The sequence below is a fragment of the Lissotriton helveticus genome, chromosome 10 (assembly GCF_964261635.1).
Source record: "Lissotriton helveticus chromosome 10, aLisHel1.1, whole genome shotgun sequence".
NCBI lineage: Eukaryota > Metazoa > Chordata > Amphibia > Caudata > Salamandridae > Lissotriton > Lissotriton helveticus.
Window position 1 is genome coordinate 749,205,435 of NC_136071.1, and position 288,358 is coordinate 749,493,792.

The following is a 288,358-nucleotide window of genomic DNA, read 5'->3' on the forward strand; positions in this document are numbered from 1 at the left end:
CTAGGTTCACTCCTGGAACCTCTTTCTAAATATTGTGATTTCTTTTTACGACCCATTATCCAATCCACAAGTACCTATCTGAAGGATACTAAAAGCTTCCTAGCATTATTGAGGACGATCACCTTACCCAACAATCTATGCTTTCTTGTCTCGATGGACATCGAGAGTTTATATACCTGCATTCCGCAGGATGAGACCATCAAGGTTGTGAAAGATGCCCTTGACAGAACACCCTGGGATTTCAACACATCCAGAGAATTCATAATTGATTGCGCCACCCTTGCCTTGAAACGCAACATTTTCGAGCATGATGGAAAGATCTACCTGCAAGCCACGGGGACCTCGATGGGCAGCACTTTTGCCCCTTCGGTGGCGGGTCTCTACGTTTTCGATTTTGAGTCTAAGTACATCTTGAGTACACAGAACCCATATGGCAATAACATCATCTTATGGCAACGCTATATAGATGATGTTTTTTTAATTTGGCAAGGTGAGGAGGCTATTTTGTTTGATTTTTTTGCATGGCTCAACAGGTGCGATAACCATCTAAGATTCACCCATGAACACTCAAGGGATGAACTGACTTTTTTGGATGTCAGGATCAGCAGAAAGGACGACCGGCTTGAAACCACTACCTTCTACAAGCCGACTGCCAAAAACAATCTGCTGCATTTTACCAGCTATCATCCCAGAGCCCTACGGGAGAATCTCCCGTATGGGCAGTATCTCAGAATACGTCGCAACTGTAGTAATCTTACTGACTATAAACTTCAAGCCAATGCACTTTCTGCTAAACTGAAAAACAGAGGATATCCTCAAGGGATAATCAACAAGAGCCAAAAGAGGGCCCGCAACCAACAGAGGGATGCCTTGTTGGATGATAATCCCCCGAAAGAGAAGGAGGAGATCCCTTTAACATGCGTGAGTACCTTTAACTCACTATCCAACGCAGTGAGTAAAAGCATCAGTAAAAACTGGAGAATCATCACCAGTAATAAAACTGATTGGAAAAAGCCCCTTTTCTCTTACAAGAGAGCAACTAGCCTCAAGGACTCCTTGGTCCATACTCGACCACGAAATGAAAGCTCTGACCACTCTACACCTAGTGTACTCAATGCATGGGGCTTACCACCAGTGAAAGGACACTACCCGTGTGGTAATTGCAATGAGTGCCACCTTACTTCCAATACTAAACACCTGGATCTGGCTGATGGCACACAATGGGAACAACGCAGCAACACAAACTGCAACACCACCAACGTGGTGTACCTAATAACATGTAGATGTAATCTTCAGTATGTAGGAATGACATCACGACGCATCAAAATCAGAATATGCGAACACCGAAGCAATATACGGTGTAAAAAAGCCTCAACTAAACTAACAGCACATTTTTTACATCTAAACCACACACCAAATGATTTACAGTGGACCATTCTGGAGCATCAAGAAAATGGTTCCGAAGCCTCACTTTTTGAAAAGGAGCAACGCTGGGTATATCGCCTTGGCACCAACAGAGTTGGTCTCAATGACGATATACCTTGGGGCAGCGTATTAAGAAGATAGGACAGTACACATACAACATAGGAAATGTAATTTTCTCAGTATGATGCAACCTTTTTTCTAAAAAAAAAACCTGCACCCCTCTGCCCTTCCTCTTTTATGCAACCAATCAGTGAGCCAGGGTGGGAGGGAGTCAATAACACCTCTCAGGGCTAATACCTCTCTGGCCTGTTAAGTTTGATTCCACGAGGGACCCTGCATTTTGCCAGGGTATTCTTATTGTTATTCTTTACCGATCTCACGCATTATGCGTGAGGAATAGCTGACCGTGTCGATCGTAGTATTACTGAATTCCTTCTTTTCGATTCCTTATTATTATACATATTTTGTTGTGTATTAGTATACCAATCAGGGGATCTTAGCAAATATTATAATCCCCGAGGAGTCTATTTTCAACGAGGGTCTTCACCGGGTCTCGAACCCCTACATTTGGTCACCTTCAAGGGATTGTATCACTTTAAATACCCGGGGGAGGGACCACGTGACGCGATCCCACTGAACCCACGTGATGTACTTTGGCCATCCAGGGGGATATATGATTAAATCCAGCCCCCACCTCCGTACCAGCATTACCGGGAGGCAGCAGCCGAGAACGTAGGTTTTGGGCGGGGAGCCGCGAGTGCCGAAGTAAGTCCTTAATGGTTCGTTCTTTGCTCCATTGCACCTGCACGGAGCACGGGCTCCCCGCAGACCCATTGAGAGCTGACTGATTCACGCTTTCTTTTTCTAGATAGCCACCGCGTGAAACAGACCCGCGCTGCCCTCTCTGAAGGGGCGTGTCACCGTCTCTTTTACAGTGAGTACTATCGGCTTCGGAGTAAGCAGACCACTTTAGCATCTAGTTCCCGGGGGGAGGGGAGAGCCCTCGGGTTTATGTACATTCTCCCGTCTTTGCATGAACTCAGACATCGAGATTTCTTTATCATTACTCAACTGCAACTAGAAAACTGGCACGAACCAACTAAATGTACAAGGTTAATCCTGCAGAAGTTAGTCGCAGGGTATTCACGTGACTTGCCCCGCAAATCGCTGGCCTAGTCGGCCGGATATTCTGGCATATTGTCTTAATAATTAGGGCATGCACATTTGGAATCAGTTAGAGGACTTACCACCGAAATCAAACGATGGCATACATTCCTTTTATTTAAGAAATGTTAAGATCCTCACCACTAATACTGTCTTTTGTGAACATTGGACCTGATCCTGAGATCCGATTATGTGTCACTGTCTGTCTTTTTTTCCTTACAGGTTTTCTATGATTATTCCTGCAAAAGGCAGAGGATAACTATGGATACTGATGTGTGAATCCTCACACGTTTTATATATTAAATAAAACAGTTTTTTCACATTTAGAGCCTCCCGGGAGGGTGCGCCTTAGCGCGCGCACACCACCGGAGGACTTTATACTAGGTCCTGAAGAATGCTGAGCAAATTGCATTGAATACAGCAGAAACATGTCGACCATTTTTTCATAGGACTCCGGTTCCCTAATTAAGAACCTTGTGTAGTCCGCTCACTTTGCTTTTAGCCAATGCGGGTTGACCATTATTAAAGATTTTTGTAAAGGTTACAACCTCCGCATTTTTTAACCACACCAGCACACTCATGTATAGTCACTCTTAATTTGGGCACTGTTACACTCACCACATCCCGCTCCGCTGTAACCAGGCGTTGTAGCACGCTAGGGTGACACTCGGTCACCCTAGCGGGGACCCGATGATGAAGCATGTCACCAACTAGTGGTGAGTGAGGGTCCTTCTTAAAGATTAGAGTTTTTCCCTTCTCTTTAAAGCCATTTGTGGGTGAGTCATGTACCCGTTGGGTACCTCTTGGTAAGGGACCAGGACGGGTGTTACTAGGTTGATAAAGACTAGACACAATGCACGTGTGATTGTGGGAGTAATCAACCACTATCACAGTACTGAAGGAGCCAACAATTTCTTCTTGAGTTTTATTAGCACTTTTTCTTCTTCATTTTCCACTTAGTCACTCCTCTGTTGTTATTTGCAAATTAGTTTGGGGTATAGGAGTGTCTACTCATGCCCTTTCTCTCTTGTTGTTAACTAATTGGCTATGTCAACCCCACGCTGCCCAGTGGAAAAAAGAGACCAACAAAATGTTACAATAAATGACAGCAACATTATGCCAATAAACTACAGTCATCTAAATCAAAATGCTCCTATAACTATTTCATCAGGAAGCACGATGGGCTCAGATCTCAAAGACTTAAGCAGGACTGAAGGAGATCAACCATCAACATCATGGACTAGGACCCTATTAAGCTCTCTAGATCAAGCCATAAAGGTCCTGGACTACCAATCGAATAAAATGGAGGTGCAGATAGACCTTATTACGTTAGTGGCGGGCCACATAGCGGGCATAAATACAAAATTGGACTTAATTTCGTCACTTGTAACAAATCAGGGGAAATTAGATGTCTATACCCGCCTCAACAAACAACAATGTAACTGTGGATGTGGAATTATAATTGAAAAGTTATCAAGTTTGCCGACTATTCTGACGGACATCCTAGGGGAGGTAAAACTTTCCTGCCTCCCGAGGGGAAAAGAAATTGATCCAAATTTGGAAAAGTCACCCTCAGACAACACGACGAGCAGAATTGAGCTCATAAGCAGCAACCTGCAACTGGACACAGAACACAACTTAGCGGAAGCGGGGATAGAAAGGTCGGTATTAGACTTGGAAGGAACACAGCACTCCAAAACATACGTCAGGGAGGAAAAACCAACCAAGAGACGAAAGAAAAAGGCCAGTAAAGCCAGATTAAAGTACAAACAGCAACAAAATACAGATCTAGGCAACTTCTTCCCGATTTTTAAAACAGACACCCCGCAGGAAACCAAAGTGTCAGTGCAGACCACGCCGCAAGGTGGAAAGAAGGGACTACTTCACTCGCCAGACAGGGAGAACTAAGTCAGGAAGTCATAAGAATACCATCAAAACAACCCTGTACAACAAGTCTCTCATGACTATAGCCCATAGTCATCAAAGAGAAACAAGATCAGCCTTAACGAAAGATCATAAACAACGGCAAGAAACTACTGCCCCTATGAATATTACTGATAACGGAGGCCCCGAACAAACAAAGTCAAAAAGAGCTTTGGGAGAAAACTCCGGTATACAAAGTTTGCCCAAAACGGACATCAACCATGACCCAATAATCGCAAGCATGCATAATACATCTACAAAATTGGGAACAACCATAAACAGAAAACAAGGAGAATTATTAGAACCAAAGTTGAATATAGTACAATCCCGAATATGCGTTACAGTTTTGGAAAATGAGCGTAGCTGCGCGCTATTTCAAAGGGAACCTATACCAGTTCTAAGTGATCAGTATAGATCAGAGCAAAATCAAAGTACTATAAACTCAACGAAGTTGGTGAAAATGACCCAGGAACAGGAAGCCTCCCCCAAAAGAACCAATTTTAATGAACCCATTAAGCCTCCATCTATTATAGCAGGCTCTTCACAACCGTCTAAAGAACCCTCTCACCACCCTGAATCACCATATCACAAACTAATATTTCCCCCAGAATACCCAACAAAGGGGCCACAGGATATCCTCAACCGAGGCAACCTGCTAAAATGATTTCATGCAACACCAGCACTAAGCGAGATAACAACACAGGACCTTCTGGCTGTTGAATTTAAAAAAAACTTCATATGGCAGACACCGAAGACACCGTCACAACATGGGCATCAAAGGCCATCGCAGATAAGATATTCTCTGCAAAACCCCACTTTGAAGCATGGTCAAATACGTCCAAGATACCCCTATCCTTTACAAAACAGTTCTCGCAACGAAACAAAGGGGAACGGGAAAAGGGGAACTCCCTTTTCCTGTCTATTAGACGCACGTGCCACCTCACCAGTTGCATCAAGTACAAGGGAGGGGGCACACCCAAAAGAAAATGAGCAAACAACTAGTCAGCGTGGTCGGGAAAGAATGGACTGGTCTTGGGTTCCCATGGTCCTGGGCAATAAGGACACCTAACCCGGAGCAAAAATCTTCCACGTCATCCTGCACGAGAAAGGACACGCAGTGTGTTAAAAAACGAACAAGTCTCTCACTTTGTTCATGGAACGTACACGGCTTCCAAGAAATGGAGTTGGACCATGACACACAAGCATTATTCCATCAACAAGATATAATCTTGATTCAGGAGTCATGGAAACTATCACCCACAGTAATATCAGGATTTAAGGACCACCATATCCTGGCAGAAAGACTCTCAAACTTCGGGCACCCTCGGGGGGGTTTATCAACCTACATAGCCCAAAAATACAACTGGGGAGCGGAAGTACTGGACGTTGGATTTAATTGGGTACAAGTGATTAAAATCTCTGAAACTCTGACAGTTGGGCCCGAACAATGGCAAATTTTAATTATCAACGTTTATATCCACCCAGATAGGAAGCTACATCAAGAAAAACATGCAAGTTTAACTTCAGTGATAAAATTGATGCAAAGAACATACTCAGGATGTCCACTGTTCATCTCTGGGGATTTCAACTGTGACCTAATTGGCAAAAAGGGGACAAAAGGAAACGCACCATTGTCCAAGGCTAGCAACCAACCTCAAAGAACTAGGTCTGACGATTTTGAACGGAAACACAAGGGTAGACAGGCCGGCGGGTATTACATACCTGAGTGGAAGAGTCACCTCCACAATTGATTACACCATAGTAAGTGAAGAGCTAATCTCAGGCATTGAGGTATTCCAAATCGCTCAACGGCCGGAAAGTGATCATTTCCCCCAAATAACTAGTTTGAACACCGTGCCCACCCTGGCACCGAATATGCCCAGTCAAGTACTCCATGCCTCAAAATTCAATTTAAAGAAATTAAAATGGCTAGGAGAAGGGTTGGAAACAATTCAGTCCGTCGCAAAAGCTCAAATACTCAACTTGGGGTTCAAAAAAGATGAAGACCGTGTAAGAAATTGGGAGCAACTGATTTCGGACTTGCTTCACAAGTTTCCAGCAACTTCAGGGAAACAGAGTAAGTTTATTTTCAAGAAGGAGCCTTGGTTTAACAAGGAATTAAGAACAAAAAAAAGAAGGGTAGCCAAAGAGGTCCGAGCACTAGCCCGTCAAAAAAAACTGGGGTTACAAACAAACAAGGGAAACCTGATTGAAGCCAGAAGCTCTTACAGAAAGTCACTGAGTGCAGCCAAGTCCTTCCACAAGGAAACGTTGTGGTATAAACTCCTAAGTGCAGGAAAACAACCTAACAGTCAGGACTTTTGGGGCATAATAAATGATCTAAATAAAGGATCACATTTCCATCAAGAAGCAGGAGTGGGAGCTGATTCTTGGACCCTGTACGTACATACCCTATATTGCACATCAGCCGCGGGCATCACGAATAATTCTAGGGCAACAAATACAAATGAGGAAGAATCAATCGGAGAGAATAACATAGATACCAAAGGCTTAGAGACAGAGGAGGTTTTAAAAGAGGCGTTCAAAATCCCGGAATTAACCAACAGAGGGGAACTGTGTAAAATAATATCAAGACTAAAGGCAGAAGGTGCAGCTGGCCCTAACGGGCTGCACACCGCCATCTTCAAACATGACCCGGCCTTCTGGGCAGAAACTCTAACGCCACTTTTCAATCATATTTATAAAGAAGACCAGGTCCCGTCATCCTGGAAGGGCAGTGTTATTCCCCTAAATTTTAAACATGTTGACCACCGCAAACCAACAAACTACAGGCTTATATCTTTAATAGATGTGGAGGCAAAGCTCTACGCCTCTTGCATCCTTCTAAACCTGCAAGATTGGATTGAAGAAACAAACAGAATCCCCCGGATGCAAACAGGCTTCAGGCGGAAGATGGGAACAATTACCAACCTGACCTGCCTGTCATTATTAATTGACAGAGCGGTAGCGAAGGGAGCACGGTTGTACGCCTGTTTTGTCGACATCAAATCGGCATTCGACCGGGTTAACAGAGAGCGATTATGGGGAAAACTAAAGACATGGGGTGTGCCGACCAATCTTTTAAAGGCAATAAAAGCTCTATACCAAAACACTTGGGCAAGAGTGAAACTGGGCAACGGAGCCTATACAACGAGGAGCATACCAACGCACCAAGGCCTAAAACAAGGCTGTGTTTTAGCACCTACTCTTTTCAACCTCTTCCTTTCCGACCTCTCAACCGTGCTGGACTCGGATGAAGTTCACCTGCCATCACTGTCTAATCATCGAATCCCTTGCCTGCAATACGCAGACGACATAGTATTGCTGAGTAAAAAGCCAATAGGACTACAAAGAGCACTAAATAAATTAGCAGCTTATTTGAAACAGGAAGGTCTGGACCTAAACAAAGAAAAAACAAAAGTGGTCCGCCTAGTGGAACCCAAAAAACTTAGGTACATATGGATGGCAAACGGGGCAAAGGTGGAAGAACAAGGATCTTACAAGTACCTCAGAATTACAATATCTCAGGGAGCAAAACAAACGGAGCACAAAACAGCAATACGTGCAAAAGCTCAATCCCTGATTTTCGCTTACTGCCTACTGAATGCAAAAATGGACTGCCCTAATTATAAGCATCTGTTGAAAGTCATGTCGGCCCAAATTTTGCCCACCCTGTCCTATGGTCTGGTCACCTGGTGTGGCAAGGAAGCCGACGTACTAAATGACCTACAAACTAAAATCTATAAAGCTGTTTTTAATCTCCCAAAATGTGCCTCAGCTTCGCAAGTTAGGCTCGAATTTGGTCTGCAAAACCAGAAATACAGGAGCATGAGCAGCTTCGTAAAACTGTGCAACAAACTTAGATCTGCAGACCCAGATTCAATGGACTGGCTAAGCTGGGAAGAAATAAAAAATCAAGGGGAGTCCGGAACCCCGTGCACCTGGGGAAAGTACTTGAAAGTCTTTGTGAAAGAGCTGGAGTTGGAAGCAGCATGGGAAGGCGGGATGGACAAAGTAAGCTTAAGTAGAACGGCCAACATGGCAGCAAAAAAGAAATCTTTTCAAGAAGATAAAGGTACATTTATAAAACGGCGACACGGCTGGTCTATTATAAATTCCTTCACAGCAGGAAAACCACATGCTTATTTAACTTCCCATTTCAACAAGCATCTAAAAAGAGCTTTTATGGACCAAAGGATGGGTATGCACATCTCGAAGGACTTACTACCTTCCTGGAAAGGAGCCCAACAGACTAAGCAATGCCGACTATGCGGGTACAAATCTGAATCTTTTGCCCATTTTCTGTGTGTTTGCCCGGTACTTATGGCACAGAGGCAAAGACTTCTGAAATCCATCTTTAATGAGCTAATGATCCGATCCTGCAGACAAGCTGTAACAAGTTGGTTGGGAGGGAGTTCCATCATCATGGCGTTCAGAGGAACTAAGTGTCTGGCAGAGGTGAAAAAATGTTTGACTTAAGCTGAACAGGGGGTTGCCCAAGAGGCGGGACACTAGGCCACCCCAATGCCAGGGATTGTAAAAGCTCGCAAGAACTTGTAAACTCAATAGGAGAACTTTAGATAGGGGGAGTATCTCTGGAAGAAAGTTTTTAAACATAATTTTACATTATTTCCTAACTGGGGAGGAGAAACTATTTTAGTAGAATGTATTACATTTTCGAATTAACATTTTTATTATGTGTAAATTGTAATCATTTTAATTAATTATGCAATAAATATTTTTGACTTGACATTGTTTTTTTTAAATTATAGCAAACGTGCCTAGAAGTTCCCATAGATAAATTGGGGTCCTGCAGTGAAGTTCTGGTACTGTTCTATTTAGGCTATGTAATTCTCTGCAGAGAAGCTCTGGCAGTGTCATTTAGAAGCCCAATGGGCTGCTGATTCAGCCCCCACCCTTTAAATAGCAGAAATGCTTGCAAGCTTTTCATATTATGAATCGTGTCAGTTTTTCAAAAACATTTTGTGAAGTTGGCAGTCAAAGAACTAACACCACATATTCTACATACTAAGCAGGATAAAATGGCCCTCTACCTAGATTTTTTATTTTTTCCCCATGCCCTTGTTGTTGAGACTATCAACCAGTGAAAGCACACTCAAAAGATGCCGAATTATGTGGTTGGGCATGAGAAATCCAGATCTATTGGCTTTATCAAATGCCTTTTACGGAAGGTCCTGGGCACACTAGGGACCATATTTATAATTATATTTCACACAACTCAATGCAGTTAAGACATCATGATGTACTGATGTACTGCGCTACGAGAAAGAGAGAGTGCAGGAATACGCCATATCTATCAAAATCTGGCGTATTCCTGCTCTCTGCCTGCGCTGGCACACAAACTGCTGACTATCGCCGACGCACGCACCCTTGAACCATGGTGCAAGGGTGCTGCATTACAGGCAGGATTTATTTTGTACAGGAATGGATACCTGCATGCATAATAGCAATTCTCTAAGACTTTTTCCTCCTTCTATGTGTACTATAAGATGCAACACACAAAGAAAGAGGAAAAAACAAGGACAAGTAAAAATATTTCTCCTTGTTAAGCCTGCTTTGGGAAAGTACAGCATTCCAACACTTTCCCAGGTCTCACAGTGTTGGTAAAGCTGGGAAAGATTCTAAATCCATCGGTGGATGGATGCGTGGGAACACCAATGCTCCACCAATGGAATTCCTCCTTGGGGCATAGTAACGCACGGCAGGGACTTGCACCATCTTGCATTACTTCAGATTTAACAAGCCACACAGGGCGAAGCATGGTGGGTGTGCGTGGTTTGGTAAATCTCATTATACGTTTTGCATTGCCCTTCACTCCCTTGAGAAATATGTCCCAAGGCATTTACATTACATATCTGTTCAAATTAAGTGAGTACACTTCTTAAAGCTAGAAAACAGCACCCAATGGAAATCCATGTTGGTGAAAGATATGTATCTGAGTGAAGCATACAGTTGTATTAACCATCAATTGAATCTTCAGCTGCCTTTGGGTGGCATACAGTGGATTTGAAAAGGTTAAGTTTTGGAGAGGTGGCACTTAAGTCATATGGGGCACCAATTTCTGTTCCACCTAGGTCCAAACGCTAACCCTGATACCGGTGTTATCAACACAGCTACATTGGCGGCTGTGGTTGTTATTAAATGTCACTAGATCAAATTAACTATAATAGTTTCTCAGTCAGAAAGTTTGAAATGGTGTTTTACTGTAAATATTTGGAATTCGTTTTTCTTTGCTGACTAAAACATGCTGGACGTTTCATTTAAGTCTAAAGTTCACACGGCAGCTACTGCAGATAACTAGGGATCAGTGCCAAGAGCTGCATTCACATGCAATCAGCACCACATCTCTCGTTTCTGAAGGTCAAAACATTTTGATGAAAAAGGTAGGATCACAGAGCCACACAATCCTCTGTTTAAAGAGGGATAGGAAAGCAAAGAATAATAGCAAGTAAGCCAGAGGCGAGCTCAAGTAAGGGGAAGTTTCAATAACCCTTTTAACTAAAAAGAAAAATATATCACAGGCCTCGAAGCTGCAAGTGATAAACCATACTCAATTACATACACATTAAATTCCAAATAGTTTTTCTTTCCTCGTTCACATAGTTCTCAACCAAAAGATTTTTAAGTCATAAAAGTCACCAGAAAAATGATTATGGAGATTGAAAAATACATGTCTGCGGCCTAAAGTCTCCAACAGCAAAATAGCCTTAAACTGTAGAACTGAGCCACACTGCCTCATGTTCCACACATATCTACTCTGCGGAAATTACTACAGCTATTTCCATATTTTTTAAAGAATAGATTGCATATACTTGTGAACAAGTGTGGCACGGCTGCGATAAATTTGATAAATGCGAACCACTTCAAACACGATTCCCCATGGATTGAAATTTAAAAAGTTTGACAATTATTTACTATCATAAGTTGTGCCCCTTAAAATGGGGAATAATACGCTGCTTTTGGTTCTTTGTGCACAAAAATAAATATGTACATTATTTTACAGACACTTCCATGTGCTGGTTTGACAAAATTCACTTGGGGAAAATTGAACGATGTCATGTGGAAAAGTGTAAATTCTGTGTTAGCATAACCGGCAGCCACTTTGACACTCACGTCCATTTAGTTTCTATCGTATTCATTGTACTCTCTGAAGTTCGCCTTTTCACCCGGCCTGTGTCCTTAACTTTAGCTGACCTCTCTGACATGGTCAATCTGATGTACGTGCTGAGGGGCTGCAGCTGTCGGTGCACCTGGTCTCAGATGTTATCAAATGATTGCTTATTGCCGCCATAAACATTCCTTACTCCCCCTCCTCATCTCCTGACCACCTGGTCACCCATCTGCTCTTGTTTGCCTTTAGCTATTTCCGTGCTTAAACCTGTTTCCTCCAGTTTTCCTTCCCATGCGATTACACTGCAACAAAGAGATATAAGGGTAATGGTTTTTGCATTCAATGGTCTTCCTTCAATAACACTTGAGGGTGTTGTTCAGATGCAGTCACGCTCATGAGTGTTTCATAAACTTGGTTTGTTCTACTTCACTTCAGTGCCAATCTCTCTTTTGTTAGTCATAGCACCCGGGGACGAGAGGGTGACCCTGCACTAGTGTGCCTCACGGGGATACATTTCCACACTTAATGTGAAACTTGTGATGGCCAAGCTGAATAGCACAGCGGTCCTCGAAGCCCGGTGGCTGCATCATATGGTAATACATATCTGTCCTGTCTGAGATCAGAACCATATCTTCAGTGTTCGATTGGAAAGGCCTGCCTTGGACAAATCATGGTTGCTAAGTTGATGTGCATGCAGATCAAAGAAATTAACCCAAAATGGCACTCCATTTCCATGATAGTCAACTGTAGGCTTTGTGGCTATAAAAGTGAGTTGTTTATCACCTATTGTGTTTCTGCCCAGCCCTGCTGCATTCCTGGTGCACTCTTTTAAAACCACCTTTTTTAACCTATATGTAGGAAGCTGGCTCTGCATATACTATTCCAAAACGAGGTACAGTGTGTATCGTGATGTGATGTACAGGGCACTAGGACCCTGCACCAGAGTGAAGGGAGGGACCAGCCACCCGACACCAGTTCTGGTCAGGGAAGGGGCTAGGGAGTGTCAGGTGAGCAGGGAGGAAGTAGGATGTGCCTGCGAGCACACAAGAACACAAGGAAGAGAAAAAGAAACTAAAGACCATGCCTGTGTCCTGGTAATCCTTGGGGGCTGAGGCATAGGTGAGACACGACATTGGCGACACGAATGTGGGATCAAGATTGCCACCAGGCGCATGTGTCTGTGTCCCCCAAGACCTACAGAGCAAAACAGAGCTAGGAACCCACCCTGGTCTGCCTGCTAATGAAACGCAGTGTCGAGCGCCTACCTCGTTCACAGGGAGAAGAACAGAGCCAGGAGTTCACCCTGGTCCTCCTGTCAAAGAAACGCGACGTCAGGAGCCTAACCCGGTTTTCGAACAATCAGATGAGGAGCACGACAGAGCCCTATGAGAGGTCTGCAGCCAATTGGAACAAGCCGGCCTGACTTTAAATGAGGACGAATGTGAACTGTAGAAGGGAGTACTAGCATTCTTTGGGCACTTCTTTTCAAAAAAAGGAATGAGGCCAGATCCCAACCAAATGGAAAAACAAGACCTCCGGCAGATGTAGCAGACTTGAGGTCATTCTTTGGACTAGCAAGCTACTGCGTTCGATACATAAAGCACTTTGCCACTGTGAGCACTCCACTTCGAGAACTAACAAAGCAGTGCCACGAATTTCTCTGGACCGTTGAATGCAACAGGGCATTTGAGGCCATCAGGCACGCAGTCGCAGCAGTAAAACACCTAGCATACTTCAACCTGTTGCTAAGCACCGAGCTCAATTTTGACGCCAGCCCTGTAGGGCTAGGTTTAATTCTAGTGCAACACACGCCCAGAAGAGACTCGCCCAGGCAAGTTGTTGCGTTTGCATGCAAGAGCCTATCGGTGATAGAAATGGCATACTCGCAACCAGAGAAGGAAAGCTTAGCAGTAGTGTGGCCATGTGAACACTACCACATGTGTATATATGGAAAACAGTTCACCGTTGTAACTGACCACCAAGCACTAGTAACAATATATAGAAAACCCAAAGCAAACATTCCACCACACATTAAGAGGTGTGGAATAAGACTAATGGATTATGACTTCAAGATAGTGCACATACCTGGAAAGAACACAACCCAGCTGCCTACATGTCATGGCATCCTCTATCGCAGGCACCAGAAAACACATCCATGTCAGAAGAGTACCTAAACTTTGTGTTTAGACAAAACACTCCTGCTTCAATAACAAGTAAAGAGATGGAGTGAGACACAACAAGCGATGCGACACTACAAGCAGTCACAACATCAACACAACAGCAAAGATGGAGACACGTAAACAACAGCAGTCCTATGGGAGAAAGAGTAAGAAAGGAAGAAATGCTAGCATTCAAATACATACAAGAAGAGCTTTCGGAAACTGAAAAAGGAGTTCTACTAAGAGGAACGATGATAGTAATACCAAAACTGCTGAGGCGGCAAATGGTGAATTTGACGCATGAGTTCCACAGAGGCATAATAGCAACAACGAAGATGCTAAGGGAAAAAGCATGGTTCTCAGGCCTGGATCGACTAGTGAAAGACACAATATTGAACTGTCACCTATGCCAAGCAATGGGGAGGCCAGCAAAGCCAGAACAACTACACATGTCTGACCTCCCCGGGGCAGTGTGGGCAACATTGGCAGCTGATTTCTATGGGCCACTGGACATGGGCAACTACTTGCTAGTAGTAATTGATGAATACTCCAGATTCCCCTTTGTTCGACATGTGTCATTAACAGATGTATGACGTTACAATGCCTGCTTTTACCACGCATGCTGTTACAACACAAGTATTACAACGCAAACCTTTACAACGCATAGCGCTTTGGGGTGCTGGATAGTGAATAGTTTAATTTACTATTCCAACTCCAGTCCCCGTGGACACTAGGGAAGGTGTTGGATAGTAAATTAAATCTATTCCCTATCCTAGAGCGCCCCCCAGCGCAATGCGTTGTAATGGTTTTTGTTGTAAAACCTGCGTTGTAAAAGCACTGCGTTGTAAAAGTTTTGTTGTAAAGGATGTTTCCCGTCATCAACATCAGCCACAGTAATGTTGCTGATATTTGATGACATATTTGCAGCATGGGGTTCCCCACAAACAGTGAAGATAGACAATGGGCCAACATTCTCAGGAGTGGAGTTTTGCAGAATTATGGCTTACCTGCGCATCCACCACAGGAAGGTAACACCTCTGTGGCCATAAGCAAATGGCATGGTGCAACGATTCATGGGAAACATCAAGAAAGCAGTCCAACGGACCAACCTGGCGCAGATGTCAGTGGGTCAGGCACTTTGCAAAATATTAATAGTATGCAACACCCCACACAGTTCTACAGGACGATGCCCAGCAGAACTGGTGTTGGGAAGAATAAGCAGGATGAGATTTTCCCAGCTGGAGGCAAAAGCACCACCAGAGCTCAACACCATTGTCGCACGAGATCAAGAGGCTAAGAAAAAAATTAAACAATACGCAGACGCACGGTGGCATGCCACGCCATCAAAGTTGAACCAAGGAGACTCAGTGTTGGGGTGTCAACGACAAGCAATGAAGTCAAACAGCATTGTCTCCATTGAACCACTAACATTAACAAATGTCTAAGGAACCATGATAACAGTGAAAGCAGGTCCCTACAGGATCACCAAAAGCAGGTCACACTTCAAGGAACTAAGGACATCAGATGAGGAAGAAGGAGAGGCAGTTCCTAAAAGCTGCCCAAAACCCCTCAAAGAGGAAGCACGGAAGGGACAACACACCTGTGACAGACGGGACCATGTTGAAGGGATACTGAATGAAAGAGCTGAAATGTTCTGCCCAAAGAGAGTGAGCAGAAAGCCAAAAAGACTAATCAAATAAATATAGTGATAGAGGTAGCCACATCACCAGTAGCAAAGCAAACAAGGCCGCTCAGAATATAGCAGGACAATGATGACGGTGCTTTCTGTCTCCTGACCTGCCATTGAGTTTCTTTTCTCTCTCTCTCTCTCTCTCTCTCTCTCTCTCTCTCTCTCTCTCTCTCTCTCTCCCTGTCTCTCTCTCCTTTTCTTTTCTTCATTTTTTCTTTCCACAAAAGGGGGAGATATTGAGATGTGGTGCAGAGAGCCTTAGGACCCTGCACCAGAGTGAAGGGAGGGGCCAGCCACTGGACACCAGTTCCCCTCTGGAAAGGGGCTACGGAGTGCCAGGTGAGCAGGGAGGAAGTAGGATGTGCCTGCGAGCACACAAGACCAATAGAAAGAAGAAAGAAACTGAAGACCATACCTGTGTCCTGGTAATCCTTGGGGTCTGAGGCATATGTGAGACATGACAATATGCACAGAGCCAAGGGAGTCCCCAAAGGTATGGCAGAGATTAAAGTCGATATTACCTTACTCTCAATTTAGTGGTATCTGGGCTGAGCAGTTAGGCTTATCAGAGGGCAGTATGAGTGCATTTGGTGTACATATTCATACAGTTCCACTCACTCAAAGACTGACTCCAGGCCAATGTTTGTAGAGAAATATTACTTTAGTTGGGGCAGCCGGGTGCAGGGTTCTTCAATTCCAAGGCTAATCAATGGAGACTGGAGGCACCTGTAGAGGTGCGGAGTTCAGTATCTACGCCGCGACAGTCAATACCAGCAATGATGGTCACTCTTGTGGTCAGCGGAGATGAAGGAGATTCACTAGACTGCCAACTCTGGTACCATTGAGGTCGCTGTCAGCAGGTCTCTGTAAACCGAAGGGAGGCACTACCAACCCAGCAGTCGCAGTCGTGTGGATGGGGATGCGCAGGGGATGGAGGAGTTCTGCCGAGGTTGGGTCATCTCAGAGAGGCCGCAGTTAAGTAGGTGGAACAGAAGGAGGCTTACAGGGCCACTTGCAGGAGGGTACAGGCTCTAGGGAATGGAGCTGTGACCAGCTTGGGTTGCCGAGCCAAGAGGATCCCTCTGAGTCCTGGAGACCACCCAGTTGCAGTGCTTTCTTCTGGCAGGGCAGATTCATGCCAACACAAGTGTCGGTCCACTTTTGCTGCGGGTTTGGGTTTCTTTTGCAGTATTGAGTCATGTTGACATAAGTGTCGGTCCTCTGTTACTACAGTTTGTGTGCCAGTGGGCGCCGGGGACTAGAGCCTCTAGTCCAAAGGGAGATACTTGGAGATTGATTGAAGGCTGGAAGATTTCCGAGGTTTTATGGAGGCCTTGCAGTGTTTCTGGAAGCGCAGCAGGTCAGGTGTTGAGCCAGCTACAGGTGGTGGTGTTCTTGCTGAGTTCTGTCTGCAGCCGTTTAACTCCTGGTCTGGTGGTGGTCTTCTGTCTTGTTCTATCTTTTTGTTTGATCCATTGAATCTGAGGAACAATGTTCAGGGGAGCCCTTCAATACTAATCCTAGGACAATATTGAGGCATGGAATGGCCCACAGAATACCCATACAAGAATCAAAGCGAAGGTGCCAAGGTTTCCTGAAAAACAAACCAATAAAAAGCAAACCAAAGACCTAAAAATCCAACCTAGCCAATATAGCAAGTGCACAGATCCAAAAGCACACTGAATACCTTAGGAAACATGAATCATTTATAGAACAGCAAAGGGAGAATAATGCAGCGCAAAGGGAAAAAGATCAAATAAACAGATTTCAAATAACGTTGGTTGTCCAGTTTTTCAGAAATTCAGCGAAAGGCCGGAAAATGATGCATTGTGCTTGGTACTTCTTTTCTAATGATGGTTCCTAATATGATATGAATACGTATTTTTTCCCTACTTTCTGTCTTAAACATCTTGTTTTATATAATGTGCCTGACGTAATAAATAGTATGGCGGCAGTGATTGTAAGGTAATTGAACATTTCAAAAGATGCTTCTTTCTTTTGTTAATTATAACGTTGTGGGCTTAAGTGGGTGTGTTTAAACCCTCTCTGTTTTTCGGTGCCACATATCCTTCTGTTAGTCATGCAGCTTGTCCCTACTTACAGTGTTTAATCTTTAACTCATGCTGCCATATCTGTTAAGGGCAGTGGTTATGGCAAACACATAAACTAACACTTCATGTTTTTTATAATTAACTCATTTAACTTGATACAAATGTTACAATTATGTTACCTGCTTTAACAAACTACTTCAACATCTTCACAAATCCCTGAATTAAGATGTAAAAACCTGTGATGAATTATCCAAAAATATGTAACCCCTAAATATCCTTTGAATGTATTGACAAGCTGCTGACACGTTGCTAAAGTGTATCAGTTCGGTTTGTAGCTGATTAGCACATTGCTCTTACTTTGTTTAAACACTTACATGATAACAAGCCACTCCAATCTCTTTAAAATTCTTTAGTACTCTTTGAGCTTTTCAGCAAACTATTCAAACATTTTTAAAATTCCAAGAAGGGATCTATAATGTTTAAAAGACTAATCGAATTGCATTAATAATCTTTGGAAGAGTTTACCATATTGGTTCCTGAAGGGGGCCCTAAGGAAGCAGGTTTAAGACAAGACACTCATACAAAGGTTTGTTGCCGTTTAAAATGCACATTTGTCAAGTTTTATGCTCTTACCATAAATACAGAAAGTTTCTCTCATCGATGGACCAAACCAGTTCCATAATATGAGGCCACATCTATGATTTTTTAAGGCACTTAGGGGCCCATTAGGGTGGCTGCCGTTCGCCCCGGCGGGCCTGCAGTAGCCTCGGCCGACCCAGCAGGGGCGAACCGCCTGCCATTCACACCAGAAAGACCCCCCGCCATATTAGGATGGCTGGGGAGTCCGTGGTGGACAGAAAGACCGTCCGCCACTTTTCCGCCGGTCGACTTGTCTACCGGGTGGGAAACATGTTAAATATGATGGTGGGGTCTGCAAGGCACCGCCATACATAATATGATGTTGGCGGAGATCAGCCTTTCCAGGCATGCGGTCTTTGCTTCTGTTGCGGGCCCCCAAGGTGTTGGGGTGGTGGGTGGTGCACATGGGGGGTACCTATGGTAACCCCCTGCATTTGCATGCACAAGGTGGCAGGCACTGTGCGGTGCCTGTCACGTTGTGCATGCAAATGCATGACATGCATTTCTGACATTGCGGCGGGTGCTGCAATGTTTATGCGCCCGCCAGTGTGGCGGGAGCATCATAATGTCTATGGCGGGACCACTGAAACATATGCGGTCGGTCCCTTGATAGGCCACAAAGTTCCTCCAAGCGTGTGACACCAGAATATTATATTGTATTGTCTTTGTATTTGTATATCGTTTACTACCACTGAGGAGGCGTCAAGGCACGTTTCAGCGAGTAGTGTGCTACTCCAGAACCCAAAAGGATTGGTGATGGATTAGTACAGGGAACTATGAGTTAATTTGAGTGGTGGACATATGAGTCTGTTAGTTGGACTGAATGGTATAACCGAGGGATAGAAAAGGTAAGAGTCTAGAAAGTGTTATTTGGTAGATCATAGTAGTAAGAAGAGCTTTGGGATAAGTAAAAAGGAGAGATGGTGTAGGGAAGAGTCTCTAGAAAAGGATTGACATTATAGTAGTCAAATTGGTTTGGGGTGTGTCAAAGGAGGGCTACATGAGGGAAGAATTTAGAAAGGGTTGTTTGGGAGATCACACTAGTAAAATGAGGTTTAGGGGGAGTCAGGAGGAATGGAGGAGGGTAGAGTCTACACAGGGGTATTTTGGAGATCATGGTAGTAGAATGAGGTTTGGGATAAGCCAGATAGTGGAGGTAGAGGAAATATTGAGAGATGCATAGGGTGAGATAGAGTAGTGCACTGGAGAGACTGACTTTTTTTTTCTTTTTTCTTCTACAGTAGTAGTAAAGTAATACATATATAGATACCTGACTACATAGAAAGGGTACACATGTATAGTGAAGATAATATACATTTTGGTTTCAAAACAATGTTATTTCTTTTTATATAATATACAACATGTAATTGCAAAACAGAGAGGTTACATTGTAGTTGAAGTCTGTCAGGATTATATCAACATTTTGCATTTGTCTATGAGAGTAGCGCAGCAGACATTCCTGCTGTGCTGCCCTATGTCAAAAGAAAAGGGCAGGAATATGTCATATCTATTAGATACGGTGCATTCCTGTCCTTTCCCCCTGTGCTGGCACCCCAGGGGCTGCCGTGCGCCAACGCAGGCACCTCTGCACCATGGTGCAAGGGTGCCTGCGTTGCAGGGATGATTATTTTTGTGCAGGAAGGCAAACCTTCCTGCACAAAAACAATCACAAGAGGCTTTTTCCTCTTTCTATGTGTGCAGCAGAATGCAGCACACATAGAAAGAGAAAAAACAAGGAGAAATACAGATATTCTCCTGGATTGGCATCCCTTATCCCTCCCTGTAGAGGCGTACGTATTTGGCATTGCCTCAGACTTACAATTTCTCATAAATCTGGGGCAGTGTAAAAAAACCCTGGATGTATCTAGCAATGCCCCCAGCAACACCCATGGAATGTCCTTTTCACGCAGTTTTCCGTGTGATGGTGCAAACATATTTATAAAGCCATGAAAAGCCACATAACGTGGCTTTACGTGCCCTTAAAAATATGACAGTGCCACATTGCACCACCAGAACGTCAAAAAAGTGACGCTCCGGCAGCACAAAATTGCTGGCAGGGCCTCATAAATGTCGCCCTTCATTTATTTAGCCATTCAGGAGTTCAGAATGCTCTGTATGTTGTCCATAGTGTATTTTGTAAGGCAAGACTGTATGTTGTCGCATAGTTCTCCAGATGTTGGGCAATTGAAATGGTAAGATGGGTTAAATGTTGTAGTTAATTCATGATGCTGCCCATGTCTTTTGGATCTTGCCTGATAGTGTTGGTGATGTTTTTTAAGTGTTTGTTATAAATATTGGAGACGTTATGGTTCTTAACCATTAGGTTTTGAAGAAAATTTAGACAGTCCACTTTTGGTGGTGTATTAATGAGAGGATTGCGTCCAAGCAAGTCTCTTTCCTACGAGTTCTTGATCCATCAATAAAACCTCTAAGGGCAACTTTAAGGGACAGAAAGTTGTAAAAATTAATATGTTGAAGGTCGAATTTAGAGGCTAGTGTAGTATAAGTTAGTGAGTTTTCAGGGTGGATAACGTCTTTGGCATATAGTATGCTGAGTGAAGAACACCTTTCACAGAAAGAGGAGTTGGGATCAAGTTTTATAGTTGGATTGAACCATAGGGAGGCAAACTCTGAGCCTTTGGTTTTATGAGGGACGTATGTTTTCTCCTTTTTTGATAGCAGATATGAAGTCTTTAATAATTTGGTAAGAATGAGGTACCTTTATATGTTTGGTTGTTAAAGTATTTATAAGCGAAAGTGGGGAAGTTAGGTCTGACTCTATGTCTACCGAAGCAAATGGTCAATCGGACTAAGAAAGAGGTATGGTAATTCATGAAGTTAGGGAGGTTTATACCACCATGGTGTTTGTTAAACTGTAGTTCACAAAGAGAAATTCTCACTTTTTCTCTTTCCATATAAAGGTTGCTGATGTAAAAAAAAGAGATGGAGAGATGAAGTGTCAATATTTTAGTGTACATTTTAGATTCAGTGTTCGATAATGAAATAGGTCTAAAGTTTTTTGCATCTATAGGGTCTTTCCCCTCTTTGGGAATGCCAACAATATTGGCCTCTGAGAACGAGCCTCCAAATTAACCCGTATAATCTAAAGTATGGAAGAGGTTAAGAATATGAGGCAATAGTAGGTGTTGGTAGATCTGGTAAAACAAAGTGAGAAAGCCATATGGGCCGGGGGCTTTGTTCGGTTTTAAGAATTTGATGGCTGTACAGATCTCTTCTTGTGTAATGGGGTTATTGAGGCATAACAGTACTTTTGGGATTGTCGGGAGCTGCAGAGGATCTAAAAAAGATTTGCAGGATTCTACGCAATCATTATTTCCTGCTTTTTCAGGGTTATATAATTGTGAGTAGAAGTTGCGAAAGGTATCTACGAATTTTGTTGGTTCTGTTTGTAAGCAGTCTGTTTGATCTTTAAAGGCTGTGACATTGACGGATCTTTCAGCAATCTTGAGAGTGAGAGCAAGGAGTCTTCCAGCTTACTTACATGCTAGGATATTTTTGGGTTTTTAGTTTGTATGCCCAAATATGCACTCCTTCACTTAGTAATTTGTTGTATTCATATTTAAGTTGTTTAATTTTTGAGGTGCTGTTACAGTTAAGGTCTTTCACTTAGTCTTTTCTAAAAGTTGGATTTGTTTCTCTATGCTATTTATTTTGGTATTCAGCTGTAGTTTTTGTTTGCCATTAAGCCACTCAACTCACCCCTAATTGTAGCTTTCATAGTGCCCCATTTGGTGCTGTAATCTACTTCTGAGGTGGTGTTATCTTTAAACAAATTGGTTACTCCTCGTGCACCTGACTTTCTGGAGGTGAGGTCCTCGTGAATCTGATTGTTTATTCTTCAGGATCTAGACTTAGGTGAAGAGTCAGAGAGATTTAATTTGATGCATGCATGGTCCAATATAATAATAGGCTCCATGGTGGGATTAGAGACTGAGTGAACCCGAGGTTTGCTAACAAAATAAATAGACAGTTCTGGATAAGGAGATATGGGTATGTGATTTGTGGGTGAATGTCACTCCCAGTAGGATTATGAAGGTGCCAAATATCAGTTAGGACATTGCCTTTGGTTAGTTTATTAGTCAGGGCATGTGAGCGAGTAGGCTTGAATGTATACTGTGTTAATCTGTCCAGGGTGGTATCAAAGGGTAAGTTAAAAACACCTGGCAAGACAAGTTTGTTATTAGGTGAAATTTCAAGTAGTGTACGGATTAGAGGTGACCAGAATGTTGGGTCGTCTGAAGTCGGGGCTTTGATGTGTGCAATATGAAAAGAGAAGCTGTGTTTTGTAATTTTGAAAATAAACAATCTGCCTTGATCATCATGAGCAATAGTATCAAGCAGACAGCCTGTTTTTCTTGAGATCAGGGTGAACACACCATTTTTCTTTTTAGAAAGCTGGGAAGCACGTGTAGTCTGATATCCAAGTGTGTTGCATGCTACGAGCTTCAGTCGGCCCAGCGCTTGTTTCTTGGAGTAGAAGGATATCACTCTTTAGTTTGCAACAGTAGTCTAGAATCTTTTTTCTTTTTATTGGATAGTTCACCCCCTTGGTGTTAAGGGAGACAATTTTCAGTGATATCTGAGAGATATCTTCAGGAGTAAGTTGATTGGACAAACAATATGTGGAAGGAGGGAGATTCCAGAGAAGGAGAGGGAACAGAAAGTACAGAAGGTGAAAGGAAAGGAAAAGCATAGCACCAGGTTTGTTCTGGATTAAAGGAATACATGAATTCAGCAACAACGTTGACCTGACTTTCAGTATGGTTAAAGAAAACCTCAGTAATAACAAAGTGAAAACTGACATTCCGTCCCTGAAGCAAAAAAAAGAGCCATGGAGGCCTCAGAGAGGAGAATAGCCTGCACTTCTTTTTTTAATCAATTTTGCTGTGAATCTCCCGATCCACTCGTAAATTCACAGCAAAGTTGATAAAAATGTTTTAACCCTCTGCGGGGCCCTGTGGGACTCTACAACCAGTTCTATGGGGTCAGGGTAGCCCTATACTACCCCCATTTGTTTATTTTTGATGTCGTTTGTGGGACTCAGCTCAAGCCGAGTCCCAAGATGGCTTACTACAGTTCCTGGTTGAAGTATTGGCAGCCAATCAGATTAAAGCACAGGCACTTTTGGATCCACGGAGGAGCCACATCCCTAGATATACAAATTTGTTTTCAGGTAATATCTCCCAAACTACTAAATATACTTAAACCAAATCTCATAAAGCATGATCTATGTACTTACATATAGCTTCCTGCCAAATTTGGTTTAATTATGTCCAGCAGTTCGGGCTGTAAGCTTGTTCAAAGTTCCTATGTGAATTAACATGGGAAATGCACCTTTGCTGACCCCCCTCCTGTTTCTTGGCCCCGCTTCACGAAACACGCCGAAACATTACAGACTCTATCTGAAGTACCGGACACATTTTTTGGGAACATTTTATGAAAATTCACCAACCAGCATCAATGATATAGGCAACCGAAATCCATCTTTTTGAAAGAAACTCCGTCCTAATGTAGGTAATATTACCCAGTGGCGGTTGACACTAGTTGTATATATAATTAGGTCATCTGTTCCATAGGAATAGCATTTTCTGTGTAGCTAATACCTCTGGCCCTGTTTGGAAAATCTCTATGAAACTTTCCAAAAGGATGCTGCTTTTAGGCTAGTTTGCACATTGAATGTTTCAGGGTGATCCATCAACCGGGAGCCGAGAAAAAAGGGGGTTCCAAAATGCAAATTCCCTTTGCATTTTACATAGACTATTTTTAAGAAGGTGCAGAAAAAAAACTGCTGAACAGAAGTATACCAAATTTGGCAGGAAGCTAAATCTTGGTCCACATGTTTGGTGTAAATCTGTCCAGTAGTTTTTGAAAAATGAAGGTGCAAGAATATTTACATATCTGGATGGTTGGGTCTTGGTGCCAGTGTAAAATTAGAGCATTCTGATTTGCCCAGGGAGTTTTTTTTTCCTAAGCCAATTTGCTTCCACGAGAGTCAGACTCTTGCAGGATCAAGCGCTCTGATTGGCTGCCAGCAACATGAGAATAATGTTGCTGGCAGCCATTACAGAACTCTGGAACTTAGTCCCCTGTCTTAAAATAGGAATACATATATAACATAAAGGGGCAGGGTAGGGATACCCTGATCCCCTAAGCCCCTAAGCCTCACGGTCGGACCTAAAGGGACCACTTAAGGGCCAAAAATGAAACTAAAATCAGCAATTTTGCTGCGATCCCATGGGACTCCTGTGGGATACAGAAAAAATACCCAAAATGGCAGCCCAAGGCCACATTGTTTACTCAAGGGAAGGGGGCATGCAGCCCACCTCCTCCAGCCATTATTGACTTGGAGAGCTTACACCCAAGGCCAAACTTTGCACAAAAGGGGAGGGGTCCACGCACCCCCTCTGTGAGGCATTAACCCCTTCGGTGCTCATGACGAGCTCAGCTCGTCATGGCACATACCTCTCAGGTGCTCATGACGAACTCAGCTCGTCATGACCACACCCGTTTTTATCACGGCCCAGCACTGCACGGACATCGCTCCAGCAGCCATGAGGTTAATGACCCTGGGAGCCCAACTCCGTGCCTGCTCACTTGCAATATGCCGGGACGCATTCCTCCAGAACACATCAGCTTCCCTGCACACACAGTGGGTGGGAGCTTTAAAAATACTCCCACCGGCAAGGAGCATACTTGAGATCTACACTGATGCGGACAGGGAAAGAAATCAAGATATTGTTCCCACCTGGAAAGTGTAGCATAAATAGCTATTCCCCCTAGGCGGGAGCAGTACTGACACCAGCAGTATGCGAGGAGCCGACTGGGCCGCAAGGGCCCTGGGGCTCCCTCCATGGCCACAAACATGGTGCATGGTGAGTGGCCTGGGTGGGCACCACAGCACTCACCTATATTAAACTCAGGCCCTGTGGATGGGGTACCCAGAGCCTTTTAAAGGCTTGGGGAGCCTTTAAAAAAACAAGGTCCAAAATCCCCTGCAAAATATGTCTATTTGACCCTTTCCGTTTCCATGTTAGTAGTATGCCACAGTGTTCCTGCCATTTTCCTGGCAGATGGACAGTGTGTTTTGTCTGCAATTGCACAATGAGAAAGGATCTGAAATCCTTGATTAAGGTGAATGCAGCACTGATTTATTGGAGCCTAATCTCTTCTGTAATGACTGTCCAAGACGAGTAGGTTCCTTCTTGCCATCTGCTGGTCCGAAGGCAAAGTCCATTGTTCTCCCTTTTAGTTGTTGCTGAGTATGTAAAGGAGCAAAATCACCTACAAGCTCTGCCCATTTGGCCCGCCATTCCACGTTAGTAGTAAATAACGGTGTTGGCTTCAGGTGGGTTGGCCGCGGGACCTGGCAAGCAGGCCAGGCCCTGATGCCAACCTCCTGATGTGCACGCCCAAAGGCCATGTGCAGTTTGGGGTTGGCTGACTATGAGGGGATCTGCTCTGCTGCAGTGCATGGCCAAAGGCTGTGTGCAGCGGCGGGTTACCTATACTTATTGTAATAAAATATTTCTTTACATTAAAAAACCCTAGAAATTCCCTCAAAAACCAAAGGTTGAAATAACTTTATAGTTAGGTGAAGATTTCATTGGTAAGATTAACGTTTTGAACAAAAAAAGCGTGTTTCCTGTGATTTGGTGTAAATCTGTCCAGTAGTTTCAGAGATATTCAAGTTAAAAAAAACTATAGATATCTGGGAGCCCAAAATCCTACTGAAACCCACCTGAAATTTGATTGGCTGCCAACACTTCATCGACGAAGTGTTGGCAGCCATCTTGGGACTCGTTTGAACTGAGTCCCACAAAAAATATAAAAAATTGAAAAGATGGCAGGGTATAAAAAGCCTGACCCCCTAGGCCTCTTGGGGGGTGTCCCACCGGGGCCCCACATGGCCCAAAAGTGCATTTCTGTGTTATTACTTTTTGTCGGGATCGGCACTTTGCCCTTTATCAGCCCCCGGGTGGGCCAAGTCCCTGGGGCATTATGCAAAAATAGAGGGGGGCGCACAGGACCCACCACCTCCCTGGGCTTCTTCAAATATTAATGCGGGGGAGGTCTGCATGGCCTCCCCGCTGCCCTGGGGACCACAAACTCCGAGGGGCTAATTGCTTTTCAAAAAGGGGGACTCTTGGACCTCCCAACCCTCGGGGGCCACCACCTCACCAGGGCTTTATAGTAAATCAATGTGGTGGGGTGCATGATACCAGCTGCCACCTCCGTGGGGCTTTAATTTGAAAAATTGCAGGGCACCATGAAGACCCCCCCTGCAGCCTCAGGGACCGGCACCTCCCTGGGGCGTATTTACATTGAGTGCAGGGACCACACAGCCCCCACAGGCCCAGAGACCACCACTTCCCCAAGGCTGTATCATGTAATGGAGCAGGGCTGTGGGCCCCCCTCCTGGAGCCATAGATGACCCTGAGGCCCGCTACTCCCTACGGCTGGTTCCGGCAACGGTCCCTAGGTGCCCACCCCATGGACATTGCTGTTTGCTAAGGTTTGGCGGAAGTAAAACTGTTCCCACCAAGCCATAGGAAACTCAGCTCTGCTTCTAGTAAGCAAGATCAGAAAACTGCTCTTGCTTACTAGAAACAGATCAGAATTGCCTTTGGAGAGGGAGCTGAATGTTCATCAGCTCCCTCTGTCCAAAAGCAATGCTGACTACCGCAGGATGCGGGGAGCCCGCAGGGACTGCAGGGGCCTGGAGACTCCCTTCATGGCAACCAACATTAAAAAGTGGGGTCTCTGGGTTGGATCAGGGCACCCAGTATTGTTGCCAGGCCCCGTGGATAGGGTCCCTGGGGCCAAAACCTGCCCCCTCCCATGTTTAAAAAAAATAAAATAAATAAAGGGCAGGCCCCAGGGGATGAGGTCCATTTGGCCAAAATTGGACCAGGGAAAGGGGGTCACGCATCTTCATTCTCCCATCCAGCAGTGGACCAGGAGGCACGTTTGCATAGTGGTGGAAAGAGAGGCCCTGGCTTCCAGTAAGTCGAACACAGCAGGATTGCTAAGAGGTCTTCGGAGGCCATGCTCCCTTTCTCCACCACTCTACAAACATGTCTCCTGGTGCATTACTGGTTGGGAAATGAAGTCCTCTTGGATACTGAGCGACCTTGGGAGCCAAGAAGCCCTCCTGGTACTTTCTGTAAGTCCTACAGAGCGGGATTACTGAGAGCTGGTCAGAGGCCCACCCCCTATCTCCACCACTCTGCAAACATCATTACTACTTTAAAAAGTATAGAAATTCACTGAAACAATAAAGGTTACAGGGACGTTATAGTTAGGCTGGTATTTCACTCACACAAAACCAATGAAATTCAGCAGTTATAGTTAGCTGAGCTAACTATAACTTGCGCCCATACAATGCACTGATGACCTCACATATTACATCTCTCATGACATGGCCAGTGACATCACTGAAGACATAGCAAATGACATCACAAATGATATGACATCATCCAGTGACTGTGAGTGTTTTAAAAATGTTTATGTGTTAAATATATATACCAAGGAAAACTGATGAATAAGTGGGTGTATTAGTGCCTGTATGGATGATTCACTAGGTGTGTGACTGACTCTATAAGTGAGTGATTAGGTGTCTCAGTGAATGTATGAGTGAGTGACTGGTGTGAATGTTTTGTATCAGGCTGTGAGCTGGTATCTAAGTGGCTGTATGGGTGTGTAAGTGGGTATATGAGTGGCTGTATAGGTGATTGATTGATCCGCATCTGTGTAGGCGGGTGAGAGTGTGTGTGACTGCCTGTATGGATGAATTAGTGGGTGAGTCAGTGGCTGTATGGGTAGTGAGTGTGTGTTTGAAGGCCTGTATGGGAGAGTGAGTGTGTGTATGTCTGTGTGGGTGTGTCAGTGGTATATGGGTGAGTAACTGGGTATGTGAAAGGCAGAATAGGTGATTGATGGGTATATGAGTGACTGTATGGGTGAGTGAGTGAATGTGAGGGTGACTGCATGGGTGAGTGTGTGCTTGTGTCAGTAACTGTACAGGTGAATATATATGTTTTAGCAAAGGGGGGCGGGAGCACCCTGCTTGTCGTCTCAGCGCTGTTAGACCCCATTGCATCCTGGTAAATGCAGTAAGTTCGCACTCTGAAGTCGCTGTAGTTTTTAACCAATGTTGGTTCTGGTAGTGCAGGTATCTCTAGACACTAGTGTTTCAGGGTTTAGCCTTTCGTCAGTAGAGAGCATATAGTAGTTGAGGAACATGGCAAAAGTCTTTAGGGGTTGCTGAGAAGGAGCCCAGGTCGTTGCGGGTCACAGTATCCCTTCCAAGGCACACAGGTGCTACACCGGAGAGCTCGTCAGCTCGTCAGCTCGAGGCCGAAGAAATAGCAAAGGGGGGCGGGAGCACCCTGCTTGTCGTCTCAGCGCTGTTAGACCCCATTGCATCCTGGTAAATGCAGTAAGTTCGCACTCTGAAGTCGCTGTAGTTTTTAACCAATGTTGGTTCTGGTAGTGCAGGTATCTCTAGACACTAGTGTTTCAGAGTTTAGCCCTTCGTCAGTAGAGAGCATATAGTAGTTGAGGAACATGGCAAAAGTCTTTAGGGGTTGCTGAGAAGGAGCCCAGGTCGTTGCGGGTCACAGTATCCCTTCCAAGGCACACAGGTGCTACACCGGAGAGCTCGTCAGCTGGTCAGCTCGAGGCCGAAGAAATAGCAAAGGGGGGCGGGAGCACCCTGCTTGTCGTCTCAGCGCTGTTAGACCCCATTGCATCCTGGTAAATGCAGTAAGTTCGCACTCTGAAGTCGCTGTAGTTTTTAACCAATGTTGGTTCTGGTAGTGCAGGTATCTCTAGACACTAGTGTTTCAGGGTTTAGCCCTTCGTCAGTAGAGAGCATATAGTAGTTGAGGAACATGGCAAAAGTCTTTAGGGGTTGCTGAGAAGGAGCCCAGGTCGTTGCGGGTCACAGTATCCCTTCCAAGGCACACAGGTGCTACACCGGAGAGCTCGTCAGCTCGTCAGCTCGAGGCCGAAGAAATAGCAAAGGGGGGCGGGAGCACCCTGCTTGTCGTCTCAGCGCTGTTAGACCCCATTGCATCCTGGTAAATGCAGTAAGTTTGCACTCTGAAGTCGCTGTAGTTTTTAACCAATGTTGGTTCTGGTAGTGCAGGTATCTCTAGACACTAGTGTTTCAGGGTTTAGCCCTTCGTCAGTAGAGAGCATATAGTAGTTGAGGAACATGGCAAAAGTCTTAAGGGGTTGCTGAGAAGGGGCCCAGGTTGTTGCGGGTCACAGTATCCCTTCCAAGGCACACAGGTGCTACACCGGAGAGCTCGTCAGCTCGTCAGCTCGTCAGCTCGAGGCCGAAAAAATAGCAAAGGGGGCGGGAGCACCCTGCTTGTCATCTCAGCGCTGTTAGATCCCATTGCATCCTGGTAAATGCAGTAAGTTCGCACTCTGAAGTCGCTGTAGTTTTTAACCAATGTTGGTTCTGGTAGTGCAGGTATTTCTAGACACTAGTGTTTCAGGGTTTAGCCCTTCATCAGTGGAGAGCATATAGTAGTTGAGGAACATGGCAAAAGTGTTTAGGCGTTGCTGAGAAGGAGCCCAGGTCGTTGCGGGTCACAGTATCCCTTCCAAGGCACACAGGTGCTACACCGGAGAGCTCGTCAGCTCGTCAGCTCGAGGCCGAAGAAATGGCAAAGGGGGGCGGGAGCACCCTGCTTGTCGTCTCAGCGCTGTTAGACCCCATTGCATCCTGGTAAATGCAGTAAGTTCGCACTCTGAAGTCGCTGTAGTTTTTAACCAATGTTGGTTCTGGTAGTGCAGGTATCTCTAGACACTAGTGTTTCAGGGTTTAGCCCTTCGTCAGTAGAGAGCATATAGTAGTTGAGGAACATGGCAAAAGTCTTTAGGGGTTGCTGAGAATGAGCCCAGGTCGTTGCGGGTCGCAGTATCCCTTCCAAGGCACACAGGTGCTACACCGGAGAGCTCGTCAGCTCGTGAGCTCGAGGCCGAAGAAATAGCAAAGGGGGGCGGGAGCACCCTGCTTGTCGTCTCAGCCCTGTTGGACCGCATTGCATCCTGGTAAATGCAGTAAGTTCGCACTCTGAAGTCGCTGTAGTTTTTAACCAATGTTGGTTCTGGTAGTGCAGGTATTTCTAGACACTAGTGTTTCAGGGTTTAGCCCTTCATCAGTGGAGAGCATATAGTAGTTGAGGAACATGGCAAAAGTGTTTAGGCGTTGCTGAGAAGGAGCCCAGGTCGTTGCGGGTCACAGTATCCCTTCCAAGGCACACAGGTGCTACACCGGAGAGCTCGTCAGCTCGTCAGCTCGAGGCCGAAGAAATGGCAAAGGGGGGCGGGAGCACCCTGCTTGTCGTCTCAGCGCTGTTAGACCCCATTGCATCCTGGTAAATGCAGTAAGTTCGCACTCTGAAGTCGCTGTAGTTTTTAACCAATGTTGGTTCTGGTAGTGCAGGTATCTCTAGACACTAGTGTTTCAGGGTTTAGCCCTTCGTCAGTAGAGAGCATATAGTAGTTGAGGAACATGGCAAAAGTCTTTAGGGGTTGCTGAGAAGGAGCCCAGGTCGTTGCGGGTCGCAGTATCCCTTCCAAGGCACACAGGTGCTACACCGGAGAGCTCGTCAGCTCGTGAGCTCGAGGCCGAAGAAATAGCAAATGGGGGCGGGAGCACCCTGCTTGTCGTCTCAGCCCTGTTGGACCGCATTGCATCCTGGTAAATGCAGTAAGTTCGCACTCTGAAGTCGCTGTAGTTTTTAACCAATGTTGGTTCTGGTAGTGCAGGTATCTCTAGACACTAGTGTTTCAGGGTTTAGCCCTTCGTCAGTAGAGAGCATATAGTAGTTGAGGAATATGGCAAAAGTCTTTAGGGGTTGCTGAGAAGGGGCCCAGGTTGTTGCGGGTCACAGTATCCCTTTCAAGGCACACAGGTGCTACACCGGAGAGCTCGTCAGCTCGTCAGCTCGAGGCCGAAGAAATAGCAAAGGGGGGCGGGAGCACCCTGCTTGTCATCTCAGCGCTGTTAGACCCCATTGCATCCTGGTAAATGCAGTAAGTTCGCACTCTGAAGTCGCTGTAGTTTTTAACCAATGTTGGTTCTGGTAGTGCAGGTATCTCTAGACACTAGTGTTTCAGGGTTTAGCCCTTCGTCTGTAGAGAGCATATAGTAGTTGAGGAACATGGCAAAAGTCTTTAGGGGTTGCTGAGAAGGAGCCTAGGTCGTTGAGGGTCACAGTATCCCTTCCAAGGCACACAGGTGCTACACCGTAGAGCTCGTCAGCTCGTCAGCTCGAGGCCGAAGAAATAGCAAAGGGGGGCGGGAGCACCCTGCTTGTCGTCTCAGCGCTGTTAGACCCCATTGCATCCTGGTAAATGCAGTAAGTTCGCACTCTGAAGTCGATGTAGTTTTTAACCAATGTTGGTTCTGGTAGTGCAGGTATCTCTAGACACTAGTGTTTCAGGGTTTAGCCCTTCGTCAGTAGAGAGCATATAGTAGTTGAGGAACATGGCAAAAGTCTTAAGGGGTTGCTGAGAAGGGGCCCAGGTCGTTGCGGGTCACAGTATCCCTTCCAAGGCACACAGGTGCTACACCGGAGAGCTCGTCAGCTCGTCAGCTCGAGGCCGAAGAAATAGCAAAGGGGGGCGGGAGCACCCTGCTTGTCATCTCAGCGCTGTAAGACCCCATTGCATCCTGGTAAATGCAGTAAGTTCGCACTCTGAAGTCGCTGTAGTTTTTAACCAATGTTGGTTCTGGTAGTGCAGGTATTTCTAGACACTAGTGTTTCAGGGTTTAGCCCTTCATCAGTGGAGAGCATATAGTAGTTGAGGAACATGGCAAAAGTGTTTAGGCGTTGCTGAGAAGGAGCACAGGTCGTTGCGGGTCACAGTATCCCTTCCAAGGCACACAGGTGCTACACCGGAGAGCTCGTCAGCTCGTCAGCTCGAGGCCGAAGAAATAGCAAAGGGGGGCTGGAGCACCCTGCTTGTCGTCTCAGCGCTGTTAGACCCCATTGCATCCTGGTAAATGCAGTAAGTTCGCACTCTGAAGTCGCTGTAGTTTTTAACCAATGTTGGTTCTGGTAGTGCAGGTATCTCTAGACACTAGTGTTTCAGGGTTTAGCCCTTCGTCAGTAGAGAGCATATAGTAGTTGAGAAACATGGCAAAAGTCTTTAGGGGTTGCTGAGAAGGAGCCCAGGTCGTTGCGGGTCGCAGTATCCCTTCCAAGGCACACAGGTGCTACACCGGAGAGCTCGTCAGCTCGTGGGCTCGAGGCCGAAGAAATAGCAAAGGGGGGCGGGAGCACCCTGCTTGTCGTCTCAGCCCTGTTGGACCGCATTGCATCCTGGTAAATGCAGTAAGTTCGCACTCTGAAGTCGCTGTAGTTTTTAACCAATGTTGGTTCTGGTAGTGCAGGTATCTCTAGACACTAGTGTTTCAGGGTTTAGCCCTTCGTCAGTAGAGATCATATAGTAGTTGAGGAACATGGCAAAAGTCTTTAGGGGTTGCTGAGAAGGAGCCCAGGTCGTTGCGGGTCACAGTATCCCTTCCAAGGCACACAGGTGCTACACCGTAGAGCTCGTCAGCTCGTCAGCTCGAGGCCGAAGAAATAGCAAAGGGGGGCGGGAGCACCCTGCTTGTCGTCTCAGCGCTGTTAGACCCCATTGCATCCTGGTAAATGCAGTAAGTTCGCACTCTGAAGTCGCTGTACTTTTTATCCAATGTTGGTTCTGGTAGTGCAGGTATCTCTAGACACTAGTGTTTCAGGGGGGAAACAGCCTTTGTAACGAAGTTTTAAAAATGACTGACTTGAACAACGAATCCTGAACAACGATGACATCCATAACCACGACATTCTTAACTACGACTTACTCGAATAACGACTTCCCTTAACCACGAAAAAAAAGACAATGTGACTGGCCAGTAGATGACACTGTTGTAATTAAAATTCCAAGTCTCTTAATGTGTTGCACGTTGTGTTGTAATGTATATGCTGTATAGGGATTTATAACAGCATATTAATATTTTGATGTATGAATTGTTAAGTCATGCTGAAAGCGAAAAAAAAATATACTACAAGATACAAAGCATTTATAATTGTGTTTGCTGTCTGACTGAATTTTAAAACATAAATGCATTTTTTTCAGTAAAAAAAAAAAAAAGAACTTTGCTTTCAGACCCATTTGTTGTCTAATCCCGGCCAAATTCGCCGGGGGCATTAAATGAATTTGTCAATAGCATGCTACTATTTTCAAATGTAACAGACTAAGGCTGCTGTTATCTTTAGTTTTAAAGACGTATGCATGGGAAAGTGTTATCTGCTCGCGTGCAGTTCTATCTTACCAAAGGACGGACAGGGAGCCTACCGGCCGGCCGCGTCCTCCCGCTCACAGCACCAGGGGCCTGGAAGCATGTCATTTGCAAAGCGCAGAATGCTACAATACATTTAAAATTTGTAAATGAAAAATATCCGAGTGTGCTTACTCGGAAGAAACTGGGCTGACTGGTGAATTGCACTTTGCAGCTGCAACACATTGCAAAATATGAACTAGGAGAGAAGGTTAAAAAATATATTTTTAAAGGACCATATGCACTCTTGACAAAGACGTATAAGGAGGGAAAATAAATTTATATCGCCATCTATTGGCCAGTCACGAGGTGTTTTATTTCGTGGTTGAGGAACTCGTGGTTAAAAATGTAGTTATTTGGCTATACTCGTTGTTTAGCCTTTGTGGTTTAGGAATTCGTGGTTTAGGCAGTAGTTGTTCAATCATACATCCGTTTCAGGGCTAAGCCCTTCGTCAGTAGAGAGCATATAGTAGTTGAGGAACATGGCAAAAGTCTTTAGGGGTTGCTGAGAAGGAGCCTAGGTCGTTGCGGGTCACAGTATCCCTTCCAAGGCACACAGGTGCTACACCGGAGAGCTCGTCAGCTCGTCAGCTCGAGCCCGAAGAAATAGCAAAGGGGGGCGGGAGCACCCTGCTTGTCGTCTCAGCACTGTTAGACCCCACTGCATCCTGGTAAATGCAGTAAGTTCGCACTCTGAAGTCGCTGTAGTTTTTAAGCAATGTTGGTTCTGGTAGTGCAGGTATCTCTAGACACTAGTGTTTCAGGGTTTAGCCCTTCGTCAGTAGAGAGCATATAGTAGTTGAGGAACATGGCAAATGTCTTTAGGGGTTGCTGAGAAGGAGCCCAGGTCGTTGCGGGTCACAGTATCCCTTCCATGGCACACAGGTGCTACACCGGAGAGCTCGTCAGCTCGTCAGCTCGAGGCTGAAGAAATAGCAAAGGGGGGCGGGAGCACCCTGCTTGTCGTCTCAGCGCTGTTAGACCCCATTGCATCCTGGTAAATGCAGTAAGTTCGCACTCTGAGTCGCTGTAGTTTTTAACCAATTTTGGTTCTGGTAGTGCAGGTATCTCTAGACACTAGTGTTTCAGGGTTTAGCCCTTCGTCAGTAGAGAGCATATAGTAGTTGAGGAACATGGCAAAAGTCTTTAGGGGTTGCTGAGAAGGAGCCCAGGTCGTTGCGGGTCACAGTATCCCTTCCAAGGCACACAGGTGCTACACCGGAGAGCTCGTCAGCTCGAGGCCGCAGAAATAGCAAAGGGGGGCGGGAGCACCCTGCTTGTTGTCTCAGCGCTGTTAGACCCCATTGCATCCTGGTAAATGCAGTAAGTTCGCACTCTGAAGTCGAAGTAGTTTTTAACCAATGTTGGTTCTGGTAGTGCAGGTATCTCTAGACACTAGTGTTTCAGGGTTTAGCCCTTCGTCAGTAGAGAGCATATAGTAGTTGAGGAACATGGCCAATGTCTTTAGGGGTTGCTGAGAAGGAGCCCAGGTCGTTGCGGGTCACAGTATCCCTTCCATGGCACACAGGTGCTACACCGAAGAGCTCGTCAGCTCGTCAGCTCGAGGCTGAAGAAATAGCAAAGGGGGGCGGGAGCACCCTGCTTGTCGTCTCAGTGCTGTTAGACCCCATTGCATCCTGGTAAATGCAGTAAGTTGGCACTCTGAGTCGCTGTAGTTTTTAACCAATTTTGGTTCTGGTAGTGCAGGTATCTCTAGACACTAGTGTTTCAGGGTTTAGCCCTTCGTCAGTAGAGAGCATATAGTAGTTGAGGAACATGGCAAAAGTCTTTAGGGGTTGCTGAGAAGGAGCCCAGGTCGTTGCGGGTCACAGTATCCCTTCCAAGGCACACAGGTGCTACACCGGAGAGCTCGTCAGCTCGTCAGCTCGAGGCCAAAGAAATAGCAAAGGGGGGTGGGAGCACCCTGCTTGTCATCTCAGTGCTGTTAGACCCCATTGCATCCTGGTAAATGCAGTAAGTTCGCACTCTGAAGTCGCTGTAGTTTTTAACCAATGTTGGTTCTGGTAGTGCAGGTATCTCTAGACACTAGTGTTTCAGGGTTTAGCCCTTCGCCAGTAGAGAGCATATAGTAGTTGAGGAACATGGCAAAAGGCTTTAGGGGTTGCTGAGAAGGAGCCCAGGTCGTTACGGGTCACAGTATCCCTTCCAAGGCACACAGGTGCTACACCGGAGAGCTCGTCAGCTCGTCAGCTCGAGGCCGAAGAAACAGCAAAGGGGGTGGGAGCACCCTGCTTGTCGTCTCAGCGCTGTTAGACCCCATTGCATCCTGGTAAATGCAGTAAGTTCGCACTCTGAAGTCGCTGTAGTTTTTAACCAACTTTGGTTCTGGTAGTGCAGGTATCTCTAGACACTAGTGTTTCAGGGTTTAGCCCTTCGTCAGTAGAGAGCATATAGTAGTTGAGGAACATGGCAAAAGTCTTTAGGGGTTGCTGAGAAGGAGCCCAGGTCCTTGCGGGTCACAGTATCCCTTCCAAGGCACACAGGTGCTACACCGAAGAGCTCGTCAGCTCGTCAGCTCGAGGCCGAAGAAATAGCAAAGGGGGGCGGGAGCACCCTACTTGTCGTCTCAGCGCTGTTATACCCCATTGCATCCTGGTAAATGCAGTAAGTTCGCACTCTGAAGTCGCTGTAGTTTTTAACCATTGTTCGTTCTGGTAGTGCAGGTATCTCTAGACACTAGTGTTTCAGGGTTTAGCCCTTCGTCAGTAGAGAGCATATAGTAGTTGAGGAACATGGCAAAAGTCTTTAGGGGTTGCTGAGAAGGAGCCCAGGTCGTTGCGGGTCACAGTATCCCTTCCAAGGCACACAGGTGCTACACCGGAGAGCTCGTCAGCTCGAGGCCGAAGAAATAGCAAAGGGGGGCGGGAGCACCCTGCTTGTCGTCTCAGCGCTGTTAGACCCCATTGCATCCTGGTAAATGCAGTAAGTTCGCACTCTGAAGTCGCTGTAGTTTTTAACCAATGTTGGTTCTGGTAGTGCAGGTATCTCTAGACACTAGTGTTTCAGGGTTTAGCCCTTCGTCAGTAGAGAGCATATAGTACTTGAGGAACATGGCAAAAGTCTTTAGGGGTTGCTGAGAAGGAGCCCAGGTCATTGCCGGTCACAGTATCCCTTCCAAGGCACACAGGTGCTACACCGGAGAGCTCGTCAGCTCGTCAGTTCAAGGCCGAAGAAATAGCAAAGGGGGGCGGGAGCACCCTGCTTGTCGTCTCAGCGCTGTTAGACCCGATTGCATCCTGGTATATGCAGTAAGTTCGCACTCTGAAGTCGCTGTAGTTTTTAACCAATGTTGGTTCTGGTAGTGCAGGTAAGCATGGGCGGATTTTGCGGATTGGCAATCCGCGAACTTGCGTATTTACGGATTCGCAATCCGCGAAGATCCGCGAACTCTAGCGGATTTGCGGATTTTTCCGTTTTTTGTGTTGGCGCGTGTTCGCGCCGATTTTGGGACAAGTTCGCAATTGCGAACTTACTTTTCAGCTTGCAACGGCCGCGACTATGTTGTTTCTACGTCTGGTTTATCATCACAGGTTCACAGCACCCTCTGTTTCACCACTGCCACCCTCTGGGACACCCATGCCACCCTCTAGTACATCCTCACTGGCACCTATTAGGTTTATTTAACACTGTAGATTATGGTGGTTGAAAAAAGCAAGCACACCTGCCCTTCTTCAACTGCCATCAATTAATTTGTGTTTCATTAATGTGTCAGTAATTTTGAAAGTTCCAGTCTGGCTGGCACCTGCTTCCTTCCTTATCTGTAATTTGCTTTTTGTTGCAGTGACATTTTTTTTTCACAGGACCTTTATGGTGCTATTCTATGAGCCTGCTGTTTGGGTCATAGCAGGGTCATAGAATAGTTGCAAACTCTGGAGGGGCCCATCAGGAAGCACTACCTTGAATGTTACTAATGTTAAGTTTGAACTTTTGCACCTGCTCATTGCTTTCAGTTTAGCTAAAATCGTTTTTTCTGCAATTTCGCGCGTTTTTTGGGGCGCGAATCCGTGCGAGATCGATTTCGGAAGCCGCGAATACGTGCGAATACAAAATTGTTTTTGTTGCGACGTGTATGTTCGCGTGATCTTGCGCGTGTTCGCGAGGCGCTTCTAGCTATACGTTTGCCAAGTTACCCTATCGGTCGTACACGGGCGCGGCCATCTTGTTGGCGTGACGTAATTCCGTTTCCGCCCGCTATGTGTAATCTCGCAAAGTGTGCTGCTCGCTAGTACAATTTTGCGCGTACTCGCAAGGAAAATCTCGCGCGAACTTACCCACGCGGTCGTGAACGGGCGCGGCCATCTTGTTTCTCATTCATTGCTATGGTTCTGGGCATGCTTTCTCTATCCTCTCTCAATCTCTGCCATCCTTTGCTTGTTTGAAGTTTTTTTGATCTAATTTTACTTATTATCTAACCCTCTATTTTTCTAGCTCTATATTTTTGTGTTTTCTGCAGCTTTTAGTTACTTTTAAACTACTTTTTTAAACTCTTTTCTTTTCTTCTTCACTATTCTATTTCTTCTTTATCATTTAAGTTTATTTCTGCCCAGACCATGGTAAAGGGAGCCGGGAAGCACCCTGAGAAGGGGAAGGGTCCCGCACCCCGTGCCCGGCTCCCGTGCGGGCGTTTAAGGGGGGAGCAAGTGGTCCCGAGGGAGATCTTCAGCGCGGAGGAAGTGGCGGCACTGATCTTCCACGTCCAGCGCCGCCTCCCCAAGACGATCCTGGGAGGCGGCAAGATCGCGACCGGCTATGGCATCCGGGAGCGTCGCAAGCGGTGGGAGAAGGTGTGCCGGGCCATGTACAAGATCTCTGGGGTCCGGCGCACATATAACCAGGCCACCCACCGCTGGACCGATGTCATGGACCGGGAGCGGGACTTGCTGGACGCGCTCGGCGTAGAGGTCCCCGGGCTTGGTGAGTAGTAGTAGTAGTACATTTACTACTCTGTTTTATCCTGCTCTGTTATTTGCAAATCTTTGTTCTTTACCAAGAGCAATAATGCTGCCGATTACATTGAGGTAAATTATATTTCAAAATCTTCTATGCATTTCAGGTGCACTGCTCTCCTTCTCAGTAGCCTTGCTTGCTACTATGCTTCTTTGTTTTGTATGTTGTGTTCAGAAGCATTTCATTGGCCTGAGAAATTATGTATGAGTGTACTGTAAAGAAAAGAACTGCGTAATGCTAGACAGTAAGGGTCATATTTTCAATTACCGGCGCATCCCTGCAAAGTAGCAGGGATGCGGCAGTAATTGTGTGCCATGCCACCACCACCCATTGCCCCAAAACGTCACAGAAGCCTTACGCATCTGTGCCGTAAAGGCAGCGCATTGCTGGAGTTGCGTTCCAACGATGGCGCAGCTCCAGCAATGCTCTGGGGTACCCTATCTCCCCAATGCTGCATCAAGCCGTACGTCGGCTTCAAGCGCGCAGGGTTTGAGTCATGCATCATTGTCCTAAAACTGACTGATTGACATCTTGTAGATTTCCCTCAGCCACTTTTAGGATTCGTTCCTGCGCAGGTACGCCCTCCCTTGCGCCGGAACGCCCCCTGATGGCGCAGGGCTTTACAACGTGATGCATCGCCCATATGCCCATATGTGTTTTTTTTTTTAATATATACGCCGCACCAACACCATGGCGAGTCTTTTGTTCTGCCGCTGCGTCAGAAAAGGCACGCAACAATGGAGGAAAATCAGCCGCAACTTCCGCAAGGGACTTATAAATCAGCCCCAACAGACTGAAGTCCAGTCCTTCCTTTAGACAGTCACATGGCTATCAGAAGAAATAGTGGCGGTGGTGGCGGGTGGATTGATAGTTTGAGTATTCACTGATCTGCAAGCAGGATGGACTTTGTCTGTCACGTGTTGCGCACTGCTGCCTGCAGTGCCAGGCCTAGGCAAACCTCTTTAGTAGTCTGTTTATTGAGTTACATAGGAACTTTCTAAGTCAACGTTCCGCAAATCAGGCAATACGAATAACGTAGTATACCACATGAGATAGATCCCGTGGAATAGTTGTCTATCTATTTGCTATTTTTCCAAAATATGTTGTTATTGTTCTTTTGAAATGTTTGATTTGGTTGAAAAATCTCATCCATGTTTTCTGGTTTTTCTTTCTTTCATGTTGTACATCAGCTCCCCCCAAGGGCAAGAGGACACAGGAGGAGGGTGCTGAGGATGCAGGCCAGGATCGGGCAGGCGAGGGCTCCTTTGCTGGCCCCAGTAAGTTTACATTTTAATAAACAGTACCTATTTTTTCCTAGCGTTCCTCATTCGATTTTTTCTAAATCGTCTTTGATCTTCTTGTAGACTGGATATAAATTCTTATCCTGCCTCGAATATGACTCCCTGTGGTATTACTAGACTATTCTTATTAGTCTGTCTGTGTAGCTAACTAAGATTGGACATTTGGCAATTCCATTGGACTCCCATTATATTCAGCAATACCTCTATGCACTGTCTCCTTACTGACTAGATAGTGTGGCAGAGTCATTCAGCTCCCGAAGTCACCGATTATAGATCCCCAATGATCTCTAGATTATCGTACGCAGGACAAGAGAGTAGTACGGAGTCACAGCACAGTCAAGAAGTGTCAGAGGCACTCATGCTTGCAAAAATTCCAAAACCTTTAGCTCATCCACTCTAGTCTAGAGGAACAAAAACCACAGAGTCTATTTAAGTGTAAAAGCTTTATTAAAAGTAAACACATTTATTAAAATCTACTTTGTCATAAAACTATTTAACTGTAAACGGAAAAGTGGTTAGTGCTGACGATTAATTGGACACATTTCTTGTGGTCGAGCCGAACTCTCACCTAGTTTGAACTTGATCCTGGTCGTGTTCTTAGGACTCAGGAGTCAAGCTTCTGTCTGTTAGGAGAAAAAGTGGTGCGTGTTAAAAATCAAAAGCAAGCATTCATCAGTTGTGCATAAAAGTGCAGCAAGACAACAGCCTTCCCTGGAAAATGGGACATTTTTACTATGGAGTAGACAGTCACAAATTATTACATTGTATTCTGTTTTTTTAACATTTCTCCTAGACCAAATATTATATAGTAGTGAGTGGTTTATTAACATTCTTAAATGTACTTTGTAGGTGTAACATCTGGTGATGGGGCCAGCGCGGAGGTGGCTGTGTTGGACTTGGACTCGGAGGCCTCTGGGGAGGAGGCGGCGGTAGAAGAGCTGGTGGCCGTTCCTGTGGGGGATCAAACGGTGGTGGCGGAAACAGGTAAGCTATATATTCCTTACTTATTGAGATTGAAGACTGCATAGTGTGCTTTCTGCACGGGTGTATTACAATTACAAATCAACCAGGTAGTAGCCTCCTCGAAATGTACTTCGACTTAGCTGTGAAGTTTTTGGTGAGAAGAATCCCAATAAGTTCTTAGACGAACGTGATGGATGGGATGAACGAAAAGCGAAAGAAGGGTGTAAGTAAGTGGGACGCGAACTTGTATGATGGCTGGCAAAGAAGAACGATATGTGTTTGCTTGGCCCCCGAGGTGGCTGGGAAGGAAAGAATATGGTATGGTGCATGGCTGGGTCAATGATGAAGCAAGGATGGGTGGAAGGACAGCAGCCTGGGTGGGTGAAACAGAAACTGTATGTGTGCGTATACTTTGACTGAATGGATGCCTGGAGCATGGTATTCTCTGACTCTTACATAGCACATGTGTATCTAGAGAGAGTAGATGGTCGCCAGGTGAAGTAAGTGTTACCTTGAAGAGCATGTACCACCGCACCCGCACGTCCGTCCCAGTGCAGGGAAGGCAAGGAAAAGAAATTGTAAATGTGTCCAATACTACCATGAATAGTAGCAGTACTTTGTATTGCGTTTGCATTCACAGCATATATCTGGTTATTACGGTGGACACTCCGTACCTCTCTTAATAACTTTAGTTTACTTGTAGTACGTCATTCATGTGTGGGTGTATCACTGTTCACTCAATATTAAGCAAAGCACCTAAAGTCATCTCATCTGTCATTAAATACGTCCCATGTGAAGTGATAGATAATCAAATTAGTTAGCTTCTTCAGTTTCCTTTTCTAGTACTCATTTGCACTGTAGGGTGAAAGGTAAATTAATTAAGCAGTAGCCCTTGTAACAGAGTATTCTCAGTGCCACCCGTAATAGAAAAGTAATAGCTTCACCACCTGCATGTACTGGACCGGTACAGTAACGCTAGTCTGTCTCAATCATCATGGTGTGCAACTTTTTTTCTCGGGTGCAACTTCACTGTGCTGTGTCCATGTCATTCTGGCGGCTTGCATAAGATAACGTACCCATTTCCCTAAACAAGAGAGAAGAAGAAGAATAAGACTGGTGTACTGTCATAGTCGACTGTAATGGAAGTCCATAGTGGTCGTAGAATTAGTTCATTAAACTACCACTACTGTTAGAGCAAGGATGCAGAAGTGGGAGGTTACATAGATACTGTCCTCAATAGTTATGTACTGTGCTTTCAATTTGCTACTTGTACTCTGTGACCCAACTATCGGCTCAATCACTTTGTGTTATTATTAAGGAGCATTGGTTACAGACTATGTCTTTCTTTCTTCATATAGTTGCTCCTTCCAAATCAACAACAAGGAGGGAGCAGGCTAGATTGGCCCGGCAACGGAGGCTGGAGGCCACAGTCGCCGAGTATCGGCGGCTGGTGGCCCTGGAGGAGGAGGAGGACACGCAGTCGAGCGGGGCAACATCCTCGACTGTGACCACTGCATCCTCCTCCGTGACTAAGCCAGCGGGACCGAGCCGGGCTAAGAAAGCCGACCGCCACCGACAAGCAACTGAAATACCAGCTGCCCCCCACAGGAGCTGCAAGGAACGCCAACGCCGCCTACGAGTCCGCATGTCCAACCTGGAGCAGGAGGTCCTGAGGTATAAGAACTTGGTTAAGGGCCTCCGCTCCGAGCTTGCCACCCTCCGCAAGGAGTATGATGCCCATGCCGCATCATGCACCAGCACCAGCACCCTCCAGTAGTGGAGTGTCCCTTGCCCTTTTTTTATAGACTTTTGGGGGGTGGGATTTGGGAGTTGGGATCGTTTTGGGACGTTTCAGAGACAATCGTTGGGGTTAGGGTGGGTGAGGGAGATTATTTTGTTAGGGCTAAATAAATATATTTTTCAACTTTATCTGACCATACCTGTTTTTTACTGCTTTTCAGTCTGGTGGGTGGGGGGCGGGGGTGTAACAGTAACTTTGTTTTCCTGAACAGTCGTAGGACTTTAGTAGTACAACCGTCAATCTCTTGTCTACTCCGAAATAATACTCCATTATACTACCTCCCACCAAACGCTTATCTTACCTGTAATTTGTGTTAGAAATTAGGGCTAGGCCCAGGGCTGGCTCCAGGTGAAATGGGGATTAACGTTGTCAATCCTGGGCGGGTGACATTTCCTCATTGCGGTGGTACTAGTGGTGTGACACAGTGGCAGTTGCATGCCTATGGAAAAAAAGAAAACGAAACCTTGTTTGTCCTCCTTACTGTAGCATTACAACGGTTACGGTACGATCGAGAAAATAGCAGGTGACAGTACACTAGAACAGTGCCATAATGTAGCCTAACAAATGGTAAAGTATTTGCTTGCAAGTATAACTAGTACTTGGTTGAATTTATTTGACATTGGCTACTACTACTAGAAGATATAGTACTGAAGCTGAGTAAGTCTAGAAGATATCCTCGTATTCCTTCACCAGCCTGTTGCTGCTATCACCTTATCCTCCCCAGCAAGTGTGTGGAATTATTGATGTCATTTTAGTCAGACATCAAGCAAAACAACACAGCCCGGGGGAAGAGGGTTAGGGTTTGTAAAATGGATGGGAATGGGGGTTTCTTTTTGGGTAGGTTTTGTTGAGAGAAGAAAAAAAAAGCAGAGCATGGACAAACAATAATTGAAGATACAGAGTTTACAGACAATCTTTGGTTACAAACTAAAGGTAAGCACATGCAGTCACACTCATAGAATAAAAGACAACAATGGATACTGTATCTGTATTGCGTATGTTGTTGGAGTTGTCCTGTTGAAATTGGTAAGTAAGTTGCATGCAGCAAACAATTCCTCTTATTGGCGGCACTCCTCCATTCCAGCTGACGCTTCGTCCATCAATGTGGTGGTGACCACTGACAGAAGAGACACCCTGTCCACTGCCTGCCTGGCGGATGTTGACTGAAACCCGGCCTGTAATTATTGAACGGAAAACAGGAAGTGCTATTACAATACCACTGATAAATAAATAAAAGGTATGTACGCTGTGTGGTTCAAAAAGTGACACTTTGATTTCCCTAATAGACAGTACAATATTTTTGAAATTGCGTGCTCTGTCTGAGTCACCTTTTTAAGGATCAATAAGTATGGCCAAAATATTATAGCGGATCTTTCCCCTCAAGGTGGGTGTACTACTGTGTTTTAGAACAAAATTTGACCTTCCCAGCAATGCTCCCACCAAGACCCTTACTAAAGCCAGTCGCAAAAATGTAGAAGAACCCAATCATATCTCCAAAAACGATGCCTAGCAGAAAAATGGTTACAAAACGTACTTTGAAAGTAACAGTAGGCCCAAATACAGACCGTGGATTGTATTCAAACCACTTGCCTGCAAGCAAAAGTATCCATAGCCAGCATCGCTCCAACAGTGCTCTACAACAACAGAACCGCGTTGCAATAGAACCCCCCTAAACACATGCAATCCTGCTGCTAGGGCTAACCCTAACGAACCCTAACTTACAAAAAGTGCCAAAACTGGTGTTTCCTTATGGATTTTGTCCAACAAACTTCTAGCCGGTATTAGACCTTCCCAGGAATGCCCCAGGCAAGACCCGCCAACCCACCCGCAAAAAAACACCCGACACAACACCACCAAACAGCGAAAAAGCTAAATCTCATACTTACAATGTCTCTCGGCCTTCGGTCCAAACGCGGCGCTGTGCAGCTAGGTCGTCATCATCATCAATCATCATAACTCCTGTTTTCCACCACGGATTTCCTGAAAAGCAAATGCACTCAAGATTAGACTGTCGCAGCAGTGCTTCGACAGAGACCCCGGCCGCAACCCACCCACGAACAGCAGGAAGCCCCCCAAAACGCTACATTGAGCAAGATGTCTGAAGAAATGGCAAAAAAAAGGCTGTTCCTTATGGATTTTGTCCAAAACACTTGTATCCGGTATTAGACCTTCCCAGGAATGCCCCAGGCAAGACCCGCCAACCCACCCGCAAAAAAACACCCGACACAACACCCCCAAACAGCGAAAAAGCTAAATCTCATACTTACAATGTCTCTCGGCCTTCGGTCCAAACGCGGCGCTGTGCAGCTAGGTCGTCATCATCATCAATCATCATAACTCCTGTTTTCCACCACGGATTTCCTGAAAAGCAAATGCAATCAAGATTAGACTGTCGCAGCAGTGCTTCGACAGAGACCCCGGCCGCAACCCACCCACGAACAGCAGGAAGCCCCCCAAAACGCTACATTGAGCAAGATGTCTGAAGAAATGGCAAAAAAAAGGCTGTTCCTTATGGATTTTGTCCAAAACACTTGTATCCGGTATTAGACCTTCCCAGGAATGCCCCAGGCAAGACCCGCCAACCCACCCACAAAAAAACACCCGACACAACACCCCCAAACAGCGAAAAAGCTAAATCTCATACTTACAATGTCTCTCGGCCTTCGGTCCAAACGCGGCGCTGTGCAGCTAGGTCGTCATCATCATCAATCATCATAACTCCTGTTTTCCACCACGGATTTCCTGAAAAGCAAATGCAATCAAGATTAGACTGTCGCAGCAGTGCTTCGACAGAGACCCCGGCCGCAACCCACCCACGAACAGCAGGAAGCCCCCCAAAACGCTACATTGAGCAAGATGTCTGAAGAAATGGCAAAAAAAAGGCTGTTCCTTATGGATTTTGTCCAAAACACTTCTATCCGGTATTAGACCTTCCCAGGAATGCCCCAGGCAAGACCCGCCGGCGCCAACCCACCCGCAAAAAAACACCCGACAACACCCCCAAACAGCGAAAAAGCTAAATCTCATACTTACAATATCTCTCGGCCTTCGTTCCAAATGCGGCGCTGTTCAGCTAGGTCATCATCATCAATCATCATAACTCCTGTTTTCCACCACGGATTTCCTGAAAAGCAAATGCAATCAAGATTAGACTGTCGCAGCAGTGCTTCGACAGACACCAAAAATTACACACAAACCCCCGGAACCCCGCCAAAGAGCACCTCAAAGGCAAGCAAGTCAGCAAAAACGGCAAGAAATTTCCACCTCATATTTGGTCCAAAACACCTTTGTCCATTATTAGAGCTTCACAGCAATGGGCCCAAAACCGTCAACTCACCCGCAAAGAAGTACAACACCCCCACAAGTGCTGAGTCTTTCTTCATTGTGCGTAATCCAGCACTCTGCTTGGAGGGAAATCGCAGTCTGGAGGAGGAGGATAGAGGAGCATGTTCTTCAGAACTTGTGAACCTGAGGAATGTAGACTGCGGCACCTTCAAATCAATAAGCAAACAAGTGAAGACAGTTCTGATGATGGTCTTGTTTTTGGGATTAGGTGATTAAAGTTTGAATTAAATTAACTGTGCAAAACAAAGAAAGAGAGACACAAAGCACACAGGAATAAAAGTGAATAAGGACGAAAAAGAAAGTTCTTGATTGATTGTCTCATTTTCAGGGCTCGGTGTCAGGGAATAAGAACAAGATTTCGTCATCATACTCTGCGAATTCAGGCTGGATGAGGTCAGTGGCACCGAACAGAGAAAAAATCCCCTCATCTACGTTGCTGTCCTCCTCGTCTTCATGCGGCGTGCTTTCTCGTACTTTGTAATCTGGTGGTATGAGGTGCTGATTCATCTTGATCATTGTCAGCCGCTCCACATTTTTGGGCGAGAGGCGGCTCCGTTTGGGAGTTACAATGCCACCAGCAGCACTGAAAACACGTTCAGAAGACACACTTGCGAGTGGGCAAGACAAATAGTTTATAGCCAGGTTGAAGAGCTGTGGCCACAATTGTTTTTTGCCATGCCAATACTGCAATGGCTCATCATTAAGGAAGACCTCTGTTGAGTCATTCAGATAGTCCTGCACCATCGACTCAAGGTCATCAACTGTTCCTCCACTTTGCTTACTTTTTGCTGTGCCTGTGACATTTTTTCGAGAACCATACCCCATCAAACTTAGCCAATCCTCCTCCCCAGCCACTGTTAGTGTTGTCATTGTGTGTGGTGCAGATGATCCAGTTGCCGGTGTCTTTAACGGCTGAGAGGTCACTTGTGCCCCAGCCACAGGTGCAGAAGTGGATTCTTGTGACTGCGGATGGCCTGCTGATGCTGATGCTGATGTACTGGCTTCTCCTTCAATAACCTGCCGTTCTTTTTCAAACCTCTTGGCTGACCAGGCTAACCAATGTTTGTACTTTTGAACATCTGCATCAGCGAAAGGAAAGAATGCGTTGTCTGCCAGCGCCTTTTTGTAGCGTGGATCCAGAATAGTAGCACAAATGTAATGCTGATCTGAGTTGATGTTTTGAAGACGTTCATCACCACGTAGGCGATGTAATAATTTCTCAGACAAAATGAAATGGTTTTTTTTTTTTTCATCTTTTTCAAACTCAGAAGAAACCGCCATCAGTTGGTGCTCCAGTATGCACAACAATGGGATAGCTTTTCCCAAATTACAGTCCTCCTGGCTGACTGCACGCGTGAAGAACTCAAAAGGACGAAGCATGTCTGTCAGGCTTTTAACTATGTCCCATTGCGCCTTACTCATCCGCAGGTCCTCCTTCTGAGATGTAGCCTCTGTCAAGAAATAGTGATCGAGTACCGTATACTGCTCATGCAGACGCTCAAGCATGTAGAAGGTTGAGTTCCAACGTGTTGCCACCTCCTGGATGAGTGCTTTCACTGGCATTCCACGTTGAAGTAGCAGTCTCCGCAGATGCTTCCGGGCCTTAAAAGAATGGCTGAAATGGTTGCACATTTTGCGGCAGGTGGCCATTACCTCGAACGCTGGACTCTCTTTATCACTCAAGAATTTTTGAACTACCAGGTTGATACAGTGCGCCAAACACGGCACTCTAACATGGTCACCAAGGAACATGGCCTTAACTACATTGGCGCCATTATCCGTGGAAACATAACCAATCTTGCGTTTTAGGGGGGATAGCATTGTCAAGACCTTTTTGTCAAACTCTTCCAAAAGGTTTTCTGCTGTGTGACTTTTCTCCAAGCCAAACATGGCTAGTGTTGCATGTTTCCGAGCAGCTTTGAAAACTTGGTCCGGGTCAACACCTGCGTTTAGCTTTGCTTTAACACCTGAAAAAGAGACCCAGTGTGCAGTGATGCACATGTAATCATCGCCTGGGCCACTGGTCCACATGTCTGTTGTCAGATGTATTGTGTGAACAGCACTCTTCTGCAAAGCTGCCCCAATCGCCTGCAGCACATCTTCATGTAGTGCTGGAACCGCAACTCTGGCAAAATAGAACCGGCTCGGAACCTTCCATTTAGGGCAGAGCGTTGCAACTAATTCAAGAAAACCTACCGCTTCTACAAAAGAAAAAGGTAGAAGGTCCACAGCTAGCATTTTAGCCAGCTTAGTGTTATACAGACGCGTCAGTGGGTGGTTGCGTTCATATGGCACGTCTGAAGTAAGCATTGTTCTAATGTTGCCCTGGACCAAGCATTTACGGGCTGATAATGACTTCGTTGACCCAATTTTGCTCGCTGGTGAACTTTTGTGCGTTGGTGTCTCACTCGCTCCAACACTCTTAGTGTGCCTCACATTGGGTGTGCTGCTGACAGGGGTACTGGGTGTAAGGGAAGTGTTTGACACGTCTTCTTCCTGCTCGTCAACATCAGATGAAACATCAACGTCTCCTTGATTTTGGCCTTTCTTGATCGCAGCTAGGTGCGCAAACCATTTGACAGCGTGCTTTCTCTCAAGATGACCACTCTGGCCGCCGGTACCATAGTTGGTACCTGACTTAGCACGACTAACTGCAAGCTTACAAAGGGTACAAATGGCAAACTTTGGATTTTTAAGACAAACAGTAAAGAAGTCCCAAACTGGGGACTTGAAGTGTCTGTGGGTCCTGGAGGAGGCGGCGATACTGGTGGTGGTGGTCATGAAGCTAATGCCAGATGAAGTGGAGGATCTGGATTGCCCAACTTTTGTACGTTTTCCACTTTCACCGCCACTAATTAAGGTCGAGGTTGACGGAGGTCTCTTCTTGCCAGAAAGAAATATGGAAGCGGGACGAGTTGGTGTACTACTTAACTCCAATGATTGTGGTGTTTCCACTGCCTCCTCATCGACAACATCATCATCATCATCATCACGCGCAGCAGCTCTTCGGGCTAGGGTCAAAATGTCTGTTTGCTGCATGCCCGCTGGGGCTGCAGTGACCTTTATGATGACTGGGTCGTCGTTGGCAGAGTCTTCATCAGCAGCAGTATCCGCCACTTCTTGTTGAGCCTCATCACACTCCATAAGTCTGAGACTTTGGACGAGCTTCCTTTTACGCTTAAGTACCTTTGTTGGATCATGGTGTGCCTCACTCTCAGACGGCTGTGGTGCTGGTTCCCAAGTTTGATCCGTATCATCAGAAGGAGGTGTGCTTGAAGAGGATGTAGACACCACCCTTGATCTCTTCCTTGCTAGGGTTGTGGAAGACAATGAAGGATCAGCAGGAGGAGTGGCTTCCTCAAATGATACCTCGCCTTGATTGTCGATTTCCTGATGTGCCCCTACTTCGGGAGGAACAACTATTGTGGGCACTTGTGACCCTCCATGCACCTCTGCTTGCGCATCTCCTTGCGCTGCCTCTCCTTCCACATGTACTTGGGCTTGTACTTGCACATGTGATTGTTGTTGCGGCTGTGGTTGTTCAACACTCGTCAGATGAGCTACAACAACCTGTGTTGATTGAGGGACATTGCTGCTGCTTTCTTGCGATGAGCCAACATCACTGGTCGATGGTGATTGAACAACTATACTGGCTGCCTCTGCAGCACTCAAGGGCTTGGACTTAAGTTGGCGTGGTGGTGGTGGTGGCACTGAGCCCAATGGAGCGGGGGGGGGTGCTGCCAGCTTGGTCCCCAGCAGATCCCGCTGCTGCTGCTGCAGGCATACTTTTTTTTTTACTCCCAAAAAAAGGGGCGGGCGGCACACCAGTCTCCTTGGTAACTTGCTTCTTCTGCTCCTTACTGGCACCTTTCTTGCTAGAGGAGCTACGGGTTACTTTTTTTGGGGCCATCCTCTTCAGAGCAGGTCAGCAGGCAGCAGTTGCACGAGTTGCAGAGGGTTCTGTGTCCAGACGTGACGTCGCGTGACGTTATGCTGCACACACCGCTGCAGGACTTCTTCCTGGCACTGGTGGTTCTCTTGAGTCTTCTTGTGCACCTAAAAGCAATGGAAGACAGAGGAACATCAGTTCAGTTATACACCCCAAAAATTCGACAAAACACAGAAAAATGAGCACAATCCCATGCCATCCTTGATGTTTACATTGAAGACACCCCACAGAAAGACTACGGACATGCAAGTATGCAACACTCACTACCCCTGGGCATAATGGATGAAAAGTAGGCAAAATAAGTGCAGGCCTCAGACACTGCCTCTCCTCAAAATGGCCCCTTACACCCCAGGCACATGTTGCCTGTACCAGCCAGCACTCAAGATGGCCACCACCACCACCCACATGGCCAGTCCACATCAACAGTACACCCCCAAAAAACAGAAAAACAGCCAGAAATCACCACAATCCAACGCCATCCATGATGTTTACATTAAAGAGAGTGAGACCACACCACAGGCACACTCAGTCCATGCACCACCCACCACCCCTGGGCAAAAGGCCACACCAGCAGCCCCCCCAAAACGTCAAAAAACAATAAAATAAGCCCAATCCCAGCCCATCCATGGCCTCAATTATGTTTAAATTCAAGAAGACACCCCACAGAAAGACTAGGCCCATGCAACACTCACCACCCCTGGGCAAAGGGCCCCACCAGCAGGCCCAAAAAAACGACAAAAAACAATAAAATCAGCACAATCCCAGCCCATCCATGGCCTCAATGGTGTTTAAATTCACGAAGACACCCCTCAGAAACACTAGGCCCATGCAACACTCACTACCCCTGGGCATAATGGATGAAAAGTAGGCAAAATAAGTGCAGGCCTCAGACACTGCCTCTCCTCAAAATGGCCCCTTACACCCCAGGCACATGTTGCCTGCCTGTACCAGCCAGCACTCAAGATGGCCACCACCACCACCCACATGGCCAGTCCACATCAACAGTACACCCCCAAAAAACAGAAAAACAGCCAGAAATCACCACAATCCAACGCCATCCATGATGTTTACATTAAAGAGAGTGAGACCACACCACAGGCACACTCAGTCCATGCACCACCCACCACCCCTGGGCAAAAGGCCACACCAGCAGCCCCCCAAAAACGACAAAAAACAATAAAATAAGCCCAATCCCAGCCCATCCATGGCCTCAATTATGTTTAAATTCAAGAAGACACCCCACAGAAAGACTAGGCCCATGCAACACTCACCACCCCTGGGCAAAGGGCCCCACCAGCAGGCCCAAAAAAACGACAAAAAACAATAAAATCAGCACAATCCCAGCCCATCCATGGCCTCAATGGTGTTTAAATTCAAGAAGACACCCCTCAGAAACACTAGGCCCATGCAACACTCACTACCCCTGGGCATAATGGATGAAAAGTAGGCAAAATAAGTGCAGGCCTCAGACACTGCCTCTCCTCAAAATGGCCCCTTCTTACACCCCAAGCACATGTTGCCTGTAGCAGCCAGCACTCAAGATGGCCACCACCACCACCCACATGACCAGTCCACATCAACAGTACACCCCCAAAAAACAGAAAAACAGCCAGAAATCACCACAATCTTATGCCATCCATGATGTTTACATTAAAGAGAGTGAGACCACACCACAGGCACACTCAGTCCATGCACCACCCACCACCCCTGGGCAAAAGGCCACACCAGCAGCCCCCCAAAAACGACAAAAAACAATAAAATAAGCACAATCCCAGCCCATCCATGGCCTCTATTATGTTTAAATTCAAGAAGACACCCCACAGAAAGACTAGGCCCATGCAACACTCACCACCCCTGGGCAAAGGGCCCCACCAGCAGGCCCAAAAAAACGACAAAAAACAATAAAATCAGCACAATCCCAGCCCATCCATGGCCTCAATGGTGTTTAAATTCAAGAAGACACCCCTCAAAAACACACTAGGCCCATGCAACACTCACTACCCCTGGGCATAATGGATGAAAAGTAGGCAAAATAAGTGCAGGCCTCAGACACTGCCTCTCCTCAAAATGGCCCCTTACACCCCAAGCACATGTTGCCTGTAGCAGCCAGCACTCAAGATGGCCACCCACCACCACCACCCACATGGCCAGTCCACATCAACAGTACACCCCCAAAAAACAGAAAAACAGCCAGAAATCACCACAATCCAATGCCATCCATGATGTTTACATTAAAGAGAGTGAGACCACACCACAGGCACACTCAGTCCATGCACCACCCACCACCCCTGGGCAAAAGGCCACACCAGCAGCCCCCCAAAAACGACAAAAAACAATAAAATAAGCACAATCCCAGCCAATCCATGACATGAATTATGTTTAAATTCAAGAAGACACCCCACAGAAAGACTAGGCCCATGCAACACTCACCACCCCTGGGCAAAGGGCCCCACCAGCAGTCCCAAAAAAAGGACAAAAATCAGCACAATCCCAGCCCATCCATGGCCTAAATGGTGTTTAAATTCAACAAAACAGTTGTATCATGCACCCCTAACCAACCCTGGTCCTACTGGATACTGTGGCTACCCACAATATAATTTATTTAATGTTCTGAAAAAGTTCCAAAATTTTACTTGCAGCAACTGTAATGCCCCAAACAAACTTACTTGTGAAAGTTGATTTCTAATCCAAAAGTGATCCAAAGACAGTCAAAAAGGCCTCAAATCCAAATATCCAGCAGCACCCACAAAAAGTAATCCTTCCAGCTCCAGATCAAAATGAAAGTGACCAGGAGATGGACAAAGCACTGGGAGGAGCCTGCTGGACAGGAACAGGAAGTTGGAGACTGTGGGGCACTTCCTTCCTCCCCCCCCCCAAAATGGACTCCTTGCAAAAAAAAAAGGCCATGCAAATGTCAACCTGAGGAGTGATTCTGATAAAAATCATAATTTTCTGAAGGTTTATCCTGTTTGCTGGTGATTTTCTTGTGCGAAATTGCAAAATCTCTATTTCGCAAGTGCGAGATTGTTCCTTTCCGCCGCAACTACGTGTTCGCAATTGCGAACTCTCGCGAGGTGTGCTGTGCAAGGTGGCAAGCCGCGAGTACGTATTCGCGGGCGACAAACTCCCGCGGGAACACGCAGCAAGATCTAAAATGGCGCGTCACTCGCAAAGAAAAACAACTCGGCAAACGCTAAAATGACGGAAAGTGAACGCCGTGCACCACGCCGCGCGCCGCAACCAAGCAAAAAATCCGCCGCGAGCGGATTCACGGATTTTCGACAAATTCGCGAGCGTTCGCGGATTGCGGATTTGCCGAAAATCCGAAAAATCCGCGAGCGGAGCGGATTTTACGCCCATGCTTTCTCTAGACACTAGTGTTTCAGGGTTTAGCCCTTCGTCAGTAGAGAGCATATAGTAGCTGAGGAACATGGAAAAAGTCTTTAGGGGTTGCTGAGAAGGAGCCCAGGTTGTTGCGGGTCACAGTATTCCTTCCAAGGCACACAGGTGCTACACCGGAGAGCTCGTCAGCTCGTCAGCTCGAGGCCGAAGAAATAGCAAAGGGGGGCGGGAGCACCCTGCTTGTCGTCTCACCGCTGTTAGACCCCATTGCATCCTGGTAAATGCAGTAAGTTCGCACTCTGAAGTCGCTGTAGTTTTTAACCAATGTTGGTTCTGTTAGTGCAGATATCTCTAGACACTAGTGTTTCAGGGTTTAGCCCTTCATCAGTAGAGAGCATATAGTAGTTGAGGAACATGGCAAAAGTCTTTAGGGGTTGCTGAGAAGGAGCCCAGGTCGTTGCGGGTCACAGTATCCCTTCCAAGGCACACAGGTGCTACACCGGAGAGCTCGTCAGCTCGTCAGCTCGAGGCCGAAGAAATAGCAAAGGGGGGCGGGAGCACCCTGCTTGTCATCTCAGCGCTGTAAGACCCCATTGCATCCTGGTAAATGCAGTAAGTTCGCACTCTGAAGTCGCTGTAGTTTTTAACCAATGTTGGTTCTGGTAGTGCAGGTATTTCTAGACACTAGTGTTTCAGGGTTTAGCCCTTCATCAGTGGAGAGCATATAGTAGTTGAGGAACATGGCAAAAGTGTTTAGGCGTTGCTGAGAAGGAGCCCAGGTCGTTGCGGGTCACAGTATCCCTTCCAAGGCACACAGGTGCTACACCGGAGAGCTCGTCAGCTCGTCAGCTCGAGGCCGAAGAAATAGCAAAGGGGGGCTGGAGCACCCTGCTTGTCGTCTCAGCGCTGTTAGACCCCATTGCATCCTGGTAAATGCAGTAAGTTCGCACTCTGAAGTCGCTGTAGTTTTTAACCAATGTTGGTTCTGGTAGTGCAGGTATCTCTAGACACTAGTGTTTCAGGGTTTAGCCCTTCGTCAGTAGAGAGCATATAGTAGTTGAGGAACATGGCAAAAGTCTTTAGGGGTTGCTGAGAAGGAGCCCAGGTCGTTGCGGGTCGCAGTATCCCTTCCAAGGCACACAGGTGCTACACTGGAGAGCTCGTCAGCTCGTGGGCTCGAGGCCGAAGAAATAGCAAAGGGGGGCGGGAGCACCCTGCTTGTCGTCTCAGCCCTGTTGGACCGCATTGCATCCTGGTAAATGCAGTAAGTTCGCACTCTGAAGTCGCTGTAGTTTTTAACCAATGTTGGTTCTGGTAGTGCAGGTATCTCTAGACACTAGTGTTTCAGGGTTTAGCCCTTCGTCAGTAGAGATCATATAGTAGTTGAGGAACATGGCAAAAGTCTTTAGGGGTTGCTGAGAAGGAGCCCAGGTCGTTGCGGGTCACAGTATCCCTTCCAAGGCACACAGGTGCTACACCGTAGAGCTCGTCAGCTCGTCAGCTCGAGGCCGAAGAAATAGCAAAGGGGGGCGGGAGCACCCTGCTTGTCGTCTCAGCGCTGTTAGACCCCATTGCATCCTGGTAAATGCAGTAAGTTCGCACTCTGAAGTCGCTGTACTTTTTATCCAATGTTGGTTCTGGTAGTGCAGGTATCTCTAGACACTAGTGTTTCAGGGGGGAAACAGCCTTTGTAACAAAGTTTTAAAAATGACTGACTTGAACAACGAATCCTGAACAACGATGACATCCATAACCACGACATTCTTAACTACGACTTACTCGAATAACGACTTCCCTTAACCACGAAAAAAAAGACAATGTGACTGGCCAGTAGATGGCACTGTTGTAATTAAAATTCCAAGTCTCTTAATGTGTTGCACGTTGTGTTGTAATGTATATGCTGTATAGGGATTTATAACAGCATATTAATATTTTGATGTATGAATTGTTAAGTCATGCTGAAAGCGAAAAAAAAATATACTACAAGATACAAAGCATTTATAATTGTGTTTGCTGTCTGACTGAATTTTAAAACATAAATGCATTTTTTTCAGTAAAAAAAAAAAAAGAACTTTGCTTTCAGACCCATTTGTTGTCTAATCCCGGCCAAATTCGCCGGGGGCATTAAATGAATTTGTCAATAGCATGCTACTATTTTCAAATGTAACAGACTAAGGCTGCTGTTATCTTTAGTTTTAAAGACGTATGCATGGGAAAGTGTTATCTGCTCGCGTGCAGTTCTATCTTACCAAAGGGCGGACAGGGAGCCTACCGGCCGGCCGCGTCCTCCCGCTCACAGCACCAGGGGCCTGGAAGCATGTCATTTGCAAAGCGCAGAATGCTACAATACATTTAAAATTTGTAAATGAAAAATATCCGAGTGTGCTTACTCGGAAGAAACTGGGCTGACTGGTGAATTGCACTTTGCAGCTGCAACACATTGCAAAATATGAACTAGGAGAGAAGGTTAAAAAATATATTTTTTAAGGAGCATATGCACTCTTGACAAAGACGTATAAGGAGGGAAAATAAATTTATATCGCCATCTATTGGCCAGTCACGAGGTGTTTTATTTCGTGGTTGAGGAACTCGTGGTTAAAAATGTAGTTGTTTGGCTATACTCGTTGTTTAGCCTTTGTGGTTTAGGAATTCGTGGTTTAGGCAGTAGTTGTTCAATCATACATCCGTTTCAGGGCTAAGCCCTTCGTCAGTAGAGAGCATATAGTAGTTGAGGAACATGGCAAAAGTCTTTAGGGGTTGCTGAGAAGGAGCCTAGGTCGTTGCGGGTCACAGTATCCCTTCCAAGGCACACAGGTGCTACACCGGAGAGCTCGTCAGCTCGTCAGCTCGAGCCCGAAGAAATAGCAAAGGGGGGCGGGAGCACCCTGCTTGTCGTCTCAGCACTGTTAGACCCCATTGCATCCTGGTAAATGCAGTAAGTTCGCACTCTGAAGTCGCTGTAGTTTTTAAGCAATGTTGGTTCTGGTAGTGCAGGTATCTCTAGACACTAGTGTTTCAGGGTTTAGCCCTTCGTCAGTAGAGAGCATATAGTAGTTGAGGAACATGGCAAATGTCTTTAGGTGTTGCTGAGAAGGAGCCCAGGTCGTTGCGGGTCACAGTATCCCTTCCATGGCACACAGGTGCTACACCGGAGAGCTCGTCAGCTCGTCAGCTCGAGGCTGAAGAAATAGCAAAGGGGGGCGGGAGCACCCTACTTGTCGTCTCAGCGCTGTTAGACCCCATTGCATCCTGGTAAATGCAGTAAGTTCGCACTCTGAGTCGCTGTAGTTTTTAACCAATTTTGGTTCTGGTAGTGCAGGTATCTCTAGACACTAGTGTTTCAGGGTTTAGCCCTTCGTCAGTAGAGAGCATATAGTAGTTGAGGAACATGGCAAAAGTCTTTAGGGGTTGCTGAGAAGGAGCCCAGGTCGTTGCGGGTCACAGTATCCCTTCCAAGGCACACAGGTGCTACACCGGAGAGCTCGTCAGCTCGAGGCCGCAGAAATAGCAAAGGGGGGCGGGAGCACCCTGCTTGTTGTCTCAGCGCTGTTAGACCCCATTGCATCCTGGTAAATGCAGTAAGTTCGCACTCTGAAGTCGAAGTAGGTTTTAACCAATGTTGGTTCTGGTAGTGCAGGTATCTCTAGACACTAGTGTTTCAGGGTTTAGCCCTTCGTCAGTAGAGAGCATATAGTAGTTGAGGAACATGGCAAATGTCTTTAGGGGTTGCTGAGAAGGAGCCCAGGTCGTTGCGGGTCACAGTATCCCTTCCATGGCACACAGGTGCTACACCGGAGAGCTCGTCAGCTCGTCAGCTCGAGGCTGAAGAAATAGCAAAGGGGGCGGGAGCACCCTGCTTGTCGTCTCAGCGCTGTTAGACCCCATTGCATCCTGGTAAATGCAGTAAGTTGGCACTCTGAGTCGCTGTAGTTTTTAACCAATTTTGGTTCTGGTAGTGCAGGTATCTCTAGACACTAGTGTTTCAGGGTTTAGCCCTTCGTCAGTAGAGAGCATATAGTAGTTGAGGAACATGGCAAAAGTCTTTAGGGGTTGCTGAGAAGGAGCCCAGGTCGTTGCGGGTCACAGTATCCCTTCCAAGGCACACAGGTGCTACACCGGAGAGCTCGTCAGCTCATCAGCTCGAGGCCAAAGAAATAGCAAAGGGGGGTGGGAGCACCCTGCTTGTCATCTCAGTGCTGTTAGACCCCATTGCATCCTGGTAAATGCAGTAAGTTCGCACTCTGAAGTCGCTGTAGTTTTTAACCAATGTTGGTTCTGGTAGTGCAGGTATCTCTAGACACTAGTGTTTCAGGGTTTAGCCCTTCGTCAGTAGAGAGCATATAGTAGTTGAGGAACATGGCAAAAGGCTTTAGGGGTTGCTGAGAAGGAGCCCAGGTCGTTACGGGTCACAGTATCCCTTCCAAGGCACACAGGTGCTACACCGGAGAGCTCGTCAGCTCAAGGCCGAAGAAACAGCAAAGGGGGTGGGAGCACCCTGCTTGTCGTCTCAGCGCTGTTAGACCCCATTGCATCCTGGTAAATGCAGTAAGTTCGCACTCTGAAGTCGCTGTAGTTTTTAACCAACTTTGGTTCTGGTAGTGCAGGTATCTCTAGACACTAGTGTTTCAGGGTTTAGCCCTTCGTCAGTAGAGAGCATATAGTACTTGAGGAACATGGCAAAAGTCTTTAGGGGTTGCTGAGAAGGAGCCCAGGTCATTGCCGGTCACAGTATCCCTTCCAAGGCACACAAGTGCTACACCGGAGAGCTCGTCAGCTCGTCAGTTCAAGGCCGAAGAAATAGCAAAGGGGGGCGGGAGCACCCTGCTTGTCGTCTCAGCGCTTTTAGACCCCATTGCATCCTGGTATATGCAGTAAGTTCGCACTCTGAAGTCGCTGTAGTTTTTAACCAATGTTGGTTCTGGTAGTGCAGGTATCTCTAGACACTAGTGTTTCAGGGTTTAGCCCTTCGTCAGTAGAGAGCATATAGTAGCTGAGGAACATGGAAAAAGTCTTTAGGGGTTGCAGAGAAGGAGCCCAGGTCGTTGCGGGTCACAGTATTCCTTCCAAGGCACACAGGTGCTACACCGGAGAGCTCGTCAGCTCGTCAGCTCGAGGCCGAAGAAATAGCAAAGGGGGGCGGGAGCACCCTGCTTGTCGTCTCACCGCTGTTAGACCCCATTGCATCCTGGTAAATGCAGTAAGTTCGCACTCTGAAGTCGCTGTAGTTTTTAACCAATGTTGGTTCTGGTAGTGCAGGTATCTCTAGACACTAGTGTTTCAGGGTTTATCCCTTCGTCAGTAGACAGCATATAGTAGTTGAGGAACATGGCAAAAGTCTTTAGGGGATGCTGAGAAGGAGCCAAGGTCGTTGCGGGTCACAGTATCCCTTCCAAGGCACACAGGTGCTACACCGGAGAGCTCGTCAGCTCGGCAGCTCGAGGCCGAAGAAATAGCAAAGGGGGGCAGGAGCACCCTGCTTGTCGTCTCAGCACTGTTGGACCCCATTGGATCCTGGTAAATGCAGTAAGTTCGCACTCTGAAGTCGCTGTAGTTTTTAACCAATGTTGGTTCTGTTAGTGCAGGTATCTCTAGACACTAGTGTTTCAGGGTTTAGCCCTTCATCAGTAGAGAGCATATAGTAGTTGAGGAACATGGCAAAAGTCTTTAGGGGTTGCTGAGAAGGAGCCCAGGTCGTTGCGGGTCACAGTATCCCTTCCAAGGCACACAGGTGCTAAACCGGAGAGCTCGTCAGCTCGAGGCCGAAGCAATAGCAAAGGGGGCGGGAGCACCCTGCTTGTCGTCTCAGTGCTGTTAGACCCCATTGTATCCTGGTAAATGCAGTAAGTTCGCACTCTGAAGTCACTGTAGTTTTTAACCAATGTTGGTTCTGGTAGTGCAGGTATCTCTAGACACTAGTGTTTCAGGGTTTAGCCCTTCGTCAGTAGAGAGCATATAGTAGTTGAGGAACATGGCAAAAGTCTTTAGGGGTTGCTGAGAAGGAGCCCAGGTCATTGCGGGTCACAGTATCCCTTCCAAGGCACAGAGGTGCTACACCGGAGAGCTCGTCAGCTCGTCAGCTCGAGGCCGAAGAAATAGCAAAGCGGGGCGGGAGCACCCTGCTTGTCGTCTCAGCGCTGTTAGACCCCATTGCATCCTGGTAAATGCAGTAAGTTCGCACTCTGAAGTCGCTGTAGTTTTTAACCAATGTTGTTCCTCAAAAACTTTATGCTCTCTACTGACGAAGGGCTAAACCCTGAAACACTAGTGTCTAGAGATACCTGCACTGCCAGAACCAACAATGGTTAAAAACTACAGCGACTTCAGAGTGCGAACTTACTGCATTTACCAGGATGCAATGGGGTCAAACAGCGCTGAGACGACAGCAGGGTGCTCCCGCCCCCCTTTGCTATTTCTTCGGCCTCGAGCTGATGAGCTGACGAGCTGACGAGCTCTCCGGTGTAGCACCTGTGTGCCCTGGAGGGGTACTGTGAAACGCGACGACCTGGGCTCCTTCTCAGCAACCCCAAAAGACTTTTGCCATGTTCCTCAAAAACATTATGCTCTCTACTGACGAAGGGCTAAACCCTGAAACACTAGTGTCTAGAGATACCTGCACTGCCAGAACCAACAATGGTTAAAAACTACAGCGACTTCATAGTGCGAACTTACTGCATTTACCAGGATGCAATGGGGTCAAACAGCGCTGAGACGACAGCAGGGTGCTCCCGCCCCCCTTTGCTATTTCTTCGGCCTCGAGCTGATGAGCTGACGAGCTCTCCGGTGTAGCACCTGTGTGCCTTGGAGGGGTACTGTGACCCGCGACGACCTGGCCTCCTTCTCAGCAACCCCAAAAGACTTTTGCCATGTTCCTCAAAAACTTTATGCTCTCTACTGACGAAGGGCTAAACCCTGAAACACTAGTGTCTATATATACCTGCACTGCCAGAACCAACAATGGTTAAAAACGACAGCGACTTCAGAGTGCGAACTTACTGCATTTACCAGGATGCAATGGGGTCAAACAGCGCTGAGACGACAGCAGGGTGCTCCCGCCCCCCTTTGCTATTTCTTCGGCCTTGAACTGACGAGCTCTCCGGTGTAGCACCTGTGTGCCTTGGAGGGGTACTGTGACCCGCGACGACCTGGGCTCCTTCTCAGCAACCCCAAAAGACTTTTGCCATGTTCCTCAAAAACGTTATGCTCTCTACTGACGAAGGGCTAAACCCTGAAACACTAGTGTCTAGAGATACCTGCACTGCCAGAACCAACAATGGTTAAAAACTACAGCGACTTCAGAGTGCGAACTTAATGCATTTACCAGGATGCAATGGGGTCAAACAGCGCTGAGACGACAGCAGGGTGCTCCCGCCCCCCTTTGCTATTTCTTCGGCCTCGAGATGACGAGCTGACCAGCTCTCCGGTGTAGCACCTGTTTGCCTTGGAGGGGTACTGTGACCCGCGACGACCTGGGCTCCTTCTCAGCAACCCCAAAACACTTTTGCCATGTTCCTCAAAAACTTTATGCTCTCTACTGACGAAGGGCTAAACCCTGAAACACTAGTGTCTAGAGATACCTGCACTGCCAGAACCAACAATGGTTAAAAATTACAGCGACTTCAGAGTGCGAACTTACTGCATTTACCAGGAAGCAATGGGGTCAAACAGCGCTGAGACGACAGCAGGGTGCTCCCGCACCCCTTTGCTATTTCTTCGGCCTCGAGCTGACGAGGTGACAAGCTCTCCGGTGTAGCACCTGTGTGCCTTGGAGGGGTACTGTGACCCGCGACGACCTGGGCTCCTTCTCAGCAACCCCAAAAGACTTTTGCCATGTTCCTCAAAAACTTTATGCTCTCTACTGACGAAGGGCTAAACCCTGAAACACTAGTGTCTAGAGATACCTGCACTGCCAGAACCAACAATGGTTAAAAACTACAGCAACTTCAGAGTGCGAACTTACTGCATTTACCAGGATGCAATGGGGTCAAACAGCGCTGAGACGACTGCAGGGTACTCCCGCCCCCCTTTGCTATTTCTTCGGCCTCGAGCTGACGAGCTGGCGAGCTCTTTGGTGTAGCACCTGTGTGCCTTGGAGGGGTACTGTGACCCGCGATGACCTGGCCTCCTTCTCAGCAACCCCAAAAGACTTTTGCCATGTTCCTCAAAAACTTTATGCTCTCTACTGACGAAGGGCTAAACCCTGAAACACTAGTGTCTAGAGATACCTGCACTGCCAGAACCAACAATGGTTAAAAACTACAGCGACTTCAGAGTGCGAACTTAATGCATTTACCAGGATGCAATGGGGTCAAACAGCGCTGAGACGACAGCAGGGTCTCCCGCCCTCCTTTGCTATTTCTTCGGCCTCGAGCTGACGAGCTGACGAGCTCTCCGGTGTAGCACCTGTTTGCCTTGGAAGGGTACTGTGACCCGCGACGACCTGGGCTCCTTCTCAGCAACCCCAAAAGACTTTTGCCATGTTCCTCAAAAACTTTATGCTCTCTACTGACGAAGGGCTAAACCCTGAAACACTAGTGTCTAGAGATACCTGCACTGCCAGAACCAACAATGGTTAAAAACTACAGCGACTTCAGAGTGCGAACTTAATGCATTTACCAGGATGCAATGGGGTCAAACAGCGCTGAGACGACAGCAGGGTGCTCCCGCCCCCCTTTGCTATTTCTTCGGCCTAGAGATGACGAGCTGACGAGCTCTCCGGTGTAGCACCTGTTTGCCTTGGAGGGGTACTGTGACCCGCGACGACCTGGGCTCCTTCTCAGCAACCCCAAAACATTTTTGCCATGTTCCTCAAAAACTTTATGCTCTTTACTGACGAAGGGCTAAACCCTGAAACACTAGTGTCTAGAGATACCTGCACTGTCAGAACCAACAATGGTTAAAAACTACAGCAACTTCAGAGTGCGAACTTACTGCATTTACCAGGATGCAATGGGGTCAAACAGCGCTGAGACGACAGCAGGGTACTCCCGCCCCCCTTTGCTATTTCTTCGGCCTCGAGCTGACGAGCTCTCCGGTGTAGCACCTGTGTGCCTTGGAGGGGTACTGTGACCCGCGACTACCTGGGCTCCTTTTCAGCAACCCCAAAAGACTTTTGCCATGTTCCTCAAAAACTTTATGCTCTCTACTGACGAAGGTCTAAACCCTGAAACACTAGTGTCTAGAGATACCTGCACTGCCAGAACCAACAATAGTTAAAAACTACAGCGACTTCAGAGTGCGAACTTACTGCATTTACCAGGATTCTATGGGGTCAAACAGCGCTGAGATGACAGCAGGGTGCTCCCGCCCCCCTTTGCTATTTCTTCGGCCTCGAGCTGACGAGCTGACGAGCTCTCCGGTGTAGCACCTGTGTCCCTTGGAGGGGTACTGTGACCCGCGATGACCTGGGCTCCTTCTCAGCAACCCCAAAAGACTTTTGCCATGTTCCTCAAAAACTTTATGCTCTCTACTGACGAAGGGCTAAACCCTGAAACACTAGTGTCTAGAGATACCTGCACTGCCAGAACCAACAATGGTTAAAAACTACAGCGACTTCAGAGTGCGAACTTACTGCATTTACCAGGATTCTATGGGGTCAAACAGCGCTGAGACGACAGCAGGGTGCTCCCTCCCCCTTTGCTATTTCTTCGGCCTCGAGCTGACGAGCTGACAAGCTGACGAGCTCTCCGGTGTAGCACCTGTGTGCCTTGGAGGGGTACTGTGACCTGCGACGACCTGGGCTCCTTCTCAGCAACCCCAAAAGACGTTTGCCATGTTCCTCAAAAACTTTATGCTCTCTAGTGATGAAGGGCTAAACCCTGAAACACTAGTGTCTAGAGATACCTGCACTGCCAGAACCAACAATGGTTAAAAACTACAGCGACTTCAGAGTGCGAACGTAATGCATTTACCAGGATGCAATGGGGTCAAACAGCGCTGAGACGACAGCAGGGTGCTCCCGCCCCCCTTTGCTATTTCTTCAGCCTCGAGCTGACGAGCTGACGAGCTGACGAGCTCTCCGGTGTAGCACCTGTGTGCCTTGGAGGGGTACTGTGACCCGCGACGACCTGGGCTCCTTCTCAGCAACCCCAAAAGACTTTTGCCATGTTCCTCAAAAACTTTATACTCTCTACTGACGAAGGGCTAAACCCTGAAACACTAGTGTCAAGAGATACCTGCACTGCCAGAACCAACAATGGTTAAAAACGACAGCGACTTCAGAGTGCGAACTTACTGCATTTACCAGGATGCAATGGGGTCAAACAGCGCTGAGACGACAGCAGGGTGCTCCCGCCCCCCTTTGCTATTTCTTCGGCCTCGAGCTGACGAGCTCTCCGGTGTGGCACCTGTGTGCCTTGGAGGGGTACTGTGACCCGCAACGACCTGGGCTCTTTCGCAGCAACCCCAAAACACTTTTGCCATGTTCCTCAAAAACTTTATGCTCTCTACTGACGAAGGGCTAAACCCTGAAACACTAGTGTCTAGAGATACCTGCACTGCCAGAACCAACAATGGTTAAAAACTACAGCGACTTCAGAGTGCGAACTTACTGCATTTACCAGGATGCAATGGGGTCAAACAGCGCTGAGACGACAGCAGGGTGCTCCCGCCCCGCTTTGCTATTTCTTCGGCCTCGAGCTGACGAGCTGACGAGCTCTCCGGTGTAGCACCTGTGTGCCTTGGAGGGGTACTGTGACCCGCGACGACCTGGGCTCCTTCTCAGAAACCCCAAAAGACTTTTGCCATGTTCCTCAAAAACTTTATGCTCTCTACTGACGAAGGGCTAAACCCTGAAACACTAGTGTCTAGAGATACCTGCACTGCCAGAACCAACAATGGTTAAAAACTACAGCGACTTCAGAGTGCGAACTTAATGCATTTACCAGGATGCAATGGGGTCAAACAGCGCTGAGACGACAGCAGGGTGCTCGCACCCCCCTTTGCTATTTCTTCGGCCTCGAGATGATGAGCTGACGAGCTCTCCGGTGTAGCACCTGTTTGCCTTGGAGGGGTACTGTGACCCGCGACGACCTGGGCTCCTTCTCAGCAACCCCAAAAGACTTTTGCCATGTTCCTCAAAAACTTTATGCTCTCTACTGACGAAGGGCTAAACCCTGAAACACTAGTGTCTAGAGATACCTGCACTGCCAGAACCAACAATGGTTAAAAACTACAGCGACTTCAGAGTGCGAACTTAATGCATTTACCAGGATGCAATGGGGTCAAACAGCGCTGAGACGACAGCAGGGTGCTCCCGCCCCCCTTTGCTATTTCTTCGGCCTCGAGATGACGAGCTGACGAGCTCTCCGGTGTAGCACCTGTTTGCCTTGGAGGGGTACTGTGACCCGCGACGACCTGGGCTCCTTCTCAGCAACCCCAAAACATTTTTGCCATGTTCCTCAAAAACTTTATGCTCTTTACTGACGAAGGGCTAAACCCTGAAACACTAGTGTCTAGAAATACCTGCACTGTCAGAACCAACAATGGTTAAAAACTACAGCAACTTCAGAGTGCGAACTTACTGCATTTACCAGGATGCAATGGGGTCAAACAGCGCTGAGACGACAGCAGGGTACTCCCGCCCCCCTTTGCTATTTCTTCGGCCTCGAGCTGACGAGCTCTCCGGTGTAGCACCTGTGTGCCTTGGAGGGGTACTGTGACCCGCGACTACCTGGGCTCCTTCTCAGCAACCCCAAAAGACTTTTGCCATGTTCCTCAAAAACTTTATGCTCTCTACTGACGAAGGTCTAAACCCTGAAACACTAGTGTCTAGAGATACCTGCACTGCCAGAACCAACAATAGTTAAAAACTACAGCGACTTCAGAGTGCGAACTTACTGCATTTACCAGGATTCTATGGGGTCAAACAGCGCTGAGATGACAGCAGGGTGCTCCCGCCCCCCTTTGCTATTTCTTCGGCCTCGAGCTGACGAGCTGACGAGCTCTCCGGTGTAGCACCTGTGTCCCTTGGAGGGGTACTGTGACCCGCGATGACCTGGGCTCCTTCTCAGCAACCCCAAAAGACTTTTGCCATGTTCCTCAAAAACTTTATGCTCTCTACTGACGAAGGGCTAAACCCGGAAACACTAGTGTCTAGAGATACCTGCACTGCCAGAACCAACAATGGTTAAAAACTACAGCGACTTCAGAGTGCGAACTTACTGCATTTACCAGGATTCTATGGGGTCAAACAGCGCTGAGACGACAGCAGGGTGCTCCCTCCCCCTTTGCTATTTCTTCGGCCTCGAGCTGACGAGCTGACAAGCTGACGAGCTCTCCGGTGTAGCACCTGTGTGCCTTGGAGGGGTACTGTGACCTGCGACGACCTGGGCTCCTTCTCAGCAACCCCAAAAGACGTTTGCCATGTTCCTCAAAAACTTTATGCTCTCTAGTGATGAAGGGCTAAACCCTGAAACACTAGTGTCTAGAGATACCTGCACTGCCAGAACCAACAATGGTTAAAAACTACAGCGACTTCAGAGTGCGAACGTAATGCATTTACCAGGATGCAATGGGGTCAAACAGCGCTGAGACGACAGCAGGGTGCTCCCGCCCCCCTTTGCTATTTCTTCAGCCTCGAGCTGACGAGCTGACGAGCTGACGAGCTGACGAGCTCTCCGGTGTAGCACCTGTGTGCCTTGGAGGGGTACTGTGACCCGCGACGACCTGGGCTCCTTCTCAGCAACCCCAAAAGACTTTTGCCATGTTCCTCAAAAACTTTATACTCTCTACTGACGAAGGGCTAAACCCTGAAACACTAGTGTCAAGAGATACCTGCACTGCAAGAACCAACAATGGTTAAAAACGACAGCGACTTCAGAGTGCGAACTTACTGCATTTACCAGGATGAAATGGGGTCAAACAGCGCTCAGACGACAGCAGGGTGCTCCCGCCCCCCTTTGCTATTTCTTCGGCCTTGAGCTGACGAGCTGACGAGCTCTCCGGTGTGGCACCTGTGTACCTTGGAGGGGTACTGTGACCCGCAACGACCTGGGCTCCTTCTCAGCAACCCCAAAACACTTTTACCATGTTCCTCAAAAACTTTATGCTCTCTACTGACGAAGGGCTAAACCCTGAAACACTAGTGTCTAGAGATACCTGCACTGCCAGAACCAACAATGGTTAAAAACTACAGCGACTTCAGAGTGCGAACTTACTGCATTTACCAGGATGCAATGGGGTCAAACAGCGCTGAGACGACAGCAGGGTGCTCCCGCCCCGCTTTGCTATTTCTTCGGCCTCGAGCTGACGAGCTGACGAGCTCTCCGGTGTAGCACCTGTGTGCCTTGGAGGGGTACTGTGACCCGCGACGACCTGGCCTCCTTCTCAGAAACCCCAAAAGACTTTTGCCATGTTCCTCAAAAACTTTATGCTCTCTACTGACGAAGGGCTAAACCCTGAAACACTAGTGTCTAGAGATACCTGCACTGCCAGAACAAACAATGGTTAAAAACTACAGCGACTTCAGAGTGCGAACTTAATGCATTTACCAGGATGCAATGGGGTCAAACAGCGCTGAGACGACAGCAGGGTGCTCGCACCCCCCTTTGCTATTTCTTCGGCCTCGAGATGATGAGCTGACGAGCTCTCCGGTGTAGCACCTGTTTGCCTTGGAGGGGTACTGTGACCCGCGACGACCTGGGCTCCTTCTCAGCAACCCCAAAACACTTTTGCCATGTTCCTCAAAAACTTTATGCTCTTTACTGACGAAGGGCTAAACCCTGAAACACTAGTGTCTAGAGATACCTGCACTGCCAGAACCAACAATGGTTAAAAACTACAGCGACTTCAGAGTGCGAACTTACTGCATTTACCAGGATGCAATGGGGTCAAACAGCGCTGAGACGACAGCAGGGTGCTTCCGCCCCCCTTTGCTATTTCTTCAGCCTCGAGCTGACGAGCTCTCCGGTGTAGCACCTGTGTGCCTTGGAGGGGTACTGTGACCCGCGACGACCTGGGCTCCTTCTCAGCAACCCCAAAAGACTTTTGCCATGTTCCTCAAAAACTTTATGCTCTCTACTGACGAAGGGCTAAACCCTGAAACACTAGTGTCTAGAGATACCTGCACTGCCAGAACCAACAATGGTTAAAAACTACAGCAACTTCAGAGTGCGAACTTACTGCATTTACCAGGATGCAATGGGGTCAAACAGCGCTGAGACGACAGCAGGGTACTCCCGCCCCCCTTTGCTATTTCTTCGGCCTCGAGCTGACGAGCTGACGAGCTCTCCGGTGTAGCACCTGTGTGCCTTGGAGGGGTACTGTGACCCGCGACTACCTGGGCTCCTTCTCAGCAACCCCAAAAGACTTTTGCCATGTTCCTCAAAAACTTTATGCTCTCTACTGACGAAGGTCTAAACCCTGAAACACTAGTGTCTAGAGATACCTGCACTGCCAGAACCAACAATAGTTAAAAACTACAGCGACTTCAGAGTGCGAACTTACTGCATTTACCAGGATGAAATGGGGTCAAACAGCGCTGAGACGACAGCAGGGTGCTCCCGCCCCCCTTTGCTATTTCTTCGGCCTCGAGCTGACGAGCTGACGAGCTCTCCGGTGTAGCACCTGTGTCCCTTGGAGGGGTACTGTGACCCGCGATGACCTGGGCTCCTTCTCAGCAACCCCAAAAGACTTTTGCCATGTTCCTCAAAAACTTTATGCTCTCTACTGACGAAGGGCTAAACCCTGAAACACTAGTGTCAAGAGATACCTGCACTGCCAGAACCAACAATGGTTAAAAACTACAGCGACTTCAGAGTGCGAACTTACTGCATTTACCAGGATTCTATGGGGTCAAACAGCGCTGAGACGACAGCAGGGTGCTCCCGCCCCCTTTGCTATTTCTTCGGCCTCGAGCTGACGAGCTGACAAGCTGACGAGCTCTCCGGTGTAGCACCTGTGTGCCTTGGAGGGGTACTGTGACCTGCGACGACCTGGGCTCCTTCTCAGCAACCCCAAAAGACTTTTGCCATGTTCCTCAAAAACTTTATGCTCTCTAGTGATGAAGGGCTAAACCCTGAAACACTAGTGTCTAGAGATACCTGCACTGCCAGAACCAACAATGGTTAAAAACTACAGCGACTTCAGAGTGCGAACGTAATGCATTTACCAGGATGCAATGGGGTCAAACAGCGCTGAGACGACAGCAGGGTGCTCCCGCCCCCCTTTGCTATTTCTTCAGCCTCGAGCTGACGAGCTGACGAGCTCTCCGGTGTAGCACCTGTGTGCCTTGGAGGGGTACTGTGACCCGCGACGACCTGGGCTCCTTCTCAGCAACCCCAAAAGACTTTTGCCATGTTCCTCAAAAACTTTATGCTCTCTACTGACGAAGGGCTAAACCCTCAAACACTAGTGTCTAGAGATACCAGCACTGCCAGAATCAACAATGGTTAAAAACTACAGCGACTTCAGAGTGCGAACTTACTGTATTTACCAGGATGCAATGGGGTCAAACAGCGCAGAGATGACAGCAGGGTGCTCCCGCTCCCCTTTGCTATTTCTTTGGCCTCGAGATGACGAGCTGACGAGCTCTCCGGTGTAGCACCTGTGTGCCTTGGAGGGGTACTGTGACCCGCGACGACCTGGGCTCCTTCTCAGCAACCCCAAAAGACTTTTGCCATGTTCCTCAAAAACTTTATGCTCTCTACTGACGAAGGGCTAAACCCTGAAACACTAGTGTCAAGAGATACCTGCACTGCCAGAACCAACAATGGTTAAAAACGACAGCGACTTCAGAGTGCGAACTTACTGCATTTACCAGGATGCAATGGGGTCAAACAGCGCTGAGACGACAGCAGGGTGCTCCCGCCCCCCTTTGCTATTTCTTCGGCCTCGAGCTGACGAGCTGACGAGCTCTCCGGTGTGGCACCTGTGTGCCTTGGAGGGGTACTGTGACCCGCGACGACCTGGGCTCCTTCTCAGCAACCCCAAAACACTTTTGCCATGTTCCTCAAAAACTTTATGCTCTCTACTGACGAAGGGCTAAACCCTGAAACACTAGTGTCTAGAGATACCTGCAATGCCAGAACCAACAATGGTTAAAAACTACAGCGACTTCAGAGTGCGAACTTACTGCATTTACCAGGATGCAATGGGGTCAAACAGCGCTGAGACGACAGCAGGGTGCTCCCGCCCCGCTTTGCTATTTCTTCGGCCTCGAGCTGACGAGCTGACGAGCTCTCCGGTGTAGCACCTGTGTGCCTTGGAGGGGTACTGTGACCCGCGACGACCTGGGCTCCTTCTCAGAAACCCCAAAAGACTTTTGCCATGTTCCTCAAAAACTTTATGCTCTCTACTGACGAAGGGCTAATCCCTGAAACACTAGTGTCTAGAGATACCTGCACTGCCAGAACCAACAATAGTTAAAAACTACAGCGACTTCAGAGTGTGAACTTACTGCATTTACCAGGATGCTATGGGGTCAAACAGCGCTGAGACGACTGCAGGGTGCTCCCGCCCCCCTTTGCTATTTCTTCAACCTCGAGCTGACGAGCTCTCCGGTGTAGCACCTGTGTGCCTTGGAGGGGTACTGTGACCCGCGACGACCTGGGCTCCTTCTCAGCAACCCCAAAAGACTTTTGCCATGTTCCTCAAAAACTTTATGCTCTCTACTGACGAAGGGCAAAACCCTGAAACACTAGTGTCTAGAGATACCTGCACTGCCAGAACCAAGAATGGTTAAAAACTACAGCGACTTCAGAGTGCGAACTTACTGCATTTACCAGGATGCAATGGGGTCAAACAGCGCTGAGACGACAGCAGGGTGCTCCCGCCCCCCTTTGCTATTTCTTCGGCCTCGAGCTGATGAGCTGACGAGCTGACGAGCTGACGAGCTCTCCGGTGTAGCACCTGTGTGCCTTGGAGGGGTACTGTGACCCGCGACGACATGGGCTCCTTCTCAGCAACCCCAAAAGACTTTTGCCATGTTCCTCAAAAACGTTATGCTCTCTACTGACGAAGGGCTAAACCCTGAAACACTAGTGTCTAGAGATACCTGCACTGCCAGAACCAACAATGGTTAAAAACTACAGCGACTTCAGAGTGCAAACTTACTGCATTTACCAGGATGCAATGGGGTCAAACAGCGCTGAGACGACAGCAGGGTGCTCCCGCCCCCTGTTTGCTATTTCTTCGGCCTAGAGCTGACGAGCTGACGAGCTCTCCGGTGTAGCACCTGTGTGCCTTGGAGGGGTACTTTGACCCGCGACGACCTGGGCTCCTTCTCAGCAACCCCAAAAGACTTTTGCCATGTTCCTCAAAAACTTTATGCTCTCTACTGACGAAGGGCTAAACCCTGAAATACTAGTGTCTAGAGATACCTGCACTGCCAGAACCAACAATGGTTAAAAACTACAGCGACTTCAGAGTGCGAACTTACTGCATTACCAGGATGCAATGGGGTCAAACAGCGCTGAGACGACAGCAGGGTGCTCCCGCCCCCCTTTGCTATTTCTTCATCCTCGAGCTGACGAGCTTACGAGCTCTCCGGTGTAGCACCTGTGTGCCTTGGAGGGGTACTGTGACCCGCGACGATCTGGGCTCCTTCTCAGCAACCCCAAAAGACTTTTGCCATGTTCCTCAAAAACTTTATGCTCTCTACTGACAAAGGGCTAAACCCTGAAACACTAGTGTCTAGAGATACCTGCACTACCAGAACCAACACTGGTTAAAAACTACAGCGACTTCAGAGTGCGAACTTACTGCATTTACCAGGATGCAATGGGGTCAAACAGCGCTGAGACGACAGCAGGGTGCTCCCGCCCCCCTTTGCTATTTCTTCGGCCTCGAGCTGACGAGCTCTCTGGTGTAGCACCTGTGTGCCTTGGAGGGGTACTGTGACCCCCGACGACCTGGGCTCCTTCTCTGCAACCCCAAAAGACTTTTGCCATGTTCCTCAAAAACTGTATGCTCTCTACTGACGAAGGGCTAAACCCTGAAACACTAGTGTCTAGAGATACCTTCACTGCCAGAACCAACACTGGTTAAAAACTACAGCGACTTCAGAGTGCGAACTTACTGCATTTACCAGGATGCAATGGGGTCAAACAGCGCTGAGACGACAGCAGGGTGCTCCCGCCCCCCTTTGCTATTTCTTCGGCCTCGAGCTGACGAGCTCTCCGGTGTAGCACCTGTGTGCCTTGGAGGGGTACTGTGACCCGCGACGACCTGGGCTCCTTCTCAGTAACCCCAAAAGACTTTTGCCATGTTCCTCAAAAACTTTATGCTCTCTACTGACGAAGGGCTAAACCCTGAAACACTAGTGTCTAGAGATACCTGCACTGCCAGAACCAACAATGGTTAAAAACGACAACAACTTCAGAGTGCGAACTTACTGCATTTACCAGGATGCAATGGGGTCAAACAGCGCTGAGACGACAGCAGGGTACTCCCGCCCCCCTTTGCTATTTCTTCGGCCTCGAGCTGACGAGCTGACGAGCTCTCCGGTGTAGCACCTGTGTGCCTTGGAGGGGTACTGTGACCCGCGACTACCTGGGCTCCTTCTCAGCAACCCCAAAAGACTTTTGCCATGTTCCTCAAAAACTTTATGCTCTCTACTGACGAAGGTCTAAACCCTGAAACACTAGTGTCTAGAGATACCTGCACTGCCAGAACCAACAATAGTTAAAAACTACAGCGACTTCAGAGTGCGAACTTACTGCATTTACCAGGATGAAATGGGGTCAAACAGCGCTGAGACGACAGCAGGGTGCTCCCGCCCCCCTTTGCTATTTCTTCGGCCTCGAGCTGACGAGCTGACGAGCTCTCCGGAGTAGCACCTGTGTCCCTTGGAGGGGTACTGTGACCCGCGATGACCTGGGCTCCTTCTCAGCAACCCCAAAAGACTTTTGCCATGTTCCTCAAAAACTTTATGCTCTCTACTGACGAAGGGCTAAACCCTGAAACACTAGTGTCAAGAGATACCTGCACTGCCAGAACCAACAATGGTTAAAAACTACAGCGACTTCAGAGTGCGAACTTACTGCATTTACCAGGATTCTATGGGGTCAAACAGCGCTGAGACGACAGCAGGGTGCTCCCGCCCCCTTTGCTATTTCTTCGGCCTCGAGCTGACGAGCTGACAAGCTGACGAGCTCTCCGGTGTAGCACCTGTGTGCCTTGGAGGGGTACTGTGACCTGCGACGACCTGGGCTCCTTCTCAGCAACCCCAAAAGACTTTTGCCATGTTCCTCAAAAACTTTATGCTCTCTAGTGATGAAGGGCTAAACCCTGAAACACTAGTGTCTAGAGATACCTGCACTGCCAGAACCAACAATGGTTAAAAACTACAGCGACTTCAGAGTGCGAACGTAATGCATTTACCAGGATGCAATGGGGTCAAACAGCGCTGAGACGACAGCAGGGTGCTCCCGCCCCCCTTTGCTATTTCTTCAGCCTCGAGCTGACGAGCTGACGAGCTCTCCGGTGTAGCACCTGTGTGCCTTGGAGGGGTACTGTGACCCGCGACGACCTGGGCTCCTTCTCAGCAACCCCAAAAGACTTTTGCCATGTTCCTCAAAAACTTTATGCTCTCTACTGACGAAGGGCTAAACCCTCAAACACTAGTGTCTAGAGATACCAGCACTGCCAGAATCAACAATGGTTAAAAACTACAGCGACTTCAGAGTGCGAACTTACTGTATTTACCAGGATGCAATGGGGTCAAACAGCGCAGAGATGACAGCAGGGTGCTCCCGCTCCCCTTTGCTATTTCTTTGGCCTCGAGATGACGAGCTGACGAGCTCTCCGGTGTAGCACCTGTGTGCCTTGGAGGGGTACTGTGACCCGCGACGACCTGGGCTCCTTCTCAGCAACCCCAAAAGACTTTTGCCATGTTCCTCAAAAACTTTATGCTCTCTACTGACGAAGGGCTAAACCCTGAAACACTAGTGTCAAGAGATACCTGCACTGCCAGAACCAACAATGGTTAAAAACGACAGCGACTTCAGAGTGCGAACTTACTGCATTTACCAGGATGCAATGGGGTCAAACAGCACTGAGACGACAGCAGGGTGCTCCCGCCCCCCTTTGCTATTTCTTCGGCCTCGAGCTGACGAGCTGACGAGCTGACGAGCTCTCCGGTGTGGCACCTGTGTGCCTTGGAGGGGTACTGTGACCCGCGACGATCTGGGCTCCTTCTCAGCAACCCCAAAAGACTTTTGCCATGTTCCTCAAAAACTTTATGCTCTCTACTGACAAAGGGCTAAACCCTGAAACACTAGTGTCTAGAGATACCTGCACTACCAGAACCAACACTGGTTAAAAACTACAGCGACTTCAGAGTGCGAACTTACTGCATTTACCAGGATGCAATGGGGTCAAACAGCGCTGAGACGACAGCAGGGTGCTCCCGCCCCCCTTTGCTATTTCTTCGGCCTCGAGCTGATGAGCTGACGAGCTGACGAGCTGACGAGCTCTCCGGTGTAGCACCTGTGTGCCTTGGAGGGGTACTGTGACCCGCGACGACATGGGCTCCTTCTCAGCAACCCCAAAAGACTTTTGCCATGTTCCTCAAAAACGTTATGCTCTCTACTGACGAAGGGCTAAACCCTGAAACACTAGTGTCTAGAGATACCTGCACTGCCAGAACCAACAATGGTTAAAAACTACAGCGACTTCAGAGTGCAAACTTACTGCATTTACCAGGATGCAATGGGGTCAAACAGCGCTGAGACGACAGCAGGGTGCTCCCGCCCCCTGTTTGCTATTTCTTCGGCCTAGAGCTGACGAGCTGACGAGCTCTCCGGTGTAGCACCTGTGTGCCTTGGAGGGGTACTTTGACCCGCGACGACCTGGGCTCCTTCTCAGCAACCCCAAAAGACTTTTGCCATGTTCCTCAAAAACTTTATGCTCTCTACTGACGAAGGGCTAAACCCTGAAATACTAGTGTCTAGAGATACCTGCACTGCCAGAACCAACAATGGTTAAAAACTACAGCGACTTCAGAGTGCGAACTTACTGCATTACCAGGATGCAATGGGGTCAAACAGCGCTGAGACGACAGCAGGGTGCTCCCGCCCCCCTTTGCTATTTCTTCATCCTCGAGCTGACGAGCTTACGAGCTCTCCGGTGTAGCACCTGTGTGCCTTGGAGGGGTACTGTGACCCGCGACGATCTGGGCTCCTTCTCAGCAACCCCAAAAGACTTTTGCCATGTTCCTCAAAAACTTTATGCTCTCTACTGACAAAGGGCTAAACCCTGAAACACTAGTGTCTAGAGATACCTGCACTACCAGAACCAACACTGGTTAAAAACTACAGCGACTTCAGAGTGCGAACTTACTGCATTTACCAGGATGCAACGGGGTCAAACAGCGCTGAGACGACAGCAGGGTGCTCCCGCCCCCCTTTGCTATTTCTTCGGCCTCGAGCTGACGAGCTCTCTGGTGTAGCACCTGTGTGCCTTGGAGGGGTACTGTGACCCCCGACGACCTGGGCTCCTTCTCTGCAACCCCAAAAGACTTTTGCCATGTTCCTCAAAAACTGTATGCTCTCTACTGACGAAGGGCTAAACCCTGAAACACTAGTGTCTAGAGATACCTGCACTGCCAGAACCAACACTGGTTAAAAACTACAGCGACTTCAGAGTGCGAACTTACTGCATTTACCAGGATGCAATGGGGTCAAACAGCGCTGAGACGACAGCAGGGTGCTCCCGCCCCCCTTTGCTATTTCTTCGGCCTCGAGCTGACGAGCTCTCCGGTGTAGCACCTGTGTGCCTTGGAGGGGTACTGTGACCCGCGACGACCTGGGCTCCTTCTCAGTAACCCCAAAAGACTTTTGCCATGTTCCTCAAAAACTTTATGCTCTCTACTGACGAAGGGCTAAACCCTGAAACACTAGTGTCTAGAGATACCTGCACTGCCAGAACCAACAATGGTTAAAAACGACAGCAACTTCAGAGTGCGAACTTACTGCATTTACCAGGATGCAATGGGGTCAAACAGCGCTGAGACGACAGCAGGGTACTCCCGCCCCCCTTTGCTATTTCTTCGGCCTCGAGCTGACGAGCTGACGAGCTCTCCGGTGTAGCACCTGTGTGCCTTGGAGGGGTACTGTGACCCGCGACTACCTGGGCTCCTTCTCAGCAACCCCAAAAGACTTTTGCCATGTTCCTCAAAAACTTTATGCTCTCTACTGACGAAGGTCTAAACCCTGAAACACTAGTGTCTAGAGATACCTGCACTGCCAGAACCAACAATAGTTAAAAACTACAGCGACTTCAGAGTGCGAACTTACTGCATTTACCAGGATGAAATGGGGTCAAACAGCGCTGAGACGACAGCAGGGTGCTCCCGCCCCCCTTTGCTATTTCTTCGGCCTCGAGCTGACGAGCTGACGAGCTCTCCGGAGTAGCACCTGTGTCCCTTGGAGGGGTACTGTGACCCGCGATGACCTGGGCTCCTTCTCAGCAACCCCAAAAGACTTTTGCCATGTTCCTCAAAAACTTTATGCTCTCTACTGACGAAGGGCTAAACCCTGAAACACTAGTGTCAAGAGATACCTGCACTGCCAGAACCAACAATGGTTAAAAACTACAGCGACTTCAGAGTGCGAACTTACTGCATTTACCAGGATTCTATGGGGTCAAACAGCGCTGAGACGACAGCAGGGTGCTCCCGCCCCCGTTGCTATTTCTTCGGCCTCGAGCTGACGAGCTGACAAGCTGACGAGCTCTCCGGTGTAGCACCTGTGTGCCTTGGAGGGGTACTGTGACCTGCGACGACCTGGGCTCCTTCTCAGCAACCCCAAAAGACTTTTGCCATGTTCCTCAAAAACTTTATGCTCTCTAGTGATGAAGGGCTAAACCCTGAAACACTAGTGTCTAGAGATACCTGCACTGCCAGAACCAACAATGGTTAAAAACTACAGCGACTTCAGAGTGCGAACGTAATGCATTTACCAGGATGCAATGGGGTCAAACAGCGCTGAGACGACAGCAGGGTGCTCCCGCCCCCCTTTGCTATTTCTTCAGCCTCGAGCTGACGAGCTGACGAGCTCTCCGGTGTAGCACCTGTGTGCCTTGGAGGGGTACTGTGACCCGCGACGACCTGGGCTCCTTCTCAGCAACCCCAAAAGACTTTTGCCATGTTCCTCAAAAACTTTATGCTCTCTACTGACGAAGGGCTAAACCCTCAAACACTAGTGTCTAGAGATACCAGCACTGCCAGAATCAACAATGGTTAAAAACTACAGCGACTTCAGAGTGCGAACTTACTGTATTTACCAGGATGCAATGGGGTCAAACAGCGCAGAGATGACAGCAGGGTGCTCCCGCTCCCCTTTGCTATTTCTTTGGCCTCGAGATGACGAGCTGACGAGCTCTCCGGTGTAGCACCTGTGTGCCTTGGAGGGGTACTGTGACCCGCGACGACCTGGGCTCCTTCTCAGCAACCCCAAAAGACTTTTGCCATGTTCCTCAAAAACTTTATGCTCTCTACTGACGAAGGGCTAAACCCTGAAACACTAGTGTCAAGAGATACCTGCACTGCCAGAACCAACAATGGTTAAAAACGACAGCGACTTCAGAGTGCGAACTTACTGCATTTACCAGGATGCAATGGGGTCAAACAGCGCTGAGACGACAGCAGGGTGCTCCCGCCCCCCTTTGCTATTTCTTCGGCCTCGAGCTGACGAGCTGACGAGCTGACGAGCTCTCCGGTGTGGCACCTGTGTGCCTTGGAGGGGTACTGTGACCCGCGACGATCTGGGCTCCTTCTCAGCAACCCCAAAAGACTTTTGCCATGTTCCTCAAAAACTTTATGCTCTCTACTGACAAAGGGCTAAACCCTGAAACACTAGTGTCTAGAGATACCTGCACTACCAGAACCAACACTGGTTAAAAACTACAGCGACTTCAGAGTGCGAACTTACTGCATTTACCAGGATGCAATGGGGTCAAACAGCGCTGAGACGACAGCAGGGTGCTCCCGCCCCCCTTTGCTATTTCTTCGGCCTCGAGCTGATGAGCTGACGAGCTGACGAGCTCTCCGGTGTAGCACCTGTGTGCCTTGGAGGGGTACTGTGACCCGCGACGACATGGGCTCCTTCTCAGCAACCCCAAAAGACTTTTGCCATGTTCCTCAAAAACGTTATGCTCTCTACTGACGAAGGGCTAAACCCTGAAACACTAGTGTCTAGAGATACCTGCACTGCCAGAACCAACAATGGTTAAAAACTACAGCGACTTCAGAGTGCAAACTTACTGCATTTACCAGGATGCAATGGGGTCAAACAGCGCTGAGACGACAGCAGGGTGCTCCCGCCCCCTGTTTGCTATTTCTTCGGCCTAGAGCTGACGAGCTGACGAGCTCTCCGGTGTAGCACCTGTGTGCCTTGGAGGGGTACTTTGACCCGCGACGACCTGGGCTCCTTCTCAGCAACCCCAAAAGACTTTTGCCATGTTCCTCAAAAACTTTATGCTCTCTACTGACGAAGGGCTAAACCCTGAAATACTAGTGTCTAGAGATACCTGCACTGCCAGAACCAACAATGGTTAAAAACTACAGCGACTTCAGAGTGCGAACTTACTGCATTACCAGGATGCAATGGGGTCAAACAGCGCTGAGACGACAGCAGGGTGCTCCCGCCCCCCTTTGCTATTTCTTCATCCTCGAGCTGACGAGCTTACGAGCTCTCCGGTGTAGCACCTGTGTGCCTTGGAGGGGTACTGTGACCCGCGACGATCTGGGCTCCTTCTCAGCAACCCCAAAAGACTTTTGCCATGTTCCTCAAAAACTTTATGCTCTCTACTGACAAAGGGCTAAACCCTGAAACACTAGTGTCTAGAGATACCTGCACTACCAGAACCAACACTGGTTAAAAACTACAGCGACTTCAGAGTGCGAACTTACTGCATTTACCAGGATGCAACGGGGTCAAACAGCGCTGAGACGACAGCAGGGTGCTCCCGCCCCCCTTTGCTATTTCTTCGGCCTCGAGCTGACGAGCTCTCTGGTGTAGCACCTGTGTGCCTTGGAGGGGTACTGTGACCCCCGACGACCTGGGCTCCTTCTCTGCAACCCCAAAAGACTTTTGCCATGTTCCTCAAAAACTGTATGCTCTCTACTGACGAAGGGCTAAACCCTGAAACACTAGTGTCTAGAGATACCTGCACTGCCAGAACCAACACTGGTTAAAAACTACAGCGACTTCAGAGTGCGAACTTACTGCATTTACCAGGATGCAATGGGGTCAAACAGCGCTGAGACGACAGCAGGGTGCTCCCGCCCCCCTTTGCTATTTCTTCGGCCTCGAGCTGACGAGCTCTCCGGTGTAGCACCTGTGTGCCTTGGAGGGGTACTGTGACCCGCGACGACCTGGGCTCCTTCTCAGTAACCCCAAAAGACTTTTGCCATGTTCCTCAAAAACTTTATGCTCTCTACTGACGAAGGGCTAACCCCTGAAACACTAGTGTCTAGAGATACCTGCACTGCCAGAACCAACAATGGTTAAAAACGACAGCAACTTCAGAGTGCGAACTTACTGCATTTACCAGGATGCAATGGGGTCAAACAGCGCTGAGACGACAGCAGGGTACTCCCGCCCCCCTTTGCTATTTCTTCGGCCTCGAGCTGACGAGCTGACGAGCTCTCCGGTGTAGCACCTGTGTGCCTTGGAGGGGTACTGTGACCCGCGACTACCTGGGCTCCTTCTCAGCAACCCCAAAAGACTTTTGCCATGTTCCTCAAAAACTTTATGCTCTCTACTGACGAAGGTCTAAACCCTGAAACACTAGTGTCTAGAGATACCTGCACTGCCAGAACCAACAATAGTTAAAAACTACAGCGACTTCAGAGTGCGAACTTACTGCATTTACCAGGATGAAATGGGGTCAAACAGCGCTGAGACGACAGCAGGGTGCTCCCGCCCCCCTTTGCTATTTCTTCGGCCTCGAGCTGACGAGCTGACGAGCTGACGAGCTCTCCGGAGTAGCACCTGTGTCCCTTGGAGGGGTACTGTGACCCGCGATGACCTGGGCTCCTTCTCAGCAACCCCAAAAGACTTTTGCCATGTTCCTCAAAAACTTTATGCTCTCTACTGACGAAGGGCTAAACCCTGAAACACTAGTGTCAAGAGCTACCTGCACTGCCAGAACCAACAATGGTTAAAAACTACAGCGACTTCAGAGTGCGAACTTACTGCATTTACCAGGATTCTATGGGGTCAAACAGCGCTGAGACGACAGCAGGGTGCTCCCGCCCCCTTTGCTATTTCTTCGGCCTCGAGCTGACGAGCTGACAAGCTGACGAGCTCTCCGGTGTAGCACCTGTGTGCCTTGGAGGGGTACTGTGACCTGCGACGACCTGGGCTCCTTCTCAGCAACCCCAAAAGACTTTTGCCATGTTCCTCAAAAACTTTATGCTCTCTAGTGATGAAGGGCTAAACCCTGAAACACTAGTGTCTAGAGATACCTGCACTGCCAGAACCAACAATGGTTAAAAACTACAGCGACTTCAGAGTGCGAACGTAATGCATTTACCAGGATGCAATGGGGTCAAACAGCGCTGAGACGACAGCAGGGTGCTCCCGCCCCCCTTTGCTATTTCTTCAGCCTCGAGCTGACGAGCTGACGAGCTCTCCGGTGTAGCACCTGTGTGCCTTGGAGGGGTACTGTGACCCGCGACGACCTGGGCTCCTTCTCAGCAACCCCAAAAGACTTTTGTCATGTTCCTCAAAAACTTTATGCTCTCTACTGACGAAGGGCTAAACCCTCAAACACTAGTGTCTAGAGATACCAGCACTGCCAGAATCAACAATGGTTAAAAACTACAGCGACTTCAGAGTGCGAACTTACTGTATTTACCAGGATGCAATGGGGTCAAACAGCGCAGAGATGACAGCAGGGTGCTCCCGCTCCCCTTTGCTATTTCTTTGGCCTCGAGATGACGAGCTGACGAGCTCTCCGGTGTAGCACCTGTGTGCCTTGGAGGGGTACTGTGACCCGCGACGACCTGGGCTCCTTCTCAGCAACCCCAAAAGACTTTTGCCATGTTCCTCAAAAACTTTATGCTCTCTACTGACGAAGGGCTAAACCCTGAAACACTAGTGTCAAGAGATACCTGCACTGCCAGAACCAACAATGGTTAAAAACGACAGCGACTTCAGAGTGCGAACTTACTGCATTTACCAGGATGCAATGGGGTCAAACAGCGCTGAGACGACAGCAGGGTGCTCCCGCCCCCCTTTGCTATTTCTTCGGCCTCGAGCTGACGAGCTGACAAGCTCTCCGGTGTGGCACCTGTGTGCCTTGGAGGGGTACTGTGACCCGCGACGACCTGGGCTCCTTCTCAGCAACCCCAAAACACTTTTGCCATGTTCCTCAAAAACTTTATGCTCTCTACTGACGAAGGGCTAAACCCTGAAACACTAGTGTCTAGAGATACCTTCACTGCCAGAACCAACAATGGTTAAAAACTACAGCGACTTCAGAGTGCGAACTTACTGCATTTACCAGGATGCAATGGGGTCAAACAGCGCTGAGACGACAGCAGGGTGCTCCCGCCCCGCTTTGCTATTTCTTCGGCCTCGAGCTGACGAGCTGACGAGCTCTCCGGTGTAGCACCTGTGTGCCTTGGAGGGGTACTGTGACCCGCGACGACCTGGGCTCCTTCTCAGCAACCCCAAAAGACTTTTGCCATGTTCCTCAAAAACTTTATGCTCTCTACTGACGAAGGTCTAAACCCTGAAACACTAGTGTCTAGAGATACCTGCACTGCCAGAACCAACAATAGTTAAAAACTACAGCGACTTCAGAGTGCGAACTTACTGCATTTACCAGGATGAAATGGGGTCAAACAGCGCTGAGACGACAGCAGGGTGCTCCCGCCCCCCTTTGCTATTTCTTCGGCCTCGAGCTGACGAGCTGACGAGCTCTCCGGAGTAGCACCTGTGTCCCTTGGAGGGGTACTGTGACCCGCGATGACCTGGGCTCCTTCTCAGCAACCCCAAAAGACTTTTGCCATGTTCCTCAAAAACTTTATGCTCTCTACTGACGAAGGGCTAAACCCTGAAACACTAGTGTCAAGAGATACCTGCACTGCCAGAACCAACAATGGTTAAAAACTACAGCGACTTCAGAGTGCGAACTTACTGCATTTACCAGGATTCTATGGGGTCAAACAGCGCTGAGACGACAGCAGGGTGCTCCCGCCCCCTTTGCTATTTCTTCGGCCTCGAGCTGACGAGCTGACAAGCTGACGAGCTCTCCGGTGTAGCACCTGTGTGCCTTGGAGGGGTACTGTGACCTGCGACGACCTGGGCTCCTTCTCAGCAACCCCAAAAGACTTTTGCCATGTTCCTCAAAAACTTCATGCTCTCTAGTGATGAAGGGCTAAACCCTGAAACACTAGTGTCTAGAGATACCTGCACTGCCAGAACCAACAATGGTTAAAAACTACAGCGACTTCAGAGTGCGAACGTAATGCATTTACCAGGATGCAATGGGGTCAAACAGCGCTGAGACGACAGCAGGGTGCTCCCGCCCCCCTTTGCTATTTCTTCAGCCTCGAGCTGACGAGCTGACGAGCTCTCCGGTGTAGCACCTGTGTGCCTTGGAGGGGTACTGTGACCCGCGACGACCTGGGCTCCTTCTCAGCAACCCCAAAAGACTTTTGCCATGTTCCTCAAAAACTTTATGCCCTCTACTGACGAAGGGCTAAACCCTCAAACACTAGTGTCTAGAGATACCAGCACTGCCAGAATCAACAATGGTTAAAAACTACAGCGACTTCAGAGTGCGAACTTACTGTATTTACCAGGATGCAATGGGGTCAAACAGCGCAGAGATGACAGCAGGGTGCTCCCGCTCCCCTTTGCTATTTCTTTGGCCTCGAGATGACGAGCTGACGAGCTCTCCGGTGTAGCACCTGTGTGCCTTGGAGGGGTACTGTGACCCGCGACGACCTGGGCTCCTTCTCAGCAACCCCAAAAGACTTTTGCCATGTTCCTCAAAAACTTTATGCTCTCTACTGACGAAGGGCTAAACCCTGAAACACTAGTGTCAAGAGATACCTGCACTGCCAGAACCAACAATGGTTAAAAACGACAGCGACTTCAGAGTGCGAACTTACTGCATTTACCAGGATGCAATGGGGTCAAACAGCGCTGAGACGACAGCAGGGTGCTCCCGCCCCCCTTTGCTATTTCTTCGGCCTCGAGCTGACGAGCTGACGAGCTCTCCGGTGTGGCACCTGTGTGCCTTGGAGGGGTACTGTGACCCGCGACGACCTGGGCTCCTTCTCAGCAACCCCAAAACACTTTTGCCATGTTCCTCAAAAACTTTATGCTCTCTACTGACGAAGGGCTAAACCCTGAAACACTAGTGTCTAGAGATACCTTCACTGCCAGATCCAACAATGGTTAAAAACTACAGCGACTTCAGAGTGCGAACTTACTGCATTTACCAGGATGCAATGGGGTCAAACAGCGCTGAGACGACAGCAGGGTGCTCCCGCCCCGCTTTGCTATTTCTTCGGCCTCGAGCTGACGAGCTGACGAGCTGACGAGCTGACGAGCTCTCCGGTGTAGCACCTGTGTGCCTTGGAGGGGTACTGTGACCCGCGACGACCTGGGCTCCTTCTCAGAAACCCCAAAAGACTTTTGCCATGTTCCTCAAAAACTTTATGCTCTCTACTGACGAAGGGCTAAACCCTGAAACACTAGTGTCTAGAGATACCTGCACTGCCAGAACCAACAATAGTTAAAAACTACAGCAACTTCAGAGTGCGAACTTACTGCATTTACCAGGATGCTATGGGGTCAAACAGCGCTGAGACGACAGCAGGGTGCTCCCGCCCCCCGTTGCTATTTCTTCAACCTCGAGCTGACGAGCTCTCCGGTGTAGCACCTGTGTACCTTGGAGGGGTACTGTGACCCGCGACGACCTGGGCTCCTTCTCAGCAACCCCAAAAGACTTTTGCCATGTTCCTCAAAAACTTTATGCTCTCTACTGACGAAGGGCAAAACCCTGAAACACTAGTGTCTAGAGATACCTGCACTGCCAGAACCAAGAATGGTTAAAAACTACAGCGACTTCAGAGTGCGAACTTACTGCATTTACCAGGATGCAATGGGGTCAAACAGCGCTGAGACGACAGCAGGGTGCTCCCGCCCCCCTTTGCTATTCCTTCGGCCTCGAGCTGATGAGCTGACGAGCTGACGAGCTGACGAGCTGACGAGCTCTCCGGTGTAGCACCTGTGTGCCTTGGAGGGGTACTCTGACCCGCGACGACCTGGGCTCCTTCTCAGCAACCCCAAAAGACTTTTGCCATGTTCCTCAAAAACTTTATGCTCTCTACTGACGAAGGGCTAAACCCTGAAATACTAGTGTCTAGAGATACCTGCACTGCCAGAACCAACAATGGTTAAAAACTACAGCGACTTCAGAGTGCGAACTTACTGCATTACCAGGATGCAATGGGGTCAAACAGCGCTGAGACGACAGCAGGGTGCTCCCGCCCCCCTTTGCTATTTCTTCATCCTCGAGCTGACGAGCTTACGAGCTCTCCGGTGTAGCACCTGTGTGCCTTGGAGGGGTACTGTGACCCGCGACGATCTGGGCTCCTTCTCAGCAACCCCAAAAGACTTTTGCCATGTTCCTCAAAAACTTTATGCTCTCTACTGACAAAGGGCTAAACCCTGAAACACTAGTGTCTAGAGATACCTGCACTACCAGAACCAACACTGGTTAAAAACTACAGCGACTTCAGAGTGCGAACTTACTGCATTTACCAGGATGCAATGGGGTCAAACAGCGCTGAGACGACAGCAGGGTGCTCCCGCCCCCCTTTGCTATTTCTTCGGCCTCGAGCTGACGAGCTCTCTGGTGTAGCACCTGTGTGCCTTGGAGGGGTACTGTGACCCCCGACGACCTGGGCTCCTTCTCTGCAACCCCAAAAGACTTTTGCCATGTTCCTCAAAAACTGTATGCTCTCTACTGACGAAGGGCTAAACCCTGAAACACTAGTGTCTAGAGATACCTGCACTGCCAGAACCAACACTGGTTAAAAACTACAGCGACTTCAGAGTGCGAACTTACTGCATTTACCAGGATGCAATGGGGTCAAACAGCGCTGAGACGACAGCAGGGTGCTCCCGCCCCCCTTTGCTATTTCTTCGGCCTCGAGCTGACGAGCTCTCCGGTGTAGCACCTGTGTGCCTTGGAGGGGTACTGTGACCCGCGACGACCTGGGCTCCTTCTCAGTAACCCCAAAAGACTTTTGCCATGTTCCTCAAAAACTTTATGCTCTCTACTGACGAAGGGCTAAACCCTGAAACACTAGTGTCTAGAGATACCTGCACTGCCAGAACCAACAATGGTTAAAAACGACAGCAACTTCAGAGTGCAAACTTACTGCATTTACCAGGATGCAATGGGGTCAAACAGCGCTGAGACGACAGCAGGGTACTCCCGCCCCCCTTTGCTATTTCTTCGGCCTCGAGCTGACGAGCTGACGAGCTCTCCGGTGTAGCACCTGTGTGCCTTGGAGGGGTACTGTGACCCGCGACTACCTGGGCTCCTTCTCAGCAACCCCAAAAGACTTTTGCCATGTTCCTCAAAAACTTTATGCTCTCTACTGACGAAGGTCTAAACCCTGAAACACTAGTGTCTAGAGATACCTGCACTGCCAGAACCAACAATAGTTAAAAACTACAGCGACTTCAGAGTGCGAACTTACTGCATTTACCAGGATGAAATGGGGTCAAACAGCGCTGAGACGACAGCAGGGTGCTCCCGCCCCCCTTTGCTATTTCTTCGGCCTCGAGCTGACGAGCTGACGAGCTCTCCGGAGTAGCACCTGTGTCCCTTGGAGGGGTACTGTGACCCGCGATGACCTGGGCTCCTTCTCAGCAACCCCAAAAGACTTTTGCCATGTTCCTCAAAAACTTTATGCTCTCTACTGACGAAGGGCTAAACCCTGAAACACTAGTGTCAAGAGATACCTGCACTGCCAGAACCAACAATGGTTAAAAACTACAGCGACTTCAGAGTGCGAACTTACTGCATTTACCAGGATTCTATGGGGTCAAACAGCGCTGAGACGACAGCAGGGTGCTCCCGCCCCCTTTGCTATTTCTTCGGCCTCGAGCTGACGAGCTGACAAGCTGACGAGCTCTCCGGTGTAGCACCTGTGTGCCTTGGAGGGGTACTGTGACCTGCGACGACCTGGGCTCCTTCTCAGCAACCCCAAAAGACTTTTGCCATGTTCCTCAAAAACTTTATGCTCTCTAGTGACGAAGGGCTAAACCCTCAAACACTAGTGTCTAGAGATACCAGCACTGCCAGAATCAACAATGGTTAAAAACTACAGCGACTTCAGAGTGCGAACTTACTGTATTTACCAGGATGCAATGGGGTCAAACAGCGCAGAGATGACAGCAGGGTGCTCCCGCTCCCCTTTGCTATTTCTTTGGCCTCGAGATGACGAGCTGACGAGCTCTCCGGTGTAGCACCTGTGTGCCTTGGAGGGGTACTGTGACCCGCGACGACCTGGGCTCCTTCTCAGCAACCCCAAAAGACTTTTGCTATGTTCCTCAAAAACTTTATGCTCTCTACTGACGAAGGGCTAAACCCTGAAACACTAGTGTCAAGAGATACCTGCACTGCCAGAACCAACAATGGTTAAAAACGACAGCGACTTCAGAGTGCGAACTTACTGCATTTACCAGGATGCAATGGGGTCAAACAGCGCTGAGACGACAGCAGGGTGCTCCCGCCCCCCTTTGCTATTTCTTCGGCCTCGAGCTGACGAGCTGACGAGCTCTCCGGTGTGGCACCTGTGTGCCTTGGAGGGGTACTGTGACCCGCGACGACCTGGGCTCCTTCTCAGCAACCCCAAAACACTTTTGCCATGTTCCTCAAAAACTTTATGCTCTCTACTGACGAAGGGCTAAACCCTGAAACACTAGTGTCTAGAGATACCTTCACTGCCAGAACCAACAATGGTTAAAAACTACAGCGACTTCAGAGTGCGAACTTACTGCATTTACCAGGATGCAATGGGGTCAAACAGCGCTGAGACGACAGCAGGGTGCTCCCGCCCCGCTTTGCTATGTCTTCGGCCTCGAGCTGACGAGCTGACGAGCTCTCCGGTGTAGCACCTGTGTGCCTTGGAGGGGTACTGTGACCCGCGACGACCTGGGCTCCTTCTCAGCAACCCCAAAAGACTTTTGCCATGTTCCTCAAAAACTTTATGCTCTCTACTGACGAAGGTCTAAACCCTGAAACACTAGTGTCTAGAGATACCTGCACTGCCAGAACCAACAATAGTTAAAAACTACAGCGACTTCAGAGTGCGAACTTACTGCATTTACCAGGATGAAATGGGGTCAAACAGCGCTGAGACGACAGCAGGGTGCTCCCGCCCCCCTTTGCTATTTCTTCGGCCTCGAGCTGACGAGCTGACGAGCTCTCCGGAGTAGCACCTGTGTCCCTTGGAGGGGTACTGTGACCCGCGATGACCTGGGCTCCTTCTCAGCAAACCCAAAAGACTTTTGCCATGTTCCTCAAAAACTTTATGCTCTCTACTGACGAAGGGCTAAACCCTGAAACACTAGTGTCAAGAGATACCTGCACTGCCAGAACCAACAATGGTTAAAAACTACAGCGACTTCAGAGTGCGAACTTACTGCATTTACCAGGATTCTATGGGGTCAAACAGCGCTGAGACGACAGCAGGGTGCTCCCGCCCCCTTTGCTATTTCTTCGGCCTCGAGCTGACGAGCTGACAAGCTGACGAGCTCTCCGGTGTAGCACCTGTGTGCCTTGGAGGGGTACTGTGACCTGCGACGACCTGGGCTCCTTCTCAGCAACCCCAAAAGACTTTTGCCATGTTCCTCAAAAACTTCATGCTCTCTAGTGATGAAGGGCTAAACCCTGAAACACTAGTGTCTAGAGATACCTGCACTGCCAGAACCAACAATGGTTAAAAACTACAGCGACTTCAGAGTGCGAACGTAATGCATTTACCAGGATGCAATGGGGTCAAACAGCGCTGAGACGACAGCAGGGTGCTCCCGCCCCCCTTTGCTATTTCTTCAGCCTCGAGCTGACGAGCTGACGAGCTCTCCGGTGTAGCACCTGTGTGCCTTGGAGGGGTACTGTGACCCGCGACGACCTGGGCTCCTTCTCAGCAACCCCAAAAGACTTTTGCCATGTTCCTCAAAAACTTTATGCTCTCTACTGACGAAGGGCTAAACCCTCAAACACTAGTGTCTAGAGATACCAGCACTGCCAGAATCAACAATGGTTAAAAACTACAGCGACTTCAGAGTGCGAACTTACTGTATTTACCAGGATGCAATGGGGTCAAACAGCGCAGAGATGACAGCAGGGTGCTCCCGCTCCCCTTTGCTATTTCTTTGGCCTCGAGATGACGAGCTGACGAGCTCTCCGGTGTAGCACCTGTGTGCCTTGGAGGGGTACTGTGACCCGCGACGACCTGGGCTCCTTCTCAGCAACCCCAAAAGACTTTTGCCATGTTCCTCAAAAACTTTATGCTCTCTACTGACGAAGGGCTAAACCCTGAAACACTAGTGTCAAGAGATACCTGCACTGCCAGAACCAACAATGGTTAAAAACGACAGCGACTTCAGAGTGCGAACTTACTGCATTTACCAGGATGCAATGGGGTCAAACAGCGCTGAGACGACAGCAGGGTGCTCCCGCCCCCCTTTGCTATTTCTTCGGCCTCGAGCTGACGAGCTGACGAGCTCTCCGGTGTGGCACCTGTGTGCCTTGGAGGGGTACTGTGACCCGCGACGACCTGGGCTCCTTCTCAGCAACCCCAAAACACTTTTGCCATGTTCCTCAAAAACTTTATGCTCTCTACTGACGAAGGGCTAAACCCTGAAACACTAGTGTCTAGAGATACCTTCACTGCCAGAACCAACAATTGTTAAAAACTACAGCGACTTCAGAGTGCGAACTTACTGCATTTACCAGGATGCAATGGGGTCAAACAGCGCTGAGACGACAGCAGGGTGCTCCCGCCCCGCTTTGCTATTTCTTCGGCCTCGAGCTGACGAGCTGACGAGCTCTCCGGTGTAGCACCTGTGTGCCTTGGAGGGGTACTGTGACCCGCGACGACCTGGGCTCCTTCTCAGAAACCCCAAAAGACTTTTGCCATGTTCCTCAAAAACTTTATGCTCTCTACTGACGAAGGGCTAAACCCTGAAACACTAGTGTCTAGAGATACCTGCACTGCCAGAACCAACAATAGTTAAAAACTACAGCAACTTCAGAGTGCGAACTTACTGCATTTACCAGGATGCTATGGGGTCAAACAGCGCTGAGACGACAGCAGGGTGCTCCCGCCCCCCTTTGCTATTTCTTCAAGCTCGAGCTGACGAGCTCTCCGGTGTAGCACCTGTGTACCTTGGAGGGGTACTGTGACCCGCGACGACCTGGGCTCCTTCTCAGCAACCCCAAAAGACTTTTGCCATGTTCCTCAAAAACTTTATGCTCTCTACTGACGAAGGGCAAAACCCTGAAACACTAGTGTCTAGAGATACCTGCACTGCCAGAACCAAGAATGGTTAAAAACTACAGCGACTTCAGAGTGCGAACTTACTGCATTTACCAGGATGCAATGGGGTCAAACAGCGCTGAGACGACAGCAGGGTGCTCCCGCCCCCCTTTGCTATTCCTTCGGCCTCGAGCTGATGAGCTGACGAGCTGACGAGCTGACGAGCTGACGAGCTCTCCGGTGTAGCACCTGTGTGCCTTGGAGGGGTACTCTGACCCGCGACGACATGGGCTCCTTCTCAGCAACCCCAAAAGACTTTTGCCATGTTCCTCAAAAACGTTATGCTCTCTACTGACGAAGGGCTAAACCCTGAAACACTAGTGTCTAGAGATACCTGCACTGCCAGAACCAACAATGGTTAAAAACTACAGCGACTTCAGAGTGCGAACTTACTGCATTTACCAGGATGCAATGGGGTCAAACAGCGCTGAGACGACAGCAGGGTGCTCCCGCCCCCTGTTTGCTATTTCTTCGGCCTAGAGCTGACGAGCTGACGAGCTCTCCGGTGTAGCACCTGTGTGCCTTGGAGGGGTACTTTGACCCGCGACGACCTGGGCTCCTTCTCAGCAACCCCAAAAGACTTTTGCCATGTTCCTCAAAAACTTTATGCTCTCTACTGACGAAGGGCTAAACCCTGAAATACTAGTGTCTAGAGATACCTGCACTGCCAGAACCAACAATGGTTAAAAACTACAGCGACTTCAGAGTGCGAACTTACTGCATTACCAGGATGCAATGGGGTCAAACAGCGCTGAGACGACAGCAGGGTGCTCCCGCCCCCCTTTGCTATTTCTTCATCCTCGAGCTGACGAGCTTACGAGCTCTCCGGTGTAGCACCTGTGTGCCTTGGAGGGGTACTGTGACCCGCGACGATCTGGGCTCCTTCTCAGCAACCCCAAAAGACTTTTGCCATGTTCCTCAAAAACTTTATGCTCTCTACTGACAAAGGGCTAAACCCTGAAACACTAGTGTCTAGAGATACCTGCACTACCAGAACCAACACTGGTTAAAAACTACAGCGACTTCAGAGTGCGAACTTACTGCATTTACCAGGATGCAATGGGGTCAAACAGCGCTGAGACGACAGCAGGGTGCTCCTGCCCCCCTTTGCTATTTCTTCGGCCTCGAGCTGACGAGCTCTCTGGTGTAGCACCTGTGTGCCTTGGAGGGGTACTGTGACCCCCGACGACCTGGGCTCCTTCTCTGCAACCCCAAAAGACTTTTGCCATGTTCCTCAAAAACTGTATGCTCTCTACTGACGAAGGGCTAAACCCTGAAACACTAGTGTCTAGAGATACCTGCACTGCCAGAACCAACAATGGTTAAAAACTACAGCGACTTCAGAGTGCGAACTTACTGCATTTACCAGGATGCAATGGGGTCAAACAGCGCTGAGACGACAGCAGGGTGCTCCCGCCCCCTGTTTGCTATTTCTTCGGCCTCGAGCTGACGAGCTGACGAGCTCTCCGGTGTAGCACCTGTGTGCCTTGGAGGGGTACTGTGACCCGCGACGACCTGGGCTCCTTCTCAGCAACCAGAAAAAGACTTTTGCCATGTTCCTCAAAAACTTTATGCTCTCTACTGACGAAGGGCTAAACCCTGAAACACTAGTGTCTAGAGATACCTGCACTGTCAGAACCAACAATGGTTAATAACTACAGCGACTTCAGAGTGCGAACTTACTGCATTTACCAGGATGCAATGGGGTCAAACAGCGCTGAGACGACAGCAGGGTGCTCCCGCCCCCCTTTGCTATTTCTTCGGCCTCGAGCTGACGAGCTCTCCGGTGTAGCACCTGTGTCCCTTGGAGGGGTACTGTGACCCGCGAGGACCTGGGCTCCTTCTCAGCAACCCCAAAAGACTTTTGCCATGTTCCTCAAAAACTTTATGCTCTCTACTGACGAAGGGCTAAACCCTGAAACACTAGTGTCAAGAGATACCTGCACTGCCAGAACCAACAATGGTTAAAAACTACAGCGACTTCAGAGTGCGAACTTACTACATTTACCAGGATTCTATGGGGTCAAACAGCGCTGAGACGACAGCAGGGTGCTCCCGCCCCCTTTGCTATTTCTTCGGCCTCGAGCTGACGAGCTGACAAGCTGACAAGCTCTCCGGTGTAGCACCTGTGTGCCTTGGAGGGGTACTGTGACCTGCGACGACCTGGGCTCCTTCTCAGCAACCCCAAAAGACTTTTGCCATGTTACTCAAAAACTTTATGCTCTCTAGTGATGAAGGGCTAAACCCTGAAACACTAGTGTCTAGAGATACCTGCACTGCCACAACCAACAATGGTTAAAAACTACAGCGACTTCAGAGTGCGAACGTAATGCATTTACCAGGATGCAATGGGGTCAAACAGCGCTGAGACGACAGCAGGGTGCTCCCGCCCCCCTTTGCTATTTCTTCAGCCTCGAGCTGACGAGCTGACGAGCTCTCCGGTGTAGCACCTGTGTGCCTTGGAGGGGTACTGTGACCCGCGACGACCTGGGCTCCTTCTCAGCAACCCCAAAAGACTTTTGCCATGTTCCTCAAAAACTTTATGCTCTCTACTGACGAAGGGCTAAACCCTCAAACACTAGTGTCTAGAGATACCAGCACTGCCAGAATCAACAATGGTTAAAAACTACAGCGACTTCAGAGTGCGAACTTACTGTATTTACCAGGATGCAATGGGGTCAAACAGCGCAGAGATGACAGCAGGGTGCTCCCGCTCCCCTTTGCTATTTCTTTGGCCTCGAGATGACGAGCTGACGAGCTCTCCGGTGTAGCACCTGTGTGCCTTGGAGGGGTACTGTGACCCGCGACGACCTGGGCTCCTTCTCAGCAACCCCAAAAGACTTTTGCCATGTTCCTCAAAAACTTTATGCTCTCTACTGACGAAGGGCTAAACCCTGAAACACTAGTGTCAAGAGATACCTGCACTGCCAGAACCAACAATGGTTAAAAACGACAGCGACTTCAGAGTGCAAACTTACTGCATTTACCAGGATGCAATGGGGTCAAACAGCGCTGAGACGACAGCAGGGTGCTCCCGCCCCCCTTTGCTATTTCTTCGGCCTCGAGCTGACGAGCTGACGAGCTCTCCGGTGTGGCACCTGTGTGCCTTGGAGGGGTACTGTGACCCGCGACGACCTGGGCTCCTTCTCAGCAACCCCAAAACACTTTTGCCATGTTCCTCAAAAACTTTATGCTCTCTACTGACGAAGGGCTAAACCCTGAAACACTAGTGTCTAGAGATACCTGCAATGCCAGAACCAACAATGGTTAAAAACTACAGCGACTTCAGAGTGCGAACTTACTGCATTTACCAGGATGCAATGGGGTCAAACAGCGCTGAGACGACAGCAGGGTGCTCCCGCCCCGCTTTGCTATTTCTTCGGCCTCGAGCTGACGAGCTGACGAGCTCTCCGGTGTAGCACCTGTGTGCCTTGGAGGGGTACTGTGACCCGCGACGACCTGGGCTCCTTCTCAGAAACCCCAAAAGACTTTTGCCATGTTCCTCAAAAACTTTATGCTCTCTACTGACGAAGGGCTAAACCCTGAAACACTAGTGTCTAGAGATACCTGCACTGCCAGAACCAACAATAGTTAAAAACTACAGCGACTTCAGAGTGTGAACTTACTGCATTTACCAGGATGCTATGGGGTCAAACAGCGCTGAGACGACAGCAGGGTGCTCCCGCCCCCCTTTGCTATTTCTTCAACCTCGAGCTGACGAGCTCTCCGGTGTAGCACCTGTGTGCCTTGGAGGGGTACTGTGACCCGCGACGACCTGGGCTCCTTCTCAGCAACCCCAAAAGACTTTTGCCATGTTCCTCAAAAACTTTATGCTCTCTACTGACGAAGGGCAAAACCCTGAAACACTAGTGTCTAGAGATACCTGCACTGCCAGAACCAAGAATGGTTAAAAACTACAGCGACTTCAGAGTGCGAACTTACTGCATTTACCAGGATGCAATGGGGTCAAACAGCGCTGAGACGACAGCAGGGTGCTCCCGCCCCCCTTTGCTATTTCTTCGGCCTCGAGCTGATGAGCTGACGAGCTGACGAGCTGACGAGCTCTCCGGTGTAGCACCTGTGTGCCTTGGAGGGGTACTGTGACCCGCGACGACATGGGCTCCTTCTCAGCAACCCCAAAAGACTTTTGCCATGTTCCTCAAAAACGTTATGCTCTCTACTGACGAAGGGCTAAACCCTGAAACACTAGTGTCTAGAGATACCTGCACTGCCAGAACCAACAATGGTTAAAAACTACAGCGACTTCAGAGTGCAAACTTACTGCATTTACCAGGATGCAATGGGGTCAAACAGCGCTGAGACGACAGCAGGGTGCTCCCGCCCCCTGTTTGCTATTTCTTCGGCCTAGAGCTGACGAGCTGACGAGCTCTCCGGTGTAGCACCTGTGTGCCTTGGAGGGGTACTTTGACCCGCGACGACCTGGGCTCCTTCTCAGCAACCCCAAAAGACTTTTGCCATGTTCCTCAAAAACTTTATGCTCTCTACTGACGAAGGGCTAAACCCTGAAATACTAGTGTCTAGAGATACCTGCACTGCCAGAACCAACAATGGTTAAAAACTACAGCGACTTCAGAGTGCGAACTTACTGCATTACCAGGATGCAATGGGGTCAAACAGCGCTGAGACGACAGCAGGGTGCTCCCGCCCCCCTTTGCTATTTCTTCATCCTCGAGCTGACGAGCTTACGAGCTCTCCGGTGTAGCACCTGTGTGCCTTGGAGGGGTACTGTGACCCGCGACGATCTGGGCTCCTTCTCAGCAACCCCAAAAGACTTTTGCCATGTTCCTCAAAAACTTTATGCTCTCTACTGACAAAGGGCTAAACCCTGAAACACTAGTGTCTAGAGATACCTGCACTACCAGAACCAACACTGGTTAAAAACTACAGCGACTTCAGAGTGCGAACTTACTGCATTTACCAGGATGCAATGGGGTCAAACAGCGCTGAGACGACAGCAGGGTGCTCCCGCCCCCCTTTGCTATTTCTTCGGCCTCGAGCTGACGAGCTCTCTGGTGTAGCACCTGTGTGCCTTGGAGGGCTACTGTGACCCCCGACGACCTGGGCTCCTTCTCTGCAACCCCAAAAGACTTTTGCCATGTTCCTCAAAAACTGTATGCTCTCTACTGACGAAGGGCTAAACCCTGAAACACTAGTGTCTAGAGATACCTGCACTGCCAGAACCAACACTGGTTAAAAACTACAGCGACTTCAGAGTGCGAACTTACTGCATTTACCAGGATGCAATGGGGTCAAACAGCGCTGAGACGACAGCAGGGTGCTCCCGCCCCCCTTTGCTATTTCTTCGGCCTCGAGCTGACGAGCTCTCCGGTGTAGCACCTGTGTGCCTTGGAGGGGTACTGTGACCCGCGACGACCTGGGCTCCTTCTCAGCAACCCCAAAGGACTTTTGCCATGCTCCTCAAAAACTTTATGCTCTCTACTGACGAAGGGCTAAACCCTGAAACACTAGTGTCTAGAGATACCTGCACTGCCAGAACCAACAATAGTTAAAAACTACAGCGACTTCAGAGTGCGAACTTACTGCATTTACCAGGATGAAATGGGGTCAAACAGCGCTGAGACGACAGCAGGGTGCTCCCGCCCCCCTTTGCTATTTCTTCGGCCTCGAGATGACGAGCTGACGAGCTCTCCGGAGTAGCACCTGTGTCCCTTGGAGGGGTACTGTGACCCGCGATGACCTGGGCTCCTTCTCAGCAACCCCAAAAGACTTTTGCCATGTTCCTCAAAAACTTTATGCTCTCTACTGACGAAGGGCTAAACCCTGAAACACTAGTGTCAAGAGATACCTGCACTGCCAGAACCAACAATGGTTAAAAACTACAGCGACTTCAGAGTGCGAACTTTCTGCATTTACCAGGATTCTATGGGGTCAAACAGCGCTGAGACGACAGCAGGGTGCTCCCGCCCCCTTTGCTATTTCTTCGGCCTCGAGCTGACGAGCTGACAAGCTGACGAGCTCTCCGGTGTAGCACCTGTGTGCCTTGGAGGGGTACTGTGACCTGCGACGACCTGGGCTCCTTCTCAGCAACCCCAAAAGACTTTTGCCATGTTCCTCAAAAACTTTATGCTCTCTAGTGATGAAGGGCTAAACCCTGAAACACTAGTGTCTAGAGATACCTGCACTGCCAGAACCAACAATGGTTAAAAACTACAGCGACTTCAGAGTGCGAACGTAATGCATTTACCAGGATGCAATGGGGTCAAACAGCGCTGAGACGACAGCAGGGTGCTCCCGCCCCCCTTTGCTATTTCTTCAGCCTCGAGCTGACGAGCTGACGAGCTCTCCGGTGTAGCACCTGTGTGCCTTGGAGGGGTACTGTGACCCGCGACGACCTGGGCTCCTTCTCAGCAACCCCAAAAGACTTTTGCCATGTTCCTCAAAAACTTTATGCTCTCTACTGACGAAGGGCTAAACCCTCAAACACTAGTGTCTAGAGATACCAGCACTGCCAGAATCAACAATGGTTAAAAACTACAGCGACTTCAGAGTGCGAACTTACTGTATTTACCAGGATGCAATGGGGTCAAACAGCGCAGAGATGACAGCAGGGTGCTCCCGCTCCCCTTTGCTATTTCTTTGGCCTCGAGATGACGAGCTGACGAGCTCTCCGGTGTAGCACCTGTGTGCCTTGGAGGGGTACTGTGACCCGCGACGACCTGGGCTCCTTCTCAGCAACCCCAAAAGACTTTTGCCATGTTCCTCAAAAACTTTATGCTCTCTACTGACGAAGGGCTAAACCCTGAAACACTAGTGTCAAGAGATACCTGCACTGCCAGAACCAACAATGGTTAAAAACGACAGCGACTTCAGAGTGCGAACTTACTGCATTTACCAGGATGCAATGGGGTCAAACAGCGCTGAGACGACAGCAGGGTGCTCCCGCCCCCCTTTGCTATTTCTTCGGCCTCGAGCTGACGAGCTGACGAGCTCTCCGGTGTGGCACCTGTGTGCCTTGGAGGGGTACTGTGACCCGCGACGACCTGGGCTCCTTCTCAGCAACCCCAAAACACTTTTGCCATGTTCCTCAAAAACTTTATGCTCTCTACTGACGAAGGGCTAAACCCTGAAACACTAGTGTCTAGAGATACCTTCACTGCCAGAACCAACAATGGTTAAAAACTACAGCGACTTCAGAGTGCAAACTTACTGCATTTACCAGGATGCAATGGGGTCAAACAGCGCTGAGACGACAGCAGGGTGCTCCCGCCCCGCTTTGCTATTTCTTCGGCCTCGAGCTGACGAGCTGACGAGCTCTCCGGTGTAGCACCTGTGTGCCTTGGAGGGGTACTGTGACCCGCGACGACCTGGGCTCCTTCTCAGCAACCCCAAAAGACTTTTGCCATGTTCCTCAAAAACTTTATGCTCTCTACTGACGAAGGTCTAAACCCTGAAACACTAGTGTCTAGAGATACCTGCACTGCCAGAACCAACAATAGTTAAAAACTACAGCGACTTCAGAGTGCGAACTTACTGCATTTACCAGGATGAAATGGGGTCAAACAGCGCTGAGACGACAGCAGGGTGCTCCCGCCCCCCTTTGCTATTTCTTCGGCCTCGAGCTGACGAGCTGACGAGCTCTCCGGAGTAGCACCTGTGTCCCTTGGAGGGGTACTGTGACCCGCGATGACCTGGGCTCCTTCTCAGCAACCCCAAAAGACTTTTGCCAAGTTCCTCAAAAACTTTATGCTCTCTACTGACGAAGGGCTAAACCCTGAAACACTAGTGTCAAGAGATACCTGCACTGCCAGAACCAACAATGGTTAAAAACTACAGCGACTTCAGAGTGCGAACTTACTGCATTTACCAGGATTCTATGGGGTCAAACAGCGCTGAGACGACAGCAGGGTGCTCCCGCCCCCTTTGCTATTTCTTCGGCCTCGAGCTGACGAGCTGACAAGCTGACGAGCTCTCCGGTGTAGCACCTGTGTGCCTTGGAGGGGTACTGTGACCTGCGACGACCTGGGCTCCTTCTCAGCAACCCCAAAAGACTTTTGCCATGTTCCTCAAAAACTTTATGCTCTCTAGTGATGAAGGGCTAAACCCTGAAACACTAGTGTCTAGAGATACCTGCACTGCCAGAACCAACAATGGTTAAAAACTACAGCGACTTCAGAGTGCGAACGTAATGCATTTACCAGGATGCAATGGGGTCAAACAGCGCTGAGACGACAGCAGGGTGCTCCCGCCCCCCTTTGCTATTTCTTCAGCCTCGAGCTGACGAGCTGACGAGCTCTCCGGTGTAGCACCTGTGTGCCTTGGAGGGGTACTGTGACCCGCGACGACCTGGGCTCCTTCTCAGCAACCCCAAAAGACTTTTGCCATGTTCCTCAAAAACTTTATGCTCTCTACTGACGAAGGGCTAAACCCTCAAACACTAGTGTCTAGAGATACCAGCACTGCCAGAATCAACAATGGTTAAAAACTACAGCGACTTCAGAGTGCGAACTTACTGTATTTACCAGGATGCAATGGGGTCAAACAGCGCAGAGATGACAGCAGGGTGCTCCCGCTCCCCTTTGCTATTTCTTTGGCCTCGAGATGACGAGCTGACGAGCTCTCCGGTGTAGCACCTGTGTGCCTTGGAGGGGTACTGTGACCCGCGACGACCTGGGCTCCTTCTCAGCAACCCCAAAAGACTTTTGCCATGTTCCTCAAAAACTTTATGCTCTCTACTGACGAAGGGCTAAACCCTGAAACACTAGTGTCAAGAGATACCTGCACTGCCAGAACCAACAATGGTTAAAAACGACAGCGACTTCAGAGTGCGAACTTACTGCATTTACCAGGATGCAATGGGGTCAAACAGCGCTGAGACGACAGCAGGGTGCTCCCGCCCCGTTTTGCTATTTCTTCGGCCTCGAGCTGACGAGCTGACGAGCTCTCCGGTGTAGCACCTGTGTGCCTTGGAGGGGTACTGTGACCCGCGACGACCTGGGCTCCTTCTCAGAAACCCCAAAAGACTTTTGCCATGTTCCTCAAAAACTTTATGCTCTCTACTGACGAAGGGCTAAACCCTGAAACACTAGTGTCTAGAGATACCTGCACTGCCAGAACCAACAATAGTTAAAAACTACAGCAACTTCAGAGTGCGAACTTACTGCATTTACCAGGATGCTATGGGGTCAAACAGCGATGAGACGACAGCAGGGTGCTCCCGCCCCCCTTTGCTATTTCTTCAACCTCGAGCTGACGAGCTCTCCGGTGTAGCACCTGTGTACCTTGGAGGGGTACTGTGACCCGCGACGACCTGGGCTCCTTCTCAGCAACCCCAAAAGACTTTTGCCATGTTCCTCAAAAACTTTATGCTCTCTACTGACGAAGGGCAAAACCCTGAAACACTAGTGTCTAGAGATACCTGCACTGCCGGAACCAAGAATGGTTAAAAACTACAGCGACTTCAGAGTGCGAACTTACTGCATTTACCAGGATGCAATGGGGTCAAACAGCGCTGAGACGACAGCAGGGTGCTCCCGACCCCCTTTGCTATTTCTTCGGCCTCGAGCTGATGAGCTGACGAGCTGACGAGCTGACGAGCTCTCCGGTGTAGCACCTGTGTGCCTTGGAGGGGTACTGTGACCCGCGACGACATGGGCTCCTTCTCAGCAACCCCAAAAGACTTTTGCCATGTTCCTCAAAAACGTTATGCTCTCTACTGACGAAGGGCTAAACCCTGAAACACTAGTGTCTAGAGATACCTGCACTGCCAGAACCAACAATGGTTAAAAACTACAGCGACTTCAGAGTGCAAACTTACTGCATTTACCAGGATGCAATGGGGTCAAACAGCGCTGAGACGACAGCAGGGTGCTCCCGCCCCCTGTTTGCTATTTCTTCGGCCTAGAGCTGACGAGCTGACGAGCTCTCCGGTGTAGCACCTGTGTGCCTTGGAGGGGTACTTTGACCCGCGACGACCTGGGCTCCTTCTCAGCAACCCCAAAAGACTTTTGCCATGTTCCTCAAAAACTTTATGCTCTCTACTGACGAAGGGCTAAACCCTGAAATACTAGTGTCTAGAGATACCTGCACTGCCAGAACCAACAATGGTTAAAAACTACAGCGACTTCAGAGTGCGAACTTACTGCATTACCAGGATGCAATGGGGTCAAACAGCGCTGAGACGACAGCAGGGTGCTCCCGCCCCCCTTTGCTATTTCTTCATCCTCGAGCTGACGAGCTTACGAGCTCTCCGGTGTAGCACCTGTGTGCCTTGGAGGGGTACTGTGACCGGCGACGATCTGGGCTCCTTCTCAGCAACCCCAAAAGACTTTTGCCATGTTCCTCAAAAACTTTATGCTCTCTACTGACAAAGGGCTAAACCCTGAAACACTAGTGTCTAGAGATACCTGCACTACCAGAACCAACACTGGTTAAAAACTACAGCGACTTCAGAGTGCGAACTTACTGCATTTACCAGGATGCAATGGGGTCAAACAGCGCTGAGACGACAGCAGGGTGCTCCCGCCCCCCTTTGCTATTTCTTCGGCCTCGAGCTGACGAGCTCTCTGGTGTAGCACCTGTGTGCCTTGGAGGGGTACTGTGACCCCCGACGACCTGGGCTCCTTCTCTGCAACCCCAAAAGACTTTTGCCATGTTCCTCAAAAACTGTATGCTCTCTACTGACGAAGGGCTAAACCCTGAAACACTAGTGTCTAGAGATACCTGCACTGCCAGAACCAACACTGGTTAAAAACTACAGCGACTTCAGAGTGCGAACTTACTGCATTTACCAGGATGCAATGGGGTCAAACAGCGCTGAGACGACAGCAGGGTGCTCCCGCCCCCCTTTGCTATTTCTTCGGCCTCGAGCTGACGAGCTCTCCGGTGTAGCACCTGTGTGCCTTGGAGGGGTACTGTGACCCGCGACGACCTGGGCTCCTTCTCAGCAACCCCAAAGGACTTTTGCCATGCTCCTCAAAAACTTTATGCTCTCTACTGACGAAGGGCTAAACCCTGAAACACTAGTGTCTAGAGATACCTGCACTGCCAGAACCAACAATGGTTAAAAACGACAGCAACTTCAGAGTGCGACCTTACTGCATTTACCAGGATGCAATGGGGTCAAACAGCGCTGAGACGACAGCAGGGTACTCCCGCCCCCCTTTGCTTTTTCTTCGGCCTCGAGCTGACGAGCTGACGAGCTCTCCGGTGTAGCACCTGTGTGCCTTGGAGGGGTACTGTGACCCGCGACTACCTGGGCTCCTTCTCAGCAACCCCAAAAGACTTTTGCCATGTTCCTCAAAAACTTTATGCTCTCTACTGACGAAGGTCTAAACCCTGAAACACTAGTGTCTAGAGATACCTGCACTGCCAGAACCAACAATAGTTAAAAACTACAGCGACTTCAGAGTGCGAACTTACTGCATTTACCAGGATGAAATGGGGTCAAACAGCGCTGAGACGACAGCAGGGTGCTCCCGCCCCCCTTTGCTATTTCTTCGGCCTCGAGCTGACGAGCTGACGAGCTCTCCGGAGTAGCACCTGTGTCCCTTGGAGGGGTACTGTGACCCGCGATGACCTGGGCTCCTTCTCAGCAACCCCAAAAGACTTTTGCCATGTTCCTCAAAAACTTTATGCTCTCTACTGACGAAGGGCTAATCCCTGAAACACTAGTGTCAAGAGATACCTGCACTGCCAGAACCAACAATGGTTAAAAACTACAGCGACTTCAGAGTGCGAACTTACTGCATTTACCAGGATTCTATGGGGTCAAACAGCGCTGAGACGACAGCAGGGTGCTCCCGCCCCCTTTGCTATTTCTTCGGCCTCGAGCTGACGAGCTGACAAGCTGACGAGCTCTCCGGTGTAGCACCTGTGTGCCTTGGAGGGGTACTGTGACCTGCGACGACCTGGGCTCCTTCTCAGCAACCCCAAAAGACTTTTGCCAAGTTCCTCAAAAACTTTATGCTCTCTAGTGATGAAGGGCTAAACCCTGAAACACTAGTGTCTAGAGATACCTGCACTGCCAGAACCAACAATGGTTAAAAACTACAGCGACTTCAGAGTGCGAACGTAATGCATTTACCAGGATGCAATGGGGTCAAACAGCGCTGAGACGACAGCAGGGTGCTCCCGCCCCCCTTTGCTATTTCTTCAGCCTCGAGCTGACGAGCTGACGAGCTCTCCGGTGTAGCACCTGTGTGCCTTGGAGGGGTACTGTGACCCGCGACGACCTGGGCTCCTTCTCAGCAACCCCAAAAGACTTTTGCCATGTTCCTCAAAAACTTTATGCTCTCTACTGACGAAGGGCTAAACCCTCAAACACTAGTGTCTAGAGATACCAGCACTGCCAGAATCAACAATGGTTAAAAACTACAGCGACTTCAGAGTGCGAACTTACTGTATTTACCAGGATGCAATGGGGTCAAACAGCGCAGAGATGACAGCAGGGTGCTCCCGCTCCCCTTTGCTATTTCTTTGGCCTCGAGATGACGAGCTGACGAGCTCTCCGGTGTAGCACCTGTGTGCCTTGGAGGGGTACTGTGACCCGCGACGACCTGGGCTCCTTCTCAGCAACCCCAAAAGACTTTTGCCATGTTCCTCAAAAACTTTATGCTCTCTACTGACGAAGGGCTAAACCCTGAAACACTAGTGTCAAGAGATACCTGCACTGCCAGAACCAACAATGGTTAAAAACGACAGCGACTTCAGAGTGCGAACTTACTGCATTTACCAGGATGCAATGGGGTCAAACAGCGCTGAGACGACAGCAGGGTGCTCCCGCCCCCCTTTGCTATTTCTTCGGCCTCGAGCTGACGAGCTGACGAGCTCTCCGGTGTGGCACCTGTGTGCCTTGGAGGGGTACTGTGACCCGCGACGACCTGGGCTCCTTCTCAGCAACCCCAAAACACTTTTGCCATGTTCCTCAAAAACTTTATGCTCTCTACTGACGAAGGGCTAAACCCTGAAACACTAGTGTCTAGAGATACCTTCACTGCCAGAACCAACAATGGTTAAAAACTACAGCGACTTCAGAGTGCGAACTTACTGCATTTACCAGGATGCAATGGGGTCAAACAGCGCTGAGACGACAGCAGGGTGCTCCCGCCCCGCTTTGCTATTTCTTCGGCCTCGAGCTGACGAGCTGACGAGCTCTCCGGTGTAGCACCTGTGTGCCTTGGAGGGGTACTGTGACCCGCGACGACCTGGGCTCCTTCTCAGCAACCCCAAAAGACTTTTGCCATGTTCCTCAAAAACTTTATGCTCTCTACTGACGAAGGACTAAACCCTGAAACACTAGTGTCTAGAGATACCTGCACTGCCAGAACCAACAATAGTTAAAAACTACAGCGACTTCAGAGTGCGAACTTACTGCATTTACCAGGATGAAATGGGGTCAAACAGCGCTGAGACAACAGCAGGGTGCTCCCGCCCCCCTTTGCTATTTCTTCGGCCTCGAGCTGACGAGCTGACGAGCTCTCCGGAGTAGCACCTGTGTCCCTTGGAGGGGTACTGTGACCCGCGATGACCTGGGCTCCTTCTCAGCAACCCCAAAAGACTTTTGCCATGTTCCTCAAAAACTTTATGCTCTCTACTGACGAAGGGCTAAACCCTGAAACACTAGTGTCAAGAGATACCTGCACTGCCAGAACCAACAATGGTTAAAAACTACAGCGACTTCAGAGTGCGAACTTACTGCATTTACCAGGATTCTATGGGGTCAAACAGCGCTGAGACGACAGCAGGGTGCTCCCGCCCCCTTTGCTATTTCTTCGGCCTCGAGCTGACGAGCTGACAAGCTGACGAGCTCTCCGGTGTAGCACCTGTGTGCCTTGGAGGGGTACTGTGACCTGCGACGACCTGGGCTCCTTCTCAGCAACCCCAAAAGACTTTTGCCATGTTCCTCAAAAACTTTATGCTCTCTAGTGATGAAGGGCTAAACCCTGAAACACTAGTGTCTAGAGATACCTGCACTGCCAGAACTAACAATGGTTAAAAACTACAGCGACTTCAGAGTGCGAACGTAATGCATTTACCAGGATGCAATGGGGTCAAACAGCGCTGAGACGACAGCAGGGTGCTCCCGCCCCCCTTTGCTATTTCTTCAGCCTCGAGCTGACGAGCTGACGAGCTCTCCGGTGTAGCACCTGTGTGCCTTGGAGGGGTACTGTGACCCGCGACGACCTGGGCTCCTTCTCAGCAACCCCAAAAGACTTTTGCCATGTTCCTCAAAAACTTTATGCTCTCTACTGACGAAGGGCTAAACCCTCAAACACTAGTGTCTAAAGATACCAGCACTGCCAGAATCAACAATGGTTAAAAACTACAGCGACTTCAGAGTGCGAACTTACTGTATTTACCAGGATGCAATGGGGTCAAACAGCGCAGAGATGACAGCAGGGTGCTCCCGCTCCCCTTTGCTATTTCTTTGGCCTCGAGATGACGAGCTGACGAGCTCTCCGGTGTAGCACCTGTGTGCCTTGGAGGGGTACTGTGACCCGCGACGACCTGGGCTCCTTCTCAGCAACCCCAAAAGACTTTTGCCATGTTCCTCAAAAACTTTATGCTCTCTACTGACGAAGGGCTAAACCCTGAAACACTAGTGTCAAGAGATACCTGCACTGCCAGAACCAACAATGGTTAAAAACGACAGCGACTTCAGAGTGCGAACTTACTGCATTTACCAGGATGCAATGGGGTCAAACAGCGCTGAGACGACAGCAGGGTGCTCCCGCCCCCCTTTGCTATTTCTTCGGCCTCGAGCTGACGAGCTGACGAGCTCTCCGGTGTGGCACCTGTGTGCCTTGGAGGGGTACTGTGACCCGCGACGACCTGGGCTCCTTCTCAGCAACCCCAAAACACTTTTGCCATGTTCCTCAAAAACTTTATGCTCTCTACTGACGAAGGGCTAAACCCTGAAACACTAGTGTCTAGAGATACCTTCACTGCCAGAACCAACAATGGTTAAAAACTACAGCGACTTCAGAGTGCGAACTTACTGCATTTACCAGGATGCAATGGGGTCAAACAGCGCTGAGACGACAGCAGGGTGCTCCCGCCCCGCTTTGCTATTTCTTCGGCCTCGAGCTGACGAGCTGACGAGCTCTCCGGTGTAGCACCTGTGTGCCTTGGAGGGGTACTGTGACCCGCGACGACCTGGGCTCCTTCTCAGAAACCCCAAAAGACTTTTGCCATGTTCCTCAAAAACTTTATGCTCTCTACTGACGAAGGGCTAAACCCTGAAACACTAGTGTCTAGAGATACCTGCACTGCCAGAACCAACAATAGTTAAAAACTACAGCAACTTCAGAGTGCGAACTTACTGCATTTACCAGGATGCTATGGGGTCAAACAGCGCTGAGACGACAGCAGGGTGCTCCCGCCCCCCTTTGCTATTTCTTCAACCTCGAGCTGACGAGCTCTCCGGTGTAGCACCTGTGTACCTTGGAGGGGTACTGTGACCCGCGACGACCTGGGCTCCTTCTCAGCAACCCCAAAAGACTTTTGCCATGTTCCTCAAAAACTTTATGCTCTCTACTGACGAAGGGCAAAACCCTGAAACACTAGTGTCTAGAGATACCTGCACTGCCAGAACCAAGAATGGTTAAAAACTACAGCGACTTCAGAGTGCGAACTTACTGCATTTACCAGGATGCAATGGGGTCAAACAGCGCTGAGACGACAGCAGGGTGCTCCCGCCCTCTTTGCTATTCCTTCGGCCTCGAGCTGATGAGCTGACGAGCTGACGAGCTGACGAGCTCTCCGGTGTAGCACCTGTGTGCCTTGGAGGGGTACTGTGACCCGCGACGACATGGGCTCCTTCTCAGCAACCCCAAAAGACTTTTGCCATGTTCCTCAAAAACGTTATGCTCTCTACTGACGAAGGGCTAAACCCTGAAACACTAGTGTCTAGAGATACCTGCACTGCCAGAACCAACAATGGTTAAAAACTACAGCGACTTCAGAGTGCGAACTTACTGCATTTACCAGGATGCAATGGGGTCAAACAGCGCTGAGACGACAGCAGGGTGCTCCCGCCCCCTGTTTGCTATTTCTTCGGCCTAGAGCTGACGAGCTGACGAGCTCTCCGGTGTAGCACCTGTGTGCCTTGGAGGGGTACTTTGACCCGCGACGACCTGGGCTCCTTCTCAGCAACCCCAAAAGACTTTTGCCATGTTCCTCAAAAACTTTATGCTCTCTACTGACGAAGGGCTAAACCCTGAAATACTAGTGTCTAGAGATACCTGCACTGCCAGAACCAACAATGGTTAAAAACTACAGCGACTTCAGAGTGCGAACTTACTGCATTACCAGGATGCAATGGGGTCAAACAGCGCTGAGACGACAGCAGGGTGCTCCCGCCCCCCTTTGCTATTTCTTCATCCTCGAGCTGACGAGCTTACGAGCTCTCCGGTGTAGCACCTGTGTGCCTTGGAGGGGTACTGTGACCCGCGACGATCTGGGCTCCTTCTCAGCAACCCCAAAAGACTTTTGCCATGTTCCTCAAAAACTTTATGCTCTCTACTGACAAAGGGCTAAACCCTGAAACACTAGTGTCTAGAGATACCTGCACTACCAGAACCAACACTGGTTAAAAACTACAGCGACTTCAGAGTGCGAACTTACTGCATTTACCAGGATGCAATGGGGTCAAACAGCGCTGAGACGACAGCAGGGTGCTCCCGCCCCCCTTTGCTATTTCTTCGGCCTCGAGCTGACGAGCTCTCTGGTGTAGCACCTGTGTGCCTTGGAGGGGTACTGTGACCCCCGACGACCTGGGCTCCTTCTCTGCAACCCCAAAAGACTTTTGCCATGTTCCTCAAAAACTGTATGCTCTCTACTGACGAAGGGCTAAACCCTGAAACACTAGTGTCTAGAGATACCTGCACTGCCAGAACCAACAATGGTTAAAAACTACAGCGACTTCAGAGTGCGAACTTACTGCATTTACCAGGATGCAATGGGGTCAAACAGCGCTGAGACGACAGCAGGGTGCTCCCGCCCCCTGTTTGCTATTTCTTCGGCCTCGAGCTGACGAGCTGACGAGCTCTCCGGTGTAGCACCTGTGTGCCTTGGAGGGGTACTGTGACCCGCGACGACCTGGGCTCCTTCTCAGCAACCAGAAAAAGACTTTTGCCATGTTCCTCAAATACTTTATGCTCTCTACTGACGAAGGGCTAAACCCTGAAACACTAGTGTCTAGAGATACCTGCACTGTCAGAACCAACAATGGTTAATAACTACAACGACTTCAGAGTGCGAACTTACTGCATTTACCAGGATGCAATGGGGTCAAACAGCGCTGAGACGACAGCAGGGTGCTCCCGCCCCTCTTTGCTATTTCTTCGGCCTCGAGCTGACGAGCTCTCCGGTGTAGCAGCTGTGTGCCTTGGAGGGGTACTGTGACCTGCGACAACCTGGGCTCCTTCTCAGCAACCCTAAAAGACTTTTGCCATGTTCCTCAAAAACGTTATGCTCTCTACTGACGAAGGGCTAAACCCTGAAACACTAGTGTCTAGAGATACCTGCACTGCCAGAACCAACAATGGTTAAAAACTACAGCGACTTCAGAGTGCGAACTTACTGCATTTACCAGGATGCAATGGGGTCAAACAGCGCTGAGACGACAGCAGGGTGCTCCCGCCCCCTGTTTGCTATTTCTTCGGCCTAGAGCTGACGAGCTGACGAGCTCTCCGGTGTAGCACCTGTGTGCCTTGGAGGGGTACTTTGACCCGCGACGACCTGGGCTCCTTCTCAGCAACCCCAAAAGACTTTTGCCATGTTCCTCCAAAACTTTATGCTCTCTACTGACGAAGGGCTAAACCCTGAAACACTAGTGTCTAGAGATACCTGCACTGCCAGAACCAACAATGGTTAAAAACTGCAGCGACTTCAGAGTGCGAACTTAATGCATTTACCAGGATGCAATGGGGTCAAACAGCGCTGAGACGACAGCAGGGTCTCCCGCCCTCCTTTGCTATTTCTTCGGCCTCGAGCTGACGAGCTGACGAGCTCTCCGGTGTAGCACCTGTTTGCCTTGGAGGGGTACTGTGACCCGCGACGACCTGGGCTCCTTCTCAGCAACCCCAAAAGACTTTTGCCATGTTCCTCAAAAACGTTATGCTCTCTACTGACGAAGGGCTAAACCCTGAAACACTAGTGTCTAGAGATACCTGCACTGCCAGAACCAACAATGGTTAAAAACTACAGCGACTTCAGAGTGCGAACTTAATGCATTTACCAGGATGCAATGGGGTCAAACAGCGCTGAGACGACAGCAGGGTGCTCCCGCCCCCCTTTGCTATTTCTTCGGCCTCGAGATGACGAGCTGACGAGCTCTCCGGTGTAGCACCTGTTTGCCTTGGAGGGGTACTGTGACCCGCGACGACCTGGGCTCCTTCTCAGCAACCCCAAAACATTTTTGCCATGTTCCTCAAAAACTTTATGCTCTTTACTGACGAAGGGCTAAACCCTGAAACACTAGTGTCTAGAGATACCTGCACTGCCAGAACCAACAATGGTTAAAAACTACAGCAACTTCAGAGTGCGAACTTACTGCATTTACCAGGATGCAATGGGGTCAAACAGCGCTGAGACGACAGCAGGGTACTCCCGCCCCCCTTTGCTATTTCTTCGGCCTCGAGCTGACGAGCTCTCCGGTGTAGCACCTGTGTGCCTTGGAGGGGTACTGTGACCCGCGACTACCTGGGCTCCTTCTCAGCAACCCCAAAAGACTTTTGCCATGTTCCTCAAAAACTTTATGCTCTCTACTGACGTAGGTCTAAACCCTGAAACACTAGTGTCTAGAGATACCTGCACTGCCAGAACCAACAATAGTTAAAAACGACAGCGACTTCAGAGTGCGAACTTACTGCATTTACCAGGATTCTATGGGGTCAAACAGCGCTGAGACGACAGCAGGGTGCTCCCGCCCCCCTTTGCTATTTCTTCGGCCTCGAGCTGACGAGCTGACGAGCTCTCCGGTGTAGCACCTGTGTCCCTTGGAGGGGTACTGTGACCCGCGATGACCTGGGCTCCTTCTCAGCAACCCCAAAAGACTTTTGCCATGTTCCTCAAAAACTTTATGCTCTCTACTGACGAAGGGCTAAACCCTGAAACACTAATGTCTAGAGATACCTGCACTGCCAGAACCAACAATGGTTAAAAACTACAGCGACTTCAGAGTGCGAACTTACTGCATTTACCAGGATTCTATGGGGTCAAACAGCGCTGAGACGACAGCAGGGTGCTCCCGCCCCCTTTGCTATTTCTTCGGCCTCGAGCTGACGAGCTGACAAGCTGACGAGCTCTCCGGTGTAGCACCTGTGTGCCTTGGAGGGGTACTGTGACCTGCGACGACCTGGGCTCCTTCTCAGCAACCCCAAAAAACGTTTGCCATGTTCCTCAAAAACTTTATGCTCTCTAGTGATGAAGGGCTAAACCCTGAAACACTAGTGTCTAGAGATACCTGCACTGCCAGAACCAACAATGGTTAAAAACTACAGCGACTTCAGAGTGCGAACGTAATGCATTTACCAGGATTCAATGGGGTCAAACAGCGCTGAGACGACAGCAGGGTGCTCCCGCCCCCCTTTGCTATTTCTTCAGCCTCGAGCTGACGAGCTGACGAGCTGACGAGCTCTCCGGTGTAGCACCTGTGTGCCTTGGAGGGGTACTGTGACCCGCGACGACCTGGGCTCCTTCTCAGCAACCCCAAAAGACTTTTGCCATGTTCCTCAAAAACTTTATGCTCTCTACTGACGAAGGGCTAAACCCTGAAACACTAGTGTCAAGAGATACCTGCACTGCCAGAACCAACAATGGTTAAAAACGACAGCGACTTCAGAGTGCGAACTTACTGCATTTACCAGGATGCAATGGGGTCAAACAGCGCTGAGACGACAGCAGGGTGCTCCCGCCCCCCTTTGCTATTTCTTCGGCCTCGAGCTGACGAGCTGACGAGCTCTCCGGTGTGGCACCTGTGTGCCTTGGAGGGGTACTGTGACCCGCAACGACCTGGGCTCCTTCTCAGCAACCCCAAAACACTTTTGCCATGTTCATCAAAAACTTTATGCTCTCTACTGACGAAGGGCTAAACCCTGAAACACTAGTGTCTAGAGATACCTGCACTGCCAGAACCAACAATGGTTAAAAACTACAGCGACTTCAGAGTGCGAACTTACTGCATTTACCAGGATGCAATGGGGTCAAACAGCGCTGAGACGACAGCAGGGTGCTCCCGCCCCCTGTTTGCTATTTCTTCGGCCTAGAGCTGACGAGCTGACGAGCTCTCCGGTGTAGCACCTGTGTGCCTTGGAGGGGTACTTTGACCCGCGACGACCTGGGCTCCTTCTCAGCAACCCCAAAAGACTTTTGCCATGTTCCTCCAAAACTTTATGCTCTCTACTGACGAAGGGCTAAACCCTGAAACACTAGTGTCTAGAGATACCTGCACTGCCAGAACCAACAATGGTTAAAAACTGCAGCGACTTCAGAGTGCGAACTTAATGCATTTACCAGGATGCAATGGGGTCAAACAGCGCTGAGACGACAGCAGGGTGCTTCCGCCCCCCTTTGCTATTTCTTCGGCCTCGAGCTGACGAGCTGACGAGCTCTCCGGTGTAGCACCTGTTTGCCTTGGAGGGGTACTGTGACCCGCGACGACCTGGGCTCCTTCTCAGCAACCCCAAAAGACTTTTGCCATGTTCCTCAAAAACGTTATGCTCTCTACTGACGAAGGGCTAAACCCTGAAACACTAGTGTCTAGAGATACCTGCACTGCCAGAACCAACAATGGTTAAAAACTACAGCGACTTCAGAGTGCGAACTTAATGCATTTACCAGGATGCAATGGGGTCAAACAGCGCTGAGACGACAGCAGGGTGCTCCCGCCCCCCTTTGCTATTTCTTCGGCCTCGAGATGACGAGCTGACGAGCTCTCCGGTGTAGCACCTGTTTGCCTTGGAGGGGTACTGTGACCCGCGACGACCTGGGCTCCTTCTCAGCAACCCCAAAACATTTTTGCCATGTTCCTCAAAAACTTTATGCTCTTTACTGACGAAGGGCTAAACCCTGAAACACTAGTGTCTAGAGATACCTGCACTGCCAGAACCAACAATGGTTAAAAACTACAGCAACTTCAGAGTGCGAACTTACTGCATTTACCAGGATGCAATGGGGTCAAACAGCGCTGAGACGACAGCAGGGTACTCCCGCCCCCCTTTGCTATTTCTTCGGCCTCGAGCTGACGAGCTCTCCGGTGTAGCACCTGTGTGCCTTGGAGGGGTACTGTGACCCGCGACTACCTGGGCTCCTTCTCAGCAACCCCAAAAGACTTTTGCCATGTTCCTCAAAAACTTTATGCTCTCTACTGACGTAGGTCTAAACCCTGAAACACTAGTGTCTAGAGATACCTGCACTGCCAGAACCAACAATAGTTAAAAACGACAGCGACTTCAGAGTGCGAACTTACTGCATTTACCAGGATTCTATGGGGTCAAACAGCGCTGAGACGACAGCAGGGTGCTCCCGCCCCCCTTTGCTATTTCTTCGGCCTCGAGCTGACGAGCTGACGAGCTCTCCGGTGTAGCACCTGTGTCCCTTGGAGGGGTACTGTGACCCGCGATGACCTGGGCTCCTTCTCAGCAACCCCAAAAGACTTTTGCCATGTTCCTCAAAAACTTTATGCTCTCTACTGACGAAGGGCTAAACCCTGAAACACTAGTGTCTAGAGATACCTGCACTGCCAGAACCAACAATGGTTAAAAACTACAGCGACTTCAGAGTGCGAACTTACTGCATTTACCAGGATTCTATGGGGTCAAACAGCGCTGAGACGACAGCAGGGTGCTCCCGCCCCCTTTGCTATTTCTTCGGCCTCGAGCTGACAAGCTTACGAGCTCTCCGGTGTAGCACCTGTGTGCCTTGGAGGGGTACTGTGACCTGCGACGACCTGGGCTCCTTCTCAGCAACCCCAAAAAACGTTTGCCATGTTCCTCAAAAACTTTATGCTCTCTAGTGATGAAGGGCTAAACCCTGAAACACTAGTGTCTAGAGATACCTGCACTGCCAGAACCAACAATGGTTAAAAACTACAGCGACTTCAGAGTGCGAACTTACTGCATTTACCAGGATGCAATGGGGTCAAACAGCGCTGAGACGACAGCAGGGTGCTCCCGCCCCCCTTTGCTATTTCTTCAGCCTCGAGCTGACGAGCTGACGAGCTGACAAGCTCTCCGGTGTAGCACCTGTGTGCCTTGGAGGGGTACTGTGACCCGCGACGACCTGGGCTCCTTCTCAGCAACCCCAAAAGACTTTTGCCATGTTCCTCAAAAACTTTATGCTCTCTACTGACGAAGGGCTAAACCCTGAAACACTAGTGTCAAGAGATACCTGCACTGCCAGAACCAACAATGGTTAAAAACGACAGCGACTTCAGAGTGCGAACTTACTGCATTTACCAGGATGCAATGGGGTCAAACAGCGCTGAGACGACAGCAGGGTGCTCCCGCCCCCCTTTGCTATTTCTTCGGCCTCGAGCTGACGAGCTGACGAGCTCTCCGGTGTGGCACCTGTGTGCCTTGGAGGGGTACTGTGACCCGCAACGACCTGGGCTCCTTCTCAGCAACCCCAAAACACTTTTGCCATGTTCATCAAAAACTTTATGCTCTCTACTGACGAAGGGCTAAACCCTGAAACACTAGTGTCTAGAGATACCTGCACTGCCAGAACCAACAATGGTTAAAAACTACAGCGACTTCAGAGTGCGAACTTACTGCATTTACCAGGATGCAATGGGGTCAAACAGCGCTGAGACGACAGCAGGGTGCTTCCGCCCCCCTTTGCTATTTCTTCGGCCTCGAGCTGACGAGCTCTCCGGTGTAGCACCTGTGTGCCTTGGAGGGGTACTGTGACCCGCGACGACCTGGGCTCCTTCTCAGCAACCCCAAAACACTTTTGCCATGTTCCTCAAAAACTTTATGCTCTTTACTGACGAAGGGCTAAACCCTGAAACACTAGTGTCTAGAGATACCTGCACTGCCAGAACCAACAATGGTTAAAAACTACAGCGACTTCAGAGTGCGAACTTACTGCATTTACCAGGATGCAATGGGGTCAAACAGCGCTGAGACGACAGCAGGGTGCTTCCGCCCCCCTTTGCTATTTCTTCAGCCTCGAGCTGACGAGCTGACGAGCTCTCCGGTGTAGCACCTGTGTGCCTTGGAGGGGTACTGTGACCCGCGACGACCTGGGCTCCTTCTCAGCAACCCCAAAAGACTTTTGCCATGTTCCTCAAAAACTTTATGCTCTCTACTGACGAAGGGCTAAACCCTGAAACACTAGTGTCTAGAGATACCTGCACTGCCAGAACCAACAATGGTTAAAAACTACAGCAACTTCAGAGTGCGAACTTACTGCATTTACCAGGATGCAATGGGGTCAAACAGCGCTGAGACGACAGCAGGGTACTCCCGCCCCCCTTTGCTATTTCTTCGGCCTCGAGCTGACGAGCTGACGAGCTCTCCGGTGTAGCACCTGTGTGCCTTGGAGGGGTACTGTGACCCGCGACGACCTGGGCTCCTTCTCAGCAACCCCAAAACACTTTTGCCATGTTCCTCAAAAACTTTATGCTCTTTACTGACGAAGGGCTAAACCCTGAAACACTAGTGTCTAGAGATACCTGCACTGCCAGAACCAACAATGGTTAAAAACTACAGCAACTTCAGAGTGCGAACTTACTGCATTTACCAGGATGCAATGGGGTCAAACAGCGCTGAGACGACAGCAGGGTGCTTCCGCCCCCCTTTGCTATTTCTTCAGCCTCGAGCTGACGAGCTGACGAGCTCTCCGGTGTAGCACCTGTGTGCCTTGGAGGGGTACTGTGACCCGCGACGACCTGGGCTCCTTCTCAGCAACCCCAAAAGACTTTTGCCATGTTCCTCAAAAACTTTATGCTCTCTACTGACGAAGGGCTAAACCCTGAAACACTAGTGTCTAGAGATACCTGCACTGCCAGAACCAACAATGGTTAAAAACTACAGCAACTTCAGAGTGCGAACTTACTGCATTTACCAGGATGCAATGGGGTCAAACAGCGCTGAGACGACAGCAGGGTACTCCCGCCCCCCTTTGCTATTTCTTCGGCCTCGAGCTGACGAGCTGACGAGCTCTCCGGTGTAGCACCTGTGTGCCTTGGAGGGGTACTGTGACCCGCGACTACCTGGGCTCCTTCTCAGCAACCCCAAAAGACTTTTGCCATGTTCCTCAAAAACTTTATGCTCTCTACTGACGAAGGTCTAAACCCTGAAACACTAGTGTCTACAGATACCTGCACTGCCAGAACCAACAATAGTTAAAAACTACAGCGACTTCAGAGTGCGAACTTACTGCATTTACCAGGATGAAATGGGGTCAAACAGCGCTGAGACGACAGCAGGGTGCTCCCGCCCCCCTTTGCTATTTCTTCGGCCTCGAGCTGACGAGCTGACGAGCTCTCCGGTGTAGCACCTGTGTCCCTTGGAGGGGTACTGTGACCCGCGATGACCTGGGCTCCTTCTCAGCAACCCCAAAAGACTTTTGCCATGTTCCTCAAAAACTTTATGCTCTCTACTGACGAAGGGCTAAACCCTGAAACACTAGTGTCAAGAGATACCTGCACTGCCAGAACCAACAATGGTTAAAAACTACAGCGACTTCAGAGTGCGAACTTACTGCATTTACCAGGATTTTATGGGGTCAAACAGCGCTGAGACGACAGCAGGGTGCTCCCGCCCCCTTTGCTATTTCTTCGGCCTCGAGCTGACGAGCTGACAAGCTGACGAGCTCTCCGGTGTAGCACCTGTGTGCCTTGGAGGGGTACTGTGACCTGCGACGACCTGGGCTCCTTCTCAGCAACCCCAAAAGACTTTTGACATGTTCCTCAAAAACTTTATGCTCTCTAGTGATGAAGGGCTAAACCCTGAAACACTAGTGTCTAGAGATACCTGCACTGCCAGAACCAACAATGGTTAAAAACTACAGCGACTTCAGAGTGCGAACGTAATGCATTTACCAGGATGCAATGGGGTCAAACAGCGCTGAGACGACAGCAGGGTGCTCCCGCCCCCCTTTGCTATTTCTTCAGCCTCGAGCTGACGAGCTGACGAGCTCTCCGGTGTAGCACCTGTGTGCCTTGGAGGGGTACTGTGACCCGCGACGACCTGGGCTCCTTCTCAGCAACCCCAAAAGACTTTTGCCATGTTCCTCAAAAACTTTATGCTCTCTACTGACGAAGGGCTAAACCCTCAAACACTAGTGTCTAGAGATACCAGCACTGCCAGAATCAACAATGGTTAAAAACTACAGCGACTTCAGAGTGCGAACTTACTGTATTTACCAGGATGCAATGGGGTCAAACAGCGCAGAGATGACAGCAGGGTGCTCCCGCTCCCCTTTGCTATTTCTTTGGCCTCGAGATGACGAGCTGACGAGCTCTCCGGTGTAGCACCTGTGTGCCTTGGAGGGGTACTGTGACCCGCGACGACCTGGGCTCCTTCTCAGCAACCCCAAAAGACTTTTGCCATGTTCCTCAAAAACTTTATGCTCTCTACTGACGAAGGGCTAAACCCTGAAACACTAGTGTCAAGAGATAACCTGCACTGCCAGAACCAACAATGGTTAAAAACGACAGCGACTTCAGAGTGCGAACTTACTGCATTTACCAGGATGCAATGGGGTCAAACAGCGCTGAGACGACAGCAGGGTGCTCCCGCCCCCCTTTGCTATTTCTTCGGCCTCGAGCTGACGAGCTGACGAGCTCTCCGGTGTGGCACCTGTGTGCCTTGGAGGGGTACTGTGACCCGCGACGACCTGGGCTCCTTCTCAGCAACCCCAAAACACTTTTGCCATGTTCCTCAAAAACGTTATGCTCTCTACTGACGAAGGGCTAAACCCTGAAACACTAGTGTCTAGAGATACCTGCACTGCCAGAACCAACAATGGTTAAAAACTACAGCGACTTCAGAGTGCGAACTTACTGCATTTACCAGGATGCAATGGGGTCAAACAGCGCTGAGACGACAGTAGGGTGCTCCCGCCCCGCTTTGCTATTTCTTCGGCCTCGAGCTGACGAGCTGACGAGCTGACGAGCTCTCCGGTGTAGCACCTGTGTGCCTTGGAGGGGTACTGTGACCCGCGACGACCTGGGCTCCTTCTCAGAAACCCCAAAAGACTTTTGCCATGTTCCTCAAAAACTTTATGCTCTCTACTGACGAAGGGCTAAACCCTGAAACACTAGTGTCTAGAGATACCTGCACTGCCAGAACCAACAATAGTTAAAAACTACAGCGACTTCAGAGTGCGAACTTACTGCATTTACCAGGATGCTATGGGGTCAAACAGCGCTGAGACGACAGCAGGGTGCTCCCGCCCCCCTTTGCTATTTCTTCAACCTCGAGCTGACGAGCTCTCCGGTGTAGCACCTGTGTGCCTTGGAGGGGTACTGTGACCCGCGACGACCTGGGCTCCTTCTCAGCAACCCCAAAAGACTTTTGCCATGTTCCTCAAAAACTTTATGCTCTCTACTGACGAAGGGCAAAACCCTGAAACACTAGTGTCTAGAGATACCTGCACTGCCAGTACCATGAATGGTTAAAAACTACAGCGACTTCAGAGTGCGAACTTACTGCATTTACCAGGATGCAATGGGGTCAAACAGCGCTGAGACGACAGCAGGGTGCTCCCGCCCCCCTTTGCTATTCCTTCGGCCTCGAGCTGATGAGCTGACGAGCTGACGAGCTCTCCGGTGTAGCACCTGTGTGCCTTGGAGGGGTACTGTGACCCGCGACGACCTGGGCTCCTTCTCAGCAACCCCAAAAGACTTTTGCCATGTTCCTCAAAAACGTTATGCTCTCTACTGACGAAGGGCTAAACCCTGAAACACTAGTGTCTAGAGATACCTGCACTGCCAGAACCAACAATGGTTAAAAACTACAGCGACTTCAGAGTGCAAACTTACTGCATTTACCAGGATGCAATGGGGTCAAACAGCGCTGAGACGACAGCAGGGTGCTCCCGCCCCCTGTTTGCTATTTCTTCGGCCTAGAGCTGACGAGCTGACGAGCTCTCCGGTGTAGCACCTGTGTGCCTTGGAGGGGTACTTTGACCCGCGACGACCTGGGCTCCTTCTCAGCAACCCCAAAAGACTTTTGCCATGTTCCTCAAAAACTTTATGCTCTCTACTGACGAAGGGCTAAACCCTGAAATACTAGTGTCTAGAGATACCTGCACTGCCAGAACCAACAATGGTTAAAAACTACAGCGACTTCAGAGTGCGAACTTACTGCATTTACCAGGATGCAATGGGGTCAAACAGCGCTGAGACGACAGCAGGGTGCTCCCGCCCCGCTTTGCTATTTCTTCGGCCTCGAGCTGACGAGCTGACGAGCTCTCCGGTGTGGCACCTGTGTGCCTTGGAGGGGTACTGTGACCCGCGACGACCTGGGCTCCTTCTCAGCAACCCCAAAACACTTTTGCCATGTTCCTCAAAAACGTTATGCTCTCTACTGACGAAGGGCTAAACCCTGAAACACTAGTGTCTAGAGATACCTGCACTGCCAGAACCAACAATGGTTAAAAACTACAGCGACTTCAGAGTGCGAACTTACTGCATTTACCAGGATGCAATGGGGTCAAACAGCGCTGAGACGACAGCAGGGTGCTCCCGCCCCGCTTTGCTATTTCTTCGGCCTCGAGCTGACGAGCTGATGAGCTGACGAGCTCTCCGGTGTAGCACCTGTGTGCCTTGGAGGGGTACTGTGACCCGCGACGACCTGGGCTCCTTCTCAGAAACCCCAAAAGACTTTTGCCATGTTCCTCAAAAACTTTATGCTCTCTACTGACGAAGGGCTAAACCCTGAAACACTAGTGTCTAGAGATACCTGCACTGCCAGAACCAACAATAGTTAAAAACTACAGCGACTTCAGAGTGCGAACTTACTGCATTTACCAGGATGCTATGGGGTCAAACAGCGCTGAGACGACAGCAGGGTGCTCCCGCCCCCCTTTGCTATTTCTTCAACCTCGAGCTGACGAGCTCTCCGGTGTAGCACCTGTGTGCCTTGGAGGGGTACTGTGACCCGCGACGACCTGGGCTCCTTCTCAGCAACCCCAAAAGACTTTTGCCATGTTCCTCAAAAACTTTATGCTCTCTACTGACGAAGGGCAAAACCCTGAAACACTAGTGTCTAGAGATACCTGCACTGCCAGTACCATGAATGGTTAAAAACTACAGCGACTTCAGAGTGCGAACTTACTGCATTTACCAGGATGCAATGGGGTCAAACAGCGCTGAGACGACAGCAGGGTGCTCCCGCCCCCCTTTGCTATTCCTTCGGCCTCGAGCTGATGAGCTGACGAGCTGACGAGCTCTCCGGTGTAGCACCTGTGTGCCTTGGAGGGGTACTGTGACCCGCGACGACATGGGCTCCTTCTCAGCAACCCCAAAAGACTTTTGCCATGTTCCTCAAAAACGTTATGCTCTCTACTGACGAAGGGCTAAACCCTGAAACACTAGTGTCTAGAGATACCTGCACTGCCAGAACCAACAATGGTTAAAAACTACAGCGACTTCAGAGTGCAAACTTACTGCATTTACCAGGATGCAATGGGGTCAAACAGCGCTGAGACGACAGCAGGGTGCTCCCGCCCCCTGTTTGCTATTTCTTCGGCCTAGAGCTGACGAGCTGACGAGCTCTCCGGTGTAGCACCTGTGTGCCTTGGAGGGGTACTTTGACCCGCGACGACCTGGGCTCCTTCTCAGCAACCCCAAAAGACTTTTGCCATGTTCCTCAAAAACTTTATGCTCTCTACTGACGAAGGGCTAAACCCTGAAATACTAGTGTCTAGAGATACCTGCACTGCCAGAACCAACAATGGTTAAAAACTACAGCGACTTCAGAGTGCGAACTTACTGCATTACCAGGATGCAATGGGGTCAAACAGCGCTGAGACGACAGCAGGGTGCTCCCGCCCCCCTTTGCTATTTCTTCATCCTCGAGCTGACGAGCTTACGAGCTCTCCGGTGTAGCACCTGTGTGCCTTGGAGGGGTACCAGTGACACGGGGTTTTTTAGAAAATAGGACTAAAAGGGCGCGCTGCCTGGGTTTATACGTTACAAAGTGTGTGAGAAGCAAAACAGTAGTTCATGTAGTGCGTGAAGAGCAGACGGCAAACACCCTTAACCGTCCAAACAAGTCAAAAGACAAAACATTTGTACATAGCCAGGCTCTCGCAACTACATTTATGAATGTTCCAACAAGGTACAATGACCAAAGTCAAAAGGAAGCGCAGAAGCAGGTTCTTTGATGTAAGTCCTCTTGTCACAGCAAGATGTTTATTTTCTCCAGACTTGAAATAATACAAACGCCGACACGTGTTTCGTCGTGTGCGGTTGAGTCACACGACTCATCAGGGCTTCCACTCCGATACCAATATGTGGATGGAGTAAGTCTGGACCTCTGAAAGCTCTGTATCGAGCTGTTATTTGCTTTGTAGTAAAACGTAAAGCCGGGAGGGGATTCTTTATGGCGCCAGAAAAGGAAGGAAACGGGTACGTGTCCTTCGCAGTGGTTTGCCACTGCAGGCAATCCCTCCTCTGTAGTTTCCCGGCGGTCGTCTCTCGTGTACGGACCAAGGTCTAAACCCTGAAACACTAGTGTCTACAGATACCTGCACTGCCAGAACCAACAATAGTTAAAAACTACAGCGACTTCAGAGTGCGAACTTACTGCATTTACCAGGATGAAATGGGGTCAAACAGCGCTGAGACGACAGCAGGGTGCTCCCGCCCCCCTTTGCTATTTCTTCAGCCTCGAGCTGACGAGCTGACGAGCTCTCCGGTGTAGCACCTGTGTGCCTTGGAGGGGTACTGTGACCCGCGACGACCTGGGCTCCTTCTCAGCAACCCCAAAAGACTTTTGCCATGTTCCTCAAAAACTTTATGCTCTCTACTGACGAAGGGCTAAACCCTCAAACACTAGTGTCTAGAGATACCAGCACTGCCAGAATCAACAATGGTTAAAAACTACAGCGACTTCAGAGTGCGAACTTACTGTATTTACCAGGATGCAATGGGGTCAAACAGCGCAGAGATGACAGCAGGGTGCTCCCGCTCCCCTTTGCTATTTCTTTGGCCTCGAGATGACGAGCTGACGAGCTCTCCGGTGTAGCACCTGTGTGCCTTGGAGGGGTACTGTGACCCGCGACGACCTGGGCTCCTTCTCAGCAACCCCAAAAGACTTTTGCCATGTTCCTCAAAAACTTTATGCTCTCTACTGACGAAGGGCTAAACCCTGAAGCACTAGTGTCAAGAGATAACCTGCACTGCCAGAACCAACAATGGTTAAAAACGACAGCGACTTCAGAGTGCGAACTTACTGCATTTACCAGGATGCAATGGGGTCAAACAGCGCTGAGACGACAGCAGGGTGCTCCCGCCCCCCTTTGCTATTTCTTCGGCCTCGAGCTGACGAGCTCTCCGGTGTGGCACCTGTGTGCCTTGGAGGGGTACTGTGACCCGCGACGACCTGGGCTCCTTCTCAGCAACCCCAAAACACTTTTGCCATGTTCCTCAAAAACGTTATGCTCTCTACTGACGAAGGGCTAAACCCTGAAACACTAGTGTCTAGAGATACCTGCACTGCCAGAACCAACAATGGTTAAAAACTACAGCGACTTCAGAGTGCGAACTTACTGCATTTACCAGGATGCAATGGGGTCAAACAGCGCTGAGACGACAGCAGGGTGCTCCCGCCCCGCTTTGCTATTTCTTCGGCCTCGAGCTGACGAGCTGACGAGCTGACGAGCTCTCCGGTGTAGCACCTGTGTGCCTTGGAGGGGTACTGTGACCCGCGACGACCTGGGCTCCTTCTCAGAAACCCCAAAAGACTTTTGCCATGTTCCTCAAAAACGTTATGCTCTCTACTGACGAAGGGCTAAACCCTGAAACACTAGTGTCTAGAGATACCTGCACTGCCAGAACCAACAATAGTTAAAAACTACAGCGACTTCAGAGTGCGAACTTACTGCATTTACCAGGATGCTATGGGGTCAAACAGCGCTGAGACGACAGCAGGGTGCTCCCGCCCCCCTTTGCTATTTCTTCAACCTCGAGCTGACGAGCTCTCCGGTGTAGCACCTGTGTGCCTTGGAGGGGTACTGTGACCCGCGACGACCTGGGCTCCTTCTCAGCAACCCCAAAAGACTTTTGCTATGTTCCTCAAAAACTTTATGCTCTCTACTGACGAAGGGCAAAACCCTGAAACACTAGTGTCTAGAGATACCTGCACTGCCAGTACCATGAATGGTTAAAAACTACAGCGACTTCAGAGTGCGAACTTACTGCATTTACCAGGATGCAATGGGGTCAAACAGCGCTGAGACGACAGCAGGGTGCTCCCGCCCCCCTTTGCTATTCCTTCGGCCTCGAGCTGATGAGCTGACGAGCTGACGAGCTGACGAGCTCTCCGGTGTAGCACCTGTGTGCCTTGGAGGGGTACTGTGACCCGCGACGACATGGGCTCCTTCTCAGCAACCCCAAAAGACTTTTGCCATGTTCCTCAAAAACGTTATGCTCTCTACTGACGAAGGGCTAAACCCTGAAACACTAGTGTCTAGAGATACCTGCACTGCCAGAACCAACAATGGTTAAAAACTACAGCGACTTCAGAGTGCAAACTTACTGCATTTACCAGGATGCAATGGGGTCAAACAGCGCTGAGACGACAGCAGGGTGCTCCCGCCCCCTGTTTGCTATTTCTTCGGCCTAGAGCTGACGAGCTGACGAGCTCTCCGGTGTAGCACCTGTGTGCCTTGGAGGGGTACTTTGACCCGCGACGACCTGGGCTCCTTCTCAGCAACCCCAAAAGACTTTTGCCATGTTCCTCAAAAACTTTATGCTCTCTACTGACGAAGGGCTAAACCCTGAAATACTAGTGTCTAGAGATACCTGCACTGCCAGAACCAACAATGGTTAAAAACTACAGCGACTTCAGAGTGCGAACTTACTGCATTACCAGGATGCAATGGGGTCAAACAGCGCTGAGACGACAGCAGGGTGCTCCCGCCCCCCTTTGCTATTTCTTCATCCTCGAGCTGACGAGCTTACGAGCTCTCCGGTGTAGCACCTGTGTGCCTTGGAGGGGTACTGTGACCCGCGACGATCTGGGCTCCTTCTCAGCAACCCCAAAAGACTTTTGCCATGTTCCTCAAAAACTTTATGCTCTCTACTGACAAAGGGCTAAACCCTGAAACACTAGTGTCTAGAGATACCTGCACTACCAGAACCAACACTGGTTAAAAACTACAGCGACTTCAGAGTGCGAACTTACTGCATTTACCAGGATGCAATGGGGTCAAACAGCGCTGAGACGACAGCAGGGTGCTCCCGCCCCCCTTTGCTATTTCTTCGGCCTCGAGCTGACGAGCTCTCTGGTGTAGCACCTGTGTGCCTTGGAGGGGTACTGTGACCCCCGACGACCTGGGCTCCTTCTCTGCAACCCCAAAAGACTTTTGCCATGTTCCTCAAAAACTGTATGCTCTCCACTGACGAAGGGCTAAACCCTGAAACACTAGTGTCTAGAGATACCTGCACAGCCAGAACCAACAATGGTTAAAAACTACAGCGACTTCAGAGTGCGAACTTACTGCATTTACCAGGATGCAATGGGGTCAAACAGCGCTGAGACGACAGCAGGGTGCTCCCGCCCCCTGTTTGCTATTTCTTCGGCCTCGAGCTGACGAGCTGACGAGCTCTCCGGTGTAGCACCTGTGTGCCTTGGAGGGGTACTGTGACCCGCGACGACCTGGGCTCCTTCTCAGCAACCAGAAAAAGACTTTTGCCATGTTCCTCAAAAACGTTATTCTCTCTACTGACGAAGGGCTAAACCCTGAAACACTAGTGTCTAGAGATACCTGCACTGTCAGAACCAACAATGGTTAATAACTACAGCGACTTCAGAGTGCGAACTTACTGCATTTACCAGGATGCAATGGGGTAAAACAGCGCTGAGACGACAGCAGGGTGCTCCCGCCCCCCTTTGCTATTTCTTCGGCCTCGAGCTGACGAGCTCTCCGGTGTAGCAGCTGTGTGCCTTGGAGGGGTACTGTGACCTGCGACAACCTGGGCTCCTTCTCAGCAACCCTAAAAGACTTTTGCCATGTTCCTCAAAAACGTTATGCTCTCTACTGACGAAGGGCTAAACCCTGAAACACTAGTGTCTAGAGATACCTGCACTGCCAGAACCAACAATGGTTAAAAACTACAGCGACTTCAGAGTGCGAACTTACTGCATTTACCAGGATGCAATGGGGTCAAACAGCGCTGAGACGACAGCAGGGTGCTCCCGCCCCCTGTTTGCTATTTCTTCGGCCTAGAGCTGACGAGCTGACGAGCTCTCCGGTGTAGCACCTGTGTGCCTTGGAGGGGTACTTTGACCCGCGACGACCTGGGCTCCTTCTCAGCAACCCCAAAAGACTTTTGCCATGTTCCTCAAAAACTTTATGCTCTCTACTGACGAAGGGCTAAACCCTGAAATATGAGTGTCTAGAGATACCTGCACTGCCAGAACCAACAATGGTTAAAAACTACAGCGACTTCAGAGTGCGTACTTACTGCATTTACCAGGATGCAATGGGGTCAAACAGCGCTGAGACGACAGCAGGGTGCTCCGGCCCCCCTTTGCTATTTCTTCAGCCTCGAGCTGACAAGCTTACGAGCTCTCCGGTGTAGCACCTGTGTGCCTTGGAGGGGTACTGTGACCCGCGACGATCTGGACTCCTTCTCAGCAACCCCAAAAGACTTTTGCCATGTTCCTCAAAAACTTTATGCTCTCTACTGACAAAGGGCTAAACCCTGAAACACTAGTGTCTAGAGATACCTGCACTACCAGAACCAACACTTGTTAAAAACTACAGCGACTTCAGAGTGCGAACTTACTGCATTTACCAGGATGCAATGGGGTCAAACAGCGCTGAGACGACAGCAGGGTGCTCCCGCCCCCCTTTGCTATTTCTTCGGCCTCGAGCTGACGAGCTCTCCGGTGTAGCAGCTGTGTGCCTTGGAGGGGTACTGTGACCTGCGACAACCTGGGCTCCTTCTCAGCAACCCTAAAAGACTTTTGCCATGTTCCTCAAAAACGTTATGCTCTCTACTGACGAAGGGCTAAACCCTGAAACACTAGTGTCTAGAGATACCTGCACTGCCAGAACCAACAATGGTTAAAAACTACAGCGACTTCAGAGTGCGAACTTACTGCATTTACCAGGATGCAATGGGGTCAAACAGCGCTGAGACGACAGCAGGTTGCTCCCGCCCCCCTTTGCTATTTCTTCGGCCTCGAGCTGACGAGCTGACGAGCTCTCTGGTGTAGAACCTGTGTGCCTTGGAGGGGTACTGTGACCCGCGACGACCTGGGCTCCTTCTCAGCAACCCCAAAAGACTTTTGCCATGTTCCTCAAAAACTGTATGCTCTCTACTGACGAAGGGCTAAACCCTGAAACACTAGTGTCTAGAGATACCTGCACTGCCAGAACCAACAATGGTTAAAAACTACAGCGACTTCAGAGTGCGAACTTACTGCATTTACCAGGATGCAATGGGGTCAAACAGCGCTGAGACGACAGCAGGGTGCTCCCGCCCCCCTTTGCTATTTCTTCGGCCTCGAGCTGACGAGCTGACGAGCTCTCCGGTGTAGCACCTGTGTGCCTTGGAGGGGTACTGTGACCTGCGACGACCTGGGCTCCTTCTCAGCAACCAGAAAAAGACTTTTGCCATGTTCCTCAAAAACTTTATGCTCCCTACTGACGAAGGGCTAAACCCTGAAACACTAGTGTCTAGAGATACCTGCACTGCCAGAACCAACAATGGTTAATAACTACAGCGACTTCAGAGTGCAAACTTACTGCATTTACCAGGATGCAATGGGGTCAAACAGCGCTGAGACGACAGCAGGGTGCTCCCGCCCCCCTTTGCTATTTCTTCAGCCTCGAGCTGACGAGCTCTCCGGTGTAGCAGCTGTGTGCCTTGGAGGGGTACTGTGACCTGCGACAACCTGGGCTCCTTCTCAGCAACCCTAAAAGACTTTTGCCATGTTCCTCAAAAACGTTATGCTCTCTACTGACGAAGGGCTAAACCCTGAAACACTAGTGTCTAGAGATACCTGCACTGCCAGAACCAACAATGGTTAAAAACTACAGCGACTTCAGAGTGCGAACTTACTGCATTTACCAGGATGCAATGGGGTCAAACAGCGCTGAGACGACAGCAGGGTGCTTCCGCCCCCTTTGCTATTTCTTCGGCCTCGAGCTGAGGAGCTGACGAGCTCTCCGGTGTAGCACCTGTGTGCCTTGGAGGGGTACTGTGACCCGCGACGACCTGGGCTCCTTCTCAGCAACCCCAAAAGACTTTTGCCATGTTCCTCAAAAACGTTATGCTCTCTACTGACGAAGGGCTAAACCCTGAAACACTAGTGTCTAGAGATACCTGCACTGCCAGAACCAACAATGGTTAAAAACTACAGCGACTTCAGAGTGCGAACTTACTGCATTTACCAGGATGCAATGGGGTCAAACAGCGCTGAGACGACAGCAGGGTGCTCCCGCCCCCTGTTTGCTATTTCTTCGGCCTCGAGCTGAGGAGCTGACGAGCTCTCCGGTGTAGCACCTGTGTGCCTTGGAGGGGTACTGTGACCCGCGACGACCTGGGCTCCTTCTCAGCAACCCCAAAAGACTTTTGCCATGTTCCTCAAAAACTTTATGCTCTCTACTGACGAAGGGCTAAACCCTGAAACACTAGTGTCTAGAGATACCTGCACTGCCAGAACCAACAATGGTTAAAAACTACAGCGACTTCAGAGTGCGAACTTACTGCATTTACCAGGATGCAATGGGGTCAAACAGCGCTGAGACGACAGCAGGGTGCTCCCGCCCCCTGTTTGCTATTTCTTCGGCCTCGAGCTGACGAGCTGACGAGCTCTCCGGTGTAGCACCTGTGTGCCTTGGAGGGGTACTGTGACCCGCGACGACCTGGGCTCCTTCTCAGCAACCCCAAAAGACTTTTGCCATGTTCCTCAAAAACTTTATGCTCTCTACTGACGAAGGGCTAAACCCTGAAACACTAGTGACTAGAGATACCTGCACTGCCAGAAACAACAATGGTTAAAAACTAAAGCGACTTCAGAGTGCGAACTTACTGCATTTACCAGGATGCAATGGGGTCAAACAGCGCTGAGACGACAGCAGGGTGCTCCCGCCCCCTGTTTGCTATTTCTTCGGCCTCGAGCTGACGAGCTGACGAGCTCTCCGGTGTAGCACCTGTGTGCCTTGGAGGGGTACTGTGAGCCGCGACGACCTGGGCTCCTTCTCAGCAACCCCAAAAGACTTTTGCCATGTTCCTCAAAAACTTTATGCTCTCTACTGACGAAGGGCTAAACCCTGAAACACTAGTGTCTAGAGATACCTGCACTGCCAGAACCAACAATGGTTAAAAACTACAGCGACTTCAGAGTGCGAACTTACTGCATTTTCCAGGATGCAATGGGGTCAAACAGCGCTGAGACGACAGCAGGGTGCTCCCGCCCCCCTTTGCTATTTCTTCGGCCTCGAGCTGACGAGCTGACAAGCTCTCCGGTGTAGCACCTGTGTGCCTTGGAGGGGTACTGTGACCCGCGACGACCTGGGCTCCTTCTCAGCAACCCCAAAAGACTTTTGCCATGTTCCTCAAAAACTTTATGCTCTCTACTGACGAAGGGCTAAACCCTGAAACACTAGTGTCTAGAGATACCTGAACTGCCAGAACCAACAATGGTTAAAAACTACAGCGACTTCAGAGTGCAAACTTACTGCATTTACCAGGATGCAATGGGGTCAAACAGCGCTGAGACGACAGCAGGGTGCTCCCGCCCCCCTTTGCTATTTCTTCGGCCTCGAGCTGACGAGCTCTCCGGTGTAGCACCTGTGTGCCTTGGAGGGGTACTGTGACCCGCGACGACCTGGGCTCCTTCTCAGCAACCCCAAAAGACTTTTGCCATGTTCCTCAAAAACGTTATGCTCTCTACTGACGAAGGGCTAAACCCTGAAACACTAGTGTCTAGAGATACCTGCACTGCCAGAACCAACAATGGTTAAAAACTACAGCGACTTCAGAGTGCAAACTTACTGCATTTACCAGGATGCAATGGGGTCAAACAGCGCTGAGACGACAGCAGGGTGCTCCCGCCCCCTGTTTGCTATTTCTTCGGCCTAGAGCTGACGAGCTGACGAGCTCTCCGGTGTAGCACCTGTGTGCCTTGGAGGGGTACTTTGACCCGCGACGACCTGGGCTCCTTCTCAGCAACCCCAAAAGACTTTTGCCATGTTCCTCAAAAACTTTATGCTCTCTACTGACGAAGGGCAAACCCTGAAATACTAGTGTCTAGAGATACCTGCACTGCCAGAACCAACAATGGTTAAAAACTACAGCGACTTCAGAGTGCAAACTTACTGCATTTACCAGGATGCAATGGGGTCAAACAGCGCTGAGACGAAAGCAGGATGCTCCCGCCCCCCTTTGCTATTTCTTCAGCCTCGAGCTGATGAGCTTATGAGCTCTCCGGTGTAGCACCTGTGTGCCTTGGAGGGGTACTGTGACCCGCGACGATCTGGGCTCCTTCTCAGCAACCCCAAAAGACTTTTGCCATGTTCCTCATAAACTTTATGCTCTCTACTGACAAAGGGCTAAACCCTGAAACACTAGTGTCTAGAGATACCTGCACTACCAGAACCAACACTGGTTAAAAACTATAGCGACTTCAGAGTGCGAACTTACTGCATTTACCAGGATGCAATGGGGTCAAACAGCGCTGAGACGACAGCAGGGTGCTCCCGCCCCCCTTTGCTATTTCTTCGGCCTCGAGCTGACGAGCTGACGAGCTCTCTGGTGTAGCACCTGTGTGCCTTGGAGGGGTACTGTGACCCGCGACGACCTGGGCTCCTTCTCAGCAACCCCAAAAGACTTTTGCCATGTTCCTCAAAAACTTTATGCTCTCTACTGACGAAGGGCTAAACCCTGAAACACTAGTGTCTAGAGATACCTGCACTGCCAGAACCAACACTGGTTAAAAACTACAGCGACTTCAGAGTGCGAACTTACTGCATTTACCAGGATGCAATGGGGTCAAACAGCGCTGAGACGACAGCAGGGTGCTCCCGCCCCCCTTTGCTATGTCTTCGGCCTCGAGCTGACGAGCTCTCCGGTGTAGCAGCTGTGTGCCTTGGAGGGCTACTGTGACCTGCGACGACCTGGGCTCCTTCTCAGCAACCCCAAAAGACTTTTGCCATGTTCCTCAAAAACGTTATGCTCTCTACTGACGTAGGGATAAACCCTGAAACACTAGTGTCTAGAGATACCTGCACTGCCAGAACCAACAATGGTTAAAAACTACAGCGACTTCAGAGTGCGAACTTACTGCATTTACCAGGATGCAATGGGGTCAAACAGCGCTGAGACGACAGCAGGGTGCTCCCGCCCCCCTTTGCTATGTCTTCGGCCTCGAGCTAACGAGCTCTCCGGTGTAGCAGCTGTGTGCCTTGGAGGGGTACTGTGACCTGCGACGACCTGGGCTCCTTCTCAGCAACCCCAAAAGACTTTTGCCATGTTCCTCAAAAACGTTATGCTCTCTTCTGACGAAGGGATAAACCCTGAAACACTAGTGTCTAGAGATGCCTGCACTGCCAGAACCAACAATGGTTAAAAACTACAGCGACTTCAGAGTGCGAACTTACTGCATTTACCCGGATACAATGGGGTCAAACAGCGCTGAGACGACAGTAGGGTGCTCCCGCCCCCCTTTGCTTTTTCATCGGCCTCGAGCTGAGGAGCTGACGAGCTCTCCGGTGTAGCACCTGTGTGCCTTGGAGGGGTACTGTGACCCGCGACAACCTGGGCTCCTTCTCAGCAACCCCAAAAGACTTTTGCCATGTTCCTCAAAAACGTTATGCTCTCTACTGACGAAGGGCTAAACCCTGAAACACTAGTGTCTAGAGATACCTGCACTGCCAGAACCAACAATGGTTAAAAACTACAGCGACTTCAGAGTGCGAACTTACTGCATTTACCAGGATGCAATGGGGTCAAACAGCGCTGAGACGACAGCAGGGTGCTCCCGCCCCCTGTTTGCTATTTCTTCGGCCTCGAGCTGACGAGCTGACGAGCTCTCCGGTGTAGCACCTGTGTGCCTTGGAGGGGTACTGTGACCCGCGACGACCTGGGCTCCTTCTCAGCAACCCCAAAAGACTTTTGCCATGTTCCTCAAAAACTTTATGCTCTCTACTGACGAAGGGCTAAACCCTGAAACACTAGTGTCTAGAGATACCTGCACTGCCAGAAACAACAATGGTTAAAAACTACAGCGACTTCAGAGTGTGAACTTACTGCATTTACCAGGATGCAAAGGGGTCAAACAGCGCTGAGACGACAGCAGGGTGCTCCCGCCCCCCTTTGCTATTTATTCGGCCTCGAGCTGACGAGCTGACGGGCTCTCCGGTGTAGCACCTGTGTGCCTTGGAGGGGTACTGTGACCCGCGACGACCTGGGCTCCTTCTCAGCAACCCCAAAAGACTTTTGCCATGTTCCTCAAAAACTTTATGCTCTCTACTGACGAAGGGCTAAACCCTGAAACACTAGTGTCTAGAGATACCTGCACTGCCAGAACCAACAATGGTTAAAAACTACAGCGACTTCAGAGTGCGAACTTACTGCATTTTCCAGGATGCAATGGGGTCAAACAGCGCTGAGACGAAAGCAGGGTGCTCCCGCCCCCCTTTGCTATTTCTTCTGCCTCGAGCTGACGAGCTGACAAGCTCTCCGGTGTAGCACCTGTGTGCCTTGGAGGGGTACTGTGACCCGCGACGACCTGGGCTCCTTCTCAGCAACCCCAAAAGACTTTTGCCATGTTCCTCAAAAACTTGATGCTCTCTACTGACGAAGGGCTAAACCCTGAAACACTAGTGTCTAGAGATACCTGCACTGCCAGAACCAACAATGGTTAAAAACTACAGCGACTTCAGAGTGCAAACTTACTGCATTTACCAGGATGCAATGGGGTCAAACAGCGCTGAGACGACAGCAGGGTGCTCCCGCCCCCCTTTGCTATTTCTTCGGCCTCGAGCTGACGAGCTCTCCGGTGTAGCACCTGTGTGCCTTGGAGGGGTACTGTGACCCGCGACGACCTGGGCTCCTTCTCAGCAACCCCAAAAGACTTTTGCCATGTTCCTCAAAAACGTTATGCTCTCTACTGACGAAGGGCTAAACCCTGAAACACTAGTGTCTAGAGATACCTGCACTGCCAGAACCAACAATGGTTAAAAACTACAGCGACTTCAGAGTGCGAACTTACTGCATTTACCAGGATGCAATGGGGTCAAACAGCGCTGAGACGACAGCAGGGTGCTCCCGCCCCCTGTTTGCTATTTCTTCCGCCTAGAGCTGACGAGCTGACGAGCTCTCCGGTGTAGCACCTGTGTGCCTTCGAGGGGTACTTTGACCCGCGACGACCTGGGCTCCTTCTCAGCAACCCCAAAAGACTTTTGCCATGTTCCTCAAAAACTTTATGCTCTCTACTGACGAAGGGCTAAACCCTGAAATACTAGTGTCTAGAGATACCTGCACTGCCAGAACCAACAATGGTTAAAAACTACAGCGACTTCAGAGTGCGAACTTACTGCATTTACCAGGATGCAATGGGGTCAAACAGCGCTGAGACGACAGCAGGGTGCTCCCGCCCCCCTTTGCTATTTCTTCAGCCTCGAGCTGATGAGCTTACGAGCTCTCCGGTGTAGCACCTGTGTGCCTTGGAGGGGTACTGTGACCCGCGACGATCTGGGCTCCTTCTCAGCAACCCCAAAAGACTTTTGCCATGTTCCTCATAAACTTTATGCTCTCTACTGACAAAGGGCTAAACCCTGAAACACTAGTGTCTAGAGATACCTGCACTACCAGAACCAACACTGGTTAAAAACTATAGCGACTTCAGAGTGCGAACTTACTGCATTTACCAGGATGCAATGGGGTCAAACAGCGCTGAGACGACAGCAGGGTGCTCCCGCAACCCTTTGCTATTTCTTCGGCCTCGAGCTGACGAGCTGACGAGCTCTCTGGTGTAGCACCTGTGTGCCTTGGAGGGGTACTGTGACCCGCGACAACCTGGGCTCCTTCTCAGCAACCCCAAAAGACTTTTGCCATGTTCCTCAAAAACTTTATGCTCTCTACTGACGAAGGGCTAAACCCTGAAACACTAGTGTCTAGAGATACCTGCACTGCCAGAACCAACAATGGTTAAAAACTACAGCGACTTCAGAGTGCGAACTTACTGCATTTACCAGGATGCAATGGGGTCAAACAGCGCTGAGACGACAGCAGGGTGCTCCCGCCCCCCTTTGCTATGTCTTCGGCCTCGAGCTGACGAGCTCTCCGGTGTAGCAGCTGTGTGCCTTGGAGGGGCACTGTGACCTGCGACGACCTGGGCTCCTTCTCAGCAACCCCAAAAGACTTTTGCCATGTTCCTCAAAAACGTTATGCTCTCTACTGACGAAGGGATAAACCCTGAAACACTAGTGTCTAGAGATGCCTGCACTGCCAGAACCAACAATGGTTAAAAACTACAGCGACTTCAGAGTGCGAACTTACTGCATTTACCAGGATGCAATGGGGTCAAACAGCGCTGATACGACAGCAGGGTGCTCCCGCCCCCTGTTTGCTATTTCTTCGGCCTCGAGCTGAGGAGCTGACGAGCTCTCCGCTGTAGCACCTGTGTGCCTTGGAGGGGTACTGTGACCCGCGACGACCTGGGCTCCTTCTCAGCAACCCCAAAAGACTTTTGCCATGTTCCTCAAAAACGTTATGCTCTCTACTGACGAAGGGCTAAACCCTGAAACACTAGTGTCTAGAGATACCTGCACTGCCAGAACCAACAATGGTTAAAAACTACAGCGACTTCAGAGTGCGAACTTACTGCATTTACCAGGATGCAATGGGGTCAAACAGCGCTGAGACGACAGCAGGGTGCTCCCGCCCCCTGTTTGCTATTTCTTCGGCCTCGAGCTGACGAGCTGACGAGCTCTCCGGTGTAGCACCTGTGTGCCTTGGAGGGGTACTGTGACCCGCGACGGCCTGGGCTCCTTCTCAGCAACCCCAAAAGACTTTTGCCATGTTCCTCAAAAACGTTATGCTCTCTACTGACGAAGGGCTAAACCCTGAAACACTAGTGTCTAGAGATACCTGCACTGCCAGAAACAACAATGGTTAAAAACTACAGCGACTTCAGAGTGCGAACTTACTGCATTTACCAGGATGCAATGGGGTCAAACAGTGCTGAGACGACAGCAGGGTGCTCCCGCCCCCCTTTGCTATTTCTTCGGCCTCGAGCTGACGAGCTGACGGGCTCTCCGGTGTAGCACCTGTGTGCCTTGGAGGGGTACTGTGACCCGCGACGACCTGGGCTCCTTCTCAGCAACCCCAAAAGACTTTTGCCATGTTCCTCGAAAACTTTATGCTCTCTACTGATGAAGGGCTAAACCCTGAAACACTAGTGTCTAGAGATACCTGCACTGCCAGAACCAACAATGGTTAAAAACTACAGCGACTTCAGAGTGCGAACTTACTGCATTTACCAGGATGCTATGGGGTCAAACAGCGCTGAGACGACAGCAGGGTGCTCCCGCCCCCTGTTTGCTATTTCTTCGGCCTCGAGCTGATGAGCTGACGAGCTCTCCGGTGTAGCACCTGTGTGCCTTGGATGGGTACTGTGACCCGCGACGACCTGGGCTCCTTCTCAGCAACCCCAAAAGACTTTTGCCATGTTCCTCAAAAACTTTATGCTCTCTACTGACGAAGGGCTAAACCCTGAAACACTAGTGTCTAGAGATACCTGCACTGCCAGAAACAACAATGGTTAAAAACTACAGCGACTTCAGAGTGCGAACTTACTGCATTTACCAGGATGCAATGGGTTCAAACAGCGCTGAGACGACAGCAGGGTGCTCCCGCCCCCCTTTGCTATTTCTTCGGCCTCGAGCTGACGAGCTCTCCGGTGTAGCACCTGTGTGCCTTGGAGGGGTACTGTGACCCGCGACGACCTGGGCTCCTTCTCAGCAACCCCAAAAGACTTTTGCCATGTTCCTCAAAAACGTTATGCTCTCTACTGACGAAGGGCTAAACCCTGAAACACTAGTGTCTAGAGATACCTGCACTGTCAGAACCAACAATGGTTAAAAACTACAGCGACTTCAGAGTGCGAACTTACTGCATTTACCAGGATGCAATGGGGTCAAACAGCGCTGAGACGACAGCATGGTGTTCCTGCCCCCCTTTGAATATATATGTTTTGCTGTGATGTTTGCAGAATAAAACAATGTATTGTACACCTTCCTGAGTGCTCTACTTTGTGTCAAAAGGACTATGGAGTTCTGCAGTGTTGATCTTAACGTGGAGCACCTCCACGAAACAGCGCAAGCCTGCAAGTGCCCCCCCGGCATTAAGGTGTAACTGGTAGCGCGATATATACTGGGGTCCAGTTGAAGACATGTAGGCGAAACGCTTAGGCCGTCCTTTTTTGCATTGCACATGGTGTTTGAATTAAGAATAAAATTATTTAATCTACTTACTGCTGTGGTGCCGTGACTTCTGTCTAGCAGTGTGGAGACAAGAGGAATCAAATATATATATATATATATATATATATAAATATATATATTCACTGAAAAAACCATAGGTTATAGACCATATATAGTTAGGAATTAGCATTTACAAAACCTTATTTTACTCACACAAAACCATTGAAATTCCATATATAGTTAGTTGCACTAACTATATATCGCGCACCCGCAATCCACTGCTGATGATGTCACATATTACATCATTCATGACATGGTCAGTGACATCACTGATGACATCACTGATGACATCTCAAATGACATCATCTAGTGTCTGTGTGTTTTTGTAAAGTTTAAATATGTTTTACATATTGAAGAATGAGTGGATGTATGGAAGACTAAGTGTGTGTGTGGCTGGCTGGGAGGTGTGTGACTCTGTGCATATCAATGTGTACTTGTATCAGTGATTGTATAAGAGAGTAAGTATGTGTTAGTATATGTGTGAAAAAGTATGGTGTTCTGTGTTTAACTGTATAGATGAGAAAATGGAAGTGTGATTGATTCGTCACAGGACTGACTAGGTGTATGAGTGCATATGATAGTGTTGTAATAATGAGTGACTGTATGTATGAGTGATTGTATGGGTGAATGAGTGAATGTGTGTGTAGACGTAGGAATCAGTGAGTGCGTATGTAGTAACTGGTATTGGTGTGTCATGATGTCATCAGTGATGTCATTTGAGATGTCATCAGTGATGTCATTTGAGGTGTCATCAGTGATGTCATCAGTGATGTCACTGAAGTATGGTGTTCTGTGTTTAAATGTATAGATGAGGAAATGGAAGTGTGATTGATTCTTTACAGGACTGACTAGGTGTGTGAGTAACTCCATGGATGAGTGGCAGTGTGTGAGTGTCTGCATAGGTGTATGAGTGCATATGATAGTGTTGTAATAATGAGTGACTGTATGTATGAGTGATTGTATGGGTGAATGAGTGAATGTGTGTGTAGACGTAGGAATCAGTGAGTGCGTATGTAGTAACTGGTATTGGTGTGTCATGATGTCATCAGTGATGTCATTTGAGATGTCATCAGTGATGTCATCAGTGATGTCATTTGAGATGTCATCAGTGATGTCATCAGTGATGTCACTGACCATGTCATGAATGATGTAATATGTGACATCATCAGCAGTGGATTGCGGGTGCGCGATATATAGTTAGTGCAACTAACTATATATGGAATTTCAATGGTTTTGTGTGAGTAAAATAAAGTTTTTTAAATGCTAATTCCTAACGATATATGGTCTATAACCTATGGTTTTTTCAGTGAATTTTCAAGGTTTTGTAAATGCTAATTCCTAACTATATATGGTCTATAACCTATGGTTTTTTCAGTGAATTTTCAAGGTTTTGTAAATGCTAATTCCTAACTATATATGGTCTATAACCTATGGTTTTTTCAGTGAATTTCATTGGTTTTTTAACAGCTAATATCTGTAGCTGTAAAATGTATTCTTCTTTAAATCCCAAAATATATTTTATATGTTTATGAATAATTTTTTTTTTAAATATTTTTTTTTCTTCGTTCCCGCTTCGCGAATCGGGAAGCTTCCCGTTAGCTGACCTTGATGCAGCGAAATAGACCGCGAGCCGGTAAACGTTTCTTTACCGCAACTGCCGCGTTAGAAAACAACATCGTGACGCCTCCCGTCCGCATGACGTTTCGCGTTGTCGCGTGATACGTCATATGACGTGCTACGTTAGCGAACTGGTACGCGAAGCGAGTCGCAAAGCGCAGGTTTCTGGAAGCAAACCGGGAGGCCCTGCAAAGCGCTTAACGTAAACACAGCAGGTCATGTGACTTGGTAATAACACTTTTCATTGGTTCATTTCACTTTTGGTTTCCTAATGATGTAAGACTAGGTCATATAATCTAAAATGAACACTTTTCATTGGTTGAGAACTCTTGTTTTTCCCAAATGATGAAAATCCCTCCTTCTTTCCTCACTCTGACTTTCATCATTGTGAGAGAAAGACCCTTTGTGATCACTGAGCAATGGCTTCTTTTGTAGCTTCAGCTGGTGCTTCCCCACCACCTCCACCACATCCAAGGAAGAGTGGACCACCTGCTCAAGTTATAATTCAACAAGAAGAGGAAGAAGAGGAACAGGACGACAAGCACGAAGAGAGGCAGTTTTTGCCTGAGCAGCCCAGGACGTCTCACCGGAAAGAAAACTTCATTTGGCAATTTCTTAAAATTCCCAAAGGTCAGAAAAAAGTAAATGCAAGATACGTAACTTGCCTTATATGTCAAGATAGACTGTCCAGAGGAACCGAGAAAAAATACAGTTTCGGAAACTACACAATGCATCGCCATATGACTAGGTGGCATCCTAACAACTACAGTGCTGCACAGTTTCGGAACGACCTAGATAATCTCCCTATTATGGCCAGAAGATCTGTTGTACCGGAAGTAACGGGACCAGAGGGCAGGGAGATGGTGCCAAATATACAAATGAAATTTGGTGAAGTAAAACACATCTGCGTATTTTGCGATGGATTCATTTGCTACGGAGAAAGAAGCATCACTCTGATCAACAGAGCTATTGACTATCATATGCAAGTTTGTACGAAACGCCCAAAATAATAAATACTTTTTTTTTGTTTTGTTGCTCCTGTTGAGCCCTTTACAATGAATCGTTTTCATTGCCCCCTCCAAGAAAAACCCAAAAAAATATAAAACTGTTCAGAAAAATTCAAAAAAAGTAAAAAAATGTTCCGAAAAATAATAAAAAAAATATAAAACAACAAAAACAATAAAAAAAAAAGTTCTTTTCAGAACTACCTCCCCGTTATTAAAAAATTGGTACAATATTTGGAACTGTGCCAACCTCTATTTCTCTTAGTTCGCTTCCCAGTTCGCTCGCCGGTACGCGAACCGGAAGCGAACCAAAAACAGTAAGTATAAGGGAAGGAAACAGACACTTATGTTAAAAGAAAGACAGCTATAGGGGAGTAAACTAGAGATACTATTACCCGTAATCCACTGCTGATGATGTCACATATTACATCATTCATGACATGCTCAGTGACATCATCAGCAGAGGATTGCGGGTTTTTTGGCAACGTGCCTTATCCACGGTTTAATAACGCTGCCTTTTGCTTTATATAAGTTTTCAAATTGTATGAAATATATACCAATAGGTCGTTATGAACCTTTAGGTAGTGCTTTTCTTCATGAGGTCTGGTCGCTTCCATACACATACAGATGTTTCAAAGATGATCAAGAAGTTTATCTGAATGGAGAGGAATGCACTGAGACGCCAGATCATTCACTAATGTGTAGGCACATACAGTTACACGGTTCATGCAACAAACACCGACCAAATATGGCTTGCGTGTTGCAAGGCACGCCAGTTCCTGCTATCATCCCCACGTTCAAGTTGTTGGAAAATGGTAGTTATTTGATGCTCAATAATGAAGATTGTTCTGGGTTAATTAAAAGTATTCCTTTTATCGTAACAGTAAGTGAACGGGTTATTTGCTGCAGAAATGTTCTATTTCCTCCCACACATGAACATAGGGAGTTTTCAATCTCGCCACAAATACCAACCTTGGGAGCAGATTTCAACGGCATGGCAAGAATAAGAGCTCTTTTGTCTCAGAGAGAGGTGGCCTTGAGTTCGGCCCGTGAAACTTTCGTGCTTCACATAGCGAACACCCGTACAGAGGTGCAGACCCTTTTCAATTCAGATTTGCCTTTCCATTTCAGCAAGATGGTTCGGACTATCTTTAACGCATCCTCCACAAAGGCCCTGGCGCACTTTTTTAAAGTTGTTACCAGTGGTCTCGTGACTTCATTTGAGAAAATCTTTGGAGTCATCCCTGCTTTCTTTCATTCTATTTTTTCCACTCTGCTTCGTGGATTGCCATTTTTACTTGCATTACCAGCGGACGCTCTTGTGCTTTTTTACATTTTTAAATATGGATGTTCCTCCTATGCAACCTCCCGCCCTGCAGCTGCTGACACTGTTCCGCAATCGCATGCTAGAATATTATGGCACAATGCCGTTGGCGATATTAAGCACGGCATATGGATTATCTTTTCGATTCTCCTACTTCACCTGTGTCCAGCCTGTATTTCACTGCCTGACCTGTGATTTCGATTGGGCCATTGATTTGTGTCTCTGCGGACCGGTTTCTCCTGACGTCGACTTTAATCAGCTGATGACTCCTATCATTACTCACGAGTTGGTTTGTCCTGGCGAAAGGATTATGGCTGTGGCATTGATGCATGGACTAATTGGTCCCTGGAATTTACTGGCGGCAACACAGTCTTTCTTGGAACAGAGCTTTCTTGAAAACCCACCGAGCTGTCCTCTGATGGTGATAGAGGATCCGGTGCTGGGAGAGCACGTATGTTCTTTTCCGCTTTTAAATTGGATGGCTGAACTGTTTTCGGATGAAGACGGTGACTTCCTATTGGAGGCTGTTGCAGCTTATTTTGCATACACAGTTATGTCATAGACCTTTTTCATGTTTGATATGCTGAGTACTAGCATTTCATTGACAATTCATTGACTTATTTGTCAAGTTTTTATTATTTACCTTGCCTATTGGCTTAAGACTCGATAAAGTACTTGGCTGTTTTATTTTTCTTTAGCATTAAATTTTCCTAGTTTTTAATGCTTTACCTTGCGGACCGTCCACATATAAACTTGCAATCTGCTCTCATGAGATGGCACTTCTATTATCTTATTCAGTTCGTTTCCGGATCATGGGGAGGTGTCATCTAGGTCCTGGATATCTTTACACCGTGTTAAGTTAGCATGGGCTCATTACCGGTTTAAACGCCATTTTTCCTTTTTTGCAACTTCTGCACACGACACTTAGTTGTTGCTTTAGCTTTCAACCTAGTAGTTCATCGTGGTTTACATGAGAATAATATGTTATTGCTCTACTATCTGCTTTGCTTGTTAAACTATATCTGTACAGCGAGTGCTAAAGTTTCAAGAACAACACGATACAGAATTGTTATGAGGTCTGATCTCCACGACTTCATACTCATAACATAAGTGCAACTTCTGCCAATTCTGGGCATGAGGCGGGTTTTATATTGCTTTGCCGAACACACATACACAACACTTGATGCGGTTCACATGAAGAGAGAGCTGGTGTATGCTGATGTGATTCCTTCAAATCTAAGACACTAAAGTATGGGCACGCCCTAAACCAACACAAAGAGACCTTCTTAGCAAATAATATAATATGTGTATTAGGGAGGGTGAGATATAAGCAGCCGCGGGCCGTGGAGGGAGTTACGGTGAGGCAGGGAGGCGGGGGGGGGGAGAAGCAGGGTGGAGCCCTCTCCACCCTGCCCCTACCCCTCCCCGCCTCCCTGCCCCACCGTAACTCCCTCCACGGCCCGCGGCTGCTTATAAGTGTTGCTAACTCTTATTCATTTACAGCATGTTAACATACTGTCACCATTCGCTTTTTATGTACTAGTAACTATGCTGGTAATTTTGCTACTGATAATATGTGTACTTGTATTATCTAAGATACTACGCCTGAGAAGACGGCATTAGTAAATAAACATTTCAAATACACATGTGTTCTTCTTAACTCCATGTTCTGGTTTCTAAGAAATATATAACGACCGACTGTTCATGAGTTCCACGTATCCTGAGGTACTATAAGTTCATATTCTGGATTGTCTAAACATTGAGAGTTTGTTATATCCAATGTGACACTGTACCTACCTTGCTAAGGGGTTTTTGATTACTAAGGTGAGTTTTGGGACACCCTAATTCGCCGAGGTTCCAATCCTCTGTCCACAGTTCTGTGTGAGAACAGAAACCCTGCGACAGGGGCACCCCCGACCCTTGCTGGAGCTTCATCACACTTGCGATACAACTCCAGCAATGCGCCACCTTTAAGGCACAGATACATCACGCATCTGTGCTGTTTTTGCCCCATGATGCGCCGCATTGTAAATGCAGCACACCATAGGTGACGGAACAGCGGCACAGAATGACTAACACATCCCTGGTGATGCGCCAGTCATCATAAATCTATCCCTATGCTTCTTATCTTGTTAGAGATGAACCGCCGTATGTATCATCAAAGTTTTTTGCATTTCCTAAATAGCGAACTTTAAGGAATAAATAGCGATTCTTTACCATTCCTAGTTTGCGATGAGCTATTTGCTAATTACAAATTACCCATTCATTTCCTTCATTTCCATAGGGCGGTTGGACTCACTTTTAGCTCGAACGGCTGAATGGATTTCCACGAAACTTGGCAAAATTGTAGGGACTGGTAGCCCGATGTGCCTTTGCTATGTCTCAAGATATATGCTCCAGTGGTTTTTACGAAAATTAACTTTGAAAAATATATATTGGGCTACATTGGCCTATATATATGTTGGAGCCCAAATGTAGCCCAATGTAGCCCAATGAAGCCCAATGAAGCCCAATGTAGCCCAATGTAGCCCAAAGATGGCCGCCAGAGACGAAAAAAAACAAATGTAGCCCAAATATCAGCCAGATGTAGCCCAACTATAGCCCAGTGACAGAATGACCAATCAGCTTCGCAAACCTCCGTTACGCGAAGCGGAGCGCTGTTACAGATATATATCTTTTTTTGAACGTTAATTTCTCAAAATCCACTGGAGCACATATATTGAGACCTAGCAAAGGCACATCGGGCTACCAGTCCCTAATATTTTACCAAGTTTCGTGCAAATCCATTCAGCCGTTCGATTATTATTATTATTTTTTTTTTTGCCCCGCGGGGCCCTTTTAAAACCTCCACATCAAACCTAGGGGGTCAGCGAGGATCTACTATTCCCCCTTATGGTCATTTGCCCCTTCGCTTTCGCCTCCTCTTGTCTCTCGATCCTACCGAGAGACAAGATGGCGGCCGCTACGGACTGTTTGGAATGTTGACAGACGCCGGAGAACCAATCAGCTTCGCTTCACAAAGCTCCGTTGCGCGAAAAGTACGCGTCCTGGAGCGCTGCCCGGTCCGCTGTTACAGATATATATCTTTTTTTAAACGTTAATTTCTCAAAATCCACTGTAGCACATATATATTGAGACCTACAAAAGGCACATCGGGCTACCAGTCCCTACAATTTTGCCAAGTTTCATGCAAATCCATTCAGCCGTTCGGGCTAAAAGTGAGGCCAACCGCCCTATGGAAAACTCAATGTTAAAAACACGTTTTGGGACCCCCCTTTTTTCTCGGCCCCCCCTTGACGAACCCCCCCCCAAATTTTCAAGGGCTGCTCAGAAACAAAATGTGCCATTTTCCTGAAAATTTCAGCCAATTCCGTCCACAAACGCCAAAGTTATTAGACATAGAATTTTCAAAAATCCCATAGAGAAAAAATCCTAACTATATATACCTACTGGCGACCGCCAGTAGGTAATATATATATATATATATATATATATATATATATATATATATATAAATGTATACACACACACACATGCTGTTACCTGCGCATTGAGTTACTCCTGAATACAAAGATTTATAAAGTGTTCAATACCCTTACACACCAAAGATGCATTAGGAGCACATGTGTTATGTAAACACACCTATTAGCTGAACACATGCTGCACAAAACGTGATCAAGGTTGCTGGGCAGCTGAAACACGTTATGTGGAGATGAAATGAATGGGTTTTTGGCACTAAATTCATACCGTGTCCTGAGAGTGCGTTATATAGAAATTGGTGTGAGAAAAGATTGTTTGTCTGCATGCTCCGCCTGTGCACACACCACTTTCCATCAGTCTACGGTTCTGGGAGTAGCGCTTTTGGTTGTGATATATATACATCCCAACAACCATTTGGTGGCACTAAATCTGGGGATCACAGGTAGACTTTATTTGGGAAGGGAAGTATATCAATTCATTTGTATTTTATCAAAGTTTAATTACAACAACATGCACTATCAACATGGATGACATGTTTCAGCATGATGCTTTCAACTGGGCCTGTAACACACTCAATGGCCTCCCCTATTTAATCTCAATATCTTTTTTTCCATTTTGGTGGCTCAAAAACAACTAGACCGTCAACATCTTCTTCAATCTAAGAATATATCATTCTCCATTTTTGCCTCATATCATATCCAAGGTCCTATTGACTAACAAGTTGGTTATTGTTAGACCTGTCAGCCTTAGGGTGGTCTTCCCCCAAACTTTGTGCCTGCCTCCTTAATTTTTGCAGATATCAATTTTGCTGGTCTTAGGACTTTGCCCAGTTCATCACTCCTAGCCAGTGATAACGTGCATGTGCTCCCTCCTTAAAACATGGTAACATGGTAACTTTGGCTTATGCCCAATTGGCATAATTAATTTACTTGTAAGCCCCTAGTAACTTGTCACTACATGTGCCCAGGGCCTGTAAATCAAATGCTACTACTGGGCGACAATAGCAAAAAGAACAAATGATGGATGGAATGCCAAGCCACCACAGTTTGGACCCAGCCATATGCAAATCAGTCTTGGGCCTTCTCCTCATGGGAGCAGTCTAGGTCGAACTGCCAAGCCACTCCCTCCCTGGACCAGAAACAAGCTTCCTGGGATCTGTTTTGGTGTATCACCCCATATCAGCCTGACAAGCAGCAGTTCATCAGACCCAACTGTCAAGATATGTAAATATTTTTGTACCTTCATTTGTTTAAAACTACTGAGTGGATTTACATTAAATTACTACTAGCCCAATCTGTGGACCATGATTTAGCTTCCTGACAAATTTGGTGTAGTTCGTTCAGCAGTTTTTCCGGTAGTGCGGCCTAAAGAAGTCTATGGAAAATGCATAGGGATTTTGCGTTTTAGGCCCCCTATTTTTCTCAGCCCCCGCTTGACAGTTAACCCTAAAACTTTCCAGGAAGGAGGTGCATTGAATGAACTTTTTGATTTAAACTTTTGAAGATTCATCAAATGGCGTCAGATAGATGTAGATTAATCAATAAACCCCTATTGTACCTTGCACACAACTTATCTAAAAATCTGAACCAATAATCAAATGTTACTTGGTTTATGGGAAAAACATTAAAATAAATTCGAAAAAGATCGAAGTTTGTTTTCTCCCAGCACAACTTGATTTGTGAATACTTCTCTGAAGTACCAATTGTCCACCAACAGTCCCTTACGACTATAGTTCTCCAAATTGAAACGATGCAAATTTAATCCTAAGGCCCTGTTGTCAGCAACACTGTAGCATGACAGCCGAACAAGAACATCATGGAACAGGAGAGAGGTTATATCTAGGGAGTTCACTGATTCCCTTCTGTCAGGTGCCATTGTGTAGTGTGTTCTCCAAAGGCGCAAATCTTTTTACCTGGGGGCGCTAATACTCAGTGACCACCTCCAGCCTTTCATTCCTGAAATTATCTCAGCGAGAGCAGGTTTAGAGTGTTGAAAACCCACACCCATCTTGACGCAGTGAAATCTTGTATGGCGCCACTGTGTCAAAACCTCACGCCCGCATTGCTGAAGTTGCGTCACACTTCCAATACAACTCAAGCAACGCGTGACCTTTGTGCCAACAGATGCTTGGCGCATCTGTCAATCCTTGTGTCACAGTGCGCCGCATTGTAAATGCAACACATCCATAGTGGCGCAAGGCTTTTTTTGCATGATGCAATTTAATTGCCACATCTCTACTAAAATGCAGAGATGTGTCAGTTCTTGTAAATATGTCCCAGAATGTATTGCTGGTGCCCCCTCTAACATTAAAATCAGCATACAGGATGCCTAAGGATGCTAATTACAAAGATGTTATCACCAGGAAGTTATGCTCTTGAAGTAGAGAACAGAGAGCGTAGTGAAATTGTGTATTATAGGCTAACATATTGCTAGACTATACCTGGTTGTAATATGGATATATTTAGGGAAGTTAGTATAGCTTGTTTTCCCTCTCACGCCCCCGTGTTGGATGTGATAGTATAGTTCACCAGAATATACCTCTTAACAAATGAGATCACGCACAGAGCTTCTGCCAACACATAAAATGACCCATTAACAATATGGTAAATGATGTCTAATATCCATGCTCCATGTCAGTCAAATAATAACAGATTGTAGATTAAATGACAAAAGCATGAATGTTTCACTGAGTACGGCCAACAAGCTGTACTGAGCTATGGTTGCTAATTGGCACTAAAACTGAATAAGTGAGCATCTGTTTTGGATTTCCAAATTCTCTCTAGATATTTCAATACCATGTTGTGACTTTTCTGTACCCTGTTAGACTTAAAACGTAATTGTTAATTTCCTGTTCTCCTTTTAGGCTACTATTTTGGGTTACTGATGCATGCCTTTGACCTAGTCATCGGCACAGTACCACATAGTTAGCATCACAGGCCATGGTGCTAAAGTCTACTGCTGCGCCTTGAATTGCACAACAAATATTGTCTAACTAGCAAACAAAATCTACCCTGCAAGACATGCTCCGTTTCATTTTTATGAATAAAACATGAACGCATAAGCAGATGTAATTAAAAGAGTGGTGCTTATTAACCCCAGTTTAAGTTTATTGTCTGTGAATGCTGATTTACCATTACCCAGTAAAGGATTGTTTCTATGGGACAGCATTGTATGTTCTGTAATCTATATTACCTTGGTGTAAGTGAAAAGGGTTAGCTGAAACGTCCTGTTATTCATGCAAAATATTTAATGTACTTTAAAAGGGTTTGTTATGGACTTCATAAGGCTTGTGAGACCTCTAAAAAGAAAAAGGCTCGCTCCACTAATTACCTACACCATCAAAACACTCTAATGCAAATCAATCTGTTCATGCAAGGTCTCTTTTGGGCATCCTAATGATGTGGTTGATAATTGTTTGTTTTTGTGTTGCTATTTCATTCACACGGCACGGTAATTAACTAAAATTATTGGAACTCAAGCCATCAGTAGGTACATATTCTCATCTTCGAGTCTGTAACAAAATCAAGATATCACTGCACTATTTTAGCAGGAGAGGTTTATTTATTTATTAATATTTACATTTAATGATGATATTATTTACAATAGTCCTATTTATCATTTGCTCTGTGTAACCTTTACTTGGTGCAAGTTGTGAAAATTATTGAGATGTAAAATGGGAAAGATAGTCCCCTGGGATTCACTAATATTATTTATTGCAGTCAAAAGCTCCGTATTACCACATCAGGAGAAATTGTACTAAAACTTTCACCATTGTGTATACAATTTCCAATATGTTCTATAGGAATTCTTTTTCCTTTTAAAATGTGTGTATTCCAGCTGTATGGTGCACTTTGAGATAGAGAGCATTGGTGTCCTCTTCCACTGCGCTGGCACACAATTGGCTGACTTGCATCAATGCAGGCACCCTTGCAGCATGATGCAAGGTTGTGTGCTTTATAGGAATGATTGTACTTGTTCATAAAGTTATTGCTCCTCCTTACTCCTCCCCTGGGAAGGCGTAGGCTTTAGACTCAGTCCCAGGTTAACAAGTCCTTGTAAATCTGGGAATGCGTCAAAATCCATGGGTGTTGCATGGGAACTCCCACGTAACACCCATGGAATGCCTCTTTGACAGAGAGTAAGGCAGCACTGCAATGTGCACTGCTTTTTCTACCTACATAGCTACAAGGCCATGAAAAGCCATGCAAAGTGACTTTGCATTGCCTCGTAGATATGGGTCCAGCACTCTGCGTCACTGGTGCATCAAGAAAAGTGACACACTGAGGCGTGATGGGCTTGTAAATAAGCCTACGGTCCATGCTAAATTCTTTTTGATTGCTTTAATATAATCATGTAGCATTTTGGGAAAGTTATGTGAAATAACACATAATTACACAAGTGCCTCAAACAATAGCCACTCATTTCTTAGCCATTCTCGTTCCCACGCTCTACCTGCAACGTGGTGTAATTCCTAAAATTACACGAATTACATCAGGGTAATTTAAACTTGACTCTGTCATACTAAAAGAAAGGCTTACTCTAGATGAAGATAAGGTGCGACTGGTCTCATCAAGATTAAAAATGAGCCACAACAGCAAAATGCCCTCTGAAAACATGAAAAATCTAAGAAAAAGAAATGTCCCAATTGTATCAGATGGTGATAGAAAAATAAGTTCCACTCACATCTTTCAATAGGAAGTCTTATGTGGTCTGGAAAAAAAATAAGTTAACACTATGCTGGTTTGATGCAATTTAGCATCGTAAATCCGTCCATGTCTTTTGTCCTTATGGTTTTGGTGCTACCTCATGCTGTCATTTGAGATGTCATCAGTGATGTCATCAGTGATGTCACTGACCATGTCATGAATGATGTAATATGTGACATGATCAGCAGTGGATTGCGGGTGCGCAATATATAGTTAGTACAACTAACTATATATGGAATTTCAATGGTTTTGTGTGAGTAAAAAAAGGTTTTTTAAATGCTAATTCCTAACTATATATGGTCTATAACCTATGGTTTTTTCAGTGAATTTCAATGGTTTTTTAATAGCAAATAACAAAAGCTTTAAAATGTATTTTTCTTTAAATCAAAAAATATATTTTACATGTTTTTAATACTTTTTTTTTTAATTATATTTTTTGTTTCGCTCCCGGTACGCGAACCGGTTAGCTTCCCGTTAGCGCAATTTGGTGCCGCGACCCGGTCCGCGAACCGGTAAACGTTCCGTTTCCGCAACTGTTGCATTAGAAAACAACATCGTGACGCGTCGCGTCAGCGTGACGTATCGCGTTGTCGCGTAATACGTCATATGACGTGCCAAGGTAGCGTACCCGTAAGCGAACTGGTACGCGAACCGAGGCGCGAAACGCTGCTTCCCGGAAGCGATCCGGGACGCGGCCCAAAGCGCGTAACGTAAACACAACAAGTCATGTGACTCGGTAATAACACTTTTCATTGGTTCATTTCACTTTTGGTTTCCTAATGATGTAAGACTAGGTCATGTGACCTAAAACTAACACTTTTCATTGGTTTAGAACTATTGTTTTTCCCAAATGATGAAAACCCCTCCTTCTTTCCTCACTCTGACTTTCATCTTTGTGAGAGAAAGACCCTTTGTGATTAGTGAGCAATGGCTTCATTAGTAGCTTCAGCTGGTGCTTCCCCACCACCTCCACTACATCCAAACAAGAGAGGACCACCTGCTGAAGTTATCATTCAGCAAGAGGAGGAAGAAGAGGAAGAAGAGGAAGAGCAGCAAGAGAGGCAATTTTTGCATGAAGAGCCCAGGAGGTCTCATGTGAAAGTAAATTATATTTGGCAATTTTTTACTTATCCCCAGGGCCAAAAAAAAGTCAATGCACGGTACGTAACTTGCCTTATATGTAAAGAAAGCCTGTCCAGAGGCACCGAGAAGAAGTACAGTTACGGCAATTACACGATGCATCGCCATATGAGTAGGTGGCATCCTAACAACTACAGTGCTGCGCAGTTACGTGACCAGCAAGATAATCCTCCTTCTATGGCCAGAAGATCAGTTGTGCAGGAAGTGACGGGACCAGAGGCGAGGGAGTTGGTCCCAAATATACAGATGAGATTCGGGGAAGTGAAACAAGTGTGCGTGCATTGCAATCAGTTCATTTGCTACAGAGAAAGTAGCATCACTCTGATCAACAGAGCTATCGACAATCATGTTTGTCCGAAACGCCCCAGACAATAAATTCTTTTTTTTTTGTTGCTCCTGTTGAGCCCTTTACAATGAATCGTTTTCGTTCCCCCCCCCAAAAAAACCAAAAAATATATAAAACTGTTCAGAAAATACAAAAAAAGTGAAAAAATGTTCAGAAAAAAAATAAAAAAAATATAAAACAACAAAAACAATAAAAAAAAGTTCTTTTCAGAACTACCTCCCCGTTATAAAAAAATTGGTAGAATATTTGGAACTCTGCCAACCTCTATTTCTTTTGGTTCGCTTCCCCGTTCGCTCTCCGGTACGCGAACCGGGAGCGAACCAAAATTTTTTTTTTAAAAAAAAAGAAGAGTAATTATAATGGAAGGAAACAGACAGTTATGTTAAAAGAAAGACAGCTATAGGGAGTAAAGTAGAGATACTGTTTAATAGATCTATTTACTGAAGAAAAGATTTAAGAGAGTATAATTGTGAAAAACAAAATAGATAAGGAAGTGAGAAAAAAAAAAGAGAGTAGAAGAATAACAAACAAGAGTTTCTTAGAGAATGTGAATGAATAATCAAATTAAGATTAAAACATCGGAATAACAGAGAGAAAAAACACAATGCAGAAAAGAAGAAGTAACAGAAAAGGAATGATTGAAACAGCAAAGAAATGTAAATAACATAGGGGCATATTATCAACATAGGCGATAAAAATTTTGCTGCTTTTATCAGCAGAAATCTGACACTAAAGACACTTTTGCGGCAGTTTTCTGCCAATAATTACTGCTTTTATCGGCAGAAAACTGCCGCTAAAGCCGCTTTTCCGGAAGAAAACTGCTGCTAAAGCCACTTCTGCGGCAGTTTTCTGCCGATAAAAACACTGATAAATTTATTGCCTGTGTTGATAATATGCCCCTTACTGTGCTTGAACTACAGAGAGAAAGCATAATGAACAAGTAGTGAAAGAGTGATCAGTCAGAAACAGTGAGAGTAATAGAGACAGAGTGAGTGAACAAGAGTGACGAAGGAGTAGAGTAAGTAATAGAGAAAGGATTGAGGGATGTTGCAAAGGCAGGAAAGTGAGGGTTAAAGAAATGAAGTAGTGAAACTAATAGAAATTAAATGTGATAGAAATGTAACGAAAAGAGTACAAAACATTTACCTTATAATTGTCGTTAACTTAGTCACTTGTAATTTTTATACTTTCAATCTGTGAAAGAGAGAACAAACATTTGAAATATTAAAACATGTATTTAAAAATTAAAATATGCAGTTAGTGCACTAATACACTAACTGCATATTTGATAAATAATTGCTCATGCATATGTGTATACGCTGGATCATCTGTTTACAATTCATGATAATTGGATGACCTTTTTCTTGCCTATTATTTGTGTTTGTTATGTTTGTGTGTCTATTGGGTTAGTCGGACATCGGCTGGTGTCCTACTTCCATCTTGTTTAAATTTCCTTATGAATTATTTTTATTGTGGTAATAAAATTGTCCGGCTGGACATGTTTCCTATCAATATAGTTCTATTTAGTCTATATTCATTTATGTAAATATTCTCCCTACTGTCTAAGGACCATTGTTTCTTTTGAATAAATCCTTACCCAAGGTCCTTAGCTTATTGCGCCCTGGGTTCCCTTGTTCCGTATAATCAATTGACAACTGTGAAGCCACAACATTTTTAATTAAAGTTGTCAATTTTGTTCCATCAGGCCTACATCGTTGGAACATTAAAATGACATACTGGCCATATGTTCGTATAAATAAAGTTGACATCATTTCAGATTTACATTGGCTACATTCCATGTTGTGATCAGCTGCTTTTACTAGCTTATTAAAGGAGACTGATTTACTGTCTGGCAAAGTTAAATATATAAATCTTTCTGAGTCTACACTAGTAGTACTTGATACCCTACAGTTCTCGCAGTCATGCTGCCATTGATAAGAAAGCCCAAACAGGTGATCTACATCTACACCTTCAGCATGCAATACATCAAGCATATACATTAAAAACTCCTGACAATCTTGCTGAATATTTTGAGAGAATTGTGTTTGACCTGAACATTTGTCTAACAGATTTCGAATTTCAGACACACTTTCTATTTTTGTTCTATCAGTGCTACATTTCTCTAACACAGAATTTAACAAACTGCAAAATCTTTGATCAGAATTGACCACAATCTCTTCTTTTACATTTTCTAGAGAAAACAAAACATTAACCACTACATTAGCATAGCAGTTGACACCAGAACTGTTTTCAAATTGAAAACCAACAACATCTTCAACAGAATCCTTTTTGTTTCTGCTTATAATTTCAGGTTCATCGACTTTTCGTCTTTTTGCTACAACCTCCCTAGTATTGGTCACATTTCTTCGTTTCCGGCCTACCACACGTTTCTCAAACAAAGGATATTGAGGCAAATGTGGCGCATACTCTCTTCTTAACCTATTGTATTTCTTAACACAATCTAGATCCGCACAAATGTTTGTGACATCACACTCAATCAAATACAATCCCGATAAAGTTCTAACTCGTGACAATGCCACATATGCCATACCCTCCTTGAACACAGAACTGCCAATATTCACCAATGCACTGTCTACACTTAAACCTTGCGATTTATGGATTGTCACCGCATATGCCAAGCAAACAGGAAACTGCTTACGGCGAACATATATGTCTTTTACAAGCAAAAATCTAGCAGAACAACGACCAATTAGCTGTACTTCCTCAAGGCCATCAAATTTAATTTTAAAAAATTCAATTCCAACTCTATTTCTGTATTTCACAAAATCAACAACCTTACCCATTGATCCATTTACCAGACCTCTTTCAACATGTAAATTCCTTCTTAAAATTATACGGCAGTTTAAGCACACATTCAGAGTCTTTTCAAAACCTGCAGTTTTAGATATAGTCTTCTCTAATGAATCCAATTTTGTTTTCAAATTCTCAGACAAAATAATTGTTGATCCCATATGCTCTACTCTGTCAATAGCTTCCAGTTTCACAATCTCTTGGTTTTCTAAATGCAACATTTTGTTGTTGAAGATGGCACATTCAGCAAGAGTTGGCATCAAACATATTCCAGATTTCTTCTCAGTAATTTTCTGAAAAATATTCTCAGGCACAACATCTTGTTCTGGATATAAATTTGACAGTAATCGTGCATGTAAAGCTTCTTTCCCATGCTCGGTCACTTTTCCTATTCTAACATCTTGTAGAATAGTCTTGTAAACTTCATCCTTCGCCTGACGCATATTTTCATGCAGTTCAGCATAATTGAAGTTTAACCATATATTGACGTTGCCAATGCTCCCTAGGCACTCCCTGGTATCTTCATGCATGAGCATTTTGAACACAGGTTGTCCTTTCACTGGTGTCAGCTGCAGAAGATCTCCGAAAACAATGATGTGTTTGCCACCAAATAACACATCATACTCTGTTTTGAGAACTTCTTGCATTCTCAAATGCACAAAGGCAAGCATGACATTGGAAACCATGCTTACTTCGTCAATGATAAGAAGTTTCATTTTCCTCAAGACTCTTGAAACTTCACAACAAGCATCTCCAGATAGCTTGTGATATTGTAATTTGTTGTCATGCTCCACTGGCAGCATCAGTAAACGATGTAAAGTAATCCCTTTAATGTTATGTGCTGCCAGTCCAGTTGGAGCGGTGACAACACAAGACAGCGATGACTCAGTCCTTTCCTGCAAATAACATGAAATTGCTTTAATGAGGAAACTTTTTCCAGTTCCCGCTTCTCCACTCACGTACAGTCGGACAGGCTTCAACGACGTACATGAGCACTCTTTCTTCTCATGACTTAATCCATGATCAATTTGCTTGGTAACTTCGTCATATATTTTCCTCTGCTCAACGTTGAGTTGTCTTTCCAAGTCTTCTAAGTTAACCGCATCCTCCTGAGCATGTGCCATGGCTCTTTCCACTTCATTCATGGCAGTGGCAGCTTCATTTTCGATAACAGGTCCTCCTAGTGGATCCTGACTCAATGAAACAGAACTCTGACTGTCCTGAGAACTGTCTCTGGCAATCTCGGCTGCAATCGTTGCTTCCTGCTCGATTTCCGCATTCAACATTTCTACATATTTGGGAAAAGCAGGACATTCTATGGTCTCCTTGGCGGCAGTGAAAGAGTCTTCGTAACAGAGGAAATCTCCAAGCAGTTCCTCTTCTGCACGCCAAGGCTTGAAAAGTTGCAAAAGTGCTAAATAGAAAAACTCCTTTTTTTCAGGAGATTCGCCACTCAATTTTCGATGGTTTACCAAGTGGCATTTTCTTTGCTTGACCAGACATCCCTCACTTCCAATTACAGCATACACTCCTTTCTCAGTATCTTCTTTGATGTTCCTCTTGAATATGTAATTTTGTAGAACCTCATACAGACAAACATTCTCGAGGTGACTGCTTCGATTTGGATAATATGTATCCAACATGTTGGTCTTCAAAATGTCGGTACTGTTTGGCTCCTTTTCCGCCAAATACTCAATTTCCCGCACAGGTTTCAGAACTCGATTACGCGTTGCAGCAAGACCAAGACTCGCCCAAACGATACTCCTGGATTTGGCATAGAGACTTTGTGAAGACAACCGGTAAGAACATTCGTAAGCTCCGATTTCTCGATGCGACAACATCTTCAGACTGAAACTGTACAACTTCTTACTGAGGCTCTTTTCATGGGAAATGTCCTCCCACATATCCTTCAATTCTGTCTTTTCTTTTTTGGTGATGTAAGATGTCACATACCGAGCAACAGCCATACAGTTATCAGCCACAAACTGTATATCCATGTTAGCATTCCACATGGACAAAATCACCGGGTTCTAGTCGTTGATGTACTTGGACTCTTCGTTCCTCTTCAAATTGTATGTGTTTTTCGGTGATTTCTTCATCACATTATGTCGCAGCGAAGACATCAAACTGTTTACTCTTCCTTTAGAAATCACCGGTCGTGGAAAGCCGAAACGACATTTGGTGTAGAACTTGTCCTTGTTTCGGAATTTACGACGACAGTACTTTCCACAACGATGGCTTTGGAAACGTAGAACTTTTTCTCTTAGGCTTTTCTTCTCCTTTGCGTTTGGAACAGCACACGTAGAATACTGTTGTATGAAACTCATCACTGAGTCTTCTGGATCCGTCCCAAATTTAGGTGCATCCTTGATCCACAGCAGCATATGTATATGAGGAGCACCTCTTGCTTGGTACTCCTTTCTCCAGAAGAAATCCAACACCTCTCCAAGAGGTGGATTCTTCTTATTCATGATGAAAGACATCATAGCTTCAAATCTATGATTGAAGTACCTGCATACATTGACTGGATCCAAAGAGCACAGTTCTCCGGGTGTCTTGAATTCGATGTTTTCAATGTTTCCATTTGCCTCTCGTAGAAATTCAAGTAAGTCTTCCCAGCCATACTCGGCACAGCTCAGAGTGAGGAACCATGGGGAGTTCCTAAGTTCCTCAGCATACATTTTAAATCACCATGACGACGGTACCAGTACTCATTAGTACCACTCTGACACGCCATGAGATTAATCAGGTGACAATCCAAAATACTGTCTTGGACATTGACTTTATCCATAAAGTCACTTGCCGAGATGTTTTGCATGTGTATACCACTTTTCAAGATGTGGTTCACTGCATATGACAGTCCAGACAGATCGCTTTCAAACAGGAGATGAAACAAATAGGGAATACATTGTCGAAACCTAGCATCTCCTGCATACAACCGCAAAGTCCGGTATTCAGAAGCAGGAATTTGATGAGGTCGCTCATCATATCTTCCTCCCTGACCTGTTGGAAAAAGCTGTGGGAAACACCGAGCTTCCAAACTTTCCTCCCAAACACTAATGGGACTCCCTTTGGCTTGTTTCATTTGAAACAACTCAATAGCATTCCCCATGACTTCCTTGGAATGCAAAGGATGAACACTATAATGTTCATATATTTCTTCACTAGTAGAGGGTTCTACTTTCTCAATTTGACCAGCACACAAATCGCTATCCTCTTCCTCACTTACTTCCTCTTCTGCAACATATACATTCTTATAGTACTTATTATTTTTTTTCAAATACAATGTTGCCTTTTTGACTTTCCTAACATCCACTAAATCTTGCCATATTTTCTTATTCTTTGTCGGAACCCCATTAACTAAGATAACCAGAGGTTCCTCTTCCACTTTTTCTACTCCAATTGTGTTAATGTTTTTCTTCAAATCTAGAGGCAAATAAACAACTCTTCCCTTTAATCCTCTCTGTAAATCTGATGGAGGCAATTTCCCTGTCTTTGGCTCCATTCTTACAATAGCCTGAAAGGGATGGATACTTTGAATCAAAATAGATTCATAAGTATTTAAATCCTTCAATTCAGAAGGAATCTCAACCAATTCCAGATTATTATGAACTGCTCTAGCAGGCATCTGGTTTTGATTTAATTTGCTACAACAATAAGTACACACACGTTGATCCAATCCCAAATCAAAACAATTTTCTACCATCAAGTATGTTGTGAAATCCTTCCATTCACTATTATTTTCCCTTTCACTTTTTGCATATAAATCCACTAACTTAGTCTGATTCTTATAATAAGTGCGTCAACAACACACACAAGTGAAATTAGGCCTCTCACTTGATTTCACCTGAAACGTCGCAATTTCCCTCTGAAAATTATCTGTACTGGAAACCTGTACACTATCTTCCACATTACCCTCTTCTTCTTGGTCAATTTCAACATTCTCCTCTTTACTTCCAAAGTAACAAAACTCAATTTCTGCACAAATATTCTTCACATCTACTTCTGAACCATGCAAAAGAGCAGCGCATAATTGTTTAAGCATAATTGCTGGACTCTTAGCATAATACAACATTCTAACTAATTTCCTCACTTTATTATGATGCACTGCTAGCATCCTGAAATGATGAAAAACACTCTGGCATACTCTCCTGGAAAGACAAGCCAGTGAATGACCATGCAAATCTGTCACTTCTCTCCCTGTGCAAGGATCTAATTCTTGCAACAACTTCATTTTCTGCTTCAAACTTTTCTTATTAAATGTCCGTACAAAATCACAAAGCAAATTGATGGTATCCTGTCGCACACTGCAAATACTACTACACTTCCAGGTGTACACAGGACCCTTAGGACGTCTTCCTAAAACCTCATTACCTAACACCTCTTCTGTCTCTGTTGTCACAAGTTTTTCTTTTTCAACTGGACAACCATCTTTCACTTCATAAGCTCGACCACTGGTGTCAACTGCATGCACCAAATCATTATCCTGGAAATAACTCTCCTCATTAAAAAATGCCTCACAACTTGAACTATGCATCCATTCTCCGGAAAAAACTTCACAAATAATTACTACGATTAACTATTCTCTTCCATCTACTATTTCCTTGCCTTGTTTAGCTTCCTAATTCTATTGATTATCAAAATAAATAACTTACGTTTAATTTCAAATGCCTGATCAATAACTTTCTCAACTTTTTTTTTTCTCTTATAAAAAACCACTTTCTGTTGACCTTTCTTAATATTTTTTAACAAATTGCCAATTATCCTGTTGCGGAACATTCGTTTACGAATGTCCCTAAACTGTTGTTTCCTTCTACTATCATGCACAGAGTTATCTCTTGCTCTAGCAGTAACATTTTTCATTGGCCTTTCCTTTCCGTTTAAATTGCTTCTCTTTTTCTGGACTGAAACATTTTCTGTAGTAATACTTTTTTACTACAAATATTTCTTATGAATGTTTTCGTGGTCTTACCCGGTGCTTTCTTGGTGACTTGACAAGTTTTTTTGGTAGAGGACTGCTGCATTATTTCATGGACCTGCTGTCTTTGACTTTTGCAGCCTTTCTAAGTCTTTCTTTGGTTGGCATGCTCAAATCTTGAAATGATCTGCAGTTGAATCTGTGGTAAAATATAATAAAAAATGTTATTAACCACTGTTACCAAACAGTACTTGACATTTTTACATAGAATATTTTTTAGTGCTTTGGCAAATTTACAATACACAAATAGCAGAAAAGAAATGGAATTCTTCTTCATTTACCTGTCCTGTTTTATATGTGAATCTGATCTAATTTTATGAGCATATTTTAATAGTTTATTGAAGACACTACACATAACCTGTTTTTGAAGGTGTGTTTAATTTAAAATTAAACAGTTTACATTTTTACTTTTCATTTATTGTAAATTTTAAAAATAAATGTATATAGTTCCATAGGCTCAAGCAGGTCAGCTTCCCACCCTATGTCATACAATTCTGACAAATCTGCATCCTCATCATGTTCTTCTTCATCCTCAGGATTTAAATCATCCAAGGGATCTACTTCCACTGATGTTTCAATTACGAGTTCAATGATGAGGTCGAAATCAACTGATTGCTGATTGTCGCTCATGTTGATGTTGTCGTTATCTTTAAAGAAAGATAACAACAATGAGATGTTGCAGAGTAAGAGACAAATCTCAGAGATTATAATAGTAAAATTGTTTAACAAGAGTAACATTTTGCAGCTATTATTTAGCCATGTCCAGCGATGCTGAGGAGGTGAGGCCTATGTCCAAGTTTTCAGTGAACAGGACTCATCTCTTCTTAACCTTGGATAAGCCTCACCGACTCTGTGTCCCCTGCTCATACTTAAATGTACGGGGGCAGATTTATGTTAAGTGGCGCATCCCCACGGATGCACCAGTTAATGTGCACCGCTGCTCTGCCAGCCATAGTGTGCCGAATTTACAATGTGGAGCACCATTGAGCAAAAACAGCACAGATGCGTCACACATCTGTGCCGCAAAAGCAGCACATTGCAGGAATCACGTCATAAGCGCGACATGTCTACTGCAATGCACAGGAGGAACCCTCACATTGCATGGTGCATCACTTCTTATGCCTGTTTCAAACAGGCGTAAGGATTTGATTCAGCAATGCTATAAAGCTGACTCAGTGAAATCTTCTAAATTTCACTGTGTTAGTTTTACAGGGTTTTCTTGCAAATTAATGCATACCTTGCAACAAAACACCTATATGAAAACTGACGCAGGTTTCATGTGGCACAGGACTTTACAGCATGACACATCTGCCTAGATGCATCAATTTTTAAATATGTCGCCACATACCAAATCTTTTGCACCACCGCTGCGTCACAAAAGTGATGCACAGCGACGCAAAAGAGGCACACGGCTACCATAAATCTGTCCCTAACATGTTAAATGATTGATTCAGGATGACGATAAGGTGTGGCCTATCCAGAGGTTTGTTTAAGGTGAAGCCTACTCAAGGTTGCAGATTAAATTTACGCTTGTTGAAGAGTATAGAGGAGATAATACATGTGAAGGCCTACCAATGAAGTAAGTCATGTCCACTTCACTCTTGAACAAAGGCCACACCTCTTCTGTGTCCATGGACAGACCTAAACCTCATCTGCACAATGTCATTCGTAAACTTAGCAAACACAGGTGATGTAATTGAAAAATGTGGAGTTTCTTTCCCTCATTTCACAATCACATCACCAGTGTTTCCTTTGCTTAGGTATCTCATAGTGCAGATGGACTGTAGCATATGAAAGAGTACACAGAAGTTGAGCAGTGTATACAACAATTTTGACATTTACAGAAGATTCAGCTTCTTATCTTGTTGGAGATGAAATGAGGCCTGTCTTGCAACATGGTGCATCTTTTCCATCACTGCTGCATCGGTTTCATGTGGCACAGGACTTTACAGCATGACACATCTGCCTAGATGCATCAATTTTTAAATATGTCGCCACATAGCAAATCTTTTGCTCCTCCGCTGCGTCACAAAAGTGACGCACAGCGGCGCAAAAGAGGCACACACCTATCATAAATCTGTCCCTAACATGTTAAATGATTGATTCAGGATAACGATAAGGTGTGGCCTATCCAGAGGTTTGTTTAAGGTGAGGCCTACTCAGGGTTGCAGATTAAATTTACGCTTGTTGAAGACTATAGAGGAGATAATACATGTGAAGACCTACCAATGAAGTAAGTCATGTCCACTTCACTCTTGAACCAAGGCCAGACCTCTTCTGTGTCCGTGGACAGAGCTAAACTTCATCTGCACAATGTCATTCGTAAACTTAGGAAATACTGGTGATCTTTAAAATTTAATTTAAAATGTTAGGGACAGATTTATGATAGGTGTATGCCTCTTTTGAGCCACTGTGCGTCACTTTTGTGACGCAGTGGCGGTGCAAAAGATTTGCTATGAGGCGACAAAATTACAAATTGATGCATCTAGGCAGATGTGTCATGCTGTAAAAAACTCGTGCCACATGAAACCGATGCAGCAGTGATGCGAAAGATGCACCATGTTGCAAGACAGGCCTCACTTCATCTCCAACAAGATAAGAAGCTGAGTCTTCTGTAAATGTCAAAATTGTTGTATACACTGCTCAACGTCTGTGTACTCTTTGATATGCTAGACTCCATCTGCACTATGAGGTACCTAAGCAAAGGAAACACAGGTGATGTGATTGTGAAATGAGGAAAAGAAACTCCACATTTTTCAATTACATCACTAGTGTTTCCTAAGTTTACGAATGACATTGTGCAGATGAAGTTTAGCTCTGTCCACGGACACAAAAGAGGTCTGGCCTTTGTTCAAGAGTGAAGTGGACATGACTTACTTCATTGGTAGGCTTTCACATGTATTATCTCCTCTGTATTATACAACAAGCGTAAATTTGATCTGCAACTCTGAGTAGGCCTCACCTTAAACAAACCTCTGGAGAGGCCACACCTTATCGTCATCCTGAATTAATCATTTAAAATGTTAGGGACAGATTTATGATAGGTGTATGCCTCTTTTGCGCCACTGTGCGTCACTTTTGTGACGCAGTGGCGGTGGAAAAGATTTGCTATGTGGCGACATATTTAAAAATTGATGCATCTAGGCAGATGTGTCATGCTGTAAAAAACCCGTGCCACATGAAACCGATGCAGCAGTGATGCGAAAGATGCACCATGTTGCAAGACAGGCCTCACTTCATCTCCAACAAGATAAGATGCTGAGTCTTCTGTAAATGTCAAAATTGTTGTATACACTGCTCAACTTCTGTGTACTCTTTGATATGCTAGACTCCATCTGTTGCAGATCAAATTTACGCTTGTTGAAGAATACAGAGGAGATAATACATATGAAAGCCTACCAATGAAGTAAGTCATGTCCACTTCACTCTTGAACAAAGGCCAGACCTCTTTTGTGTCCGTGGACAGAGCTAAACTTCATCTGCACAATGTCATTCGTAAACTTAGGAAACACTGGTGATGTAATTGAAAAATGTGGAGTTTCTTTTCCTCATTTCACAATCACATCACCTGTGTTTCCTTTGCTTAGGTACCTCATAGTGCAGATGGAGTCTCCCATATCAAAGAGTACACAGAAGTTGAGCAGTGTATACAACAATTTTCACATTTACAGAAGACTCAGCTTCTTATCTTGTTGGAGATGAAGTGAGGCCTGTCTTGCAACATGGTGCATCTTTTGCATCACTGCTGCATCGGTTTCATGTGGCACAGATTTTTTACAGCATGACACATCTGCCTAGATGCATCAATTTGTAATTTTGTCGCCACATTGCAAATCTTTTGCACCGCCACTGCGTCACAAAAGTGACGCACAGTGGCGCAAAAGAGGCATACACCTATCATAAATCTGTCCCTAGCATTTTAAATGATTAATTCAGGATGACGATAAGGTGTGGCCTATCCAGAGGTTTGTTTAAGGTGAGGCCTACTCAGGGTTGCAGATCAAATTTACGCTTGTTGAAGAATACAGAGGAGATAATACATGTAAAGGCCTACCAATGAAGTAAGTCATGTCCACTTCACTCTTGAACAAAGGCCAGACCTCTTTTGTGTCCGTGGACAGACCTAAACTTCATCTGCACAATGTCATTCGTAAACTTAGGAAACACAGGTGATGAAAGTGTTTTTTTAAAGCCTTTGCAGTATTTTTGGGTCACTTTTAACATGTCTATGTAACTCAAAAAATCAAAATCTAAATTTGCCAAGCACAGGTGGGTGCATATTTACAAGGAATTTGCACCACGGGGAAAGGTCTTAAATTAAAATGGAAAAATAACATCAGAGACACTCAAATGCCTTATAAAGAAGCAGACACACATGGGGAAATGACTTAAAATGTCCTTAAGACACATGAAAGCGTTTTTTGATTGCCTTTGCAGCATTTTTGGGTCACTTTTAACATGGCTATGTAACTCAAAGAATCAAAATCTAAATTTGCCAAGCACAGGTGGGAGCATATTTACAAGGAATTTGCACCACGGGGAAAGGTCTTAAATTAAAATGGGAAAAATAACATCAGAGACACTCAAATGCCTTATAAAGAAGCAGACACCATTATTTCCTTGTCATAAATTTTAAAAGCATTCCTTTTCCTCAAAAACAATTTTCAAGTCATAATTTGAAAACACTGGACATGGGGAAATGACTTAAAATGTCCTTAAGACACATGAAAGCGTTTTTTGATTGCCTTTGCAGCATTTTTGGGTCACTTTTAACATGGCTATGTAACTCAAAGAATCAAAATCTAAATTTGCCAAGCACAGGTGCGAGCATATTTACAAGGAACTTGCCCCAAGGAGAAAGGTCTTAAATTAAAATGGTAAAAATAACATCAGAGACACTCAAATGCCTTATAAAGAAGCAGACACCATTATGTCCTTGTCATAAATTTTAAAAGCATTCCTTTTCCTCAAAAACGATTTTCAAGTCATAATTTGAAAACACTGGTCATGGGGAAATGACTTAAAATGTCCTTAAGACACATGAAAGCGTTTTTTGATTGCCTTTGCAGCATTTTTGGGTCACTTTTAACATGGCTATGTAACTCAAAGAATCAAAATCTAAATTTGCCAAGCACAGGTGGGAGCATATTTACAAGGAATTTGCACCACAGGGAAAGGTCTTAAATGAACATGGGAAAAATAACATCAGAGACACTCAAATGCCTTATAAAGAAGCAGACACCATTATTTCCTTGTCATAAATTTTAAAAGCATTCCTTTTCCTCAAAAACGATTTTCAAGTCATAATTTGAAAACACTGCACAGCTCCTATGCACAAAAACACCCTGTCAGTACTAATACTTCACATTTTCTCCAATTACAATTTCTCAAAGAAACAAAATCTATTTGTAAAACACTTGACACAAAGCAACATTTTAAATACACAACTTTCTTCATAATTTTCTCCCTAAAGCATACTATTCTCTATCTAAATTAAATGAATCTTTTCTCACCTTAGCAAATACTTTATGAGTTTCAAAACAGTCTCAGAAACACACCAAATTGTCTTTAGCAGAGCAAAAGGTATGCACTCCAGAGTCTGCAGCTATGAAAAGCACAGAAATGCTGTAACCCATCACACATATCTCTCATGTCACCCAATCAAAACTCTTCCCTCACTTTTTTCAAATCAACACCCTTCCCCCCTCTGGCCTCTCTACCTTTTTTGCATAGCAACCACCTCCTGAAAGACTTCTGATGTTTGCAAGTTCACACAACAATGTTTCAATTGAACTCTGAACTCTCAGTGCACCTGCGTATCCAGTGCAATCTTTCATTAAATGATTTTTTCTTGACCATTCAGATTACATCTTTCAAAGAACACATCCATGCACCCTAACTTTCTGTTTTCAGCAATCAAAATCCACCAATCACTGCTACTGCTTCCTTAACACAGAAACTCCACAGTTTTTTTCATTTTTAACTCTTATTTTTCCAACTGCCATTTCATTGCCACACTTCATCTGACTGCAGCAGAACCTTCTCTCACCATGTTTTCTGTCTGGATTGTTGGACATAGTTACATCTATTGGGCTCAGAGGTATGCTGAGAACAGAAATGTACCTAACCTCAATTTACAAGATGTGGAAATTAAGTGGTTTGGCCACAGAGGATTAAAATGTCACCAATTGATACCATTGGTGAAAACCTTTATGCATTTGCCTAAACCTGACCTGTTAATTTTGCACTGTGGAGGTAATGACTTGGGCACTTTGACTGGTGTAAGTCTGGAAATGCTTTTAAAGGACACCTTTGAGCAATTGATGGCACTTTTTCCTCAAACTGCCTTGGTATATTCAAATATATGCCAAAGACAGAAATGGAGGTGGTCGAACCAATTTTGTCCACAAATTGAGAAATCGAGGAAGCATGTAAACAAATCTGTTTCAGCTTACATGAGAGACCATGGAATGGGCTCCATGTACAACAATAACTTGCGTTACTACATGCAAGATATCTACAGAGGAGATGGAGTTCACTTCTCAGATGAAGGGAACAGAGTTTTCATTCTGAATTTAAGACTCTGCATTGGTACCTACTTATAAGTACCTAAATGTACCATAAACCCAAAAGCTCTTCTCAGAGCTACCCTACATCTGATCACTCACAATGATTATTTTACTCTAACTTTTTTCATTAATTTTCAACAAAGTACGCTCCCCGGGGCGCTACCCGGTACGCGAACCGGAAGCTAACCGCGCGAAATTTTTAAAAAAAATGTTTTTTTTCCCGCACATATGGGCCTCCTCAGCCATCCTCAGAAAACCTAGGGGGTCAAAATACGTCTACCGTGTCCCCTTCTACCCATTCTGAACATTATTTGCCCTCCATCTTGTATCTTAATTCGACCGAAACACAAAATGGTGGACTCCCGTAACGCTTCAGGTTCGTGTACCGGGGCGCTCGCCAGTTCGCGTACCGGGTCGCTCCCTGGGAAGCGCACCATCAAAAAAGGTGGGAAAGTAATTTACAGAAAAGCGACTGGAGACACTTTCACCAAATATAGATTAGCTCATACTACATACCAATCCCTACCATTTTCACAAATTTGATTGAAATTCCATTTAGCCATTTAGCCTGTAGACCTCTCTAAATACCGTGAGGTAAATTACTTCACAAAACACATCTGAAGTGTTGGAATTGGCAACCAATGAAAATGTTACTTTCATTTTCTACTTTTTTTACCTGACATTTGATTGGTTATATACCTGAATACATATAAAGGAAGAGAAGGAAACACAGCCATTTTGACTACTACTTCCTGGTGTACATTTCAATAGGATTTTCACTAATCACTTCAACTTCTTTGTAAAGGTAAGTTGTTATTTTAAAAACTGAAGTATATTGTGCACTATAAGTTAATATGGTAAACTTTTTCTGATAGTTATATACTATCCCTCTGTAGTAGTTATAGATTTAGATAGACTTCTCTGTTATAGTTATGGATGGAGTTAGGTTTCTCTTGTATAATTATGATTTTACTTACGCTAAATCACATACACTTTTTTATATTCCTACTTCCACTCTGATACTATACACTGCCCAAAGATAAATTCACTGATAAAAACTGCCTATCTAAAATTAATCCCAACAGTGCCCTATCTGTACTAATATATATTTTTTTATCCAAATTTCAGGCAAAATGGAAGGCGAACAGAAAGTTTCATTTCAAATTGTCCTGCAAGAGAGCAACCAAGAAATAATTGATCCAAATTATATAGAATTTATGGATGAAACTTGGGACCAAGAACTACTGCAATGTGTGCAAGCAGTAGATTTCCTCCTTGAAAATGAGGACATTTTACACATTCAAACATTACAAGCTATGTTCAATGAAAATAACGACATTTCAGACAGTGAAATGTTAGACATTTTATTAAATTTTGAAACACAATCACAATAATAAATAATTGCTTAAAAAATAAAGAAATTAAAAAATAATCAACAAAACAAACAATCAATTAACATACAATATTAGAAAAGTCTATCATTCTTGTTTCCTTTTAGTACGCTCCCCAGAACACTTCCCGGTTCGCGGACCGGGCGCTCCCCACGCAAAAAAACAAAAAACATTTTTTTTTTTTTGCCCTGCGGGGCCCTTTTAAAGCCTCCACATCAAACCTAGGGGGTCAGGGAGGATCTACTATGCCCCCTTATGGTCATTTCCCCCTTAGTTTTGGCCTCCTCTTGTCTCTCGATCCCACCGAGAGACAAGATGGCGGCCGCTCCGGACTGTTTAGAATGTTGACAGACACCGGAGAGCCAATCAGCTTCGCTACGCGAAGTTCCGTTACGCGTCAAGTACGCGAACCGGAGCGCTGCCCGGAGCGCGCTTACAGATATATATCTTTTTTTGAATGTTAATTTCTCAAAATCCACTGGAGCACATATATTGAGACCTAGCAAAGGCACATCGGGCTAACAGTCCCTACAATATTGCCAATTTTCGTGCAAATCCATTCAGCCGTTCGTCCTAAAAGTGAGGCCAACCGCCCTATGGAAATTAACATGGGAAAAACGCGTTTTGGGACCCCCCTTTTTTCTCGGCCCCCCCTTGACAAACAACCCCCAAATTTCCAGTGGCTGCTCAGAAACAAAATGTTCCATTTTCCTGAAAATTTCAGCCAATTCCATCCACAAACGCCAAAGTTATTAGACATAGAATTTTCAAAAATCCCATAGGGAAAAAATCCTAACTATATATACCTACTGGCGACCGCCAGTAGGTAATATATTCACTGAAAAAACCATAGGTTTAACACTCGTTATAGTTAGGAATTAGCATTTAAAAAACCTTTGAAATTCACTAAAAAAAACATAGGTTTCACACCAGTTATAGTTAGCTGAACATTTTACTCATACAAAACCATTGAAATTCCCACATTATAGTTAGTTGGACTCACTATAACTCGCGCGCCCGCAATCCACTGCTGATGATGTCACATATTACATTATTCATGACATGGTCAGTGACATCACTGATGACATCACTGATGACATCTCAAATGACATCACTGATGACATCATCCAGTGACTGTGTGTTTTTGTAAAGTTTAAATATGTTTTACATATTGAAGAATGAGTGGATGTATACCTGTCTGGATGAAGGATTTAGTAGATGCGTGACTGACTGTATGAGTGAGTGATTAAATGTGTCTTACTGAATGCATGGGTTAGTGACTAAACTGTCTGAATGTGTGCATCAGTATGTCTGTTGTTGTGTAAGCTGCTGCATGTGTTGATCAGTAGCTATATGAGTGGCTATATGGGTTATTGATTGGTTGACCAAGTAATTTTATGGGAGAGTAAGTGTGTGTGTGGGTGGCTGGGAGGTGTGTGACTCCGCGCATAGATCTGTGAGCCGTTGATTCACTAGGTGTATGGGATCAAGAGTGCATGTGGAAACAGCTGTATGGGTGGTTGACTGTGTGCATGGGTGTGTTGGTGAGTGAATGGATATCTCAGTGCTACATGTCCAAGTTAGTACATATGTAAAACACAGTGCATGTGAGAGTTGGCATATATAAATGACTGTACATGAGAGCCAGTGATTGTGCGAGTGGCTGTGTGGATCAATGTGTACTTGTATCAGTGATTGTAAAAGAGAGTAAGTATGTGTTAGTATATGTTTGAATAAGTAAGGTTTTGTGTGTATAACTGTATAGATGAAGAAATGGGAGTGTGATTGATTCTTTGCATGACTGACTAGGTGTGTGAGTAACTCCATGGATGAGTGGCAGTGTGTGAGTGTCTGTATAGGTGTGTGAGTGCATATGATAGTGTTATATTGATGAGTGACTGTATGTATGAGTGATTGTATGGGTGAATGAGTGAATGTGTGTGTAGACCTAGGAATCAGTGAGTGCGTATGTAGTAACTGATATTGGTGTGTCAATGGTTTCAACAATGGTAGTCTGTATTTAACACTGAGTGTATGAAAGGTTATATTAGAGTGTGAGAAGGTGCATCGTATTATCACATGAATGATGCCATCAGTGATGAGATCAGTGATGTCAATTGAGAAGTCATCAGTGATGTCATCAGTGATGTCATTTGAGATGTCATAAGTGATGTCATCAGTGATGTCACTGACCATGTCATGAATGATGTAATATGTGACATCATCAGCAGAGTCCAACTAACTATAACGTGGGAATTTCAATGGTTTTGTATGAGTAAAATGTTCAGCTAACTATAACTGGTGTGAAACCTATGGTTTTTTCAGTGAATTTCAAAGGTTTTTTAAATGCTAATTCCTAACTATAACAAGTGTTAAACCTATGTTTTTTTCAGTGAATTTCAAAGGTACACTTTGGACTATATATATATATATATATATTACCTACTGGCGGTCGCCAGTAGGTATATATAGTTAGGATTTTTTCCCTATGGGATTTTTGAAAATTCTATGTCTAATAACTTTGGCGTTTGTGGACGGAATTGGCTGAAATATTCTGGAAAATGGAACATTTTGTTTCTGAGCAGCCCCTGGAAATTTGGGGGGGGGTTCGTCAAGGGGGGGCCGAGAAAAAAGGGGGGTCCCAAAACGTGTTTTTAACATTGAGTTTTCCATAGGGCGGTTGGCCTCACTTTTAGCCCGAACGGCTGAATGGATTTCCACAAAACTTGGCAAAATTGTAGGGACTGGTAGCCCGATGTGCCTTTTCTAGGTCTCAATATATGTGCTTCAGTGTATTTTGAGAAATTAACGTTCAAAAAAAGATATATATCTGTAACAGCGGACCGGGCAGCGCTCCGGTTCGCGGACTTTACGCGTAAGGGAACTTCGCGTAGCGAAGCTGATTGGCTCTCCGGTGTCTGTCAACATTCTAAACAGTCCGGAGCGGCCGCCATCTTGTCTCTCGGTAGGATTGAGAGACAAGAGGAGGCCAAAACAAAGGGGGAAATGACCATAAGGGGGCATAGTAGATCCTCCCTGACCCCCTAGGTTTAATGTGGAGGCTTTAAAAGGGCCCCGCGGGGCAAAAAAAAAAAAATTTTTTTGTTTTTTTTGCGTGGGTAGCGCCCGGTTCGCGAACCGGGAAGCGTTCTGGGCAGCGTACTATAAGGAAAAAAGAATGATAGACTTTTCAAATACTGTATGTTAATTGATTGTTGGTTTTGTTGATTATTTTTTAATTTTTTTTATTTTTTAAGCAATTATTTATTATTGTGATTGTGTTTGAAAATTTAATAACATTTCTAACATTTAACTAGTTTATGAATTACATATAAAAATGATTAAAGACTCAAACAATTTTTTAATATTACATACAATTTTATTTTTCAGATTGTTTTTCAAAATTTAATAGAACGTCTAGCATTTGACTGTCCGATATGTCCTCTTGTTGAGTGAACATAAGTTCCCACATTTGACCGTCATCATAATGAAGTAAATGATCCACAGATTCTACACATTGAACTAATTCATGGTCCCGTGATTCATCCATGAAATCTGAGTCATCATTGTCCTCAATATCTTTTTCTGTGTTGTTCTCCAGAACAATTTCGAAGGAAACATTCTGCTCACCTTCCATTTTATTGCTGTAATTTGCATAAAAAATAAATATATCAGTAGAGATAGGGCACTGTTGGGTTTAAGTTCAGACAGGTACTTGTGAGTTTATAACAGAGAAGTAATCTATGGGCACTGTATGGTTTCAGGCGTGAAGTAGTACTTTTAAAAAGTGCCTGTGAAGAAGCCTAAGTAAATTCATAATTATACCACAGAAACCTAAATCAATCCATAATTATAATAAAGAAGCCTTTCTCAATGTCTAACTCTTATAGAGGGATAGTATATAACTATCTGAAAATGTTTTCAAATTTATAAAATAATATCTCACCTTCTAAAAAGAAGTTTAAGTTGTGAGTGAAAATGATCTTGCAATGTAGTTCAGGAAGTAGTAGTCAAAATGGCTGTGTTTCTCTCTCTTCCTTTATATATATTCAGGTACATAGCCAATCAAATGTCAGGTAAAAAAAGTAGAAAATGAAAGTAACATTTTAATTGGTTGTCAATTCCAACACTTCAGATGTGTTTTGTGAAGTAATTTACCTCAGGGTATTTAGAGAGGTTTACAGGCTAAATGGTTAAATGGAATTTCAATCAAATTTGTGAAAATGGTAGGCATTGGTATGTAGTATGAGGTAATCTATATTTGGTGAAATTGTCTCCAGTCGCTTTTCTGTAAACTACTTTCCCACCTTTTTTGATGGTGCGCTTCCCAGGGAGCGACCCGGTACGCGAACTGGCGAGCGCCCCGGTTCGCGAACCTTAAGCGTTACGGGAGTCCACCATTTTGTGTTTCGGTCGAATTAAGATACAAGATGGAGGGCAAATAATGTTCAGAATGGGTAGAAGGGGGCACGGTAGACTTATCTTGACCCCCTAGGTTTTCTGAGGGTGGCTGAGGAGGCCCATATGTGAGAAAAAAAACCATTTTTTTAAAAATTTAGCGAGGTTAGCTCCCGGTTCGCGTACCGGGTAGCGCCCCAGGGAGCGTACTTTGTTGAAAATTAGTGAAAAATGTTAGAGTAAAATAATAATTGTGAGTGATCAGATGTAGGGTAGCTCTGAGAAGAGCTTTTGGGTTTATGGTACATTTAGGTACTTATAAGTAGGTACCAATGCACAGTCTTAAATTCAGAATGAAAATTCTGTTGCCCTCATCTGAGAAGTGAACTCCATCTCCTCTGTAGATATCTTGCATGTAGTAACGCAAGTTATTGTTGTACAGGGAGCCCATTCCATGGTCTCTCATGTAAGCTGAAACAGATTTGTTTACATGCTTCCTCGACTTCTCAATTTGTGGACAAAATTGGTTTGACCACCTCCATTTCTGTCTTTGACATATATTTGAATATACCAAGGCAGTCTGAGGAAAAAGTGCCATCAATTGCTCAAAGGTGTCCTTTAAAAGCATTTCCAGACCTACCCCAGTCAAAGTGCCCAAATCATTACCTCCACAGTGCACAATTAACAGGTCAGGTTTTGGCAAATGCATAAAGGTTTTCACCAATGGTATCAATTGGTGACATTTTAATCCTCTGTGGCCAAACCACTTAATTTCCACATCTTGTAAATTGAGGTTAGGTAAATTCCTGTTCTCAGCATACCTCTGAGCCCAATAGATGTAACTATGTCCAACAATCCAGACAGAAAACATGGTGAGAGAAGGTTCTCCTGCAGTCAGATGAAGTGTGGCAATGAAATGGCAGTTGAAAAAATAAGAGTTTAAAATGAAAAAAACTGTGGAGTTTCTGTGTTAATGAAGCAGTAACAGTGATTGGTGGATTTTGATTGCTGAAAACAGAAAGTTAGGGTGCATGGATGAGTTGTTTGAAAGATGTATTTTGAGTGGTCAAGAAAAAATCATTAAATGAAAGAATGCACTGGATATGAGGTGCACTGAGAGTTCAGAGTTCAATTGCAACATTGTTGTGTGAACTTGCAAACACCAGAGGTCTTCCAAGACGTGGTTGCCATGCAGAAAAGGCATGACATGGAAGAGGGGGGAAGGGTTTTTGTTGTAATGTGCTATTTACTAATACAGTCTCCCCACTGTGGTTCTCTGCCTGTCTGCTCAGCCTGTGGTGAGGTCATCTAGAATGTTAGGGTTGGTTTGTATGTAGCTGGGAATCAGTTGGTGTGATGGGCTGAGCAGAGAGGACCTTGCTCCTGGTGGGGCATTTCCAGGTATTACCAGAGATTACCAGATATTCTAAGGATCTTCCTGTAATTGTATACCTGTTGATTACTACGTGAATAAACCTACTTATACCTTCTACAAGTGATGTCTGCGCTATTACTTCGTTTTAACACTGGCGACGATTTTAAAAGAACCCATGGAGCTACCTTGGATGGATTTGACTTTTGAAACTGAAGTAAAAGGAACTGTTTTGAAAGATGGACAAGCGCTTTTAAAACGGATTTGAAGAATTGGGACTTAAGGACTTAAAGATTTCAAGTAAGTGGAATGGATGAAACTTGGCACCCCATATGCCCCACCAGTGACCCTGTCAACGGTCGCCTTCTATTGAAATATGCCAGTTTCACATGATTATGAGTGGCTATCAGCTGACTCTCAGTTCCCAGTATCGAACTATTTATTTACACTTTTGGGACAGTCTTGGTGTGAATCCAGAAGTTTTGTTTCAGCTGTGCTGTGAATTTTTGTAATGGAATTTTGTTTACAGCTGTGCTATGTCCCTCAATAGCAGAGAATAATTTTGGTTATGACTGATACAATTCCAAGTATTAGTGATTCTTTTTTATTTGTGGTTCGGGAACTGGAATATTAACCTGCGTGTAAAGTGAAAGATCACTACCAGCTGATGTATGGTGCAGTGGAATAATCGAGCCTTGCAGCGTGAAGCTAAATGGAAATCGACTTCTGCATGCTTTGTTTATATCGGATAAAAAAAAAAAAAAAAAAACGAGCCTCGGCAGAGAAGTACTTAATTTCAGCCACTGGGTAGTGCTGATGTGTTTTCTACCACTTAGTACAATGGAATTTTTCACTTTAGCCTTTCGTGAAAACAAAATATTACCTGCTTCCCTGCTTGTCCTGCCTTCAACTGCACCGGTTCTCTCGTCTGGCTCCTATATGACAGTTGACTGTTTACCGTCTGGAGTCATCTTTCCCCTGCCGTCTCCGGTTGTGACTGATGATGTCACAGAATCTTCTGGGAGTGTTGGTGAACTAAAGCTTCTCACGTCATAGAACCTTCTGGGAAGTGATGAACAGAAACGTTTCTCACCTGCTCCAGTCTCTCTTTGTTTCTCATACGCATGTGCAACTTACTCATTTTTGCGCATGCGCAGAATTCCAACAGTCTGAGTGAAACGTCCATGAAGCAGAGCGTTTTCTTGAGGAGTTTTTGCCTTCTACGTTTGAGATGCATGGAATATCGGCGTTTTGCATAGAACATTGACAGCATTTCCCTGTGACTAAGGCAGCAGCAAGTTACTTGTCACAATTTGGATTTACTGAGGACACTCTACTTGAAGGTACTGGTAACTTAGATTTACTGTGTCCAACCTGCATTGTGCCTTGCCTTACTCGGGAGCATAGATCGAGCTCCGGCTTTTATTAAAAAACCACGAGAGTTTTTGATGACCTTGGGTGAAACATCGTTCACCAGAGCATTCCAGTTCGTGACTCAGAGTGTGCCATCCTGCTCTAATTTTTTAAGACCACGGTGACTACGTTTTTTGTGTTAGCTTTTTATTTTCTTGTGGACTGTTTAAATACTTTGTTTTTACTTCTCAATCAGTATGCTTGGTGGGAGTTTAAATTGCGTTTATTTTGCATACATTGTACATAACTGGTATGTATAACGGAGAAACTACCCTTTCTTTTGGTTTTCTTTTAATATTGGATATGACTGACTTTGGTTTTTGCTTTGCCTTGTATAATGTATGCATGCTGTGTGTGACAACTACACACATGGAGTAAAGGGATACCCTAGGTTTTAGGTTGTCTGGTGTTAAGTTAATACGTTACATAGACTGTGTGTGACGAGTACACACTTCTCTTATCTGTTTAGTTTTAACCTTAGTTTTTAGTATTTCTGAGTTTATTGGTACTCAGTGTATGATTCATGAGTGTTTTGGGTTAAAGGTTACCCTAGTTTGTTTTAGGGTTTAAAAGATACCCTAGACTTGTTTTGGGTTAAGGGATACCCTACATTTACAGGTTTTGTCTTGTGTTTTATACACATTTACTTAGACTGTGTATGACGGGTACACACGTTGGAGGTTACTTTTGGTGTGTGTAACTTCTCTGATTTATATTGCGATTGTATTTTACCCTTGGTTTTGGAGATTTGTGCAGCACTTTAGGAAATTGATGTGGTTTTAGTTTCTTGCTATTTTTGTTATTGATCATTTTCCAGGAGAAGAGTGTTAAGGATGTATTACATTGTTTTTGTGGTGCGTTCTCTTCTTCTCTCTGACAAAAGTGTATTTACCATCTTTATACAATTTTGTGTTTATGATCATTATTAAGGGGGAAGGATGTGTTAAATTGTTTTTATGTATTCTTCTTTTCCTGACTTCTAAAATTCTGTATTTTATCTGCTTCTATTCCTGACTTGTGTATTCTCTTTCCAAACTTAAGCCTTTGTATTTACATTCCAGACTCGTGTATTTTATCTTCTTCTATTTCGTGATCTTATCTTCTTCTGTTTCTTTTGAATACTTTCATTATTAAAAAGGGAGATGTGTTGTAATGTGCTATTTACTAATACAGTCTCCCCACTGTGGTTCTCTGCCTGTCTGCTCAGCCTGTGGTGAGGTCATCTAGAATATTAGGGTTGGTTTGTATGTAGCTGGGAATCAGTTGGTGTGATGGGCTGAGCAGAGAGGACCTTGCTCCTGGTGGGGCATTTCCAGGTATTACCAGAGATTACCAGATATTCTAAGGATCTTCCTGTAATTGTATACCTGTTGATTACTACGTGAATAAACCTACTTATACCTTCTACAAGTGATGTCTGCGCTATTACTTCGTTTTAACAGTTTTCATTTGAAAAAAGTGAGGGAAGAGTTTTGATTGGGTGACATGAGAGATATGTGTGAAGAATTACAGCATGTCTGTGCTTTTGATAGCTGCAGACTCTGGAGTGCATACCTTTTGCTCTGCTGAAGACAAATTGGTGTGTTTCTGAGACTGTTTTGAAACTCAAAGTATTTGCTAAGGTGAGAAAAGATTTCTTTAATTTAGATAGAGAATAGTGTGCTTTAAGGAGAAAATTATGAAGAAAGTTGTGTTCTTCAAATGTTGCTTTGTCTCAAGTGTTTTACAAATAGATTTTGTTTCTTTGAGAAAATGTAATTGGAGAAAATGTGAAGTATTAGTACTGACAGGGTGTTATTGTGCATAGGAGCTGTGGAGTCTTTTCAAATTATGACTTGAAAATCGTTTTTGAGGAAAATGAATGGTTATAATATTTATGACAAGGACATAATGGTGTATGCTTCATTATAAGGCAATTGAGTGTCTCTGATGTTATTTTTCCCATTTTAATGTAAGACCTTTCTCTGTGGAGCAAATTGCTTGTAAATATGCTCCCATCTGTGCATGGCAAATTTAGATTTTGAATGTTTGCGTTACATAGCCATGTTAAAAGTGACACAAACATGCTGCAAAGGCAATCAAAAAACGCTTTTATGTGTCTTAAGGACATTTTAAGTCATTTCTCCACGTGCAGTGTTTTGAAATTATGATTTGAAAATCGTTTTTGGGGAAAAGGAATGTTTTTTAAATTTATGACAAGGACATAATGGTGTATGCTTCTTTATAAAGCATTTCAGTGTCTCTGATGTCATTTTTCCCATATTACATTAAAAGACCTTTCTCCGTGGGGCACATTCCTTGTAAATATGCTCCCACCTGTGCATGGCAAATTTAGATTTTGAATGTTTGTGTTACATAGCCATGTTAAAAGTGACCCAACCATGCTGGAAAGGCAATCAAAAAACGCTTTCATGTGTCTTAAGGACATTTTAAGTCATTTCCCCATGTGCAGTGTTTTCAAATTATGATTTGAAAATAGTTTTTGGGGAAAAGGAATGGTTTGTAAATTTATGACAAGGATATAATGGTGTATGCTTCTTTATAAGGCATTTCAGTGTCTCTGATGTCATTTTTCCCATATTACATTAAAAGACCTTTCCCCGTGGGGCACATTCCTTGTAAATATGGTCCCACCTGTGCATGGTAAATTTAGATTTTGACTGTTTGAGTTACATAGCCATGTTAAAAGTGACCCAAAAACTTGCAAAGGCTTTAAAAAAACACTTTCATGTGTCTTAAGGACATTTTAAGTCATTTCCCCGTGGGCAGTGTTTTCAAATTATGACTTGAAAATCGTTTTTGAGGTAAAGGAATGTTGTTAAAATTTATGTGCGCCATATGCCCCCAAATTTCTTTTTCAGGGGTGCAGCTGGGTGTTCTTGAGACACCCCTGCACCTTTGGAAAAATTCCTAATTTGCGATGAGCTAATTGCTAATCGCAAATTGCACCTTCATTCCTATGGGCCTCCTGGCCCATGGAAATGAATGGGTAATTTGCAATTAGCAATTTGCTCATCGCAAATTAGGAATGGTAAAGAATCGCTATTTATTCCTTACAATTCGCTATTTAGGAAATGCAAAATAGTTTGATGATACATATGGCGGTTCATCTGTAACAAGATAAGAAGCTTAGGGATACATTTATGATGACTGGCGCAATGAAGTGGACATCACTTACTTCATTGGTAGAGCTTTACATGTATTATCTCCTCTGTATTCTTCATCAAGCGTAACTTTCATCTGCAATCCTGAGTAGGCCTCACCTTAAACAAACCTCTGGATAGGGCACACCTTATCGTCATCCTGAATTAATCATTTAAAATGCTAGGGACAGATTTATGATAGGTGTATGCCTCTTTTGCGCCACTGTGCGTCACTTTTGTGATGCAGCGGCGGTGCAAAAGATTTGCTATGAGGCGACAAAATTACAAATTGATGCATTTAGGCAGATGTGTCATGGTGTAAAAAACACCGTGCCCCATGAAACTGATGCAGCAGTGATGCAAAAGATGCACCATGTTGCAAGACAGGCCTCACTTGGGGCCATATGTATGAAGCTAATTAGCATTTGCAAAGGCCGAAGTTCTGTGAATTTCGGCCTTTGCGAATGCTAATTAGACAAATGGTATGTATCAAACAAGTTTGATGCAAAATAAGGAATAGCAAAATTTGCTATTCTTTATTTTGCGATTGCACTGAAGGATTTGCAAATTTTGTGATTTCTTAAATGCAATGTATCAAACAAAAAATATGCAAAAAATGCCATTAAGGATTTGCAAATTACCACCAACTTCTAGTTGGTGGTAATTTGCGAATTCTTTTCAAAAAGCTTTTTTTCCAAAAAACAAAAGGTGCCATATGACGCCCATACATGCCCTTAGGGCATGTATGTGCACCATATGCCCCCAAATTTCTTTTTCAGGGGCTGCAGCAGGGTGTTCTTGAGACACCCCTGCACCCTTGGAAAAATTCCTAATTTGCGATGAGCTAATTGCTAATCGCAAATTGCACCTTCATTCCTATGGGCCTCCTGGCCCATGGAAATGAATGGGTAATTTGCAATTAGCAATTTGCTCATTGCAAATTAGGAATGGTAAAGAATCGCTATTTATTCCTTAAAATTCGCTATTTAGGAAATGCAAAATAGTTTGATGATACATATGGCGGTTCATCTGTAACAAGATAAGAAGCTTAGGGATACATTTATGATGACTGGCGCAATAAAGTGGACATTACTTACTTCATTGGTAGGCCTTTACATGTATTATCTCCTCTGTATTCTTCATCAAGCGTAACTTTAATCTGCAATCCTGAGTAGGCCTCACCTTAAACAAACCTCTGGATAGGCCACACCTTATCGTCATCCTGAATTAATCATTTAAAATGCTAGGGACAGATTTATGATAGGTGTATGCCTCTTTTGCGCCACTGTGCGTCACTTTTCTGATGCAGCGGCGGTGCAAAAGATTTGCTATGAGGCGACAAAATTACAAATTGATGCATTTAGGCAGATGTGTCATGGTGTAAAAAAAACGTGCCACATGAAACCGATGCAGCAGTGATGCAAAAGATGCACCATGTTGCAAGACAGGCCTCACTTGGGGCCATATGTATCAAGCTAATTAGCATTCGCAAAGGTCAAAATTCTGCGAATTTCGGCCTTTGCGAATGCTAATTAGACAAATGGTATGTATCAAACAAGTTTGATGCAAAATAAGGAATAGCAAAAATTGCTATTCCTTATTTTGCGATTGTACTGAAGGATTTGCAAATTTTGCGATTCCTTAAATGCAATGTATCAAACAAAAAATATGCAAAAAATGGCATTAAGGATTTGCAAATTACCACCAACTTCTAGTTGGTGGTAATTTGCGAATTCTTTTCAAAAAGCTTTTTTTCCAAAAAACAAAAGGTGCCATATGACGCCCATACATGCCCTTAGGGCATGTATGTGCGCCATATGCCCCCAAATTTCTTTTTCAGGGGTGCAGCAGGGTGTTCTTGAGACACCCCTGCCCCTTTGGAAAAATTCCTAATTTGCGATGAGCTAATTGCTAATCGCAAATTGCACCTTCATTCCTATGGGCCTCCTGGCCCATGGAAATGAATGGGTAATTTGCAATTAGCAATTTGCTCATCGCAAATTAGGAATGGTACAGAATTGCTATTTATCCCTTAATATTCGCTATTTAGGAAATGCAAAATAGTTTGATGATACATATGGCGGTTCATCTCTAACAAGATAAGAAGCTTAGGGATAGATTTATGATGACTGGCGCATCACCAGGGATGTGCCAGTCATCCTGCGCTGCTGTTCCGCCACCCATGGTGTGCTGCATTTACAATGCGGCGCAGCATGGGGCAAAAATGGCACAGATGCGTGACGCATCTGTGCCGTAAAAGTGGCGCATTGCTGGAGTTGTATCGCAAGTGTGATTCAGCTCCAGCAAGGCTCAGGGGTGCCCCATCTCCACAATGTTGCATCAAGACCTATGCCTGCTTCAAGCAGGCGCAGGGTTTTGACGTAGCTTTCTCCTATCTGATTGTAAATGCGGCACACCATGAGTGGCAGAGCAGCGGTGCACGTTAACTGGTGCATGCCTGGGGATGTGCCATTTAACATAAATCTGCCCCTTTACATTTAAGTATGTGCAGGGGACACAGAGTCGGTGAGGCTTATCCAAGGTTAAGAAGAGATGAGTCCTGTTCACTGAAAAATTAGACATAGGTTACACCTGCTCAGCATCGTTGGACATGGCTATATAATAGCTGCAGTGTTACTCTTGTTAAACAATTTTACTATTATAATCTCTGAGATTTGTCTCTTACTCTGCAACATCTCATTGTTGTTATCTTTCTTTAAAGATAAAGACAACATCAACATGAGCGACAATCAGCAATCAGTTGATTTTGACCTCATCTTTGAACTCGTAATTGAAACATCAGTGGATGTTGATCCCTTGGATGATTTAAATCCTGAGGATGAAGAAGAACGTGATGAGGATGCAGATTTGTCCGAATTATATGACATAGGATGGGAAGCTGACGTGCTTGAGCCTATGGAACTATAAACATTTATTTTAAAAATTTATAATAAATAAAAAGTAAAAATGTAAACCGTTTAATTTAAAAATAAAGACACCTTCAAAAACAGGTTATGAGTAGTGTCTTCAATAAAATATTAAAATATGCTCATAAAATTAGATCAGATTCACATATAAAATAGCACAGGTAACATGAATATAAATTCCATTTCTTTTCTGCTATTTCTGTATTCTAAATTTGCCAAGCACTAAAAAATCTTCTATGTAAAAATGTCAAGTAGTGTTTTAAGTTTTTGATTACTGTTATTGATTTACTGTTGGGTAATAGTGGTTAATAACATTTTTTATTATATTTTACCACAGATTCAACTGCAGATCATTTCAAGATTTCAGCATGCCAACCAAAGAAAGAGTGAGAAAGGCTGCAAAACGTCAAAGACAGCAGGTTAATGAAAAAAAGCAGCAGTCCTCTAACAAAAAGATTTGTCAAGTCACCAAGAAAGCACCGGGTAAGAGTACAAAAACATTCATAAGAAATGTTTGTAGTAAAAAAAATATTACTACAGAAAATGTCAGTCCAGAAAAAGAGAAGCAATTCAAACGGAAAGGAAAGGCCAATGAAAAATGTTACTGCTAGAGCAAGAGATAACTCTGTGCATGATAGTAGAAGGAAACAACAGTTTAGGGACATTCGTAAACGAATGTTCCGCAACAGGATAATTGGCAATTTGTTAAAAAATATTAAGAAAGGTCAACAGAAAGTGGTTTTTTATAAGAGAAAAAAAAAAGTTGAGAAAGTTATTGATCAGGCATTTGAAATTAAACGTAAGTTATTTATTTTGATAATCAATAGAATTAGGAAGCTAAAAAAAGGCAATTTATGATTTCAAAAGAAATAGTAGATGGAAGAGAATAGTTAATCGTAGTAATTTTTGTGAAGTTTTTTCTGGAGAATGGATGCATAGTTCAAGCTGTGAGGCATTTTTTAATGAGGAGAGTTATTTCCAGGATAATGATTTGGTGCATGCAGTTGACACCAGTGGTCGAGCTTATGAAGTGAAAGATGGTTGTCCAGTTGAAAAAGAAAAACTTGTGACAACAGAGGCAGAAGAGGTGTTAGGTAATGAGGTTTTAGGAAGACGTGCTAAGGGTCCTGTGTACACCTGGAAGTGTAGTAGTATTTGCAGTGTGCGACAGGATTCCATCAATTTGCTTTGTGATTTTGTACGGTCATTTAATAAGAAAAGTTTGAAGCAGAAAATGAGGTTGTTGCAAGAATTAGATCCTTGCAGAGTGAGAGAAGTGACAGGTTTGCATGGTCATTCACTGGCTTGTCTTACCAGGAGAGTATGCCAGAGTGTTTTTCATCATTTCAGGATGCTAGCAGTGCATCATAATAAAGTGAGGAAATTAGTTAGAATGTTGTATTATGCTAAGAGTCCAGCAATTATGCTTAAACAATTATGCGCTGCTCTTTTGCATGGTTCTGAAATAGATGTGAAGAATATATGTGAAGAAATTGAGTTTTGTTACTTTGGAAGTAAAGAGGAGAATGTTGAAATTGACCAAGAAGAAGCGGGTAATGTGGAAGATAGTGTACAGGTTTCCAGTACAGATAATTTCCAGAGGGAAATTGCGACGTTTCAGGTCAAATCAAGTGAGAGGCCAAATTTCACTTGTGTGTGTTGTCGACGCACTTATTATAAGAATCAGACTAAGTTAGTGGATTTATATGCAAAAAGTGAAAGGGAAAATAATAGTGAATGGAAGGATTTCGCAACATACTTGATGGCAGAAAATTGTTTTGATTTGGGATTGGATCAACGTGTGTGTACTTATTGTTGTTGCAAATTAAATCAAAACCAGATGCCTGCTAGAGCAGTTCATAATAATCTGGAATTGGTTGAGATTCCTTCTGAATTGAAGGATTTAAATACTTATGAATCTATTTTGATTCAAAGTATCTATCCCTTTCAGGCTATTGTAAGAATGGAGCCAAAGACAGGGAAATTGCCTCCATCAGATTTACAGAGAGGATTAAAGGGAAGAGTTGTTTATTTGCCTCTAGATTTGAAGAAAAACATTAACACAATTGGAGTAGAAAAAGTGGAAGAGGAACCTCTGGTTATCTTAGTTAATGGGGTTCCGACAAAGAATAAGAAAATATGGCAAGATTTAGTGGATGTTAGGAAAGTTAAAAAGGCAACATTGTATTTGAAAAAAAATAATAAATACTATAAGAATGTATATGTTGCAGAAGAGGAAGTAAGTGAGGAAGAGGATAGCGATTTGTGTGCTGGTCAAATTGAGAAAGTAGAACCCTCTACTAGTGAAGAAATATATGAACATTATAGTGTTCATCCTTTGCATTCTAAGGAAGTCATGGGGAATGCTATTGAGTTGTTTCAAATGAAACAAGCCAAAGGGAGTCCCATTAGTGTTTGGGAGGAAAGTTTGGAAGCTCGGTGTTTCCCACAGCTTTTTCCAACAGGTCAGGGAGGAAGATATGATGAGCGACCTAATCAAATTCCTGCTTCTGAATACCGGACTTTGCGATTCTATGCAGGAGATGCTAGGTTTCGACAATGCATTCCTTATTTGTTTCATCTCCTGTTTGAAAGCGATCTGTCTGGACTGTCATATGCAGTGAACCACATCTTGAAAAGTGGTATACACATGCAAAACATCTCGGCAAGTGACTTTATGGATAAAGTCAATGTCCAAGACAGTATTTTGGATTCTCACCTGATTAATCTCATGGCGTGTCAGCGTGGTACTAATGAGTACTGGTACCGTCGTCATGGTGATTTAAAATGTATGCTGAGGAACTTAGGAACTCCCACATGGTTCCTCACTCTGAGCTGTGCCGAATATGGCTGGGAAGACTTACTTGAATTTCTACGAGAGGCAAATGCTAACGTAGAAAACATCGAATTCAAGACACCTGGAGAACTGTGCTCTTTGGATCCAGTCAATGTATGTAGGTACTTCAATCATAGATTTGAAGCTATGATGTCTTTCATCATGAATAAGAAGAATCCACCTCTTGGAGAGGTGTTGGATTTCTTCTGGAGAAAGGAGTACCAAGCAAGAGGTGCTCCTCATATACATATGTTGCTGTGGATCAAGGATGCACCTAAATTTGGAACGGATCCAGAAGACTCAGTGATGAGTTTTATACAACAGTATTCTACGTGTGCTGTTCCAAACGCAAAGGAGAAGAAAAGCCTAAGAGAAAAAGTTCTGCGTTTCCAAAGCCATCGATGTGGAAAGTACTGTTGTCGTAAATTCCGAAACAAGGACAAGTTCTACACCAAATGTCGTTTCGGCTTTCCACGACCGGTGATTTCTAAAGGAAGAGTAAACAGTTTGATGTCTTCGCTGCGACATAATGTGATGAAGAAATCACCTAAAAACACATACAATTTGAAGAGGAACGAAGAGTCCAAGTACATCAACGACTACAACCCGGTGATTTTGTCCATGTGGAATGCTAACATGGATATACAGTTTGTGGCTGATAACTGTATGGCTGTGGCTCGGTATGTGACGTCTTACATCACCAAAAAAGAGAAGGCAGAATTGAAGGATATGTGGGAGGACATTTCCCATGAAAAGAGCCTCAGCAAGAAGTTGTACAGTTTCAGTCTGAAGATGTTGTCGCATCGAGAAATTGGAGCGTACGAATGTTCTGACCGGTTGTCTTCAGCAAAGTCTCTATGCCAAGTCCAGGAGTATCGTTTGGGCGAGTCTTGGTCTTGCTGCAACGCGTAATCGAGTTCTCAAACCTGTGCGGGAAATTGAGTATTTGGAGGAAAAGGAGCCAAACGTTACCGACATTTTGAAGACCAACATGTTGGATACATATTATCCAAATCGAAGCATTCACCTCGAGAATGTTTGTCTGTATGAGGTTCTTCAAAATAACATATTCAAGAGGAACATCAAAGAAGATACTGAGAAAGGAGTGTATGCTGTAATAGGAAGTGAGGGATGTCTGGTCAAGCAAAGAAAATGCCACTTGGTAAACCATCGAAAATTGAGTGGCGAATCTCCTGAAAAAAAGGAGGTTTTCTATTTAGCACTTTTGCAACTTTTCAAGCCTTGGCGTGCAGAAGAGGAACTGCTTGGAGATTTTCTCTGTTACGAAGACTCTTTCAATGCCGCCAAGGAGACCATAGAATGTCCTGCTTTTCCCAAATATGTAGAAATGTTGAATGCGGAAATTGAGCAGGAAGCAATGATTGCAGCCGAGATTGCCAGAGACAGTTCTCAGGACAGTCAGAGTTCTGCTTCATTGAGTCAGGATCCACTAGGAGGACCTGTTATCGAAAATGAAGCTGCCACTGCTATGAATGAAGTGGAAAGAGCCATGGCACATGCTCAGGAGGATGCGGTTAACTTAGAAGAGTTGGAAAGACAACTCAACGTTGAGCAGAGGAAAATATATGACGAAGTTACCATGCAAATTGATCATGGATTAAGTCATGACAAGAAAGAGTGCTCATGTACGTCGTTGAAGCCTGTCCGACTGTACGTGAGTGGAGAAGCGGGAACTGGAAAAAGTTTCCTTATTAAAGCAATTTCATGTTATTTGCAGGAAAGGACAGAGTCATCGCTGTCTTGTGTTGTCACCGCTCCAACTGGACTGGCAGCACATAACATTAAAGGGATTACTTTACATCGTTTACTGATGCTGCCAGTGGAGCATGACAACAAATTACAATATCACAAGCTATCTGGAGATGCTTGTTTTGAAGTTTCAAGAATCTTGAGGAAAATGAAACTTCTTATCATTGACGAAGTAAGCATGGTTTCCAATGTCATGCTTGCCTTTGTGCATTTGAGAATGCAAGAAGTTCTCAAAACAGAGTATGATGTGTTATTTGGTGGCAAACACATCATTGTTTTCGGAGATCTTCTGCAGCTGACACCAGTGAAAGGGCAACCTGTGTTCAAAATGCTCACGCATGAAGATACCAGGAAGTGCCTAGGCAGCATTGGCAACGTCAATATATGGTTAAACTTCAATTATGCTGAACTGCATGAAAATATGCGTCAGGCGAAGGATGAAGTTTACAAGACTATTCTACAAGATGTTAGAATTGGAAAAGTGACCGAGCATGGGAAAGAAGCTTTACATGCACGATTACTGTCAAATTTATATCCATAACAAGATGTTGTGCCTGAGAATATTTTTCAGAAAATTACTGAGAAGAAATCTGGAATATGTTTGATGCCAACTCTTGCAGAATGTGCCAAATTCAACAACAAAATGTTGCATTTAGAAAAGCAAGAGATTGTGAAACTGGAAGCTATTGACAGAGTAGAGCATATGGGATCAACAATTATTTTGTCTGAGAATCTGAAAACAAAATTGGATTCATTAGAGAAGAGTATATCTAAAACTGCAGGTTTTGAAAAGACTCTGAATGTGTGCTTGAACTGCCGTATAATTTTAAGAAGGAATTTACATGTTGAAAGAGGTCTGGTAAATGGATCAATGGGTAATGTTGTTGATTTTGTAAAATACAGAAATAGAGATGGAATTGAATTTTTAAAAATTAAATTTGATGGCATTGAGGAAGTACAGCTAATTGGTCGTTGTTCTGCTAGATTTTTGCTTGTAAAAGACTTATATGTTCGCCGTAAGCAGTTTCCTGTTTGCTTGGCATATGCGGTGACAATCCATAAATCGCAAGGTTTAAGTGTAGACAGTGCATTGGTGAATATTGGCAGTTCTGTGTTCAAGGAGGGTATGGCATATGTGGCATTGTCACAAGTTAGAACTTTATCGGGATTGTACTTGATTGAGTGTGATGTCACAAGCATTTGTGCGGATCTAGATTGTGTTAAGGAATACAATAGGTTAAGAAGAGAGTATGCGCCACATTTGCCTCAATATCCTTTGTTTGAGAAACGTGTGGTAGGCCGGAAACGAAGAAATGTGACCAATACTGGTGAGGTTGTAGCAAAAAGACGAAAAGTCGATGAACCTGAAATTATAAGCAGAAACAAAAAGGATTCTGTTGAAGATGTTGTTGGTTTTCAATTTGAAAACAGTTCTGGTGTCAACTGCTATGCTAATGTAGTGGTTAATGTTTTGTTTTCTCTAGAAAATGTAAAAGAAGAGATTGTGGTCAATTCTGATCAAAGATTTTGCAGTTTGTTAAATTCTGTCTTAGAAAAATGTAGCACTGATAGAACAAACATAGAAAGTGTGTCTGAAATTCGAAATCTGTTAGACAGATGTTCAGGCCAAACACAATTCTCTCAAAATATTCAGCAAGATTGTCAGGAGTTTTTAATGTATATGCTTGATGTATTGCATGCTGAAGGTGTAGATGTAGATCAGCTGTTTGGGCTTTCTTATCAATGGCAGCATGACTGCGAGAACTGTAGGGTATCAAGTACTACTAGTGTAGACTCAGAAAGATTTATATATTTAACTTTGCCAGACAGTAAATCAGTCTCCTTTAATAAGCTAGTAAAAGCAGCTGATCACAACATGGAGTGTAGCCAATGTAAATCTGAAATGATGTCCACATTATTTATACGAACATATGGCCAGTATGTCATTTTAATGTTCCAACGATGTAGGCCTGATGGAACAAAATTGACAACTTTAATAAAAAATGTTGTGGCTTCGCAGTTGTCAATATCAGGAAGGACTTTTGTAACTGCAGCAATTATATATCATGACGGTCCTTCAACAACATCAGGACATTACACAGCTTATTTAAAGTCTAGAAATGGCTGGTCATTCTGCAATGATTCTGTTTTAATTTTCAAAAAAAAATTGCCGTATGACCTTAAAAACTCTTACCTGGTGTTTTTAAAACCAACATTTTAGGGAAAGAATCTCGGGATGTGCTCTGAGGAATTTCAAGAAGTTCTAATGGCTCCTACACGATTTGGCCTTGAGGATAAGTGTAGTTCAGAGACATAACTTCTAAAGATAAGATTGGACGTCATGGAGAAATAAGTGCACTTTGAATGAGTTCAGAAAAACTATTTCTTTTTATAAGCTAATTGAAGCAGCCAATCAAAAAATAGAGTAGAGGGAATGTAAGTCTGCAATGCTGTCTACTGTTTTACATTGCTTTGTGATTAAAAGTGATGTAGAGAATTAAATAATTGTAGTAGTCATAGAGGTAGTGTAAGTCTGCTTCATAGTAAGCAGTATCAGTGTCATAGGAAATGTAGAACATGACTGAGGAAGAAGGGGAAGATATTACTAGTCCAGGATTGTGAAAATGATCTTCAACATTTTAATTCTGAAAGTTGCGGAAATGCCAAATGACGGGATTGGCTTACAAGAAATCCAAGAGTTATAAATGGCTCTGACAAGATTTGGCCTTGTGGAAACTTGTGGTAGAGAGCAAGAAGTCATTTATTGTATGTAACATGTTTTTCAAAACGATGGAGGTTTTCTTTCAGAAAGTGGCGGGCTGAAAGTAATAACAGCACAACAGAGTGTAAGCTGTTCATAGGACATCTTTTGACGTCATGGAAAGTAAGTTAACTTTAAGGAGTTCTGAATTCTGATTTGTTATGTTGTATGGGTTTTTTAAACACAATCATTTTGATTGTGTTGTTTTTTTCCCCTCTGTTATATGATGAATACCTTCAAGTCACTGTTTTTAGTGAAATTTGATACATTCTGAGAACAGCAAAAATAAACCATTTAACATGTATAATTAATTCTGTACTGTTTCCATTTATGATGTACATTTAGAACTCTGTAGGAGGCATGGAGAAGGAGAGGCTTCTGTAAGTGTCAAAGTTCTTGCATACAGTGCTCATATTCTACGTAGTCTTTCATATGATAGACTACATTTCCACAATGAGATACCTAAGCAAAGGAAACACAGGTCATATGATTGTGGAATGAGCAAAAAAATTTGCATGTTTTTTAATTATATTACCTGTGTTTCCTAACATTACACACCACATTGTGTAGATGAGGTTTAGGCCTGTTCCTGGAGACAGAGGAGGTCTGACATTTGTTCAAGAGTGCAGTGGACATTACTCACTTCGTTGGTAGGCCTCCACATGTATTATCTTCTCTGTATTCTTCAACAAACCTAAATTCCATCTGCAACCCTGAGTAGGACTTACCTGAAACAAATCTGTGGATAGGTTACACCTTATTGGCATCTTGAAACAATCATTTAAAATGTTAGGGTCAGATTTATGGTGGCCGTGCGCCTCTTTTGCTCCATTGTGGGTCACTTTTGTGTAAAAGATGCACCATGTTGCAAGATAGGTTTCAGTTCATCTCCAGCAAGATACCATCAGTTTAAAATGTATATAATTAGCATTGTGTAGGGGGCATGCAGAAGCAAAAGCTTTTATAAGTGTCAAAGTTGTTGCATGCAGTGCTGCACTTCTAGGTACTGTTTAGTATGCTGGACTACATCTGCACTATGAGATACCTAAGCAAAGGCAACACAGGTGATGTGATTGTGAAATGAGGAAAAGAAACTCCACATTTTTCAATTACATCACTTGTGTTTCCTAAGTTTATGAATGACATTGTGCAGATGAAGTTTAGGTCTGTCCACGGACACAGAAGAGGTCTGGCCTTTGTTCAAGAGTGAAGTGGACATGACTTACTTCATTGGTAGGCCTTCACATGTATTATGTCCTCTGTTCTCTTCAAACAACTCGAAATTTCATTTGGAACCCTGAGTAGGTCTCACCTCAAACAAACCTCTGGATAGGACACATCTTATTGGCATCCTGAAGCAATCATTTAAAATGTTAGTGTCTTGCGACACTTTTCTGAGACAACAGCAGTGCAAAAGATGCACCATGTTTTAAGATAGGCCTCACTTCATCTGCATCAAGATACTGTTAGTTTAAAATGTATATCTTTAGGACTGTGTAGGGGGCCTGGAGAAGCAGAAGCTCTTGTCAGTGTCAAAGTTGGTCAAAAACTGTTTGTCCTTCAATCTTTTCCCTTGTCTTTTGTAATTTTTAAATACATGTTTTAATATTTTTCAAATGTTTGTTCTCTCTTTCACAGATTGAAAGTATAAAAACAAAAAGTGAGTAATTTAACGACAATTATAAGGTAAATGTTTTGTATTCTTTTCGTTACATTTCTATCACATTCACCTACTATTAGTTCCACAGCTTCATTTCTTTAACCCTCAGTTTCCTGCCTTTGCTACTTTCCTCATTCCTTTCTCTATTACCTACTTACTCAACTCCTTCCATTCTTTTTCTCAGTCCCTCTCTTCTCATAGTTCCTCACTCTTGTTCACTCACTCCGTCTCTAATACTCTTAGTGTCTTTGACTGATCACTTTTTCACTACTTGTTCATAATGCTTTCTCTGTGTAGTTGAAGCACACTAAGGGGCATATTATGAACACAGCCAATAAAATTATTGCTGTTTTTATTGGCAGAAAACTGGTGCAAAAGTGGTTTTAGCGGCAGTTTTCTGCCGCAAAAGCGGCTTTGGTGACATATTTCTGCCGATAAAAGCTGCAAAACTTTTATTGCCTATGTTGATGATATGGCTCTATGTTATTTACATTTCTTTGCTGTTTCAATTAATCTTTTTCTGTTATTTTTTGTTTTCTGTTTTCTATTTTTTCTCTCTGTTATTCCCCATGTTTTAATCTTATTTTGAACATTCACTCACATTCTCCAAGAAACTCTTCTTTGTTATTGTTCTACTCTCTTTTTTTTCTTTCACTTCCTTATCTATTTTGTTTTCCACAATTATACCCTCTTCCGTCTTTTCTTCGGTAAATAGATCTATTAAACAGTATCTCTGGTTTACTCCCTATAGCTGTCTTTCTTTTAACATCACTCTCTGTTTACTTTCCTTATACTTACTCTTCTTTTTATTTAAAAAAAAAAATTTTGGGTTCGCGAACCGGGAAGCGAACTGGGAAGCGAACTAAAAGAAATAGAGCTTGCCAGAGTGCTAAACATTCTAGCAATTTTTTTTGAAAGGGGAGGTAGTTCTGAAAAGAACTTTTTTTTATGTTTTTGTTGTTTTATATTTTTTTTGTATTTTTTTTGTATTTTTTGTTTTTTTTGTATTTTTTGAACAATTTTATATATTTTTTGTTTTTTTTGGGGGAGAAACAACAAAAAACAGGCATTGAAAAGGGCTCAACAGGAGCAAAAAAAAAAATTACTGTCTGGGGCGGTTAGGGCAATTATGATTGTTATAAGCCAGGTTGATGGAATTAATACTCATGTTACCACATGATATCAATGCACCACAGTGCAGACAAGTAAATTTCATATGCCCAAAATTATCCTGGATGTTTGGCACGGTTTCCCGTGCCTCTGCTGCTGTCAATGATATTAATGATGTTGACCTGGCCACAGGAGTTGCTGTTGGGTTTTATTCCATGTCACGAATTTCCGCCCGGCTGTAATTGAGTGGATGCCACCTGTTCATGTGCCTATGCATGGTATAGTTCCCATAGCTATACTTTTTATCAGTCCCTCTTGATAATTTCTCTTTGCAAATGAGGCAGGTGACATACCTCGCATTCACTTTCTTCTGCCCTGGAGGGATTGAAAAAAACTGCCAAATGAAACTGGCTTTCCTATGGGAAACCCGGGGCACCTCTTCCAAGAACTGTGGTCCTTCTCTCTCCTCTTCCTCTATTTCTTCCTCTTCCTCCTCTGTGTTGGTGATGACCTGGGGAGGTGGTCCTCTCTTCCCATGAGGAGGTGGAGGTGGTGGTGGGGGTGCACCAGCTGAAGCAAGTACTGAAGCCATTGCTCTACTATGAATAAAGGTCTTCCTCTCACAATGATGAAAGTCAGAGTGAGGAAAGAAGGAGGGGTTTTCATCATTTGGGAAAAACAATAGTTCTAAACCAATGAAAAGTGTTATTTTTAGGTCACCTGACCTAGCCTTAGATGATTATGAAACCAAAAGTTAAATGAACCAATGAAAAGTTTTATTAACAAGTCACATGACCTCTCACGCTTATTTTACGCGCTGCGGAACGTGCCCCGGATCGCTCCCGGGTCGCTGCGCTTCGCGCCTCGGTTCGCGTACCGGAGCACTTCCGGGTGCGCTAACGCAGCGCGTCATAAGACGCATTACGCGACAACGTGATACGTCGCACTTCCGCGATGCGTCACGATGTTGATTTCTAACGCGGCAGTTGCGCTAACGGAACGTTTACCGGTTCGCGGACCGGGTCGCGGCATCAAATTGAGCTAACGGAAAGCTTCCCGGTTCGCGAACCGGGAGCGAAACAAAAAAAATATTTAAAAAAAAAATTATTAATAAACATATAAAATATATTTTGGGATTTAAAGAAGAATATATTTTACAGCTACAGATATTAGCTTTTAAAAAACCAATGAAATTCACTGAAAAAACCATAGGTTATAGACCATATATAGTTAGGAATTAGCATTTACAAAACCTTGAAAATTCACTGAAAAAACCATAGGTTATAGACCATATATAGTTAGGAATTAGCATTTAAAAAACCTTATTTTACTCACACAAAACCATTGAAATTCCATATATAGTTAGTTGCACTAACTATATATCGCGCACCCGCAATCCACTGCTGATGATGTCACATATTACATCATTCATGACATGGTCAGTGACATCACTGATGACATCACTGATGACATCTCAAATGACATCACGGATGACATCACTGATGACATCTCATTTGACATCAATGACCACATCACTGATGATATCATTCATGTGACAATACAATGCATCTCCTCACATTTTAATATAACCTCTGTTACACTCAGTGTTAAATACAGAGTATAATTTTTGAAACCATTGACACACCAATACTAGTTACTACATACGCACTCACTGATTCCTACGTCTACACACACATTCACTCATTCACCCATACAATCATTCATACATACAATCAATCATCTTTACAACACTATCATATGCACTCATACACCTATACAGACACTCACACTCTGCCACTCATCCATGGAGTTACTCACACACCTAGTTAGTCCTGTAAAGAATCAATCACACTTCCATTTTCTAATCTATACAGTTAAACATAGAGCACCTTACGTTTTCAACCATATACTAACACATACTTAGTCTCTTATACAATCATTGATACAAGTACACATTGATCTGCACAGAGTCACACACCTCCCAGCCAGCCACACACACACTCAGTCTCCCATGCAAATACTTGGGCAATCAATCAATAACCCATATAGTTACTCATATAGCTACTGATCAACACATGCTGCAGTTTACAGAACAACAGACATAATGATGCACAAATTAAGACAGTTTAGTCACTAACCCATGCACTCAGTGAGACACATTTAATCACTCACTCATACATTCAGTCATGCACCTACTAAATCCTTCGTCCAGACACTTATACTTCCACTCATTCTTCAATATGTAAGACATATTTTAACTTTACAGAAACACACAGTCACTGGATGTTGTCATCAGTGATGTCATCCGTGATGTCATTTGAGATGTCATCAGTGATGTCATCAGTGATGTCACTGACCATGTCATGAATGATGTAATATGTGACATCATCAGCAGTGGATTGCGGGTGCGCGATATATAGTTAGTGCAACTAACTATATATGGAATTTCAATGGTTTTGTGTGAGTAAAATAAGGTTTTTTAAATGCTAATTCCTAACTATATATGGTCTATAACCTATGGTTTTTTCAGTGAATATATATATATATATATATATATATATATATAAATTACCTACTGGCGGTCGCCAGTAGGTATATATAGTTAGGATTTTTTCCCTATGGGATTTTTGAAAACTCTATGTCTAATAACTTTGGCGTTTGTGGACGGAATTGGCTGAAATTTTCAGAAAAATGGAACATTTTGTTTCTGAGCAGCCCCTGAAAATTTGGGGGGGTTCGTCAAGGGGGGGCCGAGAAAAAAGGGGGGTCCCCAAACGTGTTTTTCCAATGTTAATTTCCATAGGGCGGTTGGCCTCACTTTTAGCCCAAACGGCTGAATGGATTTGCACGAAACTTGGCAAAATTGTAGGGACTGTTAGCCCGATGTGCCTTTGCTAGGTCTCAATATATGTGCTTCAGTGGATTTTGAGAAATTAACGTTTAAAAAAAGATATATATCTGTAAGCGCGCTCTGGGCAGCGCTCCGGTTCGCGGACTTTACGCGTACCGGAACTTCGCGTAGCGAAGCTGATTGGCTCTCCGGTGTCTGTCAACATTCTAAACAGTCCGGAGCGGCCGCCATCTTGTCTCTCGGTAGGATTGAGAGACAAGAGGAGGCCAAAACAAAGGCGGAAATGACCATAAGGGGGCATAGTATATCCTCCCTGACCCCCTAGGTTTAATGTGGAGGCTTTAAAAGGGCCCCGCGGGGCAAAAAAAAATAAAAATGTTTTTGTTTTTTTGCGTGGGTAGCGCCCGGTTCGCGAACCGGGAAGCGTTCTGGGCAGCGTACTATAATGAAAAATGAATGATAGACTTTTCAAATACTGTATGTTAATTGATTGTTGGTTTTGTTGATTATTTTTTAATTTTTTTATTTTTTAAGCAATTATTTATTATTGTGATTGTGTTTCAAAATTTAATAACATTTCTAACATTTAACTAGTTTATGAATTACATATAAAAATGATTAAAGACTCAAACAATTTTTTAATATTACATACAATTTTATTTTTCAGATTGTTTTTCAAAATTTAATAGAACGTCTAGCATTTGACTGTCCGATATGTCCTCTTGTTGAGTGAACATAAGTTCCCACATTTGACCGTCATCATAATGGAGTAAATGATCGACAGATTCTACACATTGAAGTAATTCATAGTCCCGTGACTCATCCATGAATTCTAAGTCATCAATGGGTTCCATAACTTGTTCATTGTTGCTGTCCAGAACAATTTCGAAGGAAACATTCTGCTCACCTTCCATTTTATTGCTGTAATTTGCATAAAAAATAAATATATCAGTAGTGATAGGGCACTGTTGGGTTTAAGTTCAGACAGGTACTTGTGAGTTTATAACAGAGAAGTAATCTAAGGGCACTGTATGGTTTCAGGCGTGAAGTAGTACTATTAAAAAGTGCCTGTGAAGAAGCCTAAGTAAATTCATAATTATACCACAGAAACATAAATCAATCCATAATTATAATAAAGAATCCTTTCTCAATGTCTAACTCTTACAGAGGGATAGTATATAACTATCTGAAAATGTTTTCAAATTTATAAAATAATATCTCACCTTCTAAAAACAAGTTTAAGTTGTGAGTGAAAATGATCTTGCAATGTAATTCAGGAAGTAGTAGTCAAAATGGCTGTGTTTCTCTCTCTTTCTTTATATATATTCAGGTACATAACCAATCAAATGTCAGGTAAAAAAAGTAGAAAATGAAAGTAACATTTTAATTGGTTGTCAATTCCAACACTTCAGATGTGTTTTGAGAAGTAATTTACCTCAGGGTATTTAGAGAGGTCTACAGGCTAAATGGCTAAATGGAATTCCAATAAAATTTGTGAAAATGGTAGGGATTGGTATGTAGTATGAGCTAATCTATATTTGGTGAAATTGTCTCCAGTTGCTTTTCTGTAAACTACTTTCCCACCTTTTTTGATGGTGCGCTTCCCAGGGAGCGACCCGGTACGCGAACTGGTGAGCGCCCCGGTTCGCGAACCTTAAGCGTTACGGGAGTCCACCATTTTGTGTTTCGGTCGAATTAAGATACAAGATGGAGGGCAAATAATGTTCAGAATGGGTAGAAGGGGGCACGGTAGACTTATTTTGACCCCCTAGGTTTTCTGAGGGTGGCTGAGGAGGCTTATATGTGCGAAAAAAAAACATTTTTAAAAAAAATTTCGCGAGGTTAGCTCCCGGTTCGCGTACCGGGAAGCGCCCCAGGGAGCGTACTTTGTTGAAAATTAGTGAAAAATGTTAGAGTAAAATAATAATTGTGAGTGATCAGATGTAGGGTAGCTCTGAGAAGAGCTTTTGGGTTTATGGTACATTTAGGTACTTATAAGTAGGTACCAATGCACAGTCTTAAATTCAGAATGAAAATTCTGTTGCCCTCATCTGAGAAGTGAACTCCATCTCCTCTGTAGATATCTTGCATGTAGTAACGCAAGTTATTGTTGTACATGGAGCCTATTCCATGGTCTCTCATGTAAGCTGAAACAGATTTGTTTACATGCTTCCTCGACTTCTCAATTTGTGGACAAAATTGGTTTGACCACCTCCATTTCTGTCTTTGGCATATATTTGAATATACCAAGGCAGTTTGAGGAAAAAGTGCCATCAATTGCTCAAAGGTGTCCTTTAAAAGCATTTCCAGACCTACCCCAGTCAAAGTGCCCAAATCATTACCTCCACAGTGCACAATTAACAGGTCAGGTTTTGGCAAATGCATAAAGGTTTTCACCAATGGTATCAATTGGTGACATTTTAATCCTCTGTGGCCAAACCACTTAATTTCCACATCTTGTAAATTGAGGTTAGGTAAATTTCTGTTCTCAGCATACCTGTGAGCCCAGTGGATATAACTATGTCCAACAATCCAGACAGAAAACATGGTGAGAGAAGGTTCTGCTGCAGTCAGATGAAGTGTGGCAATGAAATGGCAGTTGAAAAAATGAGAGTTTAAAATGAAAAAAACTGTGGAGTTTCTGTGTTAATGAAGCAGTAACAGTGATTGGTGGATTTTGATTCCTGAAAACAGAAAGTTAGGGTGCATGGATGAGTTCTTTGAAAGATGTATTTTGAATGGTCAATAGAAAGTCATTAAATGAAAGATTGCAGTGGATACGCAGGTGCACTGAGAGTTCAGAGTTCAATTGCAACATTGTTGTGTGAACTTGCAAACACCAGAGGTCTTCCAAGAGGTGGTTGCCATGCAGAAAAGGCATGAAATGGCAGAGGGGGGAAGGGTTTTCATTTGAAAAAAAGTGAGGGAAGAGTTTTGATTGGGTGACATGAGAGATATGTGTGAAGAATTACAGCATTTCTGTGCTTTTGATAGCTGCAGACTCTGGAGTGCATACCTTTTGCTCTGCTGAAGACAAATTGGTGTGTTTCTGAGACTGTTTTCAAACTCAAAGTATTTGCTAAGGTGAGAAAATATTTCTTTAATTTAGATAGAGAATAGTGTGCTTTAAGGAGAAAATTATGAAGAAAGTTGTGTTTTTCAAATGTTGCTTTGTCTCAAGTGTTTTACAAATAGATTTTGTTTCTTTGAGAAAATGTAATTGGAGAAAATGTGAAGTATTAGTACTGACAGGGTGTTTTTCTGCATAGGAGCTGTGGAGTCTTTTCAAATTATGACTTGAAAATCGTTTTTGAGGAAAATGAATGGTTATAATATTTCTGACAATGACATAATGGTGTATGCTTCTTTATAATGCAATTGACTGTCTCTGATGTTATTCTTCCCATTTTAATGTAAGACCTTTCTCTGTGGCGCAAATTGCTTGTAAATATGCTCCCACCTGTGCATGGCAAATTTAGATTTTGAATGTTTGTGTTACATAGCCATGTTAAAAGTGATACAAACATGCTGCAAAGGCAATCAAAAAACGCTTTTATGTGTCTTAAGGACATTTTAAGTAATTTTCCCATGTGCAGTGTTTTGAAATTATGATTTGAAAATCGTTTTTAGGGAAAAGGAATTGTTTTTAAATTTATGACAAGGACATAATGGTGTATGCTTCTTTATAAGGCAATTGACTGTCTCTGATGTTATTTTTCCCATTTCAATGTAAGACCTTTCTCTGTGGCGCAAATTGCTTGTAAATATGCTCCCACCTGTGCATGGCAAATTTAGATTTTGAATGTTTGTGTTACATAGCCATGTTAAAAGTGATACAAACATGCTGCAAAGGCAATCAAAAAACGCTTTTATGTGTCTTAAGGACATTTGATGTCATTTTTCCCATATTACATTAAAAGACCTTTCTCCGTGGGGCACATTCCTTGTAAATATGGTTACACTTGTGCATGGTAAATTTAGATTTTGACTGTTTGAGTTACATAACCATGTTAAAAGTGACCCAAAAAAATTGCAAAGGCTTTCAAAAAACACTTTCATGTGTCTTAAGGACATTTTAAGTCATTTCCCTGTGGGCAGTGTTTTCAAATTATGACTTGAAAATCGTTTTTGAGGTAAAGGAATGTTGTTAAATTTTATGTGCGCCATATGCCCCCAAATTTCTTTTTCGGGGGTGCAGCAGGGTGTTCTTGAGACACCCCTGCACCTTTGGAAAAATTCCTAATTTGCGATGAGCTAATTGCTAATCGCAAATTGCACCTTCATTCCTATGGGCATCCTGGCCCATGGAAATGAATGGGTAATTTGCAATTAGCAATTTGCTCATCGCAAATTAGGAATGGTAAAGAATCGCTATTTATTCCTTAAAATTCGCTATTTTGGAAATGCAAAATAGTTTGATGATACATATGGCGGTTGATCTCTAACAAGATAAGAAGCTTAGGGATACATTTATGATGACTGGCGCAATGAAGTGGACATCACTTACTTCATTGGTAGAGCTTTACATGTATTATCTCCTCTGTATTCTTCATCAAGCGTAACTTTAATCTGCAATCCTGAGTAGGCCTCACCTTAAACAAACCTCTGGATAGGCCACACCTTATCGTCATCATGAATTAATCATTTAAAATGCTAGGGACAGATTTATGATAGGTGTATGCCTCTTTTGCGCCACTTACAAAACACTGCCCATGGGGAAATGACTTAAAATGTCCTTAAGACACATGAAAGTGTTTTTTTAAAGCCTTTGCAATTTTTTTGGGTCACTTTTAACATGGCTATGTGACTCAAACAGTCAAAATCTAAATTCACCATGCACAGGTGGGAGCATATTTACAAGGAATGTGCTCCATGGGGAAAGGTCTTATAATGTAATATGGGAAAAATGACATCAGAGACAGTGAAATGCCTTATAAAGAAGCATACACCATTATGTCCTTGTCATAAATTTACAAACCATTCCTTTTCCCTAAAAACGATTTTCAAATCAAAATTTGAAAACACTGCACATGTGGAAATGACTTAAAATGTCCTTAATTCAAAATTTGCTATTCCTTATTTTGCGATTGCACTGAAGGATTTGCTAATTTTGCGATTCCTTAAATGCAATGTATCAAACAAAAAATATGTAAAAAATGACATTAAGGATTTGGAAACTACCACCAACTTCTAGTTTGTGGTAATTTGCGAATTCTTTTCAAAAAGCTTTTTTTCCAAAAAACAAAAGGTGCCATATGACGCCAATACATGCCCTTAGGGCATGTATGTGCGCCATATGCCCCCAAATTTCTTTTTCAGGGGTGCAGCAGGGTGTTCTTGAGACACCCCTGCACCCTTGAAAAAATTCCTAATTTGCGATGAGCTAATTGCTAATCGCAAATTGCACCTTCATTCCTATGAGCCTCCTAGCCCATGGAAATGAATGGGTAATTTGCAATTAGCAATTTGCTCATTGCAAATTAGGAATGGTAAAGAATCGCTATTAATTCCTTAAAATTCGCTATTTAGGAAATGCAAAATAGTTTGATGATACATATGGCGGTTCATCTGTAACAAGATAAGAAGCTTAGGGATACATTTATGATGACTGGCGCAATAAAGTGGACATTACTTACTTCATTGGTAGGCCTTTACATGTATTATCTCCTCTGTATTCTTCATCAAGCGTAACTTTAATCTGCAATCCTGAGTAGGCCTCACCTTAAACAAACCTCTGGATAGGCCACACCTTATCGTCATCCTGGATTAATCATTTAAAATGCTAGGGACAGATTTATGATAGGTGTATGCCTCTTTTGCGCCACTGTGCGTCACTTTTATGATGCAGCGGCGGTGCAAAAGATTTGCTATGAGACGACAAAATTACAAATTGATGCATTTAGGCAGATGTGTCATGGTGTAAAAAAAACGTGCCACATGAAACCGATGCAGCAGTGATGCAAAAGATGCACCATGTTGCAAGACAGGCCTCACTTGGGGCCATATGTATCAAGCTAATTAGCATTCGCAAAGGCCGAAATTCTGCGAATTTCGGCCTTTGCGAATGCTAATTAGACAAATGGTATGTATCAAACAAGTTTGATGCAAAATTTGCTATTCCTTATTTTGCGATTGCACTTAAGGATTTGCAAATTTTGCGATTCCTTAAATGCAATGTATCAAACAAAAAATATGCAAAAAATGCCATTAAGGATTTGCAAATTACCACCAACTTCTAGTTGGTGGTAATTTGCGAATTCTTTTCAAAAAGCTTTTTTTCCAAAAAACAAAAGGTGCCATATGACGCCCATACATGCCCTTAGGGCATGTATGTGCGCCATATGCCCCAAAATTTCTTTATCAGGGGTGCAGCAGGGTGTTCTTGAGACACCCCTGCACCCTTGGAAAAATTCCTAATTTGCGATGAGCTAATTGCTAATCGCAAATTGCACCTTCATTGCTATGGGCCTCCTGGCCCATGGAAATGAATGGGTAATTTGCAATTAGCAATTTGCTCATCGCAAATTAGGAATGGTAAAGAATCGCTATTTATTCCTTAAAATTCGCTATTTAGGAAATGCAAAATAGTTTGATGATACATATGGCGGTTCATCTCTAACAAGATAAGAAGCTTAGGGATAGATTTATGATGACTGGCGCAATGAGGTGGACATCACTTACTTCATTGGTAGGCCTTTACATGTATTATCTCCTCTGTATTCTTCAACAAGCGTAACTTTGATCTGCAACCCTGAGTAGGCCTCACCTTAAACAAACCTCTGGATAGGCCACACCTTATCGTCATCCTGAATTAATCATTTAAAATGCTAGGGACAGATTTATGATAGATGTATGCCTCTTTTGCGCCACTGTGCGTCACTTTTCTGATGCAGCGGCGGTGCAAAAGATTTGCTATGAGGCGACAAAATTACAAATTGATGCATTTAGGCAGATGTGTCATGCTGTAAAAAACCGTGCCACATGAAACCGATGCAGCAGTGATGCAAAAGATGCACCATGTTGCAAGACAGGCCTCACTTGGGGCCATATGTATCAAGCTAATTAGCATTCGCAAAGGCCGAAATTCTGCGAATTTCGGCCTTTGCGAATGCTAATTAGACAAATGGTATGTATCAAACAAGTTTGATGCAAAATAAGGAATAGCAAAATTTGCTATTCCTTATTTTGCGATTGCACTTAAGGATTTGCAAATTTTGCGATTCCTTAAATGCAATGTATCAAACAAAAAATATGCAAAAAATGCCATTAAGGATTTGCAAATTACCACCAACTTCTAGTTGGTGGTAATTTGCGAATTCTTTTCAAAAAGCTTTTTTTCCAAAAAACAAAAGGTGCCATATGACGCCCATACATGCCCTTAGGGCATGTATGTGCCCTAAGGGCCCCAAATTTCTTTTTCAGGGGTGCAGCAGGGTGTTCTTGAGACACCCCTGCACCCTTGGAAAAATTCCTAATTTGCGATGAGCTAATTGCTAATCGCAAATTGCACCTTCATTCCTATGGGCCTCCTGGCCCATGGAAATGAATGGGTAATTTGCAATTAGCAATTTGCTCATCGCAAATTAGGAATGGTAAAGAATCGCTATTTATTCCTTAAAATTCGCTATTTAGGAAATGCAAAATAGTTTGATGATACATATGGCGGTTCATCTCTAACAAGATAAGAAGCTTAGGGATAGATTTATGATGACTGGCGCATCACCAGGGATGTGCCAGTCATCCTGCGCCGCTGTCCCGCCACCCATGGTGTGCTGCATTTACAATGCGGCGCACCATGGGGCAAAAACGGCACAGATGCGTGACGCATATGTGCCGTAAAGGTGGCGCATTGCTGGAGTTGTATCGCAAGTGCGATGCAGCTCCAGCAAGGCTCAGGGGTGCCCTATCTCCACAATGCTGCGTCAAGACCTATGCCTGCTTCAAGCAGGCGCAGGGTTTTGACGCAGCTTTGTCCTATCTCATTGTAAATGCGGCACACCATGGGTGGCAGAGCAGCGGTGCACGTTAACTGGTGCATCCCTGGGGATGTGCCAGTTAACATAAATCTGCCCCTTTATATTTAAGTATGTGCAGGGGACACAGAGTCGGTGAGGCTTATCCAAGGTTAAGAAGAGATGAGTCCTGTTCACTGATAAATTGGACATAGGCTTCACCTCCTCAGCATCGCTGGACATGGCTAAATAATAGCTGCAAAATGTTACTCTTGTTAAACAATTTTACTATTATAATCTCTGAGATTTGTCTCTTACTCTGCAACATCTCATTGTTGTTATCTTTCTTTAAAGATAAAGACAACATCAACATGAGCGACAATCAGCAATCAGTTGATTTCGACCTCATCATTGAACTCGTAATTGAAACATCAGTGGATGTTGATCCCTTGGATGATTTAAATCCTGAGGATGAAGAAGAACGTGATGAGGATGCAGATTTGTCAGAATTGTATGACATAGGATGGGAAGCTGACGTGCTTGAGCCTATGGAACTATAAACATTTATTTTAAAAATTTATAATAAATAAAAAGTAAAAATGTAAACCGTTTAATTTAAAAATAAAGACACCTTCAAAAACAGGTTATGTGTAGTGTCTTCAATAAAATATTAAAATATGCTCATAAAATTAGATCAGATTCACATATAAAACAGCACAGGTAAAATGAATATAAATTCCATTTCTTTTCTGCTATTTCTGTATTCTAAATTTGCCAAGCACTAAAAAATCTTCTATGTAAAAATGTCAAGTAGTGTTTTAAGTTTTTGATTACTGTTATTGATTTACTGTTGGGTAATAGTGGTTAATAACATTTTTTATTATATTTTACCACAGATTCAACTGCAGATCATTTCAAGATTTCAGCATGCCAACCAAAGAAAGACTGAGAAAGGCTGCAAAACGTCAAAGACAGCAGGTCAATGAAAAAAAGCAGCAGTCCTCTAACAAAAAGATTTGTCAAGTCACCAAGAAAGCACCGGGTAAGAGTACAAAAACATTCATAAGAAATATCTGTAGTAAAAAAACATATTACTACAGAAAATGTTTTAGTCCAGAAAAAGAGAAGCAATTTAAACGGAAAGGAAAGGCCAATCAAAAATGTTACTGCTAGAGCAAGAGATAACTCTCTGCATGATAGTAGAAGGAAACAACAGTTTAGGGACATTCGTAAACGAATGTTCCGCAACAGGATAATTGGCAATTTGTTAAAAAATATTAAGAAAGGTCAACAGAAAGTGGTTTTTTATAAGAGAAAAAACATAGTTGAGAAAGTTATTGATCAGGCATTTGAAATTAAACGTAAGTTATTTATTTTGATAATCAATAGAATTAGGAAGCTAAACAAGGCAATTTATGATTTCAAAAGAAATAGTAGATGGAAGAGAATAGTTAATCGTAGTAATTTTTGTGAAGTTTTTTCTGGAGAATGGATGCATAGTTCAAGCTGTGAGGCATTTTTTAATGAGGAGAGTTATTTCCAGGATAATGATTTGGTGCATGCAGTTGACACCAGTGGTCGAGCTTATGAAGTGAAAGATGGTTGTCCAGTTGAAAAAGAAAAACTTGTGACAACAGAGATAGAAGAGGTGTTAGGTAATGAGGTTTTAGGAAGACGTCCTAAGGGTCCTGTGTACACCTGGAAGTGTAGTAGTATTTGCAGTGTGCGACAGGATTCCATCAATTTGCTTTGTGATTTTGTACGGTCATTTAATAAGAAAAGTTTGAAGCAGAAAATGAAGTTGTTGCAAGAATTAGATCCTTGCAGAGTGAGAGAAGTGACAGGTTTGCATGGTCATTCACTGGCTTGTCTTTCCAGGAGAGTATGCCAGAGTGTTTTTCATCATTTCAGGATGCTAGCAGTGCATCATAATAAAGTGAGGAAATTAGTTAGAATGTTGTATTATGCTAAGAGTCCAGCAGTTATGCTTAAACAATTATGCGCTGCTCTTTTGCATGGTTCTGAAATAGATGTGAAGAATATGTGTGAAGAAATTGAGTTTTGTTACTTTGGAAGTAAAGAGGAGAATGTTGAAATTGACCAAGAAGAAGCGGGTAATGTGGAAGATAGTGTACAGGTTTCCAGTACAGATAATTTCCAGAGGGAAATTGCGACGTTTGAGGTGAAATCAAGTGAGAGGCCAAATTTCACTCGTGTGTGTTGTCGACGCACTTATTATAAGAATCAGACTAAGTTAGTGGATTTATATGCAAAAAGTGAAAGGGAAAATAATAGTGAATGGAAGGATTTCACAACATACTTGATGGTAGAAAATTGTTTTGATTTGGGATTGGATCAACGTGTGTGTACTTATTGTTGTAACAAATTAAATCAAAACCAGATGCCTGCTAGAGCAGTTCATAATAATCTGGAATTGGTTGAGATTCCTTCTGAATTGAAGGATTTAAATACTTATGAATCTATTTTGATTCAAAGTATCCATCCCTTTCAGGCTATTGTAAGAATGGAGCCAAAGACAGGGAAATTGCCTCCATCAGATTTACAGAGAGGATTAAAGGGAAGAGTTGTTTATTTGCCTCTAGATTTGAAGAAAAACATTAACACAATTGGAGTAGAAAAAGTGGAAGAGGAACCTCTGGTTATCTTAGTTAATGGGGTTCCGACAAAGAATAAGAAAATATGGCAAGATTTAGTGGATGTTACGAAAGTTAAAAAGGCAACATTGTATTTGAAAAAAAATAATAAATACTATAAGAATGTATATGTTGCAGAAGAGGAAGTAAGTGAGGAAGAGGATAGCGATTTGTGTGCTGGTCAAATTGAGAAAGTAGAACCCTGTACTAGTGAAGAAATATATGAACATTATAGTGTTCATCCTTTGCATTCCAAGGAAGTCATGGGGAATGCTATTGAGTTGTTTCAAATGAAACAAGCCAAAGGGAGTCCCATTAGTGTTTGGGAGGAAAGTTTGGAAGCTCGGTGTTTCTCACAGCTTTTTCCAACAGGTCAGGGAGGAAGATATGATGAGCGACCTCATCAAATTCCTGCTTCTGAATACCGGACTTTGCGATTGTATGCAGGAGATGCTAGGTTTCGACAATGCATTCCGTATTTGCTTCATCTCCTGTTTGAAAGCGATCTGTCTGGACTGTCATATGCAGTGAACCACATCTTGAAAAGTGGTATACACATGCAAAACATCTCGGCAAGTGACTTTATGGATAAAGTCAATGTCCAAGACAGTATTTTGGATTCTCACCTGATTAATCTCATGGCGTGTCAGCGTGGTACTAATGAGTACTGGTACCGTCGTCATGGTGATTTAAAATGTATGCTGAGGAACTTAGGAACTCCCACATGGTTCCTCACTCTGAGCTGTGCCGAGTATGGCTGGGAAGACTTACTTGAATTTCTACGAGAGGCAAATGGAAACATCGAAAACATCGAATTCAAGACACCCGGAGAACTGTGCTCTTTGGATCCAGTCAATGTATGCAGGTACTTCAATCATAGATTTGAAGCTATGATGTCTTTCGTCATGAATAAGAAGAATCCACCTCTTGGAGAGGTGTTGGATTTCTTCTGGAGAAAGGAGTACCAAGCAAGAGGTGCTCCTCATATACATATGTTGCTGTGGATCAAGGATGCACCTAAATTTAGAACGGATCCAGAAGACTCAGTGATGAATTTCATACAACAGTATTCTACGTGTGCTGTTCCAAACGCAAAGGAAAAGAAAAGCCTAAGAGAAAAAGTTCTACGTTTCCAAAGCCATCGATGTGGAAAGTACTGTCGTCGTAAATTCCGAAACAAGGACAAGTTCTACACCAAATGTCGTTTCGGCTTTCCACGACCGGTGATTTCTAAAGGAAGAGTAAACAGTTTGATGTCTTCGCTGCGACATAATGTGATGAAGAAATCACCTAAAAACACATACAATTTGAAGAGGAACGAAGAGTCTAAGTACATCAACGACTACAACCCGGTGATTTTGTCCATGTGGAATTCTAACATGGATATACAGTTTGTGGCTGATAACTGTATGGCTGTGGCTCTGTATGTGACATCTTACATCACCAAAAAAGAGAAGACAGAATTGAAGGATATGTGGGAGGACATTTCCCATGAAAAGAGCCTCAGCAAGAAGTTGTACAGCTTCAGTCTGAAGATGTTGTCGCATCGAGAAATCGGAGCTTATGAATGTTCTGACCGGTTGTCTTCAGCAAGTCTCTATGCCAAGTCCAGGAGTATCGTTTGGGCGAGTCTTGGTCTTGCTGCAACGCGTAATCGAGTTCTGAAACCTGTGCGGGAAATTGAGTATTTGGCGGAAAAGGAGCCAAACAGTACCGACATTTTGAAGACCAACATGTTGGATACATATTATCCAAATCGAAGCAGTCACCTCGAGAATGTTTGTCTGTATGAGGTTCTTCAACATTACATATTCAAGAGGAACATCAAAGAAGATACTGAGAAAGGAGTGTATGCTGTAATAGGAAGTGAGGGATGTCTGGTCAAACAAAGAAAATGCCACTTGGTAAACCATCGAAAATTGAGTGGCGAATCTCCTGAAAAAAAGGAGTTTTTCTATTTAGCACTTTTGCAACTTTTCAAGCCTTGGCGTGCAGAAGAGGAACTGCTTGGAGATTTCCTCTGTTACGAAGACTCTTTCAATGCTGCCAAGGAGACCATAGAATGTCCTGCTTTTCCCAAATATGTAGAAATGTTGAATGCGGAAATTGAGCAGGAAGCAACGATTGCAGCCGAGATTGCCAGAGACAGTTCTCAGGACAGTCAGAGTTCTGCTTCATTGAGTCAGGATCCACTAGGAGGACCTGTTATCGAAAATGAAGCTGCCACTGCTATGAATGAAGTGGAAAGAGCCATGGCACATGCTCAGGAGGATGCAGTTAACTTAGAAGAGTTGGAAAGACAACTCAACGTTGAGCAGAGGAAAATATATGACGAAGTTACCATGCAAATTGATCATGGATTAAGTCATGACAAGAAAGAGTGCTCATGTACGTCGTTGAAGCCTGTCCGACTGTACGTGAGTGGAGAAGCGGGAACTGGAAAAAGTTTCCTTATTAAAGCAATTTCATGTTATTTGCAGGAAAGGACAGAGTCATCGCTGTCTTGTGTTGTCACCGCTCCAACTGGACTGGCAGCACATATCATTAAAGGGATTACTTTACATCGTTTACTGATGCTGCCAGTGGAGCATGACAACAAATTACAATATCACAAGCTATCTGGAGATGCTTGTTGTGAAGTTTCAAGAATCTTGAGGAAAATGAAACTTCTTATCATTGACGAAGTAAGCATGGTTTCCAATGTCATGCTTGCCTTTGTGCATTTGAGAATGCAAGAAGTTCTCAAAACAGAGTATGATGTGTTATTTGGTGGCAAACACATCATTGTTTTCGGAGATCTTCTGCAGCTGACACCAGTGAAAGGGCAACCTGTGTTCAAAATGCTCACGCATGAAGATACCAGGAAGTGCCTAGGGAGCATTGGCAACGTCAATATATGGTTAAACTTCAATTATGCTGAACTGCATGAAAATATGCGTCAGGCGAAGGATGAAGTTTACAAGACTATTCTACAAGATGTTAGAATTGGAAAAGTGACCGAGCATGGGAAAGAAGCTTTACATGCACGATTACTGTCAAATTTATATCCAGAACAAGATGTTGTGCCTGAGAATATTTTTCAGAAAATTACTGAGAAGAAATCTGGAATATGTTTGATGCCAACTCTTGCAGAATGTGCCAAATTCAACAACAAAATGTTGCATTTAGAAAAGCAAGAGATTGTGAAACTGGAAGCTATTGACAGAGTAGAGCATATGGGATCAACAATTATTTTGTCTGAGAATTTGAAAACAAAATTGGATTCATTAGAGAAGACTATATCTAAAACTGCAGGTTTTGAAAAGACTCTGAATGTGTGCTTGAACTGCCGTATAATTTTAAGAAGGAATTTACATGTTGAAAGAGGTCTGGTAAATGGATCAATGGGTAATGTTGTTGATTTTGTAAAATACAGAAATAGAGATGGAATTGAATTTTTAAAAATTAAATTTGATGGCATTGAGGAAGTACAGCTAATTGGTCGTTGTTCTGCTAGATTTTTGCTTGTAAAAGACATATGTTCGCCGTAAGCAGTTTCCTGTTTGCTTGGCATATGCGGTGACAATCCATAAATCGCAAGGTTTAAGTGTAGACAGTGCATTGGTGAATATTGGCAGTTCTGTGTTCAAGGAGGGTATGGCATATGTGGCATTGTCACGAGTTAGAACTTTATCGGGATTGTACTTGATTGAGTGTGATGTCACAAACATTTGTGCGGATCTAGATTGTGTTAAGGAATACAATAGGTTAAGAAGAGAGTATGCGCCACATTTGCCTCAATATCCTTTGTTTGAGAAACGTGTGGTAGGCCGGAAACGAAGAAATGTGACCAATACTGGGGAGGTTGTAGCAAAAAGACGAAAAGGCGATGAAGCTGAAATTATAAGCAGAAACAAAAAGGATTCTGTTGAAGATGTTGTTGGTTTTCAATTTGAAAACAGTTCTGGTGTCAACTGCTATGCTAATGTAGTGGTTAATGTTTTGTTTTCTCTAGAAAATGTAAAAGAAGAGATTGTGGTCAATTCTGATCAAAGATTTTGCAGTTTGTTAAATTCTGTGTTAGAGAAATGTAGCACTGATAGAACAAAAATAGAAAGTGTGTCTGAAATTCGAAATCTGTTAGACAGATGTTCAGGCCAAACACAATTCTCTCAAAATATTCAGCAAGATTGTCAGGAGTTTTTAATGTATATGCTTGATGTATTGCATGCTTAAGGTGTAGATGTAGATCACCTGTTTGGGCTTTCTTATCAATGGCAGCATGACTGCGAGAACTGTAGGGTATCAAGTACTACTAGTGTAGACTCAGAAAGATTTATATATTTAACTTTGCCAGACAGTAAATCAGTCTCTTTTAATAAACTAGTAAAAGCAGCTGATCACAACATGGAGTGTAGCCAATGTAAATCTGAAATGATGTCCACATTATTTATACGAACATATGGCCAGTATGTTATTTTAATGTTCCAACGATGTAGGCCTGATGGAACAAAATTGACAACTTTAATTAAAAATTTTGTGGCTTCACAGTTGTCAATATCAGGAAGGACTTTTGTAACTGCAGCAATTATATATCATGACGGTCCTTCAATAACATCAGGACATTACACAGCTTATTTAAAGTCTAGAAATGGCTGGTCATTCTGCAATGATTCTGTTTTAATTTAAAAAAAAATTGCCGTATGACCTTAAAAACTCTTACCTGGTGTTTTTAAAACCAAAATTTTAGGGAAAGAATCTCGGGATGTGCTCTGAGGAATTTCAAGAAGTTCTAATGGCTCCTACACGATTTGGCCTTGAGGATAAGTGTAGTACAGAGACATAACTTCTTACCATAACACTGGACGTCATGGAGAAATAACTGCACTTTGAATGAATTCAGAAAAACTGTTTCTTTTTATAAGCAAATTGAAGCAGCCAATCAAAACATGGAGTAGAGGGAATGTAAGTCTGCAATGCTGTCTACTGTTTTACATTGCTTTGTGATTAGAAGTGATGTAGAGAATTAAATAATTGTAGTAGTCATAGAGATAGTGTAAGTCTGCTTCATAGTAAGCAGTATCAGTGTCATAGGAAATGTAGAACATGACTGAGCAAGGGGAAGATATTACTAGTCCAGGATTGTGAAAATGATCTTCAACATTTTAATTGTGAAAGTTGCGGAAATACAACATGACGGGATTGGCTTACAAGAATTCTAAGAGTTATAAATAGCTCAGACATGATTTGGCCTTGTGGAAACGTGTGGTAGAGAGCAAGAAGTCATTTATTGTATGTAACATGTTTTTCAAAACGATGGAGGTTTTCTTTCAGAAAGTGGCGGTCTGAAAGTAATAACAGCACAACAGAGTGTAAGCTGTTCATAGGACATCCTTCGACGTCATGGAAAGTAAGTTAACTTTAAGGAGTTCTGAATTCTGATTTGTTATGTTGTATGGGTTTTTTAAACACAATCATTTTGTTTGTGGTTTTTTTTCCCCGCTGTTATATGATGAATACCTTCAAGTCACTGTTTTTAGTGAAATTTGATACATTCTGAGAACAGCAAAAATAAACCATTTAACATGTATAATTAATTCTGTACTGTTTGCATTTATGATGTACATTTAGAACTGTGTAGGAGGCATGGAGAAGGAGAGGCTTCTGTAAGTGTCAAAGTTGTTGCATACAGTGCTTATATTCTACGTAGTCTTTCATATGATAGACTACATTTCTACAATGAGATACCTAAGCAAAGGAAACACAGGTGATATGATTGTGGAATGAGCAAAAAAAATTGCACGTTTTTCAATTATATTACCTGTGTTTCCTAACATTACACATCACATTGTGTAGATGAGGTTTAGGCCTGTTCCTGGAGACAGAGGAGGTCTGACATTTGTTCAAGAGTGCAGTGGACATGACTCACTTCGTTGGTAGGCCTCCACATGTATTATCTCCTCTGTGTTCTTCAACAAACCTAAATTCCATCTGCAACCCTGAGTAGGACTTACCTGAAACAAATCTGTGCATAGGTTACACCTTATTGGCATCTTGAAACAATCATTTAAAATGTTAGGGTCAGATTTATGGTGGCCGTGCGCCTCTTTTGCTCCATTGTGGGTCACTTTTGTGTAAAAGATGCACCATGTTGCAAGATAGGTTTCAGTTCATCTCCAGCAAGATACCATCAGTTTAAAATGTATATAATTAGCACTGTGTAGGGGGCATGCAGAAGCTGAAGCTTTTGTAAGTGTCAAAGTTGTTGCATGCAGTGCTGCAGTTCTGGGTACTGTTTAATATGCTGCACTACATCTGCACTATGAGATACCTAAGCCTAGGCAACACAGATGATGTGATTGTGAAATGAGGAAAAGAAACTCCACATTTTTCAATTACATCACCTGTGTTTCCTAAGTTTACGAATGACATTGTGCAGATGAAGTTTAGGTCTGTCCACGGACACAGAAGAGGTCTGGCCTTTGTTCAAGAGTGAAGTGGACATGACTTACTTCATTGGTAGGCCTTCACATGTATTATCTCCTCTGTATTCTTCAACAAGCATAAATTTGATATGCAATCCTGAGTAGGCCTCACCTTAAACAAACCTCTGGAGAGGCCACACCTTATCGTCATCCTGAATCAATCATTTCAAATGTTAGGGACAGATTTATGATAGGTGTATGCCTCTTTTGCGCCACTGTGCGTCACTTTTGTGATGCAGCGGCGGTGCAAAAGATTTGCTATGAGGCGACAAAATTACAAATTGATGCATCTAGGCAGATGTGTCATGCTGTAAAAAACCCGTGCCACATGAAACCGATGCAGCAGTGATGCAAAAGATGCACCATGTTGCAAGACAGTCCTGACTTCATCTCCAACAAGATAAGAAGCTAAGTCTTCTGTAAATGTCAAAATTGTTGTATATACTGCTCAACTTCTATGTACTCTTTGATATGCTAGACTCCATCTGCACTATGAGATACCTAACCAAAGGCAACACAGGTGATGTGATTGTGAAATGAGGAAAAGAAACTCCACATTTTTCAATTACATCACCTGTGTTTCCTAAGTTTACGAATGACATTGTGCAGATGAAGTTTAGGTCTGTCCACGGACACAGAAGAGGTCTGGCCTTTGTTCAAGAGTGAAGTGGACATGACTTACTTCATTGGTAGGCCTTCACATGTATTATGTCCTCTGTTCTCTTCAACAACTCAAAATTTCATTTGGAACCCTGAGTAGGCCTCACCTCAAACAAACCTCTGGATAGGACACATCTTATTGGCATCCTGAAACAATCATTTAAAATGTTAGTGTCTTGCGACACTTTTGTGAGACAACAGCAGTGCAAAAGATGCACCATGTTTTAAGATAGGCCTCACTTCATCTGCATCAAGATACTGTTAGTTTAAAATGTATATCTTTAGAACTGTGTAGGGGGCCTGGAGAAGCAGAAGCTTCTGTAAGTGTCAAAGTTGTTGAAAAACTGTTTGTCCTTCAATCTTTTCCCTTGTCTTTTCTAATTTTTAAATACATGTTTTAATATTTTTCAAATGTTTGTTCTCTCTTTCACAGATTGAAAGTATAAAAACAAAAAGTGAGTAAGTTAACGACAATTATAAGGTAAATGTTTTGTACTCTTTTCGTTACATTTCTATCACATTCACCTACTAGTAGTTCGACAGCTTCATTTCTTTAACCCTCAGTTTCCTGCCTTTGCTACTTCCCTCATTCTTTTCTCTATTACCTACTTACTCTACTCCTTCCACTCCTTTTCTCAGTCCCTCTCTTCTCATAGTTCCTCACTCTTGTTCACTCACTCCGTCTCTATTACTCTTAGTGTCTTTGACTGATCACTCTTTCACTACTTGTTCATTATGCTTCTTCTGTGTAGTTGAAGCACACTAAGGGGCATATTATGAACACAGCCAATAAAATTATTGCTGTTTTTATTGGCAGAAAACTGTTGCAAAAGTGGTTTTAGCGGCAGTTTTCCGCCCCAAAAGCGGCTTTAGCGACACATTTCTGCCGATAAAAGCTGCAAAACTTTTATTGCCTATGTTGATGATATGACTCTATGTTATTTACATTTCTTTGCTGTTTCAATTAATCTTTTTCTGTTATTTTTTCTTTTCGGTTTTCTGTTTTTTCTCTCTGTTATTCCACATGTTTTAATCTGATTTTGAACATTCACTCACATTCTCCAAGAAACTCTTCTTTGTTATTGTTCTACTCTCTTTTTTTTCTTTCACTTCCTTATCTATTTTGTTTTTCACAATTATACCCTCTTCCATCTTTTCTTCGGTAAATAGATCTATTAAACAGTATCTCTGGTTTACTCCCTATAGCTGTCTTTCTTTTAACATTACTCTCTGTTTACTTTCCTTATACTTACTCTTCTTTTTTTAAAAAAAAAAAAATTTTTGGGGTTCGCTCCCGGTTCGCGAACCGGGAAGCGAACGGGGAAGCGAACTAAAAGAAATAGAGCTTGCCAGAGTGCTAAACATTCTAGCAATTTTTTTTTGAAAGGGGAGGTAGTTCTGAAAAGAACTTTTTTTTTAATGTTTTTGTTGTTTTATATTTTTTTTATTTTTTTTTTGAATTTTTTTTGTTTTTTTTGTATTTTTTGAACAGTTTTATGTTTTTTTTTTGTTTTTGATGGAGGGGAAACATTAAAAAACAGGCATTGAAAAGGGCTCAACAGGAGCAAAAAAAAAAATTACTGTCTGGGGCGGTTAGGGCAATTGTGATTTACATAAGCTAAGTTGATTAACGTAATGCTCATGTTACCACATGACAGCAATGCACCGCAATACATACAAGTAAATTTCATATGAGCAAAGTTCTCCTGTATGTTTGGCACGGTTTCCCGTGCCTCTGCTCCTGTCAACGATATCAGTGATGTTGACCTGGCCACAGGAGTTGTTGTTGGGTTATCTTGCATGTCACGTATCTCCGCCTGGCTGTAGTTCAATGGATGCCACCTGTTCATGTGACGATGCATTGTATAGTTACCGTAGCTATACTTTTTATCAGTGCCTCTAGATAACCGGTCTTTACAAATGAGGCAGGTGACATACCTAGCATTTACTTTCTTTTGCCCTCGAGGGAGTGAAAAAAACTGCCAAATAAAGCTGGATTTCCGACGGGAAACCTGGGGCACCTCTTGTAAGAACTGTGGTCCTTCTGTCTCCTCTTCCTCTAGTTCATCCTCTTCCTCCTCTGTGTTGCTGATGAACTGGGGAGGTGGTCCTCTCTTCCCATGAGGAGGTGGAGGTGGTGGTGGGGGTGCACCAGCTGAAGCAACTAATGAAGCCATTGCTCAACTATCAAAAATGGTCTTCCTCTCACAAAGATGAAAGTCAGAGTGAGGAAAGAAGGAGGGGTTTTCATCATTTGGGAAAAACAATAGTTCTAAACCAATGAAAAGTGTTATTTTTAGGTCACCTGACCTAGCCTTACATCATTATGAAACCAAAAGTAAAATGAACCAATGAAAAGTTTTATTAACAAGTCACATGACCTCTTACGCTTAAGTTACGCGCTGCGGAACGCGCCCCGGATCGCTTCCGGTTCGCTGCGCTTCGCGCCTCGGTTCGCGCTCCGGAGCGCTTCCGGGTGCGCTAACGCGGCGCGTCATAAGACGCATTACGCGGCAACGCGATACGTCGCGCTTTCGCGACGCACCGCGGATCGCTTCCGGGGAGCTGCGCTTCGCGTCTCAGTTCGCGTACCGGAGCACTTCCGGGTGCGCTAACGCGGCGCGTCATAAGACGCATTACGCGACAACGTGATACGTCGCGCTTCCGCGACGCGTCACGATGTTGATTTCTAACGCGGCAGTTGCGCTAACGGAATATTTACCGGTTCGCGGACTGGGTCGCGGCATCAAGATGAGCTAACGGGAAGCTTCCCGGTTCGCGAACCGGGAGCGAACAAAAAAAAAGTATTAAAAAAAAAAATTATTAATAAACATATAAAATATATTTTTGGATTTAAAGAAGAATACATTTTACAGCTACAGATATTAGCTTTTAAAAAACCAATGAAATTCACTGAAAAAACCATAGGTTATAGACCATATATAGTTAGGAATTAGCATTTACAAAACCTTGAAAATTCACTGAAAAAACCATAGGTTATAGACCATATATAGTTAGGAATTAGCATTTAAAAAACCTTATTTTACTCACACAAAACCATTGAAATTCCATATATAGTTAGTTGTACTAACTATATATCGCGCACCCGCAATCCACTGCTGATGATGTCACATATTACATCATTCATGACATGGTCAGTGACATCACGGATGACATCACTGATGACATCTCAAATGACATCACTGATGACATCTCAAATGACATCACTGATGACATCACTGATGACATCTCAAATGACATCACTGATGACATCACTGATGACATCTCATTTGACATTACTGATCACATCACTGATGACATCATTCATGTGATAATACGATGAACCTCTTCAGACTCTAATATAACCTTAGATACACTCAGTGTAAACAGACACTCATAGACTGTCACTCATCCATGGAGTTACTCAGACACTTAGTCAGTCATTTGAGATGTCATCAGTGATGTCATCAGTGATGTCATTTGAGATGTCATCAGTGATGTCATCAGTGATGTCACTGACCATGTCATGAATGATGTAATATGTGACATCATCAGCAGTGGATTGCGGGTCCGCGATATATAGTTAGTACAACTAACTATATATGGAATTTCAATGGTTTTGTGTGAGTAAAATAAGGTTTTTTAAATGCTAATTCCTAACTATATATGGTCTATAACCTATGTTTTTTTCAGTGAATATATATATATATATATATATATATATATATATATATATATATATATATATATATATGTATATATATATATATATATATATAAGCTTCCACCCGAGATCTCTATGACAAAACCTCCCGGTGGGCCAATTTCTCAGGATGAGAAGAAACTATTCCAATACGGAAACCTACAATGAGCTGGCAGAATTTGTTGGCGAAAAAGTGAGCCAGAAATAATAACTGGGAAGCTCTTTTAGAAAACATAATTAAAGAGAAATCCAACAGAGCAGTGTGTGTGACCACATACACTCCGGTGTCGAACAAAGTTCAAAGCATTATACGTAAGAACTGGCACATCCTGAATGGCACACAGAAATGGTGGGTTCCCCCCCTAATTGCCTTTAAGAGAAACAGGAGTTAGCGTGACGAGTTGGTCCACGCCAAAACGCCATCTCCCGAAAGAGAGGAGCCCTTTACTTACAGGGCACAGGTGTGAATACAACCCATTTAAGTCCTGTATAAATCCCCTTGCATAAAGCATAGACACCACTATGACCCACATGGCAGGTTTATATTTATATTCACCTTGAAACTACCATTTGTGATAGCACATTACTTAATTAAAAGTGTATACACACAAGTGTACTACAGAAAAGACTACCTCGTCAGATTACACAGTTGTCGTATACTTCCCATTTACTATCCATACAACATGTAGATATGTGTATATTTTCCCTTTTATTAAAATTAAACTTAGCTATCCGAGTCAGGAACGGCACATTAAGTTGTGATTGTTCAAATGAAAAGAGACAAAACATTTTCAGAAACATCAACAACGCCTTTCAGCTGCGATCCCAAGACGTGACCTAGCAACCGGTCATGTGGCACCCAACACATAACACCATTGGAAGCTTCTCTTGACACACGCGAGGATCAGGCATTGTCTGACCCTAGCGCTGGGGCGCAAATCTGTGGTGCAATCTCTGACCAAACACGAGTCGCTCTCTGATTGACTCGCGGTTAGGCTGCACCCACGGCCTGGCATCAGCCTGTCCCTTGGAAACAACTTATGCTCTAGACACCGGATCTCGGGCTCGGCCATAAATCAACAATCAGTGACGTTACGAGCAAGTCAGGCAATTGACTTGCAAAGAAATAGGGCGCATTCCGTAGCTGGCTCGTGAGCACTTCTGCTAATCACTTTGCAATTAACCTACCGCTGCCCAATTAGGAGCACTATATAAACCACACTCCCCTTCCATTCATGCACCATCGGGGAGGACAGAAGAACACAACTAGGTGCACCTAAGAGAGATGCACCTTGAGGCAGTAAGGGCATGCATGTGTATAAATGAGTGATTGTACATTAGCTTGTAAAGGAGCACTTCGTTTTATTATATATTTTTTTAAATATTGGGATTTAATTTTTTTTTTTTACCTCTGCTATCATTGTTTCGTCTTCCCTCCAGAGCCTGCCAACAGGAGTCTCTCTTCCATTAGTCTCCCATGCCGCATATAGGGTATTTACCAAGGGTAAGATATACGTGAAAAATCCAATCACGTGAGATATTTTTATTCCAATGTGTGTGCACAGTTGAGCGACACGTTTTATACACTTATAGCCACTCACATACATTTATATGCATGTGGTTTTTGAATGTTCTTGATGTGACCGATCATCTTGATTTTATTCCTGATGGTACTCTTGTATATATTTCTGTTTAGTCCTGTTCCCCGGTGGAGTGTGGCAAAGGTCATCCCACCAAGTGGTACATTCTCACCACTAAGGTTGGTAAGAACAAAGCCCTTTCATTGGTCCTGATGAATGCCATGGACCCTTCTGGGTCAAACGGCAGAAACATGTTGACCACCTTCACTATGGTGAGGGGACAATAATTTCCCCATACTCACCGTCCACCTTATTTTAATACCATATAGCTACCTTTTCTATTAAAAATTGAATTGGTAACTGTAATGGTTTTTAAACTTCACTCACTTATCACGGGCCCCCACTTAGCTTTAGCAGTGCCTCCCTGTCTTCAGGTGCAGGCCCATCCTCTACAAAACCAAGTTTCTAGAGGGCGAGGACTGCCGATGATGAAGCATGACACCTGGTGGTGTGTGAGGAAAGTCCTTCACTTTTTGTGAGATGCCAACACTCACAGCTTAGGGTTAGAGCACCTTCAGCCACTTTATTGGGAGCAGCTTTATTTTTGTTTACCATTTCATGTTGGAGGCTAGCTTGCTCCTAGTGCCCTGCACCTCTAGTTGTCTTCCCCTGGATTTCCCTGGGATTAGTGTGGTTACGTTAGTGGGAGCATTGCCACTCCCGCCAAACCACCGCAAACGGTGTTCCGCTTCCAGCAAGCGAGGGCATTAAGAATGCTCTTGCTCTTGCTTGCTGGAAGTGCAGCAGAATTGCTTTGATAGAGAGTGACCTGCATGTTTAGAAGCTCCCTCTCTGCCAAAACAAAGGTGAGGCTGGCAGGGACTGTGGAGGCCTTCAGGCTCCCCCCACAGTCCACAACAAAAGTATCTGGGTACACTGGAAGAGAGGCTGGGTCCTGGGGATGGGGTCCGCACTCCCAAAATCAGACCAGGAGGGGGGCTGTGCGGCACCCTACTCTTATTTTAAAAAGAAAAAGGCCAGGCCCCACGGGAGGAGGTCCTCGGGTCCAAAATCAACCCACGATGGGGGCAGCATGGCCCGTGCCTTATTTAAAAAAAAAAAATCATAATAATAAACAGGCCCAACCTGGGGAATTGGGTCCCCAGGACTGAAATCGGCCCAGGGAAGGGGAAGGGAAGCACACACCCACCCTCCTCCTAACAAATACAAAAAAATGTCCCAGCAAGTCTCTGGAGGCCCACCTCCTTTTTTCACTACTCGCCAAACACACCACCTGGCACACTACTGGTTAGGGGAACAAAATCCCCTTGGATGCTGAGGGACTTTAGGGCCAACAAGTTGTCTTGTCACTTCCAGTAAGTCCCAAACAGTGGGATTGCTGAGAGGTTGTCAGAGGCCACACCCCCTTTCTCCACCACTCTGCAAACACTCCTCCTGGCACACTACTGGTTGAGGGATGAAGTCCCCTTGGATGCTGCGGGTCCTAGGGGGCCAACAGGCCCTCCTGTAGGATTCTGGACGATCTAAACAGCAGAATTGCTGAGAGGTCGTCAGAGGTCACGCCCCCATTCTCCACCAGTCTGCAGACGCACCTCCTGGTGCAGTACTGGTTGCGGGATGAAACCACGTTGGCTATTGAGGCTCCTTGGGGCGCAACCAGCCCTCCTGTTGCCTCCATTAAGTCCCACACTTGAGGATTGCTCAGAGGTCTTCAGAGGCCATGCCCCCTTGCTCTACCCCTCTGCAAACGCGCCTCCTAGCACACTGCTGGTTGAGGAATTAAGTCCCTTTGGATTCTGGTCCTTTGGGACCAAGAACCCCTTCTTTTACTTCCAGTAAGTCCCACACAGCGGTATTGCTGTGATTTGGTTGAAGGCCCGTCCCTTTTTTCCACCAGTCTGTAAATGCGCCTCCTGGCACACCAATGCTTGTACGCGGATGTCATTCTGGATGCTGGGGGTCCTTGGGGCCAAGAAGCCCTCCTGTTATCTCCAGTAAGTGTGACACAGGGGATTCCTGAGAGCTGGTGAGAAGCCCACCGCCTGTCTTCACCACTCTGCAAACGTAAAAACTAGTAAAAAAAAATAGAAATTCACCTATAAACCAAAGGTTACAGGGATGTTATAGTTAGGAAATAGTGCAACTCCCCCCAGCCCTATTAGGTATGTGGCCCCCATTAATGAGCCTGATTAGACCCGGGGACCCCATCCCCTTGGTCCACATTAATAAAAAAAAGGGAGGGGGATGTGTGGCACACCTCTGTGAGACCAATTAAGCCCCAGGAATGCCATTGCTCGAAGCTGAACTGTAAATAAAGGGGGAGGGCGCCCCCCTCCCCGAGCCTCTATAGGTCCATGGGATCCCATCCCACGGGACCCTGCCTTACTAAAAATGGGAAAGGGCTATGTGGCCCCCTTCACTGAGCCTCAATAGGCTCCAGGGACCCCATACCCCAAGGTTAAATATAATAAAAAAGGGGATGTAGTCATGTGACCCCACTCCACAAGCATTATAGGGCCCTGGGCACCCCACCTCCTGAGGCCTAGTATATTTTTTAATGGGGAGGTGGACCACGCAGCCCCCTCCCCAAGCATTAATAGGTTCCTGGGTCTCCATCCCCCTGTGACGTGCCTTATATAAAAAGAGAAGGGGCTTTGTGACTCTCTTGCTGAGCCTTACTAAGCCCCAGGGACCCATTCCCATGGGCCAATATAATAAAAAAGGGGGGGTCATGTGACTGCCCCCCTCCACAAGCCTTATTAGGCCCTGAGCACCCCATTCCTTGAAGCTGTGTATGTATTTTTTAAAACAATTTGGGCCATGGTGTCCCTCTCCCTGAGCCTCACTAGTCCCTGGGAACCCCATCCCCTAGGGCTGTATTTATTTTACAGGGGAGGGGGCCCAAGTCTAATATGGCTCTGGGCACCCCATCCCCGGGGGCCTTAATTTAAAAAATGTGGGTGTCACAGTGCCCTCTTGGGGCTTCCACCATGCACACATTGGGGCTGCAGAGAGAGTCCCAGGGATGGCTAAATCACATGCTGGTGGAGCTGGCATTGCTCCTGCCCAGATGGAGTAGATGCTTATACTGCTTTCACTGGCGGGAGCAATTTGTTGTTCTGTTTCCCTGCCTGTATCAGTGCAGACTGGGAAATAGAACATTAGTCTGCATACAGCTGGTGGGAGCATGTTTAAGCTCCACCCCACTGGGAACAGACTTTGAGTTTGCTTCCATTTGGCAGGAGATTTAAGAATACTCCCACCAGATGGAAGCAAACACATGTTTACCTGCCCGTGCTGATGCTGGCAGTGAAACACCACTGTATCCTGAGGTTGGGCTCCCTGGGATAGTGACTCAGCCATGGGGGATGGGGCCCATCGGGCCATTTAAGGCTCATGGATGGGGACTGCATGCCCCCCCTCACTTTAAACCTAAATGATGGCCCTGGGCGATGGGGCCCCTGAGCCTTTTTTCCAGGCTCAGGGAGCGGTGGGTGCACGTCCTCCCTCCCCTTAAAACTTACTAGGGGTCCTGGTGCTGAGTTTGGCTCAGGAAGGGATGCTAAGTGCCCCCTCCCCATAATATTTAAATTGGGGCCAAGGGGACGGTGTCCCTGGGGCCAAAGAATACTTGGAGGAGTGCAGCCGCCTCCCCTTAATTAAAGAATGCAGCCCTGGCTGCAATTTTCCATAGTTTTTTTTTGTGATTCTGCTGGAGTCCCACAGACTTGCGACACAAATTGTCATTTTTTTCACCTTTGGCACTAGGCAGGTCTCTGTGGGCCTCCCCACCCAAGGAGGCTTTGGAGATGGATATCCCTATCAATTTTTTTTTTTAGAACTCCAAGTCCTGTAATGACTGCTAACACCTTTTTTATCATGTTGCTAGCAGCCAATCAGAGGGCTCGATCCCACGGGAGTCTGACTCCCGTGGGAGCGAGATGGCCAAAGGGGAAAAAATCTCCCTGGGCAAAACAGAATGCTCTATTTTTAAACTGGCTCTCCTGTGTAAATCAATGTAGTAATTTTTAAGATATGAAGGTTAAAACATTATAGTTTTCTGGATTGTTGGTATACATATATGCTCAGAATGGTCAATTTAAAGGGGACTAGTCAATTCTGATTGGTTGGTCAACACTTGAACCATATGTTGGGGCTGCCATTACAGAACTCAGGGACATAGTCCCTGTGTCCTGAATATGAATAAAAAAGTGTAAGAGGGCAGTGTGAACCCACACTAATCCCAAAGGGCATGTGCCACTCCCTTGATTGGCTGGCCACAACATGGACAACATGTTGTGGCAGACATTACGTAAGAATGGGACATAGTCCCTATTGAAATACATTGTTGTGAATGGCAGGTTTTGAGTGTCACATAAAAGAGCACATATAAATTGTGACAAAAGATTTTAATCACATTATTAATAATTTGTTGTGGGTAATAGTTTGTGTAATTGTTGTCTATTCCTAGGTTACTTGACTATTTAAAATGCTTATTTTATGCTGAGTTGTGAGTAATTTGTTTGAGAAAACACTATTTTCTCACATAATGTTATCATAGACGTTATGGAAGGTGCTAAAGAATCTAAAATAAGGTTTCCCAGAGTGTTCTTACGGACAACTAGAGCACTAACATTCTTACTTATGACAACATTTTAGTCTACCTGAAGTCATTTTGATTGAATCAAATCTGTAAAACTAAAATCATTTCATTTAGAAACTAACAAAATGAGGAGATTGTTACATAAGTTACGACTTTGGCGTAATGCTACAAGGTATGCTTACCCACCCATGAGTGGCATGGGATAATTTGGTTTAACAGTGATGAATGTGAAAGACAGATTATTGTAGACCGTTAGAAACACTATTCAATGAGTATATGGCACAGAATTATTGCTTTTGGGTTACTAACAATCCAATCAAGGGATCAAGGAGACCGCGGAAACAGTAATAAACCTTATTTTGTTATTCACAGTATCACACACACTGTACTAAGAAGAATCAACACTTTTCTAGTAAAAATTATTAACCACATTAATAGGTGGAGTGTCACTAACTGTAATTGATACATCTTCAACTTCTTCTTTATTAATAAGATGTATGTTGCTTCTTTCTTGGCCATTGGTTAAAACAGGCCTGTCTCATTGATAAGTTGCCATGGTACAAAACCTGATCTAAGTGTTTGTAGTTCACAATTTAATTGTATGATTGCTCTTAACTAAGCCTGCCAATGTTGCAATAAGTTCAGATCTCCTTCCAGTAGGTCTAGGGCTGAAGACAGAATGGAATTTAATGAGTACTCTGTTTTAGAAAGAGTTTGTATTCCGTTGTCAATAACTTAAAAAACATTTCCATATTTTCTTGATCTAATTGCCTAATTCTTTCTGCAGCTTCTTCCTCTGAATACTTAATGAATTATAAATTGCATATATTCCTGTGCCAATTATGCTTTCATTTCTTTTAGAATGCAGTCCCAGAAGAAAATCTGAAAAATCCATGTATTAATTAAGTAAGGAAAAGTGCTCTTTCACCACTTAAAGGCTAGAGTGTTACAAAGATTGTTGGCATAGCTTACCTACGGTATACACCCATTACAACGCATTTTTTACAACGCACTACAATTACAACGGAACTTTTACAACGCAAATACTATTACAACGCATTTATTTACAACGCATGTTTTTACAACGCAGGTACTTTTACAACGCATACCATTACAACGTAAGTATTGGTAAGTATATAATTATATTTAAAATGTTATATGTTAGTTTTTTTTTAAAGGGGTATTTTTAGGGTTCAGGGTCAGTTTTGGGTTTTTGGGTAAAGGGGTATTTTTAGGGTTCAGGGTCAGTTTTGGGTTTTTGGGTAAAGGGGTATTTTTAGGGTTCAGGGTCAGTTTTGGGTTTTTGGGTAAAAGGGTATTTTTAGGGTTCAGGGTCAGTTTTGGGTTTTTGGGTAAAGGGGTATTTTTAGGGTTCAGGGTCAGTTTTGGGTTTTTGGGTAAAGGGGTATTTTTAGGGTTCAGGGTCAGTTTTCAGTTTTTGGGTAAAGGGGTATTTTAAGGGTTTAGGGTCAGTTTTCAGTTTTTGGGTAAAGGGGTATTTTTAGGGTTCAGGGTCAGTTTTCAGTTTTTGGGTAAAGGGGTATTTTTAGGGTTTAGGGTCAGTTTTCAGTTTTTGGGTAAAGGGGTATTTTTAGGGTTCAGGGTCAGTTTTCAGTTTTTGGGTAAAGGGGTATTTTTAGGGTTCAGGGTCAGTTTTCAGTTTTTGGGTAAAGGGGTATTTTTAGGGTTTAGGGTCAGTTTTCAGTTTTTGGGTAAAGGGGTATTTTTTGGGTTCAGGGTCAGTTTTGGGTTTTTGGGTAAAAGGGTATTTTTAGGGTTCAGGGTCAGTTTTGGGTTTTTGGGTAAAGGGGTATTTTTAGGGTTCAGGGTCAGTTTTGGGTTTTTGGGTAAAGGGGTACAGGGTAAAAATAAAATAAAATTAAATTTAAATTAAATTAATTAAATGAAATTAAATTAAATTAAATTAAATACAATTACATTAAATTATATTAATTTTAAATAATATACAATTAAAAAAATTATATATACTTACCAATACTTACGTTGTAATGGTATGCGTTGTAAAGGTACCTGCGTTGTAAAAACATGTGTTGTAAATACATGCGTTGTAATAGTATTTGCGTTGTAAAAGTCCCGTTGTAACCGTATGCGTTGTAAAAGTATGCGTTTTAACGTCATACATCCCTTACCTACACTATAAAGCTTACCTACACTATATGTGCAAACTACTACAGGTTTTTGTGTACTGTACCGTGGATCAGGATGATTAATTTTAAGTCCAGCAGTGTAGGAAAGGAAACACGGCATACAGATGCTAGAATCATCAGGCTAAACCGTCAACAGAAAATAGAGTTGAATTATAGGTTTGAATTTGTATCATATTATTTATGATCAGTTCAAACATATCCATTTGAACTTGCCAAGAGGCAGGCTCGAAAATAAGTCTTCTTTATCTTGGATCTGCCAAAATGTGGTCCCCCAAATATTTTTTCATCAACATTTGCTTTTCAAAAATCATATCCTTGAATACCCAGTTTTTGACTCAATTCAGTGGAGTAAAGCAGCTTGTTGGTAGGCAGAAAGGGTATGATCTGTCAGCACTTTGGAAGTAAGGACATTTCTTTAAGAAATGAGAATGACTATTTGGGGGTGGAACCTCACAATGTTCCTATTGTGTGTAATTGTGAATCTCTCTAGGATGGCTAGTCCTATGTATAAAATTATGTGCATAGTGATCATAACAATACATTTCTTTGTCATTTGCTGATTCAAATAAGGATCTTTCTTATTCTTAGTAACATATGCATGTAAATCAGACATTATTCTTTTAATAGTCTCAATGTCTCAATCATCTGAAATAAAACCATGTATTTTAACATCATGTATTGAAACGTTTATCAAATAAGAAAACTGCAATGCCTCAGTGGGTCCCATAATCTCATATGGAACCTTTTCCCAGGCTATGCCCTTGGGCACAGGATAAGCTATAATGTTCGGAGCAAAGAGACCTTTTTGGGTTCTGTAGGACGAGGAATGTTGCTGTAGTTCACAAACCACAGGTGAGGCAATTGTCCTTGCAGGAACATAATGCCAATTCAGTAGCAGTAGAATGATGAGAATAATTGAAATCCATATAATGAAAAGATAAGTTACCAAAATTATCCAAGCATAGGACCACGGAGGAATCAAATACTGGTCACCCGGCCATTGACAAGAATGAAGCAGTCTCTGTCAATTGGTGACTATATGAGGGGTTGAAAAATCTCCTGTGAAATATCCAGAATCCTTCTCAATACCGTTGGTCTCTTGAGGTTCCTGAAATGGTACCAGTTCAAATGATTTAGCGTCAGTTGGAATTTCATAAAATACCATGGATATGCATTGGACAACAGCCACTGTCAAATTGGCAGCATCAGCTGTGTCTGTTGCACTCTGTGTTCCGCAGAGAGTGTTAAGGTCAGCTATTCGTGTCTGGGAGCTCAAGATAGAAATGTTACTGATTTGTTCAGGGGGTAGGGTATTCAGAGTAAGGAGAGGCTGGGAGGCGCTGCCCCGAATCCTTACAGGTGTGGAAGAGGTCGCCTGTAGAGGACTGGCCACGTAGTACTTAATAACGTGGTTGATAGACACCTACCTGTTTCTCCTTGAGCCAGGCAGAGGAGGCAGAATTTCAGATGGGTTGTCTGTAAGATGAGTCTAAAGGTTGCTTAGCAAACACAAGGAGATGATGGACGGAGCGCTGAAACTTTTCAGACACTCACCCCCAGTCATAGATCTGTGTTGAATCCATCATCCTTCTTTAGCTCACTTCGCCACCCCAGTTCAGACACAGCTATATGCAAAGCCGTCTTGACCCTGTGTCTCATGGGAACAGTCCAGACAGAACTGCCAAACCATGTCTCCCCTGGACCAGAAACAAGCATCCTCAATCAAGCTGTTTGTTAACCTCTTGGCTGCTAAGGCTTTTCCCCTCCTCTGCTGACATTTATTGCATCCCATTATACATGACGAGCTCACCTTGTCATGAGCACAGCTCCAGTGTGCCTCATGACGAGTTCACCTTGTCATGAGCATGCAAGAGGTTAAACGCGACTACTCACCCGTAAGGGTCTCAAGGCGCGGGGGGTTTGCAGGTTCCCGTCCATCAAGGAGGGGGTCTGTTGAAGAGCCAGGCTTTGATGTTTCTCGCGAAGATGGGGACCGATGTTGTCTGTCTGAGTTAGAGCAGAAGGTCGTTCCAGGCTCTGGCCACGAGGAAGTAGAAGGAGCGGCCTCCCGATCTCGTCTTCTGGTGCGGGGGACTTCGGCGTAGGAGAGCTGGGCTGATCGTAGGGTCCTTTGGGGTGTGTGGAATTTGAGTAGGCCATTCAGGTATGCTGGTCCGGTGCCGTGGAGTGCCTTGTAAGCATGGGTGAGCATCTTGAAGGTGACTCTTGCCTTGATGGGGAGCCAGTGGAGTGTGCACAGGTGCTGGGAGAAGTGACAGTGTCTTGGCAGGTTGAGGACTAGTCTTGCGGTGGTGTTTTGGTTGTACTGTAGCTTGCGGGTGAGGTTTTTGCTTATTCCGGCATAGATTGCGTTGCCGTAGTCAAGTCTGCTGGTGACCAGGGCATGAGTGACAGTCTTTCTTTGTTTGAAGGGGATCCATTTTAAGGTCTTACGTAGGAGGCGAAGGGTGTGGAAGCAGGAGGACGAGACAAAGTTGATATGGCGGTCCATTTTGAGCTCTGAGTCCAGGATGATTCCAAGGTTGTGTGCGTGGTCCGTGGGGGTGGGCGGGCTTCCGAGTGCAGGGGGCTACCAGGTATCATTCCAAGCATTGGGGTTTGGGCCCATGATGAGTACTTCCATTTTGTTTGTGTTTAGTTGTAGGCAGCTGTTTTTCATCTATTTGGCAAAGGCTTCCATACCTTCTCAAAAGCTGTGTCTGGTGGTGTTGGGTTCGTTGGATAGGGAGAGGATGAGTTGGGTGTCGTTTGCGCATCATACAATGTTGAGCCATATGTTCTGCCGATTGAGGCGAGCAGAGCCATGTAGACGTTGTAGAGCATAGAGCTGAGGGAGCATCCCTGGGAGACTCTGCAGGTGGTTGGTGTGGGGTCCAAGAGGAACAGGGGGTGTCTGACCCACTGCGTTCTGCAAAGGAAGGAGCGGATCCAGTCGAGGGCTTTGTCTTGGATCCCTGCATCCTGGAGTCTGCGTATTAGGGTGCGGTGAGAGACTGTGTTGAACGCCACTGAGAGATCTAGGAGCATGAGGGCTGCTGTTTCTCCTTTGTCCAGTAGGGTGCGGATGTCGTCTGTTGTGGCGAGGAGGGCGGTTTCCGTACTGTGGTTTTTTCTGAAGCCGGATTGGGAAGAGTCGAGGATGCTGTGCTCTTCGATGAATGTGGCGAGTTGGCTGTTAATGGCTTTCTCAATGACTTTCGTTGTGAACAGGAGCATGGAGATGGGTCTGTAGTTTTTGAGGTCGGTGGGGTCCGCCAAGGGTTTCTTCAGGAGTGGGTTGATCTTGGTGTGTTTCCAGACGTCGGGGAAGGAGGCGGTCGCAGGGAGCAGTTGATGGTGTGGAAGAATATAGGTGTGATGGTGTCGGCGGCTCTGTTGAAAATGTGTGGGGGCAGGGGTCCGTGGGGGCCCCGGAGTGGATTGACTTCATCGTCTTCAGTGTGTCTTCGGTGGTGAGGGCTGCCCAGTTGTAGATTGCTGGCTTCAGGGTGTCGGGGTGGTTGATGAGGGTTCAGTGTGTTGGCTGTCTTCGGCGAAGTTGATGTAGATGCTCTTGATTTTGTGGTGGGAAAAGGTGCTGAGGTTGTCGCAGAGGTCTTGTGAGGGAGGGATGTTGGTGGACTCGCTGGTGGGTTGGGGGAACTCCTTGATTATGTTGAAGATTTTTTTGCTGTTTTGTGTATGAGTGGAGATTCTGTTTTCAATTGCTTTTTTCCTCGTTTTTCTGATGAGTTGGTGGTGGGCGTTGGTGGCGGCTCTGAAGTTGTTGTGGGCTTCTGTAGATTTGGTGTTCCTCCAGGCCTTTTCGAGTCGGCGGCAAGTGCTACTGGACTCGAAGTTCGGTGGTAAACCATCAAGCTTTCTTGACGTGAATGTTGTTGTTTTTCTTGAGGGGGCTATGGTCGGAGATCCATCTGTGCAGGGTTCGGGCTGCAGTATTGGGGTCGTCGATTTCCGTGATGGCTGGGGTGGAGTTGCTGAGTGATGAGGTTAGCTGGTCGTCTGTGATTCTGGTCCAGTTTCTTCGTGGGAGCAGGTGCTGGTGTCTGTGGATGGTGGGTTTTTCTGTAGGTGAAGTGGATGCATCGATGGTCAGTCCATGGGAGTTCGGTGTTGTGGCTGAAGGTGATGGAGTTTCCTGTTGTGAAGAGCGGGTCGAGGGTGTGTCCTGCTGAGTGCGTGGGGTCGGTCACAATTTGGCGGAGTCCAATGTTGTGGAGGTTGTCCAGGAGGGATGAGGTGCTGGGGTCCAGTTGGTTGTTGAGGTGGAAGTTGTGGTCTCCCAGTAGGGTGTAGTTGGTGGACGCCACGGTATGCGGGGAGATGATGTCCGTGATGGAGTTGGCGAAAAGTCTGTGGAGTCCAGGGGGTCAGTAGATGAGGGTTCCTCCGAGGGTGGAGGTGGGGCTGGCCAATATTTTGAAGCGAAGGTGTTCCATCAGGTCTGTGGGCTCATCGGGGAGTGTGCTCAGGCGGAGGGTGGTTTTGTGGACGATGGTGTATCCTTGGGGAATGGCGATGTCCGGTCCTGAGGTGGTGTTGGTCCAGGTGTCGGTAATGAATGCTACATCCGAGGTGGTGATGTCAAGGAAGTCCCAGATTTCGGTGGCGTTTTTGTGGAGGGATCGGACGTTGAGGAGGATGCATTGCAGGGTCTTTGGTTTGGTTGTGTTCTGCTTTGAACGGGTTGCTGAATTGCAGACAAACTCCAAGAGCAGACATTGAATCCTTGAAAACCTTAGAGGTGAACGCAGGACCATTATCTGACTTGACACTAGGCACTGCACATTTTATATAACTGCTGAGATGTTAGCATTTCTCTGTGGTATTTCACTGGTTAGCTGTAGTAAAATGCAAAGAATCCTAAATCCTGTAAAAACAAGTTCTGAAAAGTGGAGGAGGTAGGCAAAACGTTGAGGTGGAAGATGGCCCTGAGATTGTCAAGTCTAGCAATTGGTGATTAAATGGATTCAAGGATTCAAAGGGAAAACCTATAAAGAACAAACATCTTTGGGGAAGGTAACTATCTTACAAGACAAGCTTCCATTGGTCCATGTGAGGCACACGTTGGGCCTTCAGCGTGATGGCGTTCATGCCAAAAGGAACTGTACTGCTGACCTAATGGCAAAAGCTGCAATCCAGACTGTCAAAGTAGCAGTCTTAACCACTGCTAACAAGTGCTTAAGTGTTTTTGCTCTCTCCCCTAAACATGGTAATATTGTCTGATCCCCAATTGGCATAGTTAATTTACTTATAAGTCCCTAATGGAGTGCACTGCATATGCCCAGGGCCTGTAAATGAAATGCTACTCGTGGGCCTGCAACACTTATTGTGCTACCCATTTACGTAGCCCTATAACCATGGTTCAGGCCTGACATTTGCAGAGCTTGTGTGCGTAGTTTACACGCCCATTTTGACCTGGTAAGATACATCTCATGCCAAGTCCAAACCTTCCTTTTTGATACAAATAAGTCACCCTTAAGGTAGGCCCTGGACAACCCAGAGGGCAGGTTAAAAGTATTTAAAAACCAGGAAACTGCTTTTAAGTTTTACATGTCCAGGTAGTGAAAAACTCTCAAACTCAGTTTTTCTCTCCTGCAAGGCCTATCGGCCCCGTAGGATAACATTGGGATTTATTTATTATATTTTAAAAGTGTAACTCCCTAATGTGAAGAGATATACTTTTCAAGTTTGGTGTCTCTGGAATCAGAATTTAGAATCCATACTTATGGTGAAGTCGAATTTTAAATTGCAATTCTGAAAATGATACTTTTAGAAAGTTGGCATTCTTTCTTATTTTAGCCATTTGGTGCCTGCTGGCTGTCTATGACACATGTCTGGGGAGGGTGACTCCTGTGCTTTGTGTATTCCCTCTAGAGAGCCACACATAATGGGAGCTTAGGTGTGACTTGATCGGGCCATCCTGGCAAGATGGAAGGTAGCAGCTGGACCCTGCCTCACTTACACCTGACTAGGCTGTGTCCTATCCCCACACAAAGGGCTGCATCTCCCCTTGTAGTGAGTCTTGAGGAAGGGCAGGAAGGGAGGATCTCTGTGCACTTCAAAGACCTGCCTTTGAAGTCTACCCCACTTCAAAGTCTCAACTGGGTGTAATTACTGGACCTCTGACACCACCACTTCAGTATACTTCTGAACCTGTGAAGATTCTTCTAGAAAGAAGAACTGCTGTGCAGCTGAATGACTGTGCATTGCCTCTACTCTGTGGATTGGCCCCAACTCATCACCTTCAGAACCACCACTGCACAAGGTCTCCGCATTTCCATTGATGGCATCCTGGAAGACGATGCATAATTCCCACATTGAATCATGGCATTCATCTGAGCCGACACATCATTGCTGCTGCACAGATTGAGCCTCCTGATAGAAAATATGATTTGCCAGACCAATCAGGTTTTGACCCCGGGAGGGCCACATCCCACTACTTGAGAACCCTCTTTGCCGTACTAAACAATGTCTCACCTGACCTACCCCTAGCCGCAGTGTTTTTAGATGCCACTAAGGCTTTTGATTCAATCGAATGGGACTACATCTTTGGGGTGATGTCACGTATGGGGTGCTCGCCCTCTCTTTCTATCGTGGATCAGGCTACTGTATCAGGCACCGGTCGCCAGGGTGCATATAAATGGGAGCACGTCTCAGATGTTTCAAATTACCAGGGGTACCCGGCAGGGGTGCCAGCTTTCTCCCCTGCTGTTCGCCATAGCGGTAGAGCCATTGACGCAAAACTGAGACAATATCACAAGGACAAGGCACTATGTTGTAATATGCGACAAATACTTATATCATTATATGCCGATTATATCACCCTGTACATACGTGATCCACAGCAGAATTTGAACCCGATCCTTAGAGACTTCATAGTGTTTGGGAAGTTATCGGGGATCCAGATAAACTGGGGAAAATCGAGTATATTCCCACTGACGGCTGCTACAACTCACTTCTTGCTTGATTATCCATTAGAATGGTGCGATGACGAACTGCATTATTTGGGGATCCGAGTGACCAGGGATAGAGAGGAAGTTATGAGGACAAACTATGGCACTGCAGTAACCCGCATAACGGAGTGTGTGACTCGCTGGATTGCATTACCCCTCTTAATTGCGGGAGGAACATCACTAATTGGTGGTGCTACCCCAGCTGCTCTACCTTTTTTTAAATGTTCCATATGGAGGATTGCCAGAGGTTCCAGGACTTCTTCATGAATAAGATCTCCGATATTCTGGGAGACATTGCTGCAACTACACCCCTCGAATGTCCTTGCCCACCTGACCACACTGTCCCGTCGGACATCATACCGTTAGCTGAGCTCTCCTCAATTTCTAAACAGGAATTATCCACGATCACGGACCGAGTCAAATCTGGCTCCCTGGTGGATCCATGCCCTCCCGAAGTGTTCAGGTTGGCACTACCAGGCATCGAGGAAGAAGTTTTGCACCTGTTGAACACCTCCCTGTACACAGGACAGGTTCCTCTAGTTTTTAAAGAGGCTCGCCTGATTCCTTTATTAAAAAAATCTGGATCGGACACAAAGTGTTTGAAGAACTTCCGTCCCATCTCCCAGCTGCCGTTTCTGGCTAAAGTGATCGAGCAGCATGTGTTGGCATTGCTCTCAAAACATCTAGAGAGCAACAACCTGCTGGAGGCCAATCAGGCAGGGTTCCGTGCTAATCATAGCACGGAACTAGTTATGCTATCAATCCTAGATGAATTGAGGAGTCGGGCTGATAAAAAAACACCGAGTGCCCTGGTACTATTAGATCTCTCCGCGGCTTTTGATACCGTGTGTCATGACCAACTTTTGTCGCGGTTGAGGTCTTTTGGTATCAGGGGCACAGCTCTCGCATGGCTTACATCTTTCCTGCAGGGCAGGACACAAAGAGTACAGCTGGGGGACATGCTTTCCACCTCCGCGCCCATCACCTGCGGGGTCCCACAGGGCTCTGCCTTGTCACCCCTACTCTTTAATATCTACCTACAGCCATTAATTGCACTCCTGAATAGGATGGACTGCCTAGTATATAACTACGCCGATGACACCCAGATAATCATCCGGCTGGATGACGGTCCAGGAGCGTCTTCCAGGCTGAAGGACATACTTAAAGCCACGGTTAACTGGATGTCTAAAAACTCCTTAAAAATTAACCCGGACAAGACGGAAGTGTTGCCCATTTCCATCACGGGCAACCCCTGGAACGAGAAATTCTGGCCGGTGGAGCTGGATGTGCCACCGAAACCGGCGACCGCAGTTAAAAGTCTGGGCTTGTACGTGGATGAGAAACTCTCCATGGAAAAACAAGTCACTACGGTTGTGGGTATCTGTATTGGCCTGATGCGACAACTGAGAAAAATTTCAGCACTACTCTCATTCTCCACTTTGAGACATGTGGTTTCAGCCACAATCCTGGCTAGGCTGGACTACGGAAACTCCTTGTATATAGGGCTACCCCAGCGGCTGCTGGATAAGTTACAGGGGGTTCTGAATGACGCAGCCAGGTTGATCTACAAGAAACCCAGGACGGCCCATTCGTCCCCTCTGATGCAGGAGCTACATTGGCTCCCGATTCGGCAGAGGGTGGTATTCAAAGGATTGTGCATTGTACACAAGGCATTGTATGGTAAGGCACCTAAATATTTGAAATCTCGCCTATCCCCTTACACGCCGAGCAGGACTTTGCGCTCGTCGGATGCTACCTTCCTATCTCAATCCCGTTTTAAATTGGCTACGGTGGGGGGACGTGCTTTTTCCAATACACTCCCAGCTCTGTGGAATAAACTGGCCCCGGAATTAAGGAAGGAATGCAATTTGCTAGCCTTCAGAAAAAAATTGAAAACTGTTTTGTTTAAGCAAGCATGGAGTAGCCTTTAGGTGCACTGCTAATATCAAGTAACATGCCAAATCTCACTATGTAATCTGGACAATCAGCGCTTAGAGACCCCTGTGGTTATAACGCGCTATATAAATTAAATAAATAAAATAAATAAATAAATATTTCCCGGGAGCTTTCTTCTTTAAGACACTAAGGTCGGAGATGACGCGCCTAGTGTGGGGCGGTAAACATCCGAGACTACAGTGGATGTCCTTATACGACCGTATTCACAAGGGGGTTTGGGATCCCAAACTTTGCACTTTATTATATTTGTGCACAGACTCACTATGCATGGTTCTGGATGGCGCAGCCATGGTACATTCCGCAGGTTGCGGCTGAACACTGGTTGTCACACCCCGTTCCATTTGATGGTGCACTGTACGAGGTGACTAGCCCCAGAGAGAGTATGCCTAACACTGTCACATGCACGATTACAGCATGGCAACGGATCGGACGCATGCTGAACGCCACCTTGCTATTCTCTCCGTTATTGCCACTTACCTATCACCCAAACATGCCCCTTCTTCAAGAAACAATATTTCATGAAATTTAGAGAGCGCACTAGCATTCGCACTTGGGGGGATCTGTATCAGGATGGGAGTTTTCGCACTGCAGAGCAAGCATTGCAGGGAATACAGCACACCCCACTTGACTTGTTTCTTTACACTCGTTTGAGGCAGAGGATACGATCTCACCCCGGACTTCCCAGCGGAACCGCAGACTTTGGCGTCGCTGCAAGTGATGCTGCAGAATGGCACGGCCAAGCGACTTGTCTCGCTGCTTTATAGAGTAGTTGGTCCTGACCAAATCCCTATAAAGGCCCTACAAATAAACTCCAAGGAATGGAGCCTTTTTCTAACTCCACTCTTCAACCATATCTTTTCCTCTGGACTGGTCCCCAAGTCATGGCAAGGGAGTACAATAATCCCCATCCATAAAAAAGGTTGTAGAATGGTAGCAGGTAACTACCGTCAAATAGCCCTGATGGACGCGACCGGAAAAATCTTCGCGGCAGAGGTATTATTGCAATTAAAAAATTGGGCCTTTTCGAAGGGACTGATCCCTATGTTTCAGGCAGGTTTCAGACCCAAACACTCGGTCATGGACAATATTGCAATAATCCAATTTTTTCTGGACAAATACGTTACAATAAGAAAACAAACGGTCTATATGGCCTTCATAGATTATTCAACCGCATTTGATCGCGTGGATCGCCCTACCCTGTGGAAAAAATTGAGGAGGCTGGGAATTAACGAATACCTGTTACAGGCGATAATAAGTCTCCACACAATGACGTGGTGCCGTGTTCAAATGGGAGGCCAGAAAGGATTAACGAAATCAATAGACACCGAAAATGGACTTAAACAGGGCTGTCTACTAGCACCCATGTTGTTTTCGTTATATCTTAGCGATTTGCCAACACAACTGCAAAAGGGCTCAAGTCTGCCCCCGAAAATTAACCAACAAAGAGTGCACCTGCTGCTCTATGCGGACGATATAGTCCTTTTCGATCTCACTCCGTTTGGTCTCCAAAAATCTCTGGATATACTGTCTATATACTCAAATGACAACTATTTAATCCCGAATATAGGAAAAACCAAAGTCGTAGCTTTTTCCGGGAGGAAGAAAAGTGCCCAATATATCTGGAAGCTAGGTGAGGAAAAGGTCGATGAAGAGAAAGAATATATTTACCTGGGCAGGATTCTCTCCAAGAATCTAACAAATATACATCACATCGATAAGTTAACGAAAAAATCTGAAATACATGCTGGTGCTTTATCGAGATTCTATAACGCCACGGGGAGCAGACACTTTTCCTCACTAATAAAAATTTACAAAGCTAAAATTCCTGCGGTCTTGTCTTATGCCACGGAATGTATTCCAATTCAACAATGGGGCTTCATGGATCGTCAAGAGGGAAAAATCCTGAAAAAAATCATGAAGGTCCCTACAGCAACTCCAGTTCAAGTCCTTCGGCTGGAATTTGGAATCACTAGTGCCTTTGCCACGGCTGTGGCTAATATAATTAGATGGGCATACCAGCTACTACACGCTACGGAAGGAACTCTCCGGTTTTTGCTACAAAAAGAGACTTTTGGCACAGATATCGTTAATCAAAGTTTTATAAAGAACATGTCTGCGGCGTTTCAAATGGCTGAAATCTCGAGTGAAATTTTACAGACTTGGTCCACTTCACAATTAAAACTATTTCTTAAAAACTTTACTCCAAGGTTAAGTTATGACTTGGACTATGCTCATAGCTATAGGCTAAAAACATTCAAGCTATTTATAACAGTCATTGAGTATAAACATATACAGCCTTACATTTTTTACTGTCTCTCTCACAATGCAAGGAGGGTAATTTTTATGTATCGAGCAGGGATTTTACCTGTACAAGCCTATAAAACAAAATGGCTACCCGGAGATCACCCCAACTTATGCACGTTATGTTTAGGAGGTGAGCAGACTGTGGAGCACTTATTGTTCATTTGCCCTAATTCTAAGGTGGTAGCAGCTCGCGCCCATTACATTTTACCGATTTACAGATCCTGTAAGCTAACAAAGGAAAAAGAATTTTTAACAATGGCTATAAATCCCCCGAATGAATTTGTATGCTATAATTTGTACAAATTTTTTAAATCCATGTTAGCTTTATATTGATTATTGTTGTACTTATCTTACGTAATGTTATTCTATTATCTCATGTATATTTGTGGTCCTCGGTTGAGTACCAACACAAATAAAATCTTTTTGACTTTTGACTTTGAGTAGTTCACACACAGAGAGAACTGCCAGCGTCAGCTTCCAGTGCTTGATAGAGTGAGGAACTGGGGATTGAGGGGACGGATGACCACTGGGAATTTTGCTGTTTACAGACTGAAAGGGTGTCGGCCAGCAGCAGGCTCCACATTCTACACTATAAATTCCTGCATAGAGTATATTACACCCAAGCTAGGCTATTCAAGTACCGACTAAGGGACTCAGACAGGTGCGATAGATGTCATGCCCCTGGGGAGGGGTTTTTGCATTTAGCATGGGAATGCCCAGGAGTGAATGTATATTGGATGCAAGTGTTTGGCGCTTTGATATGAATGATCAATGAACGAATAGCGCCCTCCACATTGATGGCTCTGTTGGGCTATGTTAAACCACTGCAGGCAGTGCACTGCAAATATGTTGCCCTTGCACTGCTAATGGCCAAGAGACGAGTGGCCTGCCGCTGGGGGAGGGGACGGGCACCCAAATTTAAGGATTGGATAACCGATTTGGTGACTTGCCAGAAACGCCTCGCTGCATATGCGGAACTGTTGCCATGTGCCCCTCGACCCAGGGACATCTGGGCGCCCTTGGCGTGCTACTTACTGGCACACTCACATGACCCAGAGCAGGCAAGCTTGGCCACCCCTCAACGCTAATAGGGCGAACGCATAAGTAATGTAACTGTAACTGAGCAGGGGAGAGACAACGAATAAGGAATGTGTGTAGTAATTGTTCACAGAAGATATGCATGTGGCACTGTAATGGGGGGCTTGGTATTGATGAGCTATATATGTGCATTGTAACTGGGAACACGCTACTTGAAATGAGATAAGCTATTCTACCTCCGAAACGCTGAAGGAACAACTGACATGCTCTGATATGATGTATATAAACCTGATGTGCTTAGACGACACATGAGTGTCAATGCGACCACTGTGTACCAATGACTATATGTAATGATGCTGTTGTCGCAATATGTTTAAACAGAAAATTCCATGAAAAGATATTTAAAAAAAATAATATGTGGACTAGAGTGTTTGTCCCACCCGCTTGCTTTCTATATAAGGCTGGAACTTGTCTCACGGCCCATTCACTGGCATAGATTTCCCTGATATCCTCGGTTACTATGGGAGAGAAAACTACCCTTATGACTTCCTCCCCCAGGGTGCTTTCCTAATGAAGGCTGTAGGCCAGCCTTCTTCCACTAGAATGATTTCGTAATCATCAGATAATTGTGTCTAGAAGGCTGCTTTGATTATGCATGTCATGTCAACTTCAATATGAATGTTTAGATTGTAAACCCTGTTAGGAGGCTTTAAATGTTGCCTGGGGTCTCAAGCTGTTTAAAGTCATCAGTTAAATTTGCACCCAGATATCTCAGTCGCATCTGACGTACTATCATGAATTCTGTGACACTATCTAGGAGCTCTCTTGCCCAAGTCCTTTCTCACAGGGTGACTCGCAGTTCAATCTACATTTTTTTAGAAAATCTAGATACTTTCTACTTTTTTACTGGGATTTTAGAGTCCAATCCTTTCTCCTACCTCTTTATGCTCGTCCACAATCACTTTTCCTACTGTACACGTCATTTCTTTGGTACTTGGATCGGCTCCCCATTTCTATTCTTTTATCATTAGTATCCTGAAAAGAATTTGAAGAGTGGCTGATACTGGTCAGGATTTTTAATTTTTTCGTGGTCTCTTAAGTTATGACCAACCCTGCCGGATTTCCGAGAATAAGGTGATACAGTCCATCTTTTATCTCTGTCTTTCTGTTTTTTCTTTCCTTCCATTCCAGATTTATCTTTAATGGACACCTCAGTGTCATTTTTAGGTTTTAAGTGTGGCTTAATGGTTCTGGTGTTCAGGGAATCTTTACCTACAGAGGTATAATCTTCTGTAATAATTTTTTCATCCTTCCGGTAAACGTCCTTGAATCGGAACTGCTTCCAGTCTCTGATGTATAACCAGAACTAAAGCCTCTCCCTTAATGTTGCTTAGGATGATACAGGATACTGTAGAGATGTTCCCCATTAACTTCTTTCCTAATTCCAGAGCGGGTGCAGCTCTGTGCTTTTTTGGTACTTGTATAAGTACAACAGGGAGGACTGCTAATGAAGGCGTGCCATCAGTACTGGTGTAAATGCATGCAAAGATATTTTCCCGGGAGTTTCACTCCTCTACGGGAGGCACTATGCCAAGAGGAAGGGACATAATCTGTATTCTGTGTTTAATTAGGGGGAAGTATATGGATACACTGCTTCTAGCTGCTTGGTCTTACGAGCAATCCAGAAATCCATTTATTTCAGCACACTTCATGGGTGGGTGCTTTTCCCATGATAGCATGATGGCTTAATTGTCTGCATTTGTGCAGGACTGGCAGGCCCTGCTGCAACAGCTGGTCTGGAGCTCAGAGTATGTTATACAAATTGTAAGAGTCTCCTGTATAAGGCAACTGTATAATTTAACACCCCTACCACTTTGGCTTGTGTTTGGTTGTCAGGGCAAGGAACACTAGTAGGGCCAGCCAACACTGGCCATTTAGCCCTATCATTGCTCAGAGGCCCCAAATGGACATTTCTGTGTGTGTGTGTGAGGCAACTGACCACTAAATCAATTTTGGTGTTCCTGGTAAGTTAAAGGGGTTCCTAATCTTGGTAAGCCCTATATTCTGCCAGGGGGTTACCACTGTGAATTCTGGACACTGCCCTGAGGCAGCATCAATAAACTCGAACACCACCCATGAGTAAAATATATCAAAGGGACGGCGATTGGGGACACCTTGAGCTTTGAGATGTTGAGTGACTGCTTCCCTGCAATTGACCTCTATCCCAAGAGGTGCCACCATAATGAATGGATTCAGTTGAAAGTTGGAATCTAAGAATTAGAATACCCACAGAATGGCGAATAACCTTTTATGAGACATTCTTGACTAACCTACGGAAATAGGTGTTACCTTATTCCCAGAAGGGGATAACCATGAATACTAATGACATTTCAGAAATGACGTAATGATTGTTCACGTGTATGTGAACAGTGAAAAATTACTCAAGGTGTCAAGATAAGCTATGAGCCCCACATTGGGCACCCACTGTTGTATCAGTTACAACTTTGGAGAAACTCTACATGGTGTGCTTTTTCACCCAACAGTTTCACAAGATAACTTGGTTCAAAGCATCAGCGATGAATGTGAAAGGCATTGTAGCCCCTCAAAATACTATTCAATGTGTAATTAAAATAGAAACATTGCTATTGGATTTCTAACAATACCATAAAAATCAGGGACACTGTGGAAACAGTAACAAACCTTTTTTTCATTAATCACAGAAACACACACACACAATGTACTAGGAAGAATGAACACTTTTAATTTAAATGTATTTATTACTACAGAAACAAACTGTCTCTCAATACATCTAAAACAATGACACAGAATACTATAAAAGTAGCAAGCAGACATGTTATAAGTAACAAGAATTAAATAAACATTTCCAGCATGTTTTAAAATGTCATTTAAAGTCTACCACCCTAATGCCTATTTCTGTAAGGTACACTGAGAGAGGATGGAAGGAAGAGCAACTTGCAGTCGAGAGCTTCTTAGGGAGAAGAGACGCATTACATACTTTGTTGACAGAAAAGGCTTTCTTTATCAGCAGAGGCGTGAAGACAGTGATCCCCGCGAAGGGCAAACACCCACTGTGGTAGAAGCCAGTCGGTCATCCTCCGGAATTTGGCTTCAGGCGAGATGTCGCATCTGTGAAGTGCAAAGTGTGCTGGCAGTCTGTGAGACCATTTCTGTCAGAATCTCTGGCGATAATCTGGGTGAAGGACCCCTCCTGATAAGTGGCAGTCATTATATATGAAATATTATCAGAAATTGGAATTTCTGATATAGCTTAGAAATGTGTTACAGAAATTATGAGCATCAATTTGTGCATTTTAGATATTTCCTTATGAACATATAAGGTAAAAGGATGTCAATTCAGACTACACTATTTTGGTTATAGGTCTGTATGTATTCTTATTTAACCTTGACTTGGTGGAAAGGAGACATTTGAACCAGATGAATGTTGCATCAAATGTTATAACTATGTCATCGATCAGATGGTTTGACGCTTTCACAGTTCTTAAACGGATACGGTCGGATGACATCTGCGTTTAACAGCAGACATGACAAGGAGTCTGCATAACTTGGGAAATATGGCAACTTTCATTGTTTAAGTGCACAAAGATGACAACCTCAATTTAGCCAAGATGGAGTTTGGGCATACCTAAGATTGAGTTGGACCATATGGGCTTTACATCAGGGTTCATTATGTCATAGAAATTATGGTTATTTCTGTGCAAGCAAAATTAGGACACATTTCTATGAGTTCTCAAATATCTTCCTCATCCATGTCAGTAAACAATTCTGACATGCAGACTGAAACATGTACTTTCAACATCAGCAGTTACCTACCAGTTTATTCAGTGATGATCGACTGCAGCTCTACCACAGTGTTCTAATGAGCAGCAAGAGTGCTAACATTCTGAATTTATGACAAAAGTGTAGCATACCTGAATGTCACGTTGATAGAATCAAAAGTGAAAGTTTTCACTACAGCGGATACTGTAGTAAATGAAGACATGAGGAAGTTTGATATAAAACAAGTTTCCAAAGATGGCCACCAGAAAAAAAAGCTCACATATAGCTCAAATCTCACCCCAAATAGAGCCCAGTGACAGAAGTGTGTAAACCGCTTAAGTAGCTTGTGTAACAAATAATCAAATGATCATTGGATAAATAACATAAAAATAACAAGAGCCCTTTGTCACTATTTGAGAACTGTGAACATGTGTCCTCATCTTAGCTTTTAACAGCACTAACCTTAATTTCTACGAGAAAAAGACCCGCCTATTTTTGATCACTGAGACATTAAATCATCTAGGTTCTGCTGTTTGAAAAAGACTTTCAGTGTGCCACACTTTTGTAATAAATACAGAATGATAGCATTCTAGTTGTTCATTGGCATACTTGCCAACATTTGAAAAGAGGGAGTTTTTAAAGAATAGAATGTGTGATATTGTTTTCCCTATTAACATCTGTTGAAGGGAATGCAATTTCGGGAGCAAGGCAGCAAAAATAAAGCAATGTTTTGCTTTAAAAAATTAGAGTCTCACACTTGAATAGGGTGTGTTGGCATACATGCATTAGAAAACAGTGAGGATGAAGGAGGACTTTGAATATTGAGGACAGGGGTTAGGGAGCAGGGTCAGAGGCAGCAAGTTGACCACTTTAGACAAGAGGGTGAGGCAGTAGCAGCACAACGGACCACAAAGGGCAGACAGGAGAGGCAGTGGCAGAACAACGGACCATGGAGGGTGGCACACAGGGTTTGCTGTACCTTATTCTTTGGGTGTAATCAATAAATAACTCCTGCCACCTTTTGTTTGGACCTTTGATATTTGAAAAACATATGTAGAAAAAGGCAAACATCTACATTAATTCCAATACACATGACAAATCATGACTTTCGTATAGTCAATAAACAAAGTTTGTATGAGTTAAAGGGTTTTATTTTCAATCCATCATTTCATTCAATTAGAATTAGTCTTTTAAGCATCAGCATTAGAAATCCATATAACCCAATAAACAATATTTTAATATAAGAAAGAATACAATGGTTGTTAAAATTACAGCTAATATTGTAATAGTACAGCAAGCATGTTCCATAAAGGAAATTCCTTACTCTAAATTTTTTGGGAATTAATATTAGATAAGTTGTCAGTTCAGATACCCAATAAAAAGCTCTGATGAGAGAATCAATACAAAAGCATAAAGACTTTGTATGTCAGGATGGAAAATATTCTCAGATATAAATCAGCAAATCAGCAAATAGGCTAAGCAATCTCCCATGAAGAGAGGTATGATCTCAAGAAACTCAGAGATGAGTTTCCAGAAAATACGAGTGAAAGAAGCCCAAAAAGAAGAAAACCCCTTAATCTAGGAACATGCACTAATATAAACACACAATATTCTAAATGGTAACAAGTGTCGCTTTTCCTTCTGCAGTGTCCAATAGGAATCAAACTCTGGGGAACAAGTAAACTCCCCAACTTCTGACATCAGCACAATAGTCCATAGTTGCTAGTCCTAGAATAGTTACGTCATCCACATTTTGTGGTCCAGACTGTTCTTCCCATGAATCATCCTTCCTGTTTTCTCCTCTCCTCCTGGTGAGAACCTCACTATCAGTTGTCTAATACAAATCAAATGCCTATTCACTTACTAACAGAAGTCTTCTGGAAAGCGACATCTGCAGCAAAAGAGAAGAAAAGCATCTCATGCCAACAACAATTCAACCTGAATAACAGGCCTTTCGTTATTGTCAGTTAATATGGCATTGACAGTTAGGCTAACTGAAGTCAGTACATTATTATTTATTCATATGATTAGAATATCTAAATATGATTGTTTACTGCAAAAGTGCATTCAAATGTACATTTTATTTTCACATACTTTTCTGTAAAATGCACATGTAAAAAGAGATGTTTGTGTCAGCAAGAGCAGAGGATGCAATTCAACCATGCAGGACACACAGGAGAGGCTGTGCCAGCACAACTGGCCAAGGAAGGCAGGAAGGAGTGGCAGCATAATGGACCATGGAAGGCAGGAGGAACTGGGTTGGGGCATTGGTTTGGACAATGGAGGGCAGGATGGAGATGGGAGGGTCAACAAGTTGATCATGCAGAGCAGACAGCAGGGGTAGTGACAGCACAATACAACAGATAGGACAGGAGGGAGAGTAGGGGCAGCACAAAGGATCTCGGAAGGGCTGGAGAAGGGGGAAAGGGCTGCACCTGACCAAGCAGGGCATGTGGGATGAGCAGTGGCTGCACAACGGACCATAGAGAGCAATATTGAGTGTATATTTGTGTTCACATGTACCCAGCACAGAGCTTTTTACCACAGTTGCACAAGGCTTACACCTACATATTAAATTGTATGCACAATGTTCAGAATTTCTGGGTTCATATCAACTTCTCTAAGGCATTATGAATGGTCCGAGGTTTGATAATGTTTGATTTATTGCACCTGACTTTGTCACACAATAAACTTTGCCTCGCCTGCAATTCTGATCCCTGAGTAAACAGGTGTTTGTGCAGAGAACAGAATTATCCGGCCGCTCATAATATGGACCTAAGTGTGCTCCTGCATAAAGTAGTTTGCAATAAAATGATCTGAGGTAGTTATTGGGAGAGTAAAAAAACGTCACCAGGAGAACCAAAAGGGAGCAACTTTTTAAGACTTGTAATGCTAATGACGCTGCCCAGTTTGGGAATATTGTAAATAAGATAGTGTCATGTACTAAAGAGGATAGCATGCTGGGTGTGAAGAGATTTTGGGACATATTTAATATTATTTCATGGAAGGAAACTTGCTGCGCTGCTTTGCCTGAAAAGTAGAGAGCAGAAAGCATCATGTTTACAAATAAATGGAGAAATGCTGCTCTTGTTTTGTACTGCTGTATTGTGTGATGACTAGTGCCAACACGTGCACACTTGTACCATAGTGCAAGGGTGCCTGCATTATGGGCAGGATTGTTTTTGTGCAGGAAGGAACACCTTCCTGCACAAAGACAATCCAAGTAGCCATTTGTATCTTTTTATGTGTGATGCAGAATGCATTACGTACAGAAAGAGGAAACTATGAGAAGAAGAGGAAATAATGAGGAGAATTCCTCTGGCAGGCATACCAATTTGAAGCAATCCGAGGTTAACAAACCTTCATCAATCTGGAATTGCATCAAGTGTATCTGTAGATGTTCAGGGATACCCGTGCTCCACCCATTGGATACCTACTAATTCCAAATGTAAAGTAACACAGCACAATTCTTTTACAAAGCCATGCAAGGCTGCACAAATCATGCCTTGCATGGCTTTGTACATTTGTATGAAGGTTTTGCATTGCCCTTACTGTGACTTACAGGACAACCACTGAGACCCCTGCCCCCACGTCCACCATCTGCACCAACCTCCTTCTCTACTGGACCAACATAAACGACGACGACACCATCAAGAGCATGAACACCATCCACTCCGGTTCTCTGCCAGACCCTTGCCCACACCACATCCTTAACAAAGCCAGCACCGCCATCGCACCCCACCTCCGGAAGGCCATCAACATATCCCTAGAGTCAGACACCTTCCTGGAGAGCTGGAAGTACGCCAAAATTAACGCCCTACTCAAGAAACCCAAGGCGGACCCCAAAGATCTCGAGAACTTCCGGCCTATGTCCCTGCTCCCGTTCCCAGCGAAGGCCATCGAGAAAGCCGTCAACAAACAACTGACCCACTACCTCGAGGAAAACAGCATCCTGGACCCATCCCAGTCCAGGTTCCGCAGCAACCACAGCACCGAAACCGCCCTCATCGCCGCTACAGATGACATCAGGACCCTGCTTGACAACGGTTCATGTGCTGTCATTGCAAAATCTCTTGTAAACAAAAAAGCTTAAAATGGGCATAGAGCCCACCCCTACTTACCATTACTTACCATTTATTAGCTTTATCAGCTAATTTCCTTGCATCTCATTAGTCAGCGTCTCCTGCTTCCACTGTCTCTCCATGTCTTCCTGCCTTCCATAGAGAATGAACCAAGTACAGTTTCTTGTCTGCGGCCAGTATTCATCCTTCAGCCGCCTGCTTGCAGAGATAATTTTTTTTTACTTTTAATCTAGTACTTCATAAGAGTGCATGTGTTTGCAGTGCCTCTCTACCCCTACCTATCCCTCCCACTACCTCTTCTGTCCTTGTTGTTCGCTTCCGTCCCTTCCACCATTTACTGTATCCTTGTTGCTTGTCCTCATCCCTCCCACCATCATTTGTGACCTTGCTGATTGCCCCGTCCCTTCACCGCCTCCCACTTTGTCTTTCCTTGCCCCATTCTTCCTGCAATCTTGTTGCTTGCCCCATCCCTCCAAACCCCCACTGCTTCATTCTTGCTTGCCCCTATTCTCCCACCCCTCCTGCATTCTTCTTTCTTTTCCTCCGGTCGTAAGATGAAAACACTATGATGCGTCCAGGGCTGGTCATCTCACATATCTTGATTTTGTTGCTTCCCCTGTCCCTTTCACCTCCTCTGCCCCCTCCCCTCATCTTTCTTTCCTGCCCCCCATCCATCAGAATGAAAACAATTTGACGCAGTCAGTTTTGGCCACGTCATGGCACATTTTTTCTTTGCTTTAAGCCATGGTGCACAGCAGACACTGGTGCTGTGCAGCATGTTTACAAAACATTGACAAAGCCAATAGATTGCGCCTAGGTGAAACCTATTGACATTATCAATGCTTGTTTAAATGTGCATTAGAGTGGAGACAAGTTACTATTGCCCCATCTATTGGGAAGAATTCTACAGACTTAGGCCTAAAAGCAAAGGAAATTCTCAGAGGCATATTACGTCTTTAGACGAGAGCTAGGAATGATTGATGAGTGACTGAACCGACATTTATTGATTGGGAAATATATAATATACAAAGGTTCACCAGGCCTTCTTCATACCTGGCCTTCACAACCCTTTCAATAGCTCTTGACTGTTTCAATGTAGTGAAGCTGTGTGGTCACAATCCAGTGAATATTTATTTTATTTTACTTTAAGATTTTTATAAAGTGGGATCATGACACAAGAATATGAGACAATTTTTTTGCATGCCATTACTTTGCATACTATTACTACGCGGTTATTACTTAGCAATAACCATTACTATGCAAGTTTTTACTTCGCATACCATTACATTGAAAGTGATAATGTAGGCAAAGTAAAAACTTGCCTAGTAATAAAAATGGTATGCGGAATAACGTGTCATATTAAAAAAAGAAATGTTTAAAACACAACACTACAATAAATAATATATAGACATACACTACCCTACACATCTAAAACACTAAAACACTACCAAAACACTAAAACCCTACACTTCCCTACACAACTGAAACACCACTACACTACACTACCCTAAACCTCTAAATCACCACCCCCTGCACTAACATACACATTCCCCTACTCCTGTCCCTACACTCATTCACTACCCATCACAACCCCCGACACTACACTAAACACTAAAACAATAAACTACACTACACTAACAGCACAACACTACCCTAAACCCTAAAACACTACCCCCAGCACTACACTGCCCCTAGCCCCAGTCCTGTCCCTACTCCCAAACACTACCCTGTACAACCCCCGACACTACCCCACACCCAAAAACACTACCCTACACTAACCCCACAACACCACCCTAAATCCTAAAACACTACCCACAGCATGACCCTGCCCCTACCCCCAGTCCTGTCCCTACACTGAAACACTACCCTGTACGACATCCCAACACTACCCTAAACCCTAAAAAACTACCCTACACTACACTAACACCACAACACTACCCTAAACCCCGAAACACTACCCCCTGCATGACCCTTACCCTACCCCCAGTCCGTTCCCTACTCCCAAACACTGCCCTTCATGACCCCCTACACTACCCTACACCCAAATACACTACTCTACACAACACCTACACAACCGTTCACACAGCCTCACTTACCTCTCTCTTCTCGTGGATCACCTTCCACTGCTCCAGCTTCCTGCGTCTTCAGAGTCGTACTACGTTGTTTAGAAACGGAACGCCTACATAAAAACAACAAAGTGGATATCCTACGAAGTAACGGTCATGCACAGTAAAACCATGTGAAGTAATGGTTTCTGCGTACTAACGATGCAAAGTAAAGGCAATCCGAAGTAGTGGCCGCGTAGAAAAGGTCACCCACCTGAAACAATGGTATCATAGCGCTGTACAAAGAACGGTTTCAGAACGTATAACCAACAATGATAGGTGTGAGTATACAGGGATGCCTGATCTCTTCTGTTCTGGCATCAATTACCAGAAATTTCCTGGACCATCACAGAGTTCACAGCTTAGATAGTGAGCTTTATTCTTCAGGAGTGGAAGTGAACTGCTTCCTGCTGTGTGATGGTCAGGAGAGGGTGCACGAAAGAAACTACCAGGCAAAATGTCGATCCTGGTGGGAGTGTATGATGGGGGAATAGCCAACCATGACCATTTCACCATGGAAAAATCTGTTTAATAATAATAAGATCTTTAGGTTTTGAATTAGTTTTGATTGCCATACTGTCCTCTTACATCACAATTTATGGGACAGGATCAGATATGATCCACGCAGGGAAAGCACAAAACCACTTCATTCATCAATGGGATCAAGACAGTCTTTGGTCATGGCCCCTTTCCTCTTCACACTGTATACTAATAGCTCGAAGGTCAGTGAAGTCGTAATGTTATCTTCTAATAATAAGGCTCCTGACCATGATGGTGTTCCAATACATCTGCAACGTCTTAACATTCCTCTCTGTGCCCTCCTCTTATTATGACCATTAATGCAACTTTTACTCAGGGTGTACCATCCTCCTGGAAGCAATCGGTCATAGTAACTGTTTTTCAGAAGGAGAGTACAAATGATCCCAATTGTTAAAGACCAATCCTTTTGATCAAGTCAGCTGTCAAAACAGTTGGGAGAGCTGTTCTGAATCGGCTGACTAATAGGGCTAATGAAAAACATGTTATTTCCGATTTACAGTATGGCCTTAAGTTTGGGCTGGGTACCATTGAACAGGGATCTAAACTAACCCTGGGCGAAGCACTACGTTACGCTAGCGTAGTTGGCGAAGTTTGCGCAACTTCGCACTACGCGAGCTGCACGTAGCACAGTTCGAACACGCGTAGCTCAGCGTAGCATAGTGCAGCGGTCATTTTTTGCTTGTTCGCGGTCCTCAACGTCATGTTCGTGACCGCGAGCAAGCAAAATGACATCCCGGCGAGACTCTCAATGCGGGGAGGTCAGGTTTCTCATTGCGAGTGGTCGTGCATGCTCGCGACCGCTTGCGATGAGAAACTACCAGTTCGCGTTGAGAAAGCTGCCGCTCGAGTAAAAATCTACTAGAGCGGCAGAAAACTACAGCTCGCACTGTGCAAGATGCCGTTTTCAATGATTGCACAGTGCCGGATGCTTGTTCGCACTGTGCAATCATTGAAAATGCATTTTGCACAGTGCGAACATGCGACTACGCAGCTCGCGTAGTGCTACGTGAAGTTCGCGTAGTGCGAAGTGCACTTCGTGTAGCTTCGCATAGCGCTACTTCGCGTACTACGCCCACCCTTAATTGAAACTTTAATTTAATTAATAAATTTAGGAAGGTAAACCTTGGCTTAGTACATCTGGCCTTTATGGACCTCAGCTTGGCTTTTAACCAAGTTCATAGCGAGAACTATGACCACTTATGTTTGGAAAGGTGTCAATGTCGAATGTACTAACTCAAACAAATTTATGGCGAGGTGACAGGCAAAGTGTATTATGGCTCCCTTTTTATTTATAATATATATAAATCATTTAAAGAAAGATTACTAAGCAAGGGCCTTGACCGTCCCCTGGTATGTCGGTGTCATATTCCGACTCTACCATGTGTGGAAGATATGATCCTTCTCACCAGAACAGGTAATAGTTTGCACTGCTTATTACATTCCTTTATGCCGTTCAGTGACATGTTTAATTTTATAAAAGTTATGTTAAAGTCTCATGTAATGGTGGTAGGTCCTAAACCCACAAAACCACATTTGTTTACTGCAAAGGATCAGCTTATTAGTAAAGTGGGTTATTTTTGTTATCTTGACTCTGAAAACAATTGGCCTGCTCGTGTGTCTAATTAAAAACTTTTGTTTTCAAAATCCTTTTCTGCCGTCCATGATTTTGCGACTAGAATGGGTAGCAAACCATTGGTTGCCATGCTTGAAATATATCAGGGTAAATGCAGGTCTATTGCAACTTATACTAGTCACATTACATTGACAAATCTTTCATTTAGGTGATAGAGAAATGTTCTTTTAAACATCTTTATCTCTTTCCCTGGGTATGGCTTCATTCATAATCAACGAAATACTGAAACAATTTCTGATGTATACTTATTGCAGTCTCTTCTTTTATGGTTATCAGTATGGATAAAACCAGAGACTGCATTTAATCGTGCTGTTATTAGAGATTATTTGAGGTTAGTCAAAGCTAGGGATGTCCCTTGTTTGACATGCATTGACCCTGATTACGAGTGACCTGGTAACTTCCGAGTTTAGCTGCATTTAATGCATCTAATAATCATCGAATGTATTAAATACCTCAGCTGTCGTTAAAGTTTGGCAGGTTAAACGTGCTGAAATTAAAGAGAGGAAATTGTACTGTATTTACTGTAACATGCGGATTTGGGTGAGTTAAACAGCGAAAGCCACATGTTAGTCCCCACTAACTCTTGATAAGTGTTATTTCTTGTGCGTGCTAAATAACGTACCCCATGCTATCATTGTTTATCATGTGAGATAAATAACACCTAAACTCGAAATCAGGGCCTTCGAGATCTCTTTTATTGATTTAGGACGTCATTATCTGTTTAGTAATCTTGAATCTGTTGTAAAAGCAGATGTGGCCTGAACGAAAGATTTTTCTTGTTATGGAGACTGAATAATAGAGAAAAGGCTGAAATGGGGACATCATCTGTAGGATCTGTTTTATTACTTTAAAATGTGTCTGTTATTGAACCATAGTTATTGTTTGTTACAAAACTCTCTCATCATTTTTTGTTACCAAGTTTTAGATTAAATCTAATTCATTGCCTTTTAGCTTTTCCTGGTTTCCTCCGTACCCCCTTGTGGATGTGATTTTGCTTCTAAACAAAACACCATCAACGTTGTATTTTTCTTGGTTTTTAAAAGCATTTATGCAGTGTTTAATTCCATTGTGCCAATACATGAATTTTACTTAGGTGCATATGTGCTGCTTTATTTACAGTTGCGAATGGACCAACAAACGTTGTTCTCTGTGGCAGGGTTTTTAACTAGGGAGTTAAGCTGAGACTGTCTGTGGTTCACTAATTATTAGTTTTAATTTATTTTTGTATAATATATTTCAATTATTATGTACTGTTATCAGGTTGTTGATGGACCTGCTTCTTTGCAATAGGATTTTAACAAGTGTAGTCAAACTGAGAAAGTCAAATGACCAATAATTGTTTGTTTAATTTATTGTGTATGGTGCATTTTAATGTCTGTGTATTGTTATGTGTTCTTTTATGGTTTTTATATATAAAGCCAGATAAAGATTTAAAAAATGAAACAAAAACTGGGAGTAAAATGGAGGAGGGAAGCTGAGGATACTCCTAGCAGAAATATTATCTCTATATTGTTCTGCGCAGATAGTCAAGGGCAGCAACTGGACTGCAGTTTTCGTTTGACAGTTTTGTCATCATCATCAACTTTATTTCGCACCATTCGGTTGTATAAAAGTACACAGATCAAAACATTTCAATGCAGATGATAAATATAAGTTAATAAAACAGTGCAAATTGCAATCACATAACTGGAATGCCACGATCATAAAATAAACCAATAAAAACAATAAAGTGCGATAATGTTCGCAAGGTAAAACAATACAGATACATAACATTTAACCAATAGTAGCAATCATGAGTTAAAATAAGTACCAACAGCTAAAACAATGACTCTTGGGATACTATGGATAAATAGTTAAAGGCCTTACGAGATCTCACAGCGGCCAATAAGAAAGAAGCAAGTTCATAACAAACAAATGGAGGGGCATATTACCAACGTTAAGCGATATTTATCGCTAACGATGGTTAGCAACGAATTTTTTAACGCTAAGCATCGTCAGAAATTATCGCAGATAAACTTTGGTATTACCAAGGTTTATCGCAAATGCGATAAAAAACGGCCGCAATGCATGAATATCGCTGAAAAGTCAGCGATATTCATGCATTACCGAGCTAATGCTCTTAGCCATGTTATCCACCTCCCATTGGATAACATGGCTAAGAACTGCTCAGGGCAGGTGTTAGTTTTTGGAGATATTCGCGCTTAGCGCGAATATCTCCAAAAGTTGGTAATAGGAGATAGCGATGTTAGCGACTGTTTCCAGTCGCTAACATCTTGGCACGCCCACTTTGCATGTCATTAGTGATAAATATCACTGATATGCAAAGTGGGGCCCAAGATGGTCGCTATCTCCTACTAGCTGTTGCTAACTGGTGTTAGCGACAGCTAGGTAATAGGGAGATCATTTTATCTCCGCTTTCTTGGCTTTTAAAGCCAAAAAAGCGGAGATAAACCCCCTTGATAATATGCCCCTGAGTTTCTAGTTGATAAAATAGATAGAGAGCTGAAGCTGGGTTACGAATAGAAAATTTCTTTAAAAGGGAAATATTAAAAATCTTCCTTTCTTGACTGTACAGATGGCAAAAGAACAATACATGTGCAGTTGATTTTGTCGCCCTATTATTACAAGGGCAAGGTGGTAAAAGATTAATCGAATGTAAATTGTGTGGGTGTCCCAGCATTAATGGAATAAAATGGAGACGAAATCTAGTCAAGATAAAACGATGCTGGCTAGTCTCAACAAACCCTAAATACGAGTGTGAATTATTTGGCAACTGGAGTAGGCTCTCATAGAATTTCAGACTGCTCATCTCTTTGGCTTTCCCACTTGTCTTGTGTAACACTCTGTAAATAAATGTCCTTCAGTCTAGATTTAGGGAAGTATATGCAGAGAGTAGGGGTATCGTATAAATAAGCAAGGCCCAGGAAGTTAGGGCTTGCCTAACATACGAAAGCCACGGGACTTTGTAGGCATGAGCCATATTCATAATGTCTTTCAAAATGTTCTGATTCAGATTCACAGTATCCCTTTTCCATACAGATAACCAGAGTAAAAGTGGGGCTAATTTTATGGCATCGGTGATAAAAGGCACGCCGACTTCCATGTGGGCCACAAGGGTATCACAAGTATGTGGAACTACCAGCAATCTATTGATGAATTTATCTTCCTGGACTTGAAGTGAGGCCACATATATTATCCCCCTAATTGCTCGTCGATATGTCGCGATTGGCAAACTTTTAGCCAGGTAAATTTTCACCATCTCGGGGATTGGCTTACAACCCAGTTTTTTGGCAAATCTAAACATTGCATTAATACTTTGCACAGGTTTGCAGCATCTCTTTCCAATTTTGATTAGTAAAAATAACAATGCCTAAATAATTAAAATGTTATACATGCTTGCTTTTGCTTCCCTCTAAATAAAAACGCATCATTTTCTTCTTTTGCGGACCTCCTATTGCCATAGTATATGATTTGATTTGGTTTACATATAACTCCAAATTACGCATAAAAGCTGCCTAATGTGTAATAAAGTTTTGCAGTGCCAAAGGGGTCCTTGCCAATAAGACTGTGTTTTCTGCATATAATAAGATAGGGAGGTGGGACCGCAGAGCTATTGGAGTATCCTTCACAATATTGTCCACGGTGTCATTAAGATTGTTAGTGTATCGGCCAAACAAGAAAGGGGCCAGCACACATCCTTGTCTGACTCTCCTTTCAATTTTGAATGAGGTGGTACATTCGCCTAGACTCCCATATCAGACCATAGCGGTGGCGTCCCTATAAAGCTCTCTTATCAAATTTATAATGGTATCATCTACTCCCATGTCCTTTAAAATTATCCAAAGTTTATTATGTACCACGCAGTCAAAGTCCTTTGAGAGGTCCATAAAGGCCATATGTAATTGAGCCTTTTTTACCATTGAATATTTTCATAAAATCATAGTTAAATTAAGACATTTGTCTACAGTACCCCATCCTTGTCTTTACCCATACTGCACTTCCGAGATTCTTCTCTCCGGTCCACTTTTCCAATTTATTTAACAAAAGCCTGCCCATGAGTTTGGCTGTACTACCAATCAGGGAGATAGGCCAGTAATAGTTTTGTCAGTTTCATGGACAGTCTGGATCTGAATACAAACTTGGTCAAACTGAAAGTGATGAGTTGGTGTCAAAATTATGTAAGGACACATTTTTTTACATTGTACAAGCATCCCTAAAAATGCAAAAAGCATTTCCTTATTTAAGATTTACTTTAAACACACATCTACACTGGGGAAATATGCTGCAAGGAAGGAAGCAGCAAACCACACAATATTTGGGGCAGTGTTTTCTTTACCTAGGTGATCTTGGTGACCATTCAAGAACAACTAAAGAGTATCTTAAACAATAATACAAATAAAGCACAAAAGGAGAAACGGTGAGACGATCCGTCCACCCCCACCCATAAGTGCCATATGTAAAAAATGTTGCTGTGTCAAATTTAAAGGTTGTGAATTCCTGTAGTGTAGTTCCTATTATCCCAATAGGCTCTGCGCATTGGAATAATATCTTCAATAGTATAGACCTAGGGCAGAGGTTAACTAGGTCTTCTACCGACGATATTAGACTTAAAGTTTTGTGTTTGCCAGCTAGCTCAGAGTTCACTAGAAACTTTCTCGAATAGGCAAGGAGGATCTGAACCTCCCTGGATAGACAAGAAGGGATTTAGTTTCTGACAACCATAGAACATGACAACTTTGCTCTCCCCTAATCAAGAGTGTATCTCTAGAGTCGTGTGAAAACAAAAGACAACTTATTTTACTCAGTCAGTTCAGTGCATTCTTAGTTTCACCAGTTTGTAGAGAAAGGAAGAGATGGGCGTGTTCAATAAAAGATGTTATTTATTGATCAGTCTCTTTTCTCGTACAAGAGAAATGGATCGCTATTATTGCAATACTTATAGTTAAGTAAAGTACATACAGTAAAGACAGAATTATAAAATAATACTGTAAAAGCATTGATATGGTTTCTGAGCCATATGATACTTTAAAATGGATAAAATAGATACATACATATATACATTTGACTAATCGTACTCAACTGGTGCTTCTAACCACGCCTACCCCAGTGTACCTGACCTAAGCCTAATACGTGGGCGGGAGTAGATAAGTAGCAGTTTAAGTTAAGTTTGTTTTGCCAAGGGTCTGACTCAAGAATTCTCTGCAAGGGGTTATTCAGTTCAGTACCTGGGAATTAGAAGGTTTGAGGGCTGGTATCTCTCATCCCAGGTCTTGATATTCCAGCTGCCTGCGAGGGCGGCTTGGAAGCGCCGGAGCTGGATTTCTCGGCAGGAGAAAAGCAGCGTCTCTCTCTCAGCGCGTCAGGAAGGAGGGGCAGCGTCTGTGGGCTTCGCTCTCAGCTGGGCTCCTCGGCAAGTCTCGCTGCTCCAATCTCGTCACCACCGCGTGTGTTTGCTTAAGGCAATGTCGGTAATATTTATACCTGAAAGGTGCCGAGATTCACGTAAGGATGGACATAAATACGTCAATAAGGATGTCATACGAACGGGTTCGTTCGCACATTCTTTACTGAAGTTCTCGATGAAATCAAAACAATGGCTGCGGGGATTTTCCCAGGTCGCTGTAGGTTTGATTTGTTTTGAGAACTCCGTATGCCTATCAGGGGGCTGGAGGAATATCGCTTGCCTAATTAGATGGCATGCGTTATGACTTAATCAGATAACGCGCTTCTGTGCCGTGGTGTGGCTTAATCAGATAACGGGTTTTTGCGCCGTTAGATGGCTGCTAGTTAATTATTAACCAGACAAGGGTCAGGAATAGGGGGATCGATACAGTACCCATAGGAAATACATCACACCCACTCCACGTAATCTATGTCCATATTTACAAATCTAGGCATAGTAAAAAACTAGTAGTGCATGTGTATACCGTACCACCCCAAAATACATTCATATGCATTCTGAAAACTGGAAATATGAAATATAAGAAAGATAATTATATGTACTATATGCACTCAAGCAGTATAATAATGCTAAATCTATAACGCATATTTTAAACTCAGCATGAATAACATGCGAAAACTACACATGAAATGGCTCTTAATACAGAAGAAAAGTGCGAGACCATTTCATCACAACATAAAATTTGTATGAACATGCTAGAGGGTAGCTAATGTCTCTAGAGTACCTAAAATAGAAATTCAGTTCTCTAAGAATAGTTTCTACTTTAAGCAGAAGATAAGTGTCCCAAAAAATTGTAAATATTTTTGGATTGGGGAAAAAGGTTCCCGCTGTCTGAAAAAACTGATGAGAAAAAATTCCCATATCGCTTTTTAAAAGTTGAAGGCCAAATTCAGGATGTAGGGAACTCCGTGTGCTAGCTTGCTCAAAGTCATTCCTTCTGCTCTGGTGAAAACATCATATCATTCAGACTGTTGAAAAAACTGTCAACAGCTTCTTGCGAAAGTTCCACTAACTCGGAAAAAGTTGTTACCATACATTCATGAGCATGATTGCCTCCATTAATGTTTTGATCAGCATAGCTGGCTGAAGGTCGTACCTGATCGATGCTGCTTTCATCTTGTACTTCACTACCCCTTAATCGTAGTGGTGAAGCCTCCACGAATGCCGTCATCAGGATTGGTAGCCGCTGGGGACAGCACAATGCATGAGCCGTTACCGGACCCAACAATGTATCCGCGTCCATTGGCACATCCGATTGTAGTGCCAGACAGGTGTCCAACACGCATTCTTCGCCACATAGCAAGCACCTTAATACAGGCATAACACAACGTTGCCACATCGGTCTAAATGAAAGAAACCAAGTCATGTTCAAGTCCTGAAGCCGTGCTAGTCCAAGGACTTTAGTTATGCGGTCCCGGTAGCCAATGGCTAGGATCGTTTCTTCCCTTGTCGCAGGTGTTTTGTCTGTGACATGGTTTGCCATAGCGAAGCAACAGGATCAAAAATAGGATGCCTGCCACTAGTCCCAAAAGGAGAGGAAGTCCGCCAAAAATGGAATGGACAAAGTCTGGAAAAATACCCAGGATGGCTTTGAATGGTGTTAAAGCTCCTGAAAACACTGTCTTAAATACACTTGAGACACCACTGGTATCAGAAATATTTAAGATTTCGTTCAGTATTTCTGCGAAATGTATGGGGGAATTAGTTGATAACAAAGAATGAATCTCTGCCGTTGTCCTTGCAACTTGGAGATCATACGTTTCTTTTGATGACGTTAGCCTGGTCGGTGTCTGTAGGAGCACTGTCTTCATGCTGCTTAAAGTATCAATTCGAATAGAAGCAATTTTCAAGTTGGGCCTTAACCTTGCCTCCCTGTCTGAAGAATCGTTCGGGAACAATACTCGTTCACAGCACATGACCTTCCTAGTCACGGTTACGAGATAAGGTTTTCCGGGCAGCAAACTACAACATCTGCGATCTACTATTAGAATGTAACTCCCGTTCGAGAGCCTCCTAAAGAATGGTTCTATTTGTGTTGCAGGTGTGCCTAGCTGGTAACATGAAAGGTTATTTGAAGTCCCTTCACAGGCTCCATGCAAACTAATACCCTGACACAGAAGTGTACCGCTTAGTGACCTCGCACAATTATTGCCACTAAGGAACACACTCTGGCCTTTATCACTGACACATGCGTGTGTATAGGGCAAGTTCCATGTTGACTTAATGTACCCTTTACCCAACCTTTCATACTGGCCTGCCTGTATATATTTTTGGCAGTATTGAAACCTGAAAGTTGATATCGGAATATTTATTATCCCATGTATTATCCATTCAATGACAGGTCGTTCTGACATTGTCAATGGCAATCTCTCGAGTTTCTCAATGCTCAGGATTGTATAATCAGCACCCTTCTGTGCCATACTGATTTGTTTATCAGTAAGGTTAAAGATATTAAATAATGACGTTGTGTTGATTAAACGCCAAGGCACATAGCCTGAACGCAGATTTTGTAACGTCCAGCCAAGCTGTACAATAGAACGCAATTGGGACTGACCGTGTTGTAACAACAGTAAGTCTTGCGATATTATATCGATTGCTGAAGACACAATGCTGTCCAGAGAGTATATTCTGGAGGACAGAGTCATTAACCCATTGTCCACAACAGAAAGTGATTTTTCCAAATTAATACGGTCAATTTCCCGTATTTTCTCTGCTGTCTCAATTTGAGCTTCTTTCCAGGCTTCGTTATAAGCTGCATATATAGAGGCCGCTATGAAACGTTTTTGACGCTGTTTGCGTGGTCCCATAACGAAATCACGCAAGTCAGCACCTTCTGTAAGTAAAGTTAGGTGTTGCTTAATTTCTGCCACTGTGGATGTTTGTAGCCATTGAAGGCATAGCTTGCCCACACTGTAGGTGGTTACTATCCCTGGATGTTGTCTTTGGGAATATCTAGGGTCTGGCCTGGTCAATGTGAACCCCTGTGTTTTGTTCAGGAATCTGTCTTGACAGTTATTTGTATCTGTGGGCCAGATCAACCATTGTTTCCATTCAGGATGTGTTCTGTTTTGGTTTAATATATGGTTTACGTCTATCTCAACATCTATAGAGCTATTACTGTTCACTGTTGGCTTTGGAATAGACGGTTTGTTTAAATCTTTGATTTTGGCTAAGCCAAGACAGGTAGTTTGTTGAATAGTGTCATTCAAAAATATAATTTGTTCTGGGATCATGCAGGCTCTAAACAATGATTCTATACCTTGTACTTGCCAATCTCTTGTACCCCAAACAGTTTTTGCTTCAATATTATTGTTCCAGAAATCAAAACCAAATGTATTCATTTGCTCAAAAAATGAATCTGAATATATCAATTTTGTGTTTGTAAGCATGGTCTTCATACCTGTCTTATTTGACAATTTGAAATAAAATGTTTCTGCTTTACTTGTGTTAAACCCTGAAAAGTATGAATATTTATCATAAAATGTTTTCGAGCTACCTTTTGGAGGAGTAGCACAATGTTCCCATTGGTTATAATTTAAAACATTTCTAGGTTGTGCAGATTTATGTAGATAATGGTTACCATAGTGGTTGTAGCAGAACATCTGATCATAATTAGACGAACCCTGCAAATAATCATGTTCTGTAAATTTAGCAGACATCACTAGGTCAGACATCATATCATTAATACTTTCAAAGTCCCAATCATCAGCAAATGTGCTTGGTTTTACAAAGTCACTCAATGAGATCTTGAATTGGTGTGGATACTTCAGGATTTCAACCGGACCATAGATTTCATAATCAGTATTGTCCCATGCTACCCCGCCGGGTATAGGGTTGGCTGTGAAGTTGACTGAAGAAAGTTCTCTTTTCTCGACGTGTGAAGATGTGTGTGGTTTAAGGACCAAGTTGATTTTCTGGCTTGCTGTGTCCATTTTAGCATATTTTCCCTCAATGAAATGTCCCAAGCATAGTACCATGATGAGCCAAAGTATGAGGATAAATGCACCTAAGGCCACCCAAAATTCAATCCATGGAGAAATCAGATAGGTTTCTTTCACTTGTTGAAAAAGTTCCTTAGCTTTATCTTTAAAAGTTTTTGTTGATGGTTGTTTCTTTGATTCACTCAGATCTTCAGATGAATCATCGAAGTTGATGAAGTAGCCGGATGCTGTTCTGTCAATTGTTCCAATTGCTTCTGGATTACTTTTTGTTCTAGAAGTTTCCTTTGTTTCATCAGCATAGTCATATGTTACTTCATTGTAGGTTGGTGTGTCTCGACTAAATGTTTTTATTTGGGTTTTTAGAGGTTTAAGTTCCATTGCTTTATTGCATAGTCCTTGTTGATGTTCTGTAGGCATTTCGAATGTGATTAGCCTCTTAGTTTGAACCTCTGAATTTGTAGCAAACATTGGTGTTCTACTACTTCTTGGGAGTCCACTTGGCCTACTGTTTGTTATCGGCCACATGATTGTGGTTTAACCAGGTCGATGGATACAACTCGGTTCTCCTTTTTACCAGCAAGGGGCGGTAGTACTACTGATCTTGTCCCGTTGACAGACAAGACAGGAACTGCTTTTCTGTAAGAAGGCCCAAATTCCTTCTTTACCGCGATCTTCTCTCTGACTAGATCCCCGACTTTTGGAATCCAGACAGGCCTTGCTGGGGCAGGTGGTTTCTCTTCAGTGGTTGTTGGCTGCTGTTTCAACTTTATGTTGCTCAGGTCTTTCCTTGTTTCATTTAAGTCCTGTAAAATAGCCAAACGATCTTTGATATCAAAGCATTTATCTTTAACCACTGAAGTCTGACTATCAAGATCTTGGATCATCATTCTAGTCCCGAACAATAGTTCGTACGGACTGAATCCTTTCAGAGAATTTCTTGGCAGGTTATTTAGACTACGTTGGACACTTATTAAATGTTTGACCCACCCAGCTCCTGAACCTAATACCTTTGCTGTTATAGATTGCTTTATGTCACGGTTTTTTCTTTCTACGATTCCGTTTCCCTCAGGATGAAATGGAGAAGAGTACCGCAATGCAATGCCCATGCTGGTCATGGCCTCCTTATAAGCTCGAGAGCTAAAGGCAGGACCCTGGTCAGAATGTAGCATGCCAATTGCGTATGTGCCGATAAAGACTCGCAAATCTTTTATAACAGTTCTGGCGTCAGCCGATCGCTGGGGCCACATCCATATGAATCTCGTACATGAATCCACTGCGACCAAGATATATTTATAGTTACCATCCCTTTGTAAGGGACCACAGTGGTCCAGATAAACACAGGCTAATGGTTTATCTGAGATTAGAAGGGGTGTCTGTGCTGGTCGTCTCACTGTTGATACCTTCATTCTTTGACATATTTCACATTCTAGAACATAGTTCCTTGTCTGTCTTCTCATTTGTGGCCACCAGTATCTCTGCTTTAGTAATGATACTGTGGCTGAAACGCCAGCATGTACAGAAGCAAGCCCTTCGTGTGCCGCTATGATGAGTCCTAACCTATGTTCCATGTTTGGAATTGCCCTATCCCCCACTCCAGGGATTCGAGCAAACAGAACATTATTTGCATCAGTTATGTATGAGTACTTTACAGGAAAGCCTTTCGGGGGTGTTTCTATCGCATCTTTTACTGTAGCGCTGACAGCCTGTAATATTTCGCTGTCTATTTTTGTTTTTGACCGAGTGATGGCAGCTACGGAAGCCGTTTGCACAGCTGCCTTGGCGGCCTCATCAGCCAATGAATTCCCTGCATCGTGAACGCCATCACGTTGATGACTCAGTGTACGTATCACGTGAGTCTTTTGTAGTTCCTTTTGTAAAAGAACTACTTGTTCCCAAAGCATTTTATGCTTGATTGTGCCACCTTTTGCGTCTTTAAAACCATTCTGAACCCAGATCTGCAAGTATTCATTGTATGATTGAACGCAGTAATACGAATCGCACACTATGAGTGTGGGGAATTCCCGATCGGTATTTTCAAGCGCCATCTTGAATGCCAGTAGTTCTGCTCGCTGAGCTGTACAATCTCCTAAAGATTGCGTTTTAGTGACCAGTGGTTCAAATTTTCCTTCATGCCAGCGACCTTTAACAATCGCGCACGCAGCACTATAAGCTTGTTTACCCCACACTGCGGGTTGTGCTGATCCGTCTGTATATATTATACAGCCGTAATGTTCTAGAGGCAGAATTTCGATTGGCGGAGGACATTCAAATTCATATTGGAGAAATTCTTGTGATTTTAAGTTGGGATCAAATTCGTATACCACGTCTGTTGCAGCAAGAGAATTAGCCCACTGTATCCACCTTGGATGGAGTGCTTTAGCATTCGGAATGCTTGCCTTTGTTACCGCCTCCAGGGCTGGTATCAGTGTTACGATAATTATTCGTTTACCTTGTGCTAGGGCCCGTTCCTTTGCTACAGCAGTCTGTACCGCGGTCAGAATTTTTTCCGTTGGGCTAAATTTCATTTCAGCTTTTGTGTACAAGTGTGATTTGTATGCAATTGGTACCTTTTCTCCCTCATTAGAGGTCAGGTATGTGAATCCGCATCTTCCTGGGATGACTCGAATCACAAGGTTGCGTGTGTTATCACGTGTTTGTAATTTTGTTTTAACTAACATGTCTGTTTGTAAAGATCTCAAAATTTCTGTGTGTTTTTGAGTCCAGTTGATTCTTTTAAAATCTGGTTTTATTAGATCATAGAGAGGTTTAACTCTCTCTGCATAATTTATAATGTAAGTTCTTCCGAAATTCAGGAAGCCTAGAATTGATTGTAGGTTTTTTAATGTTTTAGGTGCTTGGATTACAGCACATTTCTCTAGGAAATTGTCAGCCAGTCTTTTGCCTTCACTTGATAGTTCATATCCTAAAAACAGGACTGTTAGATGGGCAATTCTTGACTTTTTAAAGTTGAATTTGTAACCCTCTGCTGCGAACCCAAGTATTATGGTGTTCACTCGCTTCAAGTGAGTATCCAAGTCATCATCTGTTAGATAGATGTCGTCGACATAAGATAATGCCTCGTCATCATATGTTTGTAGTAATTCTGTTACTCTCGCTGAGAATAATCCTGGGCTGTTCTTGAACCCCTGGGGCAAACGGCAGAAATTTTTTTGCGCGCCATTTATTGAGAACGCCGTCAAATATCTGCTCTCTGGTGCTATATTTTGACAAAAGAATCCATTAGAGATGTCTAATGTTGTTTTGTATTTTTTGCGCACTATGTTATTCATTAGTGCAGCACTATGCGAGTTTTGTACTGCAAAGGTTTTGCAACATGAGTTAAGGTGTCTGTAGTCCAAAACAAGACGATATGAATTGTCTGGTTTGGAGACAGGAAACAAAGGATTATTCATTTGTGAGGTGCAAGTTTCAATCACCCCCTGGTATTCAAGTTGATCTAGGATCTCTTTTACCTGTTTTTTAGCTTCTTGCTTAATTGGGTACTGCCTCTGTGCAGTAGGTTGTGATTTTAACTGGATTGTGTGAGGAGGAGAGTCCTCATCCCATCCCACATGATTTTTATATAAGGCAGGGGATTGAGCTACTGCCCAATTTATTGCAAGTGTATATTTTTTATGAATTGGAATATGATTTGAGAAGGCAGGCATAATTATTTCTTCGCCATGTGGGCACTCCCTGACAAACTCGGGTGGCCAGTCCTTTTCAGCTAGAAGGATGTCATAGCCCTTGGAGAGATTATCCCAAAATAGACCCCTTATTTTTCTAGTCTTATCCCCCTCTATACGCAATGTTATTTCATATATTTTATGAGGTTTGCTAACTCTGGTATCTGCAGTTTCCACTTGAATGTATTCATTCGTGTCCACTGTCTCCAGATGATTCATAAGGACTTTGGGAGCTATGCTCACTTCTGCTGCGCTGTCTAGCATTGTCTGAGCCCATTCTCCGTTTTTCAGCTGTGTCCTCAGTATTCTCGGCATGATTTATTACTTTAATACTGGCTACCTTCTTCTTTGGAAATTGTAATTTTTTATTTTGATGAGCAGGTTCCTTGTCTTTGGACTTGACGTGCTCTTCCCTGTGTTCTGATCGTCCTCTTCTTTCCGATTTCTGCGAGGAAGTCTGAAAAGATTGAGAGGGACGTGTATCAATATCTTGATATTTATCAGTTTTTTTTATATTATCCCTATTTCTAAGGTTGTATTTTTTCACAGAGGCCTCCCTTTGGGGAGACTTGCGTCCTTGGTCAGGAGATCTTTCTCTCCGCCGAGGAGACCTTCCTCTGGACTGGAATCTTTTTTCTTTAGGAGTGGATTGTTTATTTCCATCCCAGCTCTTCTTTTGAGTGTTTAGATTATTTTTAATAAATACCTTTTCAGGACTTTCAATTAGTTGGGGTTTCACCGGTATTCCACCCAAACTATCTCTTCCTAGTTCTTCATAGGATTTTTCTACAATTCTGGCAATTTCAGATGGTTGGTCTGCTATATTTGTCTCTTTTAACCTCTGGCGGATCGCCACATTTGCTGCTTCTCCCTTTATGTTGGCTAATAATATTGCCGAGACCTGCTTGAAGTCTTTCAGTAATTTCATACCGAGAGTTAAAGCGGGTTCTGGACCGTATTCGTCTTGAATTTGTTTTAGCACATCTGGTATTACTGACATGGATGGTACACCATGTGTTTTTGTGTAAATGGAAGCAAAGACTGTTCCCCAAGTGTCACAGTCCTCCACATGTGGTGCGATTCCCATTGGAAGACAGATAGTCAGAATCCTGTGTTTCTCAACAGGGGTGGTATCTGGAAACACCGCCTCTATTTGAGTGATTTTTTGTGCTAGCCAGAAAGGAATTTGTTCCCGTTTTGCGGGTACTTTACCTAAACAGGACTGTATGTTCTGTGGTGTAATTTTATTTGTGTTCCCCTGATGAGGGGTCAGCTGTGGAATTTTAATTGCTGGTTGGACTGTTGAAGTCCGCATTACATATTGGACTAATTGTCTATGTATTTTTATTAATTGTTTTAGCTGTGCTAAAAGGTCTGCTGCAGGCATTTCTTCAATGTCTGGATGTGGTGTGTATCCGGCTAGGACCGGCCACGTTGCTCCTGGTCTACCTAGTGGACCGAGCCTGGTGATGTGATTATTATATTTTAGGGCGCCATTAAACAAGAGCAGGTGCTCTTGGAATTTGAGTGGTATTTCCACCTCCTCGAAAGGAGTGTACTCATTAGGAGGTTCCTCTATTTTGTAATAGTGGAAGTCCTTTGTTACAGCGTTTGCTGCTGGAAAGTTTATCCATGAATAGAATACCTCTGTCTGCCGATATTCGTGTGCCTCAATTACGAATATGACTGTACCACCTCTTGGTGTCAGCCCATTTTCTATAAGTTTTAAAGTTATAGATTTTCTTATGTTGACCGGGATGAGTATTATATCCGGGTCATTTTGCAGCAGAGTATTATCAGCTGCTATGAGCTCAGCTGCTATTCTAGCTGTCTCCCTTTCTACTTCACTGTCTGACATTTTACTGTTAGAAAGGTTATTTTGTTTGTTTGCAGATCAGGTTTCCACGGAAACAAAGATTAGATGCACATTATTTTTGGAACAGTATATCCTTCAACGTTGAATAAACCAATAGCCTTACATAGGAGTCTCCTCCTGCGAGGTTTGGCGGATATGACCTTTCACCCACTCCAGACGTCTTTGGAGTATTATGGGAAAAAAGGGGCTCTGTGTGAAAAAGCACGACTGAGTTACTCTAGTGTCTTGCATTAGTTTTATCGCCTATCCAAACGGTTGGGCGCCATGTAGTGTAGTTCCTATTATCCCAATAGGCTCTGCGCATTGGAATAATATCTTCAATAGTATAGACCTAGGGCAGAGGTTAACTAGGTCTTCTACCGACGATATTAGACTTAAAGTTTTGTGTTTGCCAGCTAGCTCAGAGTTCACTAGAAACTTTCTCGAATAGGCAAGGAGGATCTGAACCTCCCTGGATAGACAAGAAGGGATTTAGTTTCTGACAACCATAGAACATGACAACTTTGCTCTCCCCTAATCAAGAGTGTATCTCTAGAGTCGTGTGAAAACAAAAGACAACTTATTTTACTCAGTCAGTTCAGTGCATTCTTAGTTTCACCAGTTTGTAGAGAAAGGAAGAGATGGGCGTGTTCAATAAAAGATGTTATTTATTGATCAGTCTCTTTTCTCGTACAAGAGAAATGGATCGCTATTATTGCAATACTTATAGTTAAGTAAAGTGCATACAGTAAAGACAGAATTATAAAATAATACTGTAAAAGCATTGATATGGTTTCTGAGCCATATGATACTTTAAAATGGATAAAATAGATACATACATATATACATTTGACTAATCGTACTCAACTGGTGCTTCTAACCACGCCTACCCCAGTGTACCTGACCTAAGCCTAATACGTGGGCGGGAGTAGATAAGTAGCAGTTTAAGTTAAGTTTGTTTTGCCAAGGGTCTGACTCAAGAATTCTCTGCAAGGGGTTATTCAGTTCAGTACCTGGGAATTAGAAGGTTTGAGGGCTGGTATCTCTCATCCCAGGTCTTGATATTCCAGCTGCCTGCGAGGGCGGCTTGGAAGCGCCGGAGCTGGATTTCTCGGCAGGAGAAAAGCAGCGTCTCTCTCTCAGCGCGTCAGGAAGGAGGGGCAGCGTCTGTGGGCTTCGCTCCCAGCTGGGCTCCTCGGCAAGTCTCGCTGCTCCAATCTCGTCACCACCGCGTGTGTTTGCTTAAGGCAATGTCGGTAATATTTATACCTGAAAGGTGCCGAGATTGACGTAAGGATAGATATAAATACGTCAATAAGGATGTCATATGAACGGGTTCGTTCGCACATTCTTTACTGAAGTTCTCGATGAAATCAAAACAATGGCTGCGGGGATTTTCCCAGGTCGCTGTAGGTTTGATTTGTTTTGAGAACTCCGTATGCCTATCAGGGGGCTGGAGGAATATCGCTTGCCTAATTAGATGGCATGCGTTATGACTTAATCAGATAACGCGCTTCTGTGCCGTGGTGTGGCTTAATCAGATAACGGGTTTTTGCGCCGTTAGATGGCTGCTAGTTAATTATTAACCAGACAAGGGTCAGGAATAGGGGGATCGATACAGTACCCATAGGAAATACATCACATTCCCAGTGAGGACAAAGGAGCCCTCAGGCACCTACACATGGTAGGTAGCCGTTTGTCTTCATCGGGTTCCTGTTGTTAGTATGTGTAGTAATGCAACAAACAAAAGAGTGCAGATTAAAATGAGCGTAGACCTCTCCCCCGACCAACACTTTTAATAGAGGGGTGATTCGATCTCAGTTTAAAACAGTGTGAAAAATCGGACAAATAAGGGTTAAGTAAATTTGAACCCCCTGTCCTAAAAATCGGTCGACATGTTTCAGCTTGTGAGTCCTATTCGACTCAGCATTCCTCAAGACCAGTAATATATCTCACCCAAAGGGCAGGGCACACCCTAAAGAGCCTACTCACATTGGGCGGAAGGTTATCAACTATTAATACGCGTTTACCAACTTGGAATCGCTGCACTGGTTAAAACTCAGGTGCAAACCCTCTATTCTATGAGGGATATGGAATCTGAAAAGAGACCAACAAAACAAATAATTAATAAACAATTACGCATATTCCTCACTTTCAAGTTTTATACATAATTATACCTTTATACTACCCATCACACACCCAGTGACACAGTCAAGTCAATGTGTACAGACTCGTGACCTACCCCTATCCGTTCTATAAAGGGCAGGTTCAAATTTGAGCCACTAACTACCATCTTGATAGTAGTGATCTTTGTATTACCAAACTCATGCTTTCACGCATTATCCGGAAGCATTTATTGCACATAATTCATCTAGATCCTGGCTTGACATTCTTGCCCACGATCTTCATGTAGGAATCAAGTTAAAAACAACAGTTTTCCTTTGAGAAGTTACTTAGGGGCCATCTATATTGTACATCCCTACCTATATTTACATATTTACATCACTCCTTAATGACAGGAGGACTCTGGTGCATGTATTACAACACTCGTCATTCTCTAAACTTACTTGGTTTGATTTCCAAATGCTTCCTACACGAAGGGAAGGAGAACCCTTCACCTCAGGATCTGTGTGGAAAGAACAAACTTCAAATCATTTTCTTTCCCGGTATCCTCAAAATGGAGTTATTCTAAATTTGCTTTCAAAGCCTGTATTCAGTGGTATCAACCTAACTAGTTGTACATTATCATGGTGACTTACTCAGTCAATCCTATAAAACATCTTCCTGAGTCCGTGGTGGGGGGAATTCTTCACGTCAGCATCTAATTCAAAATAGCGTTAAAGGAGAGTCAATTACCTTTTATGTAGATATATCTACATATCGTTATATACGTGTAATAAAAAAATCGTTATTACATCTCTTCTCCCGATAGAATGTACCCCTCACGAATTTGGCATTGCTATGATAGCGCTACTAGGTGCCCACTTAAAAACTGGCCCTCGTCTTTTATTCTGTATACGGAGGCACAATCCCTCTCGCAGAGCAACCTGTTTATTTCCTATAGGAATTTAGAATGGAGCTTTCTATGAACGTTGAGTCCCATATTGTGTGTATATACGCGTAGTTTATCTTTATTTAAATACGAAGCTCTACATGATGAGAGGAGCTCTTTGAATGAACTACTTTATTATAGTTGAAAACGTAATGATACCCACAGTGCTGAATTACGAATAAACAAAGTTACTTTGACTTTAAATTTGAAAGAAACGCGATCTGACAAGATCACGTGGTTGCAAAGCACGCAGGTCACATTGGGTCACGTGAGACTTAAAGAGGGCAGATTCCGCGGGCCGAGTTGTTTACGAGCCGTGGAAGAGCACAGGTTTAGGTGGAAAGGCGGGGAGCCGTCAGCTAGCGAGTGAGTGAAAGACGATTTCCCATGTGTTTCTTTGAATCTTCAGTTGTACGGTAAAGCCTGTTTTTAAACAAAACCGACTGCAGTCATTAAGAAGCCCTATACAAACGATGCGCAAGCTAGCGGTGGGGTAGGTTGCTCTGCGAGAGGGATTGTGCCTCCGTATACAGAATAACAGACGAGGGCCAGTTTTTAAGTGGGCACCTAGTAGCGCTATCATAGCAATGCCAAATTCGTGAGGGGTACGTTCTATCGGAAGAAGAGATGTAATAACGATTTTTTGATTACACGTATATAACGATCTATAGATATATCTACATAAAAGGTAATTGACTCTCCTTTAACGCTATTTTGAATTAGATGCTGACGTGAAGAATTCCCCCACCACGGACTCAGGAAGATGTTTTATAGGATTGACTGGAAAGTCACCATGATAATGTACAACTAGTTAGGTTGATACCACTGAATACAGGCTTTGAAAGCGAATTTAGAATAACTCCATTTTGAGGATACCGGGAAAGAAAATGATTTGAAGTTTGTTCTTTCCACACAGATCCTGAGGTGAAGGGTTCTCCTTCCCTGTGTGTAGGAAGCATTTGGAAATCAAACCAAGTAAGTTTAGAGAATGACGAGTGTTGTAATACATGCACCAGAGTCCTCCTGTCATTAAGGCGTGATGTAAATATGTAAATATAGGTAGGGATGCACAATATAGATGGCCCCTAAATAACTTCTCAAAGGAAAACTGTTGTTTTTAACTTGATTACTACATGAAGATCGTGGGCAAGAATGTCAAGCCAGGATCTAGATGCATTATGCGCAATAAATGCTTCCGGATAATGTGTGAAAGCATGAGTTTGGTAATACAAAGATCACTACTATCAAGATGGTAGTTAGTGGCTCAAATTTTAACCTGCCCTTTATAGAACGAATAGGGGTAGGTCACGAGTCTGTACACATTGACTTGACTGTGTCACTGGGTGTGTGATGGGTAGTATAAAGGTATAATTATGTATAAAACTTGAAAATGAGGAATATGCGTAATTGTTTATCAATTATTTGTTTTGTTGGTCTCTTTTCAGATTCCATATCCCTCATAGAATAGAGGGTTTGCACCTGAGTTTTAACCAGTGCAGCGATTCCAAGTTGGTAAATGCGTATTAATAGTTGATAACCTTCCGCCCAATGTGAGTAGGCTCTTTAGGGTGTGCCCTGCCCTTTGGGTGAGAATATATTACTGGTTTTGAGGAATGCTGAGTCGAATAGGACTCACAAGCTGAAACACGACGACCGATTTTTATGACAGGGGGTTCAAATTTACATAACCCTTATTTGTCCGATTTTTCACACTGTTTTAAACTGAGTTCGAATCACCCCTCTATTAAAAGTGTTGGTCGGGGGAGTGGTCTACACTCATTTTAATCTGCACTCTTTTGTTTGTGGTATTACTACACATACTAACAACAGGAACCCGAGGAAGACAAACGGCTACCTACCATGTGTAGGTGCCTGAGGGCTCCTTTTTCCTCACTGGGAATTCACAACCTTTAAATTTGACACAGCAAAAATGTTTACATAGGGCACTTATGGTTGGGGGTGGACGGATCGTCTCACCGTTTCTCCTTTTGTGCTTTATTTGTATTATAGTTTAAGATACTCTTTAGTTGTTCTTGAATGATTATCCCAAGGGGTGTGAGAGTTTTCTACTTTGCCCTTTCTCTCTTGTTGTTTAAATATGATCTTGGGTGACCACCCAAGCTCAAACATGAATGGAATACAAGGCTAGATGTATCCCTATTCCATTATTCGTACCTGGACTATGGGGTTAGGTGAATTAGGGTGCTTAGTTGAGGAATGAAAACAGAATTCTAATGGGTCTTCCTCAGTCTGTCTTCCCCTTGACGCTGTGCTTGAAGAGATTGGCTAGAAATATCTAGAAGATGAAACTTAAGGACTTCTGTGTGCTTTGGATATCTGTTTTAAGCATCTCTACGTCTACTTTTAAATCATGAGCCTTTAGCTGTCTCTTGAAATGTATGTAAGAATTCCTTCGCTGCAATAAAAAATGTGTTTGTGAGGAACTGGAGATAGCTTACTACTTATCATTGAATTGATCTGATAAAGCAGAGCCATCAAATGTTTGTTATCCTGAATAGTCAAATGAACAGAGATGAGGCTAATTTGCAAAAGTGCATATTGAGGTCATACCTTATCTTGGAATTAATTCCTTGAATGAAGCCTTATTTGACAAGTGTGAGGAATTAACCCAATTGTTATATTGCTGATCTGATAAAAAAAGACCATATTTATCATATATCTCTTTTACAAAAGGCTGAATTTCATGTGACTCTCTGTTTGTACTTTTGTGAGGTAATCTTTCAGCAGACGCGTGCATTTTCAAAACGTCTGTGATATTTTCTTCCCGGTGTGAAGAAAATACATTATCCCACTGTTAACATTTCAGAAGTTTCTTGAACTCTAAAATATTGTTACCAGGGGGAAGTATTTTCAACATGTGGCAAATACCTCCTTTTCTGAGGTTTTAGCATTTATATGAGGCATAACATGCGAAATTATTTTTTGCCCCCAGCATTTCGCATATTTAACTTATTTACGGGCCTTTTTCCCTGATAAATTTTGCATGGTGACCCACTGGAATCTATCAAAGAAAACAGCGAGGGTGTGATAATTATCACACAACTTGTAATTCCGATCCCTGTGCAAAGAAGCATTTGCGTAGGGATCTGAATTTAGCCCTGCACTTGTAATGGGGGCCTTAGGTCCTCAATAAGAGTGACCCAGTGATCGGTGCGATAATACCACACAATTATGAGTTTTAGGGGAATACAATGCTCACCACACTGAAATCGGTATGTTGTGGAAATGGCGGCTATTTTCCCCCCATTAAATATCTTCAACTTTGACCTGCTGATATTTGTCATAAAACTCGTAATTGATATATGTGCAGCAGTAGCAGTTATGGCACATATCACATGAAACCAGGTCACTCATAATGAGAGCATTAGGGCAATATTTAGATATTGGTGAATGGTATACTCTGTCACAAATGTGGCAGATGTCCCGCCTGCTGTATTACAAGTGGATTATAGACCACAGCACTTGTAATATCTTGGACAGGGTATCTGTCACATTTTGACGGAGTCTCCTGTCCTCCAAATTTGAAATGAAGCCCATAGTATCTTCTAAGAAATGCAGAAATAGTATAATGAGGGAAACAACCTTTACCCTGCATTATTTACAATTAAGTCAGTAACCAGCATATGACATTACCACGCTTTACTTCAGCATGCAAGTTGTTACAATGACTTGCTGTAGGGGGCGCGTTGTTGGAGTGGTGTTAGATTTTAAAGCCCAGCACCTTCCCTACTGTTGGTTAGACTAGATTGGAATAGGAATTTATACTATTGCAAGGTCTAGCGTCCCCTAAACCAAGTCATTGTAACAACTTGCATGCTAAAGTGTTGCATGGTATCGTCACATGCGGGGTACTGACTGCGTTGTACAGGCATGCAGGGTAAATGCTTGCGGGGTTCCATCATACAACTGTGTAATGAATCATATATTATAGCATTGTTTGCGGAGGAGTTGGAGGAATTGTGGATAAAATGTGATTCTTCAACTTTGTATGCTTTTAAACTATTACGTTTTATGTGTCCAGAAATACTGTTGTGCTTTTTAACTGTTATTATTTGTAATGGAAATAAACCTATTCTTGATTGATGATCTCTCATTATAAATAGGTAAATTTTTTGTACATATGCATAATTAGAATGACATATACTTTCAGTCTAAAAATTTAAAGAGTCTTTTCATGTCTTTTAGTACCCCCTCGACTACCCATCTTATGGTACTAAGTAATTTATTAAGGAAGTATCCAGGAAGACCTCAAAATTCCACAATGATAAAAGTTTAGAAAATGTTCAAGACACAGGCCTTTATTTGTTCCAGCCTTTTTAAAGAAGCTTGCAGAAATTTACAACAACACTACCTAGAGGATCTTCTTGGCCTAGATAACTACCTAAGATATGTAGTCAATTTTTATGTATGCCTTATCAACAGGGGGTAGCTTAGGTTTTTTTTTCAGGTGTTACACTACTCTAATAAATTTATTTTCTGATAAATAGTTGGGTACGAGTCCTTTCAATGGGGTATGGGGAGGTGTTTGCCTGATTTCACCAGGGATTGTTTACTTGCACACAGACAAAAACGCATGCACACACTCTCTCACTCTCTGTATTAAAAGTGCTCAGAAATGTTGGTTTAATTTTAAACATCTTGTCTTTTCTACACTTAATACTCCTACCAGTCTGCATTCCTCTCCCTTTCCACTGCCTCTCAAGCACCCTGCTTGTTGTATAATGTATTTTAACATTATATGCCAACGTGATTGTTGGAAAATCTGAAGCTCACCCCCCAATCTTACTGACCAAGCTACACCCATGCTTATCTAATCTTCAAGTCCACCCCCAACTCCTTCGTTATCCTCCCTTCACAGGTGACATTAGTCCATGTCATTCCCAATATGCATCCCATATTTGAGAGATTTTCTTTGGGCATCCTCTGCTTTTATGTATTATTTTTTCCGTTCTCATGCACCATTCAGTGTTTCTGTTTGCCACAATAAGCTCCATGTGTAATTTTGCTACGTATTGAGTGCTTTTCTCCTCATATCCCCAATGCACTGATGCAAGTTCCAAGTCAAGGGTGAGGCCCATTAGCATGTCTAATTCAATTAAGACCCTAGAATAGTATCTCTGGATCGGTTGTGCAGACCTAGTATATTTTGGCTTGTTGCTGCTCCTCAGATTAGCAATTCACTCTGTTGTGGGAATGTGCACTTTGTTCAATAGGGTGAAATACTGCTGTTTATGTATTTATATATTACAGTATTCCTGAAAAAAAGTACCTTTAAAGTAAAATGCGTTCATTATGTGCACTCTTTTATGGAATTTAGTGAATTGAATAAACAAATCATTTTACTAAAAGATGTACTGAATTTATTTCAAGATAATTTAAGTATGTGTATAGAAAGATACAGAGTTAAAGAGATAGAGTAGTAAATAAGAGCAAAGATGCCTCACCTGAAGTGACTGCCAGCTCCAACTATGCCTAGATTTGTTTTGACTTTATTCTCTTACCTATAACTCTTCATATATTCCTACTGACTCCTTTGCCATCTTACATTTTAAAACTGTTGAGAAAGCATATCTTCCCATGCTCGTGTGTGCACGGGGGGTGAGATCTCTCTGGCCTGTCATGATCAAGGAAAATAATTTAGCTCTTCTACTAGCTTCTAATGGCTTCCTTTAGCACAAACATGTAGGCTTTTAGAGATAATGGAATACCAACTGCTCTTGAATGGTGACCAGCCCTACTGCCAATGTCCTCCTTTTTAATGGTCTCAAATGTTTGGACATCAGGGGCCTTATTATGGAAAGTATCCCGGTGGCGCAACAGGTATGTGTACCTGCTTCGCACACCCCTGGGGCTCTTTGGTTTTGCAAAAAAGGGCAGCAGATCGTAGTGCAGCCCTTTCTGTTTTGCAGATAGTGCTGGTGCACATATAGTGAAAAAGCTGTCAACCTAGGGTGTTCCCTCAGTTGCATGGGGGAGTGGCCCCAGGAAAATGAGGGAATCCTTTTGTCTCTGCGCCCGCACTGTATTATAGGCGCGGGCTTAGAGGCAAATAAGCTGTCAGGAGACGCACTGAGAGTGCTTCACCTAAAAGGTGGCGCACTATCAGTGTGCGTCCTGATGGCAGCCCTAAGACAGAGGGTAAAGGGGGTTCCAGCATGCATCCCCTTGCAGGCAGGCACAGTCACTCACTCCACCCGCCTGCAAGTAGATCTCTCTCCCGTCTTAAATGTGCAGGCAGGTTGCCGCCTGCACAGTGAAACAGAGCAGCTGCTTCAAAGCCACTCTGTTTTTCACTTGAATGTGCTGCCCCCAGGGCAGCACAACACCACTGCTGACCTAGGAGCAGCACATTCAATGTAATAGGGTGTACTTTCCCTTGTTTTAGTGTGTGCTATGTCTAACAGGGCCCCAGGGGGAAAGGCAGTTTTCTGATTTTAGGCTACTGACAATTAGACTTACACATTAGAGAGGAACTCCTATTTCATGCCCCATCCTATAGGTAATAAAGAAGAGGCCGCAAAAGTTTATTTTTCTGACTTACAAGTCATTTAAATTTTAAAACATTCTAGTGAGGTTCCAAAACCTTCGATTTTGTGAAACGTAGTCTTTGTGACTATAATAGTGGTTGTACACTGGACCCATATACTTTGCCATGCACCCACACACTTGATGTGTCCTATACTCACAAAGGTGGCAAAAATGAATGGATGAAGTTTAATTTGACTTTAAGATCTCTGTGTTGACACAGATACATCAGTATTGGCCACATGCCAAAACACAATCTGCCAGCCAGGTCTCAACTGTGAGGGAGCAGTAAAAATCCCAAGACTCATTTTGGCACTGTTGGACCTCACTAGTAAGGTGAACTTTACAATTAGAGTGAACTCTGGTGCAAAAAACGATTTGTATATGTGTCCTATGTGGAGCAGTAACCAACAAAATAATGGATTGGAATGCTACCCATGTTAATTACCAGTGTCTGAGACTACTCCAGAAATTCAAGCTATAATTTTTTTTAAGTCTTTCTGCAATACCCTTCTGTTGGGAGATATATAACTGTCGGAATAGATAAAGCCCGTAAAACAGTCCTCCTTTTGAAATTTTCCTCCACTTCGCCTTCACCTTCAAATGTGCTATCAAGAATTCAGGAAAGCTATGAAAATACCCATCTTCCAGCAGTTGGTAGTTTCACATCAGAGCTGACTGCCACAAGAGCCGGCGATTATGCACCTGATGAAAGGAACCCCTGCCTCTCTTCAACCATAAGTGTACTGAAACTCTTGCTTCAGAGCCACTTTTACTGCAACCAAACACTCATGAACCAACAAACGTAGACCCTACTTTAAGTAGACACCGAGGCAAGAAGAAAATAATACAATGGCTTACAGTGATCCTAATTCTAACTAGTTGTTTACACAAAAATGAATGATGAATGCAGGTGAGCGGCTTCAAGGGGTTGCTTGGGGTGTTACACCCCCCCCTAAAAAGTATATTCTATAGTAAACAGTTGGGTACAAGTGCTTCCAGTCGGGTATGGTGAAGTGTCTATCAAATTTCACCAAGGATTTTTACATGCCCACACTGACAAACACATGCACACACACACACACACACACACAACATAACATACCTATTATTACGAGGACCGGTCACTGATGTAATGAACTGTGTATTTCCTATTCTAACTCCACATGTGCTTTGATAGCAGGGCATGTTATAATGCAGATGAGGCAATTATAACTACTCTTTTCATTTTTTGATACACTCACTCGAAAATACATAAACATACTACCGGGACAGGTCCACCTAATGCACCGGTCCTCACAAAATAGTGTTTGTCTCCTTCTGTCAGGGTTTATCCATGCTATGAGGACCAATGCTGTCCTCACAATATATATGCCAGCACACACAAACCCACTCTCTCTTCTCTGTTTTAAGGCCTTAGAAATGTTGATTAGTTTAAACAATGTTCTGCCCTCTTCTTGCTTGTCCCTGTCCTTTAAGCCCTTCTCATATTGTGCTTCTCTTATAATGTGTTTTAACAAGATTTTCTGGTGTGATTGTTGGGAAATCTAAAGCTTACATCCCCCTAATCAAATTGACCAAGCTACGCCCCTACCCAAAACCAATTCCAGCTCACTGGTCAGCAGGCTGGCAGGGAGCTTCTTAAGTGGGGCCAGCATGTAGCATTTTATTGGTGTTGGTAGAGACAATCAGATTTTTGGAAATGCTAGCAAGACATATAATCCCAGAGGGAAGAAAATATCTCAAACTGCTACTAGAGACATTGAATATGTTTTGGTTTCATGATGGTGCACAGTGTGACTATCACTCCGTTATTGACTTGATGTAAATTAGTGCAGTCCATGACCAAAACAAGTGTGTTGTCTATTGATGTTCGGTGCCTTGTATGAATTACGTTTTATTTATTTATTTATTATTTATTAAGGAGTTTTATATGGCACTGGCCAGACCCAGGGGGGGGTATCGGAGCGCTTTACAACAGATTTAAAGCAGGCATCACAAAAAAAAGGCAGAGGTATACATATTGGTTCAGAAGACCCAGCATGCTGTGCAACACTGAGGTAGGGAAGTCCTGAGATAACCTCGCTGACTCCACAATGTCATGGGCTGAACCTCATTCAGGGAGGAGGGAACGAGGAAGGGGTCAGAGAGCGGCGAAGAGGTAGGTTTTGGTGAAACCTTGTCAGGTGGCTGCAGAGTGCAGGCTTGTGTTTTTCGGCGGCGGTTCTCAGTTCGGGAAGGCACGGTTGAGGAAGAGGTCTTTTGAATATTACAAAGGAAGGGATAGTCCTGATATCAGCTGGGATGGAGTTCCAGATTTTGGGCACGTTTCCAGTGAAGGATCGTGCAGCACTTTTTTGTTTTCGTGTTTTCATAGGGATGAGTAGTAAGTTGTTGGAGCTCCTAAGGTTTCTTGTCTGACCGGCTTGCTTGAGTTTGGAGGCCAGGTATTCAGGTTTCCCTATGTGCAAGTGATGGAGCAAGGATTCGCACGTTACGCGACTTGCTTGAATTCATGAACCTCGAATAACATGTAACAAAGTAATCCAACATGTTTTGTCTTACTAATTTCCCTTTATTTTCACATTGGGAATGCCCTAGAGACGCTTGCCTATGTGTTTACTAACTCAATAACGCTTGTCCCTAAAAATGGCCGCTGCTTGGCGGGTTTTCTTTCTGCGCATGCGTTAGTCACACTCACGTGACGTAACGCACTTGCAGTTCTGGTGGGAACCTTTGCGCTTGCGCAAATTGCATTAATATGGCTGCTTGTTATCCTCACATGGTGAAGCTTGCACTGATGTTTTCATGTTATAGTTTATTTGCACTAAGCTTAATGCCAATAGTTTATATGAAGTAAGGGGTATAGAGTAGCAATTCATGGTATACAGTGTATTCATTTAGTTCTGTGTTTTAATTTGTTTTTGCTTACTTTTCATGTACCGCGTTCTTGAGGGTCTGCGAGACACTCGTGAATCTATATTGAGTTACCGTACTGCGCATGACAGTCTTCTGCCGGTGGCATTGAATGGTTGCCAACCAGAGGTCTCAGCCAAAACGTGCCTGGGAAGATGCACCCTCACCTAGCAGAAGAAGCTGAAATGTTCTGCAATTGAAACAAATGTATTTTATTTCATTGTATTCCGTAGAATATGTCATGGGAACCCCAAAATCAATAGGCGGTCCCAGAAATGTTAATTTAGGCTTGTAGAATTGAAATGTGATTGGTGTGTTGACCTATCCTACTTGGGGACCAATCGAAATTGGGGATTCTGACATTTGCAACATTTGGGGGGTGGTACACTGACCCAAAAACAGTATAACTAGCCTAGGTTTAGCTAGAGAAATTGTCCGACTTGTCCGAATAGCTGACCTGTCACTGACCCAACGCACTCAATAGGTGACTTGATACCGAGGGCTGCGGAGCACTCTGTCCGAAAATTCCATAGACTCAAGGGTTTTGTTAAAGAAACCTTAAGTGCTGACGGAGCACTTTGCTGGGGAAATCGATAACCCAATCAAGGTTCTGGCTGATAGCTGCAGAGAGGGTGGAGCGCAGGCGTTTCTTTCAAACTGCGGGTGCTGGTCGTGCCTTGGTGGTCCTGTCCTGATCCTAATCTGGGTTTCCTGTCCTGTCCTGGGGTGTCCATTCTGCACCTGCTGACCTACTGATGACGGGTTTCCTTTGGGGTCCCTCCTGTTCTTAACTGACCTGTGGCCAGGGTTGGTCTTCACACCATTCTAGGTAAATATAGTGCTGAAACTCTATACTGCACCATTCTATTTTTCTGTCTTTTGCTACAATAAAGACATATCTTTGCATATATTGATTTTCCATGCTTTTTCGCAAATTCACTGAATGAAAAGCTCATATGTTATTGTCGTTATTCTAGCATGTTCCATTTTCTACCCATCCTTTGAGTACATTTTGTTTTCAGGTCATGATATACAGATGTTCTTTGTTTTACCCATCTTTTTAGTTGATTCAAGTAATTGCACCAGTTTATTGGTACGGTCTATTTTCACCTTACCTGTTGTTCCTCTTCATGGGGAAATATTTTACTGTGAAGTTTCTAGTATGATCTTTAATATTCCCCGTCCTTTAGTCTGAAATTATTTGCCTAGCAGTTTCCTCATTCTCACCTTACTGTAGACTCATAAATGATCAGCTTGATATATTTCCTTTATGGATATGTACTCTTCATCATCTTGGTTATTGATTGTTCACTAGTCATAAATTTGATGCTTTCTGAGACTGATTCTGAAATCTAGATAAAATCTTTAAAACTTCCCCGGAGTCTGTGGTTTTTATGAAGTACAGAAGAAATATAAAGTTGGTATTGCATCTTGTTTGCCTTTTCTTCACAGCTAGCTCCCTGATTCATCGTGGTCATTAGGTACCCGTGACGATGGATTGGTAAGTCGGGTACAATAGAAAGGAACTGGGTTACTGGTAGTAGAGAGTATGGTCGCCCGATTTAATAAATAATGGTGTATTAAATATATGGGCCCGATACGTGTATGGTAAATTTGTTGGTTGGGTGACCTGCGCGCTCTATCAGTAATTTTCTGGTAGCCAGAGGATGGTTAGGGACTAGTTAAAGAAATGGTTTTAGGGACTAGTTAAAAGTTAGGCAGGATTAGTTAAGATAGCTAGGTAGGTCGGATGCTGCTAAAAAGTTATTGCTGCTAAATTGTGAAAATGTTGTTGCTAAACGCATTTGCAAATGTTGTTACTTTGAAAATTATGAAATGTTTTAAATAGTTTTTTCTACTGTTATATTGATTTATGTTCTAACAAAACTCGTTAGTCAATGTTATATGTTGTTTGGAATCCCCGGGGAATTGAATAGCGAGTGGTGAGGAGAATCCACTTCGCGTTGAGGTCATTGGCTAGAGGAAAATTGGTGCAGGTTAGGGAGAACTGGAAGCACTGATTAGGGTTTTTTCTGAATGTATGTTTGAATAAATGATAGCAAAGAGTTCGCTGGCAAAACTTCTATTGTGATATAACCTAGCAAGGGTCACACGGAAGGAGTAGCAGGTTCATCGGAGCTTGAGTGACAGCAAAGGGGTTCGCTAGTGAAACTTTAGACTCAGTATATATCCCGAAAAGAAGTGGATGAGTCGAAGAAGTAGCAGGTTCCTTAATGCTTGAGTGAAGGGTAGACAGAAGGGTTCTACTCGTAGTAATTGAAAAGTAAATGGAAGTAGTTTACTTGTAGTGAAACAAATCTTTCTTTCTAGACACTCGAGTACAGTGGCGAATGTGTTCACGTTGTTAAATAACTAAAGCATTTGCACTTTAAGAAAGAAATAAAAGTTTCAGTTACCTTGTAAAGGAGGGAGTCAGTTGCGGAGCTGCTCTGACGTCACTCTGTGCCGCCCTGGTATTGGTCGAAACAGCGGGTGTGTAGTGGAGCTGGAATTGTAAAGGAGGGGTGAGTGCCGAAGCGTGAGAACCTGTCTCGCGAAAGGCCGCGCACCCATTGGTCGAGATTATTTGAACCCGTGCATTTGATTGGTTGCACGAAAATAAAAGCCGCATTTGGATTGGGAGTGATTTTGTAAACAAAGTCGCTCGCAGAGAAAAATTGTATGTGGCACACGTATATGCCAGAGACTAGACCTGATCCAAGATATCTAGGGTTTGGAAAGGATCATTGGAAAGGGTATAATTCCAGCATTATGGACGGAAATAAGAGAAAATTGTCCCTTGTAAATAAAGTAAAGAATTATTTCAAAAAGGACAAACCTATCAAAACCAGAGAAGGTGTTGTCATACCGCCACCTAATACCCCCGCATCTTTCATGATGTTTGATAAAGGGTATCATTCATGTGTATGGTTGGAAAATTGGGCGGAATACACAAAAGACGACCGAATTTTGGCTTTTCCGTTAGAAGGTACATTTAATGGCAGGATTTTATTTAATTTGAGAACCCGAATGAATGATTTGCATCCCAGACCTAGATTAACGCAGTACGAAGCATTAGAGGAATGGGAGATCGAGGCTTTTGAGAGAGACAAGCCCCGAATGGATAAAGGATTAACCAAATGGTATCCGAAATTAAAGCAAGAGACCCGAGATAAAAAGATGAAACAGTGGAGACAGAATATGATTGTAGAAGGACTGTATCCAATGATGGCAATGGGTGGTCCTGCGGGAGAGAAAAAGACAGAAAAGACCAAACATTGGGTGTCCAGTGGGGATTCAGATGATGATTTATTGGATGACATGTTTATGAAAAATACGCCTCCTTATAATGAAGGACCCAGATCGTCTAGTGTAGGGGATACTTCCCAACGACCCCCGTGTCAGGAAGGGAATAGATCTGTAAACGCAAGAGACAGTTGTCAAATACCTTCCTATAATGAGGGCCTAGGACCCATAGGTGCCAGAGACACCTGTCTAAGACCACCATTTAGCGGAGAATCAAGATATTCAGGTGAAAGAGACTTTTGTCCAAGACCTCCTTATGAGGAAGGACCGAGATCCTTAAACACAGGAAGCCTGTTCCCAAAACCTAATTATGGTGAAGGACCAAGTATGACGCATCCAACTGCCCCAACATTGAGTCCGCAAATAGTACCTGAAATAAGCCTGGAAAGAATGTTGCAAGAAAAAGAGCAAGAGGCTCTAGCAAAACAAAGAACCGAAATAATTCAGAAACTCTCCCAGTTAAATACAAGCCCCGAAGCCTTGACAATCCCAGTAACTATTGGACCAGTTGTTCCTTTGTATGGGGATAGACAAGGGAGTCCAAAGGCTCCGATCATTACCCCAACTGTAGTGCAGCCAAGAAAAGAGCCCTTAATTGTAGATGATCAGACGAGTGAATGTGAATCTGAAGCTTCTTTAATGGATTTGCCGATTAGGAACTCAGGAAGGAGTCTGCAGAAGAGACATAATCCTTTCAATACGAGAGAGATTCAAGTGGAATCGACTTCAGGTAACAAGAGTGTCACATTGGTGACTCCTGAAGAGATTGAGAGATGGAGTCGAGAATTAGAGAGACAAACTCCCCAGACAAAACCATTAGATATTTACAAATTAAGAATTGAAATGGAAGAACTGACAGCCGGAAATGTGGGGTTAGACAGATTAAATACCTATTCGGAGGAAGAGCTGCTGTTTATCTGCAAGAGTCTTACCCGTAATACCAGAGTGCTCCATGAGAAATTAACAGACATTGCAGCTAGTATGGGAATAGATATTTCGAAATCAAAGCCATTACAAAAACCTTATAGAGCTGATTTCTCAGACAAAGATCTGGAAAATATGAATGTGTCAGGGAAAAAGGTGCAGATCAAAGAATTGTTGACCGTGTTGCAAAAATGGGGAGACGTAGACAAGTGGAAAGCCAGGTGGGCAAAGAAAAAAGAAGAGGTTAGGTCCAAACAGACGACTACTGAGTTTGTTTTAAAGGAAGCAGCCAAGCCAGAACAGTTATACCCCATGCGAGAAGTGCCAGGTGGGAAGTATGTGCACGTTCCATGGTCCAGACAGGATATTGTGTCCTTTACTAATGACTTTCCAAAGCTACGAGAGAAGCCTGTGGATTGGTACAGGCAGGTAGAAAGGTTTGTAAAAGTACAAAAATGCCTGTGGAAAGATCTGGATGGGTTTTTTGATATAGTTGTTCCCGTAGATTTGTGGACAGAATGTAAAATTGCCATTGGTTGGCCTAGTGAGGAATACCCGAGGGATCCTATTTCAGGAGCTCCTTCTGATGAGGTAATGAAAAAATACCAGCAAGTAATGTTACACCTGAAGGGAAAGGTGCCTGCAAAGTAAACTGATTGGACCAGAATAGATAGAACTACACAGGAAAGAGAGGAGACTGTGCATTCCTTTTATGAAAGACTGTTACAGGTGTCTAAAACGTACAGCGGTATAGATAACATTGAGATGAAGGATATGACCCACTTCATTTACAGGTTTGTAACCGGTTTAAGACCTGAAATTTGTCAATGGATCAAAGACAATAAAATCTGTTGGCAGTCTAAGAAAATAGATGAAGTCTTGCGATACGCAAAGTATTGCGAAGACGAGATGGCAGACAAGCGGAAGGCCTTAAAGGAAAAGGTTATGTGGGCACAAGTCAAACTAGCTGAGCAACAAGAAAAGCAGTTAAGTAAAACGAATAGTAATGCCCAAAATCAAGGTTCAGGGGGTGGAGGGAAGCCCAGAGTGAAAATGAGTCGAGAGGAAGCCAAAAAGAAGTTCCCCTGTCACGGGTGCAGACAGATAGGGCACTGGAGAGACGAGTGTCCATATGCACAAGATAATAACCCCCAAACCCCTGATTTAAATCCACAGACGCAGAATGAAAAACCAAGAAAGAACCAGCAACAGGTAAAGGCGAGTCAGTTGCCTCGTGCACCTAGACCGAATTTTAAGGGAAAGACACCGCAAGGTGAAGACATAGAAATTTGGGGAGGAAAGGAGGATAGAAATGCAGCAACTTCGCAATTTCTGTTGACTGACACTTTCATCTGCGATGAACCTTACTGACGGGTCCTGAGGGGGGAGGACGAGGAGTGCGTACTTGGCGCCTCCTTGCCGGTAGACCAGTCAGGGCCATACATTGAAGGAAAGGTTGAAGGCAATGATGTCACCTTTCTGTTGGACACTGGAGCTACCCGTTCTACTGTAAGAACAGCAGACGTTCCAAACCTACCCCTCTCGGGAGAAGCAATCCAAGTAGTGGGTGTATCTAATCAATTGATTAGTACCCCAGTTACTGAGCCCATGGAGATTACAATAGGGAATTTCAAAGAAATGCATAGATTTGTAGTTTGTGACACCAGTCCTGTAAACTTGCTGGGACGTGATTTGCTGTGCAAAATGAATTGTACCATCTTTTGCACACCAAAGGGCGTCGAAATTTAAACCCCAGATGAAGATGGAATATACAAATTAATGCTAATTAGACCTGACTCAGAAATTAAAAGACTGACAATACAAGACTTACCTGAAGAACTCCAACAGACAGTGAAACCAGAAGTTTGGGACTTTACTGGAAAAGATATAGGGCTAATGGCAAATGTTGATCCAATTAAAATAGCCATGAAAGAAAATGCAGTTTACCCAAATACTAAACAGTACAAAATGAGTGCAGAAGTGAAGGCAGGAGTGGCCATTGAAATAAAAAGATTGCTAGAAGCGAACATCATACAAGAAGTGTTGAGTAGCCCATGTAACTCACCCATAATTGGAATCAAGAAACCTAGTGGTAAGTACAGAGTAGTGCAGGACCTGAGAAAGGTAAGCAAAATTGTTGTTCCTTGCTGTCCTATTGTTCCGAACCTAGCAGTGATCCTGTATCAAATTCCCTGGGATGCTGAGTGGTTCACCGTGATTGACCTATGTCATGCTTTCTTTTCGATCCCATTGCATCCAGATAGCAAATTTCTTTTCTCATTTGCATTCGACAGTCACGTGTTCGTTTGGAATCGCGTCCCCCAGGGGTACACAGAAAGCCCCTCAATATTTAATCAGATTCTAAAAAAGTGCCTTGAATCTTTAGTCTTACCTGGAAACTCAGTTTTGGTGCAATATATAGACGACCTCTTGGTGGCGTCTAAGAGTCAGAAAGACTGTGATGTTGACACCATTGCCTTACTGAACCGTTTAGGAGAAGGAGGACATAAAGTATCCCCTGACAAACTACAGTTCTGTACCAACTCAGTAAAATATCTGGGGCACCAGATAGAAAAGGGAGTCAGGAAAGTTACCTCAGAAAGAATCAGAATAATTTGAAACATGCAATTACCCAATACTCAGAAAGAAGTTAGAATGTTCCTTGGAGTTGTAGGATACTGCAGGCAATGGATTGTGGGATTTACAGTCCTAGCAAAACCATTGATTAAAATGTCAAAGAAAGGAGCAAAGGACCCAGTGGAATGGGATGAGGAAAGCTTGACAGCCTTTACAAAATTACGAGAATGTCTGTGTACAGCTCCAGCATTGGGAATGCCGGATTATTCGAAGGAATTTGCACTGTTTTGTGATACACGAGATAATTGTGCACTGTCAGTCCTAACCCAAGTGCATGGTCTGACTAGACGTCCAGTAGCATATTTTTCTGCTACCTTGGATCCAGTGGCTGCTGGATTGCCCGGATGTCTGAAAGCAGTAGCTGCAACTTGCATGAGTCTAGAACAGAGTGAATCCATCGTTATGGGACATCATGTAACTGTGTATGTTCCACATGCAGTTGTAATTTTACTGACCAGAACTAAAACTCAGTATCTCACCCCTAGTCGGCTGACTAAATATGAGAGAATTCTTGTAGGTGCTGCAAATGTAACCCTTACTCGGTGTAACATATTAAATCCAGCTACCCTATTACCAGACTCACTAATTGCAGAAGCAAAGGGAGAGGTTGAGCATGACTGCATTGACCTGACTGAGTTCAGTACTAAACCACGCCCAGATATCAAGGAAATGCCCCTACCTGTAGAAGATTACGAGTTGTTTGTTGATGGCTCATGTCTGAGACATGAAACTGTAGGCCTAAGTGCTGCTTATGCTGTAGTCACGGTATCACGCACTATAGAAGCATCTTGTCTATTTGGAGTAAAGTCTGCACAAGTAGCCGAATTGGTCGCATTGGCAAGAGCCTGTAAAATTGGGAAAAATAAAAGAGTAACCATATATACTGACAGTTAGTACGGTTATGGAGTTGTGCATGACTTCGGCCAATTGTGGCTGCAAAGGGAGTTTCTGACTTCTTCAGGTACTCCTATCAGAAATGAGAAAGTTGTACAAAAATTACTGGACGCAATCCAGCTACCAAAAGAATTTCAGGGGTCAAGTGTGCTGCTCACAAATCTGGCAATGACCATGTGACAGTAGGTAATAAATATGCTGACCAAGTAGCCCAACATTGTGCCAGACATCGAATGTCTGTCAATATCAAATTGGGGGGATACGGAAACAGCTGCCAACTTATGGTGTTTGAGGATGTGGCTACATGGGAAGAATTGAGAGATTGGCAGCATGCTGCAACACCAAAGGAAAAGGGAAAATGGAGAAAGCTTGGTTGTCACCAGAGAAGCGAGGATGGTGTCATTGTTGGCCCTGATGGTATGCCTGTGTTGCCTAACCGCTTGCTTGCTTCTATGGCCAGACTTATACATGGAGATACACACATTGGTAGGGACGCCATGGTTCATGTTTTCCAACAGACATGGTACAGCTCGAAGTTCAGGAAAGTAGCGGAGTCACTCTGTCAGAGGTGCTTGACATGTCAGCAGTTCAACGCTGGAAAGAAAACAGTAGTTGAAATGGGTAAAATTGGAAAGTCAGGAGGTCCTTTTGTAAGATTGCAGATTGACTTCATTCAGTTGCTCCTTTGTAAAGGAATGAGATATGTCCTTGTCATTGTCTGCCTATTTTCAAAATGGGTAAAAGCTTACCCGGCCAAAAAGAATGATGCCATCAGTGTAGCCAAGTTGTTACTGCGAGAATTAATACCTAGGTACGGGGTTCCGGTCACAATTAAATCAGATAGAGGTGGGCATTTCCAGAATGAAGTAATTGACCAGCTCTGTAAAGCCTTCAAGATTACGCAAAAGCTGCACTGTGCATATCGTCCAGAGGCTTCTGGAGTGGAGAAACAGATGAATGGCACTATCAAGTCGAGATTAGGGAAAATGTGTGAATCTACTGGCATGAACTGGATAGAGGCTTTACCTCTTGTTCTGATGGGAATCCGAAGTATTCCAGACCGAAATACAGGCCTGATTCCCCATGAGATCCTGATGGGAAGAGTGATGAGACAAGCGTGGGTACCAGGATACAAACTGATAAGCATTTCTGATGATTTGGTACTTGAGTACTGCAAGCAACTGGGTGACCAAGTGCGTTCTATCTCTCGCCAGATTGGGGAAGACGCCGTCGCCAGTCCAGCAACTCCAGTCCATAAATTGATTCCAGGCGATTGGGTGATACTCAAGAAGCACACCCGTTCGAATTGCCTTGCACCGAAGTGGGGAAAACCGAGACAAGTGATTCTGGTGACCACGACAGCGGTGAAGTGTGCCGGCGTCCCGAAGTGGATCCATGCCAGCCACACCAAGAAGGTGATCGAAGACAAGAAAACTGACGCTGAAGGTTGTCCAGCTGAGGGGTCTCCAGACGTTGGTCCTGAAGTAGCTGATGACGAACAACCGAGCACCAGTCAAGACGAGTGGGTGCCCATAATCGACCTGACAGAGGATCCCATAAGAACAAGAAGTCAAACCTACGCAGACAGAGAGTGGAATAGTGAGGACGAGACAGGAATAGAAGGAGACAATCAGATTATCGAAATCCATGTCAAATCTGATGAAGAAGAAGATCGATAGGGACAGAACAAGTGATCGACACACCTCCAAGAACTCCCGAAATTGAGAAGGGACAGACAGAAACCAGGGCGAAAGTTGAAGCGGAAGAAAATCAAAGGTTCGAAGTGCTTGAACAGGATCAGATAGAAATAGACGAATGTGTTCAGGATACAGAAATTGAAACGCCCAAAAGTCGAAACCAGTCTACACCTGAACAAGGCCAGCTTAGTGACCAGGCAGAAGAAACAGAGATAAGACCTGGGACTAGTCAGACAGGAAGGGAAGAAGCTGAAGCAGAAGTGCCACAACTGAACGAAAATAAAAGAGCATTAGACGAAAGCCCAATCACAGTGCCAGTTAAAAGACTCAAGAAGAAAAATACAGAACCAAGGTACATTAAGAGACTGAGACTGAGACTGAAAACAGTAGAAGAAAAACTTGAGCAAAGGAAACAAGCTTTAAGTAAAACAGAGCCAACTGGAGAAAACACTAAGAGAAGAAGTGCCCGAGTAAAAAGACAGAACGAAAAGTACCAGGATCCTGAATGGACTTTCCTGGTGTTGGAGGAATTTGAGGAGCTTGAGATAACTGACGAAAGTGACGAAGAACAGACAGCTGACCAGTCTGCTGAAGAAGACGAACCAACCTGAAGTTGCTCAGTGTAAGCTACCTGTGCAAAGTTACAAAGAGGGGTTGAGAGAAGCTTCTTTTGAGCAGAAATGTCTGATTCAAATGTGAACGGAAGACCTAGACGTAGTTGATGTAAAACATGCTGTAAAGTATGTATATGTAGTGTAGCCTTAGTGTTAATATTATATATAGGACTAACAATTACTATTCCTTATATGATGAGTAAAAGTACTAATACTGAAACCACAGAGACTGTGACGAAAAATGCAAGAGAAACAACATCACTAAACGTAGAAGGACATGAGAAAGCACTTAGCATTAGACAAACTAAACCGGACTTAGAAGCATCAGATGAGGAAGGACTGCATTCTCATGGAGTCGAGAACCAGACTCACTTAAACGTATTCGCAAACCTTTTAGTTCATTATGTAGAAACTATGGAAATAGAGGACTGTTATGTTTGCATGAAGCTACCTACTTCTGTAGCTGAGGGAGTGACCTACCATCACTTGCCACTAACATATGGAATCTCTTGTAGTATTTTAGCTAGCTTATTTTACAAAAGAGGACCGTTACAGTACTACTACTCTAACTCAGACGTGATATTTTCTGAACTTCCTATACGTGGAAACCTAAACCCTGTACAGACCAAAAGTGACGTGCCACGTTATATGGGAGAATATTTCCTGACTATAGGTACCATAGATTTAGGTGAAGCACATAGAGATAATTTGACCTGTTCATTACATGAACAGGAGAAAATGTTTCTAAACATGGCAGAGAAAAGAAGAGAAAGTTTCCAAAGAAAAGCGAATGATAAAAAGCAGAGAATTCCTAAGTGGGCTGAAAACATGGGAAGCACCTCAAATGGTGGAGCTAGTCCTGCTTTGTTGCTTGATTTCGAGAGAAAAGGGAAGCTTTGTCTTCACTGAGAAAAGACTAGTTATTATAATAACATTTTCGTTGGTTCCAGTCAATGTGAACACAATTACAAGGTAATTGGAGGTTGGGGTTTCAAAAATGGGTCAGAACCTGTGTTTCCCGGAATCTATTACATATGTGGAAACAAGGCTTATTTCAAATTGCCGGATCACTGGTATGGAAGCTGCTATTTTGGAATTGTCTTCCCAAAAATATACCATGTGAATGAAATTGCTGGAAGCAGTGAAAACACTAACAGTTTAGTGCGTAGTAAAAGAGAAAGTGTAGGTGAAATAATGGGTAGTATTTTTAGTGCCTCGATACCTGCAGTGGGAGTGGTTCTGAACACACACAGAATTTGCAAATTGTCAACTATAGTGGATCGGTTGTCTACTGACACTGCTAGTGGATTTCTGATGTTCAATACCGAAATGGTTGCGATCAGATCTATGGTTTTACAGAACAGGCTTGCTCTTGACACCTTATTAGCAAAAGAGGGCGGAGTCTGCCGAATGCTGAAAGCGCAACATTGTTGCACTTACATACCGGATAAAAGTGTGCAAATCAAAAGGTATGTAAGGAACATTACAAATTTGGAAAAGGAACTAAAACCACTGGAGGTTGATAGTGCCTGAAAGAGACTCACTGATGGTCTCTCCTCTGTAGGTCATTGGTTTTCTAATTTAGGTAAAGGTTTGTTGTACAAGGTACTGATGCCAATTTCAGTAGTAGGTTTTATCATATTCCTTATATTTGTCTGTTGCAAATGTCGCAAACACCAAAAGAAATACACTGTGAATAAAAGAGGTGTGAAACGGAGTGTGGATGAACTTGAATTAGAGGAACTGAATAATCAGATTTATAAAAGGGTGAAGAATTCACACCCTAACAAAGAAACAAAAGAGAAGCTGAACAGAATGTTAGAAGAAATTCAGATGAATAAAGTGTGAGAAAAGTTGGCATCTGATTCCATTGGTTTTGTGATGATAGTAAATATCATCAAAGAGGGGATTGATGGAGCAAGGATTCGCACGTTACGCGACTTGCTTGAATTCATGAACCTCGAATAACATGTAACAAAGTAATCCAACATGTTTTGTCTTACTAATTTCCCTTTATTTTCACATTGGGAATGCCCTAGAGACGCTTGCCTATGTGTTTACTAACTCAATAACGCTTGTCCCTAAAAATGGCCGCTGCTTGGCGGGTTTTCTTTCTGCGCATGCGTTAGTCACACTCACGTGACGTAACGCACTTGCAGCACTGGTGGGAACCTTTGCGCTTCCGCAAATTGCATTAATATGGCTGCTTGGTATCCTCACATGGTGAAGCTTGCACTGATGTTTTCATGTTATAGTTTATTTGCACTAACCTTAATGCCAATAGTTTATATGAAGTAAGGGGTATAGAGTAGCAATTCATGGTATACAGTGTATTCATTTAGTTCTGTGTTTTAATTTGTTTTCGCTTACTTTTCATGTACCGCGTTCTTGAGAGTCTGCGAGACACTCGTGAATCCATATTGAGTTACCGTACTGCGCATGACAGTCTTCTGCCGGTGGCATTGAATGGTTGCCAACCAGAGGTCTCAGCCAAAACGTGCCTGGGAAGATGCACCCTCACCTAGCAGAAGAAGCTGAAATGTTCTGCAATTGAAACAAATGTATTTTATTTCATTGTATTCCGTAGAATATGTCATGGGAACCCCAAAATCAATAGGCGGTCCCAGAAATGTTAATTTAGGCTTGTAGAATTGAAATGTGATTGGTGTGTTGACCTATCCTACTTGGGGACCAATCGAAATTGGGGATTCTGACACTTGCAACATTTGGGGGGTGGTACACTGACCCAAAAACAGTATAACTAGCCTAGGTTTAGCTAGAGAAATTGTCCGACTTGTCCGAATAGCTGACCTGTCACTGACCCAACGCACTCAATAGGTGACTTGATACCGAGGGCTGCGGCGCACTCTGTCCGAAAAGTCCATAGACTCAAGGGTTTTGTTAAAGAAACCTTAAGTGCTGATGGAGCACTTTGCTGGGGAAATCGATAACCCAATCGGGGTTCTGGCTGATAGCTGCAGAGAGGGTGGAGCACAGGCGTTTCTTCCAAACTGCGGGTGCTGGTCGTGCCTTGGTGGTCCTGTCCTGATCCTAATCTGGGTTTCCTGTCCTGTCCTGGGGTGTCCATTCTGCACCTGCTGTCCTACTGATGACGGGTTTCCTTTGGGTTCCCTCCTGTTCTTAACTGACCTGTGGCCAGGGTTGGTCTTCACACCATTCTAGGTAAATATAGTGCTGAAACTCTATACTGCACCTTTCTATTTTTCTGTCTTTTGCTTCAATAAAGACATATCTTTGCATATATTGATTTTCCATGCTTTTTCGCAAAATCACTGACTGAAAAGCTCATATGTTATTGTCGTTATTCTAGCATGTTACATTTTCTACCCATCCTTTGAGTACATTTCCTTTTCAGGTCATGATATACAGATGTTCTTTGTTTCACCCATCTTTTTAGTTGATTCAAGTAATTGCACCAGTTTATTGGTACGGTCTATTTTCACCTAACCTGTAGTTCCTCTTCATGGGGAAATATTTTACTGTGAAGTTTCTAGTATGATCTTTATTCTTCCCCGTCCTTTAGTCTGAAATTATTTGCCTAGCAGTTTCCTCATTCTCACCTTACTGTAGACTCATAAATGATCAGCTTGATATATTTCCTTTATGGATATGTACTCTTCATCATCTTGGTTATTGATTGTTTACTAGTCATAAATTTGATGCTTTCTGAGACTGATTCTGAAATCTAGATAAAATCTTTAAAACTTCCCCGGAGTCTGTGTTTTTTATGAAGTACAGAAGAAATATAAAGTTGGTATTGTATCTTGTTTGCCTTTTCTTCACAGCTAGCTCCCTGATTCATCGTGGTCATTAGGTACCCGTGACGGTGGATTGGTAAGTCGGGTACAATAGAAATATATAGGAAGGAACTGGGTTACTGGTAGTAGAGAGTATGGTTGCCCAATTTAATAAATAATGGTGTATTAAATATATGGGCCCGATACGTGTATGGTAAATTTGTTGGTTGGGTGACCTGCGCGCTCTATCACAAGGCTTTGTGCGTGAGGCAGGCAGTTCTAAAGCTGCCACGCATTTTGACTAGGAGCCATTTTAGTTCTTTGAGTGCGGGTGATATGTGATCATATTTCTTAACTCCGGTGACCATTCTGGCAGCTGCATCGAGAGTTGTTTTGAGGGGAGCTCGGTGGGATTTTGCTGTACCGGTGACTACTGCATTCCCATAGTCGTTTCTAGATAGCACCAGAGATTGGGTGGCTTGCTTGAGGTCCTTGGGCGGGATGAAAGGTTTTATTTTGTTGAGTAGCTTTAGATTGAGGAAGGCACTCTTTGCGGGGATCTTAATGTGTTTGGCAATGTTCAATTTTCGGTCTAGGGTGATTCCTAGTGATTTTACAGTTAGCCAGGGTGAGATTACCGCTGAGAGGATCTATTGCTTTTAGCCATTCTACTATTTGAGGGTTTTCTTCCTTGGTGGGGATGAGGAGGATATCAGTTTTGTCTTGGGTGAGTTTAAAGTGGTTTATTGATAGCCAGTGTTGGAATTCTCTAAGAGTGTTGTTGTGTCTCTGAATCTCATCAATGGAGGAGGTTTCCAGGTATATCTGGGTGTCATCTGCATTTGGTGGAAGGGGATGTTGGCTTTTTTGAGTAGGGTGGTGAGGGGTTCCATGTATATGTTGAGCAGTTGAGGGGAGAGCACTGAGCCTTGGGGCACATCTCTGCTGACGCAGTGTATGTCGGACGTAAAGGTTTTGATTTTTATCCTTGGGAGCGGTTGTGTAAGAAGGAGGAGAACCAGTGTAGGACCACCTCATCAGCACCTACTCTATCTTGGAGAATCTTGATGAGTAGATTGTGATGAACCATATCAAATGCTGCCGAAAGGTCCAGGAGGATGAGTAGGCAGCATTGGCCAGTGTCTAGAGACTTGTGGATGTCTTCCCGCCCTACTTAGAGCGCTGAACCACGAGCGCTCGCCTAGTTCCTGTCTCCTGAGGCGAAAAGCCGGGAGTTGCTGCATTTCCTCCTTTTAAAATTGTGTTGATACTGTGATTTTAATACGTTGCACTCTGGCACTTTTAAAATTGTGTTGATACTGTGATTTTAATACTTTGCATTCTGGCACTTTAGGGAGACGTACAGCGGACCTAAGCGCTGTCACGTGACACCCTCGATCGCCTCCCAGCGCCGCTGGCCACGCCCACTTTTGGCCACGCCCCCTTCCCGCCCTACTTAGAGCGCTGAACCACGAGCGCTCGCCTAGTTCCTGTCTCCTGAGGCGAAAAGCCGGGAGTTGCTGCATTTCCTCCTTTTAAAATTGTGTTGATACTGTGATTTTAATACTTTGCACTCTGGCACTTTTAAAATTGTGTTGATACTGTGATTTTAATACTTTGCATTCTGGCACTTTAGGGAGACGTACAGCGGACCTAAGCGCTGTCACGTGACACCCTCGATCGCCTCCCAGCGCCGCTGGCCACGCCCACTTTTGGCCACGCCCCCTTCCCGCCCTACTTAGAGCGCTGAACCACGAGCGCTCGCCTAGTTCCTGTCTCCTGAGGCGAAAAGCCGGGAGTTGCTGCATTTCCTCCTTTTAAAATTGTGTTGATACTGTGATTTTAATACTTTGCACTCTGGCACTTTTAAAATTGTGTTGATACTGTGATTTTAATACTTTGCATTCTGGCACTTTAGGGAGACGTACAGCGGATCTAAGCGCTGTCACGTGACACCCTCGATCGCCTCCCAGCGCCGCTGGCCACGCCCACTTTTGGCCACGCCCCCTTCCCGCCCTACTTAGAGCGCTGAACCACGAGCGCTCGCCTAGTTCCTGTCTCCTGAGGCGAAAAGCCGGGAGTTGCTGCATTTCCTCCTTTTAAAATTGTGTTGATACTGTGATTTTAATACTTTGCACTCTGGCACTTTAAAATTGTGTTGATACTGTGATTTTAATACTTTGCATTCTGGCACTTTAGGGAGACGTACAGCGGATCTAAGCGCTGTCACGTGTCACCCTCGATCGCCTCCCAGCGCCGCTGGCCACGCCCACTTTTGGCCACGCCCCCTTCCCGCCCTACTTAGAGCGCTGAACCACGAGCGCTCGCCTAGTTCCTGTCTCCTGAGGCGAAAAGCCGGGAGTTGCTGCATTTCCTCCTTTTAAAATTGTGTTGATACTGTGATTTTAATACTTTGCACTCTGGCACTTTTAAAATTGTGTTGATACTGTGATTTTAATACTTTGCATTCTGGCACTTTAGGGAGACGTACAGCGGACCTAAGCGCTGTCACGTGACACCCTCGATCGCCTCCCAGCGCCGCTGGCCACGCCCACTTTTGGCCACGCCCCCTTCCCGCCCTACTTAGAGCGCTGAACCACGAGCGCTCGCCTAGTTCCTGTCTCCTGAGGCGAAAAGCCGGGAGTTGCTGCATTTCCTCCTTTTAAAATTGTGTTGATACTGTGATTTTAATACGTTGCACTCTGGCACTTTTAAAATTGTGTTGATACTGTGATTTTAATACTTTGCATTCTGGCACTTTAGGGAGACGTACAGCGGACCTAAGCGCTGTCACGTGACACCCTCGATCGCCTCCCAGCGCCGCTGGCCACGCCCACTTTTGGCCACGCCCCCTTCCCGCCCTACTTAGAGCGCTGAACCACGAGCGCTCGCCTAGTTCCTGTCTCCTGAGGCGAAAAGCCGGGAGTTGCTGCATTTCCTCCTTTTAAAATTGTGTTGATACTGTGATTTTAATACGTTGCACTCTGGCACTTTTAAAATTGTGTTGATACTGTGATTTTAATACTTTGCATTCTGGCACTTTAGGGAGACGTACAGCGGACCTAAGCGCTGTCACGTGACACCCTCGATCGCCTCCCAGCGCCGCTGGCCACGCCCACTTTTGGCCACGCCCCCTTCCCGCTCTAACGGTCCACTACTTAAAATGTGCATCCCCAGAACGCGCAGCGGACGTGCGCAGCGGGCGCGCCGTTTGCGCACCGAAGGCGCACCTAAGGCAAGCCCGTCTGCGCCCGTCCGCGACCAGACCGCGGCCGGGGCCAGTCATACTGCCGGCAGTGAAGCACAAGTTGGAAGGACTGCATGGTCAGGTGAGGACCTAATGGCGCTTGCCCCCCTTTCTAAATGTTGTCCTCACTCTATAGACCCTATGACCCTCAACTCCCCTCAGCGCTGTAATAATTGCGGGATAGCCATCGGCAGCGATGCCTCGCTGTCACTCCTTAAACCCAAATCCCCATTTCAAACCAGCCTCAGGGCGGGCCTACTCAACTGCAGATCCTTAGCAAAACACGCAGATGATGTATGGCTTTTACTTGAAGAGCAGGAATGGGATATCCTGTTTTTAACTGAAACATGGCTCAAAGAGGAAAATGTTACTTCCATTGCACTTGCAGTCCCTCTGGGATTTAAAATATGCCTTGCCAACCGCCCCGGGACTAAAAGAGGCGGTGGTGTAGCCATTATATTCAAAGAGCATTTAGTACTGACATCCTCAGCCCCCACTACTATTCAAGGAATTGAAGGCCTCCACTTCTGCTTCCAAGTGAGCCCACAGCTATCACTAGCAGGACTAGTGATATATCGCCCCCCGGTCGGCGCGGACCCCTACCTAACTATTTTACTAGATACGATTGTCCAGAGTTCGCTCCTCCATCCCCTTTTTATTGTGGTAGGCGACTTCAATATCCATATGGATAAACCCGATTGTGCCATGGCAGAGCTACTCAGAACCACGCTAAATATGGCCAGCCTCAGACTGATCAATGAGGGCCCTACACATACAGGGGACATACTATTGATCTCATCTTTTCTAATATTAAGAACGTACTACCTGAGATACCTCTCCCCCTGACATGGTCAGACCACTCACTCGTCCCATTTACACTCAACATTGTGAATGATATTCCTGCGTCGAGTAAATGCTACTTCATGAAGAGGCAATGGAGTAAGCTGACCCCTGATACTATGTGCCCGGTCCTTGCACAAACGACCCCTTCCTTGACAAACAATGCCAATACGGATGCGATACTGCTTAATGAATGGATCAGAAAGATGGTTTCCTCCATTGCTCCAGCTTCCCGGGCTCTATCAAAAAGAGACTCCCCCTCAGCTCCCTGGTTCTCGCAGGAACTTAGGAATGAGAAAGCGGCATGTAAAAAATTGGAGAGACGCTGGAGAGCAAACTACGGTCTGGAAGAAAAAGTTAGGTATAAGGAAGCCTCCAAAAAACTTCGGAAAGCCATCAGGAAAAGTAAAAAGCGCTTCTATGCGGACTCGATTCTTCAGGCAGAACAGTCTAGCAAACAAGTTTTCAAAGTGGTACAGTCATTCTTCAAACCAAAGTGCATTGAAAGAGAGGTGGTACCCACAGCTACGCTATGTGAGCAAATCTCAGAGTTCTTTGATCATAAAATTAAAAAAGTATACGACTCTTTTGGTCCAGTAGTAAAAACAGTGAAGCAGGACCTAGCGAATAATGGCGAGCTAGGAGAGGCCCTCACCCAGTTCACGTATATCCCCCTGAACGAGGTAAGGCAAGAACTAAGCCGCTGCAAATCCGGCTCCCCTGATGATCCCTGT